Source organism: Trichomycterus rosablanca, chromosome 26, assembly GCF_030014385.1.
Source record: "Trichomycterus rosablanca isolate fTriRos1 chromosome 26, fTriRos1.hap1, whole genome shotgun sequence".
In the NCBI taxonomy this organism is placed as follows: domain Eukaryota; kingdom Metazoa; phylum Chordata; class Actinopteri; order Siluriformes; family Trichomycteridae; genus Trichomycterus; species Trichomycterus rosablanca.
In genome coordinates, this window is record NC_086013.1 from 2,172,684 (window position 1) to 2,461,041 (window position 288,358).

The 288,358-nt window shown below is 41.9% G+C and overlaps 17 protein-coding genes and 1 non-coding gene across 34 annotated transcripts; 9 read left to right on the forward strand and 9 right to left on the reverse strand.

The window, feature by feature from the left end:
* Positions 1-606: 606 nt before the first annotated feature.
* Positions 607-8,391, reverse strand: si:ch211-284e13.9 (uncharacterized protein LOC566600 homolog). Of its 4 annotated transcripts, XM_062988812.1 has the most exons (4): positions 3,045-3,249; positions 2,503-2,576; positions 1,657-1,707; positions 607-1,233 (listed from the first exon to the last, which is right to left on the reverse strand). In XM_062988812.1, exons 3-4 carry the CDS (start codon positions 1,681-1,683, stop codon positions 778-780), a joined length of 483 nt encoding a protein of 160 aa, XP_062844882.1. In that variant the 5' UTR covers positions 1,684-1,707; positions 2,503-2,576; positions 3,045-3,249; the 3' UTR covers positions 607-777. The 4 variants fall into 4 exon arrangements, with proteins under 4 accessions (XP_062844882.1, XP_062844883.1, XP_062844880.1 ...); XM_062988813.1 differs by lacking the exons at positions 2,503-2,576; positions 3,045-3,249 and adding an exon at positions 7,449-8,391; XM_062988810.1 differs by lacking the exons at positions 2,503-2,576; positions 3,045-3,249 and adding an exon at positions 7,203-8,391.
* trnal-uaa (transfer RNA leucine (anticodon UAA)) lies at positions 3,488-3,570 on the forward strand. The gene has a single exon. It is a non-coding gene; the product is annotated as a tRNA-Leu (tRNA).
* hsd20b2 (hydroxysteroid (20-beta) dehydrogenase 2) lies at positions 6,370-12,679 on the forward strand. The gene is made up of 11 exons (XM_062988809.1): positions 6,370-6,618; positions 7,974-8,020; positions 8,424-8,499; positions 9,273-9,383; positions 9,468-9,535; positions 9,617-9,661; positions 9,750-9,784; positions 9,879-9,960; positions 10,563-10,628; positions 10,744-10,893; positions 11,716-12,679. The coding sequence occupies exons 1-11, from the start codon at positions 6,441-6,443 to the stop codon at positions 11,851-11,853; spliced, it is 996 nt and encodes a 331-aa protein (XP_062844879.1). The 5' UTR covers positions 6,370-6,440; the 3' UTR covers positions 11,854-12,679.
* Positions 12,680-12,943: 264 nt separating this feature from the next.
* slc12a9 (solute carrier family 12 member 9) lies at positions 12,944-26,195 on the reverse strand. Its single transcript, XM_062988808.1, has 14 exons — positions 26,125-26,195; positions 23,939-24,134; positions 23,730-23,864; positions 23,512-23,649; positions 22,169-22,471; positions 20,858-20,965; positions 20,488-20,599; positions 19,298-19,455; positions 18,965-19,047; positions 18,313-18,437; positions 18,023-18,215; positions 17,513-17,687; positions 17,252-17,398; positions 12,944-16,301 (listed from the first exon to the last, which is right to left on the reverse strand). Exons 2-14 carry the CDS (start codon positions 24,129-24,131, stop codon positions 15,445-15,447), a joined length of 2,727 nt encoding a protein of 908 aa, XP_062844878.1. The 5' UTR covers positions 24,132-24,134; positions 26,125-26,195; the 3' UTR covers positions 12,944-15,444.
* Positions 26,196-28,721: 2,526 nt separating this feature from the next.
* Positions 28,722-32,967, reverse strand: LOC134303327 (zinc finger protein 358). The gene is made up of 2 exons (XM_062988696.1): positions 32,126-32,967; positions 28,722-30,844 (listed from the first exon to the last, which is right to left on the reverse strand). The coding sequence occupies exons 1-2, from the start codon at positions 32,736-32,738 to the stop codon at positions 30,111-30,113; spliced, it is 1,347 nt and encodes a 448-aa protein (XP_062844766.1). The 5' UTR covers positions 32,739-32,967; the 3' UTR covers positions 28,722-30,110.
* A 3,678-nt stretch (positions 32,968-36,645) lies between these two features.
* Positions 36,646-45,681, forward strand: gnb2 (guanine nucleotide binding protein (G protein), beta polypeptide 2). The gene is made up of 10 exons (XM_062988273.1): positions 36,646-36,857; positions 38,965-39,068; positions 39,802-39,840; positions 40,272-40,378; positions 41,554-41,617; positions 42,178-42,340; positions 42,649-42,715; positions 43,628-43,829; positions 44,272-44,488; positions 44,925-45,681. Exons 2-10 carry the CDS (start codon positions 39,012-39,014, stop codon positions 45,029-45,031), a joined length of 1,023 nt encoding a protein of 340 aa, XP_062844343.1. The 5' UTR covers positions 36,646-36,857; positions 38,965-39,011; the 3' UTR covers positions 45,032-45,681.
* Positions 45,682-52,032: 6,351 nt separating this feature from the next.
* On the reverse strand, positions 52,033-88,245 carry mink1 (misshapen-like kinase 1). Of its 6 annotated transcripts, none has more exons than XM_062988217.1 (32): positions 87,461-88,245; positions 77,743-77,808; positions 76,476-76,658; positions 75,155-75,265; positions 74,481-74,571; positions 73,966-74,096; positions 73,772-73,826; positions 71,051-71,129; positions 69,950-70,125; positions 68,664-68,733; positions 68,090-68,300; positions 66,795-66,902; positions 65,322-65,408; positions 63,410-63,604; positions 62,787-62,957; positions 61,274-61,534; positions 60,742-60,821; positions 60,410-60,513; positions 60,209-60,303; positions 59,997-60,020; positions 59,481-59,629; positions 59,006-59,126; positions 58,799-58,915; positions 58,592-58,703; positions 58,351-58,506; positions 57,561-57,704; positions 57,326-57,460; positions 57,018-57,118; positions 56,776-56,925; positions 56,510-56,669; positions 55,644-55,783; positions 52,033-54,000 (listed from the first exon to the last, which is right to left on the reverse strand). In XM_062988217.1, the coding sequence occupies exons 1-32, from the start codon at positions 87,515-87,517 to the stop codon at positions 53,917-53,919; spliced, it is 3,924 nt and encodes a 1,307-aa protein (XP_062844287.1). In that variant the 5' UTR covers positions 87,518-88,245; the 3' UTR covers positions 52,033-53,916. The 6 variants fall into 6 exon arrangements, with proteins under 6 accessions (XP_062844287.1, XP_062844285.1, XP_062844290.1 ...); XM_062988215.1 differs by having other exon boundaries at positions 61,274-61,540; XM_062988220.1 differs by having other exon boundaries at positions 61,274-61,432; positions 87,461-88,243.
* Positions 88,246-89,551: 1,306 nt separating this feature from the next.
* Positions 89,552-125,729, reverse strand: pld2 (phospholipase D2). Of its 2 annotated transcripts, XM_062988222.1 has the most exons (25): positions 125,622-125,729; positions 117,044-117,173; positions 111,323-111,450; positions 105,755-105,897; positions 105,322-105,415; positions 103,869-103,928; positions 102,964-103,022; positions 102,578-102,712; positions 102,376-102,486; positions 100,493-100,636; positions 100,056-100,139; positions 99,361-99,439; positions 98,984-99,094; positions 97,954-98,151; positions 97,694-97,862; positions 97,368-97,486; positions 97,156-97,269; positions 96,255-96,359; positions 96,016-96,098; positions 95,793-95,906; positions 95,507-95,556; positions 95,288-95,422; positions 94,582-94,735; positions 92,620-92,737; positions 89,552-92,216 (listed from the first exon to the last, which is right to left on the reverse strand). In XM_062988222.1, exons 2-25 carry the CDS (start codon positions 117,144-117,146, stop codon positions 91,992-91,994), a joined length of 2,835 nt encoding a protein of 944 aa, XP_062844292.1. In that variant the 5' UTR covers positions 117,147-117,173; positions 125,622-125,729; the 3' UTR covers positions 89,552-91,991. The 2 variants fall into 2 exon arrangements, with proteins under 2 accessions (XP_062844292.1, XP_062844293.1); XM_062988223.1 differs by lacking the exons at positions 111,323-111,450; positions 117,044-117,173; positions 125,622-125,729 and adding an exon at positions 106,365-106,410.
* On the forward strand, positions 112,091-116,548 carry LOC134303592 (uncharacterized). The gene is made up of 2 exons (XM_062989043.1): positions 112,091-112,352; positions 113,965-116,548. The coding sequence occupies exons 1-2, from the start codon at positions 112,339-112,341 to the stop codon at positions 115,394-115,396; spliced, it is 1,446 nt and encodes a 481-aa protein (XP_062845113.1). The 5' UTR covers positions 112,091-112,338; the 3' UTR covers positions 115,397-116,548.
* A 3,160-nt stretch (positions 125,730-128,889) lies between the features above and the next one.
* chrne (cholinergic receptor, nicotinic, epsilon) lies at positions 128,890-136,769 on the reverse strand. The gene is made up of 12 exons (XM_062988540.1): positions 136,496-136,769; positions 135,756-135,889; positions 134,431-134,475; positions 132,748-132,857; positions 132,136-132,291; positions 131,940-132,043; positions 131,449-131,649; positions 131,108-131,222; positions 130,891-131,005; positions 130,532-130,739; positions 129,853-129,986; positions 128,890-129,764 (listed from the first exon to the last, which is right to left on the reverse strand). The coding sequence occupies exons 1-12, from the start codon at positions 136,557-136,559 to the stop codon at positions 129,597-129,599; spliced, it is 1,554 nt and encodes a 517-aa protein (XP_062844610.1). The 5' UTR covers positions 136,560-136,769; the 3' UTR covers positions 128,890-129,596.
* A 2,581-nt stretch (positions 136,770-139,350) lies between these two features.
* Positions 139,351-142,457, forward strand: gltpd2b (glycolipid transfer protein domain containing 2b). Its single transcript, XM_062988723.1, has 4 exons — positions 139,351-139,661; positions 140,591-140,649; positions 140,750-140,919; positions 141,019-142,457. Exons 1-4 carry the CDS (start codon positions 139,589-139,591, stop codon positions 141,587-141,589), a joined length of 873 nt encoding a protein of 290 aa, XP_062844793.1. The 5' UTR covers positions 139,351-139,588; the 3' UTR covers positions 141,590-142,457.
* Positions 142,458-145,448: 2,991 nt separating this feature from the next.
* On the reverse strand, positions 145,449-156,240 carry atp1b2b (ATPase Na+/K+ transporting subunit beta 2b). The gene is made up of 7 exons (XM_062988451.1): positions 155,871-156,240; positions 151,769-151,897; positions 151,333-151,437; positions 151,003-151,208; positions 150,172-150,231; positions 148,746-148,841; positions 145,449-148,613 (listed from the first exon to the last, which is right to left on the reverse strand). The coding sequence occupies exons 1-7, from the start codon at positions 155,956-155,958 to the stop codon at positions 148,452-148,454; spliced, it is 846 nt and encodes a 281-aa protein (XP_062844521.1). The 5' UTR covers positions 155,959-156,240; the 3' UTR covers positions 145,449-148,451.
* A 4,554-nt stretch (positions 156,241-160,794) lies between these two features.
* LOC134303588 (neuronal tyrosine-phosphorylated phosphoinositide-3-kinase adapter 1) lies at positions 160,795-194,722 on the reverse strand. The gene is made up of 7 exons (XM_062989039.1): positions 194,634-194,722; positions 173,725-173,974; positions 167,787-168,184; positions 166,075-167,679; positions 165,251-165,484; positions 164,814-164,917; positions 160,795-163,302 (listed from the first exon to the last, which is right to left on the reverse strand). The coding sequence occupies exons 2-7, from the start codon at positions 173,907-173,909 to the stop codon at positions 162,871-162,873; spliced, it is 2,958 nt and encodes a 985-aa protein (XP_062845109.1). The 5' UTR covers positions 173,910-173,974; positions 194,634-194,722; the 3' UTR covers positions 160,795-162,870.
* A 3,006-nt stretch (positions 194,723-197,728) lies between these two features.
* Positions 197,729-203,791, forward strand: mogat3b (monoacylglycerol O-acyltransferase 3b). Its single transcript, XM_062988203.1, has 8 exons — positions 197,729-197,873; positions 198,808-198,903; positions 199,659-199,766; positions 200,942-201,012; positions 201,084-201,288; positions 201,890-202,064; positions 202,380-202,564; positions 203,017-203,791. Exons 1-8 carry the CDS (start codon positions 197,840-197,842, stop codon positions 203,169-203,171), a joined length of 1,029 nt encoding a protein of 342 aa, XP_062844273.1. The 5' UTR covers positions 197,729-197,839; the 3' UTR covers positions 203,172-203,791.
* Positions 203,792-206,713: 2,922 nt separating this feature from the next.
* Positions 206,714-210,134, reverse strand: znhit1 (zinc finger, HIT-type containing 1). The gene is made up of 5 exons (XM_062988204.1): positions 209,970-210,134; positions 208,619-208,789; positions 208,296-208,375; positions 207,885-208,054; positions 206,714-207,300 (listed from the first exon to the last, which is right to left on the reverse strand). The coding sequence occupies exons 1-5, from the start codon at positions 209,989-209,991 to the stop codon at positions 207,279-207,281; spliced, it is 465 nt and encodes a 154-aa protein (XP_062844274.1). The 5' UTR covers positions 209,992-210,134; the 3' UTR covers positions 206,714-207,278.
* Positions 210,135-211,325: 1,191 nt separating this feature from the next.
* Positions 211,326-228,533, forward strand: LOC134303469 (uncharacterized). 3 transcript variants are annotated; one of them, XM_062988894.1, is made up of 22 exons: positions 211,326-211,508; positions 211,673-211,771; positions 213,455-213,667; positions 213,819-213,988; positions 214,069-214,156; positions 214,867-214,938; positions 219,526-219,738; positions 219,890-220,059; positions 220,140-220,227; positions 220,792-220,878; positions 221,329-221,550; positions 222,452-222,633; positions 222,723-222,798; positions 223,581-223,802; positions 224,757-224,950; positions 225,035-225,106; positions 225,866-225,892; positions 225,991-226,017; positions 226,202-226,241; positions 226,353-226,568; positions 227,163-227,356; positions 227,915-228,533. In XM_062988894.1, exons 1-22 carry the CDS (start codon positions 211,499-211,501, stop codon positions 227,942-227,944), a joined length of 2,712 nt encoding a protein of 903 aa, XP_062844964.1. In that variant the 5' UTR covers positions 211,326-211,498; the 3' UTR covers positions 227,945-228,533. The 3 variants fall into 3 exon arrangements, with proteins under 3 accessions (XP_062844964.1, XP_062844966.1, XP_062844967.1); XM_062988896.1 differs by having other exon boundaries at positions 226,202-226,232; XM_062988897.1 differs by lacking the exons at positions 211,326-211,508; positions 211,673-211,771; positions 213,455-213,667; positions 213,819-213,988; positions 214,069-214,156 and adding an exon at positions 214,697-214,708.
* A 2,850-nt stretch (positions 228,534-231,383) lies between these two features.
* LOC134303696 (uncharacterized) lies at positions 231,384-238,173 on the forward strand. The gene is made up of 13 exons (XM_062989170.1): positions 231,384-231,393; positions 232,605-232,730; positions 232,929-233,119; positions 233,235-233,265; positions 233,946-234,026; positions 234,597-234,818; positions 234,922-235,115; positions 235,291-235,312; positions 235,740-235,796; positions 236,370-236,458; positions 236,723-236,753; positions 236,896-237,036; positions 237,461-238,173. The coding sequence occupies exons 1-13, from the start codon at positions 231,384-231,386 to the stop codon at positions 237,580-237,582; spliced, it is 1,317 nt and encodes a 438-aa protein (XP_062845240.1). The 3' UTR covers positions 237,583-238,173.
* A 2,695-nt stretch (positions 238,174-240,868) lies between these two features.
* LOC134303258 (uncharacterized) lies at positions 240,869-248,064 on the forward strand. 6 transcript variants are annotated; one of them, XR_010007635.1, is made up of 17 exons: positions 240,869-241,096; positions 241,497-241,545; positions 242,364-242,471; positions 242,868-242,978; positions 243,208-243,408; positions 243,511-243,704; positions 243,895-243,922; positions 244,081-244,130; positions 244,253-244,277; positions 244,972-245,027; positions 245,919-245,967; positions 246,215-246,412; positions 246,489-246,679; positions 246,820-246,847; positions 246,921-246,972; positions 247,052-247,103; positions 247,257-247,344. XR_010007635.1 is itself a non-coding variant. In XM_062988611.1 (16 exons), the coding sequence occupies exons 2-15, from the start codon at positions 241,539-241,541 to the stop codon at positions 246,929-246,931; spliced, it is 1,257 nt and encodes a 418-aa protein (XP_062844681.1). In that variant the 5' UTR covers positions 240,869-241,096; positions 241,497-241,538; the 3' UTR covers positions 246,932-246,972; positions 247,052-247,347. The 6 variants fall into 6 exon arrangements, 4 of the variants coding, with proteins under 4 accessions (XP_062844681.1, XP_062844683.1, XP_062844680.1 ...); XR_010007634.1 differs by having other exon boundaries at positions 246,921-247,103; XM_062988611.1 differs by having other exon boundaries at positions 247,052-247,347.
* Positions 248,065-288,358: the final 40,294 nt, after the last annotated feature.

Genomic DNA, 288,358 nt, shown 5'->3' on the forward strand with positions numbered 1-288,358 from the left:
AAAAATGGCCCTCCTGCTGTGGAGATTTTAGGGGGTACAATAACAGAATCTTGCCCCTCTGCCTTGCCATTTATGGCCGGCACAGGAGGCATGGAGGCTCAGATGATATTTGTGCTGTGTTCCTCCTAACTAACACTCACTTGCACCCTGTTGAGTGTTACTTTATTCCAGGTGGAAGTGTTTCTATTACGGTTTCCTCCTCACAGACTTGCCAGCTCCTCTGTTGGTAACCTGCTTACTTTTTTCTTTTTTTCACTCAGCATGAGATGATATTGTAGGTTCGTTTTCCGACATTGGCAAGGGACCACTGTTCCATATGCGTGGGAGCAGTCAAACTAGCCATATTTTTATGAATATTGAGAATTCACCAAAGGAATTCAATTAACCCAGCATATCTGGGAAAGCCCATGATAATAATATTGGTATGAGTGGAATGGTGTGAGTGTGTGATGGCCTGTGATGTCTGTTTTTTATGTCTTGCACCCTGGATAGGCTTTGTGTTCACTGTCACCCTGACCAGGATATAGAGTTTCCTGGAGGTAAATAAATAAATCAATGAGACCGTTTTAAACAAAGATTAAATGTTTAATCATTTTTACAGTATTTTTTAAGAATATACATTTTCAAGCAGGAATCATATTTAAATAGATGTTATATTAGGCTGTTATGTTATATTATGTAATGGGATTAGGTTAAGTTTAGGGTATCCAGAAGCTGGATCAAAGAGTTTCAACTATGTGATACAAATCTTCATGTTCCTTGATGCTCCTACAGCCTTCACAAACCAAGTGTAATCACACACTGCCTGTTCTTCACTATGTCGCATGCTTCAATCTCGCGCCCAAGCGACAGAAAACCAATAGGAGGGCGGATGCCAAAGCATCTTGAGCGATGGCAACGGAAGCAGAATGTAGTTTTGCACTCGGGGCATTTAATGTTGGGGCAGCCCACTCCATTGTGTGTCAACAGGGCCTTGCATTGTGGGCAAGCTCTGAAATAGGGGCATCCTCTCGCAGAGCTCTTTGGGTCCGTGATCTCTTTATCAGACAACAGGGCAGCACGCAGGGCGCAGTTTGGCAGCGTACAGGTGCTCTGCACCGACAGGTTATTTGGCCATTCTCTCTGGCACGCCCAGCAGAAGCGATACACCCGTTGTAGTGATTTAGAACAAGGCTGGCACACAGCACACTGGCCGCCCAGTTTCTTGACGTCCGACTGGTGGCAGATCGGGCACTGGAGTAAAGAAAAGAAGTGAAGAAAATGGACAATTAGAATGTTCCTTGTACTTACTGTTGGATTTTATTCCATCATCTCCATCATCTATTACTTGCCACATGGACTAAGTATGCCCACATCCCATTCTCTTAAAGTCAGTTATATACAGAGTTTATGTAGCTTATGTAACTGTGCCAGTATGCCAACACCAACTGAAGCCATCAGAAGTGACATACTATTTTAACTATGTTTGGGACAAACACTCACTCATCCAATTATTTACATAGTCACTTACGTAGAGAACTGCGTCATCGCTAATCAGTCCCTTTAACACAGTGCGTTAAAATAGCCGCCGATAGCCTAAGTCTCCTGCAGCTCCCATTTCAGTCTAGTGGCTGAAAATAGCGCCACTGAAATCCACAGAAGGTGCTCAGAACTCACCTTTGGTTTGGAGGAAGGAAGACTCATGATGATGATGATTCTCGGCTGAGCCTACAGATATAGAAACCAGGCCAAATTAACTTACCAATTATTTGCAGAACATTGAATGGTTCATTTATTTTCCTTGAATAAGTAACTCATCATGACTGGGGTTGGGATGGTCTGGCTCCAGTCAAGAACACATTTCTTGGCAGTAAAACACCACGAACAGAGCACCAGTGTACCACAGGGCAACACAACCCTAAACATTTCTGTACTCACACCTACATTTAAACTGAAAGTCACTATTCTTTATCTACCTGAACTTATCTGTGAAGGTCCATCTAACAAACATGCCACGGTAAACGTCACTCAAATATATTTACCATTTTGATATTTGATGTGAACGTTACCTGAATCTCCTGACCCGTCTGAATGACTGGATGTGTTGTGTTCCAGCCACAAACAATTACATAAATAATAAAGGTGTGTTTTAATATCAAAAACATTCATACAACAACTTAGATATGCTGCTAAATGTTAGTTTTGTTGCTTTTGTGGTGTGTGGTGATTTTGATCATAATTAATCAGAGCTGGTGATTTATTTCTCTGTATTTATTTTGCTCTTTCATTCTTTCCGCCTTTGTTTCCTTCTTTCAGACTTTCTTTTCACTCTCTGTGTATCTTTTATTGTAAACTTAAAATATATAGTCAAAGGCACAACAGTGATCCTTGTTGTCCTGTTTGAACCTAACAGCTTTCATTTTTACAGAACAGCAACAGATTAGACCACACAGCCAAAAACAAATCAACATTAACGAGTAAAAAAATGAAATCAAGCACATAAGTGTAAGAGAAACATTTTACCTTCAACTACTAAATCTTAAGTATTGATTACTGATCCACACGATCCTCCGTCTGTTTCCGAATCTGTAGTTTTACTGTACACACAGAGAAATAAGCTGCTGTGCTGAGGGGAATTCCTGAATTCAACTTTTGCTTTCACTTTTGTTTTTCAGGTTTACTACCGTCCTGATTTAACTGGTTTTCTTTGTCAACAAGCAAGTGGGAAAACGTTTGATTATTTTTCAACCATCTAAACCATCTTAATTAACTCTTGATGCATGCTCAATAATCCAGGTACACAAATCCACAAAGTTGAATCAGTTCATTATTCACCACCAGCTCAGACTGAAGAAGTCACTTGGATGAGTGATGAAACGTCTCTACAACAAACTTGTGTCCAGATGAACTGATTCAACTTTGTGGACATCTAAATTAACCGTATTTGTAGACACATTGTCCATCCTGATACTAATCAGGTTTTCCCTTGTTTGGTTCATTATTTTATTTGCTAGTGTTTTTGATTATTTCTTTCTGTGTTTTCTTTCTTCCCTTTTGTTTCTTACCTTGTGATTTCTTTTGTTTTCATGTTTTTTGTGTTTTAAGCATTGTTCATTATGAACTTTGCTCTCTCTGCCACTGTGATTGTGTTGTTCTTTCTTCAGTACGTCATGGTGGCACACTGGGTAATGTTAGTGGCAGAGTTTTGTATGTTCTTCGGTGTTTGTGTCCTACAGTCTCCTCCCAGCTACAAAAACAACACTGGATCGTACTTGTGTTAGGCCTATTTTTAAATAATAATAGGCAAGGTATTATAAACGTGCTCTTAGCGCCGCCTGGTGGTTATTAACTGTACTGCGGTTATTAGACTCGTATTCGGCTGCGGCTCATATACAGTATAATCGTTTTTTTTGTGCACTTATTAAATACAGATACAATTCACATAAACAGAACAGCGTTCCACCTGTTATTGATCACGAACTACCTATCAAACATACACGCTTCCAAAACCAGGATGGCCGAGTGGTTAAGGCGTTGGACTTAAGATCCAATGGACGCATGTCCTCGTGGGTTCGAACCCCACTCCTGGTATCTGTTATACAATTTCTGTTTATCTCCACGCAAACTGTCTGTCTGTCAGTGCCTATTAACCTCAAACAAAGAATCTGATTCCCTGCTGTGGTATTAGGCTTGGAAAAGATGGTTTTCAGATGACCGCAGCATACACTGGTAGTGGATGCACAACATCAACATGGGTCCTGAGAACGCCTTCGTTTACTGTCGATGAGGATCATGGAGTCCTCCCAAAACAATGCAGATATTTGATGAATTGCTTTAAATCACCGCTAAATTTAAGTTGTGTGTTGCCCTACAATGAACAGTTGGATGATCCAGGGTGTTTTTCTGTCTTGCACCATGCTTTCAGGTGGCACCAGATCCACCTATGAGTCTGAGCACCGAGATCATTCTTCCCTGAAGGTCTCAGTGAACGTACATGTGTTTTTCTTTACAATCAGAGGTGTTAGTATGCATGACTGTCTATATTTTTTATCTTTATGTACAAACACACTCTGAGGGGACTGATGACACATGTTTTGTGCCCATCAGTTCTCACTGTGTTTCTATATGTCATAAGCTGAAGTACAGCAGATAGCCAGTAGTGTCACCAACTGACTCATCCAGATTCATTCAGTCTGCTGGAAAAGTAGAAGCATTTCAGGGGTATATCAGTAGTTCTTTGGCTTCTTAACGTTTTAATTTCCTCTATTATATGTCTGTGCGAATTGTGAGGAGGCAGAGCTTGTGTGCTTTTATATAATTTATTTTACCCTTTGGGACCTGAATCATAAGAAGTGTCGATCTTCTTACCATATAGCCAATATGCAAACACATTTTGCAGTTGTGAACACATAAAACTGTAGCATAATATTTTCTAGAATAATTCCCTATCTGATTTACAGTCCTGGACAGACACACTCAGATAGAGAAGCAGGACCAAACTCTGTGAGAAACCTGACTCATGTCTGATAATTACAGTAGTGACGGATGCTGTGTGCTGATAAAGCCGCTGTTAATCTAAACAAAGCTCTCATATCTGTGGATGGCAGAAGAACAGACACGCTTGCACAGCTTGTCCTTACAGTAAAGGTGAAAGTACAGTTTTTGATCTACACAGTTATGTAAGTATCTGATGCCCATAACCTTCTCGTTTTTCTTCTCAGTTGGGGTTTCTGGTGACCAGCCTACATTCTTAGTTTTATTTTACTCTGTATTTTATTCATTACACAAACCAAAACCAGATCATATTATAATTTTTCACTATAGATAATTAGCCTTGTTTACAGTTTTGCAATTACATGGCAATGTCTTAAAATGCTCTCCTAGCATTTCCACACTTGTTTTCTTTCCTCAGTCAGGTTAAATCTAGTTCACTTCTCATATTTGTTGTACACAAAAGTAGTTTTACCTAAACAAAAGCTAAAAGCAACCATTTGTACCCAAAATATATACATTTTACACATAGAATAGACATGTAAATATGCAGCATTTGTACTCAATTAAGAAGAAATGATTTTTAATCTCTTTAGAGATCAATTATGATGAAGTTAAATGTGCAATTAAACAAAATTATTGTATAATAAGACATAATATAGTAGGATAAAGTTAAATAATACCAAATCGAATCGTGTTGTTAAGGGATTTAGATTAAAGATTGGTTTAAAATGTAGAGTTAAACATATAAGTATAAGGGGAGGCACAGTGGCTCGGTGGGTAGCACTGTTGCTTCACAGCAAGAAGGTCCTGGGTTTGATTTCCAGGTGGAGCGGTCTGGGTCCTTTATATGTGGAGTTGGCATGTTCTCCCCATTTCTGCATAGGTTTCTTCCGGAAGCTCCGGTTTCCTCCCACAGTCAAAAGACGTGCAAGTGAGGTAAATTGGAGATACTAAATTGTCCATGACTGTGTATGTGTTTGAGATTAAACTTGTGAACTGATGAATCTTGTGTAACGAGTAACTACTGTTTCTGTCAAGAATGTGTGTAAAACATGACGTTAAAATCCTAATAAATAAATACAGTATAACAAGGCAGCAGTCTTTTATTATCAATGTACCTATTGAATGTAGCCTGTGTTGTATCTGATGAATCTTTTCTAGATAATTGATCAGGTCTTATATTCTTGGCACTTTGCTCACGAAGTGACACGTACCTCTAGTCTTTGACCGGTCTTAATCAATTTTTTTGTGCTTCAGAGAGCAGGATGTGCCGAAAACAGAGAAGTTTTATGCTCTCACCCCCCCTATATGGAGTTGTTCTGTACCAAGTGTTGTTATAGGGATTTTCATCAAGCACACCTGTTTACTTTATTTTCTCATGAAATATGAATTCATATTTGGTATTTGTCTATCAGGTGCAGTATTAATAAGTAAATAATATTACACTTTCTTTACACTTTCTTTAAACATGTCTTGCTGACATGAATGCACAATTCCTGTGCATTTACTTACTATATGTAGGGCAGTCGTAGCCTAGTGGTTAAGGTACTGGACCGGTAATCAGAAGGTCGCTGGTTCAAGCCCCACCACTGCCAGCCCCCAATCGCTTTGGATAAAAGCGTCTGTTAACTGCCTAAAATGTAAATCTATCATGTGGTATGTGCAAATATAAATTCAGCAAATACATGAATTAATATAAGGAGCTCTAAGATTTGTAGACAAATACCAGCTTTAATGTTCCTATTACATTCTAATTAATTCATTCTAATTGTAATTAAACGATATTATTCATTGTGTGATCATTTCTGACCAATAGGAGCAGAGTGTGGCTACAGTGGGCGTGGTTTGCATATTAATGAGGCAGAGCTCTTGCCCGGTTTAAAGGAGCGTGCGCGCAGAGCAGAGCTGAGTGAGGAGGTCAGGTCAGTTCAGGTCAGTTCAGTGAGGTGAGGTGAGGGGAGGTGAAGATGATGATCATGTCGGAGTTTCTGTTCGGCGGGTTCGGATCGGTTCTGACTGTTCTGGGAGGAATAACTGCACTTTATTACCTGCTGAACTGGTCGTGGAGGTGCTGGCAGGGATTCAGGGTTTACCTGCTGTCCAAAATCTGGCAGACGGACCTGAGGCAGTACGGACAGTGGGCAGGTAAAGCTGATACACCTGTATGGTGGTGTGGGTGTGAGCTATTCTGCTGTTATTACTGTCTAATTACTTATTACCACTTTATTTAGTGTTATAACTTGCGTTTAATAATATTTAAGCCGTAAAATGGTTTATTTCTTTAAATAAATGTATAATATCTGTGAGTTTAAATATAAAAGTTGCACTACAATTTAAGCGATTAGGGTTTAAGAGCCTTGCTCAGGGGTCCAATAGTTTCAACTTGGTTTTGTTTTTGGATTAAATCAGCGACCTTAAGCAAGGTCCTTAACCCTCAATTGCTTAGACAATACACTGTCACAGTACTGTAAGTTGCTTTGGGTAGAGCGCCTGCTAAATGCCAGAAATGTAAATGTTTAATAAAACAATAATGAAATATGTATCGACATTTTTGCAAGTTTTGTGACTGAATGAAAAAAAAACCCTCTAATTTCTTTGTCCAAAAAGGTTTTATGTGTACTAAAATATGAAACGTACATCTATAGTAACTCCTGTACAAAAATACAGCTGCACATTCAGCGTCTTGACATTTTAGATACACATTAGATAGTGTAGAAAGTTCTACTTACATTGTCTAGATTCTCTTAAAACCATAAATGTCATTTCAGGTCCCTTAATTATCTGTACAAACATTTCACTATAATTAAACCGTACATGGAACAGTGGTCTCTTTGCCCTGGTCAGTAAGAACTGTTTTAATATGCAGAGAGTAAAAAGATCTGGAGTTTTGTGAAATTCAGATATTATGGTCATTATGACCTAAGGCATGTTTGGAGGAGAAAATGGGAGGCATCTAAAGCCCAATATTACTGTACCTGCTGCTGAACAGTTGGTCGCACAAAACGGGGCTGAATTCTTCAACACAACCTTAAACCATCAGTCGGAGGACTGAATTTTGGAAGCTGGGTGTTCTATTAGAACAATGACCTGGAATATACATCGAAACTGGATTTGAAATGGCTAAATAACACTAAATTGGACTTATTTAGCCTGTACTTAAATCTGTTGGATGGATGTGGACTTTACACTCAACTGAAATGTTCATTTACAGTTATTTTACCGATTAATTAGTGTTTTTTAAGCGTGTGCCTAAAAGAGACAGAACCGGCTGGTCCTGCTTACTGGGTGATGATGTAAACATCCTGCTCATGACAAATATTGAACCAGATGATTTGAATAAATGTAAGATTAAGAGCAACAGAAAGCTGAACCTGTGGGCGTGTTTCTGATTGCCGTGATAATAACATGCCATCCTGATACCAAACATGATACAAAGATTATAATCACTGCGTCATCTCAAAGTGCTTAGACAAAACCTGAACATTTTCTTCTTGTTACAGTGGTCACTGGAGCGACGGCGGGAATCGGCCGAGCCTACGCCGTAGAGGTTAGTCGAGTCTTCATTTATACTGATTCTGAAGAAAATCCACATCCCACTTGTAGTTGCCTGAACAATGTCTGTCACTCCAGCATCCCTCATATCTCAGAGTACAATCAGAACAAGCTGAATCTCAAGAATTCGAACCCAATTAATCCCCTGCTGTGTTTCGTTTATCATTTCTTGAAGGCAGTAAAAAACAGAAGCCTCAATTATGTAGTAAGAACATGTCATTGGAACAAAATGTTCAAAAGAGGTAGGCACACTTCATTTAAAGGTGGTCAGTACATTTTAGAAACAGACAACATGAGTTACCAAACATCCCAGTTCACAAACTGTTCCTAAAGTGTCCTGATACAGCAGATACATACCGTCTTCCTGTGTGGTGTGTGTGTGTGTGTGTGTGTGTTAGCTGGCCAGGCGAGGTTTGGACATTGTCCTGATAAGTCGATCACAGGAGAAACTTCACACCGTTGCCAGCGAGATAGGTGAGTGACCTCTCAGAAAATGCAGAGCAGGAATACAGACACACATGGTCAGTTAAATACAGACACACATGGTCAGCTAAATACAGACACACATGGTCAGTTTATTTAATATGTTGGCATGTTCTACAACCTTCTTATTAAATATACATGTAGTATGTATATGTAGTATTATACATTATACAGTTATTATAGTTATTGTAGTTATTATACATAGCTATTACCATTCCCCTTTTGTCTTATTATTGTTATTATCATGTATTTAATACTATGTATATAGACCTAATACCTATATGTAAAGTTATAATTATTATACTATCCATAGATATAAGTTTACTGATGTTTTTTATTGCACAGTGCTGCTATTTGATCTATCTATCTATCTATCTATCTATCTATCTATCTATCTATCTATCTATCTATCTATCTATCTATCTATCTATCTATCTATCTATCTATCTATCTATCTATCTATCTATCTATCTATCTATCTATCTATCTATCTATCTATCTATCTATCTATCTATCTATCTATCTATCTATCTATCTATCTATCTATCTATCTATCTATCTATCTACCTACCTACCTACCTACCTACCTACCTACCTACCTACCTACCTACCTACCTACCTACCTACCTACCTACCTACCTACCTACCTACCTACCTACCTACCTACCTACCTACCTACCTACCTACCTACCTACCTACCTACCTACCTACCTATCTAAAGAATATAAAGGTTCAGGGTTGATCTGATTATGTGTGTATTGCAGAGTCACAGTACGGCAGGCAGACCCGTATCATTCAGGCGGACTTCACCAAGGGCCACTCCATCTACCCAGCTATCGGAGAGCAGCTCAAAGCCCTGGACATCGGCATTCTGGGTAATACAGCGACAATAAGAAGAATAAAGTTAAATGATCATGAACAGCAGCTGATTATTAAACATTTCATAACTCTCTCTTTAGTGAATAACGTCGGTATAAACTATGCTGGCATGCTGGTGAATTTTCTAGACGTTCCAGACCCGGAGAAGGTAGAGCGACGTGACCCGTTTCAAATATGTTCCAAATTGCATTTTCGATAATGGTATGACCAGTGTGCTTAATCTTCACAGAGAATCACCGACGTGATCAACTGTAACATCCTGTCTGTCACTCAGGTACCGACTGTTCCTTCTACTGATTATTTAAAACTAAGAGAGAAGTGATGCAGACATGATGCTAAAAATGTTTATACGGTCATTTCAGATGAGCAGACTGATTTTACCACACATGGTCAAGAGGTATGCACCGTACCACAACTCAATAATAAAATCATTCTATTTAATTAAACCGATGCTGGAATTAATGTGTGTGTGTGTGTGTGTGTGTGTGTAGGGGTAAAGGACTCATCATCAACATGTCATCAGAAGCAGGTTCTCAGCCTCAGCCGATGCTCACGCTGTACTCGGCTACAAAGGTAACAAACGTTCACCGGTCACTCAGGAAATGATAGTAACAGGCATCGGTCGTGTATTGTATTTCCTAACACGTGGGCAGCACAGCAAGAAGGTCCTGGGTTCACGGGAAGAACATGCAAACTTTACACACAGAGACCCTACTTACAGACCCTACTGCTCCACCTGGGAATCAAACCCAGGACCTTCTTGCTCTGAGCACAAAGCGAGATCTGTAAAGACCTGGTCTCAACCTAACTCAACATTTTTAGGATGAATTAAAGTCTGAACGCGAGACAGGCCTTCTCCTGTCTTTTCTTTTCTTCCAACATCAGTGCCTGACCTTATTGACTATTAATCAGATGAGTACGAATTCCCACAGTCACACACCTTAATAGTCTAAAGGCAAGGCTTCCCAGAAGAAAGGAAGAAAGGAAGCTACAAATGACAGACAAAGCAATTTGAAATAAACATTATCAATTTTGATAATGTGACGTCCAACAGGCTTATGCTCTGGTGTCCTAATACTTTTGTCCTTAGTAGTCCATAGTATATGATGTATTATGTCAACAAGTTTGAATCTTAATGAAACAAGCACAAATAAACAATCTGTTCTCTCCTACAGATATTTGTGACGTATTTTTCTCGGTGTCTCGATGCAGAATACAGCTCCCAAGGAATCACAGTTCAGGTAGAATAAACATGCCAGATATAAAGAAATTACTCTTATTATACGTACTGTATATTGTCTTAATTATTTAAAGTACAAATGTTTACTGTGTCTCTGTTGTGTTCTGTTGTTTTAGTGTTTGGTTCCGTTCATGGTCTCCACTAACATGACCCACAACATCGAGGTGAATCCTCTGGTAAAAAGTGCAGCATCTTATGCACGAGACGCTCTGAACACTGTGGGGTACAGCTCCTTCACCAGCGGCTGTGTTACACACGCCCTACAGGTACACACACACACACACACACACTTTTTAAAATATGAACTGTGCTACCGGCCTGGCTAGACACCCAACAGGCACATTTGGCCTTGCCTGAGAGAGTCTCCACATCGCCATTGCAAAAACTTCGTGATCTGTCTACATAGAATCATTAACATCATCCTACACTCCTGAGAAGAGGGCGTGTCTAAATTCTTAGATCCCTTCAAATGCTCCTACTGAGGCGCCTTAATTCTGAGTGATAATCTGACTGAATAATGAGGGAGCGTCCGGCGCTACAAACATGGCAGACGGATAAAATGCGGAGCAACCAACGGAGTTCTTTTCAAATGTAAACAAATTGTCATTGATGTTTAATTTGTATAAAGGTGTAATTATACGAGGGAGGTTCGGTCAGGGTTAGCTGGCGTGGTAGTGGGTAAGCTAAAACTGAGATGACGTAATCGCCGTGTAAGTAGTGTGTCTGAATAATCTGCCTTACAAGTTCTGTGTCTTATTAGAATGCTCTCTACCGAGGGAGCTGATCAGGTTTTCAGACATACATGGTACGGCTATCTGTGAGATTCCACCACAGGCTGGTGTAAAGAAGTGTGAGGCGACTTCTTGAAGTGTTGCTCTCTGGGTATAGTTGATAATCCCACAGCCACAAGCCAAAATCTTGTAGAAAGCCATGCCTGAAGAGCGGAGGCTGTTATAGCAGCCGACTTCCTATAAATGCCTGTAGTTTCGAAATGTAAAATCCAACCAGCTCCTGGTCAGGTGTCCACATTCTTTCAGTCATGTATTATATGTCTGTTAGATCTAATCTCTTTCCGTGTTTCCCTGCAGCACATCGCTCTGTCCATCTTCTTCCCGTCCTGGCTGCGTCTGTCCCCGCTCATCGTTCGCCACACCGAGAAATACGCACAGAACACGAGGCAGCAGCTGGAGGACAGAATGGCCGAGTGCTGCAGGAAACAGGAATGATTTAGGACCACGTGCACCAAATCCAGACCGATGACCTCCAACCGATACGATAATGTTGGCATATCGAGACGCGCCAGGCAGAAATCATGTGACCTTCCATGAACGAACTGAACGAGAAACCTGGCGTGACCAAAAGATCTCAACGAATCCTGCAAAAGATCCAGTCCCGTCCAATCAAAGCCTGGTGTGAAGGGTTCCGACGATAATCCACATTAAAACAATGAATTAATCAAATGATAATGTCCACAGCTCACACTGTATGGCTGAAAGTACGTGGACACCTTGCCGTGTACAACGGCTTTCAGTCTGTAGGTTCACTCTTGAGGCCATTATGATTATCATAATTATAAAAATACTTGCTTGGCTCAGATAAGAAGCTATTTATTTATTTTTATTATTATTATTATTATTACATTTTACATGGACACAAATATCTACAGCAGAACTGCTATTATTTATCAAGACCACAAACTTAAATACATCAAACACACAAAGAATCCACGATGTAAAATGTTCTATAGGAACACAAATGTGATGGTTTTAAACTCAGCACATATTTATTCTATGTATAAGGAAAATAGAAGCTCAGGGTGGCGCGGGGGTCATTTACACACTCCTACTCTATAGCATAAATAGATGAAGTGAGTGTAGAAGAAATAGGCACATATATAGGACTCTTTATTATTTATATAATTTATTGTGTACATTCTCTGTATAATGTAACTATATTTTCTAAATGCAATATAATGTGTATTATTTAATCAAAGCACCACTTTTATATATATATATGTATAACATTAAAGCTGTAATAACTCCCGAGTGCAAACGTTCTCATTTCTGTGGTTCGTTTATTTATTTATTTATTTGTTAATTTTAAAGTTACAGATGAAGCCGCATGTATTTCAGTATTTATCTTAATAAAGCACTAATTTCTTTGTCCAGAAATAAAGAAAAAAAATATGACTATAATTTTATATTTTGCTACCCGAGCACCACAAAACCCCAATTTAACCCCAGCGGTCAATCTGGAACAGTTAGTGAGCAAGTATGACAAGTGAAAAAACAAAACGAAGACTGTGGACAGTAGAACTGATATAAATAACGTCTCCGTTTTCTTTATTTGGTTCCGAGGACCCACGTGAAGCACGTTCGTCTCACTAATCTCAACACAGCAACACTTGATTTCTCGTCATTAGACTGTGAATAATAACGTTTTCTTTGGTCCAAAGTACTTGGTCATTAATTGTTTTGGCATAAACTGCGTCAACACGAATGAGGGACTGACCTCTCGAAAGCAAAACACACATACAAACCAAAAAGAAGCACATTAGATTTATCAGACGTTCACAGAGATGCAAAACGAACATCTGCTAATAGAACGAAGGACTGCAAACAAGTTCAGGTCAGAAGTTTACTTACACCTGTACGAAACATGGATTTAATTATTTTATTGGTTCTCTTTGAGAGGGGGGGGGGGGGGGGGGGTTGATGCACTGGTCAGGGTTTTCCTGCCTCTGTGTGTATGAGCTAATAACACGATACCCATATGTACAGTTACAATAAATCTGGACATTTAAACAAAACTACACAATAAGCATGAAGGAACACAGCATCAACACTCACTGTCTTAACTGCTTATCCAATCAGGGTCGCAGGAAGGGGGGGGGGCGTTGCTGGAGCCTATCCCAGCTTTTCAATGGCCGCAAGGCACACAGTAACACCCTGGACGGGGCACCAGTCCATACACACACACACACCCATTCACCTATAGGGCAATTCAGCGTCTCCAGTTAACCTGACTGCCTGTTTTTGGACTGTCGGAGGAAACCCACGCAGACACGGGGAGAACATGCAAACTCCGCACAGAAAGGACCCGGACCGCCCCGCCTGGGGATCGAACCCAGAACCTTCTTGCTGTGAGGCGACAGTCTGCATCAACACATGGTTTCTAAAAAAGGAAGTGAAGGTGCTTTTCTCATGAAGGATGTAGGGAGCTTCACGAATTACAGATCGTTTGCCGAGAGGAAAGAGACAAAATTTAACCACAATGCTGCAAGAAGACAGACATCTCAATGTAATAACTGCTAATAAATGCTTTATAACAAAGTACTAACATTTATTTGTGGTGTTTAAATACTTTTATGCTTGTAAATAGTCGTCATGGAGCCACAATGAAGGTTTGGATTCACCACTGATGAGATGTGTAAGCAAGGTTCATAATAATAAAACGGTACGTAAGACCACTGTGCCGTGGCTGAAATGTAATTATTACATGAAGCAGATTGACCAGCAGTGAACGTTTGGTCAGGAACTGCTGACTAACAAGTAAAAAGCATCACAGGCAACGTGAGGTGAAAAAAAACATGACGTGTGAACTGTGAGCGAGAGCAGAGGGCGAGCTGACCCACGGATCACGTCGGGCGGTAGTACATTTTCAAAACGTCACTTTTTTTTCCCACAACGTTTTAACCCTTCACACGTCGTTACCGTCTCTCAGCTCGCTTTGGTTTGTAAACGGAACAAAGTGCTCAAACAACCTCTTTCAGTGTAACAGTGAACACGTGAATCATTAATCATTAGCTGTCTTTTGCTCAGCTCGTCACTTTAAATAAACACGCAGAAGAAAACGAGAAACGAATAAATACACTCAAGAAAAACAGACTGAATGTAAGACAGTGTTAAATTAATAGTTTGGCAAAAATATGGGCGCAATTTGGTCACTTTTGCTTTAAACTAGAGCAAGAACATTCGAATCATTTAGCTCTGAAGTGGCATTAAGTTTAGCTTTCGTGCTGTGGTCGACATGGACATTGCTTCCTAGTCACTCGCTCACATTTAGCAGCTGTTTCTATGTTTAACTTTCAGGTTTCTCCACCAGAGGGGGCTCACTGTATTTGCATTTAAAGTAAGTGGACAAGTCACGGACTGCTGACGTCACGGCTCCCGGTCAGACGTGATCGAGTCCATTTCCGATGCGTCCGTGCTTCTATAGAAACTCAAAACGGACGTCACAACCCACGCCTGAGCTGGCCGGGATTACAGAGAGTGAGTGCGCCATTAGGAAACCAATCGATCCTGATACATACCCTAGTTTAGCATCGGCTAGTGAAGTGCAGGGCTGGTTAAGGGGATCCGAAGCTTACTTAGTTCAATACTGACTCTCACGTTTATAACATTATATGTAGCTAAATCAGGACAAAACAAGCATCGGTACCTGAATTCTGTAGGTTCGAATTCCAGTCTAGGCTCATTAAACACAGAAGGTGCAGGGCGTTACGTAAATTTAGACATGTGGGGGCACATTTGTGCACCCTTAGTGCCGTATAAATAGGAGGAAGGGGTCAGGAAGTGCACCAAGCGTACAAACTGTGCCAGATTAGATACTCGGATGATTAATCCGCTGTGGTGACGCCCTAACAGGAGCAGCTGGAAGGAATCATTTATTTACCCAGGCGTATAAGGATTTAAATACGTATAAATATTACTTGAAGCTAATCGCCGGACGCGTCCTCAACCGAACCAGGACCAAATTTTAACCAAACTATTTCTTTTAAATGTTCCCATAATATCTGTACATCTTTTATTAAGCGCTCAGAGCTCGGTGCACGTCACAGGGGTCAGACCATGAATCAGGAGGGTGGGGCCGAGTCCCTGAGTGACCTTGTCCAGCTGCGCCAGGTACTGCTGCGCCTGACTGGAATCGGCGGGCGGGCGGGGCAGGTAGAGGAAGCGTACGGCGGCGGACGTGCTGTGCTCCTTCAGCAGCGTGTTGACGGCGCACAGGAACTCCTCCGTCACGGCAGGGGGGGCCGCGCCGCCGCCACCGCGCAGCAGCCGCACCACGGGGTCCCAGGGCACGATCTTGATGGCGGCGCGGATCCTCAGCTTCCCCAGCAGCTCCCTGAAGCGCTCCTCTTTGGCCAGCCAGCCCTGGTCTCCGGACTCGGACTCCACGCACAGGAAGATGCGCAGGCGGGAGCGGCGCCACCCGGCGGCCATGTTCAACACGCAGGCCATCTGCAGGAGGAACAGGCTGCAGACGTCGGCGTAGCTCTCGCTGCCGCCCACGCTGAGCAGGTTGGACGGCCACACGTCGACGGTGTCGGGCTCGTCTCCGACTTTCGGCGACGTCAGGCCTTTCCCTTTGATCTCCGGCGGCATCTCGAAGAAGTAGCGGCCCAGGCAGACGTTCTTGCCCATCTTGATGGCGTCGGAGATGATGCCCACGTACTCCTCCGGCTGCAGGGAGTGAGGGCTCTCGGCGTGACGCACGGGGGGGAAGTGAGCCTGCAGGGACGGCAGGTCCACCCCGAAGTTGTCCCCCTCGTCTTCGATAAAGCCAGCGCCGTCCACCGTGCCCTTGCAGAACGTGGGATCCTGGAGCAGATAGTCCTCGGGGTAACTGTTGTCGTAAAAGCCCAAAACCAGAGTGTTCGGCTTCATCCCTCCTGTTGAAGAAAGGAAACATTTAGGTGGTTAAACAACAACGTTGTTGCAAATATTCAGGACTGGGTTCTACTTTTAGGTATTTCACTTCCACCCTGGTGGACGAGGGCTGCAGACTAGCACCCACCAGTGATGGATTCTCAAAAAGAGCTATTCCTCATCCAGACAGCAGGGGTCGTTACTGCAGCCAAAGTGTGCAAAACATGACGTTCAAATCCTAATAAATAAAGGAATAAATAAATAAATCTCCTCCCAGTAACGAAGTCTCTCGGAGAGCCGTATCGCGTATGGAGAAAACACTCAGCCGCATTTGTAGAAGCAATGAGGCACTTGCTTGACCTTCCTCACCTTCCTCGCTCCTTGATATCACTGGACGCCGGGCCAGGCTGACAGCACGGCCGAGATTCAAACTCGAGAGCTCGAGATCTCAGCGGTGGACCACTGTTCCACCTAACCCTCATATACAAACATTTTTTTTGTATTTTACTTGCAGCAACTGATTTTCCCTGGTCAGGGTCCCAGCAGATCCGGTTCCGCTGCAAAGCACTGGACACAAAACAGGAATACCCTAAACAGAGTGCCAATAGTCCTCTCCCCTGTTGCCCCAAATGGCCAATCATGTCTTTATAGATGCTCGGGTCAGCTGACTTTGTGGCATGGCCTCTTAAGTTCTTGTTGGGACATCTCCCAACCCAACTAGCCCATATAAATAGGACTAGTTTGACTGCATCGATTAAAAAGCACCGCTTAAAAACTCCAAAAAGCTCCTGTATCTTTATCAGGGTTTATTAGAGGTGTTTACATTTCTACAATAGCAACAGCGCACCCCAGTGGCGGCTGATGGGTTCGTTTCATTCAACACCAACATGAGATTTCCAGTCTGCCGTTCTTAATCGAGCACAACTCAAAACCACCGCAGGTGAAAACTGGTTTGTGTGTTATTTAGTCTCACCCAGGCCGGTGATGCGCAGCAGGTGCTGGGTACCCTGTCTGACGGAAGGTGAAAGGGTCAGGTCCACGAACGCCTTCACACCCAACTTATCCACCAAACTCAACCAGAAGTTGTACTGCTGCTGAACCGGGTCTGATGGTAAGACATCTATCACACACACACACACACACAGAATATTACAGAATATCTCTGACAAGCTGATGATCAAGTGTCCACATACTTTTGAACCTTTAACCTTACGACAGTGCGTGCGAGTCTCACCCAGGTCCCCGATCTGCACGTGGCCCAGCACAAACAGGCCTCCTTTCTTCAGCTGGTTGACGAAGCAGATGAGCTGGCAGGACGAGCGAGGGTTGGCCACCATGAGCAGCACCTGCGGCCGCCAGAACTTCACGTGGTCCTTCCGCGAGTCCAGCATCAGCAGGTACTTCCGGACCTGGAGAGGAGGAGGTCCAGCAAACGTTTAAACCTTCACTGGTTTGTCCGGAGACCTGCAGTATTAACGCTGGACTTGTGGAACCCAATGCAAGTCTGTGAGTCTGGGAGCTAGCACACTACCCGCATGAACATAAACATGGTTGGCAATGTCTGGGGGGGAGGGTGCTTGATGGTGGTGGAATCAACCAAACTCAAGATCTTATAGACCGTAAAGGGCCATCCCCAATCTGTTCCCACTTGACAATTAATAAAACCCATAAAGTTAATCATTAGAAGAAGTGTCCACATGCTTTGTAGCCACGTCTCATGCTAGAACGTGTGTAGTGTGAGTACCTGATGGAAGATGAGGGCCTGGCTGATGTAGCCCCAGCTGCTGGTGGGCGATCTGTAGTGCAGGAAGAGCAGCAGCAGCAGCAGAACCACGATGCTGGCCGACGAATACACCGGATTTATCACAAACATCATCACCAGACAGCTCAGCAGGCCCAGCAGGCACGTGTGCCACGAGAACAGCTGGAACGTTGGTCTGACACACACAAACACACACACACACACACACAGAGTGTATTATCGGTCAGCTAATTGCTCTAACGAGATCGTACGCTCTCGTCTGGCGTCTGTACCTGAAGTTAGGAGCAGACGCCCACTCCAGCGCCAGGCAGGCTAAATCTACCGCGGCGTAGGACAGCAGGTAGAAGACGGTCACCAAACTTGCGATCACATTCAGCTGTCCTGCAAATACAGTGCACTAGCATGCAAGCACACACACACACAATACGAGGGTTCTTCAAAAAGCTTCCTTCACACTCACCATTTATAACCAAAATATAAAATCCCTCGTATTTATTTACACTTATGTGCAGCACAGAGATTCTAACCAGAACCAGCTAGGCGTAAAGGTCATCTAATGGTCTAGTGGTCAGAAATATAAGGACTGATGATGCCTCACACTTCTTTCTTGCTTTGATTCCCTGTTGTGTCTGAGAGAGGGAGGATCAGCGCCTCCTGCTGTCTGGTTGAGGCACTATTATGAGTGGTGGAGGTACACACAGTGTATAGCGTGACTCTACACTGAGGATTTTACACTGAGACGGACTGCGCTAGTGTACAGCCATCCTCGGTCAGTGGTGTGGACAGGTGGTGTGAGGAGCAGAGGAATAGGGAATTAGAAATGACTAAATTAGGAGAAAATTGGTTGGAAATCTGGCAACAGACACCTTTCACCAAATTTTGTTCCGTACCTCTATACTAGCACCCACAGTTAGAGGAGCTTACCTGTACCAGCGCCCAGGTGTACAGCACAGAGACCCAGGGGTTGCCAGACTTGGATGTGATGGTAGCAGGCGCCAGGGGCAAACCTGAGACACGCCGCACAAATACATCAGCATAAAACATTAAACACTCATTACCATCACTCGAGCGTTCTCTCAGGGCGCATTCACATGAGACTTTGCTCCTTGTTAGTACGGACACAGTCACTTTTACTGTGTCAGATCAAACAGTTCGTCTCATTGGAGGAGCTTTGAAAGGGTCAGCGGCGTACAAGTTCAATCTTCTCATGTGGATGCGCCCTGACAGTCCGTCTCGCGCGCAGACACACCCACTGACCGAAGAGCTTGTCGATGGCGAGGGCGTGTAGAATGCGCGAGGCTCCGATCAGCGAGCACATGGCGGCGGAGAGCGAGGCGCAGTACACCCCGACGATCACGAACGGGGGCCAGATGTTTATGCGCTGGAACACTCCGTAGTCGTTGATCAGCAACAGCCTGAGAGAAGGACAGAGAGGGACAGAGAAGGACAGAGATGGACAGACAAAGACAGAGAAGGACAGAGATGGACACAACAGGACAGACAAGGACAGAAAGGCAGAGATGGACAGAGAAGGACAGAGAAGGACAGACAAAGACAGAGATGGACAGAAGGACAGACAAAGACAGAGATGGACAGAGAAGGACAGAGAAAGACAGAGATGGACAGAGAAGGACAGAGAAAGACAGAGATGGACAGAGAAGGACAGAGAAAGACAGAAAAGGACAGAGATGGACAGAAGGACAGACAAGGACAGAAATGAAGAGAAAGGACAGAAAATGACAGATATGGACAGACATGGTCAGAGATGGACAGACAAAGACAGAGATGGACACAACAGGACAGACAAGGACAGAAAAGAACAGAAAGGCAGAGATGGACAGGGAGGGACAGAAAGGACAGAAGGACAGAAATGCAGAGGAGGACAGAAAATGACAGATATGGACAGAGAAGGACAAAGATGGACAGAGAAGGACAGAGATGGACAAAGATGGACAGAGAAGGACAGAGAGGGACAGATGGGTGGTGCAGTTTAATAAATCCCGTATAAGGGAAATCATACGCTTTCAACTTTGCAGTAACAGTTTAGGGAAGGCCCTTTCCTATTCAGGCATGACTGTACCCCTGTGCACAAAGCATGCTCTATAAAGACATGAAGAAAAGCTCGGTTTAAAAGCCAAGAAACTCCATCGTCCTGAACAGAGCAGCTTTGGAATGAATCGGAACATCAACTGAGCACAGCCATACAAAAGCTCTTTTAACTGGAGGGCACAGACAAGCTTCTCGAAGTCATGTGATAAGCCTCTCAAAGCTAAAGAAAGATCACACAGAGGTCGCTCTGTTTTAACAGCATTTGTTTTTGAAATGTGACGTCCCAACAAGCTCATGATCAGGCGTCCAAATACTTTCGATCCAAGAATATTTAGCATTTAGGAATCAAGCATTCAGCACAAATTCCAAACTGTAAACAAATATAAATATCTGGTCACCTGTCGCAGGTGGAGCTAACGAGGAGGAAGAAGAGAACGTAGACGATGAAGGTGTACGTCACGGCCATGATGGTACCTTTGGGGATGGCCACGCTGGGGTTTTTCAGCTCGCCTGGGATCATAAGAGCGTTATAGCGTGTTATTCGGCACCAGTCCAGAATAAACAGGAGCATGACGAGAGTTTACTGAGCATCGTAAAGCGTTTCTGTTCATAAACCACCATGAATATCAGGCATAAGCTCGAGAATACGACACCAATAAACATTTACGATACACAATATCATCACGATCTTTATCACAGCTAGTTTGTGGAAGCGCAGACAGGAAGATAAAAGAGGAAGCTGTTTAGCATTAGTGACAGCGCGTTTACCCGACATATTGGCTCCTGCCATGATGCCAGTGCAGCTGGTGAACATCACGGCGAAGACGGTGGAGAAGGACATGATGTGGTTCGTACTGTAGTCCAGAGAGTAGCCAGCTGCACGGAGAGAGAAGGAGATGGTCAGACTGACAGGTTTATTCAGAAATCTTTCACTCAGAGCTAAAAATAGGTTGTAGGGGGCCTGACGTCTGAGGTTCCCTTTTCTTTTGTTCGTATACTGGACCCACACTGAAACTGGTGCCTACACACAAGTCACACATCTTATATGAAGAAGCTTGAACAAGAAACAATCTCATATTTTGTGACGTACTATTTCACAAATGAGTATTTATCTATTTATTTATTTATTTGGATTTTAACGTCATGTTTTACACACTTTGGTTACTCAAGATTCATCAGTTCACAAGTTTAATGTGAAACACAGTGCTGAACAATCTTGTATCTCCAGTTCACCTCACTTACATGTCTTTGTACTGTGGAAGGAAACCGGAGCTCCCGGAGGAAACCCACACAGACACAGGAAACGAACCCTGGACCTTCGTGCTGTGAGGCAACAGTGCCACCCACCACCCACTGTGCCGCCCCATAGGTCTTTAACATGACGCTATACACTCACTCACTCACTCACTCACTCACTCACTCACTCACTCACTCACTCACTCACTCACTCACTCACTCACTCACTCACTCACTCACTCACTCACTCATCCAATTAGTGTTGCGGGCAGGTGCTGGAGCCTATCCCAGCTTTTCAATGGGTGCAAGGCACACAGTAACACCCTGGACGGGGCGCCACACGAGCATGATCGTAAAGCATGTTTGACTGTGGACAGTGTCACTTACGATCGAGCAGCTCCTAATTCGAGGCTCTAAAATCAAGACAAAATGTCTTTTAATACCTTGGCTGCAGACTACTGTTCCATGTACTTTGCGTGTACACTGCTGTCAAAGTAGTCCTGTTTATATGGGGACACTGGAAAGCCTCAAGCAAAAGTATGTGGACACCTGAGTATGAGTATGATGCAGGTCTAGACGTCTGTGCTGAGTTATTTCGGACCCTTGTGCACAGAAGCAGAAGAGGAACGGAACTGATTATATAAAAGTTTTATATACCTGATCAAAATGAACTTTAAGAGGAATGTCCACATACTTTTGGCCATATAAAGCAAATTTTTTCCAAGTAACCCACTGGTCCCACTGTGGTTTACAAGATGTAACGTAAAGTACAAGATCATTTTGTGTTTATGTGCCAGGCGACCCACCCAAGGCTCTTCATCATACCCCTGTGGCGTGACTTACGTCCCAGGTTCCTGCTCATGGTGCTGACGTTGAAGCCCGTGTAGCCGGCGCTGTGGGTGACCGAGCGGTTCGGGCCGAGCGAGTGAGTGAAGTTGAACTGGAGCGGTCCGACGGCCAGCGGGCTGATGAGGATGGACAGCACGGCCGCCGTCACCACCAGCAGGGTGATGAAGGAGGCCTTGGCGTAGATGTGTGCGCCGACCAGACACACCACTAAACAGAGCAGCAGCAGCAGGGAGGAGTAGAGGACCGAGAACCAGTAACCCTGCGGCAGGACTCGGATTCCCTCCGGCACCCCCAGCGCTACAGAGAGAGAGAAGAGCCACAGGAAAAACGACTGAATGTACAAGCTATTATGTTTACTATAGTACAACACTGGTACTGACATAACAGCTACAAATAAGCACTTATTTTTATGGGTTTGAATCTTAGCTCTGCCACGCAGCCACTGTTGGGCCCATGAGCGAGGCCCTTAACCCTCTCTGCTCCAGGGGAGGCATACAATGACTGACCCTGCGCTCTGAACCCAGCTTCTGCCATCTGGCAGGCCGGGCACCTTTGTTCAAGGGGGAAGGGGGTGCTGGATGAGACCTCATAACTGATGCGATTACGACCTCTGCTGTATGATCGATGGTGCCTGCCACAGAGTCGAGAAATGATGCCAATCAGGGTGTGTCTGTCCGTACACAAAGCTGATCTGCATATGAACTCGCCTCGTGCTGGTGAAAAGTGCACTTGTCGGAGGGGGTGTGAGTCAGTCTCGACTCTCCTCAACCAGGGTGGAGATCAGCATCAGTAGAGAGAAAGCGTAATGCAATCAGGTAATTGGATACGACTAGACTGGGAGGAAAACTAGGGAAAAAATGCAGGAATAAAGAAGATCTACGTGTTTATTCTAGCACACCAAAGGCAGATGAAGAAATCAGTCCTGCAACGATATATTTGAGGGAAAAAAGAGGAAATGTAGCAAGCAGGTGGTAGTCGGGTTCTCTCAACCGAAAACCAACCACAAACAGACTTCACCAAAGACGTCTGAGCTCCTCTTGCAAAATTCGTGGATCTAAGGGCGCTCGAATGGTGCAGCAGTCGAGTTTGAGTCGCAGTTCCGCCTGGCTGGACACTCAACAGACATGTCTGAATTGGCTGTGTCTGAGGAAGGGAGGGTGGAATAGGAATAGGGCCATACAAGCAGTGGAGGAACTGGAATAAGGAAACCTAGTTGTGGTTCCAAAGCTACGTAGATGTGAACATGTTACCATGATCTACAATAACCGGTGGGTTGAGCCCAGAGAAAACACAGTTTAATGATCCGAGCTCTACATCCATCCAAGAACGAATCTCACCTGGATCCTGTCCAAAGACATTCAGTATGGCCTCCACCAATCCAAGCACGTACACACCACAGGCACAAACCTTCGCCAGGAAGAACATCAGTCCGATGCTGCCGCCAAACTCCGGCCCCAGGGAGCGACTGATCATATCTGATATTTACACGTTAAGGATTAACGTTTCAACTCATCGAGCAACCGACTCCAACCATCTCACCAGCGAACGAGGATACAGTACGCCCCGCCGCCCTGCACTGCCCCGTTGGTGGAGATGGCGCAGATGGACAGGATGGTCAAGGAGATGATGAAATAAGCCACAAACAGCATGAGCATACCCTGGAGAAGACCAGCATGACCGACCACAAAACCTGCAACACACACTCATCAGTAAACAGCTTTAAATATAATGCACGATTAAACTGAAATGCTCTTCCTCACTCACCTGTGCGCAGGAACAGGATGATGCTGAACATGGACAGGATGGTGGGCACCATTACCCCGAAGAAGGTGTTCAGTTTGCGCGGGTTGGCTTTGGAAGCGTCGTCGCCGGTCGTGGATCCCTTCCGGGAGTCCACGCTGTCGGCCATCACGCTGTACGCTCCGTGAGGCAGGAGACGACTGCGCTCCCCCGTCATGACCTGACAACGTCAACATCAAACTTTTATACATCATATTATAGTAAAAGATCATGAATTATCTAAGATGATGTATCAATGATAAGCCACATGGATTAATGGATCCAGCCTGCCTTGTTTCAACAATTTAGGCTGCTGCTTGAGTTTGTAACGTGGGAAAAGTTCTTGAATGTCACATCAGTATTGTTGCTGACCACATTTCATTTTATGTCAACAACTTCCCATTTTATAACAACCACCCACATGATAAAGCACCACGTCACAAAGCTGTTCAGATAATCATAAAAGAAACGTAATACTTAATACTGGGATCCATTTTTCAATTATTATGATTTATGACGTTACCTGCTCCGCACACATTCCACAGATCACGTTTGGAATGTAGAGGGCATGTGTAACAGTCACATGAAATGAGGCAACAGATAGGTGTGGCTAACCAAATATGAAAGGATTAAACACGTATGTAAACCATACATTATATGGCCATAAGTATGTGGACAGTCCTTGTAAGTATTATGCCACACTAGAAAACATCAGTAATGTAAAATTAAAGACAAGCTTTCAGGTGTGTGGCACCCAATACCAGTATGGTTTCGACTGGTTTGGTGTGGAGGATCTGCAGCATTTTTGACATGAGACTAAAAAGTATAAACATTGTTGCAACTGCAGTGAGTAGATAGGAAAAGGTCAGAATGAGGATTGTCTTGCAAACAGTATAAGTATAGTTTCAGTTCCTAGGGAGATTTGGTTTGTTGGTGTACATTTGGTTCAAACAGTTCCCTATAAGGGTCTACTGGTTTTAATGGTTTGCAAGAGTTTACAAATTCATAATTTGGTGTAATAAATTGACAGAATTTGAATTAATGAAATAAAAGCTTTTAAGAAAAAAGTTAACAAGCAGCAACATGTCCCAACTTTTTGGCAACTGGAAGTCTTGCAGTCTATCTAGAAAGTGGAATTTTCACAAGGCACTATGGTGGGTAAATCATGTTATAAAGATGCTTCATATAGACAAGAACTGACAGTAGTCTGGACTGATGTTCTGAGTTCTGATGGATCTTGGATAAACAAACCTGCTCTCCACTTGGCAGACAAGCTTAGACTGGGATGGAGGTTTGTCTTGCCAACGAAAAAAAGCCCAAAGCAGGCAGACTGGACAATACTGTGGTATAAAATTTAGAAGCTAATGCCTCTGAGATGGGTCCTGATCCCAATCCCAATCCCATCCAATACCTGGGTATTCAGGAGTCTTCAAAAGGAAAAGGATCCAAATGGAACTGCTCCATCATATTGTAGAAATACTGGCAATGGGACCTTACTAGCATCAACCAAGCAGTAAACAAGTTCTTTTATTATATGTACTGACTTTAAGTGCATTGTTGTTTTGTCTGATCCAGAAATCAAAGTTTTAAATACAATTTCTTTAAATACCATTAAGAACAAAAGCCAATATTAAGCAAAATGTCACCATCAGAGACCACAATATTCCAACAAGACACATTTAAATACAATTTTTAATATATTAAAGGCATGTCAAATCAGTAACTGATGCCCTACAACATTAGAACAGTTCAATTGTTAGACTACCACAACTGGAAAACGCAAAATAACACCATTTCATACAATCACAAACCCTAAAGAATCCGTACAAACACCGAGTGATAGAAATATGAACTTAATTTACAACCAGATCTGAGTAAAGAACTAACGATTACCAACTTGTACTTGTTAACTTCCGCTTGAACAAAACAAACATCCTCGAACAAACCAACCATAAAGACGCATAACGTATCAACCACAACAAACACTAGAGAACGCAAATTAACAGTCATTTTTAATGCAGCATCGTATGTAGTATATAGAGTAATACAGATGTAACCGGTATTACCTGTAATACTTAAACTTTTACAGTCAAAACACAAAAACTAGGGAGGAAGAGCGACTACAAGAACACAAACTAACAGAATCAGTGTAAAAAAAAAAATGCACCTACCTTATACACTCCTGAAAATGTCTAATTTTGTAGGTAATATCCAGTATCAGTTCATTAACAGCATCCTCATTTACACCAGCAAGGCGCTTGTAAATAACCCGGCTGTGTCCCAAACCGCCCACTCATGTGCTGAAGTAGTGTGTCAAAAGAGTGCGCCACCTACGCTACGTCACTGCTCTGATTGCGTCCCAAATCGTGCGTTTACTCAAAAAGTGCCCTACGTCTGAGACCCTACATACTCTATTACTAAGAACTTTGTGGAAATCTCAATGTTCTATATTAGTTCTACATTTCACCCTAAGTAGTGCCCTACGTAGTGAATAGTGCTGTTAGGAATAAATAAGTCACACACTGTTTAGTACAGTAGTATACAGTTAGTTGTTTGCGGTGTGGTATTTCTGACATACTAGCATACTAAGTAGTACTCTTGTGTCCGATAAGTCTGCATTACAGACTACATACTAATTTGTGCGTTAGTATTAGGTTGAAGAGCATCATATCATAAAAATAATTGTATAAATATAGTCATTAAAATACAACCTAAAGCAGTCTGTAGCCTATTATACAGCGACTAAGCTTGCATACTGGTTAGTATGGTAGTACTAGTATGCAACCGTTAGCATATAGTGATACTAAGAGGCTATCCTTATAGCATATTAGCATACACGTTTGTCTGTTCATTTAATGTTTGTCTGATTATGTTTTGTCCCAAACGAACGAGCACTAATTTTGCATATTAATATTTAAGACGCAACCGTTAAACAGCATACTTGATTACTTGCATACTGCGTAGGGCGGTTGCGGCTAATGAAACAGAACTCGCGTACTACTTGAACACACTATTTAGTACGTGAGTACTAGTAAGCAAGCGTTGAAAATATAGTACTAGGTTACGTCCAGAAAAACATACTAGCCTGCTTGTTAAACGTAGTAGTCTATAGAAGTGTTGTGTGTGTGATTCTGTTTAAAGGGCAGCTTTTAGCAGTGAGGCTAAGCGTAAATAAAATACATGTATACTTGCATACTAAGTAGGAGGGTTGCGTGTTCTATTCTTGAACACACTACTTAGTACAGTGATGCAGATATAAGTGGTTAACACTAACTAACTAACTAAAAACGTAGCTAATTGAAGGGGTGTGTACTAGTTTGTCAAACTGTTTGGAAAGCAATTGTTAGTTGTAGGATTATGTGGTTATACAGCCATCAGGTTTACTTGCATACTACATAGGGCGGATGCTGATACAAATACCCTTTAAATGTGTCCTTGTGAACCAATTTGGCATACTATTAAGTACAATCATGCTAGTAGATAAATATCATGTCTCCTCCAGGACGATAGCGCATGTAGTACTAAAGTTTAAGTGATGTATACTGTTTAGTACAGTAGTATGCTCCTTAGATGCAGCCAGTCCCACTCCCAAGAGACTACTCTTCTGCCTAGTAGGCTAGTATGCAAGAACGCGGTTTGGAACACAGCCCTTGTTTGGGGAACGTCTTGTGACCGCGCATGTGACTCAAAACAGGGGTGAGGCTGCGTTTCTGTAACCCAGGTCAGGTTGAAGAGTGGATGTGAAATATTAGTGGCTCATCTAATGAGCTTCCTGAGTCCTAATGAGCTTCTGTAGGAAATATGCATTTCATGGGAAGTCTTGTAATTTTAATGATTTTTGGAAGCCTACCCTTCAAAAATGTACAGAATCTGACATCCAGCAACTTCGCCAATATTTATTTATTATTTATTAGGATTTTAACGTCATGTTTTACACACTTACACTACTCGTAACATAAGATTCATCAGTTCCCAAGTTTTGTATCTCAGTTCACTTCACTTGCACGTTTTTGGACTGTGGGAGGAAACCGGAGCCCCAGAGGAAACCCACGCAGGCACGGGAAGAACATGCAAATTCCACACAGAAAGGACCCGGACCGCCACACCTGGAGATCGAACCTTCTTGTTGTGAGGCGACAGTGCCACCCACCACCCACCACCCACCGTGCCGCCCCATAGGTCTTTAACATGACGCTACAAACCAATGACAGCCAAAACATTAGGACCACCCATCTAACCTGCTGTCAAAACAGTTCTGACCCACCAAGACACAGACTCCACAGGACATCTGAACGAGTCCTGTTGAATCCGGTGGATCGTAAAGCATGTCTGACTGTGGACAGTGTTACTTACGATCGAGCAGCTTCTAATTCGTGGCTCTACAATCCTGGACCGCCACACCTGGAGATCGAACCTTCTTGTATGAGGCGACAGTGCTACCCACCGTGCCGCCCACTTCGCCAATAAGTTTGGACAGTTTCTTAGTGTCATTTTTGTCAAATTGCATCAGTTAAATGGATTTCCCTGAATGTATGTTCAACACACATACATGACAAGGTGAAATTGACCTAAAACCCAGTTTTAGGCAGTGATTTTTTTTAAAAACCAACAATTAAAACAGTTATGTCTTATGTACAGACGCCTGTATGTATTTTAAGACTCTGTAGTTCTTTGGATATTGAGTAAGAAGTAATTAGCAATTCAAAATACACTTTCAGTTCCTCTGTGCACAAAATGCTGTTTGATAAATCATGCCATGTACAAAGTGTCAGTCAAAAGCCGTCAGTGACCTTTTAATCATTTCAGTTTCAACAGGCAATAAAACATAAAAAAGCATAAAAACACAACAAAGCTACAACCATGTTTCCTTTTTTAACATTCAGTCTAGAGTTCAGATGTTTCCATACCTGTCATAACAGGTGCATTACAATTACAATGTTTGTGTTATCCACAAATAATAAAATATTCACACTCATTCACAAACCACTGTACAGTTATTTAAACTTTCTTTAGTATGTCGTTTGTATGAAAGACAACTTAAAAATACAATTAGCAGAATTTGCTAAAGTGTAGAAAAGTAAACAGTTCAGAAATACACACGCACCTCTGCACTGACTGGTAAATATAAAGTCCCAAACTGCACACACTACTGTACTAAGATCAAATTAGTACCTATTCATATAGCTACACTGAAACACTGTTTAATACAGTTTAGTAATAGATGGATTAAATTAATTGACGATGTGCGTATAAGCGATCACATATTTCTAGCCTTCTTAAAACCGACACTTCATAACCCGACCGTTAAAAGCAGCAAAACAAGCAGCAATGCAGATTCTGATTCTAAAGAAGCGAATGAGCTGCATCAGGACACTGTTGTTTTAAACCCCTTTGTTCTGTATCGCCTTCAGTTCATTTCAGTTCGTTTTTTATTATTGTCTAGTGGATGAAAACACGGCTTAAAATAGACACGGCACATAACCGAGAAACGCTGCACTTATTTATCTAGGAGTGATTTTGCTGAAGGAACCGACCGAACGACCGACGTCTTTAAGTGGAATTGGAAGGACCGACTGGAAAAAGAAATCTGCAGCACAGAACGTACAATGAAATCCTGAACCGGCATTTTTAAATCTAATTAAAAAGGAAGCAAAGAACCAGAAAACTAAATACGAGAGCTTTGGTTTACTTTGCTGGATTTGACCATGACCATTGAGTATTCGATTTGAATGCTAGCAGGTTAGACCACTGTTCCATCCCAGTGCCCACCTATATTGTCTTTTACCAGAATTTCTGCAGATTTGTGTTCCTAGATGGTTGTTTGTACTAGAGTAAGGAAATGTTTACTGAGGAAGCACTTCAGTAAGTCATTCTGAGCTGAAAATGAAAAAAAAAAACAATTAATATGAAGTTGATTTTACAGACAAACTGATCAATGTGGAACACTTGCTGATGGGAGCGCTTTTTTTCACAAGGCACGAGGGAATACTAAATGGTTTAATGAGTAACAAAATGATGAATATGCTACAGCCAACACATCAACTGTAAGAACAGTTTTACTCATCCAGAACAGTTCCAGAGCCTCGCAGATTCTGCCTGGCGCTACGCAGTTGCTCTGACAGCTGGTGGCGTCCCAATATATCAAAACAACATGATGCTACATCACAGATTCAGTTTCAGTATCAACACTCAGACCAAATCCATGGACTGGGAGTTGAGATGCTGCCAGGTGATGGACGCCATAACCGGGGGGGATAGACAGGGCGTTGCCGGCGGGTGGAGGGACGGCAGTGGGCGAGTGTTTCAGCCTGTGTTTCTTGAGCTGACCGAGTTCGCGAAAGCAGCAGCCGCACTGCGCGCACCGGTACGGCCGCTCGCCCGTGTGAATGCGCTGGTGCTTGTGCAGGCTGTCCAGGTGCCGGAAGCGCTTCTCGCAGTAGCGGCAGGGGTACGGCCGCTCGCCCGTGTGGATGCGCTGGTGCGTCTTCAGGCAGTAGAAGCGTCGGAAGCCCCGGCCGCAGATGTTACACCGGTGCACTTTATCCGTGGCCTCTACGGGAGGCATCAGACCCGGCGGCGCCTCCGCGTCGCAGACGGGCACGGGGGCGGCCATCGAGGACGAAGACGAGGACGCTGGCGCCGGGGGGTCGATCAGCTGCACATCGGATTCGTCTTCGACCTTGACGGCGCTCTGCTTGATCTCGTCGTTGGCGTCCATCACCTGAATGAGACTCAGCTCGCTGACGTTACCCGCCGGGGCGCCCATCTCGAACTCGAACTTGCTGATGTCACAAGCGTTATCGGGACCCTTCGCGGAGGAGCCGACGGTCATTTGTTCCTCCTGCTGCGCCCTTCCGAAATCCTGCAGTCCACCAGCAGAGGCGTTATAGTCTACAACACATGGAGGAAGACGTGAGGAAGGGACGGAAGAACATAAATCCACGTAAACATCAGAATCAGAAGGATTTATAAACGCTCCAGTGCAAAATGTTATCCAGTTGTTTGGGGTATAATACTTTTTTTCATTCATTTCATAGAATATACAGAATTTTATCTATTGGGGCAACCATGCTTACTCTCGGGTCACCAATTATAGGGGGTTACTATTGGTGCACCATATTTTAGGTCAATACAGCACTTAAAAACACTTTTAAAAAATGCATCGAAAAGGAAGGTGACCGTAGAAAAGTCATTTGTTTTTTTAATTCTTAATAAATGTATTTATTTGTTTATTTATTAGGATTTTAACGTCATGTTTTACCCTTTGGTTACATTCATGACAGGAACAGTAGTTACTCATCACACAAGATTCATCAGCTCTCAAGTATTTTTTTTTAGTCATGGACGATTTTGTATCTCCAGTTCACCTCACTTGCACGTCTTTGGACTGTGGGAGGAAACCCACACAGACATGGGGAGAACATGCAAACTCCACACAGAACATTTACATTCTCAGCATTTAGCGGACGCTTTTATCCAAAGCGACTTACAGTACTGTGACAGTATATTGTCTAAGCAATTGAGGGTTAAGGGCAGTGTTGGGACTTGAACCAGCAACCTTTGGATTACTAGTCTGGTACCTACTAGGCCACAACTGTCCCTAGGACCTGGGGATCGAACCCAGGACCTTCTTGCTGTGAGGCGACAGTGCTACTACAGTAAACTACATTTGGCACATTTAATATCATCAGACTTTTGTAAATTGACCATAATGGCTCATTTAAAGAATCAATTTATTTCCAACTCGTCCACTGATCCTTTATTAAATAAAAAAAAAGCATTTTCTCCCCTGTTTTTAGCGCGTCCGATTGCCCAGTTGCGTCACGCTTCCTCTCCACCAATGCCGATCCCCGCTCCGATTGAGGAGAACGAAGCTAACCCACGCCCCCTCCGACACGTGGGCGGCAGCCGTATGCATCTTATCACCTACACTTTGATGAGTGCAGCTCAGCGTCGTGTACGGAGAGACACACCCTGAGAGCACTCTTGTCTCATCTCTGTGCAGGCGCCATCAATCAGCCAGCAGAGGTCGCAATTGCACCATTCATGCCAATCTTTGTTCATGTGGCCGCTCAGCCTTAGCCGGCAGGCAGAGCCGAGATTCGATACGATGCATTCGAGATCCCAGCTCTGGTTCCAGCGCGTCCTTTACTAAATACTGATTCTACTCACCTTTATTGATGACTGATTGATCTGCGATGTAAAACTGTTCCTCGTGTGCTTCCTCACTTCTGGGTACGGCTGGTTCTGGGTGGACTGGGGCTCTCCCAGTCTGGTTTTGGAAGCTGGAGCTGGAGTTCCCACCGCCGGATGAGCGCAGTCTTCTCCGGTTTATGAGGGTACGAGGCCAGTCGGGCTGCACGGTGGGCAAACACAGACCCACACTGGGCACGGATCTGGCGCTCAGAGTCCTGCCCGGGTTCCTGATGGATCTGGGCTGTGTGTCGCGGGTAGCAGAAGCCGGTTCTGGTGGAAACTGTACCGGGGGGTCATCGGCGGGTCGGTTCGGGTTGAGCAGCAGGCACTGCTGGATGTTCTTCTCGGCGGCGGACATGTAGTAGCGCATCGCCTTCAGCTCGCTCTCGGTCAGCTCCAGTCGGTCCCGCAGGCTCCGGTTCTCTCTGCGGGACTCGGCGGCTGCATCCCGGGCCTCGGTTAGCTTGGCACCCACGATCCGGGCTGTTTCCTTTAGTACCGTGTCCACAGCACTCCGGACCGCCTGTTCTATAGTGGAGGCGAGTTCATACTGCAGGACCGACACACTGACCGAGGAGTCCACCGACATGTTAGCTCTGTTTACACCCACTGTTAGCTCCGGGCTAACTAGCTAGCTAAGTCTGTAGTTCGCTATTTCAGCCTGTTTGTTTTCATCTCTTGTTGATTGGTTTTGTTCTTTAAGCACTTTAAACGCTTATAATCTGTACCAGTCCGTAATAAAACAGTATTTTTTGGGACTCTGGTGCTTTACGCGGTACGAACACGGGAGTAAACAAACCCGCGGCTCTCAGCTACTCGTCGCTCTCTCCGAACCGAAGCAGCGCTGTAGTGACGCACTATGTATGAAAGGAATCATGGGAAATGTAGTTCCCACATCCTAGCAACCGTTGCCACGGTGTACAATTGAGGCTTAAGGGCCTTGCTCAAGGGCAGTGGTGGTGGGGCTTGAACCGGCAACCTTCTGATTACTAGCCCAGTAACCTTGACCACTAGGCTACAGCGTGTCTACATTGTGTGTTTAATCCGCTTCATCCGATTTGGGGTTGCGGTTGGTACGGTTCACACACACACACACACACACACACACACACACACACACACACACACACACACACACAGAGAGAGAGAAACACAGGCTCAATGGTTTCTGCTTATGGCATCCATCACCTGGCAGCATCTCAACTCCCAGTCTGAGTGTTGATATTGAACCAGCAACCTTCTGATTACTAGCCCAGTAACCTTGACCACTAGGCTACAGCGTGTCTACATTGTGTGTTTAATCCGCTTCATCCGATTTAGGGTTGCGGTGGGTACGGTTCACACACACACACACACACACACTCACTCGCCCACTGCCGTCCCTCCACCCGCCGGCAACACCCTGTCTATCCCCCCGGTTATGGCATCCATCACCCGGCAGCATCTCAACTCCCAGTCTGTGGATTTGGTCTGAGTGTTGATATTGAACCAGCAACCTTCTGATTACTAGCCCAGTAACCTTAACCACTAAGCTACAGCGTGTCTACATTGTCTGTCTAATCCGCTTCATCCGATTTGGGGTTGCGGTTGGTACGGTTCACACACACACACACACACACACACACACACACACACACACACACACACACCAGCCTAACTGCATGTCTTCGAACTGTGGGAGGAAACCCACGCAGACGCGAGGAGAACCCACGTTTTTGCTTTGAGGCGACGGTGCTACCCACCTAGCCGGGCCGAGGCAGCACGGTAAGTGTGCTAAGTGGGTAGCACTGTCACCTCACAGCAAGAAGGTTCTGGGTTCGATCCCCAGGTGGATTGGTCCGGGTCCTTCCTGTCTGGAGTTTGCATGTTCTCCCCGTGTCCGTGTGGGTTTCCTCCGGGTGCTCCGGTTTCCTCCCACAGTCCAAAGACGTGCAAGTGAGGTGAACTGAAGACACTGAATTGTCCATGACTGTGTTTGATATAACCTTGTGAACTGATAAATCTTGTGTGATGAGTAACTACCGTTCCTGTCATGAATGTAACCAAAGTGTAAAACATGACGTTAAGATCCTAATAAACAAACAAACATGTTTAACCACTCCAGTACACAAACACACACATACACATATACCTAGGGGCAATTTTTGTATCTCAAATCAGTCTGACTGCATGTCTTTGGACCGCGGACACGGGGAGAACATGCAAACTCTTCACAGAAAGAACCCAGGACCTTCTTGCTGTGAGGCGACAGTGTTACCCACCTAGCCACAGTGCCGCCCTTTAATCATCTGTGCTATTGCATATTTGTCACACTCGTTGACTCATTAAATATAATAAAATGTGTTTTTCAAAAAGTAAAGTAAAATTAGCAAAAATAAATAACATTAGGGACACACAAGAACAAGGGCTCACTTGATCACTGCGTGTAAGACGTTTAGCATGTTCTTCTCATGTTCACATGGGTCTAACGAATAAGTAAGGTAATAGGTGAGTATATGTTGCCCTGATATGTCTGGTGTGTACATCCTTCTTGCTCACAGTGTTATGGAGCGGAGTGATTACAGAACCACCGCCAATGAATAAATGAATGAATGATGGTCATTTGCTTGGGCCAACTGCTGTTGCTAGGCAACCCCATCCTCAGAAACTACAGTCCCTAATGGAGCCCTGAGAGGAGCAGGGCAGGTGGAATGTACCATCGTGTGGATGGACGGGGGTGCATTTTGAAAGGGTGGGGGCGTTTTGTGTGTGTGTGTGTGTGTGTGTGTGTGTGTGTGTGTGTGTGTGTGTGTGTGTGTGTCTGTGTGTGTGTGGATATACTGTACATACTCCTACCGAATAGAAGTCATTCAGATAGGAGTAACTGCGAGACCAATTAAATCAGGTGTAATTAGGAGTCTGGGTGAATCCTTTGGGTGACGGTTTGGATCTCCGGAGAGGAAGAGCTCACGGTTCAAACAGCAGAAGAATTTTAATTAACGCTACATGTGAAGTTATTCAGTTCCCATACTTAAAAAAACAGATTGGTCAATTTGATTGACCAGCTAAAATGTTTGATGGTTCAGTTGGTCACTTCTGGATATTATGTTGATTGTTTAGCTGGTCAAATTGCTTGTCCAAGTCTCAACCTGTTCCTTGTACTAGACTACTACTACTACAAGACTACTGTAGTCGCCTCTGCAATCACCAGATCTAAATCCAGTAGACCACCTATAAGATGTGGTGGGTTTGGAAGATCTGCAGCATGAACGTGAAGCTGACAAACCTGCTGCACATCTGGAAATCTCAAAAGGGATTCTAGTATCTAGTATTAGTTTGGTGTTCCTAATAAAGTGTCCAGTGGGTGATTTTCCTACTCACTGGATCCTAATCTATGGGGCAATTAAACATTTGACGGACTCTGAATTTCAAAGTCCTCCAAGAATTTATAATGGGATTGAAGTCTGGAGATTAGATAGACGCACCTTCGCCCTTTTTTTAGCTGGACGTTTTGTGTGAATTGCTGAAGGAACCAGGATGGTTGTGGTATTAAAAAATACTGCGTATGGCTCACTGTGTATATTTTATTCCAGTTGTTTTCCTGTCTTTTGTCTGATCGTTTGTCTGAGAGCTATGGCATTATATATAAATATAGTGTGACACACCTGTCCAGGCAAGATTGGTGGTTCCATGAGTTCTCCCAGTGGAAATAACTGTAACTATTTAAGGTGTTAAGCTGGCATTGTAGCTTTTTCTATCTCTTCCAGACAGCAAAGAGATAATTTTTCTCTAGACCACGGTGCCATCTAAGTGCCAGTCATTTGTAAAGGTTTATTTATGAATAAATCTTTGGTTATGCCTAAAGGGAGCAAGAAAAATATATTGTGCATGAAGAATAGAACAAAAAAGGTTGAATACTCGGTTCCATTCAACCCCAAGTGTTTCTTATACTGTAATTTTGTAAATCTGTGGGGTAACGTGATGGGTACAGGTGATAAAGGGGTTAAAACCGGGGGGAGCGGGGCTGTCCTTTAATGGTACAGTCTGTGTAAAATGGGTGTGGTTGAATTTAGTGCATGAGACCTTACATTGTTTTACAGTGCGCTTTTAAAGGACACTGCTCAGGATTTACATTCATACAGAGGTCTGAACACCTAATTTAAATGAGATATATTTATTACGTGTATATATTTTTAATTGGATGTAGATCCGTGCTGCGTTTGGATTGAAGCGCTCTGGACTTATGGATGGTTTGCGCGCATCATCGGCCACATAGCCAAGTCGTTTATTTATTTATGTATTTATTTTATATGATTTTTTGTACATTTTTGTGTAGACAGACTATTCTTATTTAACACGTAAATATTCCGGGGGAAAGAAAAGCGATCCGAGCTAAGAGAAGCGTTTTGGAGATCTGCTGAACGATCTGGATTGTTGCATCGTATTCATTATACAGGATCTTCTGCTGAACTATCAAACAGCTTAGTGGCATTAAAGAGACTAAATCAGTACCAGTATAGTTCCAGTTCTAGTCCCAGTTAGATCCTCTGAAGGAATGAACTGACTGTGCGATTTTTCCTGCTGCGTTTCTGGATCTGCAGGCCGACCCGACCCGACCATCACCGACCATCATGTATCATCAGTAACGATTTTATCAAACAGCTTTTGGAGAACATCTGGGACTAAATCATCTCCTCAAGACCATCCTGCACCGAGCCTCATCAATCAGGTATAGACTATATAGTTCCAGAACTGTAGAGTATCGGTACTGTAAGGAACCTTGCAGGGGCGGGTCTGCGTTCTGCTGGGGTTCTGCTGGGGGTCCAGGGGTGGCAAGTGCCCAGTCTCTGTAAATCTGGACCTCACTGAGGACTCGTAGATATAAAACTGTAGATAAATGCTAGATTAAAAAATTTAACACAGTCACGCAGCTGGTTGAGTGGGTGTCGCACCGCAACACAGGTCCTAAAGAACTGGGTTCAGTTCTCGCCTCCGGTCGGTCACATTCCTCCCTTGCTGGCGTGGGTTTTCTTCTGGGTATTCTGTTTTCTCCAACCAGGAGCGAGTGAGTAAATGTGATACCCTGTCTAGGGTTTCAGGCAGGCTCAGGGCCCACTGTGACTACGACCAGGATACAGCATATAATAAAGTGAATAAATGAATAAACCTTTTCATCCTAAATGATTCATTAATATTTACCATTAAACTGCAAAGGATTCATATTTTCTCTCATTCAATCATTTGTACTATCCGCTTAAGCCTGGTCAGGGCCACGGTGGGTGTGGTGCCACTTTTAAACATCGGCACAAGGCAAAAATACACCCAGAGCAGAGCCAAATCCATCACAGGGCGGTGAACACAAAGTGAGCCGATATGAGGCTCAAACCCAGGTCCCCAGGTCCCATGTTGCTATGCAGTACCCACTCTCTTAGCTGTGCCATTGGCACCAGCAATTTAAACAATTAATGTAGACTTTGTGCCTAGGCCTTCCAATTCCTTGTCGGTTATTATGGTTGACTATAGTTGGTGACTTCTCTGTGCCCATATAAAAAGTACAAGTTTGACCGTGGCTATTTAAATAGTCCATGGAACAGTGGTCTCAACATTTAGAATTTGAATCTGCTGAAGCATGTGACCCTGTCCACAGTCAAGCGAGTTCACAGTCAGCAGCCTCTAATCCTATGGTTATATAACGCTTGCTTGACTGTGGACAGTGACACCCATGAATCAGGAGTTTCTTAGTCATATCAGACCTGTTTTTAGTGGTCCTATTCCATGTAGCATAAGGTGACAGTTTGGGTTTTCTTGTCGACCTTGGCGAGCTGTTGCAGGATCTTGACCACATCATGGTTTTAATGGGTGTGGTCACACTAGCCCTATTCGTGTGGACACATAGAAGTCAACTGCTTTAGTCAGTAATAATGTAGGTCAGTCCAGGTCAGAGGAACTTCATATAGGTATGGCAAACACCTCACATGAAATGACTGGAGGGCAGGATTGAACCCAAGTCCTCAGGTCCCCAGGACTCTGGTACTGTGTGGCCACTGTCTCGAGCTGGCTGCACAAATCATGAACCATCACTCGCTGACCATAGCGTGACATGATTGTTTATATAAGGTCCAGGAAGTTCCTGCTTGGTTCAAACCTTCACTTGTTCCTCATGCAAAGTTTTCAGGTGAAGAATGAAGTTCCTGAACGCGCTGCTTTAACGGGAAACATGCAAATCTGCGGTGTCTGCGGCGTCCAACTGATGCAAAAATGGCACTAAACTAATTTTGGAACTTGTGTGGAACGATTTGGCCCAGTGGATGCCAGAAAATTCTGAAAAACATCTCAATCCCGAAACCACAAGCACTAAAATGTCAGTGGACCATAAAACAGTTTGATTCTATTTAAATTCTGGTTTATTCTGGGTTTTTTTTAGATTTATATGCAACCAGACTACTAAGACACCTGATTATGCACCTATTGGCATTAATACCAAGCTGGAAAAGCTTTTCCTCAAGATTGTGAAGTCTGTGGGAATTTGTGCCCTTTCAATCAAGAGGCCTTTTGTAAAGTCATGCACTGACTGAACAAGGTTTGTTCCTATTCATCCCAAAGGAGTCCAGTCGAGGCCACTGGAGTGAAACCTTGTGTTTACAGACCTGGCTTTGTTCACAGGAGTGAAGATCAAATGTATATACACCTTTTAGCAATGGGCGTGGCTAGGTAGAAGGGATGTCCACATACTTTTGGTCATACAGAGTAAAAGAAACAAGATTTTCCCATTTTCTGCCCTATTTCTTCTATAAAACTTACCACATGATGCTTGACGATGTTTTTTGACTCCGCAGGTTGGTGACGAAGAATCTGAGGTTAAAAATCCGACGCTGCTGCAAAGATGAGCGAGCTGGAGCAGCTTCGACAGGAGGCCGAGCAGCTGAAGAACCAGATACGAGTAAGAACGTCCTGCTAAGTATACAGTGCTTCAGTTACCAAACATTAACACGTTACGACTCAAAGTTCATGACCAAACACGAGCAGCAGCTAACATGACGATGTATTTTTGATTGTTTAATATTGCATATTTGTTACACTGAATCATTTTCATATAACACAGATTGAAATGATTATAAAGGTCTGTTCGAGGATCTAGGACTCCACCGAATCACAGCGAGAGGCATCAAAACACATGTTTAGATCGATCAGTTTGGAAATTATTACAAGGCTTTGTCCAAAGATCCAGGACTCCACTGAACCACAGTGAGAGGCTTTAAAACACAAGTTGAAATCGATCAATTTGGAAATTATTACAAGGCTTTGTCCAAGGATCTAGGACTCCACTGAACCACAGTGAGAGGCTTTAAAACACAAGTTGAAATCGATCAATTTGGAAATTATTACAAGGCTTTGTCCAAGGATCTAGGACTCCAGTGAATCACAGTGAGATGAATCAAAACACATTTTTAAATCGATCAGTTAGGAAATGATTACTTGGCTTTGTCCAAAGATCCAGGACTCCACTGAACCACATCAAGAGGCATCAAAACACATTTTTAAATCGACCAGTTTGGAAATGGTTACAAGACTTTCTCCAAAGATCCAGGACTCCACCGAATCACAGCGAGAGATGCAGGTATTTAAAAATGTGACTCACTGAATTATAATAATGGGTCTGTTTTTTTTTCCAGGATGCAAGGAAGGCATGCGGTGACTCCACCCTTACTCAGGTAATTAACATACTAAACTAATTAATTAATTAATAATTAATATACGACTAAAGTCAAAAGTTTACATACACCGGGAGGGGACGTCTTTTGGAAATAAGCAGGGTGAAGAATGTTTATTTTTATGCCATTTAGCGTGGCAGTGGCAAATTGATCAACAGGGCAGTGCCACTGCCTGCTAATTCTTTGTTGGTGATTCCAGCTTGTGACTTCTCTGTGATAATATAAACAGGGTTAGTGTGACTGCACTTATTACACAGTACATGGAACAGTGGTCTCTTCACCAAGTGTCGTGTTTTAATGCTTCTTGGGTTACATCAGACCATCTGATGCATGCCTGTATGAATTTATATGGGCGGAGAGAAGTCAATCCATCACTAACGATGATTTAGGGAAGCCATGTAGCCACCTAATGAATAAACGTGTGTCCGTAGATAACGGCAGGACTGGATTCGGTGGGCAGGATTCAGATGCGGACCAGGAGGACACTGAGGGGGCATTTAGCCAAAATCTACGCCATGCACTGGGGCTCTGACTCCAGGTACAATACACACACACACACTCACACACACACACACACACACACACACACACTACACTGTTGAGCCACCATAGGGTTAAATGTTGGGCTGAGACCACGGGCACGGTGGCTCGGTGGGTAGCACTATCGCCTCTCAGCAGGTTCAATTCCCAGGAGGAATCCCCAGGTCCCTTCTGTGTTTGCATGTTCTCCCCGTGTCTGTGCGGGTTTCCTCCCTCAGTCCAAAGACGTGCAAGTGAGATGAATGTCCAGAACTAAATGCCCCCCAAATTATCACTGTATAATTCAGCCTCGGGCTGAGACCTCTTTAAATGATACTGCAGTGTAGGGTATATAACAAAAAGAATGCTGATAAATGGGGTACAGGGGGGCAACAGTGTACCAAGCAACAGTTGGGATATAGGCAGTAACTGTATACCCACAAAACTCATCTATACTGTAGGAGTTGCTATTAAAATCAGTGGATGTACGTACCAGATAGGTGTTCCTAATAAAGTGCTAGGTGTTCAAGAGAGGCTTTGTTGTCATTTCAGCTAAATATAAGTACATATTAAAACGAAACAACGTTCCTCCAGGACCAGGACCAGGGTGCAACTCAGAGCACAAGAGCAAAACAAGATAAAAAAGCAGTACAAAAAATATAAAGACCTAAAATAAATACAGAAGACGTTTCGAATACCGAAAATGTAAATGTAATCCTGCATTTATCCACAGGAGGGCGTCATTGTCAACCTCAAACCTGAGAAAACAGACTTGCTTGATGGTTTGCATATTAAGATACTGAGAAAAGTATTGGGACACCCCTTCTAATTATTAATTTATGTGTTTCAGCCTCAACAATTGCTAACAGGTGTAATTAATCAGTTATATAAGGGAAATTCTGTGCGTTCAGCTTTGAAGCAACAGTTTAGGGATGGCACGTTCCCGCCTCTGTGCACAAAGCGACGTGAAGAAAAGCTCGGTTTAAATAAACTCCTGACCTCAGCCCAACTCAACAGCTTTGGAATGAACTGGAACATCAATTGAAGCTTTGTAGACCGACATCAGAGCACAATCTCATGGTCGAGTGGCCATATAGTGTAATATGGTTGTGATGGGAAAATAAGAGCTTTGATTTCACCCTATGCACATTTAAGACATTTAACCTTCTCTATCTTTCTCTTTTCTTCTGTCAGGCTGCTGGTCAGTGCTTCACAAGATGGTAAACTCATCGTCTGGGACAGCTACACCACCAACAAGGTGCTCCACACACCGGTCACGATGATAAACCAGTACACAGATCCCATTACCATCTCACAGGAATACGAAACTGATTTTGGTGTCCTGTGTGAGGAATAATACACACACTGATGAGCCAAAATATTACAGCTGCTAACAGATGTAATAGATCAGTTATATAAAGGAAATTATGTGCAGTTTAGGGAAGGTCCTTTCCTGTTCCAGCATGACTGTGTCAGTGTGCATAAACAAGCTCTATAAAGACATGAAGAGAAGCTTGGGTTCAAGAAACAATACCAGTCTACTCAGACTGGTAGACTAAACGTTACCAGAACAGCTGTAGTCTTGAAGTTAAAGTACTGGTCTATTAATCAGACCCCACCACTGCCAGGTTGTCACTGTTGGGCCCCTGAGTAAGGCCCTTAATTGCTTAGATTGTAAGCTGTCAGGCGTCCAAATACTTTTGCTCTTATACCGATGGTAATATAGAATGTGACAAACCTGGTTTTCTTGGTGGTGATGTGCTGAACCCTGGTGTATGTTAATAACGTGTGTTTATTTGAACCGATCTGATTGGGCAGATCCACGCCATCCCGCTACGCTCATCCTGGGTGATGACGTGCGCCTACGCTCCGTCCGGAAACTTCGTAGCCTGCGGCGGCCTGGACAACATCTGCTCCATCTACAGCCTGAAGACCCGCGAGGGGAACGTCCGAGTCAGCCGGGAACTGTCCGGACACACCGGTAAACACACTGGATTTCTGCAACTGTTTTTGTCTGTGACTGAATGTTTGGATCAAAGCTTCCGTCTTCCGTCTGGTTCTTTAGCGATGTGAAGCTCGCCAGACCGTGCCAGCAGGGGTCGCTTTTTCACTGACAATGAGAAGCCCATTCAACCACATTCCCAATTCAATTCCAATTGAGCCTGTTAGACACCCGGCCAGGTCGGAAAGCTTGGTGGGTTGGCGCATTAGACCTCTGCGCCACCCGAGCGCCCAGTGTACGTAAACGTCTGACCTCTGCTGTGTGTCTGATGCTACGTTTCTCGCCAGGTTATCTCTCTTGCTGTCGCTTCATCGATGACAATCAGATCATCACCAGTTCAGGAGACACGATCTGGTAAGTTCGACTCTTTATTCACGCTGCGTCCTGTACTGCACCACCTACACTTACGGTCAGAATCATGTTTCAAAGCAAAGATGAATAACCGGACATAAGAAGCATGTCAGAACCTGGACTCCTGAGCAGTGGGAAGAAAGAAATATGGTTTGATATACTTTCAGCATAGTTTCTACATCTTATGTCCGGTTATTCATCTTTGCATCTTTGCCAAAGGATGCTTTCGAACCCCAATCTCTGCTGCCAGCTAATAATTACAGTTGAGATTTTGGTGGAAATCATCAGGTCCAGTGATTGGACTGAACATCAAGCAATTTTAACAGACGTGCACCCTATGGTGCAACCACATTTTCCTTACCTTTATACATACTGCAAAAATTGTTTGATGGACACCAGGATAACGTCAGGCTCTTGATTTAAAGAAGGTTTATGGGAGAGACTCAAGAGCAGACTGAGAAGTAGACCCAGTTCCCTTGTAGACGCTTCTGTACATCAGGTTCAACTTCTGCTCCACATTGTGCACCTAATTTTGAACCAGTTGGTGCATTTTTACTAAAAATAAACAAGTTCCAGTCCGGGAACGTTCGGTCCAACCACATCCATGGATGTGGCAAATCGTAGAGGAAAGTTACTGCTGTTTACTTCCGTTGCTGATGCATCCTTGGTTCCAATAAAACTGGTGCAAATGCAGTCTGGTTCTCTGAACAGCACCAAGGTTCTAAGTAGCCGGAATGGAACCAGTTCAAGATCCAGAGTTATTTCAGTCGAAACGAGCTGCCAGAGAGCCTCAGCACATACCGCCTCTCACTCCAGAGCCTTCGACTAGACTAGACACTAGGGGTCGATGTTGCAGCAGCCAGCCACACGAACCCCTGATGAATGGGGGTGTGATTTTTCCTCTCTGTTTTTCAGCGCTCTGTGGGACATCGAGACGGGACAGCAGATCACCGTGTTCTCGGGACACAGCGGGGACGTCATGAGCCTGTCCCTGTCCCCGGATCTGCACACCTTTCTGTCGGGCGCGTGCGACGCCTCCATTAAACTCTGGGACATCAGGGACAGCATGTGCAGGCAGACGTTCACCGGCCACGAGTCCGACATCAACGCCGTGTGTGTGAGTACCGACCGTTCGTCTGACAGAGCCAGAGGTGATCGCTGAGGGGAAAATACACGTCTGGAGATATGTGTGAGGATTGCACAGGGTTAGTAATCAGGAGGTTGTCGGTTCAAGCCTCAACACCTCCAAGTTGCCACTGTTGGGCCTTTGAGCAAGTCCCTTTATCCTCAACTGTATTCGATCACAATTGTAAGTCGCTTTGGATTGAAGCGCCTTCTAAATGATGGCTGATCAAAAGCCTCATGGGGGTGGAGTTTTACACTATATGGCCAAAAGTATTTGGACACCTGAACATTTTGTAAAGACTTTTTTCGGACGTGTATCTTCCCCAGCCGGACTACATTCCAGCATTATCCATTTCTTTAGCACTTCAGATCCAGATCCGTGTGAGAGCCGTTCTCGTTTTTACCCTCGCTGTTAATTTCTCCGCTCCTTTCAGTTCTTCCCCAGCGGCAGCGCCTTCGCCACCGGCTCGGACGACGCCACGTGCCGCCTGTTCGACCTGCGGGCGGATCAGGAGCTCGGCCTTTACTCGCACGATAACATCATCTGCGGCATCACGTCGGTGGCGTTCTCGCGCTCGGGGCGCCTGCTGCTGGCCGGCTACGACGACTTCAACTGCAACATCTGGGACGCCATGAAGGGAGACCGAGCGGGTACGTCTTCATGAATATGATCATGATTTTCATCCCAGACCATTAAAAGAGCTCAGATTATTAGTCATCCTCCACCATACTTTACAGTTGGCTCCTAGTTCAGAGCTCCATAGTAACGGTTTGGTGCAATCTGCATCTTTTAGGCCAACCCAGGCGACACAAACAATGCATAAAAAAAAACACAAAATAAATTATTCTTAATTAATAAAATTGGTGGTAATCTGGTCCCACTGTGGTTTACAAGATGTAACATAAAGCCTCCACAAGGGGGCATTATGTACAAGTTCATTTGTGTTCATGTGCCTGTTAAAATTAGTTTATTTCTTTTTTATTTCACTTATTTGGCATGCGACCCATCCAAGGGTGCACCGTCGGTAATGGGTCTGACCGACAAGGCTGAATCCTCACACGATCTGACTCTTCCTTTGTGCGGCAGGTGTGTTGGCCGGCCACGACAATCGGGTGAGCTGCCTCGGGGTGACTGAAGACGGCATGGCGGTGTGCACCGGCTCCTGGGACAGCTTACTCAAGATCTGGAACTGATACCCCAAAAAATGGCAACACGCCAGTCACGCCCATCGTCACACACCGTACGCCTTTCACTGTACATACACAGTCCTGTGCAAAAGTTTACACCCCCCTCGAACCCTCGACCAAATGCTTGAGCAGACCATTAAGGGTTAAATCTGTTCACAAACTGCCGAGTCCCTAAACCATGCTGGACTCCGACCCCCCAGGGGGAAATTTATGGAAGCCTGATTTTAAGAACACAGTTTGAGCCGGGGGGTGTAAACTTTTGCACACGACTGGACCTGCACATTGTACATAAGATGCTACGATGCCGTTCGCTTTATGTACAAGGCAGCACCAGGTTCGACTCGCTGGAGCTGAATGTGAATGTTCTTTTTTCCACACAAACACATGAATGACCTGTACATGATCCGCCAGGACTTTACCACCATGTAGGGCGGTGTGAAAAAGTAATCACCCCCCCGTTCTGATTATATGTTAGATTTCTTGTACTGATCGACGCCAGACAAAAAGAACACGAGTCAAAACACGACCTTTTGTAAAACCGTTTTATTTATTTCAAGGATTCTTGAGGTTTTATTTCAATCTGGTTTATTTAATTCATGTTTTTATTTAATCCACGTCCCTCAGATCACAAAAATAAAAGACAATTGAAATAAAAACTGAATCATGTGGTAAAATGTGTCTGGTAATTCTGGTGCACTTTAGGATTAGTTTTAGGATTCCCTCTTCTCACACTTGCACTTTTACTCTAAACCGATCCTGTTTAGACTTTGGACATACGTAAAAGCAATTTTCCTGTCTGCGCTACCCCTGCGCTGGCCGAGGAGAGCCACAGACTAGCACCCGTCCCCCTGCTTCTTTGTATCAGCCAGAGGTGGATCCTCACACACAGCCGTACCGCCCTTAACCTCAACTACTCATGTTGGAGTCTTGTAAATGGAAACCCTGTTGACCTTCTGCTCCTCAGACGTGCCCGGTCAGTGCGGTAGCACAGCTAAGCCTTGAACTCGAGAGCTTTACGTTCTCTGCGACGTTTTTTTTTGCCCTCCTGGGTTCCAATCTCTAATCTGCCTCTAAACAGGGGACTGGAGTTTGCTTCAGCTGGCAACTCTGTACAGCCAAAAGTATGCGGACACCCCTCCTAATTATTACGTTCCTAGTAATCGTAAGGCTGCTGGGTCAAGCCCTACCTCTTTCAGGCTGCCACTGCTGGTTAGAACCCTTAAGATTGGGCGCTTATGTTAGCACACCAGAGCTGACATCTTGAACTCGTCGGTTCGAATCTCAGCTCGGCTAGCTCAGGCTGGGCGCCTACATGAACAACGATTGGCTTGTTGTTCAAGGGAGGGGACGTTAAATTATAACCGATGCGATTACGACCTCTGCTGGCTGATTGATGGCGCCTGCACAAAGACGGGGGATAATGGGATCAGGGCGTGTCTCTCCGTACACAAAGCTGATACGCATATGAACTCGCCTCGTGCAGGTGAAAAGATGCAGTCGGCTACTGCACACGTGTCATGGGGGCGTGTGTCAGTCACGGCTATCCTCATTCAGAGTGGAGGTCAACATCAGTACAGAGGAAGCGTAATGCAATCGGGTAATTGGATACGACTAGATTGTATACAGTCAGAACTGTAGGTCAGTTTGAATAAAAGCGTCCACCAAACGTCATGAATGGAAACCTAAAGTCCGGTGGTCTGCACAGAGCCCTGACCTCAACCTACTGAACTGAAAATTTTGTGCAAGCCTGGTCTTCTGATCCAATAGAAGTGCCTGACCTCACAATCCATGACTTCATCTGACCGTCTGGGCACGAACCCTGGTGGAAAGTCTGTGCAGAGGAATAGAAGCTGTTATTAAGGAAATTCCATTCCTGGAAAACCCATATTAACGGCGACAAAGCTCACGTTCCGGGCGTCTACATACTTCTGACCATATGGTGTATGGTGGTGTATTTTGAAACGGCAGAATAAATCACAAAGCGTCCGAATTCAGATCAAAATCTTATTTTTATTTATTTATTTTTCAAACAATCGTGTATTTAAGACATTACAGATGTATGAGTTCATCCAGAAACACGGTAAAAACAGAAAACCGTCGTGACTTCGGCAAAACCGTCTCCCATCTGATCTCGCCAATGTAAACACTTGCAGAAAAACAAAACCAGTTTCTGAATAATTACTTTGCTCAGACCAGAACTTTTGGGTAACGGTAACGATTATAGAAAAAAAAAATAACACCCCAAAAGAAGAGTTATCAACCCATCACAGAGGATATCGACGTTAAGACCTTTGACCTCTCCTGGTTACCACAATCAGAATCAACCAAAGACAACAACAAACAAAAAGAAGGAAGTAAATGTGCTGAAGTTATTATTATATTACAAAAGAAATGAGGTCGAACTAATTTAACTTGGGTTGAATACAGAACCATGAAGCTTGGTGCTAATAGAAAACTGCCGCATCCTTTATATACGCACCCTATAAACACACACGTCCTGGACCGGGTCCGTACGCATCACGTGGCCCGCAGATAAAAGCATCTCATAAAACGTTTCGGTTCAATCCAGATCGTCCTGGAACAGATCTGAAGATGCTTCTGCGTTTAATGGAATGGAGTGTGAAGTGAAGAGAGACTTTTCCTATCATGTTACTGGAAGTCTTACAAATATCTGTCTGTTAAGGCTATAAAGCCTGTTCTGGGCTCTAGGACTCCACCGAACCACCTTGAGAGGCATTTCTCCCCAACAGTGACAACCTGGCAGTGGTGGGGCTTGAACCAGCGACCTTTTGGTTACTAGTCCAGTACCTTAACCACTAGGCTTTTAAGTGTCTCTAACACTAGGGCAGTTGTATCCCAGTGGTTTAGGTACAGGACTAGTAATTGAAAGGTCACTGGTTCAAGCCCCACCACTGCCACTGTTGGGCCCTTGAGCAAGGCCCTTAACCCTCAATTGCTTTGATTGTATACTGTCACAGTACTATCATTTGGATCATTTGTAGGCAACACTGCTGAGCTACCACCGCCCAAAATGTGTACACGACCATCTATACAAAACCATTTCTCTATGTGCAAAGTACATGGAACAGTGGTCTAACCAGGGACAACCAAACTGAAGGTGTGCTGTCTGCAGAAACCCACAAGAAACTGTAGAACTATGAAAAGATCCAATCAGTTTCAGCCACAGAAAAAGAAAAGTGCAGAAATCATAAAATCTGACTTCAAACGTGGGCATTCGAAGACCATCCGGCCACTGGTGCCAGCCACAAAGGTATGTGGATATATGATCATCATCTTACCGGATGGCTCATTTCAAAACCACGGACATGAACGTGGCTGAAACGATCTCCGTTCGGAGTGAGACTATGGGAACTCTTAACTCGACGTTCCAATTCATCCCAAAGGTGTCGAGTGGGGTTGAAATCAAACCGTGATTCACATTTCTTCCACAAACCGCGCCTCCAAATTGGAAGCGTGTCACTCTGTTAGTCATAATTAAAAAGGACGTCCACATACATTTCACAGCCACGCTTCATTACTGGCCACATATAGTTTCAGGATCAGGTTTTTATACTGGGAGGACTGGGATCTGGTGTCCGAACGACATGCATTCTGATCGGCTGTCGTCCGGACCGAATCTCCTCCTCTTGTTCCTTTCAGGGAATCATGAACAGTGTGTATTTGGATCAAAAATAGCTCTTCTATTCATACGTGCACCCACGCCAGCCCGTTTCTGAGGCTCGTTTAGAATAAAGACACACACACACACACACACACACACACGGAGAATGAGGGGTAAATCAGTCTTAATTCCCTAACCCAAGTGTACAGCTCTCTGGTAAATATACATTTGTGCTTAGATTATTACTCTGTCTGTAAAACTACTCTATAGAAATCTATTCCATCGATCGATTTTTTAAATGATCACAATATACGCGACTCCTATTCAGAACGATGTAGTAAAATAATGATTACACGATATATTCATTTAATTTTGATTCCATTGCAAAGAGGCCCCCGAACACGCTTATAAAAACTCTGTCTGTCCCAATATTACAACCTTTTATTGAAGTGACTGGAGCGTTTGGTCACTCTGGGGTTATACGGTTACTGACTGTAGTTCTGTGGTCTGTCGCTCTGAATGTACACTTGGTCACATCTCACCCTCAGATGTTCTTCACCTGGTGGACCGTTCTCAAAACCAGCACGGCAAAAACACTAGTGTAGGTCCAAAGTGACTTACAGTAGTGTGACAGTTTACTGTCTAAGGAATTAAAGGTTAGGGGCCTTGCTCAAGGGCCCAACAGTGGCAACCTGTGGCAGTGCTGGGGCTTGAACCAGAGACCTTTCGACTACTAGTAAAGTATATGTAAAGTACTGGACTTGTAATTGAAAGTTCCCTGGTTTCAGCCCCACCACTGACAGGATGCCACTGTTGGGCCCTTAAACAAGGCCCCTAACCTTCAATTGCTTAGATAATATACTGTCACTGTACTGTAAGCGTCTGCTAAATGCCGAAAAAAGTAAACGTAAATGTAGTCCAGTACCGTAATCGTATTAACGACACGACAGCATGATGTTGCAGCAGGTGCAGCAGTGTTGTTGGGAATTCGAAACACCTCGACGTCCACAAAAATAAAGGCCGACATCAACATGTAATCAGAAACTATCCACTAATAAAAGACTAGAGGACAGGGCAGTTAAAGTACTGGACTAGTAATCAAAAGGGTGCTGGGAAAAGCCCCACCACTGCCATGTTGTCACTGTTGGACCCTTGAGCAAGGCCCTTAACTTTCAATTGCTTAGACAATGTAAATACATTTACATAAGGAGGATGGTGACCACTCTTGGTTCTAACCGCCCACAAACAACAAAAGAGCCAGTAGGTGTAACAGTGTTTAGAAATCCCAACAACACAGCTGCACCTGCTGTCTGATTACAGTGCTGAGAGTGAGAACGACCCACCACCCAAATCAAATTTGGTTACATTAATGGATGTGGTAGGACGTCACAAAGTGTACAGAGCAACAACCGGCATTTAATTACAGTCAAATTCCCACAAAGTGCATCTATATCGGTCAATGAAAGGAGGTACAAGCTAGGTGTACCTAATACAGTCGCCAGTATTTGTATATAAATATATATAATTAGAATTTTACTATCTGAAGAAAACAACTGAAGAACATCACTCCAGTAAAATATTTGGTAATGGAGACCAGACGATAAAGGATTTCTAACCAAACCTGCACAGCCGGGGTCGAGAACCTCATCTTGCAAAGCCACACGAGACCAAATCATGATGATTTAGTATCTCCAATTCACCTCACCTGCACGTCTTTCGACTGTGGGAGGAAACTGGAGCTCCCAGAGGAAACCCACACGGACACGTGGAGAACATGCAAACTCCACACAGACTGCTCCAGCTGGGAATCGAACCCAGGACCTTCTCGCTGTGAGGCGGCAGTGCTAGGGAATTCTGATTAGTGGAAACTGCAGGTCCGGTTCCAAGGAAGAAGCACCCTGGATAGGGCGCATATGCATCACCCCCACATCCTCAGACGCAGCCAATCTAACGATAGCAGAACTGAGATTTCTGTGTCCGACCCCGGTTCTGTCCCAAACGGAGCTTTGACGGCCTGTTTCTGGTCAATGGAGCTCATCAAATGCAATGGCTTCTCGAGCCTGAACCTCCTCGAGGATTAAGTGCACTTTCTTTGGCGTGAGAAACGTCTCTGATTGCGCTGGCGTTGCCTCGTTCTACGTCTTCCCGAAGTGTCGGGGGGATTGATTTATCTTATAAATATAGATATTGTGGGTGTACTATTTTAAGACATGCACACACACCACCTTACACCAAGGCACTGCTAGAGACGGAAACATGGCAGTTAGAACGATACTGATCGCGCTCGTTTAAGAGTGACTAACGGTTTGAATGGGTGAGCATGTGCATTAAAGCGAGGTCAAACTATTTTTCAAGTGACCCAGGCGACAAGGGGGCGTTCGCATGTATTTATGCGCCTGTTTAAAATCCGTTTGTTTAATAATTATTATTTCTCTCTGCGACCCTTTTTTGGCTGGGGTTTGGCTGGGGTTCAGGTGGCGCAGCGGGAAAACACGCTAGCACACCAGAGCTGACATTTCAAACTCGTGGGTTCGAAACTCGACCTAGCCATCCGGTATACGACCTAGCCATACGATTGGCTGTCGTTCATACAGGGTGGGGAGCCAGACAGGGAACTCGAAGCTAATCTGCATATAAACCCGTCTCATGCAGGTGAAAAGATGCAGTCGGCTACTGCACACGTGTCGGAGGGGGCGTGTATCAGTTCGCTCTCCTCAATCAGGGCGGGGATCGGCATCAGTACAGAGGAAGCTTAATGCAATCGGGTCATTGGATACACTAAAAGCGCGTGTAATACAGATGTGGGGATGTGAAGGATTTTCTGTGGCCGTGAGTGACGACATAAACTGGGCGTGTCAGGGTCCAGTTGAAAATGCTGGACCTTTATTTCTCTCTGAGCTTTTTTAGTATGGGATTGTATTTATTTTATTTTATTTAGCTGGCATTAATTTCATTACTATAATGTAAAGTTATTGAACCGGTGCCGCCTTCTATCAACCATCAGAAACGGACCTGAAAGTGCTAAGTTACAATCCTATAAATCCTCTTTACGCACCTATAATTCTCCTATTATATCTAATATTGTTCTGTGATAACTCTATAAAAAGAACAGACAGCCTGAAGTAAACAAAACAACAAAAGAATAAAGGATTTGGACACAGGATGCACACAGGACCGGGGAAAGAAGTCGTCGTGATTGGTGATCTGCGAGTATTGCGGCGCTCGAGCCCACCAGTCACGCTTGCTATTGCTTTAGACCGCACTGTACGTTACAGTCTCACACTCATTCGCTCACACGGATCCGACCCCCCGTCCGAACCCCCCCCCATCACTTACTCACGAGCAACGTGACGTAAAATCAGGAAAGAAACCGAATGCACGTCAGAGTAAAAACTAAATTTCCCATGAGGCTGTTTGTCACATCAAATAGCAATTTGGCAGCATGAATGCATGTAAGGAAAATGTGTGTAAAAAAAGATATAACGAATAAGCGGAATTATGGCCTGCTCACACCGAACAGGATGCAATACAATTTATAAAAAGATTTAATGTCAGATCCCAGCCGGAGCCTGAACGAAACGCAGAGGTTTAGCAGGACGAGTCCGACCTGAACACACAGATTCTTCATTCTCAGCATGGTGCACATCAGTGTCGGTCCTCGATTTGATCTTTTACACATTCAGCCACTCACAGAGGATCGTACAAACGTAAACAAGGAATCAGACTGTAATGGTTTTTAATTACAAATTTAAAATATCTTGTTTGTATTAAAAATACTGGCAGAAATACTGTAACCTCTCCACATGTTTTTATTTTGCTTTGTTAGAAATCGCCTTATTAGGGACAGAAGGGGCAGATATTCCATTCCAATCGTTTAAAGATAGCTTTTAATGGCTCATTTTTTTCAGGAAAAAGGAAAACTAATTCACACAGACACTCTACTCAGGGGAAACCTGGTAACCTCGGAGGTGTACACTTTCCCAACTATTCTACTGGCTGTTCCTGTATATATTAGGCTTTGCCACAGCAAACCTGGTCTGCATATCAGTCTTGGCACATTTTATACATCCTCCTGGCGCAACCCTCATATTTTTATCTGGGTTTGCTTGGGACCGGCACTTAGAGCGCACCGACAAGTGCACCTACCAGTGGCTGGGCTGCTTCGGCTAATCATGTCCGTGTAGACACCCGACAGGCCCATAGCACACAGAAGGTTGCGTACTTTACCCTTAAGACACCCGAGAGCCCCAAAAGCGTTAATAACTCGGTGCATTATTTACATTTTCGTACACACGCCACCTCAGATTGACACTATATCTAATTCCGACTTAAATACTTCTCGTAGGTGTACTGACCGCTGCTCAGGACTGATCACTGGCGTTCTATTGAAACTCTCTTACGTTAGATTGAATCATCTTCCGAGTGAACAGGCCTCGGTGTTCACGCATTCCTGCTGCCAAAAAACACTCGAAAGCGAAAATAAACAGCTAAATCAGCTCGTCCGACCGACCTCGGTTGAAGGAGAACAGCACAAATACAGCACGTATTGCAATAGAACAGCAAGAGCTTATGAAAGTAGGAATAATACCAAATACCTATACATACAGAGAATATCAAACAGCCCGAGATATACTGGACACAGAGAGAAAAGTAAAAGCATTCTCCAGAGCGACCGGTCCGATCTCGGGTCGGGTCTACACGGCCGAGGAAAGAAAAACTTCACGACGAGCTCGAGCTGTCCGAGCTCCGTAATCCTTCCTCTAAATCTGCTTCATCAAACATAAAGAGTAAAATCAGATTTTCTGAATATTTTTAAACGCAACCGAACCGACTAGGCTACTAAAGTATACAGTACGTGTGAGGATGGAAAATTACAGATGCAGTACCGGCTAAGTGCGGCAGAACGACACCGATCACTCCGCCCGCTCTTTCCTGGCTGGAGTTTCTTTCCGTGTTAATGTTGGAATGTCAAAATAAGGCCCGAGCGAAAAGCACGCTGATCATCTAACAACCGAACTGAAGCGATAATGAGAATTTGTTCTGGTGCTAAAAAGAAACGACGTGAAGCAAATCTTTGTACAACGGGCTCGTATAGTTAGTACAACTATGTTGTGTGTGTGTGTGTGTGTGTGTGTGAGGACATTTAGGGAGTTGTGCATCTGTGAGCGAGTGCAGTGTGCGAGCGAAGCGGATTTATTTACAGCGCGTGTTCGTGTGCGAGAGGAGAGACGAGCAGAGCGAGTGCCGATCACGTGACCGTCACGCTCCATCACCAGTTCATGATGCAGTTTCTGTTCAGGGTCATGAAGTAAACCTGACTGCTTCCTCCAGACCTCACCGACGCGAAGAACACCTGAAAAGAGAGAGAGAGAGAGAGAGAGAGAGAGCGCGAGAGTTATAATAAAATACATAGCTAACATTCTACTCTGCAGGTAGTAAGACACTCTCCAGGTTTCTTCCTGTACGTTTAATGAAGTTTTTATTTGCCACCGTCGCCCTTGGTTTGCTCATCAGGGGTTTTTGGTCTGTCGGTCCTGGATTCGAGTTGCTTTGAGACAATGTTTATTGTAAAAAATGCTATAATTGACCCAATTTTTTTTTAAACGGGGTGACATGTTTACATTCATGAGTCACATACATGGCATATTAGGTTTGTATTTGAGTTATATAGTTATGTTTAAGGCCTAATTAAGGATCTAATTCACGTTTACTGGTTAATTTGCACTCTGATGAATCCTAGCAATCCTACGGCAATTCAGTTAGCAATGGCTTAGTCAAAATGTCTAAAACACGACTTGGGTCACTAAGTTTGGAAAAAACACAACCAATTCTGTGGAAGTCAGGGTCTGGGGGGGGTAGGTGTCAAAACATGGATAAGTATTTTCTAGGGCTGTCAAACGATTAAATTTTTTAATCGCGATTAATCTCAGAATTTCATATAGTTAATCGCGATTAATCGCATTAAAAAAATCTGTGTAAATGTTATAGAAAACAAGGATTTTTAAGTGAAATGTTACAATTAAAATGGTGAACACATTTTATGCTAAATGTACTGATGTTAAAAACTGCTGGGACAAGAGAAAACTGTAAGGGAGTTTTATTCACTCACATACTAGGCAGTAAATGTCAGATTGTAGGTTAGAATTTCTCCATCAGCAAACATTGTAGATCAGCGGTGCTTTAGGTGGGATAAGGCGTAGTTATTGTAACAGACTTTTCTGTGGTTGTATCGTGACGATGGTTTGATGGACGTTTCTACACGAAGTGAGTGTGTTTTGACCCTTTGGGGCTTCCATAGTTCATGAACTAACGTGCTTGACTCAGCTTTCCGGTATTCGGTACAGAAGAAGAAGTTAATTAAGTGTAATAAAGTGTTCTGCTCCCGACAACTTGTGAATATAGCGTGTATTTATTTCTTTATTATGCAAGTGCATCACTACCACGATCGGTTACATTATGTTAACAAACCGCAAATGAAAAACGGTGGCAAGTCCGACATTAAAACGTTGGTTCTACCAGTCAAGTGTCAACATGAACTAGAATTTGCGTTAATGGCACTAATTTTTTTAATCGTGTTAAATTGAGGTCGCGTTAATGCGTTATTATCGCGTTAACTTCGACAGCCCTAGTATTTTCGTATGTGAGACCGTTGCTGGACGTTCTAGGTTTACATTCAACCGATAAGGTGGCTGTGCTGTGTATTGTAGCTTCCATTTATTCCATCATTTAATTTGAGTGGCACTTTTCTTTAAAAATCAGTAAAATCTGTGATTTTAGAAAAACAATGTCTGTGAATTTAAGCACACTTTCCCGTGAATGTAGTAGGACTCTAGTTATGTTACATAGTTTCACATGTGTATCCCCAAACTGATATTTACTAGGAAATTCAATCCTGTTGCATGTCAATTCAGGTTAAAACTGTCTTCTGTCGTATTTGCTAGAGGCTGTTTGATTAAAATTGCCCAAAAACAGGTGTTTGTGTGTGGGGGTTCAGACCTTGTCGTTCCTCTCGCACAGGAACTTGAGTCTCTGAGCTCTTTTGTGCATGAACACGCCGTCCAGGTGACCCGTCTCCACCGAGCGAATCTCTATGGCCTTCTCACCCCAGCCCATGATCTGATTAGAACAGATATGAGCTACAGAGAGAGAGAGACAGACAGAAAGAGACAAACAGAAAACAAGAGAGAGAGACAGACAGAGAAAGAGAGAGCGAGGGAGGAAGACAGACAGAGAGAGACAAACAGAGAAAGAGACAGACAGAGAGAATAAGACAAACAGAGAAAGAGAGTGAGGAAGAGAGACAGACAGACAGTCACAATCAGAGAAAGAGACAGAGAGAGAGGCAGCGAAAGACAGAGCAAGGGAGAGAGACAGACAGAGACATAAATAGAGAAAGAGACAGACAAGAGAAAGAGAGAGAGACAGAGAAAGACAGAGCGAGACAGAGCGAGGGACAGAGACACACATAGAGAAAGAGACAGACAGAGAAAAAGAGAGAGACAGAGAAAGACAGCGAGGGAGAGAGACAGACAGAGAGACAAACAGAGAAAGAGAGATAGACAGACAAACAGAGAGAGAGAGAGAGGGAGAGAGAGCAAGGGAGAGAGACAGACAGAGAGACAAACAGAGAAAGAGACAGAGAGACAGAGAAAGACAGAGCAAGGGAGAGAGACAGACAGAGAGACAAACAGAGAAAGAGAGATGGAGAGAGACAAACAGAGAGAGAGAGAGAGGGAGAGAGAGATGGATATATTAATACACACCATTAATTATATATTTATCATCCAGTAATCCATTATGATAGCAGCCGTGCTGATGGACGTGTGTGTGTGTGTGTGTGTGTGTGTGTGTGTGTGCCATACCGACGGAGGTGGGCATCTCCCCCCACTGCAGCACTACGTCCTTAATAATGCGTCCGTATGTGTTGACATAAACGCCCTCGTCCTCGTAACACAGCAGCATCTCCATTCCATCAGAGCTGGGCAGGAAGACGATCGCATGCGGCATCACCTGAGACTGGATCTACACACACACACACACACACACACACACACACACGGTCTGTCACCTTTCACACCATCTCTGTCCACCTCGAATCTCAGCAAACCCTGACGTCCTCGGGACTCACATGGACAGGAATGTAGATGTCGTAGTTGTTCCCGGAGTCGACGTCGATGGCGTGGAATCCGGCGCACGAGCCGTAGATAACCTTCAACCTCTGCCCCTCCTCTACCGTCAGGTCGACCAGCTGGGGCCTGTGAGGCAGATCTGTGAAGGACTGGAGAAAGGACGAAAGATGATAAGCCTTCGTGTCAGACCGAACAAGCGCTAGCGCATTCATAAAATGCATGTGTGTGTGTGTGGACTCACTTTGAAGGCCATGAATTTGTGGTAGGGTTTGGGGGCCCAGGCGTACACCTCCACCGCATTCTTCATAGCAATCACCAGGAATTTAATCCTCTCGTACTTTACTGTAAACACACACACACACACACACACACACACACACACACCATCAGTCCCATACAAACAATACTAGATGTTAAGCTAAAAGACTGGCATAATAGATCGCTACACCACTCAAGGACCCAAAAATATATTAGCATTAATATTTTTTATTGTTTTTGTATGCTTTGGCCATATCTAGCTGCTCCAGCTTCGGTCGGGTGGTGACTTACCCACTTTGTAGTGCACACAGCCCTCCATCTCTCCCACCGTGGTCCAGCCCTGCTTCTTCTCCACCTCTGGGTCATTATGGAGGATCTTATTCCTCAGCCAGGCCAGATAATACACACGCACTTTATTCTTCTTTCCTGTGAGAGGACAGAACCATTAATCATCACCTGAATAAACTAAACAAAGCAGTCCGAACAATGTGTGTGTGTGTGTGTGTGTGTGTGTGTGGACTGTAACCTGATATGGTGATGAGCAGGTTCAGTCCTTCGAGTACGTCCATCTGCTGGAACCTGCGCGAGTTGATGAGCGGATAGACTTTGCCCTGCCCGCTGCGGTCCAACAGCTTCAGCCCGTTCTCGGTTCCAACCAGCAAGTTCACACCTACACACACACACACACACACACAACTTATTATACCAGGTAACTAGCTGATCCTTTAAGAACACACAGGATCTATCTGAAAACGTAGTGAGCTGCCTTGCTGCCTACTGTGTACCTGGGCTGCTGCCTCAGTACAGAGGATTCTCATAAGGCAGATTATTTAGACGCACTACTTAGACCGAGACTACGTCACTATTACAACACAGTTAGTACCGAAAACGGTTAAACCGTCCCTGGTGACACTTGTATAATTACACCTGTAGACAAATTAAAAACGAATGAGAATTTATTTCCGTTTGAAAAGAACTCCGTCGGTTGCTCCACGTTCATCCGCACAAAAAAGTCGTGCCGCACTGAATGCTGGGATTGCCCTCAGCGCTGAGGAATCGTCGGATGCTCACTCAGAATTAAGGCGCCTCAGTAGGAGCATTTTAAGGGATCTGAGAATTTAGACACGCCCTCTTCTCGGGAGTGTAGGATCACCTAAAATGTGTAGGTGTAGTGAGTCTAGGTATTCAGACAGAGTGGGGGGGTCCCACGGTGGATCGTTCTGGTCCTCGGTACAGTTTTCACCCCCCTGAGAACACCCTACCAATGGCGAGTGTTCTAATTGGTGTGTGTATACATGCACGGGACACACACGTACCCCAGAGTGCAGCACACAGGATCTCAGAGTTGAACCTCTTCTTGTATTTGCGGATCTCCGGGGTGTCGCTCACGGGGCGAGTGTTGGTGGGGTTCACGTTGACCATGGAACCCTTGCGCACCTCTAACTTCAGCTGGTCGAAGCGAGAATTCAGACCTAAACGAAGAGAGAGAGAGACAGACATACTGAGATGTCAGAAGCTCTCAGGATCTCAGAAGCTTTTCAAATAAGAGTAACTGACCTCCTACTGAGACGGGCTCTCCGGTGCCCCCGGATGGTTGGTACATTCCAAGGTCCACGAAGGTGGTGAAGGAGGATTTCCCGGAAGCCTTGACCAATCCTCTGGACGGATACTGTAACCAGAACAACCGCAGAACAGATGTGGGTGATGAAACCTGACCAGCTACATCATTTAAGTCTACATGCTCTACATTACAGCATGGCTCACATCATAGGTGGAGTCCTTCCCAGGTGAGGAGTGGGAGGCGGAGTCAGTGGGGGAGTGAGACGGCTGAACCACGTCAGGTAGGTTGGTGTAGCCGTTATGGCTGCGCTTCTCAGGAGTCTGAACACACACACACACACACACACACACACTGTTAGTACCCTCAGGTCGGCTCAGGTCATCAGAAACATCGTCTAACAGAAAACTCACCCTCTGGACGAGCATGGTCTGGTCACCGTAACCTCCAGCGCGCTCTTCCTCGCCAACCTCGCCCTCTTCCTCCTCGTGCACCACCATGGTGTTCACGGAGTCGGAGTCGGCATCCCGAGGACTACGAGACACATCACACAAACAAAATGTTACGTTAGGGTCAGCCATCGTACGGCTCAGACAGGGTTAAGGGCCTTGCTCAAGGACCCAACAGTGGCTGGATAGCTGAGCCTGGATTTGAACCGCCAGTCTTGCAGTTGATAGCCCAAAGCTCTACCCACTAGGCTACCACTGCAACCTTTGAGTCCAGACTCAACAGGTCCAAAGTGGTGTGGATTTCTGGTGAGAACCGTTTCTGGTTCTAGCCCGTTTCAATCACAGATGTGGAGAACATGCAGGCTCCACCCGGGATTCGAACCCCGGACCTTCTACATTCTACGTCCTTCAACACAGGTCCCGGTGCTGCTTAATGTACCGGTCAGTGGGGCTCTCCTCCTCGCGTCCTTCGCCGCTCTCGCTCTCCTCGCTGCTCTCGCTGCTCTCGGAGGACGAGGAGTAGTCGTTGGCCTTCACCGGAGGACGAGGCTGCTCCTCCGCGCGCTCCTTCGAGTACAGACCGTGATCCTGACACACACACACACACACACACACGACATAAACAAACTCTTAACACACACCGGTGAGTTGAGTAGGCCTGACTCTTTATAGGAACTACAGGAGGCGGGGATCAGCCCAGCGAGTCCGGCTGATCCCAGAACAGTGTAATTCAACAGCCGATTAGTGCTCGGTGTTTAGGATCATTAGCTGTCTGTCTGTGTCCACTGCTCATTAAGCAGTAATTACAGACCTAAGTGTTTGGATTTGGAGAGCTTATTACACTCGCTGGATCATCACAGATCATCAGTGGAATACCATGCTGGCATGCAAACTCACATCGCACATTCCTACAACACAAACACACACACACACACACACACACACAGGTACTGACCTCTCCTATTGCTCTCTTATAGCTCTGTGGATCAAAGAGGTGAGGAGGTGCAGAGTAAAAAAGGAGGAAGAGAGAGAGTCAGAGCAGAAGGATTACGTGTTAGTGGCAGTAAAAACACACAGTTTAGGGAAAACAGATCAGGAAATTCAGAAAGTGCCGTGTGTTAATACTCGGTTATGGCCTGCATGCATGTGTTGAGATTCGGGCGTTACCGCTGGCCTGCTGGGTCTGGACGAGGTGCGGGATTCTCCGGGCTTGTGACGCCCCTCGTGAGACAGGATGGGAGACGAATCCATTTTCGATGAACCTGAAAATGCATTCACACACTCACGTTGGTTCCCAATGCCTAAGCTTGGCATGAGCAGGCTAGTATGACTTACAGATAGATGCCAGGACCCAGAGAACCCACTTACCAAGGATGTGGTGTCTCTCCAGGGAGCCGGTCTGAGGAAGGTTGGACATGAGGCTCACGGTGTCTCCTCTTTCCCAGCGATCGTTACGGCTCAGATCTGGATTACTGACATGAAAGACACGCAATCAGATACCTCAGCTTTGACCCATGACTATAGGAAACCTAGTGATCTCTCTACATATATGCATTTTACGTAATCCTACACCCCCCAGAAGAAGGCATGTCTTGGCATAAATTGTGGAGCCTGTCAAAAGGGTTTCTCAGTTTCATTACAGCTAGATGAAGTCGTGAAAAGTGCTAACAGGTGTGTGAGTGTGTGTGATGAGGTGTTACCTGGCTCGTACTGGGTGTCGGATGCCGGAGGACAGGTTCGTGTTAAGAGCGGTGGCTATGGAGGCCGTCCGCTGAGGAATCTGCGAGAATAGATGGACCGTTTAAATAAAAATAAAAGCAAAAATAAAAACAGCTGAGCTCAAAAGTTTAAAGACATTTAGGTGGAAAATACAGGTCACGGCAGCAACTGCATATTCAAAACACAAACTTCTAAAACTTGTGGATCTATAAGGCATAGATTTTATTTTCATCAATTGCTGTATCCTGGTCAGGGTCCCGATGGATCTGGTTCCACAGGGAAACACTGGGAGCTAGGCAGGAACACCACGGACAGCCCCAAATCCTACACAGCCGATTGTGTCTGCGTAGGCGCCCGGCCAGCCGACAGCACCGCTGAGATTCAAACCTGAGCCTCAGCGGTGGTGGGCTAACCTGATAGACTGCTGTGCCACACCAGTAGGATAGTGACCCAAAGCATAAGTCTTTATATAGTATAGTATTATATAGTACTTATACACAGACAGATTCTTACTTTCGGAGGCTGCTCGATCTCCGGGAGGCGTATCCAGGGCCCGTGTTCGTCCCTCGCCGGGCGCTGCTGAGGGGCGGGGCTCTCCGAGGTAGGGTCCGAGTTCTGACGGACCAGCTCTCGAGAGTGCATCGGACGGGGTGTGGGGGTGGGAGAGGGGTCCTGGGTGGGGAAGGCGGACATGGTCTTAGTGGGCTGATCGCACAGCGACTGGGAGCGCGGCACGGGCGCGGCGTACGGCTTCAGCGGCACCAGGTGCGCCATCTGAAACTAGGTGGGGGGGGCGCGAGTTGAAGGAGGTGAAGAATTAAAGCGAGGGAGGAGAGAGTTCACGGAAAGGGAGCAGGGTTTGGACAGCGGGAGCGAGAGGCGTGCGGGGTTTGTTTGTTTTTCGGCAGGGTTTAGGGATCGGTGGTTTATTTGAAGAAGGAGGTCAGGAAAAGGACAGGAAGAGTCAGAGATCCCGAAGCAGGAGGCGAGGGAGGCGGATTTCCCCGTGGCAAGCAGGAGGAAGGGACGAGGGAAAAACAGAGAGGAAAAAAAGAGGATACAATCACTGAAGGGAAACAGAGAGCAGAAGTGAGTGGAGCAAATTTGACGGAAGAGCCGAGGGCCACAAACTCGCTCATACTGCGCTACCATCAACAGTTAGTAATCAGAATGAGGGGCCAATGACAAAAGCGTGAGCAAAAGCATTTCTGGATGTACACTTGATGGCCAAAAGTATGTGGACACCAGTCATCCAAAAGCATGCATGAAAATAGAGCTGAACCCCCTTTGTACAAGGTTTTTGAATGTGTCTGTGGGGAATTGGTGCCTACTTAGTCAAAAAAGCACCTGTGAGGTTAATAAGAAAGCCTGGCTTGCAATTATCATTCCAATTCATCACAAAGGCGTTGAGGTACGGGTTCTAACCGGGCCACTGGAGTTCCAGAGGGCCCAAACTGTTGCCATAAAAATATTATTTTCTTGTTTCACCACTGATTTATCCTTATCAAGGTCGTGGTGGGTCTAGTTTTACTAATGCAGTAACACACCCTACCCTGGACAGGACACTAATCCATCAACCAGCCCCCACCCTCAGACACGGCCTGTATTCTTCATGTCAGTATGCAATCAGGCCGATTGCACCGCTGAGGATTCGAACCCGGGATCACAGTGCCACCAAGGACCTTTCTTAAACTGTTGCCATAAAGATGGCACACTTGATTTATTTTGTTAGCAGTGGGGGCGACTAAACGTCTACTTATATTAGGTAGGTGTCCACATACTTTTGACCAAAGTCTATAAACTGTGACTGTACTAAATACGTATAAAATACCTTAATAATACACAGTATAACATGTTTATTTATTTCCATAAGTTACCGGTCACCCACCTCACTAACAGCCGATTGTGTCTGTGTAGACATCCGGTTGGCTGATAGCACAGCTGAGATTCAAACCCAGATCTCAGTGGTGGTGGGATATTGTGTGTGTGTGTGTGTGTTGTGAAACGAGCCAGTGCCGCCACCCACCTTGCCCTGGCCACCTTGGGGTTCGACGGGCCTCTGCATGGGCGGAGTCTGCGCGGCCTGCCCGCCTCCCGATTGGCTGATGGAGTCGGAGCGCGACTGGATGTTGGTGTCCGAGACGGTGGTGCAGATTTTGGGAGAACCCTGCCTGTTCAGTTTACTCCTCTCCTCCACCTGAGGGGAACACGGAAACGCTTATGATGGAATCAGACACGCGCTATATGGCCAAAAGTATTCGGACACCCCCTAATTACTAAGTTCAGGTACAAAAGCATGGATGTCGACCCCAATTAACATCTTTGGGATGAACTGGAATGTAGCTTGAAGCTTTAATATAGGTAAAGGGGCTCCAGCTCCATATTCATGTCTGTGCTTTTGGAATGCGATGTCTAATGAGCTTATGGTCAAGTGTCCACATACTTCTGGCCATATAGTGTTCCTGTTTGGGGTGTTTGGTGGCACCTGTTTGGACACTTTTAGAATGTAGTAGGATAGAATATTGGGAACAGGGATGTTCCGTCATGTCACCATGGACCAACAAGGGCAACGGGGGTCGAACCCAGTCTCAGGTGTGTGTGTGTGTGTGTGTGTGTGTGTGTGTGTGTGTGTGTGTGTGTGTGTGAGACCTCTCGGGCCCAGGCCGGCTTGTTGTTATCCAGGTTCTTGCTGTAGTGGTAGAGCGGTTTCTTCTCCTGCTGTTGCTGCTGCTGTTGCTGCTGCTGCTGTTGTTGCAGTGAGACGAGGTAAGCATGCTCCTGCTGAAGCTGCCTCTGCAACCTCTCCGACTGCCTCTGCTCCTCCAGCTGCTTCCTCTTATATTCCTACACACACACACACACACACACACACACACACACACACACACAGAATTCATTCGTTTATTTTCTTGTTTCACTACTGATTTATCCTTATCAAGGTCGTGGTGGGTCTAGTTTCACTAATACAGTAACACACCCTACCCTGGACAGGACGCTATTCCATCAATGAGGCCCCACCCTCAGACACAGCCTGTATTCATCATGTCAATATACAATACACCGATATTCCGCTAGCACACCAGCACCTCGAAACTCGGTGGTGCCACCGGTCGGCTGGGCGCCATCTGGCGGGCATAATCGGCAGCGCCTGAAGCAGATACTAATTGGCCACCGTATCTGCAGGGCGGGGGCCGGACTATGCGTGGGTCTTCATACGCTGTGTAAAGACCCTGATTGTGCAGAATGCACGGGCGAGAAGAGGAGGGCTGTGCACGTGTCGAAAGAGGCGTGTACAGCGGCGTGCTCTCCTCGGATGCAATCTGGCATCTCTCAGCAGCGGAAGACAAAATTGAGTCGCTAAATCGGGAGGAAAATGGGAGAAAATGCATAAAAAAACCAAAAAAACAACCAATACAGCGCTGAAAATTCGAACCCTGGATCACAGTGCCACCGAGTGCCCATGCATAATTTAAAACATTCCCATCCTCCTTGGCATTAAAGGCTGTGCTTTTGGTGTGATTCTGACAGAATACCCACTTCTAGTTAAAGTAACAGTACAACGGTACACCAATGACCACCGGGGTGTTCAGAAATGAGCAGCATGCACAGGAAAAAGCCCACGCGCTGAGGGTAACGCGCCGGTGCGAACACACAGGGAATCGGCACACGGTGTCCTGTTCCGGAACTGCTGATGTGTCTCGTTTCTAATCTCCCTGCACCTCTGCGCTCTGCACCTTTCCCCAAACTCGAGTAAAGCCCAGAAGTTCTGATGTATCAGCTACTTTCCTAAACATACATGAATAGATCTGCTGATGTTCTCCTTCCAGCCACTGTTTATACATTCCTGGACTCCCCCCAATTTTCCTCCCAACGTATTTGCATTTACATTTGGGCTAAAGATTGTCGCATATGATTTAAATTGAATTCATTTGTGAGAAATTCAGCCCGGTAAGGGGGCTTGTGCTAGTCTGTGGTCCGTCTTGGCCAGCATGCATGTCATGTATGGTTGTGTGTTTATATTGAAGAGTGAAGCCGCATTTATAAGCTGCATTTATTACACTGTAATAATAAAACATTTTATTTCCCTAATATGGTAAATTCAGCCAGTTCTGGTCTACATGAAGGAAGTGTTTAGTCGTGTTTAAAAATACTTTGTATGAGCGTAGGAAGCTATTTGAAACACAGCCGGTTTGAGTTAACATTCCAGAATCAAGGCATCCCATTGTAACTGGAAACGATTGGGCAGCAATGATCACCAGGTACTTTATTTGCTTCGATCCACTCGATCCGTTAAACCGGTTTCTGCTTACCCTACCGTATTACAACAGTGCCGACCACACGGAACTCCCGCAGTGCTTTTAGTCAGATTCAGCCACGTGCCTTTTTTCCATCATGTGATCTACAAGTTAGAGACCTGTGCTGCAATCTAGCGGTCAGTATTAAAACCCAATCCATTATCCCTCAACTGATCTCAGACGCATCGATTCCGGCCGGCCGGCAGAAGAAAGGAAAAGCAGGGAGGGCAGGGCGCTGTGAGCCGGGGTTAGGAGAGTAGGGTTACCATGAGCAAGGCCTGCTCCTGGAGAAGCTGCTGCTGGAGGATTTCTAACTGTCTCTGCTCCTCCTCCAACTTATGCCTTATAAATTCCTACAGAGGAGGAAAGAGAAAGAGAAAGAAGAAGAGAAGGAAAAGGGAAGAAGGAAAGAGATGAAAATCAGCTGAAAAGAGGAAGGACGGAAATCTAATTCAAGATCTAGAAGCTGTACAGGCAGCAGTGATGACTATAATGACTATTCAACACTTGTAATGTCCTATGATTGTGTGTCACATGGTTCTTGTGTTTTCTAAATAACAACCCTAAATTAAATGTTCAAGGCGCACTTGAACATGACCGCTGAGGTCAGGGATACAATGGGGCAGCTGGGCGTCCACACAGACATGATCGGCAATGTCTGAAGAAAGAGACGATGGCCAAAGCCCTTCGATGGATCGGCACCCAGTTCAGGCAATTCCCGCCTGTCCAGTGTTTCCCATTGGAACCGGACCTGCCACGACCCTGACCAGGATAAATGTAATAACATTATTTTTAATGCATTTTACCCCGTTTTCTCAAAATTCAGCCTAGCCAATCCGCTGCTGGGGACCCCGACAGCGTAGGGTGTATATTCGCCGGACACACTCCCTTCGATGTGTGCGCAGTCCACCAATCCCTTCGGTGGATCTGCGTGTGAGGTCGGCTTCACGTATGGAAAGCCACGCCCCGATCTCTGCGCTCCTCCACTTTCTGTACAGGTACCCTGGGCAACCCAGGTCCTTACACAGTGTTGATAACCCCACCTCCTCTTAGTCTGGTCTTTCCCACCCAGCAGACTGGAGGCCAATTGTGCCTGCTGGAGGGCGCCCAGCTGACCGGAAGCAGAGCCGAGATTTAAAACCGGGAGCTCAGAATATAATAATACATTTATTACATTATTTATTATAAGTATTGCATTATTAATTAATTATTGTAGGACATCTGGGCAAGTTACATCATTATATTAGCTGAGAATTTGGATTAAAGTGTGCTACTTTTGCAACTAAAGCATTTGCGAGCGAGCGTGTTGGAAATGCACACGCCTGGTGGGCTAGCTAAGTCATCATTCATCAAATTCGGAAGGAAAAACTAGACCCTGGAGTCTTGGTGCTTCCTGTTTGGGTGGGTGTGGTGCTTTTGAGTGTGCGGCGAAAAAGTGGTGATGGCAGGCGTGAATCTGCAGCGTGTGTTTGTGCGACAGCGCGACTCGACGTGACATTAACTACACTAATTCATTCTGATCGATCTGCAGCATCTTTCGAACCGGACTGAATTTGGGGCAGCACGGTGCTCGCCCACACACACACACACACACACACACACATTCAGAACGGAGCCGAGAGCCTGCTTCCATGGCAACCACTTTCACGGGCATTTCAGAAGCGGAGTGGGCGTACGGATCACCCACGCTCGGCTGCTATTGGCGCAAACCGCGGGCTCTCTCGAACCTGATTGGCTACCTGCTCTCTCTCAGCCATCCTGCGGTCCTCGTCCCGCCTCATGTCGTCGAGCCTCCGATGGGGAGCTTTCTCCTGCTGCCTCACCATCTCGCGCTCCTTCCTCTGTTGCTGTGTGTGTGAGAAAGAAAAAGAGAAAGTGTGAGTCACTTTAAAATACAGCTGGAATAATAAAAGCCTTCCTGAAGCTAAAAATCATCTGCTGATTGTCGAAACAGGAAGTTATGGACAGAGGAAGTGAGAGAGAAAGAGAGAGAGAGAGAGAGAGATGGGGAGCAGGTGAGGAACGAACTGATGAGTCACATCACTGCAGTGAAGGATCTCACCCAGCTGTACCGAATCCATCCGTTTGCGGCATCGGTTTCTACCTGCTACGTCCTAATAACTATAATTATACACATCCTACACACCAGAGCGCTAATCTTGGAGGATTCGTATAGACGGGCCAATTTATTACGAACGCCTCACTAATACTGGGAAGAATCCCCCCTGCTTTGCTCTCAGAACAGCCACGGTTCCTTGTGGTATGGACTCGTGCACATGCCATGAGTCCATAGCACAACACGGTGATAGCCCGATTCGCTGGCACACGACAGGCACAAGAGACGCCGTCCCGAGTCTGCCACAGGCCGCTTGTCAGAGGAAGCGTGTGCTTAGTTGGCCTGCAAAAAAAGGCAGCCATGCAGCAGGTCGTCATTTCATTTCATTTTTATTAAACACCTCATCCTGGTCAGGGTCGCGGCTGCTCCGGTTCTACCGGAAAACACTGGGAGCAAGATGGGAACACCCCTGTCTGTATAGGGCATCACCCTTCTTCAGAAACAGCCAATCATGTCTGTGTAAACGCCCGCCTGGCTGAGATTCAAACCCGGGTCACACGGCTGATTGTGATTGACCCTTTTTGAGAGCTCATGCCCATTCCTACTCTCTATGCATTGATCTGTGTTCGTTTCCCTCCTGATTCTATCTAACAGGTCGATGCTACACTACACAAGTTCACCTGAGATTCTGAACACACGTGTGATCCAGAAAGCAGCAAACTAAGGTGCTGGAACTGACACACTGAGCAGCCGGGAGCTTAAACTGAACTCCTGCATAAACCCCACCAATGGTTGGTAAAAAGAAAATCAGGAGGAAGCAGGAGAAACCCTATCTGACCTTCCCTCCCTCAGTCCTGGCCAACCGTGTCTGTCTAAGTGACTCACGGATGTGTGTGTGTGTGTACTCTCCACCATCTCTGCCACACACACAAGGACTGATGTGTTCCCGTATAAAAACAGCATGTCTCGTGGCTCTACCTCCTCGAGCCTGCGCCTCTGCTCCTTCTGCTCCTCGATGCGTTTCTGTCGGTCGTGCAGTAGCTGCCGTTTGTGCTCCTCGGGGTCGCGGCGCTGTGCCGCCAGCTGGGCCTGCTGCCTCTTCAGAGCCTCCGAGCGCTCCTTGTTCTCCTGCTGCAGCCGCAGGAAGTCGCGCCTCAGGGTCGACTCGCCCGGCACGTTCAGGATGGAGCTGCGGAGAGAGAGAAGATCAGAGCCACACACAGAGGCGTATCATGTACGTGACTCACTGGGAGCACAACGGCCCGTGAAAAATCATACTACCACCACCATGCTTCACATGCGTTAACACTTGTTTTCAATGTGGCCAAATAATAACTCTATAAAAACATGAGCCATGAAGGAGGGACGTCTTCCTTAGAAGCCTCTGATCCACTTTCTTAGATCTGTACAAAGCTCCCGGGACTTTCCCATTGTGATGTTTGTTGCTTAGTCTAATAGGTGCCGCCAAAGTAGGCCATGCAGAGTCAGAAAAAACAAATGCTAGTCCCAGAAGAAGAACAGTGTTATGAATCCGTAACTCTTTTATTATTACCTGGACTCTCTCTCATCGCCTCGGTTCTCGTCTTCCTCGTCACTGCCGCTGTACTCGTACTCCGTCTCCTCTGTGAACGACACACAACGAGAGAGAGTTAGCAGAAGGAGAAATGCTGTACGAACACAGACTGTACACTCAGGAACTGCGATCCGGCAGATGTTTCGAGTGAGGAAGAGATGAGGCCCTGCATGACTTCTGATGTTTCAGAACTTTTAACAGCTGACAGATACTGTATCCTCAAATAAAAGAGTATTCTGCCTGACAGGAGCAGCAGACACGGTCCATAACGTACGTCTGAAGATACAAGCTTTAGCCATGTTACATGCATGTTTCCACAGTCAGCTAAGTATGACCGGCTCTGTGGTTTCCAGAAGCTTAGTGGGTGCTACATTGTAATAGATAGATAAATAAATAGATAGATAGATAGACAGACAAATAGATAGACAGATGGATAAACTGATAGATAGACAGATAGAAAGATAGATAGATTGATAGATATACAGACAGACAGACAGACAGACAGATACACAAGTATATAGAGATAGACAGACAGATAGATACATAGACAGACAAATAGATAGATATATAGATAGATAGATAGATAGATAGATAGATAGATAGATAGATAGATAGATAGATAGATAGATAGATAGACAGATAGATAGATAGATAGATAGACAGCTAGATAGACAGACAGACAGAAAAATAGATACATAGACAGACAGACAAATAGATATATAGATAGATAGATAGATAGATAGATAGATAGATAGATAGATAGACAGCTAGATAGACAGACAGACAGAAAAATAGATACATAGACAGACAGACAAATAGATATATAGATAGATACACAGACAAACTAATATATATACATAGATAGACAGACAGACAGACAGACAGACAGATAGACAGATAGATAGACTAACTGATAGATAGATAAACAGACAGACAGGCAGAAAGATAGATAGATATAGATATACAGATAGATAGACAGACAGACAAGTATATAGAGAGATAGACAGACAGACAGGCAGATAGACAAGTATATAAACAGATAGACTAGTATATAGACAGATAGACAGACAGACAGACATAGATAAACAGACACAGACAAATAGATATATAGATAGACAGACAGACGGACAGACAGATAGATAGACCAAAGGGAAAGTCAGGTATTATAGAAGCTAATTGTACATAAAGTAAAATATACTAAAGTATTAAATAAGTATTACTGTACAAAACTATGTGGCTAAATGAACGTATTATATCGTCCTCACCCTTTTCTCCACGTTTCTTGCGCGTCCGGTCGATGTGGTCCTTGAGCTGGATGCGGACCTGGCGCTCGGTCGGTTGGTCTCGGATGAACGAGTGCTTTAGCAGCTGCTCGGTGGACGGACGATTCGGATACGTCTTCACCAGGCAGCCCTCGATGAAGTCTATAAACTTTTTAGACCTAGGACAAAGATGCAGGAGAACGATTTACAAATCAATTACAAATGATACGTTGGGAAACGATTCCTTATGTTAATTGGACAGGGTTTGGTAGCGATGCTCAGTTGGCCACTAGGGGCAGTGCTTACTAATGCTACAAAAGATGCCCTTTAAGTTAACACAACTGCTGAATGATGTCCTTTTAGACCTTGCTTTGTGGACAGGGGCTAAAAGCAAATCATTTCCTTTATATAATCAATTTATTACACCTGTTTGAAATTGCTGTAGCTAAATTTAAAATGTAGAAATAGTGTCCCAATACTTTATATAGTGTAAACTGAACTGTAAGTGATGCTGAGCAATTTTTGTGAGTCACAGTGGACTTTTCATGGCTGGAGGTTTAATCCTACATGGCCGCTGAGTAAAACCCAGTTTGACGTTATTATATGCCACACATTCCGGAACTACGCTCACAGTCCACGACTGACCAATCAAAGCCTTTCCTCAGAGTATCTCAAGTACCAAATGAGAATAATAATAAAAAGTGAACACTGCACAAACAAGTGTAAGCAAAAAAAAAAAAAAATCAGGACGGTAACAGAGAGGGAACATTGGCAGGCGGTTTGTGTTATATAAGCAAACACCGAAATAAGAAAGCCAGAGAGCATCCTGGGTTGAATTATGTGTGAAGATCTAAAGGCGATAAGCAGTTATTAAAATAAAGTAAGAAAAAGTAACGCTGACAGGAAATAATAACACAATACACGCGTCGTTATTAGCAATTACAGGCGTATAAAGGCTATAAAATCAGCACATTATATCCCGGTTATTCCTCAGGGAGCAAATAAAACCCAACCACCGAAACGAAAACGTAACAGCAGTCCAAACGTTTACACTAAACCTGCAAAATAAACAAACAAAACAAACCAGGAACAGGCAGTTCTCACCATTTCTTGGATTTCAGTTTGGGAGGCGGATTCCGTGGGATGAGGAAGAGCGCTCTCATGGGGTGCATGTCACACAGAGCTGAGGGGGTAAAGACAAAAAATGAACCACCACTTTTGAATTCTGTATTGTATAGACACAGGGAGACACACAGGAGACGTCAAAGGTCTGTAAAGGACATAAACTGACCAAAAGTATGCGGACAGCTCCTAACTGTTGAGGATTTGTATTAAATCAAATTTGCAGCGATAGAATAGATTAGAATGCTTTTATTTGTCATATACACATACACACGTGTACAGTACAATGCTTCTTCGCATATCCCAGCTTGTTTTGGGTTAAGGGCCTAGCTCAAGGGCCCAAAAGTGGCCACATGGCAGAGCTGGGATTCAAACTCTTAAACTTTTACTTGATAGCCCAGCCCAAATCTCTACCCACTAAGCTTCCACTGTGGTACCACAGGTAAATACCTTTATGGTTCCAGAGTGACTCAAAACCCCAGTGGTCTGCACAAAGCCCTTGAATTGGCAACAATTCCCACAGACACACTCCATGGTTTTGTAATAGGATGTCCAACAAGCACATACTCTTGGGTGTTTCATGTTTGGAATCCGAGCCCTGCCATGTCGTGATATGTGTATGTAAATGTCTGACTTCGCCTGCATCCCCATGAGATGAGATGAAACCAAAGCCCTGCTACTTTCTTAGTGATGTGTGCCAGTTACAGAACAAAGAGACCCGAAGCACTCAGAGAGACGCAGGCCGCGAGTGTACGAGATAGAGCATGAGAGAGACCGGGAGAGAGAAAGTGACTAATAATGGAGTTGCATAAGAGTGGCACACTGACCAGCACATCCCACCCACACATCCACTTGCGGCGTTGTTTCAACACCTCCCTCCCTGTCCTCCATACTGAGTCTGTACACTGCAAGTACTGCTTCTGCTTCAGCCTTCATTTTAACCCTCATCCGGCTGTGGAAATGTGTGTGTATGAATGCATGTGTGTATAAACGTGTGTATATAAATGTGTGTGTGTGTATATAAATGTGTGTGTGTGTGTGTATATATATATAAATGTGTGTGTGTGTATAAATGTGTGTGTGTGTGTATGTGTGTGTGTGTATATAAATGTGTGTGTGTGTGAATGTATAAATGTATATATATATGTGTGTGTGTGTGTGTGTGTATAAATATATATGTGTGTGTGTGTGTATATAAATGTGTGTGTGTGTGTATATAAATGTGTGTGTGTGTGTATATATATAAATGTGTGTATATAAATGTGTGTATATAAATGTGTGTGTGTGTGTATATAAGTGTGTGTGTGTATATATAAATGTGTGTGTGTATATATAAATGTGTGTGTGTATATAAATGTGTGTGTGTGTGTGTATATAAATGTGTGTGTGTATATAAATGTGTGTGTGTGTATATATAAATGTGTGTGTGTGTGTGTATAAATGTGTGTGTGTGTGTGAATGTATAAATGTATATATATATATATATATATATATGTGTGTGTATATAAATATATATGTGTGTGTGTGTATATAAGTGTGTGTGTGTGTGTATATATAAATGTGTGTGTGTGTGTATAAATGTGTGTGTGTGTGTGTGTGTATATATAAATGTGTGTGTGTGTATAAATGTGTGTGTGTGTGTGTTTGTGTGTGTTTATATAAATGTGTGTGTGTGTGTGTGTGTATATATAAATGTGTGTGTGTGTATAAATGTGTGTGTGTGTGTTTGTGTGTGTTTATATAAATGTGTGTGTGTGTGTGAATGTATAAATGTATATATATATATATATGTGTGTGTGTGTGTGTGTGTGTGTGTGTGTGTGTGTGTATAAATATATATATGTGTGTGTGTGTGTGTGTGTATAAATATATAAATGTGTGTGTGTGTGTGAATGTATAAATGTGTATATATATATATATGTGTGTGTGTGTGTGTGTGTGTGTATAAATATATATGTGTGTGTGTGTAGTGTGTGTATAAATGAGTGTATGTGTGAGTATATGGATGTGAGTGTAAATAAATGTGTGTGTATATAAATGTGTGTGTGTAAATGTGTGTAAATGTTTATATATAAATGTGTGTGTATAAATGTGTGTGTATATAAATGTGTTTGTGTAAATGTGTGTGTATATAAATGTGTGTGTGTAAATGTTTATATATAAATGTGTGTGTATAAATGTGTGTGTATATAAATGTGTGTGTGTAAATGTGTGTATATAAATGTGTATATATAAATGTGTGTGTATATAAATGTGTTTGTGTAAATGTGTGTGTATATAAATGTGTGTGTGTAAATGTTTATATATAAGTGTGTGTATATAAATGTGTGTGTGTAAATGTGTGTATATAAATGTGTATATATAAATGTGTGTATATAAATGTGTGTGTATAAATGTGTGTGTATAAATGTGTGTGTATACACACGTGTGTCTGTAAATGTGTATATATAAATGTGTGTGTGTAAACAAAAGCATGTCTGTATACATTTGTGTATATATAAATGTATGTGTGTATAAATGTTTGTGTGTATAAATGTGTGTGTGAGTGTATAAATCTGTGTATATAAATGTTTGTGTGTGTATGTGTGTGTGAGTGTATAAATGCATGTGTGTATGAGTGTGTATATAAAGGTATGTGTAGACAAGTGTGTGTATGTGGGTGTATATATATATATATAAATAACGTGTGTGTGAGATACTTACGCGGCGCTCCCTCTGCCATCTCTATAGCCGTGATCCCCAGAGACCAAATGTCGCTCTGTAAGGAAACATAAAACACATCAGCGGTTTAAAATTCTCCGCCCCGTGAACATCAGCTCAGGGTCTCTCTGGAGCAGCGCTCTGATATGGCCCACGACCGCCCAGACGCCGGACACAAACTCAACACGTGCGGTTACCCTGTAGTCATAGGTAGAGTCTGGGTTCTCGTCACAGGCGATGACCTCCGGCGCCATCCAGTAGGGTGTTCCGATAAAGGTGTTCCTCCTGCCCACGGTCCGGTCCAACTGGGCGCTCACTCCGAAGTCCACTGCAGACGAGGATGGACGGAGATTAAACACAGATCTGATCAGTCGAGTCATTCAGCACTGATGTGTGTGTGCCGGGGCGTCTAAATAAAGCCCCGGATTCCCGCGGGAGCTCAGATCAGACGGTAAACCAGAGCATTCGTTATTAATGAGTTCACGCTGGTGTGAGACGCACCGGGGACACACACGAGCCTGAGACTGTACGGAGACGCTCTTACGCGGGGTAATACACGCCTCTCAGACACATGCAAAACCACTGGATGCATCTGTACACCGGCCAGCGGCATATTCAAACCAGCTGGGCCTGGGGGTGTTTTGCCCTCCACCAGTAAAGCTATACACACCAGAGATCACACACACACACAAACACATGAACCACCGCTTACCGAGCTTGACCTCTGCGTTCTCAGTCAGAAGAACATTCTGGCCTTTGATGTCTCTGTGGATGACCTTATGAGTGTGGAGATGTGACAAGCCCTGAAACACAAAGAGAGAGAGAGAGTGAGACCACCTGCAGCCGGACAGCTTCACGACAGAGAGCCGGACGCCACGGGTCAAGAAGACATAGTTCACATTTTCCACATGCTGGTTTGAGATCTGCTTGTCTGGCTTTAATCTACAATTCATTCATCAACACCCTGGACACCTGGGGAATCGAACCCAGGCCCTTCTTGCTGCGAGGCTACAGCGCTTGCTACTGTGCCACTGTTCAAACTAACAAGCATTTCAGTCCTAAACAGTGGATCTGTTATGCATAAGAATGAAATGCAGCATGAGACCTCAGTTCCGATCTCAGCAGTGCTATGGGGTGTCCAACAAACAAAAGTGGTTGTGTCTGAGGGTGGGAGGATGAAGTAGAAGGTCGAGCCAGTGGCTTTTACTGGCTGGTCGATAGCCTGCAAGAGTGGTGGAGGAGTCACACAGGGTACAGCGTGACTCTCCGTACAAGATGTTCGCAAATATTCAGATCTGGTCTGTATGTATTAGGCTCGAGTTGAGATTTCTAGGTGTGTGTGTGTGTGTGTGTGTGTGTGTGTGTGTGTGTGTGTGTGTAACTCACTCTCAGAATCTCTCTGCAGACATAAGCGATCCAGTCCTCCTTCAGCGAGTTTCCTTTTGTGTTCTTTACCAGATCTGTAACTGAGCCAGCGCCGCAAAACTCCATCACCAGCTACACACACACAGCAAACACACAGCGTGAGCTATTCGGACATACAGTACCAGTCAAGAGTTTGGACACACCTTCTCTTCAGTGGTTTTTCTTGATCATTTTTATTTTCTACATTGTAGATTAATACTGAAGACATTCAAACTATGAAGGAACACATATGGAATTATGTAGTGAACAAAAAAGTGTTAAACAAACCAGAATATGTTTTATATTTTACCCACTATACATCTGCACAGCACAACTGACGGTCTCAAACACATTAAAAAAGCAAGAAATTCCAGAAATTGACTCTTGACAAGGCACAAACGTTAATTGAAAACCGTTCCAGGTGGCGACCTCATGAAGCTGATTGAGAAAATGCCAAAGAGTGTGCAAAGCTGTCATCAGAGCAACTTTAAAGAATCTAAAATATAAAACATATTCTAGTTTGTTTAATAAAGCAGTAAGCCACGAGAGGCCGTGCATTACTGTGATTTTAGCACGGGGATGACGTTTTTGGCACGACGCGAAGCGGAGTGCCTAAAACTTCTTTCCCCGTGCTAAAATCATAACAGTAACGCACGGTCTCGAGTGGCTTATTGCTTTTATAAAACGGCGGTCAACAAAAAATATAATAAATACAACAATGTTTAATTCATAAATGTATTTATCGTGTATAAACTTACAATAAAGCGTTCTTCCGCGACGCAAAATAGTTCGATTAACAGTGTTGCTAGGCAACATGAGGGCGAAAATAACATTAACTTTTTCGATTCATTGGCGTATTAATATGGGACGATGTGAGGTGGTCATAGGTGTGCGTTTATCAGGGATTTTACAACGGCTTCGAACGCGGCTCAGCCAATCAGATTTTAGGACCGGAACTATCCGTTTTATACCACTTTTTTTGTTTACTACATAATTCCATATGTGTTCCTTCATAGTTTGGATGTCTTTATTATTAATCTACGATGTAGAAAATAAAAAACAATCCAGAAAAAACACAGGAACGAGAAGGTGTGTCCAAACTTTTGACTGGTACTGTATATAGGCTATGGTCTTGTATACAAACCAACAGAAGATCTGCAGTGTCTCAAATTACAAATCATTTTAATCCTGGTTATGATGTGAACGTGTCACAAAACACACAGAGGATCAAACCCTTCAGTGTGGGGCTGAATGATTGAAGTGTTACTGGTTTACTGGTCCGGTTCGAGCTTTATTTACACACCCAGAGCTGGTCGTCGTGGCCGGGTGGACTCTTCTTGACGAAGGCTCCGTAGTACGTGGCGATGTTGCGGTGGTGGCTGTACTTCTTCAGCATGTTGATCTCGGCCTTGATCTCCTCCTCCTCCTCCTCGGTGACGTCCATCACCTTTATGGCGGCCAGCTGGCCCGTCTTCACATGGCGCCCCTGCCACGGAGAGAGAGACAGAGAGGGGGTGTGTTTAAAAATAGCACCTGGCTCATGTGTAGCCTATTAATAGCCGAGGAGTCTCGGGTCGGATATCTGATCGTGCCGAGTGCGACCTCGTCCTGACCTGCAAACTCTGTGAGTTCAAAGCGCTTGACTTTTTCGGCGCTCTCGTCTTCCACTACGGCGCTGGTCTGAAACTCATCCATGAGCCGAGGTGCAAACCGCCGCCTTGCTCAGCGCTCGGCTTGAGCGGTGCGATGAAACGTCATCGGAGTGTGAATATGAGACGAATCTGCATTAGTGTGGAATAAGCGTCAGATCCAGTCTGAACGCTCCACATGTATCTGTGTTTATCTGGATTTTCCTCCCTGTTTCACTTTTAAACTTGTGTTACAGCTCGAGCTTCTGAGAAACTGTGAGAATCAGCTTCTCTGAGAGTCTAAAATGCTTAAAAATAAAGCTTAACGTGGTTTAATGTAGTAAAGTGCTAAACTTCTCTTCATTATTACTGCTCATAAATTCCTCCACTAATTAAATCCCTCACTCGCTGTTTTAGTACAATAAGTCACGTTAAGCTTGTTTGTACGGCCTGAGTCACTTTTACCTCATCATATCAAACAGTTCGTCTCATTGAAGGAGCTTTGAAAAGGTCAGCGGCAAACTGGGTCAAAGTTCAGTCAGGTGAACATTACATATTCATTACAAAAGCAGTTTTGACGCTTCTCATGTGAATGCGCCCTAATGCTCAACGCCTGCAGGAGACAGTTGAAGCTGCAAAGGCCTCATTTTTATATTAAGTGCAACGAATCTTGATGTATATAGATGTGATCGGATGTCCACATAATTTCGCCATGTAGAATTTCCACATTAAATGTGATTTATTGTAGATTCAGCTTCAGTAATTCAGGTCTGTATTAGGAAACCTTGCTGTCACTCCCTCCCTCACCCTCCCTCCCTCACCCTCCCACTGACTCGCCCACGCATATGTTAAGTAAACAGCGATGGAGCGTTAAGCTCGTCAGACACCCCGACTCACCCCCCTCTTCCCTTCATCCATCCTCATATCCCTCACAGTTCTCACCTTGTACACTTGCCCGTAGGTACCGTTGCCCACGACCTCCACCAGCTCGAAGATTCCAGCTGGATCCTGGCGCAGAAACAGAGACAGAAACAGAAAAAGTGTTATTAGCATCGCAAAAACAACCGCTTTTCATGCCCACATACGCCAGCTAAAAATACCGTCCATCTCAGAGCTGGACGCTGACTGACAGCGCACGGTCAGGAAAACCAAGCGGTATCCGGTAAACCCAGAAAGAGTGCGTGGTTACACCCTGCTTTATTATTTCACCCTGCCAAAAATTCTAAAGTAGCTTGAAGCTTGAGAAAGATTTACACTACCAGCTTGCCAGCGTGCACTTAAGTTCATGTGTGGCTGCATCAAAATGCTGCAAAATACTTTCTGCCAGCACTGTACTAGGGTAAAACGGGTAAAAGAGGCTGGAGTTGCTCGAGCAGCATGGGTTAGAATGGCTGAGCAGGTGCACACAAGCCTAAGATCATCATGTGCAATGCCAAGTGTTTACTAGAATGTTTTTGGCCTGTGGGAGGAAACCGGAGTCCCTGGAGGAAACCCACACAGGACCTTCTTGCTGTGAGGCGGCAGTGCTGCCCACCGAGCCACCGAGTATTTCTAACCAAAGACAAAACGTTATCGGTGCATCCCTGGTAATGATGACAAGCAGAAAGCTGCAGGATTGTAGCAAGAATATTGCATTTGTCACTGGGCAATCACAAAAGTTTACCCTACACACACACACACACACACACACACACACACACATTTAATAAGACCTCGGCACAGCACAGCGAGTAGACAAACCACCGTACATCATCACTTTTCCTACACAAAGTCAAAGTTTTCTAATATTCCCTCAATAAATTCAGTTTTCTATGTTCATATTCTTTCATTCTAAAACACAAAACACTGTCTGTATGAGAGTAAAAAAATCATGTCGCAGGAACAAACACATGCACAAATCGAGCCGATTTAAGGACTGGACACTGGCTAGGTTTACCAATAATGTATATACAGTATATAATCCCTTTTTAACTTATTTCTGGTTTTAATGAAGAGCTTAGAGAGCTTGCCCAAAAAACAAAACACCACCACACGGAGCAGTAAGTAAACAGCCTGAACAGTAGCCGTGTTTGTTGACGTGTACAGAGGAAGCAGAATGTACGTTAAAGAAAAGAGGCGGCCGGAGTCGAGAGAGGAGAGGGGAAAGAGACGGATTAGTAGAAGGTGGTGACAGGGTGATCCGCCTCCTACACGATCGGTGGGCAGACAAGGAGAAAAGCGAGAGACGCAGTAGAGCGTGGAGGTATGGAGCACTAGATTAATCTAGGGTAGGAAAAACACATGGGGAGAAGAGATCTTCAGACTGCTGGAGAGGGGAACTGAGGCTAAGAACCTACACGGTGATCCAGCATGTTGTAGATATAAACCTGACACTTTACCCACCCAGACGATTTATTTTGGTTGCTCCCATTAGGACTTGCCACAGTGGATCATTCGTCCACATATTTGATTTGACACAGTTTTTACACCGGATCCTCGTCCTGACACAATTCTCCTATGTACCCGGGTTTGGGACCAGCACTGAGAGCGCACTCATATGTGCCCCCCCGCTTAATGGTAAGGTTAATGTATCACCATGCACCTTCCGTATTTCTGAGCCCAGCCCATGATTCAAACTAGCTCATAAAATGCCACTGATGTTATCTTTTACAAATTAAACATTTAAAATCCAGCATCCACCCTCCACCATCCCCATCATGACCATCAACACATTTTTATCCTGTCTCACATGCATGTTATGTGGCGTCCATGCTGGTCAATGAGGACCACAGAGTACAAGCCGCTTCTTCTTTTTCCCCAGCCAGTGGCAGATTCCAGAACACACCACCACTCGCGTAGCTGCCTTAACCACACAGCAGGTCTCAATGCAGCAGTAATGTGATTCCCCACTTCACGTGAATTTAGAAAGTCAGTCAGACCAAGTGTTTGGGTCTCAGCCCTCTCATGGTGGGTTAGAGTCCAGATGTTGGAACTTGCACTGCTCAGCCCTGTCGTATGAATAATACACGCAACAAACACTTTTTGTACCCCGACTCTGGCTATAGTGTTTATTTATTTATATAGAAAGATCATTTTGAGGTAGCTACCTACCACATGCAAAGAACATGCCAAACAAACAGCCAAGGGAAGTGCTGCAAAAACGTATTGCTAAGCATTTTCATGCCTAAGTAGGTTAGACATGTATAACAACAACAACAATAATAACAATAACAACAGGCACTTGGGTAGCGTAGCTAAAATCCAGGTTCGAATCTCATCTGTGCTGTCGGCTGACCGGGCTTCTACACAGACATGCTTGGCTAAGTCTAAAGTAAAAGGATGTTGGTCAGGGCCCTACGATAGTCTGGCAACCCTGATCACTGATCGGTATACAGCAGCCGATCAAAATGAAAAGAAACAAAAAATAAACAATAATAATAAAAGTTAAATGTTAGGAAAACAACTGCCAGACAAAAAATGCTTTTATTTACTTAGGAACATGTGAAAAGACTCGTGAGCGTCTATTTCTGTTGCTTTAATGTTCTTCCTTTTTGTGGCTCAAGTTTTGCTGAAGCAACAAAAAGAGGAAAACGAAACCAACCAAACGTGCCTCGTCACCGTCCTATTAACACGTTTGCTTGTACAGAAGATGAAAAGCTCGTGTTCTCAGACGATGCTCCACACGAACCTTCTAAACACAGCTGAAAGGATAACGAATGTAAAAGTCGGTGTGATATTTTCTCTGTAAATATACTCGGAGTGCACGTGGTTATTTTTATTTAAGCATTTCATGTGACCTGATGGTTTGTTTTTAATCTTCTATCTACTCCTAATATCTGATCATAAAGAAGTGAACATGGATTAGACCGAAGCATCATTAGTGACAGGAATGAATAAAGGTAATCGCTCGGTGCATCAGAAGTAAAATACACTAGCACACTACTGCTAAGATCTGGGAATCCAGGGTTTGAATCCCAGTGGTGCTAGTGTATCACCAGGCGTCCACAAGAAACCCTAAACTATTTCCTCCCTGTTAACTCCCCGATCAGGGTTGTGGTGGGTTGAGAAACGTATTGAGAAATTTCCTTCAGTGTTGCGACATAAATCACAAGATTCCTGCATGCGTGTACGACCACATGCGGCTTCTCTGGCCATAAACAGCGCTCCCAGAATCCCAGCATCCCATCGACGACGTCTTCATCATCTCAGCCTTCAGAACCGATTAAATCCAGCAGGCCTAACTGGCGTCTACACATTTACGCTGCACAATTAAAGCATCATCATCCAGAACAAGGCCAATTATTGTTTTCATTTCTCTGATGACCCAGCGTGTTAAGTGCTTCCTGACTGTCGGAGTGTGTTTACTGTCTCCAGAGTTCACTGGGATGGAACACAGGTTCAAATCAAAGTTTAGGAGAAGCGTGTGTGTGTGCGTGTGTGTGTGTGTGTGTGTGTGTGTGTTCCTGCGGCATGTTCCTGTATCTCCTCACATTAGTGCATCAGTGATTAAGAGCTTTATGGAATCATCACTGTTACAGCCATCGCTCACTCACGTCTCTCAACGTCCAACACACAGAGCGAGCGGTGGAGAAACCACATCTGCCTTACTGTAATTGCTCACACACACACACACACACACACACACACACACACACACACACACACACACACACACACACTAGCACACTAGCACACACACACAAATACTAACACACACAGACATATACACAAACACGGACACACACACAAATACAAACACACAGAGCGAGTGGTGGAGAAACCACATCTGCCTTACTGTAATCACTCACACACACACACACACACACACACACACACACACACACACACTCACACACACTCACACACACACTCACACACACACTCACACACACACACACACACACACACTAGCACACACACACAAATACTAACACACACAGACATATACACAAACACGGACACACACACAAATACAAACACACAGAGCGAGTGGTGGAGAAACCACATCTACCTTACTGTAATCACTCACACACACACACACACACACACACACACAAATACTAACACACACAGACATATACACAAACACGGACACACACACACACACACACTAGCACACACACACACACAAACACACTCACACACACAAATACTAACACACACAGACATACACACAAATACAAACATGCGCACACACACATACACACACAAATTCAGACACACATGCAAACACACACACATACAACACACACACACAAAAACTAACACACACACAGACTCACACACAAACACACACTGACACACACAAATACTAACACAAACAAAAATACAAGCACACAGACACAAACACACACACAAATACAAGCACACACAAACACACAGACAGACAAACACACATATACAAACACAGACACACACACAAACACACACACACACAAATGCAGACACAAACACATGCAAACACACACACACAAACACACACACACACAAATACAAACACAGACAGACACACACACACACATACATACACAAATATAGGCAGCTGTAGCCTAGCGGTTAAGGTACTGGACCAGTAATCAGAAGGTTGTCGGTTCAAGCCCCACCACTACCAGGTTGCCACTGTTGGGCCCTTGAGCAAGGCCCTTAACCCTCAATTGCTTAGATTGTGTACTGTAAGTCGCTTTGGATAAAACCGTCTGTTAAATGGCGAAAATGTAAATGTAAACACACACTGACACACAAATATGACCACACACACATACATCAGTGCACTCTTAGTGCTGATCCCAAGCCTGGATAAACTGAGGGTTGCGCCTGGAACACTGAGACTCTTGCAACATCTAATGGGACCAGCTGAAAGGAATCATCATATACATTTCCTTTCCTTTTTTACTGTGAACCTGTTCCACTGGTTTAGCGGTACAATCCCCATTCAGCTCTTTTACCAGGTTACTACTGTTATCCAGATTAGATTCTGTTTTGATAACGGATCTCTGTGTGGGATCGACTTGCTTATTGACCGTGACAAAAGTGACAGAAGAGCTTACTGTACCGCCCTTGTTAATCCATAAAATCTGGTTTGTTTTATCTGTAACATCAGTTTTATTTTCCATTCCTAACTTATATGATTCAGGTATTTTTCCCTCTCTGTAACTGGGTTTGGTTTTGTCTGTTTGACAGGTTTTTACTTTAACATTGCTTCTATATACCTGTGTGTGTGTGTGTGTGTGTGTGTGTGTGTGAGAGAGAGAGAGAGAGAGAGAGAACGTTTTTGCATTGTGGTGTAGATGCAGCATTAAGAAAAAGTGGTTTAATTATAGTAACAAAAAAGTCGCACAAACTGCGGTGAAAAAAGTTCATTATTCGTTTGCCCTTCTGGCACGACTGTGGTTCGATGTTAGACCACTTTACCTGGCTAAAGTATGTGCTTTTTAGCAATCCTAAAATAGTTCTGATGTGGGTGTCGTCCAGCTACAGCAGCCAGCCGAACCCATGATTCCAGAAATTTGGGGTAATCTCCTTTTTTTCTGCAATGCAGCAGTTGTAGGAGCAGTAAAATGAGCAGAACGCTGCTCAGCGCTGTGCTCCACTGTGGTTCTTTTCTCCTGTATATTCTGGTCACTGGACAAATGTCTCAACCATCCACACACACGACCACAAGAAGTTTATAAGTTGCTGTATGTAGTTTCATCTTTTAGCACAGCGCTCCCCAACCTTTTTTGCACCATGGACCGGTTCCATATAAGATATAATCGGTGTGAATCCTGTGCTTTTTCCGCTGCAACGAGACGCTGCTCCCACCTAGTGGTGATTGAGGACAATAACACCCGAAGAGTACTGGAAATTTAATTGTTATGTAGCGATCTCTAATTATTTATTTTTCTGTGCCCGGTGGTTGGGGACCACTGTTTAAGCAGATTTCATCAAGTTGTCAGGAAATCCGAAACAAACTCATTGTGCTTAATTTCTTTTGTGTACTGCAGTGGGCAGCGCTGTCACCTCATAGCAAGTAGGGTCTGGGTTTGATTCCCTGGCTGGGCGACAAGAAGCCTTTTGCAAGTTTGCATCTTCACCCTGTGTCTAAACGGGTTTCCTTCGGGTGCTCCTGTTTCCTCACACAAGTCCAAAGACATGCAGTCCGGCTAACTGGAGCTGTGTGTGAGTGTGTGTATGCCCTGTGATAGACTGGTGTGTCCTTTCGCCTAATGAATCCGACCCCTGGCTCTGACCAGGATAAATCGGTGGTACAACAGATAATGAATTATTAAATAAATGATTGTTTGATTATTTTATTAAGATTTTAACGCCATGTTTTACACTTTGGTTACATGAATCATGACAGGAACGGTCGTTACTCATTACACAAGATTCATCAGTTCACAAGGTTATATCAAACACAGTCATGGACAATTCAGTATCGCCAATTCACCACCTCACTTGCACGTCTTTGGACTGTGGGAGGAAACCGGAGCTCCCGGAGGAAACCCACGCAGACACGGGGAGAACATGCAAACTCCACACCGAAAGAACCCGGAATTTTTTGCTGTAAGGCCCGAACATCTTTGTAAGAATGCAAAAGGTTTGGACTCTAGTTCTAACAATAAAATGATTATTTACAGGCACCAAATCCAACCAGGTGGACAAACTTAAGAAACGTTGTGTAGCTCCAGTCTTCCGAACTAATTACAAAATGGGGAAAAACGCAACTCATCCTGAAACTGAAATGCCAAGTCACGATCAAAAAAACAGCCAAAATACATCAGACTTCAGTCTCAGCTGATTTTGTTTGCTTCCCCAATAACCACAGAGTCACGCCAGTCAATGTTTGCTTCTTATTAGTATTCTAAGCTCTGAACCGATGTCTAGCATTCAAACTCCGCTAGCAGGGCTTCCAAGCCGTCCGTTAAAAAAACAGAGATCTTAGAGTAACAGTGTTGTTAGGCTGTTAGGCAGAAGCCCTACGGTGAACTGCACAGTCGACTGAGCGGAAGGTTTTCCAGGGATTTCCCTGTGTATGAAAACAGAGCTTAACATGATACGATTACACTAAATGCACGTATTCAGTGTCGCCACTCCCTTCCATGCAAGACGATCCCTCGTTCATTCAACAGCTGTGTGTGTGTGTGTGAGCGTGTGTGTGTGCTGGGAAAGCGTCGAAACTGACAGAAACCGCAGGCGAATGAGCTGACAGACAGGTAGATCACATCCTGTGTAAACTGCAGGAGCAGAGAAGTAGGTCAAATAAAGAAAGAGAACGCTGGATAGACTGACGGAGGACGGACCAGTCTGGTTTCAGTGTGTGTTTACGTGCCCGTATTCATCTGTACGTCAGATACGCTATGTAAACAAAAGTATTGGGACACGCCTTCTTTTTTTATATGAATGTGTGTCAGCCACAGCAATTACTAACAGGTGTAATAAATCAATTACATCGAGGAAATATAACAGCCGATCTTCTGAGAAGATTTTGAAGTATGTCTGTGAGGATTTGTGCCCGTTGAGTGAAAAGAGGATTTGTTCCAAAGCCGTCGTCACAGCTGCCTCTGAGGTTTCTTTAAAGCGCGCTTTTCTTTGTGTCTTCATAGAGCTCGATTGTGCAAACAAGCACAGTCATGCTGGAACAGGAAGGGACCTTCCCTACATCATTTCTGTTATATAACTGATTTATTACACCTGTCAGCAACTGATGTGGCTTTTGAGTGGTGTCCCAATACTTTACTCCATGTATATGTGAGTTTATTTGCAATAAAACACAAGCATTCAGGGCTGAGTATAAAATCCCACTGTGGTCGGTGTTCATGGCCTCATGATAAAGAAGATCCAGCGGTGCATGTGTTCATATCTGAACCCTGTACGCTTCAGCTCCAGGGGGGGTTGTTTCGGATCAGTACGCTCGTGTTTATCTGTTGATGTTTTAAGATAATCAGCCCTGTGCACGAGTCTACAGGAATACAAGCCAGATCACGGACTGGTACTGAATCACCCACCGTCTATTAGCTAAGATCTATCTACCTAATCATTTTACGTGATGGTGTGAAGCGTTTTGCCGTGTAGGCCCTGAACACGGTCACACGGGGCTTTAACAAACACGCGTGCCCAGGCTGGACCATAAACACAATTACCTGCAATGCAAAAGGTCTAATAGAAGCTAATTAGGTCAACGAGGAGTACGTACCGCCGCGGTTTCTAACAGCGGTGTACTTCTGAACAGGCCTAAATCAACCCAACACTCGGGAACAGGCCTCGTAATAACAACACTCTTTACAGACAAATGTACAGGACCACGACTAACATCAAATCTGGTCAACAATGTATATAAAACTGCAAAAAGCTTTATTCACAGGCCTGGTGAGAACTATACCAGTGCACAAGCGTACATGCCTGGTCATAACAACCCTAATGAATAACCCTCATCATAGCAGCACTAGTGCACAAGTTAACATGCCTGATCATAGCAGCACTGATGCACAAGCACGATCATAAAAAAAGCGAGGACAATGCCTAGTCATAACACCAGTGATCAAATCTGTAACAACACTAGTGCAAATCTTATCATAACACTACTAGTGCAAATCTGATCATAACACTAGTGCAAATCTGATCATAACACTACTAGTGCAAATCTGATCATAACACTACTAGTGCAAATCTGATCATAACACTAGTGCAAATCTGATCATAACACTACTAGTGCAAATCTGATCATAACACTAGTGCAAATCTGATCATAACACTACTAGTGCAAATCTGATCATAACACTAGTGCAAATCTGATCATAAGACTAGTGCAGATCTGATCATAACACTAGTGCAAAAGTGTACGTCTGATCATAACAACACTAGTACAAATCTGATAACAGCATTAGTGCAAATCTGATCATAACACTACTAGTGCAAATCTGATCGTAACACTAGTGCAAATCTGATCACAACACTAGTGCAAATCTGATCATAACACTAGTGCAAAAGTGTACATGTCTGATCATAACAACACTAGTGCAAATCTGATAACAGCATTAGTGCAAATCTGATCACAACAATAGTGCAAATCTGATCATAAGACTAGTGCAGATCTGATCATAACACTAGTGCAAAAGTGTACATGTCTGATCATAACACTAGTGCAAATCTGATCATAACACTAGTGCAAAAGTGTACATGTCTGATCATAACAACACTAGTGCAAATGTGATAACAGCATTAGTGCAAATCTGATCACAACACTGTTGCAAATCTGATCACAACACTAGTGCAGAAGTGTACAAGGTTGATCACAACACTAGTGCAAATCTGATCACAACACAAGTGCAGATGTTTACATACCTGATAGTAACCACACTAGTGCAAATCTGCTCATGGCACCAGTGTAAAAATGAACTCTCTTTAAGAATCAAAGCTTAAGATCTGACAGGAACCCTGAGCTGAGGTTTAGGCCGTGAACATCCACACACAGGGCTGCCAAGTGTACAGGCCTGATCACAACACAACTCACCGTCATCCACAATAACATCAGCAAACAGGTTCTTTTAGGTGTCAAGATCAAATAAATGAACTAAATAATAATGAATGAGCAGAGATTGAGTGTGTGTGCAGTGTTCATGTCTGGTTATAGCGTGTGTTTATACATGACATACCAAGCACATCTTTGATTAATATCAGCTGTCACGGTTAAATTACTCACCCTGAGAGCTGCCAGGTCAATATCATCCAGACTCCGTGTGGGTGCGTTTTCCGACATGTTCAAAGTCCGAGTTTGTTCAGACTCAGAGGAATGATCTGGATTGTTTTGTCCACAATGTGGCTGATTTTAATCTGAAGTCAAATGTGACGCGGCTCAGAAAAACTTGGGTCCCATTAGGCTCTGCGGCACGTAGTGCGAGTCAGCGTGGAAAAGTTGCGGCTTTAACGCGAAATAACGTGAAAAGTCGACGCGGACGACGCCGTTATTACACAATTATTACACAAGTCGGGAGAAAACGAGTAGTTTCGAGAGGCTGTGCGAGCTGGTTAAGCTGCTAAACGTTAGCACTGCTGCTAATCCGTCAGACTGCAGCGGCGCAAATCGGCTCGAGCTCCACCAACCGCCACCCGCGTCCTGTCACACCTCCGATACCGTCGATATTATCGGTAATGTATCGCAAACCGACTCCCCGCCCGCCTCTCATTCTGACTGGAAAGTCTTTATAAAATGTCGTCCTTGCATTCCCACCGTCTTTCGGTGCCGAAATGTCGCGTTTAACGTCCTCAGAAGAAGTTGACTGGCAGCTCAGCCAACAAACACCCACATCGGATTCGGATCTGCCTGCAACCAGCGTCACCGACGACCCGCCGTTACCGTAAAGCCGTTAAAATGTACCGAAAAACGGCGCTTTTAACAACATTATCGATACGCCGCGATCCTCCCCGTCGTCCTCGGCTTGTTAAAAATGTAAATGTAACATGTCGGTACAGAATCTGAGCTCAGAACAGCTGGAAAACAGACGAATGTTTATGTGCAATAATCCGCCTCACAAACTTTCTCTCCTTCCGTCAGTCAGGGAGAGGAGCGCGCACCCGCAATCACAGGCGCGCTCCCGTGCGCGTGACTTTGTCTGTTTTCCCCGCTCGTGCACGCGTCTAACTCCTGTTTATGAGGTAACTGAAACCGAGTGCATTTCTCGTTCACCCGTTCATCCTGATCGTGGTCGCAGTGGGCCACACAAACTGCACAGGGCGCCAGCGCAAGGAAGGGTGACACTCATTCACTCACACCCACACTTACCCACGCATTCATTCACTCACACTCTCACCCACACACTCATACACATTCTCACACTCTCACCCACACACTCATTCACTCACTCACACACACACTTACCCACGCAATTATTCACTCACACACACCCACACTTACCCACGCATTCATTCACTCACACTCTCACTCACACACACACTTTCACTCACTCACGCATTCATTCACTCACACTCTCACCCACACTTACCCACGCACTCACACACACACTTACCCACGCATTCATTCACTCACTCTCACTCACACACACTTTCACTCACTCACGCATTCATTCACTCACACTCTCACCCACGCACTCATTCACTCACTCACACACATTCTCACACACTTACCCACGCATTCATTCACTCACACACATTCTTAACCACGCACTCATTCACTCACTCACACACACACACACCCACACACTCATTCACTCACTCACACACACACACTCATTCACTCACTCGCACACATTCTCACCCACGCAATTATTCACTCACACACACCTACCCACACACTCATTCATTCACACTCTTGCCCACAATTACCCACGCACTTATTCACTCTCTCTCAACCACACTTACACACACTCATTCACTCACTCTCACCCACACACTCATTCACTCACTCTCACCCACACACTTATTCACTCATTCATTCACTCACTCACTCACACACACACACACACACACACACACAGTTACACACTCAACATTTCACACATTCACTCACTCACATTTGTGCAAGACAACTGGTGTCAGGTGTGTTTGTTTATAAATCACCCACACACAGTTTTTAAAACGTCATAAACTTTTAATGTCAGATTTTGTACACAATGAGTTACTTGGATTGGATACTTACACTATATGGCCTAAAGTATTCAAACGCTTGATTACAAGCTTGTTGGACGTCACTGTATTAAAATAAATAAAATAAACGTCTATGTGATCTTTTCAGCTAGAACAACTGCCAGTGTTCTGAGAAGGCTTCTTACAAGATAATGAATCATGTCTGTGGGAATTTGTGCTAATTTAGTCAAAAGTAGGGCTGAGGTCAGGGTTCTGCGCATGTCTTTATAGACCTCGCTTTGTACAACGTTGAAAGCATGTAATTACCGTTATATAACTGATTTATTACACCTGTTAGCAACTATTGTGGCTGGAACACATGAATTATATAATTAGAACGATGTCCTAATACTTTCCATATAGTGTAGGTGAGCATTAATGTCCTGGCAGTCGATCCTAAATCAAAAAATGACTGGTTTTACACAAGTACAATACACCTACTATTAGAAAAAGAACCGATTATACAAAAATATACAACCGTAAAGTGTTAGTTCATTAAAAACATGTACAGATTATGATTGATCAGGTAGATTACAATAACATTGCACTTATATTCATAATAAATCAGTACAGATTATTTGATCACCAGGAATAATAATAAATGATTGTTAAAAAACAAAAGCAAATGGAAATTCAGTGTCAGACGTGCCTAATACAGCTGGAATGTAGCAGAACTCCATAACTGACTCTACAACCGAAACAACCCCCCTAAACAGCACCTCCATAAATAGCAGGGGTATAAACATGTGGTAAAAATGCCCAAATTCCTTAGAAAGTATTTAAATACAATAACAAAGATGTGTGTTTATGTTTTTAAATCAGCTAATGGCTAAAAAACAATCATTACAAACCATTAAAACTCTAATGACCCTGGCTGTAAGAGCATGCACGCATGTAGTGAGGAGGATGAGTAGAGAGGCAAAACATTCCTGTTAAGTGACTGAATTCAGTACATCGATGCTTTTAAAATCCGGACCTAGAAATTTTAGATACTGGTAGTAGTGAACTGGCTGGCGTAATAGCCCACACACCACCTGACCGTACTATTTAGTATGGTAGTACAACGATCAGCCATAACATTAAAACCACCTCTTTGTTTCTACTCTCACTGTCCATTTTATCAGCTCCACTTACCACCAAAGATTTGAGTGGATCAGACACAGCAGCGCTGCTGGAGTTTTTAAACACCTCACTGTCACTGCTGGACTGAGAATAGTCCACCAACCAAAAACATCCGTCCAACAGCGCCCCGTGGGCAGCGTCCTGTGCCCACTGATGAAGGTCTAGAAGATGACATCTACAAGGTGGACCAACTAGGTAGGAGTGTCTAATAGAGTGGACAGTCAGTGGACACGGTATTTAAAAACTCCAGCAGCGCTGCTGTGTCCGATCCACTCATACCAGCACAACACACACTAACACACCACCACCATGCCAGTGTCACTGCAGTGCTGAGAATGATCCACCACCTAAATAATACCTGCTCTGTGGTGGTCCTGTGGGGCTCCTGACCATTGAAGAACAGGGTGAAAGGAGGGTAACAAAGCATGCAGAGAAACAGATGGACTACAGTCAGTAATTGTAGAACTACAAAGTGCTTCTATATGGTAAGTGGAGCTGATAAAATAGTGAGTGTAGAAACAAGGAGGTGGTTTTAATGTTAAGGCTGATCATCTTTAAAGAACTCATCACTTATTGGATTGTCGATGTCGATTGTGGGGTCTGAATCAGCCTCTAACAAAACCCCAATAATGACAGTACAGTACAGTACAGTACAGTACAGTCTATACAGTAAAAAAAAAAACCCTGAATATTATACAAGCTGTTTGATTGTGTCCTTAAATGCAGGTTGAGAACTGAGGCACTGGTTTGATTCGATGCACTTTTATTTCCGAAACATTTCCTCACCTTCATAAAGACCCCCCCACCCCACAAGAAACGCAAAAAATAAAGGAAGAAACGAATACCGGATGTCGATTACAGTATTATATAACTGTGGTGCACGAGGGGAGGGGTGTGATGATTATTGCAGGGCTTGTGTATCAGTGGAACGTCTCTACTTTTGCTGCGCACCCCCCCCCGTTCCCCCTCCAAAAAATAAAAAACAAATGGTGCATTCGGTGCAACTGACTCAGCCGTTCACTCATTCAGCCCAGTCCTCCATTTCTTACATTCATATATTCATACACTGCGCGCCCCCACCATCCTCGCATCCCTCTTTCAGCTTTTTATACCTGTCACCATAACAACCACAAATGTTCGGACAGATCCGCCGCCGGCGCACCATGAGGAGCGAACCAGCCGAGAGAGAGACGGGTATGAGATATAGGCGGAGAGGGTGGCGCTGTCCTCCTACACAGCACTACAACAATAAGTGTACGTTCTGTTCTGTCCTGTTCGTTCCATCGTCGTATTGCTCGCCTGTACACACACACACACACACACACACACACACACTCCGCCATTTTACAGTTCTACAGCTGCCTGGCTCTTCCTGAGCGCTGACGTCTCTGTACCCACACGTTCAACCACCAGGAAGCACCGATCTGAGTGCACACGCTTCCTGATTACTCTGGCTCCGTGGTAGTCGGCTAAGTCCATACGTCCAGAGGAACCATCCTCTCTTTGCTGCCGGCCGGTGGCAGCAGGTTCTCCTCGCACAGGAAGTGCAGGGGAAAGTGGACCAGGATGCCTCGCACGGCGCCCAGCTCGGCGACGGCTTTCTCCGGGTCGCTCTGGGCCGGGGCGGCCGCGGTGACGTGCTCCTGGAGCTCGCGCAGGTTTCGGATGGAGTCGGACGGAAGGCACCGGAACACCTGCGGGGGGAGTAGAGGGTTACGAGTTTAAAGACGGGTTTGACTGGGGAATTGATGGGGGAATAAATAGAATTAATAGTTTTGCTCAGACTGGTGATTATGTGTGTGCAAGCATGTATTTGCTGGGGGTGTGAATACCTTTGCTTGGACTGGTGATTGTGTGTGTGCAAGCATGTACTCATTAACATTGTGTAGTGATTTTTTTTAAGTTGTTTATTTATTTTTGCACCCCCCCTGACTCCATGGAGAAACCCCACACAACCTCTCCTCCCTCAGACATACTCAGTTTTGTATGTTGGACGCCCGGCCCGGTCGATAGCACTTCTAAGATTTAAACTCAACCGTGTGGATCGACGTCTCAAAACTTGTGGTTTCTATAGTCCAGTACTGACAAAATACTCACCTTATCATAAATGGAAGAGTTTGATTTGGCAGTCTTGTTCCACACCTCGTTAAAGAACTCATCACTGATTGGATCGTCGATGTCGATTGTGGGGTCTGAATCAGCCCCTAACAAAACCCTAAAAGAGACACAACGATCAATATTTAGTATAAAGCAGGAGATACTGTCCCACACCAAACCCAACCACAGGGGGCGCTGTTTTCTTAAAACTGAGGATCAATCATAATAAATGTAATAAATCTAACCATGAGTGGCTCTGAGATTCCAGTGCTAACCAGAAGAAACATCAATCTGACATTTTCACTTGTGCATTATCCAACCACTTCTTTTCACCTGTACAGGACAAGTTCACACTAGAATAGGTAAGGCACTGCTGTCCATTATTCACCATCTATGTGCAGTTCCACAACCAGCCAGCAGAGGCCGCAATTGCAGCAGTAATAAGGAATCACATTGGCCTGCCTTCTGAAACTTAAAAAGCGTTTACTTGGTGCTAAATGTGCTCCAACCAGGTGTTACATTTATTTGGTAATACAGGGGTTGGATAACTTTGTTCTTTAAATCATTAAAAGTATTTTGCAATAACAACGGCGATCAAGAAGGGGGCAATTACTTATTCACAGTGGCGTACACGTGTGTGCTGCTTTTAAATGAGATGCACAGATCAGAAACGGTTGAAGCGTTTGAATAAAAGATCTGCATAAACAAATCGGCATGAACCGCCCGGCCCTGAAACTGCTGACCCACACTGAGCTTAGACTGGCAAACGCTCTGACCGGCATGACACCGGATTCCAGCTCGAGTTAAACCGAGCCTGCACACACGCACAAGGTCGTCCCACAAACCCAGCGGCGCTCCCCACCACGCAGTGAAGAAAGTTCTGCCGAAATGCACCGTTTCCCCTAGCAACTGAGAGCCGGCAACACAGAACACAGTGTGCTAACTACACACTGCAGCGCCAACACACACACATAAACACATTTATAACCACTCAAACACAAGCAGACACAAGTACACACTCACAAAGACAGAGACACATGCTCACATAGACACACACAGTCACGCAGACACACACATGCTTGCACAGACACACACACACTTATGCAGACATACATAAATAACACACATGCTCATACAGACACAGACATGCTCGCAGACACAAACACACTCACACAGACACACACTGACAGACATGCTTGAACAGACACACTTATAGAGACACAGACACTAGCGCAGACAGACACACTTGCACAGACACAGACACACTCATACAGACACACACACACACTTACACACTTGCAGACAGTTTGCAGACACAGACTCGCTCTTAGACACAGACTCACTTATACAGACACAGACACACTAGAGCAGACAGACATGCTCACACAGACACACTAGAGCAGTTCACAGACACTTGCACAGACACACTACAGAAGTTTACAGACACACTTGCAGACACACTACAGCAGTTCACAGACACACTTGCACAGGCACACTACAGCAGTTCACAGACACACTTGCACAGACACACTACAGCAGTTCACAGACACACTTGCACAGGCACACTACAGCAGTTCACAGACACACTTGCACAGACACACTACAGCAGTTCACAGACACACTTGCACAGGCACACTACAGCAGTTCACAGACACACTTGCACAGGTGCAGTTTGCAGACACAGACACACTCATACAGACACAGACACACTTGCACAGGTGCAGTTTGCACAGACACAGACACGCTCATACAGACACAGACACACTTGCACAGACAGACACATTACAGCAGACACAGACACACTACAGAAGTTCACAGACACACTTGCACAGGTGCAGTTTGCACAGACACAGACACGCTCATACAGACACAGACACACTTGCACAGACACACTCATACAGACACAGACACGCTCATACAGACACACTCACTCCCTGTACTTATTTCCACACTTATACACACCTGAAACACTCCTTGCGCAGGGCGAGCGCGAGGGGTCCGGCTTCGTACTCCTCTCCATTCATCCGGGAGGGAACCCTCTCCTCGTCCTCCACCAGCACTGCCAGCTCGCTGTCCCGATATCCCATCATGCTCCTGTCATTAATGTTGGCCGAACCTGAAGAAGCGCAGACGTTAGAGACACCTCCTCACCTTTTGTCTCACGTTTACGTGTTTTCTAAAGGACCCTGTCCAAGATTTGGGCTTAAGGACGGGCTGTGTCTCAAATCACGCAGTGTTTAAGAAAATAGTATGCTCACAACATCTTTATGACTACAAAATCACCAGGAAATTGCGTCCTTCACGTAAGGACACCTCCAAAAAAACACATCAGTGCATTAAATGACGCACGGAAGAACTGAATTAAATTGTAAGTCAATTCCCATAACATGATGTGCCCCAGACAGTTGTAGGCAAGTTGTAGCCTAGTGGTTAAGGTACTGGACTAGTAATCAAAAGATCACTGGTTCAAGTCCCAACGCTGCCAGGTTGTTAATGTTGGGCCCTTGAGCAAGGTCCTTAACCCTTAATTGCTAAATGCTGATCTTACAACTCTGACTTTTTCAATTTCTGCGTTTCTGCTTTCGACCACACGATGTCGACAGAGTAAACGTTTTTAATAATTCCAACAGCACTGAGGAGAATCGAGTCCCTTGGTGGAACACCTCACCGATGATGTAGCGCCGGTCGTCGGCTATCAGAGCCTTGCTATGGACGTAGATGAGCTCCGAGATGGGCGCGCCGGCCAGTTCCGAGTGTTTCCGCACGCCGCACAGAGAGATGTACCGCGTCCAGTCGTCCTGCACTGCACACAAAGAGAACGATCGTCATGACGATCACTGTACGGGCAACACTGATTGGCCGGATGATGAAAAGTTCACACACTTACTCTGTTCCTTCAGCCTGGACAGGACGGAGCTCCTGCCGCAGTTGATTGTCCTACGGGGGGAAAATAACCACATTTATTAATGATTAGTTCTACTGTACCCATATAAATAGGGCTAGCATTCATTCTTAAGTTCATTATATGGCCAAAAGTATTTGGACACCCGACAGTAGAAGTATGTCTGTGAGATTGTGTGCCCATCAGTCAAAAAAAAAAGCCTGAGTTGATGTTCCGGTTAATTCTGAAGCTGTTCAGTGGGGTTGAGGTTAGTTTGTGTGTGTGTGTGTACCTGTAGGTAAAGTGCAGTATGGCCTGAATGGCGTTACCGCCTCCCTCACTGATGTTTCCCTCGAAGCCGGGCAGCAGAGGAATCACCACAAACACTCTGTACTTCTGTTTCTCACTGCACACACACACACACACACACACACACACACACACACAGTTACACACATACAGAACAACAGCCGACATGCCCATGCGCATAAACCCACCCACGTAAACCCACACACCTGTGTGCCCGCAGGATCCTCTTCACGATGGCGTCTCCGATGCCGTTCTGAACGCCTTCAGCACAGCTTATGAAGAACTGGTTCTGAAAACGGACAGTTTCAGCATCACGGACGGGTCAAAAATGGTAACATCATGTCCAATCAGACGCCCGACTCTAGTGTAAACCCAACACTAACAGATCGGGAGCTCTTGCGGTTAATAGTTTTGGGTCTGGGTGGAGGTGCTGGTGCTGTGTTACCTCGATGTAAATGTAGTGTTGGCTGGTCTCGATGGTGTGGACGTAGGCTTTGTGGATGGAGCTCTCAGTGGTGCCGGCTGACCAGCGATCCACCGAGCGAAGAACCTGGTGAAGAAATGAAAATCTCTTAAATAAAACACTTTAGGGAAGGGTCCCCCTGTGCACAAAGCAAGGCGCACAGACATCAACCCTGCTGCAGACTTTTAGGGTGGATTAGAATATAATAGAATAGTATAGAATGACTTTTATGGAACATATAATGGAATTACAGTCATTGACCCGGGTGCATATAAAATACATAAGACCAATAAAACTCTATAAATCAATAAACTCTAATCAAATTGATTTAACGGACTTCCAATCTGGAAAACCAATAGACCTGTAGTTCAGTAATTGCTTACTACACTAGCCGGCAAACTTTCTCTGTTTACATGAGCGATAGGCTTTATTTTGTCGGCAGGCTCACTTTGTTCGCTCCTTTTTCTGTGTGTTTTATGCTTCATTTTTGCTTAGTTATGCACCAGCACTGCTCCAGTAACCACCAGCAGAGTCCCCAGAGGTAGAGGACACCAATTTTAATATTTATTAACAGATTTTACATGACATACTTACATATCTAGTTTATCACATGTGCATGTTTAGCACTTCTGTGAACCCTAGTGATGTGTTTTCATATATTTTTGCACCCCCTGGAAAAGAAAGCTCACTGTTTCGGACAATCGCATTTTACTGACCAGTGCTCCCCACTTTTTAGTGTGTTAAATTGAGGTTCCACTGTACAACAACAACAAAAAAAACAATAACAAGTAGCCAGGTCACGTTCCAAAATCTGTGTGTGTGCGTGGAATGGGGTTATAAGGATTTTGGAATGGGATTAAGTGTGTGAGTGTAATGGACATACTTGTACTGATGCTTTGGCTGAACCGGGCACGGTGAACGGGAGCCCATCAGCAGTGGAATTACTCTTCGGCAGCAGGTACGGATAAAACTTGGGTTTATACTTGTTCTTAAAGCTCTGAAAAACAAACAAACCAAACACGCCAGCACCCAAGTTAATGTGAGAATCTGTGCTGCTTTAGCACCACCAGCTGTAATCAGGTCCCGATTTCTGACCTTGGTGAAGTTCCAGCGCTGGATGAAGTGCCGTGCCAGGTCCCTGGCTGCCTTCCCGTGGACCACCGATCCGAGGTCTCGCCAAGGGATCCGGGGCACCTGCGTCCGGTCCACATTATCTTAAAAAAAAGAATTAAGTTAACAACACAGTGCTGAAAACAGTCCATTAATATTTAGGTCAACGTTGGTATAATCGAATCGTACGATTGGTGCAGATTCGTCAGCTGCACATTTCATTTTGGCACACCGAAAAAGCTCCACTGGCTTAATTCCCCGCTGTACGCCAGCGCTAGTGCCGCTACAGTAGCCCCACTACACCCCAGTACCTTGGAAAGGCTGGTCCAGCTGAGTCCAGTCTTTCTTGATGAAGTTGCTGTAGTCTTTGCCCAGCCATAACAAATCGTTCCAACTCAGATCCACCTCGTCGCAGCCGACAGCGGCGTTTACGTCCTCTCCATCAGCGAGGGGGGCGGTGGCAGCATCCTCTCCTTCAGGCTAACGACAAACAAAAAAAAGAGGGAATGACGGAATAGTCGTCATAGCCATCAAGGAAGTATCAGAAATAATTCACAGCGTTAAAACTGACCTCTGGTGCTGGAGGAGTCTGGTGATTGGCTGTTCGTGACGGCGTCACATCGACCAGCCTGTAATTGCTGTCGTCCCATCTCCCGAAGGCGAGGTCCAGTCCACCCATGAAGGCCACCGATTGGTCGATGGCCACCATCTTCTCATGGTGGGCCCACAAGAACACCACAGAGGCCACGTGGTCGGGGTGGCGCATCACCTGTACGGTACAGCGTCGTTAACGTGAACATGAAATCAGCTGATCAGAAAAAACCCACTAGTCCACCAGAGCTGAGATCTCAAGGTCTGGAGGTCGAATCTCAGTTATGTGTCTGTAGGGGGAGGGGCTATAGCTGTAACAGGGTTCCTGGTCACTGGGGCAAATACAAGCTCTGCTGACCATGCAAGGTGCCTGCGCTGGGGGAGGGGCAGCTGATCATGTCCCGCCCCGTCCCTATCAGGTGAAAAGAAGTGCTCAGCTTGCCCGCCTCGATCAGGGTTGGGGGCAGCGGCAGCAACGAGAATGAGATAAGCTCTAATTGGCTACAGCTGTATTGGCCTCGCTTGAGGGCCCAACGGTGGCAACCTGGCAAAAGTGGGACTTGAACCAGCAGCCTTCTGGTCACTGGTCAACAACCAGTATCCAGTTAACATAATGACACCCCAGAAACTAAAGGTTCAGGGTCCAGTGATGCAACAGTCTAATGCACTAATGAGTTTGAATCTCAGCTGTGCTATCAGCCTGGCCGGGCGTCAAACAGGCACCTCTACATGCAATCTCTACTGGCTGGTTAATATACTGGATTAGAACCCAGATGGCTGCTGGTTCAAGCCCCACCACTGCCAAGCTGCCACTGTTGGGCCCCTGAGCAAGGCCCTTAACCCTCAATTGCTCAAACTGTACTCGCTTCACAATTGTAAGTCGCTTAAATGCAAATGTAAACAATTTACCACATGCGCTATACGGGTCTCGAGTGACAAAAAAAGCATGTGTCAGAGGGGGAACGTGCTAGTCTGAGGCTCTCCTCGGTCAGAGGACTTAAATATCGTACCTTGATATTTGGGTGCAGGTTCATCAGGGTTTTCTTACTGTAGTCGCTGCTGATACCCAGAGCGAACTCCAACTCTTTATACAGCAGCACACACACCTTCACACCCTGTTCCTAAAACCATCACCGTGAGACACACACACACAAACACACACACACAAACACACACACACACACACACAGTGTTCAGTGATTAATACACAAGCTTGGTATAAAACGTCCAATGATAAACAGTAATACTCTAATGTTTGAACCCTATTTGGACATGCTCAATTTCCCCGGCACTCTTTGCCGATGTTCTCACTAATCGAGTAACACCACACCTCCTCCGATGTGAGGGAGGACCATACGACAGGGGGATGAGCATCATCATCACTTACTGCTTTACGTTTGAGGATCTGATCCAGGCGCCAGTACGTTCCTCTCGCCGGGCGCTTCAGATACACTTCAGGACTCAACCTGAGAAAAAAAAAAGAAACTGATCAGGAGGTAAAGCACACTAGCTGACCAGTGCTGACATTTCGAACTCTGCTATCCGGCCAGGCGCCTATATGGACAATAATAGAGAGGGGCGTAGGGACCTCTGCTGGCTAATAAATGGCGCTGCACAAAGAGACTGGGGATAATGGGGATTAGTTCGTGACTCTGTGAGTGATACAGATCTCCATAAACTCGCCTGGTGCAGGTGAAAAGAAGTGGTCGATACTGCACACGTGTCAGAGGGGGTCTGCAGCAGTAGAGGTGGAAATACATAGGTATAGGTTGGTATATTCACACCAATATACCAACTGGCATGTTGTAACAGGTATGGGAAAGAGTATACAGGAAGATCAAGTCAACAGAAGGGGATTAAACCTGCATTGTTAGAGCTGTGCAGCAGCAACACTGCACCACATTCTGCCCACGTCCACCCATGTTTTTTTTTTTTGGAGGGACGGGGTGGGAGTTGCAATGGATTGGTGACCTGTTCAGGATGTTGTTGCCTTGTACCTTGTAACTAGTGCTTCCCAGTGGAACCGGGCCCACTGCAACCCTGACCAAGATAAAGCTTGTGTGTGTGTGTGTGTGTACTGACCACCAGTCTGTGATGAAGATCTCCTCCTTGGCCTTCTCCAGTGCATCTGCCAGGTCAGAGAAATATCCGCTCCCGTTCACGTACCTGTCAACGAATCAATCAGTCAATACATCAATCAATGAACAGATCAAATAATCAAGAGATCAATCAACGTCCGCTTTGATCTTTTAGCATTGTTCTAAGCATCGGCACATCAGTGTGAATGTATTATTTATTAAGATCTTAATATGTAGAACATGCTGTTAAGAGCATTTAAACACGTGTGGCCACAGTCGAGCAAGCTTTGTGTTATTTTACTTAGAGGCTGGGACTACTCTGTGGCTGATCATATGTACGAAAACTAGGGTTAGGGTTAGTCTCTTACCCTAACCCTGAGTCTGTAATGTCAGCGTGAGGTCCGTAAGTGTCGGTATAGAAGGTGCAGTATTGGTACGTACCATTTGGTGAGGGTGTTCGGTCTGGGAGGGGCGAAACCGTCGAAGCGGTGCGTCTGGAGGAAATCACAGCGCTCGGAGAGACGCTTGATCTCGTGACTCCACCACTGAGCCTGTCTGTAGCTGTTGCACTTAATGATCAACTTCCTGTAACACACACACACACACACACACACTACAGTTGATCTTGGGCTACATACGTCCACAGTTCTTTAAAAATCTTTAAAAGTTTTGCCACTCTTGGGTAGATTCAGTGCAAAGTTTTTAGAAATTGAAGACAATGGCTCTCACTGTGGTTCAGTGGAGACCTTTTTATATTAATTTTAAGTTCTTCACTCATGGCATATTATACTGTTCCTGTAGAAGCTTTAAGGTGACTGGTCCAAGAGATGTGACCATTTCTATTTGGGTCTGAAGTCCGGCTTGTCTGTACAGAGAATGTGGTGGAAAAATCCCAGAACCTAGACAAAAACGCTTCGAATAAAATCAGACTACACAATGAAATAATGCAAAGAACATCAGTTTATTTTACTAAAGTAAACAAACTGTTGCAACAGGGCATCTCCTTACTTACAGAGTAAGCTCTACCGAACCAAATTGATCTGTAGGCTCGGGAGAATGCAAAGAGTTCGAGAAAATTCACTCTGCAAAGCGTTAACTAAATCAGTTGGCCCTACCCTGAAGAAAACGTTATTTGGAGACACAGAAGTGGAGAGAGAGAGATAAGAAATACCCCTTACTTAGCTGTTTTCCTCACACACTCCAATCTTCATGTTCTCCCCCCCTTCAGGTCATGAAAAGGTCTCTTTAGGCTAGCATGTAAGCTAGACTTTCGACTTTTCCCTTTTAGGAACATCTTACCATAAATTCTGCTTTCGGTGCTTATTTTGGGACAGCCGAGGTCAGAAAAATGTTAATGTCCAGCACACATACATATCTCTTCCTCTAAGAATCACATGAACCCATTGTTCACACATTTAAACATGTCAGCAGTTAAATCTGTTTAAACTAGGGCTGTCAAACGATTAAAAATTTTAATCGCGATTAATCTCAGAATTTCATATAGTTAATCGTGATTAATCGCATTAAAAAAAAATCTGTGTAAATGTTATAGAAAACAAGGATTTTTAAGTGAAATGTTACAATTAAAATGGTGAACACATTTTATGCTAAATGTACTTATGTTAAAAACTGCTGGGACAAGAGAAAACTGTAAGGGAGTTTTATTCACTCACATACTAGGCAGTAATACTATCCAGCAGAGACCCTTGACTTCGTATATATGTCAGATTGTAGCAAACATTGTAGATCAGCGGTGCTTCAGGTGGGATAAGGCGTAGTTATCGTAACAGACTTTTCTGTGGTTGTATCGTGACAATGGTTTGATGGACGTTTCTACACGAAGTGAGTGTGCTTTGACCCTTTGGGGCTTCCATAGTGCATGGAATAGCATGCTTGGCTAATGTAATGACTCTAGTCACGGTCAAGTCTTAACATAAACTACGGATGACTCACAGGGCCAAATAGAGTTTGCGTTATCTGCACTATTTTTTTAAATCGCGTTAAATTGAGATCGCGTTAATGCGTTATTATCGCGTTAACTTCGACAGCTCTAGTTTAAACATTTCATTAATAATGATATGGGAAAACACTTCCACCTATTAGTACTCAGATAATACGAATGAATCATGATATATAATGTATTAAAATTTTCCTACGCAAGAATCACGCACTTGTATCCGTGTATCCACCATCCCTCATGCAGGCCTTGACCAGCTATAAGAGACCTGTTTGACCACAGTCAATCGTGGCTTATGAGAATTTAGAACAGCATTAGCCCAGCACTAGTTAACCCGCGCTCGTTTCCTGTAAGATTTAGTAAATACCTGCTGTAGTTTTCGATACACACTCCGTGTTTGGTGCCGGTGTACGAATTGCCCACCAGGACTTTCAGCTCGGGGTCGAACAGCAGTACGAACGATACCAGGCCTGGATCCCTGCACCCACAATCCAACACAGTTAACAAAGAGCCGCACCGATAAAGAAAACATTTTAGCGGATTACTGTACAGTGGAGTGTATTTAGGACCTGGACATGTAGAGCAGGAACGAGTCCTTGACCACCAGCCAGCGTTGAGACCAACGGAAACAGATCTGATGATGCCCGAAACAGTTCAGCCCCTGGATCCTGTGACCTCCTGACCTCTTCAGTATAAAACCCTCCCTGAAAGACACAAAAAAAACAACAAGCATAAAAAAAACACTAGAATTAGTTTTCCAGTAGCGATGCATTATTGGTTTAAAAAATGTTGTTGCCAAAAGTATGTGGACACCCCTTCTAATCTCTTAGCCCCACAAGTCGTGTACAGATGGTTCTGCACTTAGCAAACACCTAAACATGACGATTAGACGGACTCCACATACTTTTGGCCGTTAAGTGTAGAACGCATCCTTGCCAGACGCGGTCGTACTTACAGGCCTTTGGGTCCGAGATCTCTGATGAAGGAGAGAGGACTGATGGCGAGGAACTCCACCTGAAAATCACAAGAACGAACAGACGTCAGGACGAAGCTAATCCGTACCGCGAAAACAGTGTTATCTATAGAGAGGTGACGAATGAAAGGAAAACCTGAAGGAACGAGTGGAGTGGAGGAACGTAATTAGCGTGGAAGCTTCAGGACACTAAACATGCCACAATGCGATCAATAAAAATGCTAAGCAAGCTCGGTTGACTTTGATTATAATCGGTTCCTTTTTTTGGAAGGGGGGGAGGCAGCTTTGATCTCTAACAAGATCACCATCTGGAGAACCCTAATCTGGTAATCTGCGCCCCCAATCCTCGCCGTATGCGCCGTACGTGCCTCTTTGGCCGAGGAGAGCCACGGATTTGGCGTCTACAACCTTTGGGATGTCAATCAAAAGGCTGAGGGTTCGAATCCCAGTTCTCGCCATGCAGATACTGTTGGGTCCTTGAGCGAGGCCCTTAATTCTCTCGGCTCCAGGGGCGTCGAACGACGGCTGACCCTGCGCTCTGACCCCAGCGTCCAAACAAGCTGGACTGGTATATGCAGAAAAAGTATAAACACTTACAATTGTTACCATGTACAGTTCAAGCAATTAAGAGTTAAGGGCCTTGCTCAAGGGCCCAGCAGTGCAACAGTAGCAGTGGTGGGGCTTGAACCTTGAACCTTCTGATTACTAGCCAGTAACTGAACCACAGAGCTGCGACTGCGTTCTGTTCGATTCTACTCTTACAGAAAGCTTAGACGTGTCCTGAGGAACACGCTAAGCTCTCCGTATTCCTCCACCATCCTGTACCAGCGGCTCAAACCCTTAATCCGTCACCCATCTACTCAAGCGGTGTAGAAGTGCAGGTTCACCATGTAGTTTCTGCAGAAAACGTTCTCCAGCAAAGTGTTCAGGTACTCCTCCAGGTACTTCTGCAGCATCGAAACACAACACACACACACACGTTACACCAAGAGAACAGCTGCACATACACTCTATGACCAAAAGTATCTGGACACCCGACCACGACCTTGCTTGACGTCCCATTTCAAAAACAAATGGTGTTAAAACAGAGCGACCTCTATGTGATCTGTTCAGCTTCTGAGAGATATGTCTGTGGGAATTTGTGCACGTTCGGTCATGAAATGACAGCTTTTGTATAGCCGGGCACTGAAAGCCTCAGTCGACGTTACGGTTCATTCCAGAGCTGTTCACTAAGTTTGAGGTCAAAGCTCAGGGGAACAGTCAAGCTGGAACAGGTAAGGACCTTCCCTAAACTGCTGCTGCAAAGCTGGGGTTCAAGGTCAGCACACGGAAGGAGGCGGATGTCCAAAAAGGTAACATGTAACATCTTGTAACATGGTAACTCTGTATGTTATGGTCCCTTAAGTTTTTATACTCGGATTAAAAGTTATTGTTTTGTAAACCGGAGTGATCCTTGACTCAGACACCATATAAACAGTAAAATTCTACAGTAATGAACGCAGCTCTGCTACTACCGCCTCGTGAAACGCTCACATTGCAGACGTTACACTTCGCTGTTGGACTCTCCGTTTACGACACCTGCTTGACCGCTGACGTAAAACGAAGGATCGGGCTTAGAATCGGGCTTAGTAAAGCCGATACCGATCAGTTAAAAAATGCCTTGATCAGGCCGGACATCCCTAACCTTAAATAAAGTCAGACTACACAACGATATAATGCGAAGAATAACAATTTATTTTATCAGACAAACAATCTGTTGCATCAGGGCATCTCCCTACTTACAGAGTAAGCTCTATCGATCCGAAATGGTCTGCAAGCCCAGGAGAGCGCCAGGAATCAAAGAAAGCACACATTCATCTATACCAAGGTTCTTATGGCGTTGGTGGAGATTCACTTCATCCATAATATGGCTATGGAAGATATGGCTATCTTCTTGCACAATCTAAACTTTACGATCCCCCCCTTACGAGGTCATGAGAAGGTCTGTAGGTTTTAGGAAAGTTTCACATGAGCTAGACGTCTGACATTTTACTTTAGGGAACTTCTCATCATAAAGTCTGCTTTCTGTACTTATTTTGAGAGAGCTTGAGTCGTAAAGGAATCCTCACTTCTACACACACACACACACACACACACACACACACACACACACAGCACTTCCTCTGAGAACCATATTAGAATGAATATGCCAGCAGTTACACCTAAGTTATTTGTAAAAGCTTAAACATTTCATCCGTAATAATATGAGAAAGAATCCCCACATGTTACTATACAGACAATTACAAATGAATCACGATATATAAACATGAATGTATTAAAATTTTCCCACAGTGTGCGTACCGGTTTGCTGGACGTCCTGCCCATCCTCTCGGTGCCGTGTAGAGAGGGCATCTCCTCAGTCATGCTCTCCAGCTGCTGCCTCTGGATGGCAAACCTGATGAACACAAACATCCCCAAAAAAATGAACCCGATACACTAAATGGCCAAAAGTATGTGGACGCCTGAGCAGGAGCTTGTTAGACTTCCGGTTATATCATAACATGCATTCATCACGATGGCTTTAACAGTCTACTTGGAACACCTTCTCCATAATATTATACTGTGTCTGTGGGAATTTGTGCCCATTCAGGAAACAAGAATTGTCGAGGCTGGGCACTGATGATAGATTTAAAGGCCTGGCTCACAGGTTGAGGTCAGGGAGCTGTCCTTTAGTTTCTGGACTCCTGGTGCATCCTGTGTGTGTGTGTGTGTGTGTGTGTGTGTGGACGCTCACCTCCCGAGCGGCAGGAACTGCAGCATCTTCTTGTGTGTGTACAGGTCTCGGTGCAGCTCGTGGAAATGTTTGTACTTCCTCTTTATGGTCCAGGTGAACTCGCCGTGAGTCAGACGCACCGTATAGAGAGAGCACACGCGCACCTACAGCAGAGACAGCTGATCAACTCACAAATACACACAAACACACAGAGCCACAGACATAGACCCACAGACATAGACCCACAGACATAGACCCACAGACATAGCCTCGCAAACACTTCCACAGACATAGATCCACAGACATATAAACATGCACAGATCCACAGACATAGCCCCACAAACATAAACCCACAAACATAGATCCACAGACACAGACTCGCTGGCCCAGACACACAGATATAGACCCATGAGCCCAGACCCACAACAAAGACCCACAGACATAGACCTGTAGACATAGACCCAATAGACCTCAGGATGGCGGCGCGCACGGACGCAGCGGCTCGGCTCTCTCTATCTTCTCTTTATTCTAGTCTTTTACTTTTCTTTTTTACCTTTTCTTTTATCAGTAGAGCAATAGCTCTTAACAGTTACTCTAGATCGGAGTTATTTTTTATAAGGGATAATCATACCGCTTTTCCATTTAATACATCTTTCATCCCACCGGAGATACGGAACACTTCAGAGACTTTCGGTATCGCTGTTCCACCAGTGAAGCGACGCAGGCGGCGGAGGGAAAGGAAACAGAAACGGGGAAAACGAGCTGGACTCTGCGCAAGGCTGAAAATAAAACCCTACAGACCGGCACTTCCAAGCTTGTTCCTTGCCAACTCCAGGTCTCTCGTCAATAAAATGGACGAGATTAGAGCGAAAACAACTCCTCACTGTGCGATGATCATCACAGAGACCTGGCTGAACTCCAACATCCCGGACGCTGCTATTGAACTCGCCGGCTACACCGTTTACAGAGCGGATCGGACCCGAGACTCCGAAAAAAGCAGAGGAGGTGGACTGTGTGTTTATGTCAACAACAACTGGTGTACAACCACAGTCATCAGCGACATGCACTGCTGCCAAAACCTGGAACTTTTAACGGTAAGGTGCCGACCGTTCTTTTTACCGAGAGAATTTACCACAGTAATAATCACGGCTGTATACATCCCCCCAGACGCTAATGCCAAATTAGCACTGGAAAAACTACACGACAGCATTAATAACCAGCTGACTGCGCACCCGGACGGTGTTATTATTGTAGCAGGGGATTTCAATCATGCGGATCTAAAATCGGTCATGCCCAAATTCCACAGGAATGTACATTTCCCGACGAGAGAGAACAAAACCCTGGACCAAGTGTACACGAACATCTCAGGGATGTTTAAAGCCTCTCCATCTGCACATTTAGGACAATCGGATCATATTTCTCTTACTCTGATCCCAGCCTACAGACCAAAGATCTGCAGAACAAAACCAACTATCAGGACAGTACAAGTGTGGTCTGAGGAAGCCACCTCAATGCTACAGGACTGCTTTGATAGCACAAATTGGGACTTGTTTGCAGAGGGGACAGACTTGGAGGAATACACTGCTTCAGTTCTAGGATACATAAACTTTTGTACAGAAAATGTGCTAACACAAAGAACAATAAAGGTGTTTCCCAATCAAAAACCATGGATTAATGGCAAGGTGAGGACACTACTTAAGGAGCGTGATGCAGCATTCAGGTCAGGTGACAAACAAACATACAGTGACGCACGAGGGAAACTTAAAAGAGGCATCAGGGAGGCAAAACGGAAATACAAACAGCGCATTGAGGACCATTTCAGCAACAACAATGCACACAGCATGTGGAATGGTATAAAGGCACTGTCAGACTATAACACCACCAATGACCTGCCTAATAATGATCCGACACTGCCCGATGCTCTGAACCAATTATTTGCCCGCTTTGACACTCAGAATGTGGCTCTGCCCATCCCGCCACTTAGCAACCCAGCTGCTGGAGGACCAACACTGGTTCTAAACCACCATCAGGTCAGAACCACCCTGAGGAAAGTCAATGCAAGCAAAGCAGCAGGTCCAGATGGAGTTCCCGGCCGGGTGCTGAAAGCATGTGCCGACCAGCTTACAGAGGTGTTTACCAACATATTTAATCTCTCACTCCAACAAGCTGCTGTCCCAACATGTCTCAAATCCTCCACCATCGTTCCTGTACCCAAGAAATCAGCTTCATCGTGCCTGAATGACTATCGTCCAGTGGCTTTAACACCCATAGTCATGAAATGCTTTGAGAAGCTGGTGCTTTCACACATCAAAACAGTCATCCCACCTGGCCTGGACATGTATCAGTTTGCCTACCGACCAAATCGCTCCACAGAGGACGCCATCACAACAGCACTCCACACCGCACTAACACATTTGGAGGAACCTGACAGCTATGTAAGGATTCTATTTGTGGACTTTAGCTCCGCATTTAACACGATCATCCCCAAGAAACTGGTCAGCAAACTGGTGAACCTGGGCCTGACTTCCTCAATGTGTACCTGGATTATGGACTTTCTCACTGGACGTCCACAAAAGGTCAAAATTGGCAACCACACCTCCTCCACCCTCATTGTAAACACAGGAACTCCGCAGGGTTGTGTGTTAAGCCCTATGCTTTTCACACTTTTTACACAGGACTGTTCCCCCATTCACAATTCCAACAGAATAATTAAATTTGCAGATGACACAACAATAGTCGGACTGATCTCCAACAATCAGGAGATGGCCTACAGGCAGGAGGTAGCTCACTTGTCTGATTGGTGTAGATTAAACAACCTGGCTCTTAACACCTCAAAGACAAAGGAGATCGTCATTGACTTTCGAAGGACAAAGGAGATAGACCACCTCCCCCTGCACATCAATGGAGACAAGGTGGAGATTGTGGAAAGCCTGAAATTCCTCGGAGTCTACATGTCTGACCAGCTGACATGGACCGTTAACACCTCACACCTGATTAAGAAAGCTCAACAAAGACTCTTCTTTCTCAGAAAGCTGAAAAAGGCCAAGCTACCACAGAAACTACTAGTAAACTTCTATAAGAGCACAATAGAAAGTATTCTGACCAGCAATTTCACAGTGTGGTATTCAAGCTGCACTGCCGCCGAGCGTAAGGATCTGCATCGCATAGTGAAAAAAGCTCAATGGATTATTGGCACAGAGCTTTCACACCTGGACGTGTTGTATGCTGGCCGACTCAGGAAGAAGGCTAGCAGCATCATCAAAGACACCACACACCCCGGACACACACTGTTCCAGCTACTACCATCAGGCAAACGATTCAGGACAATAAAAGCACGCCCAAATAGACTAAGGAACAGCTTTTTTCCTAGAGCTGTGGCCTCCATCACACACCACAGAACTGGAAAAGACTGAGCACACACAAACACAGGACTACGGGTCACACACGAACTATGCAGCATATGCACACACACAGTTAATATTTAAAGCAAAAATGTAAATTCACTTCACAAGAGAGCAAAGATTTTATTTTTTATCTTTTAGAGTGTAAATAATTTTTCTGTGTAAATAATTTTAATTACTTATTACGTATTAATACTACTGTTTTTCTTTCTTCTACTGCTGCTACTCTACATATAAGCATGCACAGACTCACAGGCCCAGACCCACATACCTAGATCCACAGACATATATCCACAGACCCAGACATACATACATACAGTGTATCACAAAAGTGAGTACACCCCTCACATTTCTGCAAATATTTTATTATATCTTTTCATGGGACAACACTATAGACATGAAACTTGGATATAACTTAGAGTAGTCAGTGTACAGCTTGTATAGCAGTGTAGATTTACTGTCTTCTGAAAATAACTCAACACACAGCCATTAATGTCTAAATGGTTGGCAACATAAGTGAGTACACCCCACAGTGAACATGTCCAAATTGTGCCCAAAGTGTCAATATTTTGTGTGACCACCATTATTATCCAGCACTGCCTTAACCTTCCTGGGCATGGAATCAACCAGAGCTGCACAGGTTGCTACTGGAATCCTCTTCCACTCCTCCATGATGACATCACGGAGCTGGTGGATGTTAGACACCTTGAACTCCTCCACCTTCCACTTGAGGATGCGCCACAGGTGCTCAATTGGGTTTAGTCCATCACCTTTACCTTCAGCTTCCTCAGCAAGGCAGTTGTCATCTTGGAGGTTGTGTTTGGGGTCGTTATCCTGTTGGAAAACTGCCATGAGGCCCAGTTTTCAAAGGGAGGGGATCATGCTCTGTTTCAGAATGTCACAGTACATGTTGGAATTCATGTTTCCCTCAATGAACTGCAGCTCCCCAGTGCCAGCAACACTCATGCAGCCCAAGACCATGATGCTACCATCACCATGCTTGACTGTAGGCAAGATACAGTTGTCTTGGTACTTATCACCAGGGCGCCGCCACACATGCTGGACACCATCTGAGCCAAACAAGTTTATCTTGGTGTCGTCAGACCACAGGGCATTCCAGTAATCCATGTTCTTGGACTGCTTGTCTTCAGCAAACTGTTTGCGGGCTTTCTTGTGCGTCAGCTTCCTTCTGGGATGACGACCATGCAGACCGAGTTGATGCATTGTGCGGCGTATGGTCTGAGCACTGACAGGCCGACCTCCCACGTCTTCAACCTCTGCAGCAATGCTGGCAGCACTCATGTGTCTATTTTTTAAAGCCAACCTCTGGATATGACGCCGAACACGTGGACTCAACTTCTTTGGTCGACCCTGGCGAAGCCTGTTCCGAGTGGAACCTGTCCTGGAAAACCGCTGTATGACCTTGGCCACCATGCTGTAGCTCAGTTTCAGGGTGTTAGCAATCTTCTTATAGCCCAGGCCATCTTTGTGGAGAGCAACAATTCTATTTCTCATATCCTCAGAGAGTTCTTTGCCATGAGGTGCCATGTTGAATATCCAGTGGCCAGTATGAGAGAATTGTACCCAAAACACCAAATTTAACAGCCCTGCTCCCCATTTACACCTGGGACCTTGACACATGACACCAGGGAGGGACAACGACACATTTGGGCACAATTTGGACATGTTCACTGTGGGGTGTACTCACTTATGTTGCCAGCTATTTAGACATTAATGGCTGTGTGTTGAGTTATTTTCAGAAGACAGTAAATCTACACTGCTATACAAGCTGTACACTGACTGCTCTAAGTTATATCCAAGTTTCATGTCTATAGTGTTGTCCCATGAAAAGATATAATGAAATATTTGCAGAAATGTGAGGGGTGTACTCACTTTTGTGATACACTGTACATACATAGGCAAACACAGACAGACCCCCACCCCACAAAGACACAGATATAGACACACACAAACACACAGCTATAGACACACACAAACACACAGATATAGACACACACAAACACACAGCTATAGACACACACAAACACACAGCTATAGACACACACAAACACACAGATATAGACACACACAAACACACAGATATAGACACACACAAACACACAGCTATAGACACACACAAACACACAGCTATAGACACACACACACACACACACACACACACACAGACCTTGGAGCGAGTTGTGTATCTCTCAGTGTTTTCCACTCTGCAGGTGATGGGTGTGTTATTCAGCAGTGGTGGTACTGCTTTCTCCTTTAGATCATTCAGGTGATGCACCACGAAAAACTCACGCTCATCTAAAACGCAAACACACACACGCACACACACACTGTAAGATCATTTTAAATTTATCATCTATATTTTTCCCAAAGAACACTTTGACCTACGTTGACCTTGTCTTGTGTGCATGAGATTGTGGATTTATCTTGTTGCCACACACACACACACAAAGCATGTAGTATTTTATTGTTTAGGGACTGAAAGTGGACGTGTCAAGTAAAATAATCAATTTTTGCTTGCCTCTGTTATTGCACAGTAAATTATTATTTATTATTATTAAACAAAAACAGTACAAAAGTAAATGTAGCTGTGGAATGTAAAGTCTGTGTTTAGATCCCTCAGTATTAAAGCTGTGGTATGTAACTTCTGTGTTAAGAACCATAGTTCTTTCAACATTAAAGATGTGGTATCTAACTTGTGTGTTCATCCCTAGTTGACCCCCCACAATGGTATAATTCGCACCAAGCCTGACCTGCAGGTAAAATGTTATTAAATATAACAGCAGCATAAGTAGAGAGAACATTTGATTAAAACGAAAAACTCAGATGTGTTTAGATGAGTAATGGAACCTACAGTGGAAAGTCCCCGACGGCCCCAAGGGGAGGAGAATTATGTAAAGAGGAGCAGACAGGGTTTGTGCAGTTTGCTCTCCTGCTTATCAGTGGTGGACGACATCGGGGCACCTCGTGCTACACTCGGGTCTCGCTCGGTTTTACTGGTTTATTATTATTATTATTTTTATTTTGAATCCACCACACCGCGTCCGAATCTTAAACAGTCAACGTGGCTACAGGATTCAGTTCTTTATACCACAGCACTCGGAAACTGGCAGAACCTCTTCGTCTTGGAGCTTCATAAAACTCAGATCTCAGATCTTATTAAGATCCGGACTCTTCTTCATCGAGATGTTTTCTTTCAGGTAACGGAGTCTTCTGTTGGGTTTAAGTTTTTTCTTTCCTCTTTCTGAGACACAGGCGGACCTTCTACAAAAACAGGAAACATGGCTTTGCTGTTTGATGGTTTTAGCCTGTTAATCTAAAGCAACACCTGGTTTTCATTCCTGTACTGTTGTATTAAGTTGTATTTATTCTAATAACAGCAGAATTATTGTTGTTATGTTTATTCTAATAACAGGAGAATTATTGTTGTTATGTTTATTCTAATAACAGGAGAATTATTGTTGTTATGTTTATTCTAATAACAGGAGAATTATTGTTGTTATGTTTATTCTAATAACAGGAGAATTATTGTTGTTATGTTTATTCTAATAACAGGAGAATTATTGTTGTTATGTTTATTCTAATAACAGGAGAATTATTGTTGTTATGTTTATTCTAATAACAGGAGAATTATTGTTGTTATGTTTGTTCTAACAACAGCAGAATTATAACAGCAGAATAATTGTCGTTATGTTTGTTCTAATGACGACAAACTTTTAATAACTGCAGAATTATTGGTGCTTTCCTTTCTTCTGACATGTTCAGACTTGTTTACAACTAATCGAACGGTGTCGTCATCACACGTCCTACTAATGTTTGAGCTTCACTTTAGTATGATGACAATATCCCTATAAAAATAGCAATACAAGAGCTATTAAAATGTATTTAAACCATTTAAAAGGTTATTTGAAGTGTAACCTAGTTATTGAGGTTTGTTTTTAACCAGCCGGTGCTTTACCGTATTATTACGACATGTTGTCTGGTTCTATTTAAGTTGAAATGTAAATGTGGCTTCTGATAATTAATACAGACAGTAATAATTCAAATAATATTATTTTTTCTCCAACATGGTTCACTTGTCCACAACAGCAGATAGCTGTAAGCACATAAACTTTAACTCTGAATGGTATTAAAAAGAGACATGAGGAAGGTTTTGGAGTGGCCTAGTCGAAGCCCTGACTGTGGAAGAATATTCTAGAACGGCTGCTGCTGCTAGTTTGGCTTAATTAAAGCAATTTTGCGACATAAAAAAAGAGTGGGCCAAGATTCTTCCACAGCTTCGTGACAGACGTGATATCCATGTATCTGAAATTATGCAGCTAATTAGCCTACCAATGGTATAACGGTCCATCGTTTCCAAGAAGCTTGCCCTACTCAGTTAGATTTTTAAAATAGAAGACTGTTAGGTAAAATATCAAGGTGTCCATAAACTTTTGGTGACTTGTCTTTTCTCCTCTGGCCTCTGTGTTGTAACAGAGATACTTGGTTCTGGGCTATGCTCGTGAATAATTGTCTTTGGGCTCTACCATTAAAATTTCACTATGCCAAGACCTAGGCTCACATTCTCACGTGCACGTCAGCTATATAAACTCAGCTCAGCCTATAATAAAACAGAAGTTTCCTCTGACACTGGAGTAAAGGATCTGAGCACCAAGATTTCTTTAAAAGTGGTTGCCCCCAAGACCGTGTCGCACCTCCATGATCTATGCCATTTTTTTTGTTGTTGTTTGAAATAAAAAATGTGACCTCTTCAATGTAAGGATTGTGTTTTTTTTTTTTTTTTAATTAACCACCTTTAATTTACTTTTGCAGGTTAAAAAAGCACCCCAACATGTCTGATTACCTCTCAATCTACCATCCAAAGTACCTGCCAGGAGAAATGGTCCTGTGCTTCGGATTAAGGCATCAGGGAAGCAAGGAGAACTTCAAGCCTTTAGCCAAATTAAAAAAGGGAACCTACCCGATCAACGGGAGCACAGCAGAGCGCAGCGCCTGGTGGACGCAGCTCGACGAGGGTAAAAAGAAAGCCAAAGCGGCCGTGAGAATCATGGCCTCCGAGTACGACCGAGCAATCAAGCAACTGGACAGGAGTCATTGCAACAGGTTGGAGCTCGAGTCCAAAATAAAGTCCCAAGAGGATGAGCTGAACTCGCTGAGGCTGAGACTCCAGAAACAAGAACAAGAAAACGTGCGACTGAAATATGAGGTGGCTCGTCAATATCAGACCATAACTGATCAGTCGGAAAATTCTTATCGTGATGCAGCCAAGATCCAATCGCTGAGCTTCAAGCTTAGGAGCCTGACAGAAGAAAACGTGGAACTGAAAGACGAGGTGGCTCATCAATCTCAAACCATAACTGATCAGTCTAATAATTCTCATCGTGATGCAGCCAAGATGCAATCGCTTAGCTCCAAGCTCAAGAAGTTGAAAGAAGAAAACGCGGAACTGAAAGACGAGGTGGCTCATCAATCTCAAACCGATCTTGATCGGTCTTTTGACTCAGACCTGCCGGTCATTCCAGTGGGTGGGACGTACAGAGACGTTGGTATGACAGATTACTTCCTCAATTACTTCCCAGACTTGCAGCACAATCACTCCAACTACGATTTCTGGATCAAGATACGAGATTGCCTTAAATTACGATGTCGTCCTAGCGAAATCATCCAAGCCGTCTTGCTGAAATGCCCCCGGGAGGCTCGGAAGGCAGTAGAAAAGAACTTCAGCAAGAAGGATTGGTCGGAGGCTGATCTTCTCAACTCGGAAACGTTGTGGAGACTGATAAAAAAGCTTCACTGGTGTATCTCAGAAGCTCTAGGGCCTGGGACGAACCAGTTCACACTGTACTACTTCCGAACGCAAACTGACGACGAGTCCTTTAGGGAGTACTGTCAGGAGAAGTTCAAGCTGTACTGCTCGTACGGGGTGGATAAAACAGAGCCCAGTCAGAACGACCTGCATTTTCTCTACAACGTCATCGAGAAAGCAAGCAAGAAGTACCGGAACCTGCTGCTGCAGATACCTAAGAATTACAACAATATGCTGCAGAACGCAATGATTCTCGACAGCATGCTGATGGAGGCTAACAGTATGAATGACTGTTTCAACTGCGGTAGGTCAGGCCACACTAAAGCCCAATGCAGGAGACCGGGCGGAGACGCAGAGGCCGACCCCAACCAATGCTATACATGTGGAGAATACAACCACTTGGCCTGGCAGTGCTGGTATGGGAAGAACCGCATGTAAAGAGTAACGATCGATAAATAATTAAGGGTCTTTTTCAACTGCACAGGGTACCTGAACTTTTGATTGGGTACCAGATGAGTACCAAGAGCTCTTACTCCAAAACTGAAGCCTCTAGCTGGGCTTTTAATTCCAATACCAGTACCAAGGTTCCACTTCCACTACATCTACAGCAGTTCCAGAGAATCCAGCAAGTCTCAGTATCAAAACTCACTCCAAAGGCTTCTATTTCAGCACCAAAGACTCTAGTTCTGCCAACAAAAGACACCATTTCAGTACAAAAGACTTTAGTCCTACCATCAAAAGCAACAATTTCAGCACCAAAGACTCCAGTACTGAAGTTCCAAGTTCCAGTATTAAAAGCACCAGCTGCAGTAGTTCTAGTTTTGCCATCAAAGGTCTCCATTCCTGCAGCCAAGGTTTCAAATCTAGTAGCAAAGCATATTGTGGTTTTGGGACCATTTATTCCAGTTCCAGTACCAGAACTCTTGGATGCAACCAAAGATTTCTAGTTCCAGTATAAACGCCTTATATCTCAGTCTCAATGACTCAAATTTCTACATGGTTGACATTGTCCACAGTCAATCAAGCTTGACATCGCCATGGGATTGAAGGCTGCTACTACAGTAGCCTGGGTGAAGTAGCCCGGCCTTAACTCCACTTTCTGCAATTATTTGAAACGTAGATTGTAAGGCAGGCCTTATTGTCCAGCATCAGCTTGGTCAAAGGGAATCCCTGGGATGTCCAGCAAGCTTTCTCTCTCTGTTTTTTTTATATGCTGATTATGTGTTTTAACTTGCTGCTAAGTAGGCTACAGTAATCTAGCTATCAAAAACCACTGCTTACCAACTAGTGCATGCATAGATTTTAGAGACGGACGTAAAACGAATCAACACAAAAATGGTTCAGTGGCCAGTCGTGTAGCCTGTGCTGCCAAAGCTGTGGGGTGAACTAAAGTCCACAGAAGTGTGTGCGTGCGGCTCCAGTCTGCAGGTCTGATAAGCACTTTGTTATTCTAACTGCAGCCTTGACAGTTTTCAGTTTATCCAAAACACTGTCAACATCTAAGCTGCACTATATAGCCAAAAGTATTTGGACACCTGGCCATGAGCTTGTTGGACATCATGTTTCAAAAATAAATGCTTTTAAAACAAAGTGACCTCTGTGTGATTTCTTTAGCTAGAACATCAGCCACTCTTATAAGAAAGCTTCTCACAAGAATTTGCAGAATGTCTGTGGAAATTTGTGCCCATTTAGAGCATGGCTGGGTGTGTTACCTTCATTTGTGTCACTGTATGTAAGAATGAAAGTATGTACGGCTGTGCGTGTTTGTGTGTGTATAAAACGGACGTCACATGACCTGCGCTCTCATCACTTATCCTTAAATACACAGACGCGAACAGAACACTCGCTCAAACAGTTTATTATTAACCCCTTAACCTCCCAGTATTCAGCATTTCCACCTTAAATGGCTCTGACGAATCTTAAGAAAGTCGATGGGTAAACGAGTACACGAACGGCGTGATTTTTTTACATCTGAACCTTCTGCCATTAAGTCTGATTCCTCAAACTGCCCAAACCGCCGTGGTAATAATAAATGTATGAGATAAAACTTTAGTTCAGCAAAAAGTATTTATTATTTATTCTTACCGCTGTTGTTTCTGATGGAGTCCAGCTGATCTTCAGTTAAACAACACAGACTCTCATCAGTGTTGGACCATTTGTTCTTGGTGTTTATCTCCGGACTCGCCATGATGCTACTGACCGGTCACGGCTTTACCTGTTCTCACACACACACACACACACACACACACACACACACACACACACACACACACACACACACACACACACACACACACACACACACACACACACACACACACACACACACACACACACACACACACACACACACACACACACAGTATCACAGATCACTTCATCATCATCATCATCATCATTATTATTCTAATTTTTATTATCTTTACTGTGTAATTACTAATATATTAATATTATCATTATAATTTCATTATATTTTAAGATTAAGATTATTATCATCTTTATAATAATAATTCTAATAACACTTGTTATTCATTTAAATCATCATATTTAATATTTAATTAAGTATATGATATTCATTGCTATTATTATTAATATTATCACTTGTCATTATTTATATTACCAGTATCATTATTGTTATTATTATTGTTATTTTAATTATTAATTATTATCTTTATTATTATAATGTTAATTCTATTAAATTATTATTATTATGTGTTATATAGTATAACATATTATTATTATTATATTTCATTATAATTATTTGTAATATTAGTATTATTATTTTTATATTTGGTCATTATTACTATGATCATTCTTATTGTTATTTTTTCATTATAATAATTAATTATAAATATTATTATTATATTTTTATTATCACTATATTATCATATAATCATTATTACTATTCTCATCTTTATTACGTAATTACTAATATATGTATTAATATTATTACCGTTTTCATTACAATAATATTATTAACATTATTATTATTATTATAATTTTAAGATTAAGATCATTATCATCTTTATAATAATAATTCTAATACAAATAATAATTATTTTTATTATAAAATTTAAATTATCATGTTTAATATTACATTACATATTATATTTATTGCTATTATTATTAGTATTATCACTTTTATCATTATTAATATTACTATCATCACTGTTACTATTATTATTTTCATTAATCTAATTATCTTTATTATTTATAATGTTAATTACTATGTTAATTTTATTACATTATTATTATTATTAGTGTTATATAGTATAATATATAATTATTATTTTTCTTATTAATTATCATTATTATTATTATTACTACATTATTACTATTATTATTGTTGTTATAGTATATTACAATATTATATATAAATATTATACATATTATATTATATATTATTATTATTAATATGTTGTTGCTGTTGCTGTGTATCAGAAGCTGAACTGACCACTGATCTACACCACTGAAAGTGAATCTTTTGGTCAGCTGGGCCACAACACTGTCCAAATTCTTCCATGTCATGGAGGCCGCAAATGAGAAACGACCCACAGATTAATAACACACACTTAAATGCACTACATACAGTGTAAAATGCTTTCTGCACCCTATATAGTGTTCCTATCAAGTGTAGGAAGATCTATTTCAGCCCAAAACTTTAAAGTATCTTGAGATTAGTGACGTGTTTTTATTTTTTACTGTCTTGCCCTGATGTACCACAGTGTTACAACCCTGAACACACAGAATCCAGCAGAACTCTGAAGGTGTCCTGTGGAATCTGGTACCAGGACGTTACTGGGTCGCATACTGGTGGCACCTCATGTCTGCGTGATCTAGAAGAAGTTCTTTTGTTTTTGTTGTGTAATCAACTTTCAGCGCTCGACCTTTATTCACTTGAGACTCTCCATCACCGGCCGCCTTTGTGTGTGTGTGTGTGTGGGAGAGGGGTTTAACTTGAACAATAGTATCAGTCATGGTGTTCTCGCTCACCACACATCCGCCCACATTCCTCCATCTCAGGCCTTGCTGTGTTGCCAAAAAACAACAAGCTTTAAAGTGAACTATGTGGGATTTCTGCCACCAGAGCAGAGGCTGCAGTACCAGTACTGGTCTTAGTGGGCGAGAAGGCACGAAGCAGGCGAATGTACCGTGGTCTTAGATAAGAGGAGCATGTGATCACCTGACCACCAGATTTTTGTACATCCCATTCTTAAACCATGTCATTAAAAGGGGTGTTTATATACTTTTGGTGAATGTGTATATATTTCCACACCCCAAACCCCACATCTGAGTCAAGTCTGAACGAAACTCTCCAAAACTAAAGCTATTCCAGTAATATTGTGAGGTCAAGCAGACGCCGCGTGGACGTTTCTGCGTGACGTTTACTGTTTACACGTACACGCCCTCATGTGGGCAGGGGGGGTATTTAGTCATGCGAGTCGGTTCGGGTGCAGCTCAGGACACAAGCGGCTTCATAACGTGACTGAGCTTCAAACTGAACAAACAAATTCACCTGCAGACAAAACTAACTCACCGCCCAGTTTATTAGGAACACGGTACTAATACTGCTACGTTCATTATGAAGGTCCTACTTGGTAAACAATGACATGTCTGGATGGCAAAATACCTTTACGTGCACATACAGACATTTAAATCAAATAATGCTGAGTGAATTACAGTCGACCCTTGAGTTACGAACGGTTTACCATACGAACATTTCGGGTTACGAACGATCTTTTTCAACTTAACGTACGAACAAGTTTCGGATTACGAACAGAAATTCGCGAAACACTTGACGTCACGAACGTGTTGACTCCAACCATCTCTCTCTCTCTATATATATACACAGTGAGCGAATATTCAGACAGAATTTTATATTTTGTAAAATTCTATATTAAAATGTCCTCAAAGAAGGTGCAGAGGAAGCGTAGTGGTGAGAAAATGAATCTATTACATTTGTTGTTGTATAATTACTCCTGCCGGTAGGTGTCACTGTGTATCAGGCAGAGGGGACAGTGAGTGAGAGAGAAGAAGGAAATTGCTGAGTAAAGTATTCTTTCTTTCATGCAGTTACTACAAAATACACACTACTGAAATAAAGGAAATAATAGAGAAATATGAGAGTTATTGTTGTTTCTGGTAAAAAAGAGCATTTAAGACATTAGAAAGGTTAGGTGAGGGGGGGTTTGGGAGGTCTGGTGGGGATTAAATGTTTTTACATTATTTCTTATGTGAAAAACAGGTTTAACTAACAAACATTTTGACAGCCCTTCGGAACCAATTAAATTCGTAAGTCAAGGGTCCACTGTATGCTTATTAATGTTTATTTATGTATATATATATTGCTATCAAGAGTACACAAAGAACAGGGAAACTTCTCATGTTCAGATTTGTGTTGATTTGTTGTGGGATTTGTGCAACACTGCCACCTTGTGAATCAAGGACTTCAAGAGAACATAAGAGGTCCAAACCGACGTTTCGGGGTGGAGGTCAAACATGGCGGAGTTCTTTTCAAATGTAAATAAATTCTCACTGATGCACAAGTGTCGTTTATTTGCAAATTGGGGCTCGTGAGAGACGGTTTAACGGTGCTGTTTTTCGGTACACGGAGGGAGACGTTTCTCCTTTTCAGCCCGTCGGTTTGAATAACCTGAGGCTAAGTGTGTTAGCTTAGTAAGCTAAATCTGTGGTGAAGTAATCGCCATAATCTCTGTCTAATTAGTGCGTCTAAATAATCTTTTATGAGTTCGATTAATCATCTAATTAGAATCCTCTCTACTGAGGCAGCTCACATGGATTTTGAACAGACCCCGTGTCCCTTGGTTTTGTCCTTCTCTTATTTCCTGTTTAGCGTTCACCTGAAACTCGGCGTTCTTAGCAACAGCTCAGCTTGGGCAACGAGTGCAGCTAGTCCACGAACATACACAAACTCGTCTTCTCTTTCGTTTCCATGTATCAACAGCACACGCCCTTGTGTGTGTGTGTGTGAGCCATTACCTGTCTCCCTGCAGCTATCACTGTTCCTTTAAGAGCTTTTTACTCTTCACTAGACTTTAAAACATGACTGTAGGGATTCACTTCTGTTCCGACGCAGCAGCATCAATAAATCATCAGTCGGTCCTGTGTGGAGTTTGTATTTACAGACTAACACAAATGTAACCAATACTTGGCACTGGGGTGGCAGAGCAGATTTAATATTCTAGGCCCGGCGCTCAGCAGACACGGTCGGTCGTGTCTGAGGGAGGGATGGGCGTATGGGGAATCCTCTCATATCCTCTGCCACCGTGACCTCAGTCGGGCTGGAACAGAACCGATTCCATGTTGGTTGAAACAGGTTGTGCTTCCTGCAGACGGAGCGGAGTGAGTAAGAGGAATTGAAATCGGCTGCATTCCAGACCATTCTGTCTCATTGGTGTGGGTTATTGGCATATTTACCCATCATGCAGCACACAGAATGTGGTTTATGACACGTGTGTTTAGTTTAAACGAGGTGTGAATTCACGTATCGCAAGTATGGACAGCACGTTTTATACAGGACACAATAAACATGATCGTTTACTTTCAGAACGCACCGCTACTCACAACTCAACCGACACATCTGAGCTAAAAAGTGCAACATTTACATGTTTTGTCGTTTAGCAGACGCTTTTTATTCAAAGTACTGTGACAGTATACAATCTAAGAAATTCAGGGTTAAGGGCCTTGCTCAAGGGCCCAACAGTGGCAACCTGGCAGTGGTGGGGTTTGAACCAGCGTGCGTATGCTTACTAGTCCAGTATCTTAACCGCTAGGCTGCAACATTGATACTCAAGAGAAAGAACCGCATCAAACAATAAGCCTATTTCTTTTATATATATGCATATACATACATATTTTGTTTATGCATTTTCTCCCCTTTTTCTCCCTTTAAGCGCGTCCACTTGCCCACCAATGCCGATCCCCACTCTGATTGAGGAGAACGAAGCTAACCCACGCCCCCTCCGACACGTGGGCAGCAGCCGTATGCATTTTCTCACCTACACTTTGACGAGTGCAATGCAGATCAGCCCTGTGTACGGAGGGACACACCCTGACAGCACTCTTTTCCCATCTCTGTGCAGGTGCCATCAATCAGCCAGCAGAGGTCGTACTTGCATTAGTTATAAGAGAGTCCCCATCCGGCTTTAATACCCCACCCCTATCTGAACAACAGGCCAATCGGTGTTCATGTGGCCGATAAGCCTATTTCTAAATTGTAGATTTAAATAAGTTCTGATTGTTTGGAGGATTTAAAAATGATGTTCTGCTCGTCATTTTCGACTCATTTCCCACCCTGGTTCTACACAGACTTCTCCTCGCTGTCAGATCCCGTCTGGCCTGGTGAGAACAGTGTCTCATAAAGGAGGCGGCGAGATTTAAAATAAACCCAAACGAGGAACAAAAACCTTAAAAATACCTTTCTTGTCAAATCTGTGTTGCGAAATACGTTAAGCAAAGAGTCACACAGCAAAAAGAAACCATGAGAAGGAAGCTGTCAGTAACTGGTGTCCAGCGGTCCACACGTCCATGTTCACTCACACAAAAACCCACACACAAACACAACAACCACTAAATAAACATGCTCAAAAACTCACTCACACACTCACAAAGACGCAACCCACACAGCAAAACCCACAATAAACACAAACACGCTTACACAAAACACACACACACACACACACCGACCCACACACACACACACACACACACACACACACACACACACACACCGGCGGGTGATCATGTTCTCCTTTATTCTGTGTTACTCTTTATGTTTGCATGTGGGTGGCCTCCCAATGCAATCGCTATGGCAACTGTTTAGCCTATATAAACATCAAAGCCTATGCCTATATGAAGCGCCACCTCACACCTACAGCGAATCAGATTCACCGATTAGTGATGGAGAAGGTTCTAAAATGACACGGCATCTTTAATTCCTCATTGGTCATTATTATTATTGACTACAGGTGGTGACTTCTCTGTGCCCATACGGCCATTTCTTGCTGCTGGAACACAGGTGCCACGGGTCAAGCAAGCTTTACATTACTGTGGGATTAAGGGGGCGCATGAAAGAAGCACCCGCACCAATAGCCTAGCAGTTAAGATACTGGACTAATAACCAGAAGGTCGCTGGTTCAAGCCCCACCACTGTCAGGTTGCCATTGTTGGGCCCTTAAGCAAGGCCCTTAACCCTCAATTGCTTGGATTGTATACTGTCCCGGTACCGTAAGTCGCTTTGGATAAAAGCGTCCGCTAAATGCTGCAAATATAAATGTAAATATCAGCACCTTAAAGGTCAAGCAAAGTTTGGCCACAATGACCAGTACATTAGAGGACAAGGTGGGTCATTCAAACCCAACAACACTGTACCTAGTGTCAAGCAAGCAAGGACTTTTCCTTTGACCTGACAACTGTGGTGCTGTTTATAAACCAGTTCCTGTTCGGACACTGAAGCAGACAGTGAGTATGTCTCTGTAAACAAACCTGGGCGTAATTAAAACGTTAGAGTCTGCCAGCGCTGCACCATCACGCAATGCCAACAACAATGCAAATCTCTAAAAACTGCAGGGTTGATTCCAACAAGCCTTTTAAACCCGATTAAACTGAGAGGCCGAGGACAGACCATGTAAAGAAAAACTGGCTGGAGAAACAAAAATCATCCTGGGCACGGTGCCTAAAGCATTAATCTGTCAAGAGGCTAACGTTTCACAGCACCCATCAATCTTACGCTACTACAAACCCAATATTTAAATGTAGTTACTCAATTTAGCGAGTTCCTTTAGATTAATAAAGTGGTCACAGATTATAAATGCACCAGACACTGTCAGAAATGAAAGTAAATAAGGGTGAAACCATCAACCATTAAATATTTTCAGGGTTTAATGTTGTACCTAATAAATGAGTTTAAGGAACCATAATGTTCTTCCTAACAGAACAAAACATGTACCAGTGAGGATACCCCCTCAGTGACTCAAATATCAGGTCACATTATTATGACCACTGGCTAATATCCAGAGTAACCGATGTGTGTAAGCATGGACAGCAGCTAGACGAACTGGGAGTGACTCAATCAGGTCCTGGTAGGTGTCACAGGTATCTGGAGCCATGCTGACTGTAGTGCATCCCACAGCTGCTGGACGGGGCGTAGAGCCAACACCACCATCGAGGAGGTCCCACAGATGCTCAACTGGGTTTAAATCTGGGGAATTAGGGTGACAGGGTAGTACTTGGATCAGCATGATCTATCTACAAGGATGGATTCATACCCAAATCGATTGAGAGCCTCCACGTGGATAAACAAGCTCAGAGAATGTCGCAGAAACATTTCCCAGACCATAACGCTGCCACAACCGTCAAAAGTAGGAATATGTGACTCGACAGAGTATTTCTAAGTTGGGTTCTTCATAGGTTTCCAGATGCACACAAGCCTAAGCTCACCATGTGCAATGCCACCAAAGAGCAGACTAAGGATGAAAGATCCTGCACAACATTCTAATTTGTAGAACACATCCTGATAAGAGTGAAGTGTGGTGGAGGAGAAACGATGGTCTAATTCTAATGAACTAAGTGCTTATGTGGTGGAAATAATTTGGAATACTCCAGTCCTGATCAAGCTAGACACCCCTGTGCAGTGTAGCCTATACAGAAATCTGATTACTAGTTCATCAGGTATTAAATGATTAAAGCTAGGTCTGAAAAAGCTGGTGACGTCTTGGCGCCCATACGACCGACACCTCACCCTGATGGGAACATCTTCTGGCTGGTCAGATGCAATCCATGAACCCGCCAACGAAGACGTCTGACAGAAATCAGAAGCTGCTGGAACACTTGAAAGTCAGGTAAGCTTTATTGCACAGCAGCCTCGAGTCCTGTGATGATGTGAAGCTTACTTGACTGTGGACAGTGTTAACTGTGTTCTAGGTAAACATTTGAAGAATTTGCTCTTGGTATGAGATGACGGTTTGGGTTTCGGCAACTTGTGCAGGAGGCATTTTTACGACCACATACTTTCTAGAAGGTGCTGCCAAACTACTCCTAGTTGTATGGGCTAGTCAACAGGTATAATCAACCCGAATTAATCAAAACAAACGATGAATCTAAGTAGATGTGCGTTCAGATTAATGTTTAGAATTTATTTAAATGAGGTTTTCTGGTTGAAATTGTTGAAAACGTGTTGAAAGCTTTTTCACTAATAATGAAAGTCCAGAATGATGAAATGAGAACCCAAATGAGTACATAAAGTTCCCAGATGGGTAATAAGATTTTTCCCCTAAATGGTTTTAAAAATAAGGTTTTATTTCAATGCTCTTATATTAAACAGTCAATCCTAAATTCCCTTACATCCAAATGTAATCGTTCCCTTTTAAATATTCATAATATTCATTCTTCTCAAGTTTCTACATGTGACACCATCTCTTTCTCCACCCTTTCCTTTCCACAGGTAGATAACACAACCAACACAACCAACACACCTATTCCACACCAAACAATAACAATAATGATCATCTCTATCAGAAGAAGCAGTTTTATAAGAACCCAGATGCCCCGTGGTGGTGAATCCAGGTGAGATGCACCAGTTCCACCTCTGCTCGCTTCTAAACGCAACAGGAAGTTCATCTTCATCCCCGGATCATCTACTCACCCCTCAAACAGATCAGCCAAAATCATCCGGCGATCCGATCCGTCTGGATCCAGGGGCTACATGCTAAATTCCACTGCGTCCTCAAACTTTCCGACTTCCACCGATCCACCCCAGATCAGTCGGGCTGCTCTCACTTCTACGTAAGAGCGCCGAGACCGGATTTACCGTAAAGACCCGAATAAAGGCGCAGCAGCATCGCGCATGCGCGCTTATGTTTTGCAGGTGGCAGGTGAGCCTGGCTGTTATGTGGACTGTTTACTGACTGCTCCTGACCTGCATCCCCATAATAAACACTGCTTCTGTATGTGTACACTGTGCTCCTGTGTACAAGGCATACTGCTCCCATGTATACTGCATACTGTACAAGTATACACTACGTAATGTACCAATATACACTGCATACTGCTCCCATATATACTGCATACTGCTCCCATATATACTGCATACTGCTCCGGTATATACTGCATACTGTACCAGTACAAACTGCATACTGTACCAGTCCAAAATGTATATTGCTCCCATATATTCTGCATACTGTACAAGTATACACTACGTATTATACCAATATATACTGCATACTGCTCCCATATATACTACATACTGTACCAGTACATACTGCAAACTGCTTCTATATATACTGCATACTGCTCCCATATATATTACATGCTATACCAGTACATACTACATAATGTACCAGTATGTACTGCATACTACTCCCGTACGTACTGCATACAGCTTCCACATATTCTGCATACTGTACCAGTATACACTTCATAATTTACCAATATATACTGCATACTGCTCCCATGTACATTTCATAATATATCAATATATACTACATACTGTACCAGTATATACTACATAATATACCAATATATGCTACATACTGCACCAGTATACACTTTATAATATACCGATATATACTATATACTGTACCAGTATACACCTCATAATATACCAATATATACTACATACTGTACCAGTATATACTACATAATTTACCAGTATATACTACATGCTGTACCAGTATATACTACATAATTTACCAGTATATACTGCATACTGCTTTCATATATACTGCATACTCTATCAGTATACACTTCATAATATACCAATATATACTACATGCTGTACCAGTATATACTACATGCTGTACCAGTATATAATGCAAATTGTCCTAGGATATACTAAATGGTGTTCCTGTACAGTATACACTGCACACTGCCCCAGTATATAATACACACATTATCAGTATATACTGCACACTGCCCAAAATACACTGCATACTGATCCTATATATACCCCCCATTTACTGAAATAAGGTTTATAGTAGGTAAGGGACTGTGATGTGTGCATATAGAAGTCGGTTTGACATCAATACATCATCTCATACAAGACTTTAATAGATTTATCTGCCTTAATAAATGATTATAAAACAAATATTTATTAAAAACAGGCTTGTAGTAGGTGAGGGGCAGTGTTGTGTGAATACAGAAATCGGTTTGACATCAACAAATCATTCCTACGTTTTATTTTGTTAGTTTTACGACGGTCCCTAACTCTTTAGCTGCAGGGGGAGCTTATTAAACAGAGATTTTGTTTTGATTTTTCTTTAAATAAATAAACGTAATCTTGGATTAAACATGACATTGTATGTATAGTATGTTGCCTATTTTCATCTGCCTATGAAATTGTAATATGAGTGGGTATTATGTGTTATTTCTAGCATTGAGAGAGACTGAATAGTCAAACGAATGTTGAATATTTAGCTTTGCAGTCATACTGCTTTCAAGCCTTGTGCCCAGTGTTTTCAAGTGGCACTGGGCCAACTGCGACCCTGACCTGGATAAATGAAGCTAAATAAATGATGGTGCCTTACATCAAAGAACACACCATACAGTCTATAGACTATGGATGTGCATGTTCAGGCTTTGTTTCCACCTAACTGCAAGCTTTTCCACCACGACCCTGATCAGATTAAAGCGAATGAATAACTAAACCCACAACAGTTGCAAAAACACTTTGTATGTGCAGGATCTTTTACTGTAAGCTATTTTTATACAGTCTATAGGGAGTCGCTAGTTTGTTTCTATGGACACGGACGCTTGTGTCTAAAATCACACCATATTCACTACCTAGTGCACTACATTGTAAAGTTTCGCCTCTTAATCGTGAAGTAAAAACGTGACAGGAATGTATCTAAGGTAAATAATAAAACTGAAATAGATGCGTGTCCCAATACGTGTTCTAGCTGATCGAAAAGATTTACAATACTAAATAATACTTTGTACAGTATAAGGGAGTACAGCAGTGTTTTAGAACACAGCCATTAGTAACGGCGGGCGCAAGCAAGTCTCGCGAGATTTAAGTAGGCGCTCACAGAAACCACAAGTCGACGCCATGTTTACATACATGTGATCGTTTACATACAGCTGCAATAAAAACTTTAAACCAAACTCTTCCTGTATGCTCATTTCTTACAGATGAATATGTTTGGTAATTATTTTGAGACTGGATTGCTCGAACAGTATCAGTTCTTTACAGGATGACCTGGGCTCCACAGTGTTAAAATGTGTTAAAATACATGTCAAAATACGCCACTGGCAGGTGAAAAGAAGCGGTTTGTGACTGACTGCACACATGCGTGAGGAGGTACATGATGCAGGAGGAGTCAGCGCCTCTCCTCGGCCAGTGTGGGGGTGGTGCATGCTGCATGGGAGATGCAGTAGGGGCTTGGAAACGATGCGATTGGAAGAAAAGCATGTAATAGCTATACAGTTTGCATTTACTATTAACAGAATATACCAAACATCACTGAACCTTTCTTACATTTACATTTTCAGCATTTAGCAAACGCCTTTATCCAAAGCGACTTAAGATAAGATCTTATCTTATCTTAAGTCGCTTTGGATAAAGGCGCTTTGGATAAAGACTTACAGTACAGTATACTGTACAATCTGAGCAATTAAGGGTTAAGGGCCTTGCTCAAGGGCCCAACAGCAGCAACCTGGCAGTGTTAGACTTAGACTTATGCCTTTCAAAAATACTGAAATGCTATGTAGAAATTAGACTGTAAGCAAATTGTTGATTTATTGAGAACCCATTCCTAACCTTACCGTGCCCATAAAGGATTTACATCTTTTTAAAATTGATAATGAAACTGGAAGTAGCTTAAAGTAAATTCATGGTGCACCGTAAAAAACAATAATTTAAACCAGTCACGGAGCCCAACAGACTAAAGAAATAATGCACAAAAGTACAAATGAACCCCAATCTCACCAATTTAATAAGGAAATCAGAAATATTTGAAATATTTCGGCATCCCAAAGTCAACCAATGTCAGGGGGTGTAAACATTAAATTGAGGGAAACTATTTGGCATGACCCGGTGAGGAAATTTGTATTTTCTTGCCATTTTATTGTTGCAAAATCTCTGGCTACTACAATAGTTAGGTCTGTAAAAGCTCAAGGTGCATGTGCGTGAATATTAATGCAATACAGACACTAAAAGTTCAGTTTTTATTAGTGGTAAATAACTATAACAAATATACAGTATAATTAGTACTGTATATCGTGTATAATGGGTGGTTGTGCCACCTTATATATTTGAGGCATTGAAATTGATGATAAAAAACCTCCCAATTGAAACTCAAAATGCTGAGCAAGGCAACGCTGGCAAAATATTACGCCATCAAAGGTTGCCTAAGGTTACAAACTACTGTATAATAAAAATGCGGTTTGGAGCGTCTCCAAATCTCTTGTTATTGCATGTTTAATACAGTGTGGGAGCAAGGGAGCTCATCACACTTGAACTCAGGCCAAACCCTTTTGTAATGAGCATGCCTGAATGCCCCATAGAAATTCCCATAATGCCGATCTCTCTCTATCTTTATCCTTTATGCTGCCTCTTTGTCTGTCTCACAATGTCTTTCCTGATGTCTCATTGTAAATCGAGGACATCTTGACGTTTGGTTCTTTACTCGGGGGCATATTTTTTGTTCTCGTTGGCAAACGGGTATTCGGGCACCTGGTTGAAATGGCCCATGAGGAAGATGGCCACCGTTCCGATAGTGAAGAGCAAGATGGCTGCCCAGAAGCAAACCTTATCGATCATCTTGCCTATCAGGACCCAGCTCTCCATCTCCTGTGGATGTGAGAGGTAAATAAGGAACGTGAGGAGGATCAGTGGTAACATGGGCAGGAAAGACCTGAATATGAGGAAGATGTCTTACAGATCCAATGTCGTTTTGCTGGCGTGTGGACTCTGCGATGAAGTTGCAGGCATCTACACACTCTTTAATCTCTGGTGCTGCTTGGGCGAGGCTCTTGTACAGGCTGGCAGTGCTGCTCACATCTATGGTGTCCACTAGAGGGAGACACACAAACACATGATTTACATTACATTTACATTTGCTGCATTAAGGAGACGCTTTTATCCGCAGATGGGAGTTTTACTTACAGAAATGTGTTCTAAGGGCAGAAAGAAAAATGATTGGTCACTTCCCCTGCCCTGAGAGCAGCACTACACTATACAGTACGCTTGAGCAATTGAGGGTTAAGGGTCTTCCTCAAGGGCCCAACAGTGGCAGCTCGACAGTGGCAAGGCTTAAACCAGCAACCTTCTGATTACTAGTCCAGCACCTAAGCAACTGAGCTACCACTGCCCTATGCAAATCGGGAGAAAAGTACCATTCTTTTTCAATTTCTGGTGTTGTGTCCACACGATATGCCACCAACTCTGTGGCAACATTTTGGAGCAAGTCTTGTAAAGATATCTAAAGTTCTGAGTTTGAGGATGATCTCCAGTGTCTTGTGCATTCATCTAACCAACCAAACAACCAACCAACCAACCACCCATTAAGCATTCCACCAGAGTTTAAATGAGTGAGGAGGAAAGTGTCTAGTGTGTACCGAACGATCGTGTGAGTCCATGCCTCTCTCTTTGCTTATCGAACATCATCTCACTCCTCGGCTGCTTCAGTACATACTCCTCAGCCCTCTGCATCAGCCCGAAAGAGCTCCGTCTCCTCTCTCTCACGCCGTCCACCCCGCCGTCCTCCTCGGACTCGTCTACGAGCGGGGTCATGCCAAGGAAACGAGGGATCACCTCCAGAAAAATCTGACAACAAAACAAACATTATTCAGAGCTCACGATATTTCAAAACTCAGGAATCTTGACTGTAGGTGCTCGTGAGGATGGACTTAACCAGACGACGGATCTGTTATTTATCATTTACATAAGAAACAAAGCCAACCCACTTTAAACCTACATGTTTGATGGTTCGAGACATGTTGTGTGTGCTCGGGCTGCGGAGAGAGTAGTTCAGGACGAAGATGCAGTTGGTGACGATGAGCGTGGTGACTGACATGACGAAGATCAGGTACCTGAAAAGGGTTTCAGACAGACAGAGGACGTTTAAGGACTATAAAACATAGACAGTATTAATTCTCAATGCATAACAGCTGCAAATGCACCCAGGGACTCACTTTCCGATAAGAGGAACGGACAGAGACGTTTCTGGAACCTTCTGAGCTATCAGAAAGAGGAAGACAGTCTGGGCCAGGAGGACTGAGATGGACACCGTCAGCTTCTGACCTCCGGCTAGGGAAGAGAGAAAGAGACAGAAATGACTCAATACTATAAAAAAAGGACGGAAGGAAGGAAGGGAGGGAGGAAGTTGGGATGAAATCCACCTCAAATGGCAAAAGAAAAAATTAAGAATGAATTGCTGCCATGTTCACCTTGTTCCCAGTGTTTCCATGTGGCCCTGGACCCACCAAAACCCCAGTGAGGAAGAGGTCAAAAGCATATAAACACAGCGACTCACCTTGAGCTGGTAGGAAGTGTGCCAGTACAACCAGTGACGAGATGAGGGAGCAGGGCAGGATGATGTTGATGATGTAGAAGAGAGGTTTTCTCTGGATGATGACGTTGAAGTAGATCTCCTGGTACTCGATATCATCTGGAGAGTAGCGTGGGTTGGTGAGCTTGCGAGCTGGTCGGTGCTTAATAGCCCACTCGCCGTTCTCTGCAGAGACACGCCAGAAAGTGATCGGATGAGTTAAATGGATGGATGGATGAATTGGTGGATGGCTGGCTGACTGGATGGATGGATAGTTGGATGGATGGATGGACGTATGGATGAACTGGTGGATGGATGGATAAATGGCTGGCTGGATGGATGGATGAATGGATGGATTCATGGATGGATGAATAGATACATGGCTGGTTGGATGGGTGGCTGGATGAATGCTTGGATGGTTGATTGAAAGGATGGTTGAATGTATGGATGGACGAACGGAAGGAAGTGTGTCTTACCAGTGAAGGCCTCTGGGTCAATATCCACCCACTCAATGGGCTTGTTGGTCTCTCCATCAACAGCCAGAATCATGTCGATCTCGTTGGCGCTGTACGTCTGAGATCTGCCCCTCACAAACAACACAAGAGCCAATCAGCTAACCAAACCATCATCACGACTTTCCTCCAGCATAAGGTAATAGATAAGGGTGCCAACCTGAACACCAGTGTGCAGTTTTGCCAGTCGAAGGGGAAGTAGGTGACCTCTACAGCGCAGACGCTGCGGTAGATGGCTGGCGGCAACCAGTACACGGAGCCATCGCTGTAGACCAGCACGTTAGCATAATACGCAACATCAAATTTGCCGTCGTTGCTACAGAGAGAGAAAGAAAAACGTCATTACAGGAGGACTTTTCAACTCCAAAGCTCTTGGATTTACTCGATTTCCCAGTTCCCAGTTCCCAATGGCCATGCAGGCTGGGAAAGGCCACAGGCTAGCACACTCCCCCTTCAACATGTCGGATTCATACAGAGTCTGGATGTACACAGCACGTTATTTTCTCTGTATTCCTCTGCTGCATGTGCCGACACCCTAACCAGACAGTAGGAGTCGCTGTTGCAACGTCAAGGAGGTAACTCCTCATCCAGCCCGCCCCTCCTCAGACTGGTGATGGCTGGCGACACAGGGCAGGACTGATGAATTTGTGATACGTTCTAATGTCAGGCCCGACAGAAAAATCCCCTAGATGACAAACGGAAGGTTCAAGAAGACAAATGTAAGGAATCAGAAGGAATCAGAAGGAGAGAAAATGTCTCACTACTGTCTCACTTGTTCTCCAGGACGATGTCTGGGAGCCAGACGGTAGTGCAGGGCACACGGATTACATCGATGTCGTAGTATTCCGAGGTGTTCCACGCCAGCCGATAATCGCTCCATTGCTGGGATACAGCGAAGATCATAAAGGAAAATAAACAAGAAAGAAGAATTGAAGATAAATCAAATACAACAAATAAAAGACACACTGGTAAAAGCCCACAGAAAATACTGTTGGTCAACACTGCAAACCAGGCTTTTTTTTCAACCCAAAGCCAAAAAATGGGTCACAGAGACGAATAATAATAATTAAATTAATTAATTTTAACAGACACATAAATACAAAATAAACTTGCACATGAACGCCTCCTTGTGGAGGATTTACATTACATCTTGTAAACCACAGTGGGACCAGATTACCACCAATTTATCAGCTTTTGTTCATACTTTTGTTGAGGCATCCTGGTAACTACCCAGAAATGGGTACAAAGGTACAAATCATGACCGATGCCTTTGTGAATAAGGCTTGTAATCGTTCCCTTTGATGCACAAGCTAAGCAAACCCCTTCTAATGCACAACATGGGTCAAAAATGACCCATATTCATCCATTCAAGAATATTTTCATATGCACATTTGTCAGTTATTCATGTATTTGCTGTCTTAGCTAATAAAAGCTATCTATACTAGAATATGTAAAAAGCTAGCAAGCAAATAGTATTGGACATATTCAAGATTCAAGAGCCAAATCTTTGGTTGTCTTTCAAAAGATCAGTAAATATGTTTTTGACTACAAACATTTAAAAATGTCAAATTCCATAGTAAATACATAAGAGTCATTTTTGACCCATGTTGTGCATTAGAAGGGTAGTGATACAAAAATGATTTTTATTAAAAAAGTAAAAAATATTAAACTGAAATAAGGATTTGTGATGATCAAAAACAAGTCAATTGAGGAATTCATGGAAGGTTGAATGACGAAATTAATTTACTGCAAAGATATAGAAAATAAAAACTTAGTTGGGTCACTTTTGACCCAGTTTGTGCATCAAAGGGTTAAGCTAGCTAGCGAACACGATTGCATTCTGAAAGTCCTAAAAGGTCTTTGGTTCGTATGACATCTGGGCAGATCAGCCCAACAGGAAGGATCAGCTCAATCAGCACACTGGAGAAGTATCTGATATGAGAACTGTGCCGCCGGTACATGAAGCTCACGTTTCCTTCAGACTTTTGTTTGTAATCTCAGAAATGCGGTTCAACTTTAAGACCTGTTAAATATAGAAGACGTGAACATGATCTGGGTGGCTCGGTGGCTCAGTGGGTCGCAAGAAGGTCCTGGGTTTGATTCCTAGGTGGAGTTTGTGTATTTTCACCGTGTCTGTGTAGGTTTACTCCGGGCGCTCCGGTTTCCCCTCACGTGTGTGTGTGTGTGTGTGTGTTTGCCCTGTGATGGACTGGCGACCTATCCCCTGTGTTTACTACCTTTCACACAGTGACTGTACCCACCGTGACTTTGTTTAGGATAAAACGGTGGTAAAACAGACAGTGAATCGATAAGTAAAGATGATATGGATGAATTTTTTTCTAAGAATACAGAGCCGTGACTTTTGATACGGGAATCCTGGAACTGTGCTTTTTTTAAAGCCCGGTGTAAAGGTCAGAGGTCGGGGACAAACCAAACAAATCTGGTGTTTACTCACAATCTCAATCCACACGTTGGTAGTCAGAGTCTCTTCTTTCTCGTTCTGTCAGCAATCGGGACATAAATACAACATAAAAACAACATACACACAGTGTAAATACATTCCAATAACACTTCAAGTGCACTAGATACACTATATGTGGACATAAGTATTGGGACACTGCTTATATTTTTTTAATTCACCTGTTTAGGCACAACATTCGCTAACAGGTGTAATAAATACAGTATTTAATTAAAATGTTATGCTTCGCACTTTGCAGCAACAGCTTATGGAAGTCCCTTTCCTGAACAGCTTTGGAATGAACCGGAACATCAAATGATGCTTTCCTGAATCACTGCCCAGCCACACAAACACTCTTTTGACTAAATGTGCACAAATTCCCATACACAGACATACTTCAAAATCTTGTGAGAAGCCTTATTAGAGGACCGGCTGTTGTTTTAGCTGAATAGATCACATGAAGCTCACTTTATTTAAATACTATTAGTTTTTGAAATTAGACGTCCAACAAGTTCATGGCCGGGTGTCCATCGGGGTGTCCGAATACTTTAAATATCGTGACCTAACTTTGGGGTCATCGGTGTTTAAGCCAGACGGCTTTTCACTGTAATTGGTGTTCTTAAGAAATAAAATATACAATAAACAATCAATCCATCAATGCCCAGCCAATCAGAACGTGTAGAAACACTCAGCCTTGTAGAAGCGTTGAGGTTGTTTAAGAATACGCAGGACGTATTTGTGTTTTGGAGGGCGTGACTTTGCAGGGAAGACATTTATTTACATAGTTTGTATTGAAATGTCTAGCTTTAGCCAAGCTGTTTCAGAATCACCGACTATGCCTTTACTTGGGATTGGGTTCTTAATGACTTCAATACAAATGACTTGTGCCGACTGGCACATGACACCTACCTGTAAAGAACTCTCCACCCTTGGTCTACACTAAACTATAAAACTATAAGCTTCATTTTAATTTTAGTAGATGTAGCCGTTCCAACAAGACATCAATGCTGGAAGTCCCTGTTTTTTCACCCCCTTGTATCTGCTGCAGACCCCTACCATGACCGAGGAGGGCTGTACCTAACACACACACACCTTTGATTTGTATGCAGTACCTAAGTATCCTAATATGGGATCTGTATGGTGTATGTAGAGCCACGCACTGATCTCTATTACTCCTCTATATTCAGGTGCCATGGACCAGCCAGCAGAGGCCGACAGACGACAGACGTTAGCCAATCATGTCTGCGTGTATGTGCCCAAGTGCCCGAAGTCCCTGTCCTTAATCTGAACTAGAGTACACAGTATTGATTATGGATCATTACCAGAGAGATCAGGTTGGTAAGGATGAGTTTGATCTGAACCGAGACCTTGTCGTCCACATGCTTCGTCGGTCGGATGTTCTTGTTGTAGTTCTTGAATAAAGCTGCTATCAGTTGAGTCTCTTCGTTTGCACTGACTGGACACAGAGACACAGACGGGTCAGTTCGGCATGGACAAGAACAGTTTACAAAACAACAAGTCACTGTGTGAGTTGGCAAGCAAGATGTAGCATTTCCAAGGGTTTGGATCTTTAAACCTGGGTTTCATAATGCTTGCCTTGGAAACCCAGATGCTGGACTTTGGCTCTTCAGGACTGACTTTTGGGAACCATGGTCTAGCTGCAGTTTAAAGAACTAGAATCAGGTTCTGTTATGGTGAGGTCCAGCTTTCAAAACATCTCCCATCATGTTTGCTTTTTTACTGATTAAATCTGGCAACCCTAGCTGGACGTGAAGCCAGGTGATCAGCGTCAAGTTAACAGCGATTCGGGAAACGTGAGGCGATATCTGCTGAACTTTGGGTTACAACAGAAGCGAACATGTGCTGTTTGAATGCAGATCGACTGGACGTCTAGCAAAAACACTTGGCAACCTCAGAAGTTTAATTCTATTCATGGGCACTTTCACACACTAGAGACAGCACAACAGCTTGAAGAACCATGAAGAACGTCAAGGGTATTTTAGATTTAAGAAAGATGACACTCCAAATCAAATCAAAGCTGCACCCAAAAACGTTTACCCACCTTGGACTTCTGAAATGACGAGCACAGCAATGACCAAACACGTCCAAATGCACCGGGCCGCCATCGCCGCAGTCCGCGTTCCCTTCCCACGCCTTCAAACCGTCTTAGTGAGACACGGTACGACGCCAAGAACAGACAGTACTTCTGTCCAAGTGGCTCCTTGCCCTCCCTGAGCTCCAGCTGTCGCTGCGCTCGGCTCGGGTTTCACTCCCACACTTGGCGTTGGCCCCTCTTCATCGGGGCCATTATTAGGATTCCTACAATGAACCGGGGGACATTTCCACTTCATACTTTAAATACCGACCTGTCAGAGGTGTCAGAGGTGTGCTTAATTAAACACGCTGCTCAGAACCCCCGGGAGTCGAACATTAAAATGCAATCGTTCCGTATTTCCTACGTATTCAGAACCGATTTAAATGACACCACGTCCAGGGTGATACAATGCAGGCGGGAGTTACCAGAAATCCCGGTTCCTTCGTAAACAGTTTGGAAACTCTGATAGTTTAAACAAACAGAGAGGGGAGCTGGTTGGTAGGTCCTTATCCCGTCTACCCTGCCACTATATAAATAGCCGGCGCTTTGACTGTCAGGGTCAATGCCACAGGAGGTGTGAGTGCAGACAGGGAAATGGAATGTGAGTTATGATACACGCTTGGTCGCTACAGATCAGGGGTTTGATTTAAAATCTTCAAATGGTTCAAACACAATATGAATAGGATAAATATAACAGATTCTCATCTAGGCAAAAGGTTGGACGCTTGGGTGGTGTGGTAAAAGTACACCAGCCACGCTTAGGTGGTGCAGAGTTTGAATATCAGCTCTGCTACCGGATGTCTGGGCGCCACCTAGCAGGCACAAAATCAGCCACTAGTCTGCTGGGTGGGAAACTACAGGACTAAAAGTGGGTGTGGTCTTCGATGCTGTGTAAGGACCCTGGTTAGTAGCCCGAGGCAGCTGTACAGAAGTGAAGGAACGTGGAGATCAGCGAGAACTGCCTCACACGCATACCACCAAAGTACAGGCGAATAAGAAGGGGGTCGGTGGGCCGTGCACACATCTGAAGGAGGCGGGGTGTGATCGGGGTCCCCAGCAGTGAAAGACTTATCGGCCACGCTAAATTGGGAGAAAAAGGAAGGAAATGCATAAATAAGTCGTTTCTCTTGGCTGATAGCTATGTGGACTTTTTGATTGCTCTACACAAGCCATATTCATCAACAACCATGAATAAAGTGACCCTTGGTCTTTTAGGGTGATCCTGTTGATAAACATTATTTGTGGGGTGTTCAAAATAGCTATACAGTATTTGACAATCCCAGACACGGACACGGACTCTGAGCCTCTGAAGTTTTCTTAACGGCTCCTATCAAGTGTCATTTAATTTAACACGAGCGGCATGCGAATGCTCGACGTCTCCACCTGTAACCGTCTATTAATGTGACTGCTACAGCAGAGTGACAGGAAACTCCACATCCGGCTAACGACAAGCTTAGTGTGTGTAATTGTATAGTAAAACAACTTGTTTTTTTTAATTATTATTAATATTATTATTATTTATAACCACATCTTTGAATGTTTCGTTTTCTATTGTGGTTTCATTTATTGTGACGTTATATAAACTGTAGCTAACCTCAGTGCTATAAATTATTGCTGCTGATAAACAAACACCTAAATGATAAGGTTATCATCTCTGGTGCTGTACGTGTCCTAGTACCTCGCAATAAAGTCAGCACTGATAAAGCAGCTCTGGATCTTTAGAGCTTTAATCACAGTCAGTTTACATGCAGCTTAAATGTATATTAATTAATAAATCATGTCCATTGATTGATGGATTGATTGATTGATTACTTTATCGATCCCTGAAGAAAAGTTGCAGTGTTACAGCAGCAATATAGGGTTAGGGTTTATTATTGTACATATTGTATATGAATCAATACTTCATGTCCATTGATTGATGGATTAATTGATTACTTTATTGATCCCTGAAGGGAAGTTGCAGTGTTACAGCAGCAATTTACAAGCATCACACAAAACGTATGAATGTAATGCAAAAATAAGATGTACAAATATTAAAAGAACATATACCAAGGAACAAAAACGAAAGGGGTAGCAGTTGGTCCGGCGGCTGTCCAACACCCCTGTGTTACCCCATGTGTTTGGGACCGGTGGTGCATTACGATGGCGCAGTGGGTAGCGCATTTGCAAGAAAGCTGGGTTTGATTCTCCAGCCAAGAAAGGAGTTCCAGAGTTTGGAGGCTGAGGCTGACAGACACAAGTCTAAAACGAGGGATCAAAGGATCTAAGGGCGTGGTTGGGATGGTAGTGAAGAACTGCGCTAAGGTAAAAACGGGCGAGGCCTGAAGGGCTTTAAAAGTAAGCAGAATTATTTATAGATGGTGGTTTGGATGTTTAGAAGCTCGTTGGGCTTCCCATGTGACGTCCCACGTGCCACCTTTGTGGCTTTATCCATCTCCACTCTTCTCCAAAGCTAACCACAGAATTTTGGAGTGTGTCTGTTGGGATTTATCCGTATTCAGACAAAGAGTATTTGTATGTTGTACAGATGTTGGGTGAGATTCAGATTCATCCGGTACAGATCACTGGAGTTCACTCTGATGACTTCACCTACGCTGGAAGTGTTGCCACACAGAAGTTTGTGTTGAATTCAGAAGCAGGTCTAGAGTCTGAAGAAAATTTGCCTGTGTTTTGTTTTTTGTCAACGTCTGTAGAGGCGCAGCAGTGAGCAGTGTGCGCTGAAGGCGGTTACTATATGACAGTGGGTGCGTTCTAGGTGCAATCGGTTACACATAACTAATCTCTGGACCTACAGACAGAACAACACGGCAGGAGAGGGAGGGAGGGAGGAGGATGGTGAAAGTTTGTGGACTCGTTGGAAAGAGACGTGGACGGAGCAGAAACAGATTAAGATAGATAGAGAAGTATCAGCCAGTCCATCCTGGACCTCAAGGGTAAACCAGGACCTGTTTTACTCCTGAAGGAACACAGAGGGAACATAACGAACTAAATGAAAGTATGAACGTGTGGCTACGGATTAAAACTGAAAGCTGAAGGGTGAGAGGAGGAAAACAGGAGGGCATGATGGGAGTTAAAGGACGGGCTGCCTTGGCGATTTTCTTCATCATCATTTTTTTTGGTTCCCTGTGGTTCTGTAAGTACAGGCTGATAGCATCAGTACATTAGTACTCAGTACTTTAGCACTCAGTACACTAGCACTCTGTAAGTTAGCACTCAGTACATGAGTACTCAAGACTTTAGCATCAGCACAATAACCATCAGTACATTAGTACTCAGTACTTTAGCCTCAGTACAATAACACTCAGTACATTAACACTTAGTACACTAGCTCTCAGTACTTTAGCATCAGTACATTCGCACTTAGTACATTAACACTCAGTATGTTAGCATTAGTACATTAGCACTCAGTACTTTAGCATCAGCACACTATCTCTCAGTACTTTAGCATCCGTACATTAGTACTCAGTACTTTAGCACTCAGTACATTAGTACTCAGTACTTTAGCACTTAGTACATTAGTACTCAAGACTTTAGCATCTGCACAACAACCATCGGTACATGAGTACTAAGAACTTTAGCATAAGTACATAACACTCAGTACATTAGCAGTCAGTACACTAGCTCTCAGTACTTTAGCTCTCAGTAGTTACTCAGTAGTTACTTAAGTACTCAAGACTTTAGCATAAGTACACTAGCTCTCAGTACTTTAGCTCTCAGTAGTTACTCAGTAGTTACTCAAGTACTCAAGACTTTAGCATAAGTACACTAGCTCTCAGTACATTAACACTCAGTACATTAGCACTCTGTAAGTTAGCACTCAGTACTTTAGCATCAGTACATTAGCACCGGTGCATTAGCACTTAATACATTAGCATTTTACATTTAAAAACTTCTGAATCTTATTCTGCATTATTTTCTTGGATTTTTCCAGAAAGATCGTGTATCTTTTGTGTTATTCGTATTTGGAAGCATTAATTATTTTAGTAAACAAAAAAGTTGCTTCCCAAGAAGTTTTTTAGCATTTCTGAGAATTCCATCTACTTCTCACCCCCGTGTGTGTAGACGGTGGTTTGGATGGTCACAAGGATTACTGCTTCAAGATTTACATTCAGAAAGATCAGGTGTGTAAAGCTAATAAACCCGACCCCGTATCTCCATCACCAGCAGAACGTTTTCTTCCTTCTCTCTTTTATCCACCGTTCATCTTCATCTTTCTCTCAGTCTGTAAACTCATCCAAGAACAACACCTCAAACGAGCTGGTGAAACTGGAGGTGTGTCCGGGTCAGAAATTCCAGGTGGCTTTTTTGCTGATGAATCTTCAGGCTGCTCCCGTGTCGTCCAGCGACGTGATGCTGAAGCCGTACCTGGCCAGCTGGGACGAGCTCATCAAGTAAGGACGCATGTAGTGCCTGTAGTGGCTTGAGGCCTGGAACGAAAAAGACCATCATGCTTTTCTTCTGTATTGTTTATCCCCTTGCTTCACTTCCAGATTCATGGAGGCGTTGGGACCCATGGTGGGTCTGATTTCCCAAGAAATCGAATCTAAGACGTCCATCATCCGCAAGCTTGCCGAAAAAGAGGACGAGGACAGACGTCAGCAGGTGCTAGACTCATCAGTAGAGCGGACGTGGGGCGGCGCGTACAGCTCGGTGCGCTCCATGATCGCGGTGGAGCTCGACCGAGGTACGGTGGACTTCGACATGATGACCGATTCCGGCTGCAGGACCCTACTGCGCCTCCATCGCGCGCTCCTCTGGTTGCAGCTCTTCCTGCAGAACCTGGCCGACGAGAACCAGGAGGCGATGGCGCGGAAGCCGTCTCAGCTCTGCCGGGCGGCGTACCGGGTCACGCTGGCTCAGCACCACTCGTGGTGGGTGAGGAACGCGGCGGAGTTGGCGTTCTCGTCCATGCCCGAGAGACAGTTCTTCTACAAGCTGATGTGTGTGAAGACGCAGGCGGAGGCGGTGGTCGTTCTCCGCAGGGTGGTCGGGGCCATTCAAGAGGTTTACAACCGGACTCAGGCGGCGCTGGAGGAGCATGAGATGCTGGCGCTGCCCTGAAGACGTTAAGTTAGGATGTACTGTAGTTTGGTTATTTCATCGTGCCAGGAGTAATTATTAAATACGAAGGATCTTCAAAAAGTTTCCTCACTTTTATATTGTGGTTATAAGCGGTGAGGGTGGAGGAGTAATCGGTCGTGTCTGAGAGACTGAGAGACGCTTATAGTCCGTATTTAGTGTCATATGATTTGCACCTGTTTGAGCGCTCAACGAAGCTTTAAGGGGAAGAAGATTTTCATGTTCGTTCATTTTCATTTTCATGTTCGTTCTCCGCAGGGTGGTCGGGGCCATTCAAGAGGTTTACAACCGGACTCAGGCGGCGCTGGAGGAGCATGAGATGCTGGCGCTGCCCTGAAGACGTTAAGTTAGGATGTACTGTAGTTTGGTTATTTCATCGTGCCAGGAGTAATTATTAAATACGAAGGATCTTCAAAAAGTTTCCTCACTTTTATATTGTGGTTATAAGCGGTGAGGGTGGAGGAGTAATCGGTCGTGTCTGAGAGACTGAGAGACGCTTATAGTCCGTATTTAGTGTCATATGATTTGCACCTGTTTGAACGCTCAACGAAGCTTTAAGGGGAAGAAGATTTTCATGTGATGATGATGTAAAAGCAGTGGTTTTTAAGTTATTTAAAATAATTAAATTGTTGCTTGGATCTAAACTTAACTTTGAGAATCATAAGGCCATTTCTCGTATGTAATTTTTCTAAAAATCCTTTTTTATTTATTTCCTTCTTTTATCACCCGATCTCGCTCTTGTTGCTGCCGCCACCCTTGTCATTTCTGAGCTTTTTCTAACATGTTTTCATTCGCTGCCCCAAAATAACCCACCACATCCACATCATATTAAAGTGCTTTTTGACTGGAACTGTAATGCATGTCATGGTTTTATCCATCCCTGTTTACCATGTCAATGATTTATGGCATCAGGGTTCCCGAAACGGTCGCTGATAATTGAATGCCAGCTGGACTCTGGCCTGATTGTATCGCACAGACAGTTTCACCCGTCAGCACAGCGCAGCTTTTTAAAATAGATTAATCGTAATCATGATTAGATCTGCCCGACCTCGGAACAACCCTGTGCAACTCCTAGTGTCGGCCGCAGTGATCCAAAGCACACCCCGATTGGACTTTGGAGCAGTAGAAGCGCATTCTCTCGAGGCATAAATGATGCAGAAAAGGTGGCAGATGAGACGACTCAGGTCAATAAATATTAAATAGTTTGCCGAGTGGTTCCAGCATAAATGCAAATACATAAAACAATTTGATTTCTGATCAGTTGGGGTTTTTTTTATTATTGCAAAATACATCATTTGGGCAAAAGTATTGGGACACCCAAATGTAATTCTGTCTGACATCCCATTTCATAACAAATCTTTGATTAATATCACAAACAAACAAACAAGCAAACAAAACTAGCACACAGTGCCATTCTGTACAGTCGAAAATATGTGGACTCCCGTCTGAAATGATTAAATTGGGTCTTTCAGACACACCCATCGCTAGCAGGCGTACCCGATAGATTATATAATAGTAATTACACGCTGTCAACTTTGTGCTAACATTTTGGGGTCATATCAAGGCCATACTTGGTCGTAAGGCCAGTAGTTGGAACTCCTTCCCCTTCCCGCGCCAACAAGAATCAATTTATGGCTACAGCCCTGATGTTCACATACTTTTGGTCATGTAGTAGCCGAGTGTTTGCTAAACGGCTTTAAACTAATCAGTAGCTGTAATACCAGACTCTACCGGCAGGCGGCAGCATTGCATGAGCCAGGTTGAAATATTGCATTACCTCAATCTCTCCACTAGGAGGCGTAATTAGCTCTCCTGTAGTTCTCCATCACTGACCACAGTGGAACCGCAGTACAGAGGCAGATATCAGTTTGAGTCAGATATTTTAAGACATAGGTCTTTGTTATTAATCCGCACTGTTCCAGGAATCCCCCGGATACACTGGACACAGCACAGGTCCTTTAAACGTGCCCAACAGGAAATGACGCCACAGTTTTTGTCCCAAGCCAGAGGGTTTTGAGTTCATGTGCTAATGCGCTGATGCTGCATGGCTGAAGTCCAGCACCAATAACGAGCTCCTTACTCTAATGGAACTCCCGAACCTGATTAATTTATGACTCAGGTCAGGGCTCCAGTTGCAGGAGTCGCAGATATCAGTACAACAATATCACTAGTGAGTCTGAATTTTTACGAAGAACTACATTATATTACTAAAAATATTTGGACACTCAATTGAAATGATTGATTTTGGGGCACACCCATGCTAACTGTCTTTTTAAAATCGATAATATAATAGTAATTACATGCCATGCTTTTAACTTTGTTCACCTTCACTGGGGACATCTCAAGGTCAAACCAGCTCTACTGTGCCCCTGTGGTTCGTGCAGCGAGGTTCAGGAGGAGGCTGGTGTAGAGGAACTCTGTTGGATCTCACAGAGCCCTGATCTACTGGTTTCTTACTCACGCAGGGGAATTCAGCCTGTGGAAGGTGTGGCGGGTGTTTAGATGTAGCCGTAGCTCATCAGTGCTCATGTAAGTGTGTATTTCAGGCTCTCAAGTACCTTTAACGCGACCTAATCTCCCTCCTCAACCTCCCACGTCTAACGTCGACTATAAATGGACAATAAGAGACGCAGCGGGAGGCTGAAGTTATTGTTATGTTGTATAAAGGACAGAGAAGGGCAACGTGATTGGGGTGGTGGGTGAGCGGGGAGTGTGGTGGTGGTAAATAAATCGATTTAATAAGCTAGCAAAATCAATAACTGTACATTAACATGATTACCGACTCAAATTTAGTCAAAGTCAAAAGTACACTTGTTTGGGATACGTACTGTAGCTCACTTGTAGCACAGTGGTTAAGGTGCTGGATTAGTAATCAGAAGGTTGTCGGTTTAAGCCCCACCACTGCCAAGTTGCCACTGTTGGGCTACTGAGTAAGGCCCTTAACCCTCAATTGTTCCAACTTTCAGTCATAACAAATGTAAGTCGCTTTGGATAAAAGCATCTGCTAAATGCCACAAATGTAAATTCATGTCATGACTGGCGTGAGACTTTAACGATTTATTCAAATTCACAAATTAAAGTTCTTTAAAAAGGTTTGGGTTCATTTAAAATTTCGGTGGTGGGGGGGTCGGGGGTTGTAGAAAATATGACAAATCCTGCAGGGTCATAAATATACATACAGCAAATTTAATATTAAGTTGCTGTATGCACAACTCTGGCTGGATCTTTATAGCTCTACTTGGCCAAATTGGCAGACTTAAACCAAATTTTCCTACTTTTTAGTAGTGTCCACATATTTTCAATAGGTTTGACACCATTAACACAAATTTAGAAGACAAATTTTAGCCTGATTAAGCCATTTTAAAAGCTTTATTCCAATGGTTTTGGTCATTGTTTCTACTGGAACAACCAACTGGTGCCCAACCAAACAACCAAAGAGTAAAATACTACTCCCACACATGCTTTACACTAGGTACAGTTCTGTTGGGTTTAAATGCCTCACATCTACTTTTCCAAACAACCGTCTGGTCATTGTTGCAGAATATCTCAACGTTTGTTTCATCTTATTGCCGTACTTTCCACCAGAAAGCTTTTTCTTTGTATATGTGATCAACAATAGACTAGTTTTAAGGTGACATGTCTTTTTCTACTACTGACTTTCAGCAACCCCTTCACCTGCCCCAGGATCCTTCATTTAGACATTTGTAAAATATTGCTGTTTTTGACTCATAAATAAAGGAAATGAAGTTTAGGATCAGATAAATGTTCATATTACTGTCTTACGTGTTGAAATAGGTGAAATGGAAGAAAATGAAAACACACAAGGAACCTTTAAAGCCTGTTTAGTTCTTTAGTTTGTATTTTATTTTGGATAATAATCTCAAGCTTAGGACATTTTTACATTCCATAGCAGTACATTCCAGTTCTCACATGAGAAGCTTCAAGAGTAAAAATCCAATATTTTTACCTTAAAAAAAAAGAAAAGAAAGATGAAATATAATCACACAAACACTCTGCTTTATATATATATTACTTCTGAATGTACATGGAATTGAATAATATATATCTATACTGTCTATAATATACTACATTTCATATTGCTACACTCATACAGAATTAAAAAGGCAATTAAAAGGATAAAATGCCACATAATATTGCTTTTTTAACGCATCCCCCATTAGCCATAATATACTGTTATGAAACGTACGTGAGACGTGTGCTGCTGTCATTACACTTAATTTATTAATCCATAAAAAGAAAACTAAAACCCCAACAACCCAAAACTCAACTGGTGAAGTCTGATGACTTTTCAGGAGGTAGTGTTTAATAAACTTTAATAAAAGGAGCTTTTTAAAATCTGATTTATTTAAATATCATGAATTGAAGGTTGAGTTTGTTTCACCTTCACACATCGTGTTAATGAGAGCAAACAACATGTGAGACTGAACGTCCAGCTCATGAATATTTAACACCACTTCAGTGCCTGTGGTCCGAAGGATCGACTCTCCACTGTACTCCCATCAAATATACATTACAGAGCAAACAGGAAAGAGACCTTCCAGCATGTAAACCCAAAATATATACACACCCGAGTAATTGCTGGGATTCTGAGAAAAAAATGAGCAAATAATCATGACAAAATTATTAAATGACTAAATAAAGCAAAAAAATAGAAGAAAGAAGAAGGATGAAGATGAAACCTGGGAAAAAGGTCTAAAAAAGATCCTATAGGGGGATGGGAGGAATCCTGGCTGACAGAGAGAGTGCGGAGGGATGAAATGTTCTCCTGTCCTGGATTATCCAATCAGATTAAGAGATTAGACAGGTACACTTAGATCCCACGTGTTGGTTCCACTCCAGATGATACAGGAGGACACTAGAAGTGAATCGGTGTCCTCCAGGATGAACCTTTATCATCCGTCCATCAGAGCACAGAACTGATCAAATAGTTCTAAGTTTAAACGGGGAACACTGGATGTGCAAACTGGGCGGGTCGGAGAGGAACGAAAAGCTGCTTTGGTTGGATTTGCTCGTGCACATGATTAATGAAACCTAAAACGCATTTCTATCATCTCTACACCTTTGTATCAACCTCACTGTATCGACTAACCAACACAAGAGACGAGTCAACATTCCCAAAATATACAACAAACTTCAACAAACATCAAAAAGAAATAAAATGAATTAAAGAAAATGAAATACAGATCAGATCTACAGCTCATTCACACCAGCATATAATAACATACACACGTGCACACGCTCACAATAACACACGCCTGTCCGCCTCCTCCACACACCTCCGGCCTATAGAACCAGACCAAGTGCAAATCAATACAAAAGGAAAAAAAAACAACATCCCGTCCACACGTGACACTAATATACATGCAAAACCACAATTTATTTCTTATTTAGTACTTATTTATACTTATAAATAAGCAGAAGTAACTACATCTCATAGAAATGGGCTGAGTTTGATATTGTAGGATGGCCGGATGATAGCAGCAGAGATATTAATCCGAGTACATCAAATTAATAAACAGGAATGTCGTATTTTCTAGACTATAATGAGACAGTAATACTAGATCTTTGATTTGTCCTTTTCTCAGCTGGGGTGGAAGAAAAATCAAGGACGGTCCTGGTGCTTCCACTGAGGCAAATTGTGAATTGAGGGGAATTGGAATCAAACTGGACTGAATCGGGCTGACCAGTGTGAATTAAAGTCATGTGATCTGAGCTCGATCGCATTAGCCACATTGTATTATATGGTTTCCTTACACTGACTGATTCTCATTTATCACACAGCAGCTGCTAACTTGGGCTGGATGGGCTTTAAATCGACTTGTACCCATGTCCTCGCTCTGATGCCATTTTGCAACCCAGACGTCTCGACTTCCGGCCACGGCTCAGCTATGGACCCGCTGAATTCCCTGCTTTTTTCACCTGCACAAAGCCGGCTCATGTTGAGAGCCGTATGGCGCACAGAGAGTCGTGCACCCATCCCCATTATCCCCCGTCACTGTGCAGCACCATAGACCAGCCAGCAGAGGTCGTAATTGCAGTAGTTATTATGAGGAATCCCTGCGACCCTCAGTGTTGTTGATTTAGTTTATTTCAGATCATTTTATTTCATTTTAAATTAGCTTGTTGTGACTGGTTGGTAAACTTGGTTGAGTTTAATGAAATCAAGCTCAGATCACATGACCTTAATTCAGTCAATTCAGTTCGATTCAGTCAGTTTGATTCCAATTCACTTAAAATCAGCACAGTTAAATTCGGCTAAATGTAGTGTAGTTTGGTTTTATTCGATTTTATTTATAGTCTAGAAAATACAGTTTTAGGGTTCAAATGTTCAACATAACGCACAGACACACACACGGTCCCACAGCTGTCACCTTGAGGTAAAAGCACATGCAGAATTGTAGCGTTCTCCACCTACACCACACTGTTATCACCATTAGCGTTTGATCTGTATTCAAACAGCAACGTTAGCTGATCGAAATGAGCTCATCCTTGATGGTACCTGTTCTGTTCCGCTCACACCGAGTCCTCCGTCTGTAAAGCCGCACTGCATAAATGTTTCTTCGGGGTTATAATCATGCAGTATAAATAGATGTCTCAGCTGTCAGTTTTAGATAAAATAGTGTATGAACACACACTCACGCTCTCGTACACACATACGCGACAGAACCAGCACCTCGTTAGCACCTTCGTTTAGTCACCGGGTGTTTCGGAGAGCTTCCTGTGCGTGAGTGAAGTGCATATGTGTGTATAAGGTGTGTGTGTGTGTATGTGTGTGTGTATATATACTTTAGTGTGTAGCAGAACACACTTCTTTTTAGCAAAATTAATTTTTGCCGTTGATTTTGAGCTTGAACGAGATGCGGCCGGCGAACTTGTCGCGTTCGTTGATGGCGGCGAAGTTGCTGATCTTGCATTCCACGTTCACCTCGGCGTTCATGCTGATGTTCATGAACTTGACGGCCACCAGAGGCTGAGTGTAGTTGACCTGCAGTGGAGAGAGAGAGAGATGGATTTTGTGGCTTTCGTCTTAGAATTTTCCTGTGACTGAACGACTGGAACACAAACTTCTTGGATCCATGAAAGGACCTTGAGCCATTTACATTACGTAGATACGTACCTGCGCCTTCTTGCCATAGTATGGGTAGTACATCAGGTTAAAGGTGCCATTGCGAGGGAAGTACGCAACCTCGCCCAGCTTATCCGAGTCATCAGTCTACAGCAAGAGAGAGATAAAGAGCAAAAGAAGAGAAGAAAAGAGAAACAGAGCGAGAGAGATATAAAGACAGAAAGACAGCTGACAGAAAAAGAACATCCTGAATCCTTTTTAGGACTGTAAAATATTATTGTACTGTCCATACGATTATTGCTGGGAACTTTAATAATAGTACAACACCAACTTTTACAAGGTATTCAATAAATTAAGTCCAGCAGGTCCAAGATGAGAATGCACCCGAAATAGACACTAAGGAGTCATTTAATTTTGGGGATCTAACCCACTCTACTCACTGTCCACCATTCTGCCATCGAGTTATGTGTATAACTAACTGTACACAATGACCACCAGACTGGCTGTTCTGAGTCTGTCCTGATCTGGAATTTTAATGCAGCGCAGCCTCCAGATTTAAGACAAGATGGTGCTGAAAACATGGAGTATATGACTATATGAGTTCTTAATAAAGTGGACAGTGAGTGCATGAGCGCATGACTATGTTCTATGTTTTAGGCTCTTTACGATGCTACTTTAACCGTTTAGTGTCATTCTTACCCATTCATCTTGGTTGATTTTGTATTTCTTAAGGAGGAAAACAAGAAATGAACAGTTACAGATGGAAAGAAATGGAGATTGTGGTAAAGAGAAAGGAAAAGATAAACAAAAGATGACATTAGTTAATAAGGTACAAGTCAACAAAATAAAAAGAGAATGAAAATGGGGAGATAACACAAAAATGATAATCAAATCAAAATATTAATAAACAAATAACAAAAACAACAACAACAATAATAATAGTAATAATGATAATAATGGTGGTAATAATAATAATAATATTCTTAGTTTATGTCATTTTCTTTGAGTTTAAAGAAGTTCAGATTCACTACAGATTATTTTTAAAATGCTCTTGAGAAAGAGACCAACTCTAACACAGGAAGGCCTAAGCACATTCGATATCTTGGGACTGGACGTCTGCGGTGTCTATTTCCACCAGTGAAACTGTAAACCTTTCTACTATCAGGCCGCATACAGACAGGGATCAAGTGCAGCTAGTGGTCATAAAATATCCATCAAACCCACACTAGCACTTTTCTCTGGGTTTATTGTTGTGTATAAATCATGTTATAGGCTACATACTAGTTGGACTAGACGCATGACTCAGATACGCTTTGTGAAACTGACCGCTGGAGCCGTTGGGTGACACAACCTAACAATGGGCTAACGTAGCATCTAGTTCACGTCGTGGAGGTAGATTAAAGTTTAACAAGAAAAAGGATCCCGCTTGCTGAAAAGAAAACAGGAGGAGGGATGGAAAACGTGAACGGTGGGTTACCTTGGCACCGCAGCTAACAGTCGGTGCCTGGCCATCCTTCCCTGGCAGCATCCCGATCACCTGGCGTGGAGAAAGGGAAAGAACGAAAACGAAACGTAAGTGAAGGTGAGGGACAGCGGGAAGCTGAAGCAGCTCTGTTAATAATAAATGATTAGCAGGTCATTTTTCACGTACTATTACATCACAATTATGATGATTACATTATCATTAGGTAATAATTACTAAAGCGCCACCGTAGAAACCGACACCACAACTCAAACATGACTCGTCACTACATCGTTACTGCAGACTAGCCACTGATAATATTAGCTAGGTTAGTTATCCTGAGGTAAATGATGGTTATCCTGAGGTAAATGATAGTTATCCTGAGGTAAATGTTTTTTATCCTGAGGCAAATGATAGTTATCCTGAGGTAAATGATAGTTATCCTGAGGTAAATGTTGGTTATCCTGAGGTAAATGGTAGTTATCCTGAGGTAAATGATAGTTATCCTGAGGTAAATGTTAGTTATCCTGAGGTAAATGATAGTTATCCTGAGGTAAATGATAGTTATCCTGAGGTAAATAAACACTATGTTCAGTTTAGTTACTTTAGAAAGCAAAAGAATGGTCACACATTATGTGATGATGTCGCAGAACGTTCTGAATGAAGGGATTTAACCGATTAAAGTTCCCTGTGGGCGGGAAAGCAGCTTTAAAGTCAGAAGAGGGCAAATCTGAAATTGTATGTATTTGAGAAAGAAATCTCTAAGGCCTTCACAGTGTTTTTCTGTGTAAGATGTTCACAAGGTCTTCAACTTCAAGGTCTGTTACACAGATCCCATGTTCTTACCCTGTTCAGCTTGATGAGGATGCACGGTTGGCCCTTGTCATAGCCGTAGGAGAGGTCTGTTATGCCGGAGCATTGATCCAGAGAGGAGCGCTTGAACCAGCACGAGCGTTTGGGGTTGTTCTTCACACTGTCGCTGTCCTCCTGGTAGAAGTACGTGTCAGGCGTGCACTCGATGTTATTCGCCTCTTGAGCCTGGTCTTTGTAGGCTAAAAAGTGATGGAATGGAAGAACTAGAATTAGCCACACTGGGAGCCATTACTGTGAAGATTTTACTCTAAAAAACCTTTAGCATCAGAAGCACGTAGACGCTCAGTCTCACGTATGACTTACGGGCTAGGAAGCGGTTTAATGCCTGGACGTGCAGGTCCCAGCTCTCTGTGTTCTCCTTGGTGTAGAAGATCTCCAGATCCTTACCTGTAGGCCTAATCATCACCCCTACAAACAGAGAGGCAGTTTACTCAATACAATATTTGCTAACAGCTACCAACTTCTGCATACATAAGCTAATAGATGACTGATGGCTACAAGTCTTTGTAATAAAAAAGAAATTGCACTTTGGTTCCAAAAATAGCATAGCAATGTCCCCCTTGCATAGATGTCCTAAACTCTTGGTAAAAAAAACATTAAAGCTTCTCTACTGTGCCACTTTATATTTTTAATTTGTTTGATGACCATAAGGTTGGCATAAAGCATCCAAATATATAAAATCTGACCTTCAATTTCATCTAAATGTGTTGCACCTCTGGAAAAAGCCATTTAAGATTACCTGGAGTGCTGAGCCGGTCCTGGTAGGTAGGTATGTTGTCGTCGAGGGTCAGAAGCATAACATATATGGTCAAACCGAAGAATCCAGCAAGGAAGATGTAGAAGGCCACGTAGAACAGAAAGATCAGACCTGTAGACACAGTCAGAAATCCTTACTTATTATGTGCATTATTTCAGCAGTTTGTAGCCCAATCTGTAGTTCAGGACCAACCAGGGCCGATAATTTAACAGTCACTTGGATTTCCAGATACATTTACATTTTTGACATTTTTTGGCATTTAGCAGTGACAGTATGTGACAGTATACAATCTAAGCAATTGAAGGTTAAGGGCCTTGCTCAAGGGCATAACAGTGGCAACCTGGCAGTGATGATGCTTGAACCAGTGACATTTTGATTACTAGTCCAGTACCTTAAGCGCTAGGCTACAACTGCCCTGAATCTGTGACTCTGGGGGGAATCGAACCCACAACCTTTGAAAGGCCTTACATCTAAGTCTAGCAGTGCAATGCAATACCCATTGCGCCACACTGCCATTCAATAAACGATGGTAATCTGGAAGTATAACAGCCAAACCCTGGGCCTTTACTGCACCATTAATGTACTTTTACCATCAGAACAAAAATTCTTTCTATATTTCTTCTTAGCACAAATGCTAAAGGTGCAGACAGAAAGCCGGTTCTATTAGGACATCTGAGCCGTGGGTGGACACTCGATGAGTCTGACCCCAGGAGACTCTCCCTGTCTTGGGGGTGGGGGGTGGGGTATCGGATTCCTGCTCGCTCGCTGTCCCAGTGATTGAATGATCAGTGGCAGCAGGACTGCAGGAGGTCAGGTTAGGGGTTACAGTTACACACTTCTGCAGGGTTTGAGTGACTTCAGTTCTTTTTGTGAAGATCTTGGTATTTGATGTAGATGCTGCACTTCTGAAATAACCTTGAAAGTCCGTAAATAGGCAGATTTTTTTCACATAAGCTTGTTCCAATCGAAGTTCTTTCTTTCTTTTATTCATTTTCATTCAAATGTTACCACTGTACCACTTCTTTTCACCTGCACAAGGCAGGTTCATATGAAGATCTGTATTGTGCATGGACCGATCTCTATTATCCCTTATCTCTGTGCAGGCGCCATCGATCAGCCAGCACAGATCATAATTGCAGCATTTATAAGGAATCCATACGGTCCTCCCTTGGACTAGCAATCATGTCCATGTAGGCGCCTGGTCGGCCGATAGCAGAGCTGATTAGAACTCGCGAGCTCAAGATATCAGCACTGGTGGGCTAATATTTCCTCATGGACGCTCAGACGTGTCGCTGCAGGGTAACACACGCCCCTCTATCTCTTCTTTATCTCCATTCTCGGTCTGCTCTTGATCAGCGCCTGCTCTTATCGCTCTGATCAAACGCCTCAAAACGGAAGAACAAAGACCTGAGCCCAGATTTAATTTAATTCAAGCGAAAAACAAACAAAAAGTCGTCAGATCTGCTCATCAGAATTGATTGATTTAATCAGACATCAGTGGTAGGTATGAGCTCACAGCTGCTGCTTCTGATGGCTCTGGTCAGAGTACAAAGAGAAGAAGGAACAGACTGTCCTCTCTGATCTCTGGTGGTCACTGCGACGTGAAATCCTTCTGAGCTTCTGATCGAAACCCATTGTTACGTTCAGCAGCAGGGGCATGTAGTAACATGCTACATCTACTCAGTTTACATTCCTTACAAGTACATTTTTACTGTGTCCACTATGCTACACTATATGGACAAAAGTATTTGGACACCTGACCATGAGGTTTTTGGATATTTCATTTAAATGAATAGTATTAAAATCAAGTGGCCCCTATGTGATCCTCTGTGTGAAGCATTTGTATGTTGGTCAAGAAATCAGTTGATGTTTAGGTTCATTCCAGAGCTGTCAGAGCTCTGTGCAGGACACAGGAGGTTCTTTCAACCAAGCCTTTCTTCATGTCTTTATAGAGCTTGCTCATGCTGGAACAGAAAAAGGCCTTCCCTAAACTATTGCTGCAAATTTGAAAGCATAGAATTTCCTTTATATAATTGATTACACCTGGTAATGGCTGAAAGACATAAATTCCAAAATTAAAATGAGTGTCCAAATACTTTTGTCCATATAGGGTACGTGCAAAGAACCTTCACCCTTCCTCGCTTCATTAGTACCACATACACACACTTTAAAGTGTGAACCAACAACTGGAGTGTGTGTATAGTCTTTAACAGCTCTCAGGAGTTCTACCAATCACTTCAAAGCCTCTGTTGTGATGTGCTGCGTCCCCGAAGGACCCATCACTCAGCACTGACATTTCCCAATTCCTCCAAACCTGATCAATGCATTTAACGAGCTGGGCTAATGACGACTCACCAATTCGTTTCTGACTCCTGACTAGCATGGAAACTAAGACACATTGGTAGCTCAGGTTTCAAAGATAATATCTATATTAGACTGCCAAACACACTTTTGTAACATCAACAAGGCACTTAGCCATCAACTGCTCAATTATTTATCTTGTAAGCCATTTGGAAAAAGGACCCACAGCTAAACGTATAAAAGGAAATGATACACCTTCCAAACTAAATATACAAATAATCCTAGGACCTTCTTATGACCAAGCTGGCAACGAGAGATTGCTGACAGGTTGTAATTAACCATAAATAAACAGATTAACTGTGGGTAATTATAAACTTTGGGATCTAATTTTGGGTTTGCCGGCTGTGTACATGCAACCTAACCTTCCTAAATTACTGTATCTAAGACTGACACCAAGTCATACTAAAGGTGTTCATTGGGGCATTAGCATCAAATATCTTTTATATATTTGATATTATACACCTGAACTGAATAATCAGGAAGGGGGTTATTCGTTTTGTATTTTTGATGGTAACAGATTTTGGTTAAAATTAAACTTCTATTAATGCTAGAACCCTTATGGTGGAACCCGGAACATCTTTCGATTGTGGCAAATTTGGGTGTAACAATGAACATATTATGATGGTAACAGAATTTGGTGTAACGGTTTTGATGATTACAGATTTGAAACATGTGTTGATGAAACCAGTGTAGATGTAACAGTTGCAGATTTAGATGTAACACAATGCATTTTGATGGTGTTAGATTTCATTGTAACACTAAACATGCTTAATGGTAACAGACTTGAATGGAACTCAAAACCCAGTTTGATGACAACAGATTCTGGTGTAACACTGAACGTGTTTTGATGAGAACAGTACATATACAACAGTATATATAACCTGCTTTCATTCACATGTAATATTCACATTTAACACCAGACCTTTGGTTATAGTAACAGATTTTGGTGTAACACTGTTTTTAATGGTAACAGATGTCGGTGTAACACAGAACTCTTTACTGTAATAGCTGCTTAGCATCTACTGTACTTAAGATGTGTGTTTCAAACCAGTCTGCAGTAATCTGGATCTAAACCATGACTCTTTAGCCCTCAGTCTGATGGATGCGTTGGGTTTGATTTATTTCTTCACTTGGGTGGTGGTCTGCGCTCTGACTTCTCGACGGCCTTGTGAAAAAGGTGCCACTAAAGGAAACCCTGAAATATCTTGGAAAGGGTGAAGGAAGGGCCACAGAGAGACATGGTTTCTGCGGACCAATTCGATTCTCGTTTTCGGTCACTGTCTGGGAGGGGTTTTGTACATTCTTATGGTTTTTCTACAGGTAATCTACGGTTATTCATCTCAAAATACACACAGGTTAAACTGGCTGTTCTGAATTATTTTTAGGTGGGATTATTGGCTGTTTGATGCCCTGCAGTGGTGTGGCAGTCTGTCCAGGGTGTTTTCCTGCCTAGCACCCAGGGTAAAGCAGCCAGTAAGAATGAATGAATGGATAAATGAATGAATAAACGAATTAATTAATGAATTACTGCTGTCATGCCTGTCATTGACAGTGCTGAGACATTAATATTACAATGATCAGTAAAAAGCAGAGGAGGAATTACCGTTCATGCAGAATGAAATCATCAGAATGATCAAAACAAAAGTGAAATGTAAAATTTGGACCATAATAAAGTATAATTCAGGATAAATCAGAATATTGTTGTAGATGATGTATTTCTTACCCCAACTGCTGGCGGTCCTGCCGAACAACTCACGGGTCCTGGGGTTCCAGATGAATTCTTTCCATCCGCCCTTCTCGTTTTTGGCCATTTTCTTTAGTATTTGATGACAGACAGATGGACTGAAGGAATTAAGGCCTGATCAGGATTACCACCGCGATACTGGCTCGATTCTGAACAGGGCAAAATAAAGGGTTAAATAATAAATAATCTCGGCTATAAGATTACAAGATTACAGTCTGGTGCTGAATGAAATTGGATCTGCGGATACACTGATCAGATCCCCGCACCGAACAGTTTGTTGTTATAATAATAAGGAAAATAAAAGGATGGATGAGGAGGGAGATTATGCGGCCGGTGTGGTGTTCGATGCCGGCTGTATGGTCGCACTGCGCATGCGTCAGCCGGCGTTCCGCAGAGCGGTGCAGTGCAGAAAAAAGTGCCTACACTGCGGTAAAAAAAAAGTAAACCGCGTCTCAATGGCTCTCGGCTCTTCTTCCCAGCCCTGATCACCCCTCCTCTCAGAGCAGAAACATAAGATCAGCCCCCAGCTGCAAAGCTACAAAGCGGATTTACCTATCTGACCAATCACGGAGCCGTGCGCCAATCTGCTAACTGCCGTTAATCAGTGGGGTGGATGGGTGTGTTCCAAATGTAAGTGTACTCACTGACTTCATAGTGGCAGGTCGTCTGTTTTAACCTCAAAGGACCCTCTTTTAGTCTAGCTATATGTAGTGATATGGAAAAAGGCTTGTTAATGGTGAGGGAGGTGATCCCTCATGGTTGTGGTACCTTCTGGTTATCCTTTTTGGAAGGCTACACAGTTGACTTCTGGTTCTGAATTATTTTGTTCCTATCATATTATACCAAGTTCTTGTTCTTTAATTTTCCCCCAAGGTGGTTCTGATATTTACCTGAAGGCTTGAGGCTATACCGTGCCTCCAATTCCTTGACCATAATGACCATAATAACCTTGAACGCCAATGGCAATCCAAACCTTCCTGTCTAACGTCAATGCCTGACCTGACAAATGCTCTTTTGACTAAATGGGCACATATTTTTGCATACACACTCCAGAATCTCGAGGAAACCTCTCCCAGAAGTGTGGAGGCCATTATAGCTATAAAAAGGGTAGGCATCTTTGTCGTAATGTCAATGGTTTTGTAATGCAATTTCTAACAAGCTCATGTTCAGATGACCATAAAGGAACCCATAAAGGAACCCATAAAGGTAATACAAAGTAACATGGAGTATAGCAGGTTCTTATTGCCACCTGTTGACTACAGTATATCATGACAGATTACAGGGGACCAGGGTGAAGGCAGAGCTGGATTATTTGGATATCTGGGCTAATTTGGTTGCCTATTTTGACTGTTTCCCCATCTCAATCAGATGTACCAATCTAAATTCTAATATGTCTAGGCATTGCTGATGGTCTACTGTAACAGTGGCTCCACCTGCTGCTCTACAGCAGATTTGCATCAGACGTCAGATTTCAAAATCAGTTATTAATGGTTTAAAATTTAAGGGAAAAACTGTCTGAAATCATTTCTCAAAAACAATAATAAAAAAGTACTAATTTTTCTACAACATTTAAGTGTATAGTTAAGAGTATAGTGATTAAATGTATACTGATTAAATGTGTAGTGATTAAATGTATAGTGATTACACATATCAGTGACTAAGAATTAAAAATGTGATGGTGTAGTATATGCGTTTAAAGCACTGTTTAAATATAAATATTCATGTTTAAATATAAATTCTAATATTTAAAAAAATATACAGGTCTGAGTTATATTTGCTAAAGCGAGATGTCAATTCTGCCTAGCAACATCATTCAGATTTCTGACTGCCCGCTCCTGATTGGCTAATGTGCATTTTAACGCGAACGTAATTCGCTCAGGATGCAGAAAGTCCCGCCTTTCCTGGTTTGTGCTTATGGCGACTTAAAGTAACGTCTTTTTTCCTGTGGTAATAATAATAAACATTATTATTAATATCGTTGTTTAAAATAACAACCAATACAATAATAATGTGAGAACAATATATTAAAAACAGTACAGGCTTATCTTTTCATTAAAAAACCCCACATTAAATTCCCCCAATACACCGATGAGGCATAACATTACATTTCACCCTGTTCTTCAATGGTCAGGACCCCCACAGGACCACTATACTGACCATGGGGGTCCAGACCATTATAACAGGGTGGAAGCAGGCTAAAAAAGTATGTAGAGAAACAGATGGACTACAGTCAGTAACTGTAGAACTACAAAGTGCTTCTATATGGTAAGTGGAGCTGATAAAATGGACAGTGAATGTAGAAACAAGGAGGTGGTTTAACGTTATGCCTGATCGGTGTAATAGAGATGATGTTATGTTGTAAGACAGCATAATGTCTGGTTATGTGCTGCCAGTGCAGTCCATGTTGCTAGTGTGTTCTAATAAATGAAAATAGTGCGCACTATTATCACTTATTAATGCTAATATTGTTCACTTCTGTGCATGGTGACTCCATAAAGTATGAACTATGACCACACATCAGCAAACTGTCCAACACAGCTTTGTCGTTTATGAAGTTCCGATATTAGATTTTCCTTCTCTTTAAGTCTCATGATCTTTAAATGTATGACTGAACAATTTAAAGAGAACTAGACTACTTTCTACAGATGCTGTGGATAAAGAAAAGTTAAAACAAAACAGATGATCCCTATAATTTAGACATTAGAAACTTACTTTATGACACATGAGTTTAATTCATCATATAAAATTTATTTCATTACGATATCAATGCAAATATAGCACTACAGTGATCTCCAAGGTACATCGTATCTTACCATATCAATATATTATGGCACTCATAATATGGCCACCGTTTAAGTAGACACGCAAAGCCGACAGCTTCTGTAAACTAGTTTTCTCAGTAATTCTACCCTTTCATCGTCATAAATTGTAACTAGTTGATTACTTAGTATATCTGAAGTACAAACTGGGCACAGTTGATTCAGACCGAGACACAGCCCAAGCTTTCTTTAGATCGGAATTCTTGAAGAACCCCAAGCATGCATTGCACCAGCCCTCTTCATTCCTTTCTGTGATTCGGCTTTCCATTTGACAGAGACTGTTGAAGTTGTTGTGTTGCCGACGACACCATGGTGACGCCACGATAAAACCATCGAGGCATTACGGCGATGCCAGAGTAGCCTTAAGGTATTACTATGAGGTCAAAGCGGTAAACGAATGGCATCACTGCAATGGCACGACAGTAAGATTGTGGTATAATTATGATGACACCACAGTAATAACATGCCCACACCATGATGCCATGACAGTAATCGTGTGGTACCACCATGATGACACGGTGGACACTATGATGACACTTGGGTGACACCAGAGAAACAATGGTTTCGTCAGTGGCATTGCCACGTTATCTTTATGGTGTCATCTCGCTGCAGCATCATCAACCGAATTACCAAGATGTCTTCATGTCAAGTTACAGCAGTGGGGAACATCAAGGTGTTACCATAATATTAATGGTCTCCATGGTGTCACCCTGGCACCACTGCATTGTTCCGGCGGTATCACTGTGTTGCGGCTGACACCGCCACGGTACCGCTGTTGAATTTGACTGCAATGTCACGTGGTCCATTTCTCAGTAGTGTCGATGTGAAAACTGTACAAGTCATTAATCACTGTTCAGAAAATAACAACAAGATTAAAATACAACCACAAGAAGGATGGAAAGTCGTAGAGCCACGGAGGCATTCACTCCTCTATAGTACGCTAAATTCTGCCCATAAAAATCTGCCCCTAAAAACAGAAAAATAAAAAACAAAACTAAGAAAGAGGTATGCATAAAAAAGTAAAGAATATGACAATAGCAGTAGTAATTCAATGTAGCAGCAAGAGTATTTCAAAATATCCAAACGGTGACCAAACTTGGCTGGTGGTTTCTGTACAGAAAACAAATGTTCCTTAAAAAAAGCAGAAAAAAGTGGACCTGTTTAAAGGGACTTGCATAATTTTAGCAGGAAATACTGTTCTTGTTGTGTGTGACCGCGCCTTCGGTGAAGAGGGCTTGCATTTCAACGGGCCGGACCATTGGGTACAGTGTAGACAGGCTGCCACAGATAGAACTACTAAATTCCTTTATAAAACAATGAAACACCTTGTACTTTTTATACATCGTATGCTACAATATACTTGTCCATTACAAGTATGAAAGTGGAAAGAGTTGCTACATAATCAGTAGTTGTACACGTTATTTTACAACTTTATAACCCCTTTTTGTATGGTTTTGTATTTCTGTTGGTTTTGTGCGGTCGGTTCCAGCATTTATGTATTTGTTTGAGGAGCTTAATTACCTGTCCAGTATTGGAACAAGTTGATCTTTGACTTGTAGTGTCCGATGTGAATGACAGAGCCTGTGTGTGTTAGCATGTATCAGTGTGAGTGTGTGTGTGTTGTAAGAATTATGAAGCCCCCCCGCCCGCCCCCAGACTAATCTCTACAGTGTTAAAGCTGTCAGTTATATGAAGAGGCAATAATACTTTACCTTATGTACATGGATTAGCGTATGATACAGAAACGTGGACCTGCCGATTTATCTAGAAATACACGATCTGATACGGCTCAGTCAAGCAATACCAACTTGAAATGTGAACGCTGCTGATCTCTAATGGCCTGCAAGTTAAAAAGGAAAAGTTGGACCAAATGGCTTATACAATTTTTGCTGTCTGTTTTCACTTAAAATAATTTCTAGGTCAAGACTCTCATGTGCCTAATTGTGATGGTGCACACGTTTCCTTTACTATAATTTCCACAGCTATTACATCAGTGCTCTTGTAGTCATCTTTAGCCATAACCCAATCTTTAAAGATACAAATACAATATATAGATACGCTCATCCAATATTTAATTACTGGAAACAGCAGGAGGTGAAGGGCTTGGTAAATTAATTGCTGGAGAACATGGCAGTTTTTTAAAGCTGGAATTGCACACATCTGGAAAGTGAGCTTCAACCCACTTCCCCTTCATCTTCTCACAGACCAGAAGATCCTTTCAGTTATCGATGGCACAAGCACTATTGCTAGACATGGAAAACAAGAACGGCGGCTGCTTCATTTACAAAGACTTTTGCTTTGCCTTCAGAGCTGGAATCCTTCACCCGAGATATATGATGACCAACGTCAAACGGGGCAAAATAAAACCAGGTTGTGACTTTCAGTATGGCTAGATCTTTTAGTAATTTCTCATAGCAGTAAAATATATGCCCACATGCCTTAAACCTCCGGTCTCTGTGTTGCCCCGGGCTTGGTAAACGTGAGAAAGAAAATAATTGGCGGAACTACCGACTCCCAAACTGGTACAACACTTGGCGTAAACCTCTGGCGTGGGTTTGGAAATGCTGTATTTGTATTAATTTAGATTTTATGTTGTTCTTTACCCGCTTCTACATCACTTTACCCAAGCATGTTTGATGTCCTAAAGCTCTTTACCTATGATTTGCAATCTGGATTGAGAGGATGGTGTTTTATTATTATATGACAGCCTGCTCTGGGTGAACAGACTCCAGGGGCATATTGCTACCAACGCCATAGAAAGTGTGTGAACGGTAGCTTCGGATAGGTAGTAGAAACCAGCGGAATACAATCATGGACTGGTCACCTTCACGCTCGATCAATAATATTGACATCTTGAGGAACGGAGCAAATATGCACTCGGATACAAACACCACCAGCACTACACTCCTCTATTCTTTATATCGTGTGTGTACCTGTTTGTGTCTGTATTCTATATCTTGACCATGTGTGTGTGTGTGTGTGTGTGTGTATTCAATTTACACCTTTTTTTCTGTGTGTGTGTGTGTTTTTAATTTTGGCAATGTATGCTGTCTCGGCGTCTGTGCTCATCTACAAAATCTTCACATTCTGACTTTCCGGCTTCAGGTCGATCCTTGAGATCTACATTCCAGTCATACACACTACACACACACACACACACACACACACACACACATCTGGAATGTAGAGGAGCTTTGCCTCATTTCTAGGTCCATCTTCCACCACGCAGACCTTTTTGGATCCTTGATTATTCCTCGTTCCTTGCTGCGAAGGGCAACATCTCACCCTGCGACCTCCGCTGGGGACCATGAGAGTGTACAGAGAGCCCCAAACGTCTGTCCAGTTTGTATTTAAAAGGCTGTAAACGTAGTCGTTTTTAGCAGTCACGATGAGGCGATAGGTAAAAGAGAGTTCCGACCGAAACGTGTCTCTCCCGTGTGAATATATGTACTGTCTTTATATGGCACATAAAACGTCGGGTGACCTTGTCACCCCTGAACGACCTTTAAACTTTGATAAACAGTACAAGCTCTACAATTGTACAATACACCCGTCAGATTTCCATTTTCATACATTCCGCTTAACTTAATCTTCTTGCATTGCTTTTTTTCCTCCATTGTTTTTCTTCTGCAGTTGGCACTTTTTTATTTTACTATACGTATATAGACTCAGATGCCAGTGTACTGGGTACACGTCCATTACTACTCGAATGAAATTTGCTTAAGTTCCAATATAATAATAAATTAGTCACCTAATCGGCATTAGCTTCATCATGCTACGTGCTCCGGTGTGACCTCCCTTCCTGCATTGCAACCTTCAGTGGACAAACTAGGCAATTACTAGCAATCGAATTATTGATTTAGTATTGATTTACCCTTTGTTGAGCCCTTGTATTAAATTAGCGCACACATTTTTTGCTGGTGCTATTTTTTGCGCTGTGTTTTAATGCTAAATCACTTAGCTTTGTCAGTTGATGGGTGAAGCATTTAGGAGCATGATGTCAAAACACATCAATGGACCAGAACAGCAGTGACACTGGAATGGTGCTAGTGTTCATAACCGTAAGAATGAAGTAAACGTACCCAGTACGCTGGCATTAGGAGCTATACACGTATATTAGCTATACATATTCTATACACATCTCCGTCCTTCTTTCACTGTCAGATAGCCGTGTCCCACACCACGGCCTGCGGTCTCTGGCAGGGAGGCGTGCCAGTCTTGCGTGGCTCGGGCGTTTTCCTCCAGCTGGGCAATATAGGCATGCTGTCCTGCTTACACAGGCTCTTATCGGGCCGCCGGTGGGCTTTGATCTCCTTGCACAGGCATCGCTTTCTCTCAATCACCTCCAGTAGCTTGCCGTCCCTCTGGGAGGTCGGGCCCGCTGTGTCTGGCGTACCCGGGGTGCCTGGGTTGGCGCTGCCAGCGGATGTAGCCTGAGCCTGTGCCGCCAGCTGGGCCAGGTGCTGGAACTGCAACTGCAGGTGGTGCTGCTGAAGCTGCTGCAGGTGGAGCTGAGCCTGGGCCTGAGTCAGCGTCTGAGCCTGAGCACGGGCCAGCGAGGGGCTGCAGGGGGCCTGAGAGAGGGCCTGCAACTAAAAAATACAGACGATGGGGGGAGGGAAAGTAACAAGGGAAGGGAAGATAGATCAGATTACATTAAACATGAGACATGGCACAGTGGTCTCACAGTGTGTCCCTAAAGATCCTTGTACTAGAATGTTCACCACTGCTACTGTCACACAAGGGTTCCCCCAAGTCTCAGTTCTAGGTCCACTTTTTTAATTATTCGCTTCCACCACACTGGCTTCCATAGTTTCAATCCAAAGCTACGTACCTGTTCACTACCGTGTACTGTCACACAAGGGATCCCCCAAGGCTCAGTTCTAGGTCCACTTCTTTAATTAGTGACTTCCACCACACTGATTTCTGTACTTTCAATTTCAACTTTCAAGCTCAAATTCTTACAGTTCAACTACATGGTGAAATATGATGAAGAAAATTAGGTGTGGACGTAAACGTGTACATTTAGGCACCTGTACAGTTTGTGTGTTCCTGTCTTGTACTAAGTGTACATATGCATTGAGTGAATTGTTGCAGTTCACCACATAACCACCAGATGGAGATCTGTTTCTTACAGCAACCCAGTCAACCCTCCTGCTGCAAGACGGAAGGTCAAATCAGCACACAGTCTGGCTTTGCAGCACACACACACTGACTGCGTCAGCATCCGAGCGTCTACCGAGAGACGGCGACGCCTGAAAAGCCTAACGAAGGAGCAGAAGCATAGCCGCGCAGCCGCGCAGCCGGAACACCCTGCAGAGCTGGCGTAGGACGATACGCTGCGCCGTGCAGACACGTCAGATAATGCAGATGCGGATATCAGAGGGTGGGAAGGTCAGGCGGAAGCGTCGTCGGCGTGTCTGTTTGATCATCTGTATTTACCGTCTGCCTGTTGCATCACAGACACACATCATCCCACACGCTACACGTCACCACACGCTACACGCTACACACCCTCTGTCTGCTTCTGTCCGTCGCTCTCTCCTCCCTTTCCATCACACTGCAGCTCCTGTCGTCGCCTCTACCCCCCAAACCCCCCTAACTGCCTCCATGGTTTGGTTTGGACTTGGTGAACCGACAGCCGCACGACGCCACTCGTCTCCTCTGCAGACACACATGGGTGGGGATGCTACGCTGCATGTTCACCCCTCATCATGGAGATCTTCATGCAGACGTTCACCATAAATGCACATTTCAAATTCTGCACCACACCTTGCAGTGCATCCCACAGTTCACAGAGTTACATCTGCATTGACTACCAATCAGAAACTGCCTTCCTAGGCTTCCTATTTTTTTTTTTTTTTTGAGAAGATAAAAGATGTGGTACAGTTATTACACCGGATGCTTTTCCCCACGCAGCCCTCCTATTTATCCAGGCTTAGGACCAGCACTATGTGCCCTCCTCCCAAAATGGCTGGGTTTACGCTATGCCATGTGGCTTCTGTATTTGTGAGCCCAGCAACAAAGTAGATTCAACACTTGCTGACAATCAGCATTGTAAAGTTATGATACGATAACAAGAATGACTGTACGTAAGAGTTACCTGACACAGAGCTTCTCTGGCCGGCAGGCTGCTCTGTCTCAGGATGTCGCCTCCCGCCTGTCTCACCCCTGACGTAGAGGAGGATCTACCCAGTCGGCCAAGCTCTGAAGAGTACAGACGAGCACTTTAGTTTATCAGCGATGCTAATGGACGAACAAACCAACCTGAGATTTAGTGAAACAATGCTACATATTAACGACCTCAGACTTGATGCGACTTAATGTGCAATAAAACCTCCAGACCCTCTGGTAGAATGAGCATTGTGTTTAAATAAATGCGTTCCTTTAATCAGAGGGATTATAAAGCGAGGTGAGAAGGAGGACAACTTCAGGAACTCTAGATCATCCAACTGGGTCAGCCCCAAAGTGAAAACTGCCTCCAATAGGGGTGATAGAATAAGCTGTTGTTGAAATAAGCTAAAACAATTAAACATCTACCTCCATTACGGCAAGCCGGAAAGGTCTGGCACGGCAGGGGCAGTCCGGCACGGGGCATCCCCCTGAACCCGGGAGGTCCATCCGCCCCTGCCAGGCTCTCGCTATGCCCCATCCTTCCAGACGCCCGCACAGGGATGCCAGAATGTCCCCCAGCTCGTACGCTGCCCCCGATTTCCTCGCGGTCTCTCTTCAGCAAAGCGTCAGTGCTGCCGTTCCACACGCGCCTGTCTTCCTCTGCAACGGAAAACAGTTCGTAACACGAACGTTTGGCTCGATCAGATTATTCGCAAAGTTGAGCCACTGCCTTGTAAGCCTACACTCCTTTGTGAGGAAACCAGGGCTCCCTAACTCCAGTGCTGGATTAGGGAAAATCCTAAAGCATGAAGTTTGGCACCCCTGCTGTTAATGCTGACACAATTTTGTACTATTTTTTTTCTCCCTCGTCTCCCTCGCTCACCCTCTCGCTCTGTTTGCAGAGGAGCTTTGTCACCTATTATTTTTTTACTAAGGATACCTGAAAGAAAGTAAAAAGTATCGGGAGGAAAATCTTGGCTAAAATGTTTGTACTCAATTTCCCTCCAATTGGGCCATTTTAGCTCATTTTGCGTACAAGAGCTACCAGATTCCTGTAGTTGGCCAGTGTCTGTCGATGTTCCCATTTAGAAAGCACGGCCAATTGTGCTCTCTTGGGTTTCTGGCCAAAATCTTTACAATTGCACCCCTCTGGGACCCTGAGATAGAGTAGCCAAAACCAATCTTTGTGATCATTTTTGGACATGATGCCCACTTAACACTTTTTATAGCTTCCAATCCTGGTCTCTTACTTTCAGTCTCTCTGCTGCCGTGGCTGAAGGACAGCTTCCTGTGCATGGGCCAGTATGTCTGATCATCAGCGATGCCCAGCCCACTCCCAGTAGCATCCCAGGGCAGAAACCCGGCCTTGGCGTGTTGGACCTGGGTGCCCCCCGACTTGACGGGGCCTTCTGGCTGAAGGGAGGGCATTGGCGTGCCAGCACGCAGGCTTTCGTAGGCGGGCGGGCGGCGGAATCCTGTGGACGGGTAGGTCCAGAGCAGGGGGCTGTTTGCTGGTTGGGGTTTGTATGCTGGAAGGTGTGTGTGTGGAGTGTGTGAGCGTTGGACAGAGCGCGATGGGGGCCTGTGTGATGCCGAGGATGTGGATGGTGTCGCCGACGTCGACGCCGGAGGAAGGCTGGAGGAGGCCATGTCAGACTGGCTACTTGACTGTGTTACCGGCGTATCTCTGTCTCGGTTTCTGTCCCTGTCCTTTTCCCGCTCTCTGTCTCTTTCTCGGTCTCGGTCCCGGTCTCTGTCCTTTTCTTTATCCCGGTCTCTTTCTCGGTCGGATTTATCAGACTTGAGAAGAAAACTCACAGACTTGCCCTCTCTGGCCTGCGTCTGAGTCTGTGTTGAAGATTGTGAAGTGCTGTGCGATAATGACTTGCCTTCCTTGTCGGGCTTGCGGTAGTGGTGGTAGTGCGAGGGCCGGTGATGAGGGTGGTGATGGGGATGATGGTGTGAATAAGGAGAGGAAGATTTAGACGATGGAGGCAAAGGCGTCGAGTGACTCCTGGCTCGAAGGCCAGGCGCTGGTCCGTCCTTTCTGTCCTTCTCCCGGTCTTTGTCGGCACTTTTGTCCTCCTTGGAGCCAAAGGAACCAATAGAGGGTGGAAGGCTGGACGGCGACTGGCTGCTGTCCAGCTTGGAGGAGCCACTCTTAGGGGGCGGAAAGGCTAGCAGGGGCGGCTTGTGTTGAAGCAAGTTGGGGAAGGGTGCCGGAATCTTACTGGAGCCGATCTCAGACTCCGATTTGGTTCCTGGAAGAAGAAAAGGAGTAGGGGCGCGAGGTGGGTGCGGCGAGGCCGAGAGCGGCTGGGGGACAGGAGTGGAAGAGGCGGAGCAGGAAGAGGAAGGAAGCGGGGAAGAGTGGGAGACCGAAACTGCAGATTTAGGTTTTGAAGAGGACAAAGGGCAGGAAGGTGAAGAGGACGAGGGTCGAGGGAGCGATGAGGATGTGGAGGAGGAGGAGACGGAGGAGGATGAGTAAGATTTCGACGACTTTGAGCGCTCGTGCTTGGGAGCGAGGCGCCGCTGGTGGGCATCGTCAGCCACTGGGTACTTCATTTCCTCGTAGATGGCCTCCTCGCCTGGATCCGAGTCGGAGTCGGGTGTAGTGGCAGAGGGTGTTGGTGCGCCGGGGGTCTCACGGGTAAACACCTGACCCACCATTTCAATGTAGACTGGCTCGTCATCACCGACGGTTTCGGCGCTCTGAAACGGAAGTGGTGTAGCTGGGGGTTGAAGTCGATGGGGATGAGTGTCGAAAGAAAGCTGGGTGCTTGGGCTCCGCTTGGGTTTTTGGGGTGGAACCTTCCTGCCAGGTAAATCACCAGAGTCAGACTTTTTCATTGCTGTTGAAGGACAGAATAAAAGTAATTAAGATAAATAAATAAAAAACAAATACAGAGCTAGTAATAACATGATAGGTACTAGGCACTAACGGCTCCTGCTCACTTACAGTTTTTCTTCTCAGAATGCTTGGGTGGGTGATGGGGTGGCATCGGCGGAGGGGCATCAGGCGGCACGTGTCCACACCGGGCTTGGTGCTCCAGCTGTGAGGTGGAGTTGGAGCTGAGCCGAGTGTTCGGGTGGCGTTTAGGCTTGGCCGGCGGGCACCTTCCACCGTGAGACGGCGTCTGGGAGTCCGAGTCCGGGTCGTCGCCGTTCTCCAGGCCCTCGCCCTCGCCGGCACCCACGGCGTGACACGACTGGGAGCGTGGCGCCATGGCGGTCGTACAGGAATGCGGCGAGAGGTCCTGAGAAGCGGGCATGGTCATGAAGCCCATGCGGAAATGACGGCGGAACGATGCCAGGTCACGCACCTTGCCCACCGTTGCTGAGGAGGCATCTTTGCAGCTGCGGAGAGGACACAGAGTTCAGAAAATCAGTTTAGTTGTTTTAGTGGAGCCAGTTAGTTGTCCGCTGCGGAGGGTGTATTTGCCTGACTTGTGCTCCCTCTACCAACCCCTTTATATTCGCCTGTACTTCAGTGGATTCACCTCGGGCTACTAACCAGGGTCCTTACACAGTGTCGAACAGCCCGGCCCCTTTTTTAGTCCGGTCTTTTCCCACCCAGCAGACTAGTGGCCAATTGTGCCTGCTGCAGGCACTGCCGATTCTGAATCGTGCCTGCTTGGTGGTGCCCCAATATTGAGCTGAGAGTCCAGAATCCCAACACTGATGTCTCCTGGGTGTCGGTTCAATCATATTTAAATCTACAATGTTTAGAATTGTCCTTTGATGAAACTGAATGAGTGTTGCAGTGTGTGTCGGAGATGATTTACTGCCCCCTTCAGGACCTAGTGTTTTCAGGTGGCACCGTGCCCTCCGTAACCATGACAGTGAAAATGAGTGACTGAATCGTTCTGCTTTTTGTTTGATCTTTCCGGAAGAGGAAATAATTCACTCACGAACAATCCGAATCCATTAAAGTCTCTGTGATTTACGTTAGAATTTACGCTCTCGTATTACTCCTCCCTCGTCCCCCGTACGGCTCCTAAAATGATCTTTAAATAGATCACAGTCTATTTCATTCTCGACTTCCTGCCCTCCCTCACACACGCACTCACGCACTCACACTCGGCGTGTGGAGTTTAATCTCCAGTTTACACACAGTGTGATGGGAACAAGCTGTGCTCACCAGTCAGTGAGAAACACTCCGTCCTCCTCCACCCACCTTCCTCTTTTTTATCCTTCGACCCTTTTCATCTCCTCTTTCATCTCACATCGTCTCGTCCTTTCTCGTTCCTCCGTCTGCTCTTTCATCTCACCCACATCATCATCTAATCCTCTTTTTCTATCATCATCGACATCATTCATTCACTCTTCTCTATTTCCATCATCATCACCCACCTCAGCATATAATCCACCAATTGTCCTCTATTTCTATCATCTTCATCATCTAATCCATCCATTCTCCTCTTCTATAATCATCATCATCTTCATCATTGTCTACTCACCTCTACTTTCATCTGATCCACATCAACTAATCCTCATGTCATCATCTCATTCATTCATTCTCCTCTTCTTCTATCAACATCATCTTCATCATCATCTTTATCATCATAGTCATCTCATCCTACCATTCTCCTCTATCATCATCTTCATCATCTTTATCATCATCATCTTTAACATCATCTCATCCTACCATTCTCCTCTTCTATCATCATCTTCATCATCATCTTTATCATAATCCTCCTCCTCCTCCTCCTCATCAGCTTATCCATTCATTCTTCTCTTCTATAATCATCATTAATTTCATCTTCATCTTCATCATCTAATCCATCCATTCTCCTCTTTGTCTATCATCATCATCCTCATCATCTAATCCATCCACTCACCTCTACTTTCATCTGACCCACATCAACTAATCCTTATCTTCATCATCTCATTCATTTATTCTCCTCTTCTATCATCATCATATTTATTATCATCTCATCCATCCATTCTCCTCTCATCTTCATTATCATCTTTCGCATCATTATCATCATCATTTAATCTATCCAATCTCCTTTTCTATCATCATCATCTTTATCATCATCATCATAATCTAATCCATCCATTCTTCTCTATTTCTATCATTATCATCATCATCCTCCTAATCATCATAATCTAATTCATCCATTCTTCTCTATTTTCTATCATCTTCATCATCATCATCATCTTTATCATCATCATCTAATCCATCCATTCTCCTCTTCTATCATCATCATAATCTTTATAATCTTCCTCCTCCTCATCATCATTATCTAATCCATCCATTCTTCTCTATTTCTATCATCTTCATCATCATCCTCCTCCTAATCATCATCAGTATAATCATCTCATCCACCCATTCTTTTATCTCATCCACCTCATCATCTCATTCATCCATTCTCTTCTTCATAATTTAATGTACACATTATCTTTTATTTTTATTTTTATTATCATCATCATCATCATCTTTATCATTCAAAAGATCCTTCCTACTGCTGGGCAAGAAAGTTCCAGTTCATTCCAAAGCTCAGTAGGGTTGAGGTCAGGGCTCTGTGCAGGACGCAGGAGTTTCTTGGTCTTAAAGCAAGCTTTTCTTGGTTACCACGTCTTTACAGAGCACAGGACCTTCCCTAACCTTTTTCTGCAAATTTGACAGCAAATAATTTCCTCTATATAATTGATTCTGTTTTCAATTTCTGCATTTTGCTAAATCTGCCTCTTCAGTTCCAGAGTCGATTCTATAACATTTTGTTCTATTTATTTATTTTATCCGTTCAGTTTCATCAGTTCTATTTATTTATTTAGTTTGTATATATAGAAACTCACACACACACACACACAAACACACACACACACATAGTGCTTTTCATTATTTTAACAACCGCCACCTCCTGCTGTGCCACTTTGCCACCCTGAGCTCTTGTGTTTAAATGAAATCCATTAGATTGTGAGAGCTGGGAGGTAAAGCAGGGCTGGTACTGAGGCGGTGAGGATCTGTTGTGTCGCCTGGTTATTACAGGACGCTGCAGGAGTCCAAACATCAGTACCAGCACTTCAGATCATTAGATCACGAAGAGCTTCCTCCTCACCACACACTCGGATCACACATGGACTCCTCCATCCTCCAAACCTGAACCGCTGCACATTTCCATTCATCCCTCTGTCCTCCCCTGGCACAGCCCCTCCCTTACCATCCATATGTTACCACGGCAACAAGCTCCTGTTTGTTTGTTTGTTTGTTGTTTGCTGATTTTTTTTTTTAACGTATTAATTTTATGTACACACACCAACATGCAGGAACACACACCAACACACACAAACACACACCAACACACACAAACACACACCAACATGCAGGAACACACACCAACACACACCAAAACACCAACACTACAGAGCCAAGCGTTTCCCGTCTGGCTGGTTAGCTGTGGCACAGAAACGTATTTATATAACAGATGCTTTTTAAATAATAAATATTTAATTTGACTCAGATTGGTTCCACAGTGGCGCATTGGGTGACCTCACAGCAAGAAGGTCCTGGGTTCGATTCCCAGGTGGAGCGCTCAAGGTGGAGTCCTTTCTGTGTGGAGTTTGCATGTTCTCCCCGTGTCTGTGTGGGTTTATTTCCACATTCCAAAGACCTGCAGTCAGGTTACTGGAGATAGAAACTGACATGTGAGAAGTGTGAGAGTGTGTGTTCTATTCTGTTTTGTTCTATTCTATTCTATTCTATTCTATTCTATTCTATTCTATTCCAATATTCAATTCTATTCAAGTATTCTATTTCATTATTCTGTTCTATTCTATTATACTCAAGTATTCTATTATATTCCTTGTTCTATTCCTTATTCTATTCTATTCCACATTCTATTGTATTCCAATTATTCTGTTCTATTCCACATTCTATTCTATTCCAATTATTTTATTCTATTCCATATTCTATTCTATTCTGTTCAAGTATTCTATTATATTCCCTATTCTATTCTATTCCCTATTCTGTTCAAGTATTCTATTCTACAGTATTCAAGTATTCTATTATATTCCATTATTTTATTCTATTCCATTATTTTATTTTATTCCATTCCATATCCTATTCTATTCTATTCTATTCAAGTATTCTATTCTATTCAAGTATTCTATTATATTCAAGTATTCTATTCTATTCCATTATTTTATTCTATTCCATACATATTCTATTATATTCCCTATTCTATTTTATTTCATATTCTATTTAATTCTATTCCATTATTCTATTTTACATTCTATTCTATTCCATTATTCTTTTATGTTCCATTATACTATTCTATTATGCTCCATTATTCTAGTATTGTACTCTATTTTATTCCATTATAGTATTCTTTTCTTTTCTATTTAATTTATTCTATTTATTAATTCTATTCTATTCCATTATTCTACTTTATTATTCTAATATATTTTATTCCATTATAGTATTCTACTCTATTCTATTCAATTATTCTGTTCTATTCTATTCTTTCCCTTTCTGTTCTATTTTTTGTTACCTGCTCTTTTATCTCTCTGGGGAAGAGCGGGTATGTAAGGCTCAGGTGGGCACCACCGCTCACAATGGCATGACTACTGTGTGTGTGTGTGTGTGTGTGTGTGTGTGTGTGTGTGTGTCGTCTGTTGTCAGGCAGAGGGCAGAGAGCACATGAACACAACCTACTGCCCACACACACACACACACACACACACAGCAGGTCCTGTCACTTCACAGACAACCTACATGGTTCCGCTTCAGCAGACTGTGTGACGCTACACAAACACCATCACCGGACACACACACACACACACACACACACACACACGTTAACTCCTGAGCTGTATACGGAAGCGTGTGCAGATCGGAACTGATGCCACAGGACGAGGAGTGACTGTTGGCCGTGCAAAGTGGGCGGAGTCAGCAACATGCTCTGAGTCACTATTGATCATATTAACGAAGCGGTTTTGACCACAGAACTGCCGCTCATTTGATGTTTTTTGCTTTATCCCTGTTAAAGCTAAAAATCCTTAGGAGTTTCTGATGACTGGGTGATTGAATTATTAGATGAATGAGCAGGTGTAGGGGTGTTCCTAATTGTCTGGTGTGTGTGTGTGTGTGTGTGTGTGTTATACAGCAAAACAAAGACTAAGTGTGAGAAGATTCTGAGCTTCCAGGCCTTCATCAATGAGCTCATTTAGGAGCGTACTCAGTGTGTGTGTGTGTGTGTGTGTGTGTGTGTGTGTGTGTAGGTGGTTTAAGCAGAGCTCAATCCAGGGCTGTTTTTTTTCAGGTCAGGATGTTACGTGAGCTCTGTGTGTGTGTGTCAAGAATCCAGAACATCTCCTACATACTGCAACACACACACACACACACACACACACGCACACACACACACACACACACTTAAACAGTGTAGATGAAGTCTTCAACTTCAGCTTTTATCACGATACATGTATGTGTGTGTGTGTGTGTGTGTGTGTATGTGTGTGTGTGTAGGTGTGTATGGGTCATCCACTGGGACCCCAGAGGACCAGATTGTCCCAAAATATAGGCCATACACCCACGTTTGCATTTTTCTCCTGCTTTTTCCTTCCAGGATGAAAGAAGAAAATGTCAAAAGTATTTGGACACCTGACCATGAGCTTGTTGGACGTCCCATTTCAAAACCAAATGGCATTAAAACACAGTGACCTCTGTGTGACCTTTATAGCTAGAACAACAGACGTTCTTTTGAGAAGGCTTCTCACAAGACTATGCACGTCTGTGGGAATTTGTGCCCGTTCAGTCAAAAAAGGAGAGCGTTTGTATGGCTTGGCACTGATGTTGCCCAGAGCCGATGTCAGGGCCTTCCCTAAACTGTTGCTGCAAACTGTTATCAGTTGTTGTGTCCCAATACTTTTGCCCGTATAGTGTCTCTGACCTTTTCTTGCCCTCCTGATCTCGGTGTCTCCAGTCCAGTCGGCTCTTGCGGTACAGCAGGTTCATGTCGCCACGCAGGGGCGCCTCCTCGCAGCCAATCACAGCGCAGTGCAGCCGCTGACCCCGCCTCTCTATGTCACGCAGGAAATGCTCCACCGCCACATCCTGGGCAGAGCCCGAGTTCATGGTATAGAAAACCAATGAGAGGCAGGGGGAGGGGGTCTTCTCACCGCTGGCCCCGCCTCAGTTACCTGTGCCGGAGAGACACGGAGGTTAATACATGTGTTTTTAATAAAGGTTTAATACAGGAGTTAATAAATATGTATATATATATATATTATGATACTATACATTATATTGTGTTTTAACTTCATATTTGTATATAGAAGAGCCCCTATAAATTCCTTCTTTATTGTGATTTACCCTACCTACATACCTACCAATCTACAAACCAACCCTATCAATATACTTACCTACCTACTACCCATCCATCCACCCACACATCCATTCTATCATCCATCTATCTATCTATCTATCTATCTATCTATCTATCTATCTATCTATCTATCTATCTATCTATCTATCTATCTATCTATCTATCCATCCATCCATCCATCCATCCATCCATCCATCCATCCATCCATCCATCCACCCACCTATCCATCCATCCACCCCTCCATCCATTCTATCATCCATCCACCCACCCATCCACCTATCTATATTATTTATCCACCTATCTATATTATTTATCCACCTATCTATATTATTTATCCACCTATCTATCTGTCTGTCCGTCCGTCAGCCCATCTGCCCATCCATCAATATATCTGTGTCTGATTTTAGCTTTATATTTCAGCAAAAGACTACAACAACGAAAACACGTAGCTCCTAATTTGCTTTTACAGTAAAACTCCACACGCGGTGCAGCACAGATCAGCGGCTCGCGCAACGCAGCTCGACGCTGACGGACGTGTAATGAGCAGCGAGCAGTCAGACATCTGCAATTCTGATTCTGATGAACCGGTGATTAATGTCTGCGCAGAACCGCAAGTCTCAGACATCAGCGCTGCGTGATTAGTCGCTTCTTATTTACTGCCGTCCTGAATTTGATTTTCATCTGATTATATTCGTCGTTGCTCCGTTAGCCAGTTGTGATGGTGTGAGCTGTCATGTTATGTATGACACGCAAGTGTTCGATTTCAGTCATTATGCAACCCGTTCTTTTTCTGTGATTGAAAGATTGGGAGGAATTATTATTATTATTTATAGGTAAATTGTTATGGGTTAAAAAAATAAGATATTCGAGAGATCTTCAAAAAGTTTCCGCACTTTTATATCTTGGTTATATAAGAGGGTGTAGTAGGAGGAGTAAGAATCGGTCATGTCTGAGAGACTGAGAGATGCTTATAGTCCGGATTTTGCTCCATCTGATTTTTGCTCAAAGAAGCTTTAAGGGGGAGAAGATTTTCATGTGATGATTTGCATGTGATGATGATGTGAAAGCGGCGCTGCATCGGAAAATGCATCGGAAGTTGACGATGTAAGTACAAGTGTAGCATCACATATAGGGTGTCCATAAATCCGGGTTTAGGACAGACAGACCTTTTTTTTATCTGACTGTCTGCCTGTTAATGTTGGTTATCTGGTCCCACTACGGTTCACAAGATGTTACATAAAGCTTCCACAAGGCGGTGTTTGCCCCCTTTTTTTGACTAACCAAAGATCATGACTGTACTACCCACTGTTATGCCCTCCTTTCTGGGGTTATGGAGGTGGCCGTCCAAGTGGTTTGTCAGGCAGAGGTCAGCAGAGTGCACAGGGAAACTGAGCATGTCCAAACTGGTTGCAAAGATGGAAGAACTTGAGACTTGACAAGTATGTCCAGTATCTCCATGTTTACTAGAGACAGACTCGTGTTTACCCTGTATCCCTGTCCCTCACCACCTCACGTCAGCGTGTCTCTCTCTGACCGAGAACTTTCCGCGTAGGCTCGAGAGCCAGCAGGGACGGCCGCGGGCTTCCCGCGCTGTCGGTTCTGAATCTGTACTTCCTAATGCAGCCTGTCACTTCGAGTACACGCTGGCTTTCTACACGGGGGTGTGTGTGGGTGGGGGGGGGGGGCAGAGATAGAGGCTTGTTGTGAGGCAGACATTCTACAGAGCGCTAAGAGTTTGAGCGCTAACTAGCGCGAGGGAGAGATATGATTGGCCGAGAAGGACGCTGCTGTCAGCTGCTGTGCTATTCCGGGATGGGTTAGGGAGGGGGGAGCTGCAAAACTGCAAGAGCAGAGCTGCTGATCATGTGTGGTTTCGTGAGTGGGAGCACAAAACAAAACAAAACCTTCACAAACAACATGGGGTGGTCACGTCCGACCGATGTTCTCCCACCCTGATGTTCTCCCTCACACTGAAAAGTCCTTTACTCAAAGATAGTTCCTCTAAATCCATACTGGAACAACTGGATCAGATCAACCAAGAAGATCTGACCCATACAGTATCATAGTGGACGTGCTACCATACCAAACATGAAGATCTGCTGATGTTAATAAACGTGAAGATCCGCTGTAGTACCAAACCAAACATGAGGGCCTGCTGTAGTACCAAACCAAACATGAACATGAAGATCTGCTGATGTTACCAAACATGAGGACCTGCTGTAGTACCAAACCAAACATGAGGGCCTGCTGTAGTACCAAACCAAACATGAACATGAAGATCTGCTGATGTTACCAAACATGAAGACCTCCTATAGTACCAAACATGAAGATCTGCTGATGTTACCAAACATGAAGACCTGCTGTAGTACCAAACCAAACATGAGGACCTGCTGTAGTAGGAAATCAAACATGAGGACCTGCTGTAGTACCAAACCAAACATGAGGACCTGCTGATGTAATCAAACATGAAGACCTCCAATAGAATAGAATACAGTACTGAAGACATGAAGACCTACTGATGTTACCAAACCAAACATGAAGACCTGCTGCTGGACCACAAACTGAGACCTGCTGATGTTACCAAACATCAAGACCTTCTATAGTACCAAAAATGGTAACATCAACAGGTCTTCAAACATCAAGACCTGCTGCTGCGGAATCAAACGTGGCGTTTTATAAAGAATCTTTTAACTTTTTTTGTGTAAACTTGTTCTTTCACTTTCTAATTCATCACACTTGCTGGCACCCTGGTACCAGAGCTCCCCGTACCCGTTTAACAGGACTGGATGTTCTCAAATAACATCTAATTAGACGGAACACATCATGCCGTATCTGATGCTGTTTCTTCATGCAGAACACCTCAGTGTCCCTCAGGGTCCTTCAGCCCACAACCTTTCAGTGTTATGTCAAGAAATCTAAAGTTCTACCAGAACTACAGATGTTACTGCATCAAAAACAGCTGGACACCCTGACAAACACTGGGACGCTCTTTCTAATGATTGGATCAATGTGTTGTAGCAACAACAATCACCTACAGGTGTAATTAATCAGTTATATAAAGGAAATGATATGGTTCTAATTTGCAGTAACAGTTTAGGGAAGGCCCGTTCCTGTTCCTTCATGTCTGTGCCCCCTAAGCTCTATAAAAACACGAAGAAAAGCTCTGATTTAAGAAACTGACCTCACTGTTCACAGTCAAGCTAGCTTTACATCATCGTTGTCTTGAGTATGAGGCTGCCGTGTCTTTAAGAAGGAAGAAGAACGTCTTTATTTGTTATCTATACATCTACAAATAAAATCTTTGTTCTGTAAATACCAAGTTTGTTTGGGAGCTGGGGTCATATTGCAGGGTCAGCCATTGTAAGGGCCTCGCTCAGGGACCCAATGGCTATATAGCAGAGGCTGGATTTGAACCGACGATCTCGTAACGGATAGCCCAAAGCTCCACCCACCAGGCTAAGCGTCCCATGAAATCCTTGCTCCAAAATCAATGGTCAACCTTCAGTCAATGTTAAATTAAATATGTTTGTTAAGGTGACTTCTACTGATAACCAGTCAGACGCCCATTGATAGCACTGGTTTCAGTGGTTTAACTGGGGGTTTCAAATGAAATCCCTTCTGGCATATCTCAGTTTGATAGGAACTTAAGGGCAGCGCTGCAGAAAACCCTTAACCTCCGATCAATACCACAGAGTCTTGACCGCTAGGCCGCCGCCGCCGCCCATCCTTAATGCTACAACTCTTCATTCACGCTCTTCCTCCGCACTACTCCCAGTGTATCAGGATCACAGGCAGGCACACAGTACTCATCTACTATTGTTCGATGAAGGAGACAACTCAGCAATTACAGTTACGAGGAGCGCAATTATACAGACGGGCCAGACACACACACACACATCAACACACACACACACACAATTCACTGTAAGCTTGGGGGCGTAAACAGCGAAGAACAAATCCGTCCAAACACGGTATGGAACGCTCTCGCTTTCTATCTCCAGCAGACAGATAAGCACACCCACAACCCGAATTTATTTATGCAGATATATGCCCGGCTTCTCACAGACCTCATCAAAACACATCCCGAGGCCTTTTACACGGCACAGACAGTCCAGAACGCCGTGCATACACACACACAAACACACACACATGGGAGGTGGGTTAAGGTGGAACTGAAGGCTGAGGGGTCAGTCAGGGGCGGAATCATCGTGTATGTACAGAAACCATACATAGGGAAGGTTGCTGCAAATAACAAGGCGATGCAGCCCCTAGGTGTTTCAAACAAAGCATCATCAGGAGACTGAGGTCGGGCAACAATGTAACAATGCAAGCCATAAATAGTACCGCTCTCTGGTGGAAAGCACGGCGCCTCTGTGCCAACATGCCAAACAAAAATGTATTTCTTTACATTCTAGTGGTGCAGCAGGAAACGTTCAGCCAATATTCAGCCGATCATATAGCGCATCCTCTGTCTCCTGTGTCCCCCATCTGTCAGAATGACACCACATCTGGCAACATCTGGCATTGTGAATTCACATGTATGAAGCAGTTTGTGCTCTACATGAATAATATCTTGAAATGAGACTTTATACGTCTCTATATATGAGAAAATGAAATGTATAGAACATGAGTTTCAGCCCAAAGCCTCTGTATAAGCTCCTCAGGTTGAGAATGGGTCAAAATGTCAACCATGATGCCACACAACGCCTCGCCCATCCATAAGTCCGAGACTGGCTGTTTTGGTAAGAAGTCTGGCGCTCATGTCTGTATTCTCCTCATTCATAAATGTGTATAAAGGAAGCCTGTTAGACTGACAGGTCAACAGGTCAAAACATTAGGACAGACGGTTCTCGGGATGCCAGATGACGCAAAAAAGTGCCTACCTTTATATTAAGAGAGTTAGAGGTCTAGTTCAAGTACAATAACACCATATATGGTATATATGGGAGACCAACAGATCAAAAGTTCTGCTTTCTGGTGAGTGGATGGTACCATGTAGACTAAGCGGTGCTCTACACACGCATATCATTTTGGATGGGATGACTTGTAGCGCACGTGTGAACAGAGAATTCATCAGTAGATGAGTAGAGGAGAGATAGGTGAACACTAAAACACACCTATAGAGTATTCACCTATTGAAGGGCAGCTGTGGCCTAGTGTGAAGGTACTAAACTAGTAATCAGAAGGTTACTGGTTCAAGCCCCACCACTACCTGGTTGCAACTGATGGGCCCTTCAGCAAGGCCCTTCACCCTCAATTGCTTGGATTGTATACTGTCACAGTACTGTAAGTCACTCATCAGGCTCGTTTAGTAACAGGTACGGCATTCATGTCGCCCCCTCTCTAACACAGTAGGTGGAATTTATGGGGCTCCAATCGTTATGCAGTTTATCATTATGGGAACATTTGGTTCCTATAATGTAATGAAACACACCCCCAACCTAAGCTGTTCTGCAGTGGGGGGGGGCAGATATGGCATTTTTGTCCCTCTAATCCCCTCTGGAGCCAGTGGGTGAGAACTGGCATCTAAATGAAGTGAAATAAAGAGAATATAAAGACAGAAATGGAAACATCTCCAGCCTATGCGGGCACACATTCACCCCTTAATGGGTACAAAATGGATTGTACGCATTGCCACGTATTTCTTTCTCGATGGGAACGTTTTCACATAAAACAGCCGAATCCGCCCTCCTGAGGGGAAAACCGCCTCAAATGATCACGTTTACACGAAAGAATGTACAGTCGTGACCGGGTACGTCCAGATGATGTCTTTTTGACGCTCTCAGAACCGATCGTAGAGGGATAATAAACATTAATAGCTTGTTTGTAACAGTAACTTGCACTGTAAGGACAAAAAGTATTGGAAAACCTCTTTTATTTATTGAATTCATGTATTTTAGCCACCACAATTACTAACAGGTGTAATAAATCTGTGGACAAAGCAAAAGCTCTTTAAAGACATGAAGAAAAGCTTGGTTTTAAAGAACCTATCTTGATCTCAGCACTGCTGAACAGCTCTGGGCAACATCAGAGCCCAGCCATACAAATGCTGCCATATTTTGACTGAATGGGCACAAATCCCCATACCCATATATACTTTAAAGTCTTGTGAGAAGCATTCTCAAGGGAGCGGCTGTTGATTCAGCTGAAAAGATCACATATCAGTCACTCTATTTTATTGACCACACCAGCGTCCAGCAAGCTCATGGTCAGGCGTCCGAATACTTTTGGCCATACAGTGTACATCTGATGTCCTTTTGACGCTCTCGGAACCATTCGTGGAGGGATCCACAGATCATGGTGGATTTAGAAAGGGGATTTCAGACTTTTTCTACAAGCTGCCAGCTGTGTGAGAGTGTGTGTGAGTGTGTGTGTGTGTGTGTGAGTGTGTGTGATAGATCCCCCTCCCTGACATGTGCCTTCACACTGCACCTGGCTGTCGTCTTGGAGACCAGTCTCCCCTCAGTCTGGAGCGGGAAAACGCTTCAGCACAGACTGACAGCGGGCAGGGAGATGGAGCGAGGGCGAGAGAGGTGCACGGAGAACAGGAGAGAGAGAGAGCGAGGGCGAGAGAGGTGCACGGAGAACAGGAGAGAGAGAGAGAGAGAGAGCGAGGGCGAGAGAGGTGCACGGAGAACAGGAGAGAGAGAGAGAGAGAGAGAGAGTGAGGGCGAGAGAGGTGCACGGAGAACAGGAGAGAGAGAGAGAGAGAGCGAGGGTGAGAGAGGTGCACGGAGAACAGGAGAGAGAGAGAGCGCGAGGGCGAGAGAGGTGCACGGAGAACAGGAGAGAGAGAGAGCGGGAACCTGACAGGAACCGTTTCTCAACGCAGACGGACGTGAAGACGGAGCCGGTGATGGGCAGGGCGGAGAGAGGCCGAGATGGCAGAGATACGAGGACACAATAAGGAGACCGTGAGAGAAAATAGCTTGGGGAGAGAGAGTGAGAGACACAGACGTATATAGGAGGAGAGAGAGGAGTGTGGAGGAATGGTAGCGTGATGTGAAAACAAGTCTCTCGCCATAGCGACTGTGTGTGGTCTCCTAGCAACACTGTCTCCCTCGCTTTCTATCACGTTTGCCAAGCTGCACATTAGGACTGAGGGTTTTCAGTCAGTGTGTGTGTGTGTGTGTGTGTCCTCATACTAACCCATATCAGTACTGCCAATAACACACACACACACACACACACACACTCACATCTATATACATACATGTTCTGTCTGTCAAAGGCTGCACATTAGGACTGTGTTTTCAGTCACTGTGTGTGTGTGTGTGTGTGTGTGTGTGTATTATTGCCAGTACGTATGGACACACACACACACACACACACACACACAGTTCTATATACATACATGTTCTGTGTGTCAAAGGCTGCATATTAGGATTAAGGGTTTTCAGTCAGTGGGTGTGTGTGTGTGTGTGTGTCTATACGTACTGGCAATAACACACACACACAACACACACACATCTATGTACATACATTTTCTGTTTGTCAAAGGCTACACATTAGGACTGAGGGTTTTCAGTAGTGTGTGTGTGTGTGTGTTTGTGTGTGTGTGTCCTCATACTAACTCATATCAGTACTGCCAATAACAAACACACACACACACACACACACACACACACTTTTCTATATACGCAGGGCTCTAGAGTGCGACCAATTTGGTCGCACATGCGACCTAATTTCTCAATGGTGCGACTAAAAAAAATCTCAGGTCGCACCGGTGCGACCAGGCTTCCGAAGGAAAAAAAACAGACACACATTAGGCCAATAACATGGTCTAAACCAATCAGAGATAGTGAAGGGCGGGACAATATTCTAGCGGTGATATGTAAGCAACATTCAGCTCAGCCAATCGGAATGCAGCACCAGGTTTATACATGTGCGTTCGGATGTTCTGCAGTTAATTTAGTTTTGTATATGAGACTCGCCGGATGTCCCCAGAATGGAAGTTCGGATTCTGGAGCTAGGCAGTCTAAAGTGTTGTAATGCTCACCGAAGTCCTGACTAAACAGTTAAAGTGACTCTACCCTGTTGTGTGCCTTTATTCCCACACCTCCACCACCGCACAGCAAAAGACCCGCAGCATCCCCACCGGACAGCGGCTAGGTGAGCCGACCCTCTAGTAGCAAGTGGCTAATGCTAGCGAGTAAAAGTAAAAACACAATATTTTCGTTAATAAAATATAAAAATAACTAAAAGACCATAATATATTAGAATACATGTAGTCAAAATACACAGTGAGTGCACCGCAAGCGATTTTGGGAATCTGTGTAAAAGATTCAGTAAAGCAGATAATATAATGCACTGCATTTAAGATTACACTCTAACACTCTAGAGCCCCATACACACACACACACACACACACAAACCCACACATATATATACATAAAATTTTAAATATACACACACACATAAATAGATATACTCACATACATACACATTTACTCTATTATTATAATTTTTATAAAAAATAATTGCTATAATTAGACTATAATACTATAATTAACTGTAAAGAGCATGGGAAGACCATGGCCGGCAATAGTGTATTTGTGACTGGTTCTAATACATTTTGAATTGAAAGGCTGAAAAAACCCAATGCATCTATAAAACACATTACATGCGGCGATAAATGCACTGCCCAAGTGTCCCCCTCTCCCCACTGCCTTTCAGCGGCAGGCAGTAGCAAACAGATCATCAGACGAGGCCATGTTGACCAGATTGTTAGTTAATTACAAGTCAATATTGCCTGTATGGACAGTGATAAAAAAAAAAAAAAAAAAAGTGAACCTGTGAAACTGCGGTGTTAAATGCGATGCAGTCGAAAATTTGGGTGCACCTAAATTTTGTGCTGGTGCACCTAAGAAAAAAAGTTAGACGCACCAGTGCAACCAGTGCAAAAAGTTAGTCTAGAGCCCTGATACGTACATACATGTTCTGTCTGTCAAAGGCTGCGCATTAGGACTGAGGGTTTTCAGTGTGTGTGTGTGTGTGTGTGTGTGTCCTCATACTAACCCATATCAGTACTGGCAATAATACACACACACACACACACACTTCTATATACTTACATGTTATGTCTGTCAAAGTCTGCACATTAAGACTGAGGGTTTTCAGTCACTGTGTGTGTGTGTGTGTGTGTGTGTGTGTGTGTGTGTCCTCATACTAAACCCATATCAGTACTGGCAATAATACACACACACACACACACACACACTTCTATATACTTACATGTTATGTCTGTCAAAGTCTGCACATTAAGACTGAGGGTTTTCAGTCACTGTGTGTGTGTGTGTGTGTGTGTGTCCTCATACTAAACCCATATCAGTACTGGCAATAATACACACACACACACACACACACACACTTCTATATACTTACATGTTATGTCTGTCAAAGTCTGCACATTAGGACTGAGGGTTTTCAGTCACTGTGTGTGTGTGTGTGTGTGTGTGTGTGTGTCCTCATACTAAACCCATATCAGTACTGGCAATAACACACACACACACACACGCCCGCACACACACACACACACACACACGTGTGCACACACACACACACACACACACACACACACACAGACACATAAATCTATGTACATACACATTCTGTCTGTCAAAATCTATACTAGATTGCAAAAATGCCTAAGCATCTATCAATTCATTCATTTATATTCATTTTCCACTGTTTTCTTTCTGATCAGGGTCACTGTGGGCCCGGGGCCACCAGGAAACACAGAGCCAGGGCAGCAGTCGTCGCAAATGAATGTTTTTTGGAAGGTTGAAGTAAACCAGAGTACCCTGAGGAACCCCATGGAAAGAACATACTAGTGTATTAGCAAATACTAGTGTAACGTGAGGGCGGGGCTAAGCATGACCATCTATCCTTACTCAAAACAAGTCAAGCCAAATAAAGGCTAAAGGTAAAAACACATTAGGGAAGGACATAAATTAGTGTAGTTTTCTGTCAAATATGTGAACATTTGTTTATTTTCCACATACACTGGACGCCCTGGTCTGGTTTGCAAATTCCTGCCTGTTTGCCCGCGTGTGGTACCCTGTGTGCTGGCGTGTGCTCTCCGGGCTGTGATTTGAATTTGGATTTGAATTTTTTGGTTATCGCTTCGTGTTTACTTTGACCTGCCTATAAGCTTCGTAATAAGCATTAATAGCTTGTTTGGAACAGTAGCGTGCACTGTAGGGACAAAAGTATTGGGACACCCCTTGTAATTATTGAATTCATGTGTTTGAGCCACCACAATTACTAACAGGTGTAATAAATTTGTTGACAAAGCAAAAGCTCTTTAAAGACATGAAGAAAAGGCCACTTTGAAGCTTTAGTGCCCAGCCATACAAATGCTGCCATGTTTTGACTGAATGGGCACAAATTCCCATACCCATATATACTCTAACGTCTTGTGAGAAGCCCTCTCAAAGGAGCGGCTGTTGATCCAGCTGAAAAGATCACATATCAGTCACTCTATTTTAATACCACTTGTTTTTTAAATTGGACGTCCGGCAAGCTCATGGTCAGGCATCCAAATACTTTTGGCCATACAGTGTACGTCTGATGTACTGAATATCAAATGCGAAGACATTATGGACTAAATCAAATCAGACAACAAACCCACTACATGGCCAAAATATGTAGCCACCCTTAAACTCGTTGGACATTCCATTAATATGGAGTTGGCGCTCTATTTGAGGCTACAACAGGCTCACTTCTGCTGGGAATGTATTCTTAAGATTTTGAATCGATGCCCTTTCAGTAAAAATCTAAGCTCATACCCTGATTCTGTGTGAAAAGGCTTCGTCTGCAATCAATGTTTCATTATCTGCGCTTGCTGCAGCAGCTTTGAGGTGATTATTGTCCGGCTTTGCCTCCCTCAGACCCGACCAATTAAGTCTGAACCCAATTAAGCTGGGTTCTTGTTTAATTCTAACCTGGCGCAGTGATTTATGACCTTTTGACTGGATCTAGAACAACACAGTGCGCATGTGCACGCTTCATGACCGCAGTACATATGAGAACATGCGTTCATCCCCCTGGAGTATTGTGTGTACGTGTGTGAGGCTGCAGCAGAACGTGTGTGTGTGTGTGTGTTTGTGTGTTGGAAACGTATGACTGTGTACAGGAAGGAGGGGTCACTGCAGATCTCGGCCTCCTCGGCCACGCAAACAGAAAGCCGTGGACAGCGGGCAAAGAAAAATAGGGCAACAAAACACTCCTGAACCAATACAAGTGAGAGAAGTGTGTGTGGGTGTGTGTGTGGGTGTTTATAACCTTGGTCTTACTCGCCGAGACTGAATAGAAACATCTAGTTTGAAAATGTCACGTACCAGCTCGGTGTAAAACCCACTAGAGTAAGAGGACCTGGTCGCACCCCCCCTAGCGCAACAAACAGTGACAGGTGTGTGTAAGCTTGAGCTTGTGTAAATGCCTGTGAATGCCAACATTTTCAGGACGTCAGATCATGTGACGCTGATCCGGCCGTGCCCGTATCACGGGGGCATTCCTGGGCTCGGGCTGTGGGGCAAACGGTCCCTTAAAATAATGTCCACTCGTGCTTACATTAAAAATCGATGGACGATTCAGAGGGTATCTGAGGAGAAGTGGGTCAAAATTGAACCACAGTGCTGCAAAATGTCTTGGGTCAGTGGTAGCCTTGTTGTTAGAGCTTTGGGCCATTAATCAGAAGGTTGTGGGTTAGAATCCCGGCTCAGCTGTGAAAAAACTGAACCTTGGCCAATAGGTGTGGTCAACCATATATTTTACTTAACTAGCAACCCCCCAACTGTTGTTTCTACCTCCTTTTAGGGGTCCAAGTATTAATTAGGATGGTCAGATGGTCCTACTGTACTTCGAACCATGCCTGCGCTTTGCCCCCAGCTTCCAAAGCCCTGGATTAGCATGATCTGCCCACATGCTCCTTTTCCCTTCCATAAACGTGCGTTTGTTGCATTTCTATGCTTATTAATACACAATTTTTATTCATATTCATGAGTGCACAGTTTAGAGTCATGGTGTGTGTGGACGCAGCGTGTTGGACACCCCCCAGAGCTCTGTGCATGCCAGTCAGGCGTGCCAAGCCATGCCTCGTCCAACCGCGCCCTCAGGAAACACGTATTTCGTTTTGATGAGGCTAAAACACCTGAATTGAAAGATAAACGGCATAAATCACCCCGACACGGTCTCACACACGTGCACAAACGCACACACACACACACACACACACACGTGTAGGTACTGCGGCAAGCTGCTGGGAGGAGGCCGGTACTGACCTCAAACCTACTTCTCACAGGTACGAGAGAGAGAAAGAGAGAGAGAGAGAGAGAGAGAGAGAGAGAGATTATAATATATTATATTATAAAGCAATGGCTGTATCATCACTCGATTCTGCAAGCCGACAGAAAACACTCCCGCCGTTTCCTCCTTCCATCCCTCTTCCTCTTCCCTCTCTCGCTCTCCGCATGCACTGAAGCACTCGTTGACCCCCCTTTCCCTTCTTTTTCGGCTCTCTCCCCTCCCCTGTCTCCCTGCTCCGTCCTTGGCTTCGCCGCGATTCACTGTACTCAGCAGTAAGCAAGGTGACTCGCTGCATGCCATGCACATGAAGCAGCAGACAGTCGCAGGGCCGCGCATGCAACCTGCTCACGCATGCACACGGGTCGCTCTAAATATACATATAAATATACACCGATCAGCCATAACATTAAAACCACCTCCTTATTTCTACACTCACTGTCCATTTTATCAGCTCCACTTACCATATAGAAGCACTTTGTAGTTCTACAATTACTGACTGTAGTCCATCTGTTTCTCTGCACGCTTTGTTAGCCCCCTTTCATGCTGTTCTTCAATGGTCAGGACCCCCACAGGACCACCACAGAGCAGGTATTATTTAGGTGGTGGATCATTCTCAGCACTGCAGTGACACTGGCATGGTGGTGGTGTGTTAGTGTGTGTTGTGCTGGTATGAGTGGATCAGACACAGCAGCACTGCTGGAGTTTTTAAATACCGTGTCCACTCACTGTCCACTCTATTAGACACTCCTACCTAGTCGCTCCACCTTGTAGATGTAAAGTCAGAGACGATCGCTCATCTATCGCTGCTGTTTAAGTCGGTCATCTTCTAGACCTTCATCAGTGGTCACAGGACGCTGCCCATGGTGCGCTGTTGGCTGGATGTTTTTGGTTGGTGGACTATTCTCAGTCCAGCAGGGACAGTGAGTGTGTCTGATCCACTCATACCAGCACAACACACACTAACACACCACCACCACGTCAGTGTCACTGCAGTGCTGAGAATGATCCACCACCTAAATAATACCTGCTCTGTGGTGGTCCTGTGGGGGTCCTGACCATTGAAAAACAGCATGAAAGGGGGTAACAAAGCATGTAGAGAAACAGATGGACTACAGTCAGTAATTGTAGAACTACAAAGTGCTTCTATATGGTAAGTGGAGCTGATAAAATGGACAGTGAGTGTAGAAACAAGGAGGTGGTTTTAATGTTATGGCTGATCGGTGTAAATACTTTGCGTCTGTTATTGCGTTTCAGATCGTTATGTGATTTCAATTAAAGGGACCTTGATTAGAAAGCGAACGCAGCATTCGGCGCCAAATGCTAAGCAATACACGATTCAATCTGCAGCATTTAGCGGCTACAGGAGCGCTGAGATTATTTTCTAAATGTAATAGTACCGCATTTATAGTTATTAATAAACGTCTAGAGGTGCTACTGCTCTGATTTATGATGTAATAAATCAGCAATCAATAGCAATGCAGCTTTTGTTTATTACATCTAACCTAGCAGACATTAGCAAACAGCAAGCAAACTCTCACAGGAAGAAATAATATTATTATATTTATTATATTCCACACACATTAGATAAGTTTTGAAGCTAGGTAGCTTAGCAAATATGCTACATAATATGACTGGATATCATCTGTAATGCTTAATATTAGCTAATCTTTGAATCTAGAGAGTTATTAGCGGGTATGCCACATTATATGACTGGATATCATCTGTAGCTAAAAAGCTAAATAAATAGCTGTGAAATGCTACCACATTTATTGCTATTAATACATTTCTAGAAGTGCTACTGCTCTGATTTATGTCATAAATCAGCAATCAATAGCAATGCAGCTGTTGTTTATTACATCTAACTGAAGACATTAGCAAACAGCAAGCAAACCCTGTCTGGGTGAAATGAGTGAGATTTTAGTATCAAAATCTTCATTATATTTATTAGATTATTATATTCCACACACATTAGTTAAGTTTTGAAGCTAGGTAGCTTAGCAGATATGCTACATTACATGACTAGCTAATATTAAGCATTACAGATGATATCCAATCTTTGAAACTAGGTAGTTATTAGCAGGTATGCTACATTATATGACTGGATATCATCTGTAATGCTTAATATTAGCTCATTTTTGAAGCTAGGTAGGTATTAGCAGGTATGCTACATACATTATATGACTGGATATCATCTGTAATGCTCAATATTAGCTCATTTTTAAGCTAGGTAGGTATTAGCAGGTATGTTACATACGTTATATGACTGGATATCATCTGTAGCTAACCAGCTAAATAAATAGCTGTAAAATATTAAGATAAAACGTTCTTTCTTGAGTTAAACATGGCTGCTAATAGGATTGGGTTTGCTTCATAAAAGAAATAAAACCACTATATAAGTACACTATATGGCCAAAAGTATTTGGACACCTGATCGTGAGCTTGTTGGACATCTGATTTAAAAAAAACTAATGCTAATAAAACAGAGCGACTTTTATGTGATCATTTCAGCTAGAATAACAGTCGCTCCTTTTTGTGAGAAGGCTTAATGCAAGACTTTGCAGTATGTCTGTGGGAATTTGTGCCTGGTTAGTCAAAAGGAGACAGCATTGGTATAGCTGGGCACTGATGTTGGTCAGTGGTGCTGAGATCAGGCCACTGGAGTTTCTTTAAACTGAGCTTTTCTTCATGTGCACAGGGGAACAGTCATGCTGGAATAGGAAAGGACCTTCCCTAAACCATTGCTCCAACTGTTGCTTTATATAACTGATTCATTACACCAAGCAGTTTAGAAGTTGTTCTGGCTGCTATGGCACATTGGAAGAGGTATCCCAAAACTTTTGCCCATATAGTGTATTAATTGAAAACGTCCCTCACACGGGGCACCATTAAGCACGTGTGAGGAAGCACAAACACGCCGCGGTAAACAATACAGTACGCCGTTACTCCGAGGCGTATTCCAAAAGCGGATTTAGCCTGCAGCTCTGATTATTCCTCCCCACATAGTGAGAGAAGCGGGCGTGTGTGAGGACACCGGTGCAGAGTTCGTATAAGGACAAGCTTACGCCGGGACGACAGCGGCAAAAAATAAATCAGAGAGCTCGAGGCGGGAAAGAGGCGCTGCCCGTCTAACAACCCACACGCTACACGCTAGCAAACACAACTGATTCTATCTTTTTACGCTAAGCTTGTTAGGCGCGACGGTTATGCGGCAGATCTAGGAACTTTGCACTTCTTCTATATCCATTCAAACTCTATTAATAACCACGCCGGCGATTTCACTGGGAGGGGAGAAGTGTACGTTTCTAATGTGACTGCAGTGATTCACACTCTCAACTCTCTATTATTATTATTATTATTATTATTATATACTGTATATTTTAATGCTTTTTCTTCCTTTTTCTCCCAATTTTTAACACGTCCCATTTTTACCCAATTGCATTACACTTCTTCTCTGGTACTGGTGCTGACCCCTGCCCTGATTGAAGAGACAGAACTGACAGAACCGAACTCCGACACGTGTGCAGTACCTGACTGCATCTTTTCACCTGCATGTGGTGTATTCATATGCATATCAGCCTTGTGCACGGAGAGCCACACCCTGATCAGCATTATTCCTCATCAATCAGCCAGCAGAGGTCCGTATCCGACTCCCTTCCTGGATGAACAGCCAAACGTTGTTCATACAGCCGCCCAGCCCAGCCGGAGGGCAGAATTATTATTATTATTAGTATTATTAGAGTGCAACAGTGGTTCGGTGGGTAGCACTGTCACCTCACAGCAAGAAGGTTCTGGGTTTGATTCCCAGGTAAATCAGTCTGGGTCCTTTCCATGTGGAGTTTGCATGTTCTCCCCGTGTCTGTGTGGGTTTCCTCCAGTCCAAAGACGTTCCAGTGAGGTGATTTGGAGATACAAAATTGCCTTAAGTGTGGATGTGTGTGTTCTGTGATGGACTGGTGACCTGTCTAGAGTGTTTCCTGGCTTTCACCCAGTAAGACGGACCCACTGCGACCCAGATCAGGATAAAGCAGTTGTGAAATGAAACAGTGACAAAAAATGAAAAAATGAACAATGAATAAATGAGTTTTGGACACTTTTTTCCCCTCATATTATCAAAAGTCATCAGTTAAAAGAAAACCATCAGCGGCATTCGGACCACTCTTTAGGAACCTCCGCTTTATAATCACTGAACATTTAATAAATGCTGAAATAAAAGAAGTATAAATTAAAATAATAACAGCTTCAGAAACACAACTTCACATCCTTCATTTTTTATATTAATTTTCTCCTTTTCATCGAGCGAGCTGATAGATCCTCAGGTGTAACTGAATCTGCACTGTGGGAATTAAATTCTTACTCCGCTGCTTGGGAAAAAAACACAACAAGCTTCTCGTTTTAGCAATTTTCTACCAAACTGATGTGATTTTCTCATCGCTGCTCTCTCTCCCTCGTGCCGGTACTCTCTCACTATAAACCTCTAATTCAGTTATGAATCTATTAATCACTCTTAATGTTGATATTTCTCTCTGGTGTTCAGCGTGTGGACGAGATGTGAAAAATCTACACTTAGTTCTAGACTCTATTTATTAGGAACACCTTACTTAAGAAAAGCTTTAGTTAATGGTATAATCATCGCTCTGAATGTGCTTATGGCTCAGTCGTCCACACAAAAGCACATTTTTTACATTTTTAAGCAACGGGTGTGGCTGAAACACCTGATCTGGATTGTTAGGTGTTGTATAATCATTTGCATGGCGCAACAAATAAATTTTACCTTCTTAATTGACTGAAATTCTGTTTTTGTTTTTATTTATGGGTTTTCTCCTTTTTTCTCCCAATTTCCTCCCATAATTTAGTCGTATCCAATTACCCTGATTGCGTTACGCTTCACCTCTAACGATACATCCCTCCACTGCTGACTGAGGAGTCTTGCAACTGACACACGCCCCCTCCGACATGTACCAACTGCCTCTTTTCACTTGCACGAGGCGAGTTCATATGCGGATCAGCCTTGTGTCACAGACTGATCAGCATTATTTACCAGCTCTGCCAGCAGAGGTCAGAATTACACCAGTTATGAGGAACCCTGATTCGGCTTTGTCCTACCCTTATGAACAACAGCCAATCACTGTTCAAGTAGCCACCCAGTCCAGCCGATTTTTCTGCTGGGAACCCCGATCGCGTCCAAGGGGGGTATTTTTTGCCTGACACATGCTCCCTCTGGCTTGTGCTCAGTCCACCGACGTCTTCTTGTTCGCACGTACTTCAGTAGATTCAAACGTGATCTCTGCGTTCCTTCATGTGTACAGGCACCTCGGGATACTAACCAAAGTCCTTACACAGCAAAGACCGCACCCACTTTACAGTCCGGTCTTTCCCCACCCTGTCTGCTGCAGGCACTGCCAATAGTGCTTGCGCGGGGCGCCCAGCCAACCAGCAGCAGAGCTGAGATTCAGACTCAGGAAAGCGGAAAATCCCTCTGTGCCACCTGAGCACTAACATTCACGTGTCCAGAATTGTGGCCACATCTCTCATGAGGGTGGCCACGCCTTGCCTACACCCCTGAAAGTAGGCGAACGCTATACTATTCCTTTAAAGCAAGAACACTCAGATCAGTCTTGTACCTCTCCTCCCTTTCCCTCATCTCTCAGTCTTTCCCCATCAATATTACCGATCGTTTCCTGCTGCTTTGCTTTCCACCAGCCCCTCCGTCCCTGAATTAGCGATCCTGCTCTCTCGACCACGCTTACTTTACGTTTCTTCGTCTATCCTGAACTCTGAACGCACCACATATCCATGCTGAAGGGATAGCTGGTGGAAGAGACGGACTGAGAATGATGAATGATAACGATGAGGATACTGCAGACGTGTGTGTGTGTGTGTGTGTGGCACTGGAATCCAGTACCGCCATGCCTCCAGTCATCCGCCAACTCAGAAATCAATGGTTACTCCTGGATACATGCAGTGAACGAGTGCACAACCCACAATCCTTAGCAGAAGCTGATACACACACACACACACACACACACACATACTTGGACACACTAAGGCATGCATGCAGACACACACACCCACACACACACACCACTGCATAATCAGTTTTGATTCATTGTCCATTGCTTGGACACATGGCCATTATGTCTAAATAGTAAACGTGATTTATGTGCATTTATAATGTAATAATATAGACGTTTATAAATTGAATTATTAAAATGTACTTTACTGGTCGCTTGGATGGTACCTATAAGCGGATATACATACGTACCACATGACCCCATCACATTTCTGTTTTGTTTTTGCATGTTCCTCATTTTCTCTCCTCATTAAATAAAGTCTTGTTCACAACTTGTACCACATGCAGGAGCAGAAAGGAAACCGGAGTGCCCAAATGAAAACCACATGAACCTCCAGGTCCCCAGGACTCATACCGATGTGCAGCATGTTGCCCCCTGGTCCTGGTTTCAGTACTTGTATATAGTATTTGTTTAGAGCTGAAATGACAATAAAGACTCTCTTGAACACTTGAACTTGAACTCTTGGACATTGGGGTGGACCAAACCCACTTGGGGAAGGAGGGGGTGTCCTGCCATTCTAATACATTCCTGCCATACCAGCTGCTGATTGGAACATCGATGTTCCTAACATTACACAATGTTTATTTTTACATTAGTATATTAGGGGGGTATTTTGAGCATATCTGAATATCGAGGGACATGCCCCTGCCCCCCCCCCCCCCCCCGCCCCATATATATACCTTGCATGGTATGCCAATCCTTACACGTAGTATTTAGGAATAGCCAGTCCACATTCTGCATGCATTTGGCAAGATGTTGATCCAAAGCCCACCTTAGGGAGGATTCCAGGCACTCAGAGAGCATAAGAACCCAAAAAGCGTGTCCACAGCACAGTGTGTCCCAGCACCCATAACTACAACCGAAACAGATTCAAACAGACACCATTTATCCCCATTAAGGTGCAGCTGTTGCATCCCCAAGCCTCATAATGGGGCCTTTAAATAAAAATGGCTCTACTTGGAACTATAAAGCATCCAAAACCCCTCAAAGCACAAAAAGTTCCACCTAGCACCTTGAACGCCCTTCAGGTATCTATGGGTCAAACCTTTCGGGGCACCAGAAAAAGTGTTCTTAAAGGTGAAATGGACACTGTGATAATACATTGAAAGGCAACACACTCCTCCACACTTGGACATTAGTAGAACATCTGAGGAGAACTCCTTATTGACTGGAGGTGAGATCCGAACCCTGGTCCTGAACACCTCTTATCTCTGTGCGGCACCCATTCTACCAGCTGCGCCACCCAAAACAAACACAAACAAGAGAAATGTGTGGCATTGCCCTTAGCTATACACAAAAAAACGTGTCGTAAATCAGTGCTGAATAAAAACGTGTGTAAAGTCAATTCCACCGAGACGGCTCATGTTGCCAGATCCTCCTCCAGCACCTCCCTCCCTTCACTCCACCACTGATGTTTGTAACCGTATTTTCATACACAAATCGATGGCGAACCGGCTCGTATTACACCACAAGGACCACGGCGGCAATAAAAACGTCCCTAGGTGTTTTTATTCCTAACGCCGATTAATGAAATGAAGAGATGATGAGATGATGGGATGATGAAACGCTGAGATGATGCGCGGATGCTGACTTACACACACTTAAGGCCAAACATCACACAGCAGCAAAATGCAAACAGGACAATTCAAAGCTTACCCTGGTAAGCTTCTCGAATCAGAAAAATAGTCCCTTTTAAAAAAATAATGAATGATAAAATTAATAATAAAAACAGACTGAAGGATGGAGCGTCTGTCGGTTCGGCGTCTGTCGGTTCGGCGCTTCTTGTAAACAACAGTCCTTCTGCGCTCCGGTATCCGCGCTGCACTTGACGCAGGAAAAAAATCCCACACGGAGGAAAAGCACCAGATAAACCAGACGAATTAAGACCCGACTGTGATCACTAAACGAATTCCTGTGCGCATTTATTCTTTTTTTCACCACCGCAGCGGCAGAACCAGCGGATGTGTCACCGGAGATATTTGCATGGACATGAATATTAATGTCGCAGTTCTTCTGTAAGGAGAAGCACCTGGTTCGGTTCGGCCTCTATTTGAACATCTACCCCCTGATAATCCCCTGCATCCAGGGACTTACCTCGTCTCCATCATCCCGGTCTGCGTCCGTACGTCGGTCCACCAGCCGCTCGGTGTTCAAAGCGTCAGGAGAAACCGCGCAGACGCGCCGAAACTGCCCAAACCGAGCTGACACGAGCGCGCGTGCGTGTGTGTGAATGCGTGTGTGTGTGTGTGTGTGTGTGTGTGTGCGTGTGTGCGCGCCAACAAGGTGCGCTTCTAAACACCCCGAGATGTCAATCGGTCCACCTTGATTCCACGATTACATGCACACGCATGCACGCACACGTTTGCGCGCGCACACGCACACCGAGGGCATGTCTAGACGCCTCGTGATGTCAGACGGTCTATTTTTATTTTTTGGTCAGGAACGCGCGCGCACGGCCGGTACCTCGACTGAACCCCATTCATAAGACGGAATCCCAAAATTCTGATAAGCAGATAACGAGTCCATTCAGTTATGCGTTCATCTTTTACATGATCCTGGTCACGCTGGGTCCATCGCCCGTCCACAGCATCACATGACAGCCCTTAATCACTCACTAATAATTACACCTGTACCGGGGCAGTTCAACCTGCTCGTTTCTGCTCAGGGTCAACGTGAGTGAGTCCAGCATCAACCGGACTCACCGGGCGCAAGGCAGGAACACACCCTGGACACAGATCCCAACAGCAACTGTACTCTGCACACATTCACTTACACTTAAAGACACACAGAGAACATGCAAAACTCAGAGACAGAGACCGAAGGTGAAAATCAAACTTGGGTGACTGGGTCCACAGCCAAGCAGGCTTTTTATTACCATGCTGATAATAATAATAATAATAATAATAATAATAATAATAACAATAACACTAATACAATAATAATAATAATAATAATAATAATAATAAGAACAATAATAATAAAACTAATAACAACAATAATAATAACAATAATAATAATAACACATAATAACAATAATAATAACAATAATAATAATAACAATAATAATAACAACAATAATAATAACACTAATAATAACAATAATAATAACAATGCTACTACTACTACTACTACTACTACTACTAATAATAATAATAATAATAACACTAATAACAATAATAGTAATAATAATAATAATAACACTAATAATAACAATAACAATAATACTACTACTACTACTACTACTAATAATAATAATAACAATAACAATAACAATAATAATAATAATAATAATAAAAACAATAATAATAATAATGGGCTGTTATGCTGTAAAGAAGCCCCAAAGCTAATAAATATTCTCCCAGCATAAAGCATCAGTTTGGGTTTTTACCTGTTTATTGTAGCCTACATTTTATTAGGAGCAATTAGCCGTATTTATATGGACACTGAGAAGTCACTAGCTTTAGTCAAACATGACGAGGAATTAGAAGGCCATGCCACAACATGTATAGGTAAACAACATGGAACTTTCTACGCCACCAAATGAATCATCTAAATGTTTTTATGAGGTTCTGGGGTGGTTAAAGACATTCTTGCGTTGTGCGCAGTGTTTCATGGTGGGCCCAGTGTGCCCGAACCACCACAACCCTGACCAGAGTGAGGTGTTTAGTGAAATGCATGGATTAATGGTGACTGTCAGGTTAATACAAAGCAAACTGAGCGTGCTCGTAATTTTAGCCATTATAGTTCAGCCTGAGAGGATTGGTGGGAAACCATAAATTGTTTACAGTGCATACTCCAGTAATTATTACAGGTTAGTCCATACTTAACAGACTGTAATAGCGCTTTTAGGAGCCTATTAGGCCACATAATGTGCGCTCACAGAGACAGAGAGATAAAAACACAGGCACGGGTGTGATGAGAAGCTGCAGCGCCCCCTGCTGTCAGCTTTATTACATACAACTGAACTACAACACGATGGTGAGAAAACGTAATTAGTGTGATTGCAGTTAATGATGTACAGCTGTTGGGTACACACACCCGCTCTTTTTTACCCATTTTTTGCCCCATTCACTTAGAGATATCAGCGCCGTTTCAAACCTAAAACGGCAGTCCTGTTTATGACACCTTGGCTTGTATACAACTTTTGGATACGCACACCCGCTCACCAGCCACACCCGTTTTTTGGGCCACATTTACTTCCATTCATTTTTTGAAATTTTGAGATATTGACGTGGTTTCAACTATAAATCCTCCTGTTGATGACACCATGACTTGTATACAACTTTTGGGTACACACACCCGCCACGCCCGTTTTTTTTTTTTTTTGGCCCATTTACTTCCATTCTTTTTTTAAATTTTGAGATATCAATGCCATCCCAATTGTAAATCATAAGGCCCGTTAATGACACCACGACTTGTATAAAACTTTTGGATACGCCCACCCGCTCACCCACCACACCGATTTTTTGGCCCCATTCACTTCCATTTATTTGTTGAAATTTTGAGACATTGCCGCCAGTCAGTCCTGTTTATGACACTGCGGCTTGTATACAGCTTTAGGGTACACACACCCGCTCACCTGCCACGCCCATTTTCCCCACATTCACTTCCATTTATTGTTTTTTAATTTCGAGATATCAACACTGTCCCAATTGTAAATTGTTTCGAGATATTGACGCGGTTTCAGCTCTAAATCGTTTGGCCCGTTGATGACACTGATTTGTATACAACTCTAGTATACGCACACTCGCTCACCCACCACGCCCGTTTTGCCTCATTTTCTTCTGCTGGGCTGCAATCACACTTGCATTTTCTTCAGTGAATGCATATCTAGTTTTTTCTGTTATTGCACAAGTGTCTTACTTCAGATTATTACACAAAACATGTGACACAAAGAGAACTTAATTTAACATTTTGGCACATTTTCTAAACCAAATTGTGTTAAATCTACGTGTTCTTGCTTGCGAGGGTACTTTTTATGCTTTATTTTAATGAAGCAAGCTTAGACACACACACACACACACACACACACACACTTGGACGCGGTACAGTAGGCCAATCTGTTTACAGAAGAGATAGAGAAATCCTTGCGACACGGTGTCATAATTTCAGCACTGTGATGAAACCGTGCGTTGCTTGAACGTGGAGTATAAAGGTCATGACGGACAGTTAACCGGGTGCACACCGGTCCTGTGTGTCCATCTTATCTGCTGCACATGGATCAAAGTGCAAGAGGCGCGCGGGGACGGTAACGAGCGTTCAGATGCACGAGCAGTGAGGCGCTCAACAGACCTGCTGCAATGACCGTCGGCCGAGGAGATTTAAACGGTGCAGGTGAATAGAACCTCATGTTTATAGTCTTTTTACTTCTCTTTTATTGTGTATTTTACTCCACGTCTTACTTCTCTGTGCCCTTATTCTGTTTCTGAATTCCTTCCAGTTCTAGTTTGTTGGTCTTTGACAAAATTCAACACTAAGCTTCACCTTCATGACAGTCTTGAGATTTTAATGGTTCAGTCGTTGAGTTTTCCAGTTGTCAATAACTGGATTCCAAATCAAACGTTTATTTGGGGGTTTCTGAATATATGGCATTAACTGGAGTCATAAATATACAATGTACTGCCTTTTAATCCTCTGCTACTGATTATGATTAGTTGTAGACTTCTTTTTGCTCATATAAACAGGACTAGTTTGACTGTGGGTGGCACGGTGGCTCGGTGGGTAGCACTGTCGCCTCACAGCAGGAAGGTCCTGGGTTTGATCCTCAGGTGGGGCGGTCCGGGTCCTTTCTGTGCAGAGTTTGCATGTTCTCCCCGTGCCGGCGTGGGTTTCCTCTGGGAGCTCCGGTTTCCTCCCACAGTCCAAAAACATGCAGTCTTGTTAATTGGAGACACTGAATTGCTCTATAGGTGAATGGGTGTGTATGAGGACGTGTGTCTGCGCCCCCCGTCCAGGGTGTTACTGTGTGCCTTGCGCCCATTGAAAAGCTGGGAGAGGCTCCAGCACCCCCCCCCCCCCCCCCTTCCCGTGACCCTGATTGGATAAGGGGTTAAGAAAGTGAGTGAGTGAGTTTGACTGTATCTATTAAAACGAGCCACAAGATATACAATGGCAAACCCAACCCATCAGGGTTATCCCAGGTCTCAGCTTCCAGGCAACACACCAACACACCCCTTCTCACGTTCTGTTGATTTAATTTACAGCCGTGTTTAAAATCCTTTCATTTAATTTAATATTGTTCTTATACTTTTTTTAAATACTTTTTTAGTTGCAGAGCTTAAGAAAGAAGAACAGAAATCACAATGGAAGCTGTTTATAGAGGATATAAGTGTCTTACAGCTGGTGTTGAGCTTCTTGTTCATGGGTGAGATATTCACGTAACACACACACCCCACACACCCCCCACACATCGACACACTTTGCTTCAGGTCATTTTTGTTGGCCGAGTTCTTGAAGGACTAAGAGGTCAGAGGTCAGTTGATCTCACCTAGAAGAAAATCTATAATGGATTTTATTGCCAAAAGAATGTGGACAACATGCTTGTTGGACATTCCTCTCCAAAACCACAGGCATTATATATTGAGTTGTCTAAACTTTGCAACCATAACAGGTCCAGTCTCAGCAGGAGTCTGTCTGTCTGTCTGTCTGTCTGTCTGGTTGCTCTCTGGGCAAAAGGCCAAAGCCAGAGGAAGGGAATGTCAAATAGGGTCACAACCACGACTCCTGCAGTCTGGTCAAGGTGGAAATATTGTTCTTTCAACAATACTTCAGTGTGAAATTCTGGCCTGGCCTGGCTTGTAATCATTGTTCTAATTCATGCCAACGTTGTGTGATAGGGTTGAGGTCAGGGTTCTGAGCAGGCCACTGGAAATATCCAGGCCAAACTTCATAAACTACGTTCTTACAGACCTTGCTGTGTGCACAATGCCTTCACCAAACGGTTGCCACAAAACATTCAGCTATGGGAAACACTTAAACTCAGTAATTAGGACGGGTGTCCACATACTTTTGGCCACATTTTGTACATACTCTGTATTTTTCTCTCCTGTTTAGAAATCATTTGTTATTATGTAATGCTAAACTCTGATGGTTCGACCCCATTCGTGTGTGTTTGTGCAGGTTTATCATGTCTGCTGCTGATGCTCTACCTGATGTTCACGTCTCTGTGGCCAATCCCAACTCTGTACTTCACCTGGCAGATCTATGACTGGCAAACACCACACAGAGGTTTTTATACCCACTTTTCCATCACACAATCACCTGCTTTTGTATTTGCCTTTGCATCCAAATGGTTAATGCTCAATGGCAATCTTTGGCTGCCATATGATGCCCTAGCTTGCCAAGAAGGCCCACAGGTTAGCTTTTTTAATATGAGAAAACGCTGTATGCATCTTGACCCCAGTAAGGAATGTCTCTTCACAGAGAGCTTCAGCACTTAAGATGGGCCACGCTAATCCACAGGATAACGTATTGGACTCTAGGCTCAGATGTGAGGCCATTCAATGGTTGTGGGTTTGAGTCCCACTAGTGTCAGAGATACAAAAGGGCAACGATAGCCTGGTGGGTAGAGATTTGGGCTATTAATTGAAAGGTTGAGAGTTTGAATCTCAGCTCTGCCATGCTGCCACTGTTGGGCCCTTGAGCAAGGCCCTTAACCCTCTCATCTCCAGAAGCGCCATACAATGGCTAAGCCTGTGGTCATACCCCGCTTTCAAACAAGCAGGGATAAGCAGTGATCACCTTCTCATGATTCATGGGTGATTATTAGTGTAGACACCAGTATAAACGGCCCAATATAGATGACAAATCTCAGATTGCCACCCTGCACTGCTGGTAGTTCCACCAGTGGTACAAATTCCAACACAACACACACACACACACAACCACGGCTGCTCCACACTTCCTCATTTCTCTACATTATGCATGTTTTTGTTTGTGCAACTCATCCCGGACTAAAGGCTTCAGTTCAAAGGTCACTGATAAACAGCAGTTCATTACGATTGATAAAATGTTATGCCTTAAGCCAGATGTTGTACAGTTCAAGGTGCATTAAACAGATAATAATACATGAACAAACACAAAGAAAGTGGAGAAACATGATTGGTGCAGATGTTTCCAAAATGCTGGGCAGCCCCAGTTTACCTCGCTTTTTAATCAATACATCAAAACGCCAACAGATTTACAAGAGGGTTTATTATCAAGGCTTTAGTCTCAGACTGCTCAGCTGTAACCTTTCCTTGAGAGCATACGTTAGCGTAGCCTGTGCTACAAAAGGCTTGCGACACACTTCCTTCAATCAAATTGCGTTATCATCTCCAGACATTTTGACATATTTGGAATTTTAAGAATGAAATACTGACCAGTGCAGCTTTACTGACCGCATCCTTGTGTGTTTTTACCAGGTGGTAGAAGAACTGAGTTTGTGAGGAGCTGGGCAGTATGGAAACACTTTAAAGAGTACTTCCCAGTAAAGGTAATCCATCCTTAAAATCAAACAAAACTTTTCATCAAAATTATTGATGCTCTTCTATCTCTGTGTGGTAGCTGGTGAAGACAGCAGAACTGAACCCTGATAAGAACTACATTTTGGGTTGCCACCCACATGGCATCATGAGCATGGGCGCGTTCTCCTGCTTCAGTACGGAGGCCGGTGGCTTCCCGCAGGCTTTCCCGGGAATGCGCGCCTCGCTGGCCATACTGGCCGGAGTCTTCCGCATGCCGATATTCAGAGAATACATCCTGTTCGCAGGTCAGTGTGTAGACGCAAACTATATGGCCAAAAATATCTGGAACACCTTCTAATAACTGAGTTCTGGTTCTTTCAACTTTGCCCCTGTTTACAGAGCAAAATCTATAAAGACGTGGTTTCATGACTTTGGTGTGTAGGAACTTTGGGAGGAATTACAATTTTGATTACTAGCAAGATCTTTTTGTCCAGTAAAGCACAAATGCAATTTTGACTTAACTGACTCAAATTTACACAGACAACTTCAAGATTGGATGTAAAGCCTTCCTAAAAAAGTATCTACACTTGAATCTTAAAAAATCCTTATTAATTCCAATGGATTTGAAAAGATATGTCCAACAAGATCATGTGCTGTTGGGAATCCCAGGTGTCCACATACTTTTGGCTGTATAATAAATGTTGATTAATAAGAAAAGATGGTACCAGATTTGTTCAGCGCCAAACTATAATCTTGTTCCAACAAGGTTTCAGCAGATTTATGTTCTTAAGACCGTTGTACAGTGTCAAACCTTTTAGCTACTATGTAAAAACTATTTTCTCCTGCCTAGAAAACAATCTAACTTCCGCCGTGACTGAACGGTCTAGCAAATCATTTTTCTCTCAGGTCTGCTGCCGGTGAATAAGCAAAGTCTGGAGTACATGCTGAGCAAAGCTGGGGTGGGTAACGCCGTGGTCATCATCATCGGAGGAGCCGAGGAGTCGCTGGCATCCTCTCCCGGAGTGAACACCGTGGTCATGAAGCAGAGGAAGGGCTTCGTTCGACTCGCTCTGGAGAACGGGTGAGAGAATTAAACAGGATATACGTGAATAAACATGAATTCAACCAGTGGGTGGGAAAACTAGGGGTTTTAAAGGGATTGGGAATTCTCCACAGGCATTGGGAACCTTGTCGGAAGTTGTTCCATGAAGTACCAGGAGTCGAGATAGAAATTTGGCTCCCACATTCAGATGGCACAGAGGTTTATTATAGCACAATAGACATGATTGGTTATGTCTAAGCTCTGACTGTATATCAATTTTGTACCTCTTATACTTATTTCTAAATGCTCATTTGCATTGACTACATTTCCCATGTACCCTTTCTGCATCCTCAGGGCCGACCTGGTTCCAGTCTATTCGTTCGGGGAAAACGAGCTCTTCCCACAGGTGCTGCTGTCCGAGGGCAGCGTGGGTCGCAAGCTTCAGGCTCTGTTCAAGCAGGTGATGGGTTTCGCCCCATGCCTCTTTACCGGGGGGCGCTGGCTGCTCCTTCCCTACAGGAGACCGATCATTACAGTGGGTGAGTGCAGAACCGAACCTAATGTGATGAAGTGAATGCCCTCTTTCTGATTGCCAGCTGAAAGAAGCTGATAAAATATAGCAGGCTGAAACAGTTCTAGGAGCTCTAGGACTCCACCAAATCTAAGTAAGAGTCAGTATTTTCATGGAATGTATTTATCTAGCCTGCTATTTCTTTAAGGATTAAAAGACAACTCATCCAGGCAGTCAGAACAGACCTCCAAAATACATTTAAACAACCGCAGATGTTGACATTATGAATGTAAGGTCATCTGTCTATGAGCTGAGGCTAAAGCAGCAGAAAAAGAATCCCTGCCATGGCGTAACCCAAAATAAAAATATACACTTAAATTTTTAAGTAACTGTTTCTACTTTTCCTATGATTTATTTTTAACACCGGTATAAACAGGGTACATTTTTAATTAACAATCCACATCTGTTTGTGTCTCGTAGTTGGCAGTCCCATCTCTGTCCCACACGTTCCTGTTCCGTCTGAAGAGCAGGTGGATCACTACCACAAACTGTACATGGAGTCTCTGTCCAAACTCTTCCACGCACACAAAACCAGCTCGGGACTGGCCGACACCCACCAGCTACGCATCATCTAATCAACGCACACCAGTATGGACAGATTTTAGGACTAAAAGTGCCTTCGCAACAAACGTTTATGTATATAGAACAGATGTACGCCTCACCAGCTCGTGAGCGGGTTAGTCTTATCTACTTAGCGTTATAACAATTCCAGTCTGTACGTGGCTTTATAGTGCAGACGATCTGCATCATGCTCATTTTAAATGCGCAAGAATTGAGATTGAAAAATACAGGAACAAAATGAAATTGTGATGGTTTAATCTGTACGGTTTATCAAACACAAAAGTCTGACTGTTAGGAATCTGTAGGTGACGGCAAATCCAGTCTTACTTCATGTTAATACTGTAATGTGACAATTATTTAATGTAAATAATCGATGCTTTTGAACTTTGGTCTGGATGGACGGCAAAATGGATCCTTGACCAGATCAAGCCTGTAAAAAGACATTTATGCTTGGGAGGACTGAAGATAGAAAACAGAAGAGGACGGCCAGTAACAGGATAGATGGATACCATTGGAGGACCAAGGAACAAGCCTACTGACCAAACATCTGGAAAAACACCATCCACATGGTCGCCAGGAGCCTTGACATGACAGCACTGAATTACAATAAGAACAATAAACTAATAATAATAGATTCTGATCTTTTTAATGAACTTCATTTTTAACCGTAATTCCATTTGACAATCATCATGGACATTGAGGTCACTAGGCCCATCACTAGAGCTAAACGTAAAATATCCTTCAGGAATCTTCAATATATCTCTCCCTCTGCTTTCTCAGATTCTCTTGTTAAAAAGATGTCTGTCTGTCCTGTACTGTCTAGTAATTCATCTGACCTTGTCGATTACTATAATGACATACTCGCCTCATGTCTTGATGAGCTGGCTCCTTTGAGAACCAAATTTGTTTCATTTAGTCATTCTGCACCATGGTACACAATTGAGCTTCACCAAATGAAATCCCGTAAACGCCAGCTTGAAAGACTTTATAAGAAAACCGGTCTAACAGTACATTATCAGATTTATTCTGATTATCTTCAACATTACAAAGACGCTCTTACGGCAGCCCGATCCACTTACTATTCCGAACTCATACATGCTGGATCAACAAATCCTAAGACTCTCTTTTCCACAATAAATAAACTTCTCAAACCAGTTGACAATACTACCAATTCCTTTACAGTTGACAAGTGTAACTCTTACCTCTCATTTTTTCAAACAAAAGTTGAGAATATCCACAATTTTCTGACAGTTTCCCCTGTCATCTCTGTTTCTCCGCCTATCTCATCTCAATTTATTACTCAGCCTCTGTCTCAGTTCTCACCTGTGTCTCTTTTGGACCTATCTGAGATCTTAACAGGGATGCGAAGCTCCACTTGTGTTTTGGATCCTGCTCCATCAAAACTTGTTAAGGGTTGTTTTCCAGTTATCTCATCACTTATCACAGAGATAATCAATTCCTCTCTTAGTTCTGGCTCAGTCCCTCAATCACTCAAATTGGCTGCTGTTACTCCCATACTTAAAAAACCTGGACTTGACTCTAACATTATGAGTAACTTTCGGCCCATTTCCAATCTTCCATTTCTGTCGAAAATACTGGAACGTGTTGTTGCCTCACAGCTCAAAGATCACCTAAATTCCAATAATCTATTTGAATCATTTCAGTCTGGTTTCCGCCCCCAGCACAGCACTGAGTCAGCCCTCCTCAAAGTCACAAATGACCTTCTTCTTTCCTCAGACTCTGGACAAATTAATATTCTCGTCCTCCTTGATCTTACTGCAGCTTTTGACACCATTAATCACTCCATTCTTCTGTCCCGCCTTGAATCCTCTGTCAACATCACTGGTACTGCCCTTTTGTGGTTAAGGTCATATCTCATAAACAGACAACAGTTTGTTAATATCAACAATTGTAGTTCTGCCATTGCTCCACTGTCCCAAGGCGTTCCCCAAGGCTCAGTGTTAGGTCCCCTTTTGTTTATTCTTTATATGCTCCCCCTTGGTGACATCATACGTCGGCATGGTTTACATTTCCACTGCTATGCTGATGATATTCAGCTTTACATCTCCTCCAAATCCATTAATACTGAACTTCACTCCACTCTGACAAATTGCATCACTGAAATGAAATTGTGGATGAAAGCTAATTTCCTCAAATTAAACTGTGAAAAATCAGATATGATCATCGTAGGTCCTACAACCCTGGCAAAAACCACAAAAAATTTTCAAATTACCATTGATAATGACACTTTGTCTCCGTCTTCTAACATCCGAAATCTTGGTGTAATTTTTGATAGCAACCTCTCTTTTGACCGCCATGTAAATCACATCACCAAAACTGCTTTCTTTCATCTAAAAAACATAGCACGTCTACGTCCATCACTCTCCTTTTCTGCCGCCGAAACCTTGATTCATGCTTTTATTACATCCAGAATTGATTATTGCAATAGCATCCTTTATGGTACATCTAACAAAATCCTAAAAAAACTTCAGTATATCCAGAATTCAGCTGCTCGCCTCCTTACTCATACTCGCTCCCGTGATCATATTACACCTGTTCTACAAAAACTTCATTGGCTTCCCGTTGCTCAACGCATTCAATTCAAAATTCTTCTATTCACTCACAAAGCTCTCCATAATCAGGCCCCATCCTACCTCACCGACCTGCTCCATCAGCACATTCCCTCCCGTAGCCTTCGCTCTTCTGAGGCTAACCTACTGTCCATACCCTCTAGGACCAAGCACCGGACCTGGGGTGACAGGGCCTTTTCCATAGCTGCTCCATCTTTATGGAATGCTCTCCCCAAACACCTACGAGATTGTCCTGACCTGTCCAAATTCAAGTCACTTCTCAAAACTCATCTATTCAGAGTGGCATTTAACTTGTAACAACACAAAATAAATGCTTTTATTTTTGCTATTCTTTTTAATAGTTTTTATACTTAGATCACAACAGAAATGTGAAGTCCTAGATCCTAAAACTTGTAAAGTTTTCAGTTTCCTGATTGCATGTAAATCTGTCCTGCTTCTGTCTAATTTTAAGAAATTGTTCTATATTTGTTGTTCTCTCTCATAATTTAGCTAATTTTTAATGAACTGTCTTATGCTGCTCTCTTTGTTTTTATCTTAATTATTCTTGATGTTGATGTACTATTTTGATTTTGTACTATGATTTGTATGGTGTATGTACGTATTTGTTTTGATTATTTGTCTTATGTAAAGCGTCTTTGAGTATCTTGAAAAGCGCTATATAAATAAAATGTATTATTATTATTATTATTAATTATTTAATGTAAATATTAAAGCACTTTACACTCAGTGGGCAATTTATTAGGCACACCTGCTCATTCATGTAGTCGTCCAGTTAACCAGCGCGACACATCGAACTGGATCTGGCGCAGAGTGTCAAGAACTGTTGAACTCCTGGTTTTTACACACAAAACTTTAGAGTTGGTGCAAAACAAACAAAAAACATCCAGTAAGTAGCAGTTCTGCAGGTGAAAACAGGATTTAAAAAAACATTGTTCCATCTGATAAATGCAGTTTGACAACGGCAATATATTCACAATATTTATTGCAGGTTAATCATTTAATTACAAGTTAAACTTAAATGACGAGATATTTGAATGAGGAAGAGCCCGAGGTGTGTGTTTTTGTGATACTGACAAAAATCTGAACTATACTGAAGCGCTTGCTTTATTCTTATGTATAGCTGCAAAAGTAAAGAAGATACTCTGGATGATTAAGGTCATGACAACGTAAATCTGATGTTTTATTGCCTCTAGAGATTTGATTTCCTAGATAATCACAGACTTGTACATTAGACCTTCTACCTTTCACCTAATTGCATTGCATTTCAGTCAATATGGTCAGCTGGTAAGCTCAAAATACAAAGAAAGAGTCTGTGGTGGACAATAGTGAGGACCCATCATTCCTCAGACTGTCACTGTCCTCTCTTGCAAAATTCACCAGCCTTCCAAATCTGCAGTGACGCCAAGCATGGAAACGTTCCTGGTTTGATTTTACTCTGCAGAATTCAGGTAAGGAACCTAATCACATGGGAACGGAAGCCCGACGCTAGCTCTGAGCTGAGGGGATCGACTGTTTCAATCCAGCGTGGAATCATACGGTCCATTTCAGACACCTGAAAAAGAAACGGAAGAAAACGAAGCCGTGATGTGTTATCACCCGGACGTTGCACCACAGGCTGATATCTGAAAGCTGATGGCAATAAAGGTTAGATGAGTTAATGAATAAATGTATTGATTGTGAATCCAGACAAAATCTTTTAATCTGACTGTATTTAGCAGAGCGGTAAACATTTGATAGCCGGATGGCAAAGCTGAGGTTCGATATGATGTATTCAAGATCCCAGCCTATCCCAGCTTTTCAATGGGCGCAAGGCACAAAGTAACACCCTGGACGGGACGCCAGTCCATCACAGAGCAGACACACACACACACACATTCATTCACCTATAGGGCAATTCAGTGTCTCCAATTAACCTGACTGCATGTTTTTGGACTCCCGGAAGAGGAAACCCACGCAGACATGGGGAGAACATGCAAACTCCACACAGAAAGGACCCGGATCGCCCCGCCTTGGGTTTGAACCCAGGACCTTCTTGCTGTGAGGCAACAGTGATACCCACTTAGCCACCCTGCAACATTTATATGAAGATAAATATAATGTTACACATTTCGTGATCAGAAGAACCTCACACGTTACCTGGTCTCGTGGTGTGTTGCTAAGCAGCGTATACAGCAGTAGCGAGCGCCGCAGGAAACACAGGTGTAGTTGGAGGGGAAGCCGCAGACGGCGCAGAAATGTCGCTGCGGGAGCTGCGAGGGCTCGGCGCACGCCGTCAGATAATTAGGACCCTCGCTTACACTCAGTTCCTACACGGAGAGTGATCAGCACACAGACTTACTCACATCACTTACAATATCATTATATTTATTAATGTAAAAAAAAGAACGTAAGATTATTAATGCATGTCCATATTGAGCATGTGCTTTATGGTTTTTTTTGGGGCTGAAACGGAAAAGAAAGCAGTTCAAGCTGCACACCCACTGTTACCATAGAAACTGGGGATGGGATGGGCATGAATACTGAAATACTTGCAAGTGTCAGCATTACCTCCTCCTCAAGCAGAGCCTGAAAGTTCTTCCTGAAGCGCTGTTTGAAATGGTCACCTCTGGTCTTCTTCCTTCTCTTCCCTTTATGGTTACAATACAGACACAAAAATGAATTAAGTTTAAAATGAAGCGATACAGAGTGCTCGGTGGTCTAAGTGGCCTGGTCGGGCAGGACGGATGTGGATTTAACTTATTGCTACTGTCTGGTGGTGGAGGAATACTTCAGGCTAGGGTGTTCCACCTCAGACAGAATGGACTGTGCTGTTCCATGACCCTCCTTGACCAGCATGTGTGTGCTGAACTGAAGAACGTGTGAATGTTAACCTGGTTCGTTACTCTCATCAAACTGTGGCAGTCGTTTGACGGGCTGAGGAATGCTGGAATGCGGATCGTCCTGGAAGTTGTCCTTCTCGAGCGCTTCCAGCTGACGTGTCAAACGCCGCTGGCGAGTGGCGTTATCCAGCACACGCCTCTGGTTGGGATCCTGTGATCGCACTGTAGGTACATAAGAGACAAATGTCTGTTCATGGACGTTTCATTCCTCGTCTAATAACGAATTATTACATGTAATAACTTGTGTATTAACTAATTACAAAATATTTGAGAGGTGTGAGATCACAGACTGAACCCAAGAGCCTGGATGCATCATTTTGATTTTTAGATCAGTATGTGTTACTGTTGCAGCAGCATGATGTGACTCTTGGTGATGATACCACTGTTCCAGCAGCAACAATCACATAACTGCTTATCATATCTTATCATATTTACTAACCACTTTATCTTAGTCAGGGTTGTGGAGGGTTCTGCACCTGTACAAGAACACAGGGTGCAAGGTGGGAGTACAGTACACCCTTACTTACACTTAGGGGACATTTAGAGAAGCCTGTTTACCATCAGCATGTTTTTAAAGAGGTGTAAGCAAAGGCGAGAATTGAACCCAAGACCTTGAACTTGTAATCATGGATTTTTAATGACGTTGTGATACATGGTTTTTTCTTCCTTGGTGATGACACCACTGTTCCATGTACTTTGTACTTATGGATGGTTGTTTGTACAGATCATCTTGTGACCTGAAGTTATTTTAAATTATAATTTATGTGAAAATAGTGAAATTAGTAAAAGATTAATGCATGTCTGTATGGGATTTAGTGTTAACAAAAAGCTGCTTTATTTTATTTATTCTATTTACTCACATACAACGGGGAAAAAAAGCAAACGTTTACAATTAAATAGTTACGAACAAATAAGAAGAGATTAATAAAAACAATAATAATAACTAATAATTTAATTATAACTGTGCGGATTACCGTGACCATACTTTGTTTAACGTCTTTGTTTACACATTTCTGCAAATAGGTTAGATTTTACATTCTTTCATAAAAAAACAAACATCTAATTAACATGCACCTTAGCTTATTTGCCAGTAAAAGTCTGTACACGCCACTTCCAATACATAAAAATATAAATTTCAATAATAAAGTGAATCGCTGTACGGATCACTGTTACCATACAGTGGCTAACCAACCAATATCACAAATTAAACGTTTTCGTTACATCGTTACATGTACTTTAGGCACATATTTAGCGTTTCTATGTAAACTCAAAGTAAAAATTTTGTTATAATGTAAGTAATGTTGGTGTAAATTAAATGAATACAAACAAAACAAATACAAACCTGCTATTTTCTTATCCGCCATATTTTACAACAGAATCCTACAACGGAAGCCTAACAAGGACACACCTAAGGCGCTTGGTATTTTTGCCAACGAGCTAATCTGAGTAAAATAAACAGCGAAATATAAAGCCGCAGATTAACTATTTTAAACGATTTGTATAATAATATGTGACTTTATGCGAGTCCAGCTGTGTTTAATAAAGAGAACAGGAGATAATTTATAAGAACTGATATATATATTTGTGTTGCTTTGGCTCCCTCTGGTGGCAGTCGTTTAAAACTTATGTTGCACAAACAGCAAGCAAAGTCGGTCAAAACACTCACCTTCTTGATCCAATCAGGGTCGCGGGGGGGTGCTGGAGCCTATCCCAGCTTTTCAATGGGCGCAAGGCACACAGTAACACCCTGGACGGGGTACCAGTCCATCACAGGGCAGACACACACACACACACACATACTCATACACACACCCATTCACCTATAGGACAATTCGGTGTCTCCAATGAACCTGACTGCATGTTTTTGGACTGTGGGAGGAAACCGGAGCACCCGGAGGAAACCCACACAGACACAGGGAGAACATGCAAACTGGGGATCGAACCTGGGGATCGAACCCAGGACCTTCTTGCCGTGAGGCGACAGTGCTACCCGCCAAGCCACCATGCCGCCCCTCGGTCAAAACACATCATGATTAAACTAATAAAATGTTTTACACTTTGGTTACATTCATGACAGGAACGGTAGTTACTCATTACACAAGATTAATCAGTTTACAAGGTTATATCAAACACAGTCATGGACAATCTTGTATCTCACCTCACTTGCACGTCTTAGGACTGTTGGAGGAAACCGGAGCGCCCGGGGGAAACCCATGCAGACACTGGGAGAACATGCAAACTCCACACAGAAAGGACCCGGACCGCCCCATCTGGGGATCAAACCCAGGACTTTCTTGCTGTGAGGTGACAGTGCTACCCACCGAGCCGCCCCTCGGTGAAAACACATTATGATTAAACTAAAAAAATGTAAATGCAAATCTCTTTGTCATTTCTATTTTTTCATATTACAAGGCGTCCATGTGCACAAAGTTCTACACAATGAAGCATGAGCTTGTATTTGTATTATGTTATGGTGTATAGATAATGGGCATGTGGGTAGGCTGTCTCATAAACTCACAATTACGGAAAATGAATCAATAAACGTAGTTTTCCCTAAAACTACATCATGTTAGAACTCGAACTGCTACCTTGTATGTAACCACATTGCACCTCAATTCTGGGGTAACGTGAACGCTGCATGTTCTGACTGAATCAAAAGTGAAAGTAAGGGGATTTGTGCTTGTTCAGTCTGAAACTCAGTGTTCTGAAACTCAGTGTTCCGTAAACTCAGTGTTCTGTAACCTCAGTGTTCTGTAACATCAGTGTTCTGAAACTCAGTGTTCTGTAAACTCAGTGTTCTGTAACCTCACTTCGGTCTTCTTGTAAACGGTGTGATATTTTCCAGCAATCCTTGATCATTTTTTGAAGAAAATGGAGTCAGGTGAGTTTACATTACAGCTACAGTTCATGTAATCCTCACAGGTTATTTACTGCAATGTAAACACAATGTTAAAAACATCTCAAATATAGTGTGTTATTAAGCCTTTTTTTTTATTTTCAAAACATGTAACTTCCTGTTCAGTATGACCCTACTTTGGTTTTTAGAAAATCGGACACTGAGCGGAAGTGGGGCAGAACAGGGCAGCCAGCAGCACACAGGGGGGGCAAACGTGGTTCAAGAGACCAAAGACACCAAGACAATGAGTAAGTATGTGGCTGGTTGAGGGTTAAATAGTTAACTAATGCCTTCAAACCCATGCCACTATGCTATTCAGTTTCAATCCATTAATAGTCTGTAAACATTATTAATAAAGTCTCTCTAGACAAATATACATTTGTATATTTGTATATTTGATTTTATGTATTTGTATTTGAGCTTTTAAAATGCATCATACAAATTATTCGAATATTAAAAATCTATTATAATACTATACTAAATTATGTAATATATTTAAATCTGTTACGTGGTGGAGAGAGGACTCAAGCGCGGAGGTTAAATAAACAATAATTTTATTTGTTAAATGAAAAATAATAAACACAAAACAGAAACAAAAACCAATCAGGAACCCTGATGGATGCCGCTGGGCACTGCAGGCAACTAAAACAAAAAGAGGAAAAATAAGGAAGGCTGGACGCGAACCCTGGTCGTTGAAGAGAGAACCGGGCGCGTTACCAGCGCGCTAATGTAGCGCGGGTGAGGGGGTGTGTGTAGGCACTGAAGGCGCTACAGCGAGCTGAAGCAGGGATAAAAAACCTCCGCTGAAAACCTAGCCCCAGCACAGCGGTTGGCTAGTGTAGATCGCGATCGGCGGACACTTCGCTTGTGGATGCAGCAGTGGAATCACACCGATCTGAAAGAAGAGAGAAAGTCAAAGGTTCAGATAGTCAAGCTCGCAGATGAGGATTCGAACCGGGGTTGCTGGCGGTTCAGCCGAACGCTTATCGGCTAGTGCTAAATGCTAAGCGTTAAAATAATAGCAGCACGAGGACTGCACGGCGTCGCACCATGCTAATTCTAAGAGAGGTAAAAGCAAAAGACTAACTACCTCGACCTTGCGGTCTACACACCCGAATGGCCTTGTGCCACCCGGGGTACCGTCTGGCCCTTAGAAAGGCATAGGGGCGAGCTGTCATCAGCCCTCACGGACACCGAAGTGCCAAACAAAAAAAAAAAGGAAACGAAAGCAGAAGGTGCGATGCCTGCAGCCTGGCGGCATCCCCTTAAATAAGGGAACCGCAGCTGCAGGTCGTTCGCCCTAACGAGCTGGCCAATTACTTAAGGCCACGCTCGTTACTGCTCTGTAAGGCCTGTGACGTCAGGAACGAGTGGTAAGTTCCACTGACGCCACAGAACCTTACAAAAACATATTATTATAGTCTTTTACCAGAGGATTGTCAACTGACAAAAAATCCATTATTATACTAGACACTTTTCAGTCCCCCTAAATGTGTTTAATTCTTATCTGAAGATCTAGCATCAAGGGGGGCGGGGGTACAGGATAGACCGATCATGGTGTGAGGAAAGGACTGCGATGGACTGACCCCCTAACGGGAGGGTGATGGAAGACCCACTGTGACCCTAAAAAAGAAAGATTTTGATTACTGTTGTGCAGCTGTTACAGTGGGTGCTGCACAAACACATGCATCTTGAAGACCTGGGTTCAATCCTCGACTCTGGTCACTATATTTGTCTGTGAACTCTGGTTTTCTCCCAAATACATACGTGTGTGTCACCCAATATAGGGTGTATTATTTATTGCCTTTCTGAGAATTACTGCTATTCTGAGCATAATGAATCACTTATATCTGTTACTTAGTATTTATTAGATTTACTGGATTTGATTCAAATGTTGATTCATAGTGTTGCTTTGCTCTGATTCCTTTCAGATGAAGAACCTTCATTTGCACCGCTGAGACGCTACTTTACTGTTGTAATTGGAAAAACACCAGGAATTCATCATCATACCATACAGAAGAAGCTTCATGAAGAATTACATGATCTGCAGGAGGTGGAAACAATAGAGGACTGTAATTTTCTTTTGGTTTTCTGCACTGGACCTACCATCGAAACAGCACGTAAAATGCTCCCCTACCCACCAGGTATCACACAGATTGTTAATTAATGCTACAAGTGAATAAACATACCTTAAATACCATACAGCATCACACTATATGACTGAATGTAACAAATACAACATACAAGTACAATGCACACATATGAATGTTAAAACGTATTTTTATATTTCCACAGACACCAAACCTGCCGTAATCGTGGTGTTAAAACCTGATTCAGAGCCTTCGGTATCAGACAGCAGCGAAGTTATGGATAGAAAGAATACAATCACAGTTAAGTGGCTGTTTCAGAAGGATCAGTCCCTTGACAATACTGAAGCACTTACCAGAGTTCTAAACTGGCTTATGGTGAGATCTTTTCTACAGTTCTACAGTTTTTTAGTGAATCAGGTTATTTTTTTAAACTACAAAGTGATATTTCTTTGCAGGAAAAACTTTTTCCAGAGGGTTCGGCTGATAGTGTGAAGTGTGATTCTTCCTCACAGGTTGATGCCAAAAAACAAAAATCAATTCCACGTAAGTTAAATTTGCATTTACAGACAATTACAGATTTCTATTACAAATCTATAATCTAACCACCCTGAATTCTGAATAGTTGATGTGTTCTCTTGGTGTAATATCATGTTCTGTTTAATGATTTCACGGTGGCTAAGAATCTCCAGGCAGGGTGGTCCAGGTCCTTTCTGTGTGGAGTTCAGTGTCTCCAAACTCACAATTACGGAAAATGAATCATTAAACGTTTTCCCTGAAACTACATCATGTTAGAACTCGAACTGCTATCTTGTATGTAACCATAATGCACCTCAATTCTGGGGTAAAGTGAATGCTGCATGTTCTGACTGAATCTAAAGTGAAAGTAAGGGGATTTGTGCTTATTCAGTCTGAAACTCACTGTTCTGTAACTCAGTGTTCCGTAAACTCAGTGTTCTGAAACTCAGTGTTCCGTAAACTCACTGTTCTGTAACTCAGTGTTCTGTAACCTCAGTGTTCTGTAACCTCAGTTCGGTTTTCTTGTAAACTGCGTGATATTTTCCAGCAATTCTTGACCATTTTTGAAGAAAATGTCAGGTGAGTTTACATTTCATCTACAGTTCATGTAATCCTCACAGATTGTTTACTGCAATGTAAACACACTGTTCTCAAATATAGTGTGGTAAATTAGGCCTTTCTTTTTATTTTCAAAACATGTAACTTCCTGTTCAGTATGACCCTACTTTGGTTTTCAGAAAGTGGGGCAGCACAAGGCAGCCAGCAGCAGACAAAGGGGGCAAACGTGCCCGAAGCCACCGAGACAATGGGTATGTATGTGGCTGGTTGAGGGGTAAATAGTTAGCTAATGCCTTCAAACTTATGCCACTATAATAATAATACATTTTATTTATATAGCGCTTTTCAAGATACTCAAAGACGCTTTACATAAGACAAATAATCAAAACAAATACGTACATACACCATACAAATCATAGTACAAAATCAAAATAGTACATCAACATCAAGAATAATTAAGATAAAAACAAAGAGAGCAGCATAAGACAGTTCATTAAAAATTAGCTAAATTATGAGAGAGAACAACAAATATAGAACAATTTCTTAAAATTAGACAGAAACAGGACAGATTTACATGCAATCAGGAAACTGAAAACTTTACAAGTTTTAGGATCTAGGACTTCACATTTCTGTCGTGATCTAAGTATAAAAACTATTAAAAAGAATAGCAAAAATAAAAGCATTTATTTCGTGTTGTTACAAGTTAAATGCCATATTGAATAGATGAGTTTTGAGAAGTGACTTGAATTTGGACAGGTCAGGACAATCTCGTAGGTGTTTGGGGAGAGCATTCCATAAAGATGGAGCAGCTATGGAAAAGGCCCTGTCACCCCAGGTCCGGTGCTTGGTCCTAGAGGGTATGGACAGTAGGTTAGCCTCAGAAGAGCGAAGGCTACGGGAGGGAATGTGCTGATGGAGCAGGTCGGTGAGGTAGGATGGGGCCTGATTATGGAGAGCTTTGTGAGTGAATAGAAGAATTTTGAATTGAATGCGTTGAGCAACGGGAAGCCAATGAAGTTTTTGTAGAACAGGTGTAATATGATCACGGGAGCGAGTATGAGTAAGGAGGCGAGCAGCTGAATTCTGGATATACTGAAGTTTTTTTAGGATTTTGTTAGATGTACCATAAAGGATGCTATTGCAATAATCAATTCTGGATGTAATAAAAGCATGAATCAAGGTTTCGGCGGCAGAAAAGGAGAGTGATGGACGTAGACGTGCTATGTTTTTTAGATGAAAGAAAGCAGTTTTGGTGATGTGATTTACATGGCGGTCAAAAGAGAGGTTGCTATCAAAAATTACACCAAGATTTCGGATGTTAGAAGACGGAGACAAAGTGTCATTATCAATGGTAATTTGAAAATTTTTTGTGGTTTTTGCCAGGGTTGTAGGACCTACGATGATCATATCTGATTTTTCACAGTTTAATTTGAGGAAATTAGCTTTCATCCACAATTTCATTTCAGTGATGCAATTTGTCAGAGTGGAGTGAAGTTCAGTATTAATGGATTTGGAGGAGATGTAAAGCTGAATATCATCAGCATAGCAGTGGAAATGTAAACCATGCCGACGTATGATGTCACCAAGGGGGAGCATATAAAGAATAAACAAAAGGGGACCTAACACTGAGCCTTGGGGAACGCCTTGGGACAGTGGAGCAATGGCAGAACTACAATTGTTGATATTAACAAACTGTTGTCTGTTTACGAGATATGACCTTAACCACAAAAGGGCAGTACCAGTGATGTTGACAGAGGATTCAAGGCGGGACAGAAGAATGGAGTGATTAATGGTGTCAAAAGCTGCAGTAAGATCAAGGAGGACGAGAATATTAATTTGTCCAGAGTCTGAGGAAAGAAGAAGGTCATTTGTGACTTTGAGGAGGGCTGACTCAGTGCTGTGCTGGGGGCGGAAACCAGACTGAAATGATTCAAATAGATTATTGGAATTTAGGTGATCTTTGAGCTGTGAGGCAACAACACGTTCCAGTATTTTCGACAGAAATGGAAGATTGGAAATGGGCCGAAAGTTACTCATAATGTTAGAGTCAAGTCCAGGTTTTTTAAGTATGGGAGTAACAGCAGCCAATTTGAGTGATTGAGGGACTGAGCCAGAACTAAGAGAGGAATTGATTATCTCTGTGATAAGTGATGAGATAACTGGAAAACAACCCTTAACAAGTTTTGATGGAGCAGGATCCAAAACACAAGTGGAGCTTCGCATCCCTGTTAAGATCTCAGATAGGTCCAAATGAGACACAGGTGAGAACTGAGACAGAGGCTGGGTAATAAATTGAGATGAGATAGGCGGAGAAACAGAGATGACAGGGGAAACTGTCAGAAAATTGTGGATATTCTCAACTTTTGTTTGAAAAAATGAGAGGTAAGAGTTACACTTGTCAACTGTAAAGGAATTGGTAGTATTGTCAACTGGTTTGAGAAGTTTATTTATTGTGGAAAAGAGAGTCTTAGGATTTGTTGATCCAGCATGTATGAGTTCGGAATAGTAAGTGGATCGGGCTGCCGTAAGAGCGTCTTTGTAATGTTGAAGATAATCAGAATAAATCTGATAATGTACTGTTAGACCGGTTTTCTTATAAAGTCTTTCAAGCTGGCGTTTACGGGATTTCATTTGGTGAAGCTCAATTGTGTACCATGGTGCAGAATGACTAAATGAAACAAATTTGGTTCTCAAAGGAGCCAGCTCATCAAGACATGAGGCGAGTATGTCATTATAGTAATCGACAAGGTCAGATGAATTACTAGACAGTACAGGACAGACAGACATCTTTTTAACAAGAGAATCTGAGAAAGCAGAGGGAGAGATATATTGAAGATTCCTGAAGGATATTTTACGTTTAGCTCTAGTGATGGGCCTAGTGACCTCAATGTCCATGATGATTGTCAAATGATCAGAGACAGTAAGGTCATGGCTGGACGGCTGATGAACTAGGACACCAGTAGAGCAGACAAGGTCAAGAGTATGACCTTTTTTATGAGTTGGAAAATGTATATGTTGTGTGAAATTAAAACACTGTAACAATTCCAAAAATTCCCTGGCAAATTTACAGTTGTTGTCATCAATATGGATGTTAAAATCACCCATAAGCAGTACAGAGGATGAGAGGGCACTAAGCTGGGTTAAAAAATCTGAAAAATCAGAGAGAAAGGAAGCGTTTGGCTTTGGCGGACGATAAACTACAGCAGTGACCAGAGGAGTAGGCCCTGACAACTTGAAAGCCAGGTGTTCAAAAGAAAGAGCAGCAGGAAAAGACAAAGTGGTTATTTTAATATCATCCCTATAGACTGCAGCAACACCACCACCTCGCCCTTCCATACGAGGTTCATCAATATACGAGTATCCCATTGGCGTGGTCTGATTTAACGTAAAATAATCCAAGGGTTTATGCCAAGTTTCAGTGAGACAGAAAAAGTCTAGTTCACTGTCAGATATAAATTCACTGAGTACAGTACTTTTTGTGTTGAGTGAACGAACATTAAGCAATGCCATTTTCAAGTGGTATTGTTGTGTAGTTGGCTGTGAGGAACGAGGAAGAGAACGGAGATTTGCTAAGTCCACTCCGCGTTTCCCATCCCACTCCGTGGACAGCGTTGTCATGGAGACTACACCGCTACTGGTGTGCAAGGCAGCAGCGCTCTGATGACGTGTTTGCGGAGCGACAGTGCGCACGGCTGACCAGAAGGATGGAATAGCGTTACCGTTTCGAAGATAAACAAGCTTTCTCCGGGAGCCCCTGTGAATATAACGAGGCCGGCGAAGGAGTCCAAGCTGTTTGATGACTGAAATACACGATGGAGTAGTGCAGTTGTTGAACTTCCTCAGCTGGTCAACGGAATAGTTCAACATCGTGCCGATCCCAGGAAAACTCATCCACCGTTCACCACCGGCCGCAGACGCGATGTACAGTAGAAAGAACAAAAAGTATCAAAAGCACAAATAAAAGTATCAAAAGTAACATAAAAGAAATAGATCCACAAGGTGTGTAAAAAGATGAAAACGAAAAACGATAAAAATACAATAAAATACGGTAAAATACGGTAACGGTAGCGGCAGCCAAATGCGCCAGCGTCCACCATCACCATGGCAACTCTAGCTCTATGCTATTCAGTTTCAATCCATTAATAATCTGTAAACATTATTAATAAAGTCTCTCTAGACAGATATACATTTGTATATTTTATCTTATGTATTTGTATTTAAGCTTGTATAATGCATCATACAAATTAAATATTATTCGAATATTAAAAATCTGTTATAATACATAGCTAAATTATGTAATATATTTGAAACATATTATTATAGTCTTTTACCAGAGGATTGTCAACTGACAAAAAATCCATTATTATACTAGACACTTTTCCGTGTCCCTAAATGTGTTTAATACTGTGCTTATCTGAAGATCTAGCATCAAGGGGGGCGGGGGTACAGGATAGACCGATCATGGTGTGAGGAAAGGACTGTGATGGACTGACCCTCTAACGGGAGGGTGATGGAAGACCCACTGTGACCCTAAAAAAGAAAGATTTTGATTACTGTTGTGCAGCTGTTACAGTGGGTGCTGCACAAACACATGCATCTTGAAGACCTGGGTTCAATCCTCGACTCTGGTCACTATATGTGTCTGTGAACTCTGGTTTTCTCCCAAATACATACGTGTGTGTCACCCAATATAGGGTGTATTATTTATTGCCTTTCTGAGAATTACTGCTATTCTGAGCATAATGAATCACTTATATCTGTTACTTAGTATTTATTAGATTTACTGGATTTGATTCAAATGTTGATTCATAGTGTTGCTTTGCTCTGATTCCTTTCAGATGAAGAACCTTCATTTGCACCGCTGAGGCGCTACTTTACTGTTGTAATTGGAAAAACACCAGGAATTCATCATCATACCATACAGAAGAAGCTTCATGAAGAATTACATGATCTGCAGGAGGTGGAAACAATAGAGGACTGTAATTTTCTTTTGGTTTTCTGCACTGGACCTACCATCGAAACAGCACGTAAAATGCTCCCCTACCCACCAGGTATCACACAGATTGTTAATTAATGCTACAAGTGAATAAACATACCTTAAATACCATACAGCATCACACTATATGACTGAATGTAACAAATACAACATACAAGTACAATGCACACATATGAATGTTAAAACGTATTTTTATATTTCCACAGACACCAAACCTGCAGTAATCGTGGTGTTAAAACCTGATTCAGAGCCTTCTGTATCAGACAGCAGCGAAGTTATGGATAGAAAGAATACAATCACAGTTAAGTGGCTGTTTCAGAAGGATCAGTCCCTTGACAATACTGAAGCACTTACCAGAGTTCTAAACTGGCTTATGGTGAGATCTTTTCTACAGTTCTACAGTTTTTTAGTGAACCAGGTTATTTTTTTAAACTACAAAGTGATATTTCTTTGCAGGAAAAACGTTTTCCAGAGGGTTTGGCTGATAGTGTGAAGTGTGATTCTTCCTCACAGGTTGATGCCAAAAAACAAAAATCAATTCCACGTAAGTTAAATTTGCATTTACAGACAATTACAGTTTTCTATTACAAATCTATAATTTAACCCCCCTGAATTCTGAATAGTCGATGTGTTCTCTTGGTGTAATATCACGTTCTGTTTAATGATTTCACGGTGGCTAAGAATCTCCAGACAGGGCGGTCCAGGTCCTTTCTGTGTGGAGTTTGCATGTTCTCCCCGTGTGTCCGGTTTCCTCCCACAGTCCAGAAACTTGCAGTCAGGTTAATTGGAGACACTGAATTGCCCTGTAGGTGAATGTGTGTGTATGTGTGTCTGCCCTGTGATGGACTGGCGCCCTGTCCAGGGTGTTACTGTGTGCCTTGCGCCCATTGAAAAGCTGGGATAGGCTCCAGCACATCCCACTCGCGACCCTGATTGGATAAGCGGTTAAGAAAGTGACTGAGTGTATAATGATTTAATATAATTTACATTTATGCTATTAATCACTTTTATCCAAAGCTTCTTACAGTTGTGAACTACGCACGCGATTTAGGATTAAGGGCTTAGGATTTAGGATCAGAAAAACAAACAATGTAATAATTCTTTTCAGGGACTGACACCACCAACACCCAAATCACCAACACCCAAACCACCAACACCCAAATCACCAACACCCAAATCACCAACACTCAAACCGGTAAGCTTTTCCTTCCATTATCTCTCTAATTCTTTTAACAACTCTGTGTAGTGATGTCAACCAGGTAAGTTGAATAGCGCCAGCGCCCTCTGCTGTTTAAAGTGAAGATCGATTCATTTTACATTACCGATTTGAATCGTGGCACATGTGCACCGATTTTTAACTGTCTTGTGGTGCATCGTTACATCCCTACTCATTATATTTTCAAGTCATTTATTTGTAAGGAGCCATTTCTTTTCTCAGGGACCCAACAGTAGCAACCTGGTGCTGATGGGGCTCAAACTAGCAAATGTCCAATCAGTAGTCCAGTACCTTAACCGCTGTACTACGACAGCCAATAGAGAGTCAGGTCTGCTGCTCACTTGGTCCTTGGATAGATGACGTATCAGATGTTAAACTTATAAGAACAATTACTCATGATCACCAATTTGATCACCCTGTGTTTTTCAGCTGAAATCAAGACCAGTCATATAATTAAATTTTTCACCTGCCTCTCTGGAAACACTCTGAACACTCACATGGATTTTCTGAGAAGGCTTCATAATCGAATACTAGGACTGACAGAGGTGGACACTGTGGATAAAAGTGACGTTATTCTGGTTTTCTGCCCCATCGTTTCACGAGCTGGAACTGACATCAGTGCAGCGATGGGACGCCTCACTAGTTTATCTGGTGATGTATATTCTTACTGTATTCAACCTTGACAAATGGACCACTGTTCCATGTATTTGTGTGAATAGATGATCTGAAGTGAAATTTGAGTGACATTGTGTGGAGTTTTATAGAGGTGTGTGTGGAGTTCCAGTTAATTGTTTTGGCTCATATGAATGTAGCCAGACAGGAAAGTCACCACCTGCAGTGATGATTAACAATGCATGATTCTGCATGATAAGGACATTCTGCAACATTCAAATACATTATAGAACTTTCTACACCAGTAATGGATACACCAATTAGGCATAACATTATGACCACCTTCCTAATATTGTGTTGGTCCCCCTTTCGCTGCCCCATATGCAATTAACTGGTACGCACTGTGTATTCTGACACCTTTCTATCAGAACCAGCATGAACTTATTCAGCAGTTTGAGCTACAGTAGCTCGTCTGTTAGATCGGACCACACGGGTCAGTCTTCGTCCCTGCTGCTGGTTTACCACTATTCCTTACTTGGACTATTTATGATAGATACTGACCACTGCAGACCGGGAACACCCCACAAGAGCTGCAGTTTTGGAGATGATTTGACCCCCACTAACAGGTGCCGTGATGAAGAGATAATCAGTGTAATTCACTTCACCCGTCAGTGGTCATAATGTTATGCCTACTCGGTGTAGACTGACAGTAAAATTCCAATTACATCCATTCAAAATTACACAAACAAAAAGGGAAGGTGTCTGAATATTTAGGTACCACACAGATAATCCATTAATGCTACATGTGGATAAACGTACCTAAAATATCAACCACCACAAATGAACAGCATCACAATATATGACAGAAAGTAACAAATACAACATACAAGTGTAATGCACGTACATATAAATGCTAAAACGTATTTTTATATTTCCACAGACACCAAACCTGCAGTAATCGTGGTGTTAAAACCTGATTCAGAGCATTCTGTATCAGGCAGCCGCAAAGTTAAGGATAGAAAGAATACAATCACAGTTGAGTGTGTGTTTCAGAAGGATCTGGGACTCCTGGAGTCCCCTTACAATGATCAAGCACTTACCAGAGTTCTAAACTGGCTTATGGTGAGATCTTTTCTACAGTTCTACAGTATTTTATTCAACCAGGTTTTTTTTTTTTTCAACTGCATTAACAATGAGATATTTCTTTGCAGGGAGAACGTTCACCAGAGGGTTCGGCTGATAGTGCTAAATCTCGGGTTGATGCCAAAATACCAAAACCAATTCCACGTAGGTTAAATGTGCATTTACAGACAATTACAGTTTTCTATTACAAATCTATAATCTAACCCCCCCTGAATTCTGAATAGTTGATGTGTTCTCTTGGTGTAATATCAAGTTCTGTTTAATGATTTCACGGTGGCTAAGAATCCCCAGGCAGGGCGGTCCAGGTCCTTTCTGTGTGGAGTTTGCATGTTCTCCCCGTGTGTCCGGTTTCCTCCCAGAGTCCAGAAACATGCAGTCAGGTTAATTGGAGACACTGAATTGCCCTGTAGGTGAATGTGTGTGTGTGTATGTGTCTGCCCTGCGCCCATTGAAAAGCTGGGATAGGCTCCAGCACATCCCACTCGCGACCCTGATTGGATAAGCGGTTAAACTCTGTGTAGTGATGTCAACCAGGTGAGGTGAATAGCGCCAGCGCCCTCTGCTGTCTAAAGTGAGAAGGTTGAATCATTTTACATGAATTACCGCTTTGAATCGTGGCACATGTGCACCAATTTTTAACTGTCTTGTGGTGCATCATTACATCCCTACTCATTATATTTTCAAGTCATTTATTTGTAAGGAGCCATTTCTTTTCTCAGGGACCCAACAGTAGCAACCTGGTGCTGATGGGGCTCAAACTAGCAAATGTCCAATCAGTAGTCCAGTACCTTAACCGCTGTACTACGACAGCCAATAGAGAGTCAGGTCTGCTGCTCACTTGGTCCTTGGATAGATGACGTATCAGATGTTAAACTTATAAGAACAATTACTCATGATCACCAATTTAAACACCCTGTGTTTTCCAGCTGTAATCAGGACCAGTCGTAAAATCAAATTTTTCACCTGCCTCTCTGGAAACACTCTGAACGCCCACAAGGATTTTCTGATGAGGCTTCATGATCGAATACCAGGACTGACAGAGGTGCACACTGAGGATAAAAGTGACGTTATTCTGGTTTTCTGCCCCATCGTTTCACGAGCTGGAACTGACATCAGTGCAGCGATGGGACGCCTCACTAGTTTATCTGGTGATGTATATTCTTACTATATTTCAACCTTGACAAATGGACCACTGTTCCATGTATTTGTGTGAATAGATGATCTGAAGTGAAATTTGAGTGACATTGTGTGGAGTTTTATAGAGGTGTGTGTGGAGTTCCAGTTAATTGTTTTGGCTCATATGAATGTAGCCAGACAGGAAAGTCACCACCTGCAGGGATGATTAACAATGCATGATTCTGCATGATAAGGACATTCTGCAACATTCAAATACATTATAGAACTTTCTACACCAGTAATAGATACACTGATGAGGCATAACATTATGACCACCTTCCTAGTATTGGGTTGGTCCCCCTTTTTCTTTCAAAACAGCCCTGTAACTGTGATGCTTTGTGTATTCTGACACATTTCTATTAGAACCAGCATGAACTTCTTCAGCAGTTTGAGCTACAGTAGCTCATCTGTCAGATCGGACCACACGGGCAAGCCTTTGCTCCCAACGTGCATTAATGAGCCTTGGCCGCCCATGACCCTGTCGCTGGTTTACCACTGTTCCTTCCTTGGACCACTTCTGATAGATACTGACCACTGCAGACCGGGAACACCCCACAAGAGCTGCAGTTTCAGAGACGCTCTGACCCAGTCGTCTAGCCATCACAATTTGGCCCTCGTCAAACTCGCTCAGATTCTCACGCTCGCCCATTTTTCCTGCTTCTAACATCAACTTTGAGGATAAAATGTTCACTCGCTGCCTAATATATCCCCCCCACTGACAGATGCTGTGATGAAGAGATAATCAGTGTTATTCACTTCACCTGTCAGTGGTTATAATGTTATGCCTTGTGGGTGTAGATTGACAGTAAAATGCCAAATTATATCTATTTAAAATGATACAAACAAAAACTGAATACTTATTGACTACAGTTGTATTGATTTATGGAATTATTGTGACTAATTCTTAATATTCTCTCTTCCCGCAGTCACCAAGCCTGCAGTTCTAGTTGTGCTTTATCACACATTCGATCCCGAGTTTGTTTTAACAGATAACAGCAACTGGTTGACCAGAGGAAACATGATTTGTGTTAACTGTCTGTTTTATGAACAAAATGGATTACTGTCATGCTTTCGAAATGAAGTTGCACTGAACACTGTTGCAAACTTCCTTTATCCTGAGGTGATTTTTTTATGGCAATTGTGTTAAAAATGATGTGATTTTCTATTAAATCAGAAAGACAAACAATGTAATAATTCTTTTCAGGGATTGACACTACCAACACCCAAACTACCAACACCCAAATCACCAACACCCAAACCACCAACACCCAAACTGGTAAGCTTTCCCTTCCATTATCTCTCTAACTATTTTAAAGAGACTCTGTAAAGATTGTTGACATGATCTCATAATTACAAAACGTAGAAGCAATATTTTTAAAAGTTAAACTGTTTCCCAATTGGTCACTTCAAACCAATAAAGATAAACTTAGACTCTGTATAATAATAATAAAGGTTCAATATGTTATTTTAGGTCTAAAAAATAATAAATCAGATACATTAAGCTGTTCACATCTCTGCTCTCAGTAACAGCAGGCATCCAGAGTATTTAATATGACGACAATTTCACTATTGTAGTCTTGTAAAGTGCTATTACAGAATATCTGAGAATAACTTGAGCACAGCATAAGCAGTGCATATCTGGTTGGAAATGAAGTAGAATATTTAGTATTAAAGAATGAAATGAAACGTATTTTAGAAATTAAATAGTACTTAGACTTTAAATAAATATAAAATTGTATTAAATATATAGGATTCACACACACACACACACACACACATAGAGGTTTTTGTCTTTAATGCTTCCTAAGACGACAGATTCACACAAAGCCTAACGACATCTCCACCAAAGGTAAACTGAAGTGTTTTAGACCATTATTTCAGTTAGTAGAAAAATTGATTAAGACCAACTTCTTCAAGACACCAGTTGAATCCTTTCCCGGCATGATTGACAGAGAGATTTTGCCAGCTAGATTAAGCACTAAACAATCTAAAGTTTTAGTAATGATTTTGTTAACAGTGTAACATGTCTTTACAGGATGTTGATGTGCCAGAAGGTGAAATGGTAAGTGTCGGGTTTATATTTGTCAGGTAAACTGATCATAAAAAAGGAAAAGATGTTTTCAGTTTTGATTTTGTTAACAGTGTAACGTGTATTTATAGGATGTTGATACACCAGAAAGTAAATCGGTAAGATTTGAGTTTTGTGAATTTACTAAGACACTTATAAAATCGGAACTTGCATGTTTGTATTGATCTTGATAAGTAATATCAATGTTATAACAAATACCAAAATTATTAACCTATTAGGACAGAAAATGTTTAATAGAGACTGGTGATACTGCTAACTCTCCTGAAAAAATCTGTTTTACAGAAATGGTTATCGTGGCTTCCATCAAATCCATGTATGTTACGTGAGTATATAGATGTGTTATTAATAGATGTATAGTTTATCATTTATAATTCTAATTCTTCACTATATTTTCTTTACTCATTTGACAAATTTTACACTTTTGATTTTACAGCCAAATCAAAGACAAAAATAAAGTTTTTCACGTGTGTTACTGGAAAACCGCTGAAAGTCCACAATGAGTTTGTACAAGATCTCCAGAAACAAATATCAGACCTGCAGGAGGTGAAAACAGTGGACGAGTGTGATTTCATTCTGGGTTTCTGCACCGTTGTTTCAACGGCTGAAATTGACATCAAAGCAGCCCTGAAACAGCTCATGGTAGTATCAGGTAATACATTTAGCATTCTTTATTATGTGGACTTTAAATTTGTTTAAATTTGACAGTATTTGACAGGTTTTAAATTTTTGAGTGTAAAGATTTTGAGTTATGTTCCTGAGACAGAATTAATATTACTCACTAATACTATACAAATGCTGAAAATGGAAAAAAAGGCGACATCTGCTGTTAAAAGAAAGTTAAAGATTCTCCAGATCTGTGTTTTGCTGTATTTTTATACCACCTTTACCAAAACAATGAACCGTTTTAAAGACAGAAGCAGGAACTAACCAAAAATAATCAGGAAGTCTTGAAACCTCAGAAAAATCAGGAATATCAGGAAACCTAAAACTTGAATTACTTTGATTTGCCTTGATGAAGCCAAGCTGGATGCTAAATAATTCAGACTCACTGACAAAGCCTGGGCTGAAATGTTTGGAAGATATGGCAGAATAGTGGCTAATAGCTTTAGCAGTTAGCCTGGTTTCTTTTGTTATTTTTTAGACTCAAGTTAAACACATAATGACCTCCATGTTAGATTATTATTTCCTGTCTTTAACATCTAGCTGTAGATTATCGTAAATTCTTCATTTTCTTTTTCCGAAGACTCCAAACCTGCAGTTCTTGTAGTGCTTCATCACACCTTTGATCCAGAATGCAACATACAAGATGGCAAAAGATATGTGGACAGAGTATATACGATCACCGCTGGTTTTCTGTTCTATGAGGATCAAGGATTACTGAAGTGCAAAAAGAATCTTGAGGCTTTCAGCAAAATTTCACAGTGGATTGAGTCTCAGGTATTTTTACTCCAGTGATAAATTTTAGTAAGCAAACTGTTGTATATGAAGTACACCGTGAGAATTTAATAATACAAGCAATTGATTGCAGGTTAATAAATCCTGTTCAGTTTGATCTGTTTGCAATCAGTTTGGAAAGCATTTGTAAAAGCATTTAATCTTATAAATACTAGTACCATTACAAACTGCTAGCTAGAAGGATGTAATTTTCAGTTCCTATGAACATGCACTTATACTGACTTCATCTAAAATAACTTAGTTAAACTTTAAACAAGCATCTGGAGGATTTTACCCTCTACAGTGCATAATATAATCAAAAGATTTAAAGAATTCATTAAAAAATCATAAGTTTATAAAGAGCAGAGCTAAAACAAAGACTACATATCTAAAAAGGTCAAAGAGAATTTACAAATCAGTGCTGCCTGTTTTATCTTATTTAACGTGACGTTACAAATGAATAAATGAATAAATATTGTCTTATAGAGTTCTTATTTGTTTATAATAATACAGTTATTTTTACTGTTATATAAATCATAATATTTTGTGTTTGTTTTACAGAATGCTAAGAAAAGAAAAAAAATCAACTAATTATTCATTGTAGCCCCTTGATCTTTTTAGGCCCCGTTGACGTCTTTTACAAAGGATTTTTTGTTGGGTTTATTTTTGTTTTTGTTATGTTTAATTGCTTGTATACCCAGGTTAGTGTGGGTGTGGCTGAAAAACTCGGACTCAGTAATTACTTTTAACAATATAGTGTAAAATTGTGCATACTGTAGTATCATAGTGTTATCACAAACCCATCACTGGCTATAAATGTGTAAAGAAAATGTGTGTGTGAAATCTTTCTGTTTATGATGACGATTAAATGTGATTTTTTATGACAAGGGTAGGAAAACATTTTAAATATTAAAAGACTAGCAATTATATGATGGTGAGGTCTCGGTCTGCTTGCATGTTGTTTCAATGTGATTATATACTGCATGTGAAATATAAGAGAAATAAAACAGTCATGTGTAGGACTGAGACAGTTAAAACACAGTATATCTTATCCATATCAAGCTGTATTAACATTTATATATACTAAATAATTTTCCAATGTCTTTATTCTGCTGTAATGAATGCTTGGTTAATGTATGTGTACGACTTGAGGGGTAGTGATTAAAACATTTAATATAAATTGTAATTGTAAGTACTGAATCTGTACTTAGCTTGTTTGCTTTTACACATTTTTGGGATACAGAAATCTGTCAGTCGTCTTTAACCTTTCATGGTGTTGTTTTATGTAGAAACTGTAATTGAAGATGATTGCTTAACTTTGATGGTAAGGTTTAAGATAAATTTGTGTAGCTAAATAGCTTACTAGTTACTTACTAAAGCCATTTTCTGGATGTTTTCAATTAAAATGTCCCTAAATGAATTGGAAATAGCTTTGCTTCTACAAGGGCTACATTAAAAATTTTGTAGTCCATGGTAAGGCATCATCCAGGGGAGTGTAAATATCAGTTTAACTTCCAATGTTCTTACACTAAGTAAAAGCTGATTTTACTAATTTCTAAAGTTTATTTCCACATTAGCCAAACAAAATTCTAAATTTGTCTAAATTACATCAGAAAAACTTGTAATAGAATTATAATTTTCAGATTGTGCTGGTTTTCACTAATAACCCTAAATCATTCGGTGTGAGGTATATGCAATAACGGAGGCATTTGAAGAGGGTTCGATTCCTTTTTTCACAACACTGTATCTAGACCGTAGATGATGAATTTAAGATTATAGCAGTGAAAGCAGACAGGAATAGAAGGTGATTTAGGGTAAACGTTACTGAGTGTTGTAATAAAAGAATCAAATGGAAAGTGAAAGAGGAACGGATTCCTGTAACTTGCTATAAATGAGGTAACAAACTGAAGTGCAAGAAGAAACACAACTGGGGTGTGTGGAAAGTGCTTTGGGTTGGGTTTCTGGTACTTAACAGCATGAAATAGTTCCAGCAATGAGCTTTTTAATATGTGAAGATCAGTATAATTCATTATACTATACTATATATGCATATACAGTGTATCACAAAAGTGAGTACACCCCTCACATTTCTGCAAATATTTTATTATATCTTTTCATGGGACAACACTATAGAAATAAAACTTAAATATAACTTAGAGTAGTCAGTGTACAACTTGTATAGCAGTGTAGATTTACTGTCTTCTGAAAATAACTCAACACACAGCCATTAATGTCTAAATGGCTGGCAACATAAGTGAGTACACCCCACAGTGAACATGTCCAAATTGTGCCCAAAGTGTCAATATTTTGTGTGACCACCATTATTATCCAGCACTGCCTTAACCCTCCTGGGCATGGAATTCACCAGAGCTGCACAGGTTGCTACTGGAATCCTCTTCCACTCCTCCATGATGACATCACGGAGCTGGTGGATGTTAGACACCTTGAACTCCTCCACCTTCCACTTGAGGATGCGCCACAGGTGCTCAATTGGGTTTAGTCCATCACCTTTACCTTCAGCTTCCTCAGCAAGGCAGTTGTCATCTTGGAGGTTGTGTTTGGGGTCGTTATCCTGTTGGAAAACTGCCATGAGGCCCAGTTTTCGAAGGGAGGGGATCATGCTCTGTTTCAGAATGTCACAGTACATGTTGGAATTCATGTTTCCCTCAATGAACTGCAGCTCCCCAGTGCCAGCAACACTCATGCAGCCCAAGACCATGATGCTACCACCACCATGCTTGACTGTAGGCAAGATACAGTTGTCTTGGTACTTCTCACCAGGGCGCCGCCACACATGTTGGACACCATCTGAGCCAAACAAGTTTATCTTGGTCTCGTCAGACCACAGGGCATTCCAGTAATCCATGTTCTTGGACTGCTTGTTTTCAGCAAACTGTTTGCGGGCTTTCTTGTGCGTCAGCTTCCTTCTGGGATGACGACCATGCAGACCGAGTTGATGCAGTATGTTGCGTATGGTCTGAGCACTGGCAGGCTGACCTCCCACGTCTTCAACCTCTGCAGCAATGCTGGCAGCACTCATGTGTCTATTTTTTAAAGCCAACCTCTGGATATGACGCCGAACACGTGGACTCAACTTCTTTGGTCGACCCTGGCGAAGCCTGTTCCGAGTGGAACCTGTCCTGGAAAACCGCTGTATGACCTTGGCCACCATGCTGTAGCTCAGTATCAGGGTGTTAGCAATCTTCTTATAGCCCAGGCCATCTTTGTGGAGAGCAACAATTCTATTTCTCACATCCTCAGAGAGTTTTTTGCCATGAGGTGCCATGTTGAATATCCAGTGGCCAGTATGAGAGAATTGTACCCAAAACACCAAATTTAACAGCCCTGCTCCCCATTTACACCTGGGACCTTGACACATGACACCAGGGAGGGACAACGACACATTTGGGCACAATTTGGACATGTTCACTGTGGGGTGTACTCACTTATGTTGCCAGCTATTTAGACATTAATGGCTGTGTGTTGAGTTATTTTCAGTAAATCTACACTGCTATACAAGCTGTACACTGACTACTCTAAGTTATATCCAAGTTTCATTTCTATAGTGTTGTCCCATGAAAAGATATAATGAAATATTTGCAGAAATGTGAGGGGTGTACTCACTTTTGTGATACACTGTATATATACGTACACCGTATATATACTGTGGAAATTAGAAATACACATATTCCACTCACTAGCTTTGCATATCAGTTGTTGATAAGACAGTAATGTTTTAGAACTGCTGGAAACACTCCTCAACTGGTAGATCTGGTCCCCCAGTGCTTAGTTTGCCTACAGTTTTTGGTCAATTATATTATGTCACAAATAAGAAGAACATGCCAAGTTAAATGCCGTTATGGACGTTTCTACACCACAGATTTACATCAACCAGGCATAACATTATAACCACTGACAGGTGAAGTGAATAACACTGATTATCTCACATCACGGCACCTGTTAGTGGGGGGGATATATTAGGCAGCAAGTGAACATTTTATCCTCAAAGTTGATGTTAGAAGCAGGAAAAATGGGCAAGCGTGAGGATTCAAACGAGTTTGATGAGGGCTAAATTGTGATGGCTAGACGACTGGGTCAGAGCATCTCCAAAACTGCAGCTCTTGTGGGGTGTGTCCCGGTCTGCAGTGGTCAGTATCTATCAAAAGTGGTCCAAGGAAGGAACGGTGGTAAACCGGCGACAGGGTCATGGGCGGCCAAGGCTCATTGATGCATGTGGGGAGCAAAGGCTGGCCCGTGTGGTCCGATCCAACAGACGAGCTACTGTAGCTCAGATTGCTGAAGAAGTTCATGCTGGTTCTGATAGAAAGGTGTTAGAATACACAGGGCATCACATTTTATTGGTTGTGGGGCAGCAAAAGGGGGACCAACACAATTGGAAGGTGGTCATAATGTTATTCCTGATCGGTGTAAGATTCATCAGGTCACAAGGTTATATTACACAGTTATGGACAATTTTGCATCTCCAATTCACCTCACTTGGTTTTTGGGCTGTGGGAGGAAACCGGAGCTCCCGGAGGAAACTCACACAGACAGACACGGGAAGAACATGCAAATTCCACACAGAAAGGACCCGGACCGCCCCACGTGGGGATCGAACCCAGGACCTTCTTGCTGTAACCTCACTAAACCGGTTATGAAGGTGAAAGGCAGAGTGACGCGCCTGACATTAAAACGAAAGTGAAAGTTCATGTTCCTGCACAGTCGCGATTTGTAAATGATCCTCAAAATCCACAAAAAACGCGTCTGTAAATCTACAATCTACACATCAGCACAGAAACAAGATCCAGGGTCTGTAGTTGTGATCTGTTTACTTTTAAGTGACAGAAACAGGACCGTCGAACAGAGGCAGCAGCTACACAGGTGAGTCAATCTGGATTAAATACCGATAAATATCTGCATTAAACGGTTTCTAATCGTTTTTAATGATAACTAATGATAAATAACATGTGAGGCATATTTGGACCCATTTAATAAATCAAAACTAAATGTTCATACGGTCCTGTATGTTAAATATATCGACAATCGTGTCTTCAATGGTGTTATACCACAACTCCCACCTTATGAAGGGGTTGTAATGATAAAATCCCAACTAAAATTACATTACTCATAGTCTTTTCTTTTTATTCCACAGGAAAAATGCAGTGTGTTCTTTCAGGAAACAAGTATTTTATCCTTCTTATTGGAAAGACATTGGATTCTTATAAATCCATCATAGTTTATCTTACAAAAGAAAGACCAGATCTGAAGGAGGTGAAATCAGTGGAAGAATGTGATTTTATTCTGGCGTTCTGTCCCATTGTTTCCCGAGCTGGAACTGACATTGAAATAGCACTGCAAAAACTTGACAGCATCTCAGGTACTGAACCATGTTTTCAATAACACTGAGCATTGAGGTTCACAGTACATACATCAATACATAGCAGTAATTACAGTACTTAAGCATTCTGATGCACCAAGCCTGCAGTTCTAGGTATTTCAAAATAGCAAAATAATGAACTGCATACACAACAAGTAGCTTTTGTTTACTGAGTCAATTTCTTAACTGTTTTTATAGGCAATAAACCTACAATTCTAGTGGTGCTGCATTATACGTTAGATCCAGAGTGTGTTGTACCAGAAAGCACAAGAGCTGTAAAGAGAGCAAACACGATCACAGTCGACTGTCTGTTCTATGATGAGGGATTCCTGAAGTGCCGTAAGAACAACGAATCACTGGCCACAATAATAACGCAACTAAACCATCAGGTACTTTTCTATATTACTTACAAACTCAAGGTTTATTACTAGTTGTGACTGAAAAGTTAATTTGGTGTCTCTGCAGCAGAAAGTATGTGTACTTATTTGATCTCTTCACATTTAGGTATCAGGAAATGGTACGATTCCCAATCCAGGTACTTTCTTCTTTGTAATATTTCCTTAATCTTGTTTTTATAAATTTACAGTCAGTGTGGGGGTCACATACCAAAGTCATCAGGGGGGACAGTCATAACAACACGACAGCACAGTTGTTTGTTTACTTTGTCATATTATTAAGACTTTCATGCTTGATAAAACCAAAGGACTATTGAGGCATTTTGAAAACCAACATACAGCTAAGCATCAAAAAAGAGCTTTGTCTCGGCGAGAGCTCATGAGTCTTCCAGCATGAACATACATCACAAACAGCCAAAATGCATGAGTACAGAACAGTTTACAGGCACCCTTTGGACCAGAAATTGGTGCAATTTCACATTTCACATTGAGGGTTCCAATATTTTTGTCCATGTCATTTTATTTCCTGAGAATATATTAAAATAAGAACTTGTATTAATTTTATTTATAAAAAGTTAAAGATATTTCTTGAACAAAGTGGAGAGGTACCCATACTTTAATTCAGGTCTGTATGTTAAAACACTATCCTTATTTTCAGATTGAGATAATTAACTGTTCCTTCCTACTCCTTATTAGTATAAAACCAAGGATGTCACTTTAGACATTGTTGATGTTCCCAAGCTGGATGTATTAAAGTGCTTGGAACATTTAATGGTAATCTAGATAATAAAGCATCTTTTTTTGCACTTGTGTGACACAGAGAACATCCTCAATAAGACGACCAACGTGGATCAACAAGGGCCAGTGGTGACTGGCTTTCAACAATCAAATAAGAATGAAGGTATTACAGACTTCAAACACTGAGTATGTTGCAGACATCAAATTCTTTATATGTAAAAAAAACATGCATTTTACAAAATGTGCCAATGTTACTCTCAATAGGATTTGTATTTTTTTCTTTTCTTCTTTAAATAGCGTATTAGAGACCGTATTAAAGACGTACAGCAACACATTTATTTACATGAATTAAATGTAATATTTGAAGTAGTAGTATTAGTATTAGAGAATAATGGAAATTATAGGTTCAGCAAATCAAGTGCTCAGGTGGCGCATTGGTAAATTACTCTAGCTATCTGGCCGTTTGGACGTCTATACACAGACATGATTGGCTGTGTCTTTGGTGGGAAGTGCTTTGGCAATGCTGTTCTCAAGCCCATATAAATATAAAGAGGGTTTAATTATGAAGATGAAGGGCATCTGGTGTAAAAACTGTGCCAATTCAGGTGTGCAGACCAAAATGATTAGCTGCGGCGAACCCTAAATACAGGAGCAGCCAACAGGAAAAAGAACGATTAAACGAGTACATCAAGAAATACACCAATAAGCCTTTTTATTTCTTTCTTATCTACAGTAAATGCAGCAGAATTTTCCGGGAACAATTATTTGCTTATTCTAACTGGAAACACACTAAAATCTCATGAATCCTGCATACATCATCTAAAAACAGAAATACCAGATCTGAATGAAGTGAACGAAGAGGATAAGTGTATTTTCATTCTGGTTTTCTGTCCCATCGTTTCCCGAGCTGGAACTGACATTGAGGCCGCACTGCTAAAACTTGACAGCATCTCGGGTACTGAACCATGTTTTTAATGACACTGAGCATTGAAGCTTACAGTACATACATAGAAATAGCAGTAATTACAGTTCTTATGTATTCTGATGTCTTATGTTAGTCACAAAGCCTGCAGTTCTAGTGGTGCTTCATCACACGTTTGACCCAACGTTTCCTGCACCGGACAGCAGCAGAGCTGTAAAGAGAGAGAATGTCATCGCAGTCGACTGTCTGTTTCATGAAGATCAGGGATTACTGCCCTGCCCTAAAAATGACGAATCATTGAAACAAGTTATAAACTATATAAAACCTCTGGTACGTATTTGTTTGGTTTTTACTTCGGTCGATGTTTCTATTTTTTAGGAAATAGAAAAGCTGGTAATATGTTGTAGCTCTTTACATTATTTGATGCACAAGTTAGTAATATTTAATAAAGAATGATGCATTAATAGCAGGTTATGATTCTTTGTATTTCTTTGACCTCTTTTAGATTCCAAGACACATCAGTTCAGGTAGTTTTTGTTCTTATTTATAATTGACCACAATTGTTTTTTTGTTTTTTTTATACTGTCATGACTAGCATCATAAACATGTACAGTAGTTCACTGATTTTAAAGTCTATTTGATCTTTGGTTGGGTAATAGAATTTTTATTAAGAAAATTACAACTATTTCCTGTTAAATCTAGTGTTATTTGAAAGTAAGTCATTTTTAGGTTGATTAGTAGGTTTCAAAAGCTTATTAAAGAAAAACGTTGAAGCTACAAACTTTTAATCAGCATTTTAAAATATTCCCGATGTTTAATAAAAAGTTGTGAACTGCTTCAATACTGTTAGTTATAATTTTTTTATTAAAGGCAACGCTTTCTTGTTGAACATTTAAAAATAACCTTTTCAGGACTTGATGTGCCTTTCTTTTTTCCCTGTCTCACATATTTAAGGACCGGCTGACAGTGATTTTGCACAATCATGTCAAGGGGATGAAAACACCTTATCTGGTAAGTGTATAAAAACACACAATGTTTTTTTATTTATTTTAATTATAATTTTTTTTATTTGCTAATGTAGAAACACTTGGGTGGCTGTGATCTGGTACAATAACACTCCATATTGTTTTGACCATTTTTATCATATTTATAATTCATATGTTAACAGATATCTAACATATAAACATATCGATCTCTGCATTGAATGTTCTAGAAGAGTTTTAATCTGGTGTACTCGTTCTCTACCCCCCCCCCCCCCCCCCTTTTTCCAAGTTAGGCTGTAGTTTACCTGTTCTGTCTCTTCCAATTAAATAATACATCTCTGTCACATTACATATTCAATAATAAGATGAAGGTAACTTAAAGACCCCATCATCATCACCTAAGAACGATAAGACAAAAAAGTTCCAGACAAGAGCGCACATTCTGATGAAAAACGACAAAAATAATGAAAACAAACATGAAACAGGCGAAGGGGATGGAAATCTTGAAGATCCTCATAGAAAGTGATGTTCATCCTGATATGATTTATCTTTAATATATTAAATGTAACTTTATACTAAACAGGGTGTGTTTTCATTTTAGAGATTTACTCGTTTGATCCAGATTGTTCTGTACCACTAAGGGATGGTGATTTTAACCTAGTTAAATCAGTGAGAACATTTGTATATGAGGTAAGAGCTTAGAGACTTCTGTCTCCTCTCATTTAACTGAGACACAACCAGTTTGTATGTGTAGGGGGGCAATTACTTTTTAAAACAGGGTTAGTTGGTGTTGGATGATTTTTCTTGTCTTCAGGGTATTTTCTGTTTACTCAGTCTTTAATGACACTTTAGGTCAATGTGCAAAGCATTTTTATTAATGAATGGAAGCTTTTTAATTTGAGATTCATTTTGGATAAGGCTCATTCTTGATTAATTTATTCTTTTTCTCTTCAGGGATTTAGCTGGATTTCAAGGTTATTTTCAGGTATTTATTTATTTCATTTCAGTTTCCTCCTAACACTAAACTCTGTATATATTCTTACACGCTGCACCAATCAGTTTCTTCAAGTAGACACATGTTCTATTTTACTGTATAGCATTACATATTTTCATTATTATATAAGCAGGGCAACAGCAAAGTAATGAAGCTCAGAAAAAGGAAGAGAGGGATGATGACCAGAATGAGGATGATATGAAATCAGTAGAGAGCACAACACATGAAAATGAGAGCAGAGAAGAAGACAACACACTGGAACAAAACAATTCTGGTAAGAGTTCTCATGGTTCATCTAAATGTGTGGATTTATCATCAATACCTTAAATAATATAATGCTTGGACTAATTAAACTAGACAACATTTTTCCATATTGCTTATATACATAGTGAAAATGCACTGAAATCTAGACACCTTTACATGCACACTCAACCTACACATTGTAAAGCTTGACTCCATTCTTAGCTTTATGCTCCATTATATTACATTTCAAGATTTGCCCCATCATGATCATACTGTCTCAGATTTAAGTGGAAAGTTACTATTTGTGGAAGACGAGAGTTAAATAAAATGCTACACAAGTAAATAAATAGATAATAAATGGTAAACCTATGAGAATTGTATGATTTTTATATACATATATAACTAGGACCTTAAACAGATCTTGTATAGTATTAATTATCTCCATTGTGTTTCAGATTTCCAAGATGAACCAGAGGAGGAGAAGGCTGAAAGTGCTATGGAAAGTGCTGCTGGAGAAACTGAAAAATTCTGGGATGAGATGAAGGAGAAATACTATGATCCGATGAGCTGTTTATAAACATCATTTTGGAAAAGACTGATAAGGTTGTTTGATCTGAATTCAGAACATCATGAATATTCTACAGATGTGGGGAGCAGACAGAGAATTTGGTGGAAAAATTACTGCAGGACGTTGTATCTTAGATTTAAGACTTAACCAGTTCACTCGTTTAACCAGTTCACCAGTTTGTGCTGATGAAGTACTGATTGTTGTTTATCACACTGGGTTTCTGGGGATGTAATGCTAACGCTATTTATCAATTCTTGCACTACATGAATAATATCTAGTTCGCATGTGAATAAGAGTAAATATATGAACATGTGAGCCAATAAATATATATGTGTGCATGTGTGATATATTCTGTATAGGGTATGTCTGTTTCCCCCTGGTCATTTAAACTCATGATTAGTGTTGCATGTCTGACCACTGTTATTGCCAAGTTTTGGCAGTTTTTGTCCGGTCGTCTGTAAAAGGAACACAATTTTCAGTTACATGACCTACCATTAAACATGGTGAAGTACGACACTGATAAGCTAATCCAAAATAAAAACACATTTATGATTACGTATATGCCCATGCTGCTCTCTTCACAGGTGCTCATGAAGGGTTTATAATAAAATTGTAAGAGTTACAATGACTTCTGCAACTGAATGGTTGGAACACATTACTCTGTTCCAAAGTATGTGGGTTTGAGGGGTTTCTTTACAACCAAAATATTGCTTACATGCTATTGTACACTATTAAATGGGAGGTGTAGTAAATCTTATAATTGGATCAAGGTGGATCAAGGTGAAAACTATCAGCCCTCGGGAAGCCGTCAACACTGATCACATTCAGGATTCTTCTATTTGATCAATATAACTATTATTATAACTATTATTAGTGTGATTGCCTATGGGCAAGCACACTATTGTTATCTTATAGTCATATTATTCTTCTTATTTTTCCACCGTTTTTTGTCCAGCTTTCTTCTTCCGCAGTTTTCGAGATATCGACCCCGTTCCAGCGCCAAATCGTCCGGCCCATACGGGAATGGACTGCTTGTATACAGCTTTTTGATCCGCCCGCCCGTTCACCCGCCACGCCCGCTTTTGTAGCGTTTTTTGGTCCCATTGACTTCCATTCATTTTTTAGAATGGGATTTTCCTATACCTGCCCTCGACTCAAATCGAGAGCTAGGATTTAAAGATAAAGTATTTACCCCCCCAACCTCCCAAACACACACTGTACCTCTTCTATACAGCATTTAGATACGCTCACTTCCCACTGATGTAACCCCACTCACATACAACATTTAGATACATTCACTTCCCACTGAGCATGGGGATTCGAACCCACACCCACCTGCCACGCCCATTTTTCAGCTCCATTCACTTCCATTCATTTTTCTAAAGTTTGAGATATCAACGCTGTTCCAACTCTAAATCAAAAACCCCAACTGATGTAACCCCGACTCAGATACAGCATGGGGATTCGAACCTACGCCCACCTGCCACGCCCGGTTTTCAAACCCCATTCACTTCCATTCATTATTTTAAAGTTCGAGATATCAACGGCGTTCCAACTCTATATCGTAAAGCTCACTGATGTAACCCCGACTCAGATACAGCATGGGGATTCGAACCCACACCCACCTGCCACGCCCATTTTTTGTCCCCATTCACTTCCATTCATTTTTTGAAAGTTCGAGATATCGACGCCGTTCCAACTCTATATCGTAAAGCCTACTGATGTAACCCCAACTCAGATACAGCATGGGGATTCGAACCTACGCCCACCTGCCACGCCCGGTTTTTGTCCCCATTCACTTCCATTCATTTTTTGAAAGTTCGAGATATCGACGCCGTTCCAACTCTATATCGTAAAGCCCCCTGATGTAACCCCGACTCAGATACAGCATGGGGATTCGAACCCACGCCCACCTGCCACGCCCGGTTTTTGTCCCCATTCACTTCCATTCATTTTTTGAAAGTTCGAGATATCAACGCCGTTCCAACTCTATATCGTAAAGCTCACTGATGTAACCCCGACTCAGATACAGCATGGGGATTCGAACCTACGCCCACCTGCCACGCCCGGTTTTTGTCCCCATTCACTTCCATTCATTTTTTGAAAGTTCGAGATATCAACGCCGTTCCAACTCTATATCGTAAAGGTCACTGATGTAACCCCGACTCAGATACAGCATGGGAATTCTAACCCACGCCCAACTGCCACGCCCGGTTTTTGTCCCCATTGACTTCCATTAATTTTTTGAAAGTTCGAGATATCAACGCTGTTCCAACTCTAAATCGTAAAGCCCACTGATGACACCCCGAGTTGGATAAAGCATTAGGATACGTGCGCCCGCCCGACCGGCACATGGCAATCACACTCGCATTTTCTCCGGAAATGCACTCTCTAGTTATAATTGTTGTTTTCTACAGGATACCAACCTTCTACCTTACCGGCTGTGTCAGTGCAAACAGAGACTGAGCACTGAGCTGAATTCAGATTCGGTTTAAATAATGTTTAATCCACCTGTTGTGCATTAGCACTAATGAGGTCATTAATGAGCCCCTGGAACATGTAGTTCTTCTCTACTAATACTACTGTAGTTATCCTGCTCAGCCCCCTGCTGGTACACAAGGGTGTCACAGGACAGTTCGTTCACATACATAAACAAAAATGTAAATGGCAAGCTTTCTTCTATCTGCATCACATAACAATTAAATATAAAGTTACACCATTTTACACATGAACTACATGATAAATTTAATGGAACTTGTAGTATTCCTTACAAAATAACTAGTAATCCATCTCCCCATAGCCCAGAAAAGTAATTATCCTCTTAATTTCATAACAGCAACTTTCAGGAGCAATTACTATTGTTTTTTTTATTAGTGTTTCTTTCATTCAATGTCTTACTAACTCACTTATTCACTCACCTACAGGGACAGATTACAGAAACTGTAAACCTTTAATTTAGTGGCTTAGTAAATATGACAAAAATGCTCCAGTTCCCAGAGTTTCCAGAGTGATTAGTTAATGACTAATTCTTGTTTGTGCTTTGTCAAAGTATTTTCGAACTACCGTTATCCTTTATTTACCTTCATAATGCCCTAGTCAAGTGGTAGCAGTCATTGTGTGTGACTTTGTGTGTTTTATCTATTAAAAAATAAAAAGGAATTTTGCTCCTCCTTTACAATGACATCAAGATAAACACAGCATACAGTAAATAGTTACTCGTCTTCCACACGATGGCGATTAGTACATTTTAATGCGTTTAATGTTTAACTAATGATAAAGTTTGTGATATACTGTAGGTCACATCTTATAAACTCGTGTACGATCCAGAATCTTGTGTATTCCGTGTGTAATTACAAATAACTCGTCTGTTCAGATCATGTTTATAATCCTGATACACAGTGAGTGTAGAACTACAGGACCGAGGTTCCATTACATTACAATAACACATGAGAGTGACGCACACAACAATCAAACCGAAAGTGAAAGCTTTGTTTCTTACTTGAAGCTCGACAGAACATTTGCTGTAAGTAAAAGCTCACAAATAGATTAAAAACATTATATATATTATTATATATATTACACAGTGTGTGTGTGTGTGTATGTGTGTGTGTGTGGTGTAAATGAAATGTTCACTATGGAAGCACTTCTGTAAGTCGCTCTAAGAGCGTCTGTCTGCTAAATGCTGAAAATGTAAATGTGTAAATGTCAGTAATGCAGTCTGACTAAACAATAGAGTCTGAGTCCATACACACACACACACACAGAAACACCCTGCAGCTACTCTGGGGAGTCCTGTTTATTACATGCTTGTTTATATGCAAGTTTTTAAAGTAATTAATACTGGATTTTAAAACTGAGACCTGTATAATGTAAAACTGTTTGGCAGAAATTGGGTATCTGATCGGTTTGTTTTTTGTAAACAGGGTAACTGGAACTGTGATTGATCACCTCTGATTCAGATTCAGATGATTGGTAAATTGGACCTAACACAGTCATAACACATTAGGTTACTGCAGTCACTTGATATATTTGTAATTCTTAATTAAACTGTGCAAATTTGTAGTAAAATGAATGCAAAAATATTACTGCTGATCTAAATTAAGCCCTCAGCATGTCTCTTACACACTCGTTTACTTGCTAGATTATTTTTGCATTAGTATCATGTTTATTTACCATTGCTGCATCAGTCAGTTTATGTCATTAATTTATACTCTTTAAATATACAGGGACAAAAAAACAGAAATGCATCGATGTACAAAGTAAAGTAATGTCATGCTCAAAATGAAAAACGAAAGTAAAAGGTCTGTGTTTCTTACTAAACTCTTTACAGAAAGTGGGTGCTGGGTAAATGCTTCCAAACTAAAATATGACACATGATATTACACACAGCATCGATTTTAAAGTATTGAACATAGTTACAAATGTAGAAATTTTAAGATAAATATGGTTAAATGGGCTTAAAACTTCTAAAGCATTTCTAATAAATTTGTATCTGTATATGTCAACAATAATGCTTACACCAGTTATTTTTGATAATTTTTCCTAACAAGTCAGTTAAGGCTTTACAAGCTTCCTAAATTTCAAGTTTGAGTTCTATCATTATTTTCCTTGCCAATTTCTTAATGGCAACATTGCAAGTCCAAATTCTTTAATTAATTTCTTTTTAGTGACTAACTGATTAAAACTGACTGACCAAAAGACCCCCCTGACTTGATATAATGTATAATGCACTTCTAACATCCATAAATCCAAATATGCTTTGTGTAAAATAACTGTTCTGATAATTTTAGAAGCAGGTCAACAGCCAAGTAACATGGAAAATAAGTCAACTAAGAACCTCAGTGATTCTGACTGTGACATATTTGATCTAACTGAGGAACCCGAATCGTTTCCAAAAGGTAACAAACACAGAAAAATATTCCAGGTATGAGCTTGAATAAAAGGGGTCTTGAATTTACTAAACCAATACATACCTGTTTTCCTCTGCAAGTCTTCAAAATGACTTCAGTGTTGAACAAATTGCCGTTGTGTGTGATTCTACATAGATAATTGTAAGACCTTTACAAATGTTAAAGTGACACCCCTGACTTCATAGAATGTATAATGCATTTTTAAGATCCATACATCCATCCATACATTATTTATGTTCTTTTAATTTAACTTAATGTCTTAATTATCAAAAATTGTGACAAATATGCAAAAACAAAGACTTATTCAGTATGAATGTATGGAATTATGTTTTATTTCTTTCTATTTATACTTACAAAATAACTTTGTTATGTTTCAAATAACAGTAGAAGCAGGTCAACAGCTAAGTAACATGGAAAAAAAGGTGACTGAGAACCTCAGTGATTCTGACAGTGATCTAGTGGATCTATATTATGAAGCGGACATGTTAAAAGAAGGTGACAAAAATACACAAATATTCCTGGTATGAGCTTAAAAGAAAGAGATCTCTAATTTATCACACTACTACATACCTGTTGACTTTTGCAAGTCTCCAAGAGGATTTCAGAATTTAACAAGTTGTCATTGTGTGTCATTCTACACAACATTATCATTACATATTTCTGTGTTACATGTTTTATGAGCAACGACTGATTAATAATATTTTATTTAAATGTGTGTTTGCAGGAATCAAGTGTTTTATTCTTTTATCTGGTAAAACACTGAATGTAGACAGGAACTTCATAGATCACCTTCAAAGACAAGTACCACAGCTGAAGATGGTGGACAAAGTGGAAGAGTGTAATTTCATTCTGGTTTTCTGTCCGGTTGTTTCACGAGCTGGAACTGACATTGAAGCAGCACTGAAAAAGCTTCAGAATATTTCAGGTCTTTAATATTTGTAAATTATCTGTGCCTTCTAGTACCTTTTGCATTATTTTTTTTCCAGTAAAAATATTAAAGTTTTATGTGCTATTTGTTGGTTTATAGAAACAAAACCTGCAGTTGTTGTGGTGCTTCATCACACATTTGATCCAGATTATGTTGTACCAGACAGCAGCAGATCTGTACAGAGAGAGGAAACCATCACAGTCGACTTTCTGTTCCATGAAGATCAGGGATTACTGCAGTGCACCAGGAATACTGAATCATTAGCCACAATTACAAACCATTTAAAACATCAGGTATATTTTTACTTATTTTGTGGATGCATGTTGTTTATTTTATTTGATTTTAGATCACTGGTACAATCAAGCTGACATGCAGCTACAGATTACTAATAATGCTGCAGGCTCATAATATAATAATTAAAATTTTATACTGCTGTCATTTAAGGTAGCAAGATTTCTATTGATTATCTTTTCTACTTTTTAGGTACCAACAACTAGCTTGAATGTTCCAGGTAGTTTTTATCTAGTTCATTATTCTTGGTTTGTTTATTTAATGAGCTATTTTCACATTTTAGTTTAAATCTACATTATGTTAATACATGGCTTTTCTATGTTTTATTAGTTTTTTCACTAAGATTTGCAATAATAATTTTACTACGTTTATCAACAGTGAGCACAAATGTACAATCATGTGTTTCATCATTGAGTAAAATCCTTCTGGTAATTATTATAAAAATGTATTTTATATAATCTTCTTTAATTCTAATTTTAGAAATTAGCTAAATTTAGTGAAAGCCTTTACCTTGATTATATGATTTTCTTTTTTTTCACCTTCCTTTTAGGTACCAGCAATTGGATGTTTTTCAGGTACATTATATATATATATATATATATACAGTACCAGTTAAAAGTTTGGACACACCTTCTCTTCAATGGTTTTTCTTGATTATTTTCTACATTGTAGATTAATACTGAAGACATTCAAACTATGAAGGAACACATATGGAATTATGTAGTAAACAAAAAAGTGTTAAACAAACCAGAATATGTTTTATATTTCACCAACTCTACCTCTGCACAACACAACTGATGGTCTCAAACACATTAAGAAAGTGCAAGAAATTCCAGAATTGGACTCTTGACAAGGCAATTTAATTAAATTTAATTTAATTGAAAACCATTCCAGGTGGCTACATCATGAAGCTGATTGAGAAAATGCCAAGAGTGTGCAAAGCTGTCATCAGAGCAAAAGATGGCTACTTTGAAGAATATATGTGTTCCTTCATAGTTTGGATGTCTTCAGTATTAATCTACAATGTAGAAAATAAAAGAAAAAAAATCGAGAAAAACCACAGGAATGAGAAGGTGTGTCCAAACTTTTGACTGGTATTACTGTACTATATATATATATACAGTATATATATAAAATGTTATAATATATATAATTTTAAAACATTATACTTGCTTTGTTTATTTAAAGAGTTAATTTCACATTTCTGTTTAAATCTCTATTATTCTGTTAAAACATGGCTGTTTTTAAGATTTGCAATGATTCTTTTAGGTTTTTCAACATGCCCAAATTTCTCATGGTTTACATCAAGAAGTTCAGTCTCACCGGTAATAAATATAAATATATATTATTTATAAACTTTTTAAAATCATAATTTTAGAAATGGGCCAAACTTGATGAAAAGCTGTACTTAATCATAACTACTTTGTCTACATTAAAATTTTTAAAATAATAATGAGCATGGCTGAACCATTCCAGAGTTGCTAGGTCTTTGTCTTTATCTACAGATAAAAAAAATCACATGATCATGCTAAACTAATACCCAAAAGTAAAGACTCATCACAATTACAGATTAGCCACAAACCACCCACCTAAATTGCTATCAAAACAGCTCTGACCCAACATATGATCCTGTGGTATCTGATACCAGGATTTTTCCAGCAGGTCCATCAACTTCTGTACTTTGCAAATGGATCATCCTAATAATAAAATAATAATTATTTAAATGTAATAATAAAAATGCTGCATCCTACTGTGCATCCTAATGCCATCAGGTAAACAATACACACATGCCCAGCCATCCACATGATCCTGGAAAAAACAAAATTCATTGGAGCAGTTAATCTTCTTCCAATAGTCCAATGTCAAATTACGAGGTCTGTGTGCCTATTCTAAGTGTTTTTAACAGTGGAAAGAAGCAAGAATGGGCATTTTTATTGGCCAGCTACTATGCAGAAGTGTTTGATGCACTGTGTGACCATACACTTCACTAAAATTATCTGCAGTCTGAGCTGCAGTAGATCATCTACACTTAACTATTATCAGCTTAACAGTTAATATTTTCCTGACAATGACATGCATATGTGTAATGAAATAGGCATTAACAGGCAGATTTTAGGGTGGTGGTTTTAATGTTTTGACTGATGAGTGTATGGTAATTTGTTTCTGCTTATAAAACCTGTATATCCAAAAACTACAATTAAACACATTTTTAACAGGAGCCTATAACATATGAAGAAATAAAGATTTCAGAGAAGCCAGGAAAAGGTAAGTATGATATAAAGTAAGTAATGTACTGTAGTAAGTACAAACTGCATTTCTAAAAGAATTTGGATATTTTCAAAATGCATGAAAACATGAATGAAACATGTTTCATTATTTCTCTTGATTTTTTATTTAACTGACAAACATACAAATAAATCATTTTAAATGCTTTGGGTAATTTTGTTTTGTACAATTAGATTACTGTGATGTAGTGACAAATTATTAATATTTTATTTAAATGTGTTTGCAGAAATCAAATGTTTTATTCTTTCATCTGGTAAAACACTGAACATTGATAAGAGCTTAATAGATCACCTTAAACAAGTACCACAGCTGAAGATGGTGGATAAAGTGGAAGATTGTGATTTCATACTGGTTTTCTGTCTGGTTGTTTCACGAGCTGGAACTGACATTGAAGCAGCACTGCAAAAGCTTCAGAATATTTCAGGTCTTTAATATTTATACCTAATTTTTACATTTTAAAAACATTTACTAAATTGTTTGTAATTTCTGTATGTTTATAGACACCAAACCTGCAGTTCTTGTGACGCTTCATCACACATTTGATCCAGATAGTGTTGTACCAGACAGCAGCAGATCTGTACAGAGAGATAAAACAATCACAGCAGACTTTCTGTTCCATGAAGATCAGGGATTACTGCAGTGTACCAAGAATAAGGAATCATTCACCAGAATTATAAACCATTTATTTCAGGTATATTTTTGATCAATTAAAAAGATGTTTAATACATGGATCACTGAATGAAGACTGCATTAATAAGATTCATATTGTATACTGTTGTCCTTTAAAGTAGCAAGATATCTATTGATTTTCTTTTCTTACCTTCTTTTTAGGCACAAAACTCTGGCTGGTTTTCCTCAGGTAGTTTTTATTTTGTTCATTTTTAAACATTATTGCTGCTTTATTTATTTATTTATTTATTTATTTAAAATAGATGTCCTGTAGTATCCGGTACCAGGACATTACCAGTTACTCTTTCAACTTCTGTAAGTTGCAAGCAGATCATCCAAATTATACAATAGTAACAAGAAGTTCAACTCATATAGCACCTTTTACATACCCAAGGACATTATAGTAAAGGAATACTGGACCCTACAGTGCATCTTACTGACATTAGGTAAACAATACACACATGACCAGTCGTCCACATAATCCTGGAGAAAACAAGATTTGTGGGATGATGCAATCTTCTTCTATTACTCTGATGTCCAAATACGATGAGACAGTGTAGTATACTTAGAAAATAACTTTATGTTTCTGATAATTGTAGAAACGGATCAACACAAAAGTAACATGGGTAATGAACCGACTGAGGCGCCCAGTGGACCAGAGGAAGGCAAAATAAGATCACAAGAACATCAAGAAAACAACAAGAGGAAACCGAGTCATGATAAAACCACAGATGAACCAAATGTTTCTGGTATGAACTCAAAAAGAAGGGCTCTATAATTCACCACACCAACACATGAATCAGATTCCAGTTTCCTTCTCCGAGTCTGTTATTTCTTTTTGGCTAATAAATATAAATATAAGCAATTAGTATTAATAGTTAAGTAGGTTTATTAAGGTACAGTAAGTCTAATACATAAACGTCCTGCATGTTTGATTACTGATTACAAGATGTGTTTGCTTTGCTTTTGCTTTGGTTTAATCTGTATTATGATGTTGATTATTGTATAAACAGACGATGCATGATGTATAAACTCTTATTAATTACTGTTGTTGGTTTAGGGGCACTGAAAAGATCTAAAAACACCAAACCTACATGTCGCAAAGTCAAAGGTTGTAAACTGTAGTGTTGAATAGTTGAGTATTTTCATTTACTTTATTATAAACCATTATATGGATGTTTAATAGAATCAAGAATGTTCTGAGTAACTGAATAGTTTAGTAGCAGGACAAACACAGAACCCTGTTATGGTTATATAAATAACACACTGCTGAAAGACATAAATTCTTCTGTAGCTACTCAATGTACATGTCAGGATGGACTGGTTTAGATTGTTAGGAGGACTGGGTTTGGTCATGTGAGATGGATTATAATGCTGTAATGTGTCATTAAAATTATTATCAGTGAACTTTGTGACATGGCCTCTTCATTTCCTGTTACTGATCATGATTATTTTGTGTTTTTCTGTAACTATATGGACGGGGCTGGTTTGATAGAACCTTTTAAAAATACCAAAGGTCAGAAAAAGCAAGAATGGTTACGTATTTCTGAGATGTCAGCCACAATTCCACCTTAAATATGATCCACTGTCCAGTGTGTGGACGCCTGACCAATAGTTCTCCCCCACCCCCTTTTTGTGGTCATAACAGCCTCCACTCTTCTGGGAAAGCGTTCTACAACATTTTGAGTTTGCCTGTGTGGTTTTTAAATACATTTGGCCATGTAATGTATGATAATGAGCCTCTGTATGAAACGGAACATCATGATGTGGTGGTGAAAGAGTTAAAAGTGAAACAGCAGCTATGGATAGACTCAAAATAAAAGTGAAACAGCAGCTCTGGATAGACTCAAAATAAAAGTGAAAGTGTTTTGTGGTGTTGCACAGTCATTCAGGAGAACAGGGGAGGTAAGTCAGTGCTCTCATATAACAAACTAAAACTGACTATAATGAGATGTTTTATCTGTATTTAGGTGATTTTGCTATATTTGCTTATGTACAGTTACAGTTAAGGGTGTTAAGGGTGTTAAGGGTGTTGGAGCCACGCCCGCCGAACTGATTAGGTCGTATTGGGAGAACATGTAAATAATCATCCATGCAGGAGCTTGTGAGTCGTCTATCCTTTTCAGGGTAACTATTAGGGTGCATTTCAATCACCCCAGTAGTTCCCTGTGAAGTGGACGACGCTGAGATCATAAACATTTTATGTCATTCATGAGATCCCAAACCCTTCAGACTTCAGTAGTGAGCAAAGCTTCATCACTACACAGGAAGGTGGCAGTAAAGTTTTCCCATCAATCATTGCCTGTAAAATAGGGAGACTAATAGCTTAACATGACTAAATGTACTAACACAATGACACTGCGACACCAAACTTCTTCAATTCATCACTGGTCATAAGTTCTCTCTACTGTTAAGTTGACCAATGAGAGAGAGGATAAAACTCCAACTGGGCACGACTGGATTACACTGGGGAAACAACAATAAACAGTTGATGAAAATTCATGTAACCGCAAGCAGTGGCGTAACTAGGAGCTCATGGCCCCAGTGCAAAAAAAAATTGGGCCCCCTCACCAAATGTCATATATATACAGTATATATCTGTTTTATTCCATAAATATCAGTGTTTGCTGTATATTTTCTGTTTGGCTTGCCATAATAAATGCATAATACGTGCAGCCTATGGGGGGACAGTGAGGGGGGTGGTTGAGTTCATGTAGTGGAGGGGCCCCTCCCTGCCATGGGCCATTATGTCATTATGTCTTTTTTGTTCTGTGCATGAAAGCATCAGAAGACAGAAGCAAATGGACCGACTGGTTGATTACTCTAAAACAATGCTGAATGTCGTGTGGACTGGTGAGTTTCTTAATCATTTGGTTGACAGCTGGTTATTTGAAATCCAATCCAACTAATGTACTAATGTAAAAATGATTCAAGTACTTATTTTATAATAAAATTTTTAACAATTATTTTACTAGGTTTACATTCATTATTACGCTCATTTGTTTCGACATGGATTACACTGTGGACTATATTGGGCTTACAGGTAATACTATAAGTATATCTTTTATATAATCTTATTTAATTATAATTTTAGAATTGAGCTGAACTTCATCAAAGCCTTTACCTAATTATAACTGTTGTATTTTGTCCAGTTTTGCATTATTAAAGTAATTAATAAACATGAGTTTACCATTTTGGCCAGACAATAAAAAATGCATGATCATGATAAAATAATAACCAGAAATAAGGACTGATCACACATACTCATCAGCCACAGCTTTAAAGCTTTAACCTAATACTCTATCAAAACAGCTTTGACCTGACATATGAAGGTGTCCTAAAGTATCTGGTACCAAGTTTTTTCCAGCAGGTCCTTCAACAATAATAGTAATAATAATAATTTAAATGTATATAAAACCTCTCACATATCCAAGGATGTTTTACAAAAAGAATCCCAGAAAAGATATTGCACCCTCCAGTGCATCCTAGTGCCATCATGTTAACAACACACACACACCTGCTGCATTTAACATGTGAACTACTACATGTAATTACCATCAGCCCAATATTTAATAATAATGTCGATATGGACATTTTTGGTGGTGGTTTTAATGTTTTGACTGATGAGTGTATGTTTGGTGATTTGTTTCTGCTTATAAGGCCTGTATATCAGCAAACCCACAATTAGGTTTTAGTTAAACACATTTTCCACCTTTTCAACAGGAGCGTGTTGGAACAATGGCAAATGGAATAATGAGGGTTTTAGAGACACCAAAGCAGGGTATGTATAATATAAGTAAATAATATAAAAATTTAAGTACTGTAGTAAATACAAACCATATACTGTACAATAAATGACTTCTTATATATTTTTTTTTTTATTTGTAAATGTAAATACATCTAAATTAATAATTTAATCCCTGCAACACACTCAAACAAGTTGGGACAGGGCAAAATAAGAATGAAAAGATTGAAAAAAATATATATTCCACAATAAGCAGGTGGCCTAGTGACAGCTAAGAGAATTGTAATTGAACATAAAAGGAGGCTCCACCAAAGGTTCGGTCTTTAAAAGCAAAGATGGCTCACAACTTCGACATTCATGACATTTCTCAATACACGTCTTTCACCATCTACTGTACATTATATTTTGAAAAGATTTAAGGAATCTCAGTTTGTGTTGGGCAAAATCAGAAACCATTCAAGCCCTCAGACTGCACTTCATGATAAACTGTTGTTCTGGTATAAGTGGATCGCTGCTGGATCCACTCTATTAGACACTCCTACCTAGTCGGTCCACCTTGTAGATGTAAAGTCAGAGACGATCGTTCATCTATTGCTGCTGTTTGAGTTCATCAGTGGTCACAGGACGCTGCCCACGGGGCGCTGTTGGCTGGATATTTTTGGTCTGGTGGACAATTCTCAGTCCAGCAGTGACAGTGAGGTGTTTAAAAACTCCAGCAGCACTGCTGTGTCTGATCCACTCATCCCAGCACAACACACACTAACACACCACCACCATGTCAGTGTCACTGCAGTGCTGAGAATGATCCACCACCTAAATAATACCTGCTCTGTGGGGGTGCTGACCATTGAAGAACAGCATGAAAGGGGGGAACAAAGCATGCAGAGAAATAGATGGACTACAGTCAGTAATTGTAGAACTACAAAGTGCTTCTATATGGTAAGTGGAGCTGATAAAATGTACAGTGAGTGTAAAAACAAGGAGGTGGTTTTATTGTTATGGCTGATTGGTGTATATTTTGTTTATAAAACTACAATAGTTAGAGTCCTGGGTGTAAGTATGTGATGTATTACAGTGGTAAATACGGCTATGTCTCATTTTGCAGTTTGTAGCATGTATCAAATTCTGATCACTAGAAAATTTTTTGTACTTTTGTCAGTAAATAAAAGTTTAAGTGATTGCCACTCTGTTTCGTACTACACAGCATTATCAATAGTTATTATTGATTTGTAATATTTTTTTTATTTAAATGTGTGTACAGGAATCAAGTGTTTTATGTTTTCATCTGGTAAAACACTGAACGTTGACAAGAGCTTAATAAAAGATCTTAAAAACCAAGTACCAGGGCTGAGGGTGGTGGATAAAGTGGAAGAGTGTGATTTCATACTGGTTTTCTGTCCGATTGTTTCACGAGCTGGAACTGAAATTGAAGCAGCACTGCAAAAGCTTCAGAACATTTCAGGTATTTAATATTATTTTCAGTACCTTTTGTTCTATGTATTTTATTGTGCAAATTATGAAAGTTTTTGAGATTTTTGTTGTTTATTTAAAGACTCCAAACCTGCAGTTCTTGTGGTGCTTCATCACACGTTTGAACCAGATTATGTTGTACCAGACAGCAGCAGATCTGTACAGAGAGAAGAAACTATCACAGTCGACTTTCTGTTCTTTGAACGTCAGGGATTACTGCAGTGCACCAAGAATAGTAAATCTTTAGCCAGAATTACAAACCATTTAAAACTTCAGGTATTTATATATTTTACTTATTTTGTGGTTGCATATTATTCATATTATAAAATTATAAAATATATATATAAAATTCATATTATATACTATGTATAAGGTATCAGTATTTCTATAAATGTGTTTTGCTTACCTACTTTTAGGTACCAATAACTAGCTGGGCTTTTTCAGGTAATCTTTTTATTATTGTGTGTATTTTTATTTATATTTTAGTTTAAATCTATATTATCCTGTAAAATATTGCTTCACTCGAGGAATCACTAAGATGTTGTAATAATTATTTTACTAGATTTACTGACATCATTATGGTCATATGTCTCATCATGGATTACACCATGGACTACAGCCCTACTGGTAATACTTTAAGTACATAAGTCTATAAATTTGTTATGTGTTGCATTTTTATACCTGACATATGAGGGTGTCCTGAGGTATCTGGTACCAAGTTTTTTTCCAGCAGGTCAACAATAATAATAATAATAATTTAAATGTATATAGTACCTCTCACATACCCAAGGATGTTTTATAAAAAGAATCCCAGAAAAGATATTGCACCCTCCAGTGCATCCTAGTGCCATCATGTTAACAACACACACACACACATTTGCTGCATTTAACATGTGAACTACATGTAATTACCATCAGTCCAATATTTAATAATAATGTAGGTATGGACATTTTTGGTGGTGGTTTTAATGTTTTGACTGATGAGTGTATGTTTGGTGATTTGTTTCTGCTTATAAGGCCTGTATATCAGCAAACCCACAATTAGGTTTTAGTTAAACACATTTTCCACCTTTTCAACAGGAGCGTGTTGGAACAATGGCAAATGGAATAATGAGGATTTTAAAGACACCAAAGCAGGGTATGTATAATATAAGTAAATAATATAAAAATTTAAGTACTGTAGTAAATACAAACCATATACAATAAATGACTGCTTATATTTTGGTTTATTTTATTTGTAAATGTAAATACATCTAAATTAATAATTTAATCCCTGCAACACACTCAAACAAGTTGGGACAGGGCAAAATAAGAATGAAAAGATTGAAAAAAATATATATTCCACAATAAGCAGGTGGCCTAGTGACAGCTGAGAGAATTGTGATTGAACAATTAAAGGAGGATCCACCAAAGGTTCGGTCCTTAAAAGCAAAGATGGCTCACGACATTCATGACATTTCTCAATACACGTCTTTCACCATCTACTGTACATTATATTTTGAAAAGATTTAAGGAATCTCAGTTTGTGTTGGGCAAAATCAGAAACCATTCAAGCCCTCAGACTGCACTTCATGATAAACTGTTGTTCTGGTATGAGTGGATCGCTGCTGGATTTTGTAAATACTGTGTTCACTCGCTGTCCACTCTATTAGACACTCCTACCTAGTCGGTCCACCTTGTAGATGTAAAGTCAGAGACGATCGCTCATCTATTGCTGCTGTTTGAGTTCATCAGTGGTCACAGGACGCTGCCCACGGGGCGCTGTTGGCTGGATATTTTTGGTTGGTGGACGATTCTCAGTCCAGCAGTGACAGTGAGGTGTTTAAAACCTCCAGCAGCACTGCTGTGTCTGATCCACTCATACCAGCACAACACACACTAACACACCACCACCATGTCAGTGTCACTGCAGTGCTGAGAATGATCCACCACCTAAATAATACCTGCTCTGTGGGGGTGCTGACCATTAAAGAACAGCATGAAAGGGGGGAACAAAGCATGCAGAGAAATAGATGGACTACAGTCAGTAATTGTAGAACTACAAAGTGCTTCTATATGGTAAGTGGAGCTGATAAAATGGACAGTGAGTGTAGAAACAAGGAGGTGGTTTTAATGTTATGGCTGATTGGTGTATATTTTGTTTATAAAACTACAATAGTTAGAGTGGGTGTAAGTATGTGATGTATTACAGTGGTAAATACGGCTATGTCTCATTTTGCAGTTTGTAGCATGTATCAAATTCTGATCACTAGAACATTTTTTGTACTTCTGGCAGTAAATAAAAGTTCAAGCTATTGCCACTGTGTTTCATACTATGATGAATGAATAATCACTAAATGAAGACTGCATTAATAAGATTCATACTGTTTGTTGTCTTTTAAAGTAGCAAGATATCTATTGAGTTTCTTTTCTTATCTTCTTTTTAGGCACAAAACTCTGGCTGGTTTTCCTGAGGTAGTTTTTATCTTGTTCATTTTTAAACATTATTGCTGCTTTATTTATTTATTTAATAATTCTGCCTAAATCTGTTATTCTGTAAAACATTGCTGCACTTCAGGAATCACTAAGATCATGCAATGACTATTTTACTAGATTTATTAACATCAGTATGCTTATAGTTTTCATCCTGGTTTACACTATGGATTATAGTCTCACAGACAAATTTACTATATCTATATATCTATCTATATATATATATCTATATATATATATATATATATATATACTAAATTACTAATTTTAGAAATGAGATTTAGTCTTTACCTGATTCTAATCGTAGTCGCAAAGGAGGTAAGTCAGTGCTACCATATAACAAACTAAAACTGACTCTAATGAGATGTTTTATCTGTATTTAGGTGATTTTGCTATATTTGCTTATGTACAGTTACAGTTACGTATAAGGGTGTTGGAGCCACGCCCGCCGAACTGTGATTAGGTCGTATTGGGAGAACATGTAAATAATCATCCATGCAGTAGCTTGAGTCGTCTATCCTTTTCGTGGTAAATATTAGAGTGCATTTCAATCACCCCATAGTTCCCTGTGAAGTGGACGACGCAGAGATTATAAACATTTTATGTCATTTAGTGAGATTCCAAACCCTTCAGACTTCAGTAGTGAGCAAAGCTTCATCACTACACAGGAAGGTGGCAGTAAAGTTTTCCCATCAATCATTGCCTGTAAAATAGGGAGACTAATAGCTTAACATGGCTAAATGTACTAACACAATGACACTGGGACACCAAACTTCTTTAATTCATCACTGGTCATAAGTTCTCTCTACTGTTAAGATGACCAATGAGAGAGGGGATAAAACTCCAACTGGGCATGACTGGATTAGACTGGGGAAACAACAATAAACAGTTGATGAAAATTCATGTAACTGCAAGCAGTGGCGTAACTAGGAGCTCATGGCCCCAGTGCAAAAGAAAAATGGGCCCCCTCACCAAATGTCATATATATACAGTATATATCTGTTTTATTCCATAAATATCAGTGTTTGCTGTATATTTTCTGTTTGGCTTGCCATAATAAATGCATTATACGTGCAGCCTATGGGGGGACAGTGAGGTGGGTGGTTGAGTTGATTTAGTGGAGGGGCCCCTCCCTGCCATGGGCCCCAGTGCACCTATCCCCCCACCCCCCTGTAGTTACGCCACTGATTGCAAGTAAAAATGTGTCACTTGTTCTGTTGTGACTGTGATACAGTTGTGACACAGACATTCTAAGCTAAGCAAAACATACATGCTGAAATACTCTATACACTGACATAAGTGATCCATTATGTCTTTTTTTTCTGTGCATGAAAGCATCAGAAGACAGAAGCAAATGGACCGACTGGTTGATTACTCTAAAACAATGCTGAATGTCGTGTGGACTGGTGAGTTTCTTAATCATTTGGTTGACAGCTGGTTATTTGAAATTCAATCCAACTAATGTAAAAAAGATTCAAGTACTTATTTTATAATAACATTTTTAACAATTATTTTACTAGGTTTACATTCATTATTACGCTCATTTGTTTCGACATGGATTACACTGTGGACTATATTGGGCTTACAGGTAATACTATAAGTATATCTTTTATATAATCTTATTTAATTATAATTTTAGAATTGAGCTGAACTTCATCAAAGCTTTTACCTAATTATAACTGTTGTATTTTGTCCAGTTTTGCATTATTAAAGTAATTAATAAACATGAGGTTACCTTTTTGGACAGACAATAAAAAATGCATGATCATGATAAAATAATAACCAGAAATAAGGACTGATCACACATACTCATCAGCCATAGCTTTAAAGCTTTAACCTAATACTCTATCAAAACAGCTCTGACCCGACATATGAAGGTGTCCTGAGGTATCTGGTACCAAGTATTTTTCCAGCAGGTCAACAATAATAATAATAATTTAAATGTATATAGTACCTCTCACATACCCAAGGATGTTTTATAAAAAGAATCCCAGAAAAGATATTGCACCCTCCAGTGCATCCTAGTGCCATCATGTTAACAACACACACACACACCTGCTGCATTTAACATGTGAACTACATGTAATTACCATCAGCCCAATATTTAATAATAATGTAGGTATGGACATTTTTGGTGGTGGTTTTAATGTTTTGACTGATGAGTGTATGTTTGGTGATTTGTTTCTGCTTATAAGGCCTGTATATCAGCAAACCCACAATTAGGTTTTAGTTAAACACATTTTCCACCTTTTCAACAGGAGCGTGTTGGAACAATGGCAAATGGAATAATGAGGATTTTAGAGACACCAAAGCAGGGTATGTATAATATAAGTAAATAATATAAAATGTAAGTACTGTAGTAAATACAGTATATAAAAGGAGAATCCAAAGGTTCAGTCCTTAAAAGCAAAGATGGCTCACCACTTTGACATTCATGACATTTCTCAATACACGTCTTTCACCATCTACTGTAAATTATATTTTGAAGATTTAAGGGATCTCAGTTTGTGTTGGGCAAAATCAGAAACCATTCAAGCCCTCAGACTGCACTTCATGATAAACTGTTGTGCTGGTATGAGTGGATCAGACACAGCAGCGCTGCTGGAGTTTGTAAACACCGTGTCCACTCACTGGCCACTCTATTAGACACACCTACCTAGTCGGTCCACCTTGTAGATGTAAAGTCAGAGACGATCGCTCATTTATTGCTGCTGTTTGAGTCGGTCATCTTCTAGACCTTCATCAGTGGTCACAGGGCGCTGCCCACGGGGCGTTGTTGGCTGGGTATTTTTGGTTGGTGGATGATTCTTACAGTGAGATGTTTAAAAACTCCAGCAGCGCTGCTGTGTCTGATCCACTCATACCAGCACAACACACACTAACACACCACCACCATGTCAGTGTCACTGCAGTGCTGAGAATGATCCACCACCTAAATAATACCTGCTCTGTGGGGGTCCTGACCATTAAAGAACAGCATGAAAGGGGGCTAACAAAGCATGCAGAGAAATAGATGGACTACAGTCAGTAATTGTAGAACTACAAAGTGCTTCTATATGGCAAGTGGAGCTGATAAAATGGACAGTGAGTGTAGAAACAGGGAGGTGGTAAATATAGCTATGTCTCATTTTTTCAGTTTGTAGCATGTATCAAATTCTGATCACTAGAACATTTTTTGTACTTTTGTCAGTAAATAAAGGTTTAAGCGATTGCCACTGTGTTTCATACGACACAACATTATCAATAGTTACTATTTATTTGTAATATTTTTTTTATTTAAATGTATGTCCACAGGAATCAAGTGTTTTATGTTTTCATCTGGTGAAACACTGAATGTTGATAAGAGCTTAATAAAAGATCTTAAAAAACAAGTACCAGAGCTGAAGGTGGTAGATAAAGTGGAAGAGTGTGATTTCATACTGGTTTTCTGTCCGATTGTTTCACGAGCTGGAACTGACATTGAAGCAGTACTGCAAAAGCTTCAGATTATTTCAGGTATTTAATATTATTTTCAGTACCTTTTGTACTATGTATTTTATTGTGCAAAATTTGAAAGTTTTTGTGATTTTTGTTGTTTATTGATAGACACCAAACCTGCAGTTGTTGTGGTGCTTCATCACACGTTTGAACCAGAATGTGTTGTACCAGACAGCAGTAGATCTGTACAGAGAGAGGAAACCATCACAGCAGACTTTCTGTTCTTTGAACATCTGGGATTACTGCAGTGCACCAAGAATAGTAAATCTTTAGCCATAATTACAAACCATTTAAAACTTCAGGTATTTATATATTTTACTTATTTTGTGGTTGCATATTATTCATATTATAAAATTATAAAAAATATATATAAAATAATATATATAAAATTCATATTATATACTATATATAAGGTATCAGTATTTCTATAAATGTGTTTTTCTTACCTACTTTTAGGTACCAACAACTAGCTGGGCTTTATTAGGTAATTTTCTATTATTGTGTGTATTTTTATTTATATTTTAGTTTAAATCTATATTATTCTGTAAAATATTGCTTCACTTTAGGAATCACTAAGATGTTGTAATAATTATTTTACTAGATTTACTGACATCATTATGGTCATATGTCTCATCATGGATTACACCATGGACTACAGCCCTACCGGTAATACTATAAGTACATAAGTCTATACATTTGTTATGTGTTGCATTTTTACATCAATAAAGTAATTAATAAGTATAATTTAAATATGTTGGCAGCGCTAAGGCTTAGTCTTTATTTCTAAGATCTTTGTGAATGTTGGAGAAAACATGTTCCATAATTCTGATGTCTATTTACGAAGCCTGCATGTCCAGTTTAGGTGTTTTCAACAGTGGACAGGAGTTGTAATGGGCACTCCCCACAAAACAGGGTTCGATGCGATGTTGTTGTGTGTGAAATCACTTATTGTGACAAATATGCAATAACAGAGACAGACACTCAGTATGAATTTGTGAACTTTCTCGTTCTATTTTTTTATACTTACAAATAAACGTTTATGTTTCTGATCATTGTAGAAACCAGTAACATGGATAGTCAATCAACTGAGACCCCAAGTGATGAAAGTGAACCAGAAGATCTAACTGAGGAGGACTGAGGAAGACTTTGTCTCAGGGCATTTAAGTAGAAATAAAGAGGAAACTAAGTGATCAAAACACAAACAAAATGTTCCTGGTGTCAGCTCAAAAAAACAGGAATTCTAATTCATCAAACCAACACATGAAGTTAGCTTCATCCACTAATCATTATGAAAAGAGTTGAATTATTTTACACTTTGTGAATATTGTGGTAACAGTAAACAATGGTGGCTCTAATGATTACAATCTTATAACTAAGGCCATTATTTAACTCTTCAGCTTATTCACTGTGGACGAAACCTATGATTAATGATTTACTGTATTTAATCTCACCTCACTCTTCATTCTCTCTTGCTTATACAGATCAGTTTTGCCAAGTTATACATTTAAACATAAAAGATGGTATTTAATGCACGACTTTGATTGATACAATTATGCAGTTGCAATTATTAAAAAGTTAAGACAATGGCAGTAAGCTAGCAGATTTTATTGTTGCACTATCCTAGATTCAAAGCTTGTAAGACGTCCCATTTCAAAAACAATATTAGAGCGACCTCTATAGGATCTTTTTAGCTATAACAGGAACTATTCTGAGAAGGCTTCTCACAATGCATTAAAATATGTCTGTGTTTTGTCCAAAAGATCCTCAATTGATGTTCTGGCTCATTACAAAGCTGTTTAATGAATTCTATATTTTTCTTTATGGCTTCATTACGTAAAGACTTGATTGTTGTAATGCTCTGTTGTCTGACCTGTTTAATATGCTTGTTAATATGCAATTAATAATTATATGGGTGTCCCAATACTTTTGTTCATACAGTGTACAATTACTTCATTATAAAACTTTACAAGGATGTCTAAATAAGAGGAATCAAAATGAGTGAGTGGTTTAGTAGTATGACAAACTCAGAACCCTGTTAAAAATCTATAGAGATGAGCATTGACTTGTCTCCAATCCCATTCTGTGGCCATAAGAGCTTTTTCTGGAGAGGCATTGAACAAGATGTTGGGTTTGTGGGTATGTGAAATGAAATAATTAGGATGTGTGTCCACATACATTTGGCCATGTAGCGCATTAATACAAAATAGAATTTTTGACAACAGCATGAAAAATGAAATCAGAAACTTTACATTTTAAATGAAATTAAAGGTGTACACCATTTAAAAATAAAAGAATATAATACAAACATAATATGATGTAGTGAAGGGTTAAATGTGATATTTAATCTCTGGTTATTCAAAATAAAAGTGAAAGTGTTTGGTGTTGTTGCGCAGTCATTTAAACCAGCTGAGGTAAGTAAGTTAGTGCTCCCATATAACAAACTAAAACTGATTAAAATGTTTATTACGGTGATGATCTGTGTGTGAAATCTGTGTGTGTTTATGTGTTTAGATGTTTTTGCTATATATGTATTGGAACTTTGGGATATTGTGGTCATGTGATTGGGGGAATAAGTGGTTAGTTGTTGGGTATGCAATAACATGTGACTTGTTTATTGTTTCCAGTGTAACTCTTAGTTTTAGATAACGACTCATTTTCACTATTTTGAGAATGTTTGTGAGTAGTTTATTACTGTGGTTGTGATATTACTTACCTGTTTAAAGGATCTTAATAAAAGTCATAAAAATGGCTGTTTTAATCTGGTTGTTTTTCTGTTGATGAACGAGAGCAGGTTTATAGTGACCTTTGATCTTTTACTGCATTAAACAACAGAGGGAGATTAAACAATACATGAAATTATACAGAAATTCATTATAGTTATAAATTAACCACTGTAGCTGTTTAACATGAAATTATAATGTTCTAGCAATAAAATGGTAGCTAAACTACTAACACAGGAACTCAAACAGCTGTGAATCTGAATCCGTTGGCAGAATCTTTATTTTTTCTATTTGGATGTTTTGCACTGGCTGGGTGGTTTCACCAATTTATTAATCTGTACATTTACAAAGTATTTTATTAGGAACTCTTTGTACATTAATTTTAAGAACTACACTGTGGTAGCTCAGCAGTCGTAGATGGGACAGTTGTGGCCTAGTGGTTAAGGTACTGGACTAGTAAGCCAAAGGTCCCTGATTCAAGCCCCACTACTGCCACTGTTGGGCCCTTGAGCAAGGCTCTTGACCCTCAATTGCTTGGACAATATGCTGTATTATCACTTTAGATAAAAGCATCTGCTAAATGCCGTAAATGTAGATCAGTGAGTTACTAACTGTCCATGACAAATCTTTCAAGACCAAACTCTATAGCTGATTTGACATGTTTTACCATACGCATAAAGCAGAACAAGGGCTATGGCACCAATTAATGACCCATACAATAACAATGACATTATGAACTTAATATTTAGACGGAGATAAGCTCCAATTGGCTCCAACTGGACTGGGTAAAAAAGGGGTAAAATGTGTTATGTTTGACACAAATTAGTGACTGTAATCCGTGACACGATCCAGTATAAGGATTTGTTTAGTTGCATTTCGAGAACAACAGCATTGTATAAAAATTCAATTTTTCTTCTTTGCATAAAAAATCAGAAGACAGTAACAAAGGGACCAATATGGCTGACAACAACACTAAGCTATTAAAGACTGGTAAGCTACTTAAGTATTTCGTTAACAGCTGGTTATTGGAACTCGATAGAATTATCAGTGTAATAATCAAGTAACAAGAACATTTAACACAGTTTGATATCAATGACCCAACACAGATGTCAAAACTGATTTTGAAAAGTCCTGACCTTAACCCGACTCAGACTCAGATGCCAAGGAGAGCCATTAAATATCCAACAACAGTTGGGCTCTAAAGTTTGTGGCTAATTTTAAATGCAAGTGGCTAAATAGATTGAAAAGAGTCGAGGGGCAAACAACCAAATATTTGTGCTTCATGAATGAATAATTATTAGTAATTTTATTTAAATGTGTGTTTGCAGGAATCAAGTGTTTTATTCTTTTATCTGGTAAAACAATGAATGTTGATAAGAGCTTTATAGATTATCTAAGAAAACAAGTATCAAAACTGAAGGTGGTGGATAAAGTGGAAGAGTGGGATTTCATACTGGTTTCATGTCTGGTTGTTTCCCGGCCTGAAATTGACATTAAAGCTGCACTGCAAAAGCTTCAGATTATTTCAGGTATTTAATATTATTTATTTTTGGTACATTTGTACTATTTCATTGTATAAACTATTAAAGTTTTATGTGATTTTTGTTGTATGTTTATAGACACCAAACCTGCAGTTCTTGTGGTGCTTCATCATACACATGATTCAGAATGTGTTGTACCAGACAGCAGTAGATCTGTACAGAGAGAGAAAACCATCACAGCAGACTTTCTGTTCCATGAAGATCAGGGATTACTGCAGTGCACCAAGAATAATGAATCTTTAGCCAGAATTATAAACTACTTAAAAAAGGTACAAATATTTTTTTAATTTTACTTTTGTGGTTGCATGTTGTTTATTTTATTTTATTTTAGATCACTGCAGCTACAGACTGAAAATAATTTAATACATTTGATTAATGTTTTGAGTGTAGCAGATTTTTATTATCATTTTTTAATCTAATTTATAGGTACCAACAACTGGCTGGACTCTTTCAGGTAATTTTTATCTTGTTTATAATATTTAACAATATTTGTTTATTTATTTAGATAATTTATATATTGTGCAATGATTATTTTACTAGGTTTACTAACTCAGTACACATATGTCCCATCATGGATTACACCATGGACTACAGCCTCATTGGTATTATATATTTTATATAATCTTCCTTAATTATTTGTATTTTCTTTAATAATCTTTTTTAGCTAATCATAACTGTTGTACTGTTGTAAATAATTAATGAGCATATTTAACTATTTTGGCAGCGCTAAGTCTCTTTATCTACAGATAATAAAATCACATGATCTTGCTACTAATACTAATAATAATACTAAACTAATAACTAAAGTAAAGACTCATCACACTTACACATCAGCCATAACATTAAAACCACCCACCTAATATGCTATCAAAACAGCTCTGACCTGATATATGAAGGTGTCCTGTGGTATCTAATACAAGGACATTAGCAGCAGGTCCTTCAACTTCTGTACGCTTCAGGTGTATCATACGAATAATAAAATAATAATATTGCTAATGTAAATTTCTACGGCACCTTTCACATACCCAAAGAAATGCTGGTAATCTTCTTCCATCACTCCAATGTCCAGTTATGATGCCCATTTTAGGTGTTTGCAACATGGACAGGATGTAGCATGGACACTTTGACTGGCCTGCAACTACGCAGCCCCACACAGAAGGGTTTGATGCCTTGTCTGCTGTGGCACATTCACCTCATCACCAGGATTAAAATGATAAGTCACTCAGGTCTTGATGCTGATCAGATCTGCTGCATTCAACACGTGAATGACAAATAACAACCATCAGCCCAGCATTTAATATTTCCCTGATTATGACATACACAATTGTTCTGAAATACATAAACACATTGTCATGCACATGTATAGATGGTGGCCTGTATATCAGCAAGCTTACTATTATGTTTTAGATAAACACATTTTCCACTTTTTCTGCAGGAACCTGTGGAATATGAAGAAATACAAATTTCAGAGACACCAAATGGAGGTAGGTGTAGTATTAACTTGAAATAGTAAAATTGAAGTAAACACAATTAAAGTTCCACTAAGCTTAGACACAGGCTTACAGGCTCACATTCTCATGTACACATCAGCTATGTAAACCCCCTCCTTTATATAATAAACTGGAAGTTCACTCTGACTGTCTGTGTGTGATGAGTTCCCCATGCACACTCGGGTTTTTCAGGGCTTCTTCTCTTAGACTCAGCAAATGACACAGGAAGATCTCTTGATGTTCTAACAACATGTTTCCAATGTGTGTCATACACAACAGTTTCATGTTTATTGTTTCATGAACAATGAGTAATTAGTCATTTTTTATTTACATGTATGTTTGCAGGAAACAAGTGTTTTATTCTTTCATCTGGTAAAACACTGAACATTGATAAGAGCTTAATAGATCACCTTAAAAACCAAGTACCAGAGCTGAAGGTGGTGGATAAAGTGGAAGAGTGTGATTTCATACTGTTTTTCTGTCTGGTTGTTTCACGGGCTGAAATTGACATTAAAGCAGCACTGCAAAAGCTTCAGAATATTTCAGGTATTTTATTGTTTATACATAATTTATACCTGTCAGTACATTTTGCAATATTTTATTTATTATAAAAATCCTAAAAGTCTATGTAATTTCTGTATGTTTATAGACTCCAAACCTGCAGCTCTTGTGGTGCTTCATCACACGTTTGAACCAGATTGTGTTGTACCAGACAGCAGCAGATCTGTACAGAGAGAGAAAACCATCACAGTCGATGTTCTGTTTCATGAAGATCAGGGATTACTGCAGTGCACCAAGAATACTGAATCATTTGTCAGAATTATAAACTATTTAAAATTCCAGGTATATTTGTACTTATTTTGGTTTAGAATTTTCTTTACTTTATATGATTTGATTTTAGATCACTGGTGCAATCAAGCTGATAAGTAGCCAACAATTAATTGTATTGTAATTTTTCTTTTTTAATATATTCTTTTTTTTTTTTTTTTTTTTTTTTACTTTTTTTTAGGTGCCATTTGCTGGCTGGTTTTCTTCAGGTAGTTTTTATCTTGTAAATTTTTAAACATTATTTATTTAATTACCTATTTAAATATTTCATATTTCTGTTTAAAGCTCTATTATTTGAACTTATCTATATCTTTTCTTTAAATAAATAGACGGAATCTTAAAATTGACAAAATTGTTTTTGTAGTATGTTGCCTATTTTCATCTGTGTAAGAACCAGAAAATAAGTAGGTCTTAGGTGTTTTTTTTAACAACTTATTTGGATCAGAATGTTGAATATTACACTAACCTTAAGGCAGTCATGTCATGTGACCAGCCATCACCAGCCACATGATCTTGGAGATTCGAGTCAATCTTAGTCTATTACTCCAATGTCTGCTTACAATGCCCGAGTTCCCACTGTAGGCATGGGCACTTTGACTGGCCTATGTATTGCACTGTGTGTCGTGTCTAACTTTCTAAAAATACTTACAGTGGCGTCAAAAAGTATTTAGTCAGCCACTGATTGTGCAGGTTCTCCTACTTAGAAAGATGAGAGAGGTCTGTAATTTTCATCATAGGTACATTTTAACTATGAGAGACAAAATAAAAAAAAATCCAGGAAATCACATTGTAGGATTTTTAAAGAATTTATTTATAAATTATGGTGGAAAATAAGTATTTGGTCAATAACAAACAAGCAAGATTTCTGGCTCTCACAGACCTGTAACTTCTTCTTTAAGAAGTTTTTCTGTCCTCCACTCGTTACCTGTATTAATGGCACCTGTTTGACCTCGTTATCTGTATAAAAGACACCTGTCCACAGCCTCAAACAGTCAGACTCCAAACTCAACCATGGACAAGACCAAAGAGCTATCAAAGGACACCAGGAAGAAAATTGTAGACCTGCATCAGGCTTGGAAGAGTGAATCTGCGTACAATAGGCAAGCAGGTTGGTGTGAATAAATCAACTGTGGGAGCAATTGTAAGAAAATGGAAGACATACAAGACCATTGAGGGTCAAGATCTCATCCCGTGGGGTCAAAATAATCATGAGAACAGTGAGCAAAAATCCCAGAACTACACGGAGGGACCTGATGAATGACCTGCAGAGAGCTGGGACCAAAGTACAAAGGCTACCATCAGTAACACACTACGCCGAGAGGGACTCAAATCCTGCAGTGCCAGGCATGTCCCCCTGCTTAAGCCAGTACATGTCCAGGCCCGTCTGAAGTTTGCCAGAGAGCATATGGATGATCCAGAAGAGGATTGGGAGAATATCATGTGGTCAGATGAAACCAAAATGGAACTTTTTGGTAAAAACTCAACTCGTCATGTTTGGAGGAAGAAGAAGAACCCAAGAACACCATACCTACTGTGAAGCATGGGGGTGGAAACATCATGCTTTGGGGCTGTTTTTCTGCAAAGGGGACAGGACGACTGATCCGTGTTAAGGGAAGAATGAACGGGGCCATGTATCGTGAGATTTTAAGCCAAAACCTCCTTCCATCAGTGAGAGCATTGAAGATGGAACGTGGCTGGGTCTTCCAGCATGACAATGATCCCAAACACATCACTCGGGCAACGAAGGAGTGGCTCCGTAAAAAGCATTTCAAGGTCCTGGAGTGGCCTAGCCAGTCTCCAGACCTCAACCCCATCGAAAATTTGTGGAGTCCATGTTGCCCAGCGACAGCCCCAAAACATCACTGCTCTAGAGGAGATCTGCATGGAGGAATGAGCCAAAATACCAGCTACAGTGTGTGCAAACCTGGTGAAGACTTACAGGAAACGTTTGACCTCTGTCATTGCCAACAAAGGTTATGTTACAAAGTATTAAGTTGAACTTTTGTTTTTGACCAAATACTTATTTTCCACCATAATTTACAAATAAATTCTTTAAAAATCCTACAATGTGATTTCCTGGATTTTTTTTTCTCATTTTGTCTCGCATAGTTGAAGTGTACCTATGATGAAAATTACAGACCTCTCTCATCTTTCTAAGTAGGAGAACCTGCACAATTAGTGGCTGACTAAATACTTTTTGGCCCCACTGTATTGTGACAAATAATCAATAACATAGGAAATCAGTATCAATGTGTAGAATGACGTGTCTATTTCTGATAATTGTAGGTGCAGCTCAGCAGCTGAGTAAGATGAAATATAAGCTGACTGAGAACCTCAGTGATTCTGACAGTGACCTAGTGGATCTGACTGAGGAAGCCAATATGACTTTCCAAGAGCCTCAAGAAAAAAACAGGAGGAAACCGAGTCATGATGAAACCACAAACGAACCAAATGTTTCTGGTATGAGCTCAAAAAGAATGGCTCTTTAATTTACCACACCACCACATGATGCATGGAGAGTATCACTTTGCTTCAACCATTTTCCATTTAAAGTGTTTAAAAATAGTCTTTTTTTTTGTTGCTTTGTTCGCTAACTCCCCCCATCTCTAACCGCTTTTACATGGTAGTAAAAGTAAACAGTAGTGGTGGCTATACATTATATCTGTATGATTAGCATTTAAAGTTAAGTTGTTGTATTAATGTTAAAAGTTGATGGAAATCTTTGATTTTAGATCACTGGTACAATCAGGCAGCCACAGATAAAAAAAATTTAATACATTTTATACATATTTACAGAATTTAATATTTCTGTTTAAAGCTGTTGGATTTTACAGTGATTATTTTACTAGGTTTACCAGCATTAGTACGCTGTAATGAATTGCTGTAAATTGTAGACAGCATCTGTAGGCCAGTTCTGCCCCTTATTGATAATGTCTGGCTCATCTCATGAAGTGGAGAATCAGACAACAACATTCGAGGACTGTTAAGAAGCTGAAGTCTGGTATCAAGCTAAAATGTTTAATGAGTCCACTTCCAAAGCTGTTCCCAAACAATAAAAAAGGGTAATTACTGTAATAGGAAGTGTGAACTGTTAATATATGCCTTGCATGTATTCTTCTTTAAAATAGGGGCAATACAGGGAATACATAATAATAATGTGTCTATAATTTGTAGGGGACATGCACTTTTTGTAAGTAAATGATTGGAACACAAATTTTTTAATGCATGTATTAGTGTATTGTGGGTTTTCTTTGGGTTTAATATGATGTTCTGTAACTCCAGATAAGACTTGAGATCATTAATGACACTGCTGTCATGCAGTGAAATTTTTTGTATTATTTTTTCAGACTTGTAACAGCAGAATAAAGGTTATAGGTATGTTGGTAACATTGCTGTCACAAAGTTAGTGTTTGCTTATTTGTGTTATGTCTTTCATACAGCACCTGTATTTGCCACTTAAAGACTTGATTAGTGTAATGTTTTTTTTTGTCTAACCTTCCAAAAGCTCTATAATATGAATTCAATAATTAGAATTAGGGTGTTCCAATGATATTGTCCACATAGTGTATGTTATAGGAACTGTTAATTGGGTGTTTAAGAAAAAGAAACAACAATAATATGAATAATAACTGGGTGATTTTATAGCATGGCAAACTCAGAACCATGTTATGTATTTATTAGGGCTGTCGAAGTTAACGCGATAATAACGCATTAACGCAATCTCAATTTAACGCGATTTTAAAAAATAGTGCCGTTAACGCAAATTCTATTTGGCCCTGCGAATCATCCGTAGTTCATGTTGAGACTTGCCACCGTTTGTTTCATTTGCGGTTTGTTAACATAATGTAACTGAGCATCGTAGTGATGCACTCGCTTAATAAAGAAATAAATACACGGTATATTCACAAACTGTCGGGAGCTTAATAACTCCTTCTGTTACGGTACCGAATAGCGGACAGCTAAAGTCGTTAGCCAAGCATGCTATTCCATGAACTATGGAAGCCCCAAAGGGTCAAAACACACTCACTTCGTGTAGAAACGTCCATCAAACCATTGTCACGATACAACCACAGAAAAGTCTGTTATAATAACTACGCCTTATCCCACCTGAAGCACCGCTGATCTACAATGTTTGCTGATGGTGAAATTTTAACCTACAATCTGACATTTATACGAAGTCGAGGGTCTCTGCTGGATAGTATTACTGCCTAGTATGTGAGTAAATAAATCTCCCTTACAGTTTTCTCTTGTCCCAGCAGTTTTTAACATCAGTACATTTAGCATAAAATGTGTTCACCATTTTAATTGTAACATTTCACTTAAAAATCCTTGTTTTCTATAACATTTACACAGATTTTTTTTAATGCAATTAATCGCGATTAACTATATGAAATTCTGAGATTAATCGCTTAAAATTTCGCTTAAAAAAAATCGATTAAAATTTTTTATCGTTTGACAGCCCTAGTATTTATATAAATAACTCACTGCTGAAAGAGTTCAGTTCTTATGTGGCTACACAATGAACATATCAGGTTGGACCGGTTTAGATGGTTTTGAGGACTGGGGTTGGACAGTATAAGATGGATTATAAACACGGCTAGTTTGACAACACCTTTTAAAAGTGCCAAGGTCAGAAAAAAGCCCAAGTTGTTACTTTATGCTGAGATGTCAGCCACAAGCCAAAAGTATGTGGACACCTGGACATAAGTTTGTTTGGACGTTCTATTCTAAAACTATAGAAATGAACATGGAGTTGTCCCCCACCAACTTTTATGGTCATTAAAGCCTCCATTCTTGTAGTAAGTGATTCTATAAGATGTTTAAGTTTCTTTGTGGAACTTTGAATTTGAACAGTTGGAATGGTTGTCCACATGTGTACAATCAAGAAGAGGTTAAATAGTAAAACAGGACAACTGTATGAAACATGAAACACAGAAACCTTTCGGCATTTAAATATAATAATATAAAAGAATAATTACAGCAGGAACATTATGATGTGGGGGTGAAAGAGTTAAAAGTGAAACAGCAGCTCTGGTTAGACTCAAAACAAAAGTGAAAGTGTTTTGTGTTGTGCAGTCATTCAGGAGAACAGAGGAGGTAAGTTAGTTCTCTTACATAACAAACTAAAACTTACTATAACTTGATGTTTTGTGATGGTCTGTGTGTGTGAGGTGTGTTTGTGCTGTATCTTATAGAGATATCTTATAAAGAATAGAGACCTCATTTTGCCAACATTGATGATCCTGTAAATCTGTAGTGGCTGCTGTTTTTACTCTTGACGAGAGGAAGTGTGTTTATAACCACCGTTTAACTTGTACTGCTTTTATACATAGCAAAGGAAAATTAAGTAATGATGTAAAGGATGGTAGGCTTTATTATTTAATTTTAATGTAGGTATACAATTACTAAAGAAGAATATGTCTCAATGCAAGCTTGCACATAATTCCTGTTTTTTAGTGACTACCTCACATTATATTGTAAAAAGATTCAGGGATTACAAAGAAACCCCAGTTTGAGCTGGAAACTACTGTTAAATGTTCATGACCTTCAAGTCCTGGTGGTGGTGAATGTGCTACAACTGAAAAAGCTGCAGGTGAAATTAAAAATTAAAGTAAAAGCATTTGTGCTTCTGCATTTACACTAAACAAATAAATACAATATGGTTTGTTTTTCTGCGGAAGTGTGTTAGATCTCAAATTATAAATATGTTTTTCTGGGGTGTGCAGGAGCCACCACAACCCTGATCAGAACAAAACAGTTACAAAACACTCTCAGCAGGGTCTGTACACTGTACACTTCTGTAATCACTAAAGCAATTTGAGCAAAAATAAGTAGTGGCTACTTTTGTACTAGTTGTACAACATGTTTGAACTTCTTTATATTACTTAGGAGCTTATAAAGGTCATGTTATGTCATGTAATTGTAAGGTAAAGTACAAATCAGTGACTATGATACAGTTTTGACACAAAATAAATGTAGAAATACTGTATACACTGACATAAATGACCCATTACAGTAAGTTAACAAAAGTATTTCTGAACTGGTTTATTTTGTATGTGAATGTGTTTAAAAATGTGTAATTGTCCTCTTTTCTTCTTTGCATAGTACAATCAAAAAACAGAAGCAAAGGAACCAACATGGCTTATAATAGAACAAAGCCGAATGACATAAAGACTGGTGAGTTACTGCAGATGTTGTAATTCTGACAGTTATGAGGAATTTTCTCAGGCATCCACCCCTCCGGATGAGCCAATAGTTGTAGACGCCCAACTTGTGAGCTTGTGCAAAGTGGCTTGGCATTGCCTTGCCGTCCCGGAAGAGATCTAAATTACAGCACGTTGCTCCAAACTTCATATGCACTATCAGCATTAACTGGTAGTAACACACCCCAGTACAGTATAACAGGTGCTGGTGTTTGGACCCTAATCCTTCTAAAAAGACTTTCTTCTCAAATATTTTAAGTCACGTTGACCCAAAACTACCATATTTTGCTAAGTATTAACTATGGTCCTAAATAATTAATAATTTTGAATGAATAAACATTGGTTACTCATTCAAAAATGGACATATTCATGTTAATGCAACAACCAGAGCTGTTATAAGCTGCCTGTATGTATAATCTCTACATTTCTGGTTTATTTACAGGAAAGTCTTCACTAAATAAATGTTTCATTCTTTTATGTGGAAAAACACTGAATTGTGATAAACAGTTCATGAAAATTCTTCATAAACAAGTACCAGATCTGACGGTGATGGATAAAGTGGAAGAGTGTGATTTTGTTTTAGTTTTCTGTCCTGTTGTTTCACGAGCTGGAACTGACATTCAAGCTGCACTGCAAAAAATGTCAAATATTTCAGGTATTAATTAATTTACTATTTTATTAATTCTAGAACCGTTTGCACTTTTTTATTTATTATAGAAACTATGACAGTTTTATGTGATTTGTGTTGTTTGTTTATAGACACCAAACCTGCAGTTCTTGTGTCGCTGCATCACACGTTTGATCCAGAATGTGTTGTACCAGACAGCAGCAGATCTGTACAGAGAGACAAAACCATCACAGTCGATGTTCTGTTCCATGAAGATCAGGGATTACTGCAGTGCACCAGGAATACTGAATCATTCACCAGAATTATTAAGTACTTAAACCCTCAGGTATTGGTTCATTTTTATTTATTATAAGTTTTATGTTTTATTCTTCAGGCCATTGCATCAACAATGCTGCAATAGTCCAAAATGTATTTTTCTGAACTAATTTGAAGCATATTTTTAAAGTTTTGTCAAATAGTGGCAGTAAAAATGTAGTTGAATTTAAATTTCAGTTAATTTGGATATAACTATCTTTTGGAGAATCAGTGATAATGTTCTTTTTTACTTTTACTTTCAGTTGCTGAAACAAAAGCTCGTACCTTCACCTCAAGACTCATCATTCTCAGGTAGTTTTTATATTTTCATATTTTCTTTATAAACGATTTTTTTTTTAATTATTGCAGTTGTTGTTTACATTGGCTAATATTTAATATTTCTACATTTCACAAATAAAGGGTAGAAATTAGCATAGTACATTATCCCACCACCACCTTGACAGAAGATGAAGTCTTGCCAAGCTCCAGTCTCAGTGGTGCCACCGGCCTGGCTGGGCATTCAACAGACACAGTTGACTGTGCCAAAGGGAGGGAAGGCCATATGGGGATACACCTCCTTAAAGCTGCAATAGTTGTTTTCTGTCTGCTGCTGGCTGTTGTCCTGCTTCGACATGTTGGAGGAGGTGTGTTAGCCTGCAGTCTCTTCTTAGCCAGTGTGTGTCGAGTAACCAGAAGAGTTCACCAGAGGGCACTGGGAAATTGAATACTGTATATTCAAATTGGGACAATCAAAATGGGGGAAAACAAGAAAATGTAAATGTAAACAAAATGTAACAGGTTGGTGTGATTTAGCTTAAGGAAACAGTGGTAGGGTGGAGAGGGGGGTATAAACTGAAGGGTTAATTAGTGGTTTTACCTGAGGGAGTTAATGAACCAGTCTGCTAAACCCTATTTTATTCCCTCTGTGGGTATTTCATTTTGTTATATTTAATTTTATTACCATCAACTACTGTACTTCATCCTGGTCATAATGGGTCAGGTTTCACCAGGAAATACTGAGCACAGGGTAGCAGTACCCTGGACAGGGCACAAATTCATTGCAGGACTCCAGCCAATAACACCACTGAAATTAGACTGTAATAAACTGCTGCACCACTCGAGCGGCTTTTGTGTTTCCGTGTATTACTGAGATGATGAGCACCAGGCTGTAAACTGATGATGGAAAGCAAAAATGTTGTTTATTTAAAAGAACCTGAGACTGACTAAACTTTTTCTTTGTGTCTATTCTTGATTTAAAATGCTGGAGAAAAAAAACCCCACAAATATACATCTGGAACAAAAATAGCCACGTGTACAAGTAAGATAGGGTCAAAACACAAAACTCTGCTGGCTCTAACCAGTCACATTACAGACATTTCCCCAAAAGTCCACCACAATTTTTGTTGTTCACAAATTAAAACATGTCAGATTCCTTTGCTAAATGATTGGTACTGTAGTTGTAAAGAAATATCTACATTCTTGAATGTTTAACCACTAACATTTCTAGTCAACATTTCTAATCCAGGCACCTTTAAGTCTCTAATATCATGTTCTATAATATTCACTTTGGAAATCACATATTAAATGTTTGTTCCATTTTTTTTTGTTTTTCCAGTCTTTAAGGCAGTCCGGGATTACTTCACAACTAAAATGACTGAGGTAAAAGTATTTAATTATAATACAGTAGTGCTTATTTTAAAAATGTTTCACTTACCAAACCTTTTATAAGGTACATTTACCGTGTATGTACATTCACTAGCCATATACTCTTACCATATCCGTAGATGTACTTTGTTGGTATAGGAAATACTGTTTAAACTTACTGGCCTTTTTATTAGGAACACATACCCCATTAACACAATTGTAGGTGTACGGTTTAAGTTGACTAAAGTTGTTGTTTTTTTTCATCCACAATGTGTGTTAAACCGCCTCTTATTAATGGACAATTTTTAATCACAGGATTTTATTAGAACTTTTTTACTCTGTATGATAATTCCTGTTAGGATTCACCACAGTGAATCATTCATCGACATATTTGATGTGGCAGTTTTAATGCCCTTCCTGACACAACCCTTTTATTTATCTGGGCTTGGAACCAGCACTAGGGGTGCACAGATCTGTTTCCTGTGTTTGCTGTGTTGTCCACCACCTAGTTTTCATGAAGACAATGACATACATGTGCCTTACAAGTGTAGTAAAATAAGAGCTTTGTTATTTGTATATATACAGTATATATATATATATTCTTCTGTCATTTTAACAGATAACTGACAGAGTGAGTGGAAATCTACAAAAACAAGACCAACAGAAAAGTAGGTGCAAAATGTATTCTGTCCATGGATTATGGGTTAAGCTAGTGTGCCATGTGAAACAAGTAAATACTAGTTAGCATGTATGCATTGCAACCCCAAATGCAAAAAAAAAAGTTTGGAACGGGATTATTTTTTTTATTTACTATTAGCTAATTCCCAGTTTGATGCCTGCAACATGTTCCAAAAAGACAGAAGCATATTTACTACACAGGTACATCACCATTATGCTAAAATCATATGAGGACTTTGTTGTCCCATTTGTCAGTTTATAACCAGTGTTAATTTTGACAGCAAATTTTGATTTAGTTTTAGTCATAGTCTTTTGACTAAAATGTAATTTAGTTTTAGTCATAATTTAGTCATCTGAATTGTTTTAGTTTTAGTCTAGTTTTAGTCGACTAATTATCATAAGAATATAGTCGACTAAATCTACAGTTGATTCAGTCGACTAAAATACATATTTGTTTGTTTATTAGGATTTTAAAGTCATGTTTTTACACATTGGTTACATTCATGACAGGAACGGTAGTTACTCATCACACAAGGTTCATCAGTTCACAAGTTTATATCGAACACAGTCATGGACAAATTTAGTATCTTCAATTCACTTCACTTGCACGTCTTTGGACTGTGGGAGGAAACCGGAGCACCCGGAGGAAACTCACGCAGACACGGGGAGAACATGCAGAAAGGAGAACTCCACACAGAAAGGACCCGGACCACCCCACCTGGGGTTCGAACCCAGGACCTTCTTGCTGTGAGGCGACAGCGCTACCCACTTAGCCACCGTGCCGCCCTAAAATAAATATAAAGGGTGTAAAATGTAAATGCTTTTTTATCACTTCCCTTAAATTATTTAAGTCATTATATACACTTACACAAAATGACACATTTTTAACCAGTTATGGAATATTTTTAATGTTTGAATGTGCAATACACACAAAACCAGATTTAACTTATTTCAAACATCTTTATTTACCTGACCTGCTTATTGAGCATAACAATAATAAAATATTAATGACCAGTAGGCCTGCTCTGCCTGAAACATATATGCATTGTTCATAACAAATTGCATATTACATTCTTTATAAAACTGGGTACTGTAAAAGCAGCTGTGCCATTATGTTGCCATTATACTGCCAGCAGTGCCAGATGTTTCAGATGTGTTGTGTTTTTACCCGAGATCGCCCCACATGGTTTACACATCGTCTTGTTTTTCACAATGTCAAATGAGAAATGTGTCCAGATATCGACTCTCCTCTTTCTCCCTGTTGACATTGTGGAGTTAATCTAGTTCTATGAGTAAAGAAAGTTCACAGGCTGGTCTGGTCTTCCCGGGTTCAGATCAAACTTGTGCGAGTGTGCTCTTAACGCGGTACTGCAAAAGATTAGTGCTGATTGGATCTCTTCCTAACTTGTCCCTACCTTCCACAAAACTAAATCAGTTCTGATTGGATGTCGTCCCTGCCAAACATTTTCGTCTCGTTTTTATTCGTTGACGAAAGTGTCGATTCATTTCGTCATAGTTTTTATCTTTTTTTTGTAGTTTCTATTTAGTCATCGTCTCGTTTTCGTCATGAAAAAAAGGTTCGTTGACGAAAACTATGACGAAAATCATTCATCAACGAAATTAACACTGTTTATAACTAATTTTCATGGGGAACAAGTTTGGACTGCAAATCAGTCTCTAATATGTAGCCATGCTGGGGTGAGCAAAATGTGGCTTGGCTTGGAATTCTCTTATTTATAATAATATTGGTCACTTTAGACACTTTAGAGTGTGAAATAACTTATATATCTGCATTTGCTCATTGAGGACCATTATTCATATTATTTTATTATTTGCTGACAGATTCATGACTGAAAATCCTAGTTTAACATTCAAGTTAATTAAATTTGAAACTTTAATAAGTACATTTTTATACAAATTTCATACAAGTTTTTTTTTATATTTTGCTGGCATCAATTAAATAAGCTAATCAAATTCAAATAATAAAGCTAATAAGGTAAATTCTGAAATTTGCATTTTACATACTTTTTGAGGTTTTTCATTAAAGTAAGTTTACATTTTATTCCTGTTTATTTCAGAAATTAAACTTATGCTGCTGGGAAAGTCAAACTCTAGTAAGATCATGGACACCATCAAAACAGATGGCAAATTTTCCCTGCAGAGTAAGGTGACAACTGACACGTTACATATTTGGGAGCTGATAGTGGAAGACACTCCAGTCTCCTGGTTTAGCCCTGACCATGTCAGTCAGTCTTCTGGAGCATTACAGGATTACTATCTCCTGTTTGTACCAGTGGATGAGCCTACAGTAGGAAAAAAATGGATGCTGAAAAGGATGGAGGAGATCTTTACTAAAGAATGTTGGAGAAACACTGTGATTATTTTTACCAATACCAAAGAAGGTCAGTCAGAAAACCAGGACATCATGAGAGATGTAGAGGAGCGTGGGATCAGTTTTTGCTGTCTTTATGTACATGATAATATAAACAGGTTTCAGGTTTCAGAGTTGTTAAAGAAGGTAGAAATGAAGGTCAATGAAAACCAAGACAGTGAGATCCACAAGGGAATACAATCACAGATTACAAAAATTAAGAAAAATATTAAAGACAAAGAGAGTAAACATGAGAAACTGCAGACTGATATTTTAGAGTTTGTGCCCAGAATAGAAGAAGTAATAAATGAAGTGAATAGAATTTCTGAAATTCTAGAAAGTGAGATTGAGGAAATGAACAATGAAGTAACAGCTGAAGGTTTTAAAAGATCACTGCAACTAAGAGTGAATAAAACAGTGAGAGAAATTAAGGAAAAAGCAAAGAGCCTGACAGTAACTCTAAAAAGAGAGAAGAGTAAGATTGACAAAAATTGGGGAGTGAATGAAGGGGGTGCTGGGGTGGATGATCCCATAAACCTCGTTTCTGACCTTGAGAAGAACATTAATTACTTAAAATCAAAGATGCAAAAGTATATGAAAGAGAATAAAAAACATGTCAGCATGTTAGAGAAGAAAGACAGAGAGCTGAATGAGTGCAGGCAGAGGAACACTGATATGGGAGAGAGGAGCACTGAGCTGAAGGAGAGGAACACTATGTTGCAGGAGAAGATCATTGAGTTAGAAAGAAAGTTGAAGGATGTTAAAACGGTGGAGCAGAGCATAACTCAAGGAATAGGAAAGAGACCTGGAGAAGAAGAACAAGGTGAAGCAATGTGGCAGGATTGTGGAAAAGATGAGATAATAAAAAAACATGGACAAGATGGAGATGCACAAAGAGATGATAAAAACAGGCAGAGTGATGAAGAACAGAGCGGTGAAGAACATGTAAAGAGAGATACAAAAAATAGACCGAGAGGTGGCAAAGAAAGACAGAAAGATAAACTAGAAAAATTAAGAGATGGTGAAACTGCTGGAACAAGAGTTGATAAAGCAGAGCTAAGAAATCAAGACAGCTGGAAATTTCAAAAAGATGGGCTGAAAGCTGAAAAAGAAATACAAATAGATGGAGGACAAAGAGGTAAAGACGAAGGGTGTATAAGTAAAGAAAAAAGAGATGAAGATGAATTAGAAGTATTGAGAGCTGGACAAGTAGGACAAACAGGCGAAAAAGAAGAACAAGCTGAAAGAGCAGAAGCACAGGGAGGTGATGGAGAAGGACAAAGAAAAAGAGAAACGCCAGTGATGGAATAAATGAGTAGAGAGATGAAGAACATGTACAGAGTAAAAGTAGGGACCTGTAAGAACCGGTGAAAGTGAGGAACTGAGAGATGAAGGAGAAGGATGGAGAGGGGAAGAGATCTAATATAATATTTATGCTGTAGTAAGAATCAAATAGTAACATGTTACATGTTTATAATCAGAATTATTTAATATAATGTTGATTTAGGTTCTGAAGATTTGATTGAACATTGAAGAAAATTTGACTTTTATGTTGTAAAATCTTGCATATTCGACATGATTACAAGTTTTGATTTTGTTTCTCTAATTTTTATTTTACTTTTTGTACCCGCTCTGTTGTGGTGTTGGATTTTGTTACTGAGTTTATCTCACAGCTCTTCTACATTTATAACAGTTTTATGTTTGTGGGTTTTACTTATGGATGTTGCCAAATTGCAAACTATTAAATGTTAATGCACAGTTTCTTTATATATGATCAATAAAAGTCTGTACACCCTTCTGGTTGTAAAGTTCCTAAATCTCAGATACATTTTGTTTCTAGGATGTCTTGGGGTTCCAATAATTGTAGCAGATGTGATTTTATTAAAAATAAATACAAATTAATCATTAATTCTTCTTGATTTTTCTCTCTAATGTCTAAATGTACTTCAATTAAAGGCTCACTGTGTAGCGGACTGTATGTATAAATATATAAATATAAATTCTTATTGATGTGTACCAGAGCTGAGAGTTGAACACATCTTAATCTGTTTTGTTTATATTGTAGTAAGACTTTGATTAAGAAAAGAAAGATATCCTTTATTTGTCATATATACATATACAGGTGTACAGTACAATGAAATTCTTTCTTCGCATATCCCAGCTGGTGTTGGAAGCTGGGGTCAGAGCGCAGGGTCAGCCATCTTACGGCGCCCCTGGAGCAGACAGGGTTAAGGGCCTTGCTCAAGGACCCAGCAGTGGCTACATAGCAGAGCCTGGATTTGAACCGCCAATCTCCCGGTTGATAGCCCAAAGTCCTACCCACTAGGCTAGAGTTCACGAGTGGCAGTGGAGTTTAAACTCACAACCTGAAGGTTTTATTATCATTATTAAAATGATACTACACTGTTGGAATCGTAATCTGGAGTTTTACCTCTTATCGGTGTTTAAAGGGTTAAATTAAAGATCTGGGTTGCAGTTGAGTAATTGTCCACCAGATAGCACCACAGACCAGAGACTGAGGACTGACGCGTTCCTTGTAATTGACACGTTTATCAACAGTTCAAACAAATTTCATGGTTCTGTTTACCTGAATATGTGGAATAAAAACCTACATTTACATACCAGGCTGCTTTAAATTGGTTTTGTTAATAAAATCAAATTTAACTGAGAAATGAAATGTTACTCAGTGGTGATGGACAGGATTGTGAATCTTGTGAATCTTAAAGAAAAACTAAAGTGATTTACGTGTATTAAACATATATTAAACATATTAAAACGATCCCTTTGTTAAGCTGTTACAACAAAATATGACACCATACGGCCAAAGGTTTGTAAACATTAAGGTTGTAACGATACTCTACCCACGATGCGATACGATTCACGATACACGTCCCTCACAAGGCTTTGAAGCACGTCTGTGGGAATTTGTGTTCATTCAGTCAAAAGAGCATTCGTATGGCTGGTCACTGATGCTGGTCAAGAAAGCCTCCGTTGATGTTCCGATTCATTTCAAAGCTGTTCAGAAGCCTGAGCTTTCTTCATGTCTTTAGAGCTTGCTTAATGCACAGGGGCACAGCCACGCTGGAACAGGAAGCGACCTTCCCTAAATTGTTACTGCAAAGTTGGAAGCATGTCATTTTCTTTATATATTTGATTTATTACATCTGTTAGCAATTGTTGTTTCAAGTGTCTCACTCACTTTCTTAACCGCTTATCCAATTAGGATAAGGTTTGTAAACATTAGGGATGTAATGATACACTCTACCCACGATGCGATACGATTCATGATACTGTGTTCACAATATGATTTTTTTCCCCAATTTTTTAAACAAAATGAAATTGAAGACAAATTATGACAAAAAATTATGATCAAAGTTTCCTTTTATTATTTCCCTTTAAAAAACAATAAAATAAAATATTATATTTGTGTTTATCTTTTATTTTTCTAAACAATGAATGCCCATTTATTTCTGAGGTAGGTGCAAACTATGCAAAACGATGCTGGTTTCACTTTTAGTGTAAAAAAAAAAAAAAAAATAGCGCCAGCGCCCTCTGCTGTTTAAAGTGAATATCGATTCATGTGCACCGATTTTTAACTGTCTTGTGGTGCATCATTACATCCCTAGTAAACTGCCATCCCTATTATTGCATTCTGGAGTTTCTGCTACACCCATGCAACCACAACGTTTTTGCATGTTGAATAATTAATCGCTGCATGTCTATTGTAAACATAAGATTACAAACTGGTCAGATACGTATTTATTTAAACATCAAGTCAGCAGTTTCTCCTTTTGTCTCCGTTATGGATTACCATTAATGTATTTTAATCACTTCAGACATTTTATCTGAGAGCATGAGTGAACGTGAAGTGTTCCTGACAGCCGCTACGTCCTCACCCTCCGTAATGGCGTTAAAGGGACAAGAAAAGCACTAGAGTGTTAGCATTAGCGCAGGGCCGCTGAGGCGACAGACTTAGACCCCGTCTGATTGCGGGAGGCAGATAGATGAAGTGTGATGGATGACTCGGCTTAATTGGAGGCAGGTTGGGATGAGAATGTGTCTAAGGGAATGACAGTGAGGCTGACCAGTGTGATGGTTGGTGTTGGTCTAAAATAAACATGGAAATATCATCCAACTGGTTCAATATTCTACACGTGAAATGTTCATCGAACCACAACTCATCTCTGGACAGGAGCACCAGACAGGATTGTAATAAATACTCACAAAATCTTTAGACAAACAAAAATAAACAAAGCAAGATACTGCTTTTAGCGAATGCTTTTATCTGAAGGTCCTTGCTCAGGGGGATAACAATGGCAGCCTGGCAAATGTGAAGCTTGAACTGGCAACCTTCTGAGTATACTACTAGTCCAGTACCTTTAGCTCTAAGCTATTAAAACAAAAACTGGACTACAGTTGTACCTTAAAACTCATCGTCAGTTGGTTCTGGGACTGACATTGAGTTTAAAAGGTGTTGAGTTTTAAGGTATTTTGTCCCATAAATATATCTGGGAAACCTGTGGCAAGAAATTAAATATGGACATGTCAGCAAGACACCAACCCCAAACCCCAAAAGTGCCAAAACAAGGTGAAGGTGAAAGTGTTTGCTTCTTATACTTAAACTTTAGTGAGCATTTATAAAGGATTTAAAATTGCAAATCCATCAGCCTCACAGCAAGAAGGTCCAGGGTTCGATCCCTAGACGGGGAGGTCTGGGTCCTTTCTGTGTGGAGTTTGCATGTTCTTCCCATGTCCGGTTACCTCCCACAGTCCAAAAACATGCAGTAAGGTTAATTGGAGATACTAAATTGCCCTATAGGTAAATGGGTGTGTGTATGTGTGTGTGTCTGCCCTGTGATAGACTGGCGCCCCATCCAGGGTGTTACTATGTGCCTTGCACCCATTGAAAAGCTGGGATAGGCTCCAGCACCCCTCCGCGACCCTGATTGGATAAGCGGTTAAGAAAGTGAGTGAGAGAGTAAATATGCACTGGATGTACAGTGTATTAAGTAACAAAACAAAGAAATGTGAGGCATTTACCCCCCTCAGTATACAGTATATAACAAAATCCTATACAAACATCTGATAAACAGTTCTCATCCCCTAGAATAATCTTCTCTTAGGTCGGAAATCAACACAAAGTCAACTGTGCGTTGAAGTCGTTCCTTTAAAAGCTTTAGATAATGATAAAGTGAATCTATTCCCACTGGTGCTTTGTAATGATTACCAGTCATTTTCGACATCCAGTTTCAAAACCCCTTTCCCCCCAAAATATTCCCCTACGCGGCGAGAACCAAATCATCAAAAGGGACGTTTGCTTTTTACAGCGTTCGACCATGTGCAGTTTATTTCCAGTGCTTTGAAAAATCTTTTTTTTTTGAAAACCTCAGAACACATTATGCTGTCAGACGACACTACAGCAGAAAATAAATAAATCATGGCACTCGCAGAGTTCGGCTCCATTTATAAACAGTTTGTATTTCTGTGTATGTAAAAATTAATTCCACTATTTCATTTATTTTATTTTATTTTATTTTATTAGGATTGTAACGTCATGTTTTACACACTTTGGTTACATTAATGACAGGACAGATAGTTACTCATTACACAAGATTCATCAGGTAGAGTCTTTAATGTCAAACACAGTCATGGACAATTTTGTATCTCTAATTCACTGTGGGAGGAAACTGGAGCTCCCCGGGGAATCCACAGGGAGAACATGCAAACTCCACACAGAAAGGACTCGGATCACTCCACCTGGGAATCAAACCCAGGACCTTCTTGATGTAAGTCACCGTGCTGCCCCAGCCAGGTAACAGCATTCCAAATACAAAATATGATAGTGGTAGTATCATCATATGAGGATATTTTTGAGCAATAAGGACTGTCAGTCAGGTCAGGATTGACTAGAAAAAGGATGGTGTACAATGCTTTTTTAAACATACACTATTAGTTCAAAAGTATTTGGACACCTGACCATGAGTTTGTCGGACAACCTGTTCAAATAAAAATGCTTAAAATAACAGCAGCCACTCACAAGGCTTTGAAGCACGTCCCAATACTTTTGGCCATATCGTGTAAACAATTGCTAATTTAAACACAATGTACAAGTACAAAAACACACACACATAAAAAATACAAATACATAAACAAAGCCCTCCTATCCAGCACTGGTAAATGCAAAACTGATGCGTCCAATCTGTTTTGAAATTAATTCTACTGTCCTTTCAAATCCCGCCAGATCATTTCAGCCCTCAGAACAGTTGGTTACGGGACAGAGTCCAGCGCTCAGTCCAGCTTAATTCTTCCCACTCACTACTGTCAGACCGAACTGAACAAAACCCGAGAGCTTCAGAACAACTGGACCAGCTGAAACACAGAAACCAAATCTCAGAACACGGCATGAAACGCCGGCGGCCGCATGACCCCCCAGGCACCCAGGACTGATCGTTCCAGCTACGTATCTGTCGCCTGGTCTAATCTGACGATCTCTTCACTCGAGAGCCTGCGCTTTGATCCGCAGTCGACGTAATTGAAACATTAAAATAATGCGATCAGCGGCCGGGACATCAGACGGGATCCGAGGCCGGGGCCGCCGCGGCCCGCCTCCCGCTCCTCCGGGGCCCTGACATTTTCAAATATGATTCACGATAATGGCTCCTAATTTGAACCCGTGCTTCAGCTCACGGAAATTCTGTTACGACTTGACATGCGTAATGGCGCCAGGAGCAAAGGGATCTATCGAGAGCGGGAGGGACACGCCGAAATGCGATTTCTCTGTGACAGATGAGGGAGGGGTCGACTCTCATTCCTCAGGGTATTAATGGATCCTGTTGTCCCTCTGATTCACTTACTGAAGGTCTGAGGGAGGGCTTGAACTTGTTATTGAATTAAAAACAATAAGGGTATGTGTGTGTTCTGGGCACGGCAGGAACCTGTGAGGCAGCATGGCATGAGGGAGGTACACAGTCTTAAGTACCAACATCAAATGAGTAGATGGGCTGTAATTAATTACTGATAGTTACACAGAATGTACAAAACAAGGACGGATCAGGAGTGTCCACAAGTAGTGCCTTTGTTTCCCAAATATGTTTACATTTTTACCGGGATTTAATATCAATTTGATTTGAATTATTAAATCAAACACTTTACTAAAGACTTTAGAAAACACTCAAAATGTCATCGATTTGTGCCACAAGTAGTAATCCTAGGTCAAAGGAGGACACCAGAGTGCCAAGAATAAATCTGATAAACCTGGTGAGCAGCGCTGCTGGAGTTTTTAAACACCTCACTGTCAATGCTGGACTGAGAATAATCCACCAACCAAAAACATCCAGCCAACAGCGCCCTGTGGGCAGCGTCCTGTGACCAGCGTCCTGTGACCACTGATGAAGGTCTAGAAGATGACCGACTCAAACAGCAGCAATAGATGAGTGATCGTCTCTGACTTTACATCTACAAGGTGGACCGACTAGGCATGAGTGTCTAATAGAGTGGACAGTGAGGTGTTTAAAAACTCCAGCAGCGCTGCTGTGTCTAATCCACTCGTACCAGCACAACACACACTAACACACCACCACCATGTCAGTGTCACTGCAGTGCTGAGAATAATTGTGGTTCTACAATTACAGTCAGTAATTGTAGAACCACAAAGTGCTTCTATATGGTAAGTAGAGCTGATAAAATGGACAGTGAGTGTAGAAACAAGGAGGTGGTTTTAATGTTATGGCTGATCAGTGTATATGTATAACTATACATCTCTAAGCACTGCACGTAACCCTGAGACCCCAATTCCAAAAGTATCTGAACACCTGATCTTATTAAATTCTGGTCCTTTTGTGTAGATCTGCATTGTATTGCTTTTTCATCCAACCAAACATGACAAAGATCGCTACACCGGAAGCACGTTTATGTTATTAGCCACGCCAACCTCAACCTCACGTCTAATGGGCTATTGGTGATTCTAAGCTTTTTTGCTAGGACTGAGCAAAGCGCAGACTGGATTTATCGCTCATGACAGTGGTTTCCCCCTCGGGGAGCCGAAGGGGCACCAGGGGTCAACGTGTCTGCCGGGTAATCAGTACAGGAGCCATCCACCCGCCACCGGCTAGCGTTGCCTCCACTTAGGCCGCGTAATTGGTTTAGATGGACACACTTAGTTTCGCTGACCGGTGTGCTAATTGTCCCCAGGACAGAACAGAAGGAAATCCACAAGCTGCTCTACGTTCTGAAAGGAAGGCCATTTTGGATCAGGCCGGTCCTGATCCAATCAAAGAAAGTGGTATGGACCGTCGCCGAGTCTCTCTGCTGTTTATTTATTCAATCACTAAATGTATTAGGGATGTTAGAGCCATGTCATTGAGGTAGATCGAGATGACCATCGCTTTGACAACTCAATAGCGAAAGAATTACTCGAGCTAATGGACTCCAGTCCCACCATGTTGGGCGCTGCTTGTTGCTCTGTTGGTTTTGCCATGCCACACCAATCGCTGGCCTTATAAACTGGCCCGGACATGCAGGCAACATTAAGCAAGAATCTTTACCCATATGGTTCCCGTCCCCCTACAAACCCACGTTTGGCATTGATTTATCAGGAGCAGGTCTTTTCCCTGAGCCACCTGATCAGCTCTTAATGAAGCCCCAACAGCTTGTGCAAGATGAAGCCCATTAGGCGTAATGGCAACACACATCAAAGGGACAAGCGGCAAGAGGTTAGAGGGGTAAACAAGGTTAGTGAGAGACCGGCCGCACAGACTGGCTGTCTGCGGCCGCCGTCGTAATTTATAACAATGCCCCTGAGCCTAGGCCTGGGTTTGGGTCCAAGACTGACAGTGTGGAGACAGACAGGCAAGGAGAATTTTCTAATGCCTGTCTGCTCTTTATCCGGATGAGGAACAGCAAACAAAGATTTATTGTTTCTACTGTGGCTTAAGTGGTGCCGCCATAGGTAGTGCCAAGGGGAGGCAGCTGACGATGTTTGCATACGTTGCGTTAATCCAATGTTTCTCGATTAAAAATACCGTACGGGTCAAGCAAGACTTAAGACAGAGTAAAGAAAGCAGAACTTTACTCACCAGAATAAATCAATTCTTGAAAAGTTTCTGGTCAGAAGACCAGATGCGACAACCAATTGAATCAATTGCACAAGGTGCCTGCGATCGCCAGACACTCAGGAAAAACCTCCACGCAGACTGTGTGTCAACTTCCTGTCATCAATTATTAATCGATGGATTTGGCCTGATTGATCAGCGCCTAATGGGGTTTCCAATCACCGCTGTTATGAGTGTTTTATTGCTAATCAATACAGTAGAAATATATAAACCCAGTGCAAGTCTGGAGGCCAAAAGTATTTGGATGCCTGACCATGAACCTGCTGGACATGTGATCTTGCTGCTGAGAAGGCTTCTCACAAGACTGTGGGAATTTGTGCCACTTCAGTCCAAAGAGCATTTGTACGGCTATCGGCTATCAAGAACGTCTCAGTTGATGTTCCGGTTCATTCTAAAGCTGTTTGGTCAGGGCTCTGCGCTAACCTGAGTTCTACATGTCTTTGCTTTGCTTGTGCACAAGGGCACAGTGACAGATTTATTACACCTGTTAGCAATTGTTGAGGCTGAAACACATGAGCTCAATACTTAGAGGGGTGTCCAAATACTTTTGGTCATACAGTCTTGATATTTGTTGATATTTCCGTAGCTGAATAATGGCTTTAAATGTGGTGGTGTCCAATTTTTTTTCTAATATCATTTACCTGTGTAGCATGGTCTCCAAATTTCTTCTCAGTGGGGACTTCTCTGTGCCCATATAATCAGAGCTAATTGGACTGCACTCATCAGACCAAGCCACAAGCATTACCGTTGGAAATTCATGTCAGAAGCTCTATACAGATTCCAGATAGCAGATAATAAATTCATTTTCATGAGTCTAAGAGTTATTTCTAAGCAACCTCAGATCAAGAACGCCAAACAATAGAGACAAAAAGATTTTGCTTAACTACAATCCTAAACCAAATCCAAATGATTGCCAGCAAAGTGCATTTAGTTGCCCTGTGGACAAAAGCCTCTTGTGTGAGGCGCTTCCTTGGGGCAGAGCAACACTTTTTGTGTTGTTCACTAGTCCATTGTTCTGGTAAAGTGTAGGGTCACTAAGGGCCTGACCTTTTATTGAGACGGGAGAGAGCCCCGAGTCTCCTGTATAATAGGATTATCTACTAGACGCTAATTCCTTTTGAATGGAATCTACAAGACGCTCGGCGGGACTACGCTGTCGCCGCGGATCATAAAGCCTCCTGAGCCTCCTGTTTGGTGCAACAGTTCTAACTGCTAAGCTGAAACAAATGTGTCCAGTGATTGTGGACTTTGCTGTTGGTCCAAGGTGGGATTGCACATTGCTTAAGGTTCTGGACTAGTGATCAGAAGATCCTTAAACACCAGTGTATTGCATTTATTAGCTGCCAGTTTTCATGAACGGTTTAAATGCAATAAATAATTTCATGTCTATGGTATTTTTATCATCAGCTTTATCCTGATGAGGGTCATGGTGTCTACGGTTTTACTGGACAACAGTTGGCGCAAAGCAAGGGCTTAGGGCTTTGGCCAACCAGCATCCCATCTCCTTGCAGGGTTGTGTCCCTTGGGTGGGTCGTAGAGAAAAATAACAATCATTAAATAAACACAAACACGAAATGAACTTGTACACAAACGCCCCCATGTGGAGACCTTACATTACATTTTGTAAACCACAGTGGGACCAGATTGCTCAAGTTTTATTAATGAAGTACATTTCTTTTTGATGTGTTGTTTGTGTTGCCTGGACTTGAAAAAAGTTTAAAAAACCCTGATCTACGGCATCCGAGCACGTATAAATCCCATAAACATAAACAATAAAGTAAATGTAAATGAAACAGCCCACTTCAGCTTGTGTTTATCAATATCAAACCTGATATTGCACATGCACTCGGGGGGCTTCCTTAAAGACGGGAACAGAGACCCGGGTAAATTCCTCAAGCCGAGTGTTTGAGTCACGGAAACAATTCTGCACGGCAAAGCCACTCTGGAGTTCGCCACAGGCTGTGGTGCAGACAGACTGCTTCTTAAACACCATTGCTGTCTGGCTTGCGCTCTTGAAGAGGGTGCTCTTAGGTGCACTTAAGGCTGAGTAGTCCTTACACACACACACACACACACACACGTTTGGTCAGGGATCCAGAGGCAATGTGGAGAGGGGCGACAGGAGGGCGGTCAGACAGAAGGACCATTAGAAGTAGACAGGCCCAGGCTCTTGTAGAAAACCAGAGGGGGTTTATCACCAGTGAAAGCGAGCAAGAAAGCAGGGGATTGATATGATGGGGGCAGGTGAGAGAGCTTCAGGGAAGTGGACATTGATAAGAGTGTTTTTGACAACATAGGGTCCAGTGTCGTCTTTTAGATAGTGAAAAGTGTGTGTGTGTGTATTAGAGTCACTCGTGAAGATTATTCTATTTTTCCAAGTTTGTAGTGGACAGGGTGCCAGTCTATTCCCTGGTATTGCACAGTCACCAGTTTACTCAGTTTCTCATACCCAGGGTCAATAGTTTTAAAAAGTGGGAAGAATTTACCATTAACTATTAAAATTCACAATGTATTTCTTTTTATTAATTGTCACAACTGGAATTTAGCAAAAGAAAAACTAATAAAAAATAAATCTATCAATTACAAAAAAAAAAAGACAATTTCAAGAAATTATAAATATTTAACGTTATATATATTTGGATATATTTATCCAGCCTTTGCAGCAGTTATAATCAGCAGTGTGAACTTAAAAAACCAAGTGCTCTTGTTTTTTTAATTTATAAATGTAACTGACTTAGGTATTGTGGCTGAAATTTCATAGTTTTTTCCCCCCAATTTATAGGTTCAGTACTTTTAGGATGAGCTGATTTCTGACTTTTTAATACTTTTAACTTGATTCTAATTTAATCTGTGCTCTGTACCATAATGATGGACCTCACAAAGATCTTCACTGTAAAGAAAGCTGATTTCTCACACATTCTGTAAAATTTAATATAAATAATTAATAATTTAGCATGCTGATGTGTTGGATGAGTTGGATCCGCACCGTCATGCAGAATGTGGATGCGCTGCTTCAAATTACCCCTAGAT

Excerpts from the sequence above, each read along its gene's own strand:
- si:ch211-284e13.9 (XM_062988813.1), bottom strand. The coding sequence starts at position 1,683 with ATGAGTCTTCCTTCCTCCAAACCAAAG. Across the intron at positions 1,234-1,656 it reads TTCCTTCCTCCAAACCAAAG|TGCCCGATCTGCCACCAGTC; the intron begins GTGAGTTCTGAG and ends TCTTTACTCCAG.
- hsd20b2 (XM_062988809.1), top strand. The coding sequence starts at position 6,441 with ATGATGATCATGTCGGAGTTTCTGTTCGGCGGGTTCGGATCGGTTCTG. Across the intron at positions 8,021-8,423 it reads GCCGAGCCTACGCCGTAGAG|CTGGCCAGGCGAGGTTTGGA; the intron begins GTTAGTCGAGTC and ends TGTGTGTGTTAG. Across the intron at positions 9,662-9,749 it reads ACATCCTGTCTGTCACTCAG|ATGAGCAGACTGATTTTACC; the intron begins GTACCGACTGTT and ends CGGTCATTTCAG.
- slc12a9 (XM_062988808.1), bottom strand. The coding sequence starts at position 24,131 with ATGACGGGGGAGCGCAGTCGTCTCCTGCCTCACGGAGCGTACAGCGTG. Across the intron at positions 20,600-20,857 it reads GGCAGGAGCCAATATGTCGG|GCGAGCTGAAAAACCCCAGC; the intron begins GTAAACGCGCTG and ends TTATGATCCCAG. Across the intron at positions 19,048-19,297 it reads CGCCATCGACAAGCTCTTCG|GTTTGCCCCTGGCGCCTGCT; the intron begins GTCAGTGGGTGT and ends GGCGTGTCTCAG.
- LOC134303327 (XM_062988696.1), bottom strand. The coding sequence starts at position 32,738 with ATGTCGGTGGACTCCTCGGTCAGTGTGTCGGTCCTGCAGTATGAACTC. Across the intron at positions 30,845-32,125 it reads TCAATCAGTCATCAATAAAG|ACTATAACGCCTCTGCTGGT; the intron begins GTGAGTAGAATC and ends CATGTGTTGTAG.
- gnb2 (XM_062988273.1), top strand. The coding sequence starts at position 39,012 with ATGAGCGAGCTGGAGCAGCTTCGACAGGAGGCCGAGCAGCTGAAGAAC. Across the intron at positions 41,618-42,177 it reads ACAGCTACACCACCAACAAG|ATCCACGCCATCCCGCTACG; the intron begins GTGCTCCACACA and ends CTGATTGGGCAG. Across the intron at positions 43,830-44,271 it reads CCGACATCAACGCCGTGTGT|TTCTTCCCCAGCGGCAGCGC; the intron begins GTGAGTACCGAC and ends CGCTCCTTTCAG.
- mink1 (XM_062988215.1), bottom strand. The coding sequence starts at position 87,517 with ATGTCGGAAAACGCACCCACACGGAGTCTGGATGATATTGACCTGGCA. Across the intron at positions 58,507-58,591 it reads AGAGCCCGTCTCAGTAGGAG|GTCTGAATTCTCGCTTCGAC; the intron begins GTCAGTTACTCT and ends CTCTTCGTTTAG. Across the intron at positions 57,461-57,560 it reads CCTGCTCATCACCATATCAG|GAAAGAAGAATAAAGTGCGT; the intron begins GTTACAGTCCAC and ends GTCCTCTCACAG.
- pld2 (XM_062988222.1), bottom strand. The coding sequence starts at position 117,146 with ATGGCGAGTCCGGAGATAAACACCAAGAACAAATGGTCCAACACTGAT. Across the intron at positions 96,099-96,254 it reads AACACTACATTTACATCGAG|AACCAGTTCTTCATAAGCTG; the intron begins GTAACACAGCAC and ends GTCCGTTTTCAG. Across the intron at positions 95,557-95,792 it reads ATACTGCACTTTACCTACAG|GACAATCAACTGCGGCAGGA; the intron begins GTACACACACAC and ends TTCCCCCCGTAG.
- chrne (XM_062988540.1), bottom strand. The coding sequence starts at position 136,559 with ATGGCGGCCCGGTGCATTTGGACGTGTTTGGTCATTGCTGTGCTCGTC. Across the intron at positions 130,740-130,890 it reads TGTCTCGAACCATCAAACAT|ATTTTTCTGGAGGTGATCCC; the intron begins GTAGGTTTAAAG and ends TTTTGTTGTCAG. Across the intron at positions 129,765-129,852 it reads AGCAAAACGACATTGGATCT|GAGATGGAGAGCTGGGTCCT; the intron begins GTAAGACATCTT and ends TCACATCCACAG.
- gltpd2b (XM_062988723.1), top strand. The coding sequence starts at position 139,589 with ATGATGGGAGTTAAAGGACGGGCTGCCTTGGCGATTTTCTTCATCATC. Across the intron at positions 139,662-140,590 it reads TTTTGGTTCCCTGTGGTTCT|ACGGTGGTTTGGATGGTCAC; the intron begins GTAAGTACAGGC and ends CCGTGTGTGTAG. Across the intron at positions 140,650-140,749 it reads TTTACATTCAGAAAGATCAG|TCTGTAAACTCATCCAAGAA; the intron begins GTGTGTAAAGCT and ends TCTTTCTCTCAG.
- atp1b2b (XM_062988451.1), bottom strand. The coding sequence starts at position 155,958 with ATGGCCAAAAACGAGAAGGGCGGATGGAAAGAATTCATCTGGAACCCC. Across the intron at positions 151,438-151,768 it reads GGACCGGCTCAGCACTCCAG|GGGTGATGATTAGGCCTACA; the intron begins GTAATCTTAAAT and ends CTCTGTTTGTAG. Across the intron at positions 151,209-151,332 it reads ATTAAACCGCTTCCTAGCCC|CCTACAAAGACCAGGCTCAA; the intron begins GTAAGTCATACG and ends ATCACTTTTTAG.
- LOC134303588 (XM_062989039.1), bottom strand. The coding sequence starts at position 173,909 with ATGAACTCGGGCTCTGCCCAGGATGTGGCGGTGGAGCATTTCCTGCGT. Across the intron at positions 168,185-173,724 it reads GATCAGGAGGGCAAGAAAAG|CTGCAAAGATGCCTCCTCAG; the intron begins GTCAGAGACACT and ends TCCTCTCCGCAG. Across the intron at positions 163,303-164,813 it reads CCAGAGAAGCTCTGTGTCAG|TTGCAGGCCCTCTCTCAGGC; the intron begins GTAACTCTTACG and ends TGTATTTTTTAG.
- mogat3b (XM_062988203.1), top strand. The coding sequence starts at position 197,840 with ATGACCGTCGGCCGAGGAGATTTAAACGGTGCAG. Across the intron at positions 201,013-201,083 it reads AAGAGTACTTCCCAGTAAAG|CTGGTGAAGACAGCAGAACT; the intron begins GTAATCCATCCT and ends TCTGTGTGGTAG. Across the intron at positions 201,289-201,889 it reads AGAATACATCCTGTTCGCAG|GTCTGCTGCCGGTGAATAAG; the intron begins GTCAGTGTGTAG and ends TTTTTCTCTCAG.
- znhit1 (XM_062988204.1), bottom strand. The coding sequence starts at position 209,991 with ATGGCGGATAAGAAAATAGCAG. Across the intron at positions 208,376-208,618 it reads TGATGAGAGTAACGAACCAG|GGAAGAGAAGGAAGAAGACC; the intron begins GTTAACATTCAC and ends GTAACCATAAAG. Across the intron at positions 207,301-207,884 it reads GCAACACACCACGAGACCAG|GTGTCTGAAATGGACCGTAT; the intron begins GTAACGTGTGAG and ends TTTCTTTTTCAG.
- LOC134303469 (XM_062988894.1), top strand. Across the intron at positions 220,060-220,139 it reads GAGTTCTAAACTGGCTTATG|GAAAAACGTTTTCCAGAGGG; the intron begins GTGAGATCTTTT and ends ATTTCTTTGCAG. Across the intron at positions 222,634-222,722 it reads GAGTTCTAAACTGGCTTATG|GGAGAACGTTCACCAGAGGG; the intron begins GTGAGATCTTTT and ends ATTTCTTTGCAG.
- LOC134303696 (XM_062989170.1), top strand. Across the intron at positions 232,731-232,928 it reads AAAACTTGACAGCATCTCAG|GCAATAAACCTACAATTCTA; the intron begins GTACTGAACCAT and ends CTGTTTTTATAG. Across the intron at positions 237,037-237,460 it reads ACTGGAACAAAACAATTCTG|ATTTCCAAGATGAACCAGAG; the intron begins GTAAGAGTTCTC and ends ATTGTGTTTCAG.
- LOC134303258 (XM_062988609.1), top strand. Across the intron at positions 245,028-245,918 it reads CAAGAAGTTCAGTCTCACCG|GAGCCTATAACATATGAAGA; the intron begins GTAATAAATATA and ends CATTTTTAACAG. Across the intron at positions 246,680-246,819 it reads TTATAAACCATTTATTTCAG|GCACAAAACTCTGGCTGGTT; the intron begins GTATATTTTTGA and ends CCTTCTTTTTAG.